Raw genomic sequence first — 243793 nt, forward strand, 5'->3', positions numbered from 1 at the left:
TCATTCCGGCATCTCTTGTGCTGACATGGCCTCATTCACAATCATTGGCATGGACATTAGCCAGGTGCCAATGGAAAGGGGCTGTTTCCTCATAGCCACAGCACTGGGAATCAGCGGTGTGAGACTGGCATGGGCGTGGCACCTAGGTCAACCCTGGGAAGGGGAGCATTGACCCAGCAGGCCTGATAAATCTGCCCTCACTTGAATGGCCGCCCCACACCTGATAAAGAGTTGAGTCCCAGAGAGAATGAGGCGGATTCCCCACCCACTGCCTCTCCTACCCTTCTGACCAGAGAGCCGGGATGACCACCTGCTACTCCCAACTCAAGAAGGCTCCTGGGGTAGCTTTGGCAGAAACACCTGCTCTCGGCCTGCCCTCTGAGCTTCCCCGGGATTCCTGATGGGGCCACATAGGTCCTCAGATGGGGCCCAGCTTCTCAGTGTCCTTGCTGGGGTCTGGGTGAAAGGCTCCCAGGCCAGAGTCCCCACTGGGCCTAGAGTGCAGCTCATTTCACTGCTCCTGTGGGCAACTACCCTCACCCCCCACCAAGTTTTGCAAAACTAGCTCAGAGAATGAGGGGGCTGCCCCTAAACAGCCATGCCCGGGGTCTCAGGAAGAGGGGCTGCTCTGGGCCCCATAAGCCCTGGGATCTGGACCCCAGGGTGCCTTGGAGCAGCCAGGGTAGCTCAGCATTGAGACCCCAGGCCCCTCTCTCAGTCTAGGGTAGGGGCTCCTGTGCTCTCTGTACAATACTTACTTACCACTTTCATTTCCCATAGCTTGTATCTATTTATTCCCTCATTTCTCCATTCAACACATTTATTGAGCCCTTATAACGTTCTAGGTATGAGGATGAGACTGACGATGAAACCAGCCCTACCCAGAAGGAACGCATAGCTTAGAAAAGAGAACGAGAAAGATCATGACCAGAGGTATCTTGTTTACTGAGCACTTACTATGCACCAGTGACTGTTCTGAGCACTTGACTTTAATTAACCTATGAGGAAGGAAGACTTAGCAGATGAGGAAGTCAGGCCAGGAAGGTTAAGTAACTTGCCCAGGATTACAAATGCAGATCAGGTCCCTGTGGCTCTGGGCTCCACAAACATTGCACTCCAGTCATTGCTGACAGCACAGGGTCTTGCTGGGATCGGTGGGGAAGACCAGAGAAGACCCAGAGCAAACGATGAAACCTGAGCAGAGTTGTGAAGACTGTTGACTGTTCATTGCTGTGGGTGTCTCCTCCTACCTTCCTGTTAACCCGTGGACTCCTTGAAGACAGAGCCTTCTTTTCATCTGCCTCTCTTTCTCCAGGACCCCACACAGTGCTTGGTACACAGTGGTCACTCAATAGATAGCTGCTGACCAAATAGGTTACCAAAAACGTTAAAAGGTGCCGGGAGCAAGGGCATGTCCTGTTTCTCTTTAATGCCTTAGCTCCTCTGGTGCTGTTCCAGGCACGTGAACTTGAGCCGAGCCCCACCTTGTTCTGTAGGAACAAGTGGGTGGCGGGGTCTGGGGTGGGATTTGGAATGGTGGAGGGTAGACACCTTTCTGCTAGTTTAGCAAGCTGGGCCAGGCATGTCTGAGCAACCACTGTGTGAATAAGACAACTGTGTGCAGCCCATACTCAGGCTTGAGGTGGGGGAAGAGAAGGAAGACAAGGAAGGGGGAGACCACACAGGGGAGCAGCAGAGGGGAGGGGAGGGAATATGAAGATGGTGCCAGAGGAAGGGGGCAGATGGCCAGGGTGCCGGAACTCCATCTACCCTCTGCCTTAAGCCCCTTAACGAAAATCAAATGGCACTGGAGGGGCATTTCCCCAGTTTGTTCATTCACCTCTGCCTTTCATCAGCACTGACAGAGCCCACCTGCACTCTATTGGATGAGAGACCCCCCCCCCCCCGCCCGCTTTGAGGAAGGCACAGCCCTGCCTTTCTCACTGTCACTTCAGTGACACTTCAGCGATACTGTCAGTTCTAGGACAGGTGGGCACACACATGTGAACACCCAAGTGTGCCCCACCCCAGCCAGGTGCTGCAGAGGAGGGGGCATCCATCTCAGTCTGAATTTTGAATAAAAAACTGGTAGTCTCCAATAAAATGATGACAGGAGTGTGGAGAGAGAGGAGAGAAGAAGGTTGGGTCAGACAGAGGTCTGTCACCGAACAAAATCCCCAGGGTGCCCAGCCACCTGCCTGCTTCCTCAAGGGCAGTTTGGGATGGCAGGAATTTGGGGTGAGTGAGGGAGGCTAGTGTAGGAGCCAGAGCTGGGGAGAGGCCAGAAGAAGCTGCACCACCAGGACCTGGAGGCAGGCGAGGTGTCTAGGCTTTCCTCAGTGACCAGCAGGGAGCGATTGGGGTGTCTCTAAGCTGAGAAGAAGACTCAGTTTCCAGTAATCACCCCTGCTGGAGTGTGGAGCATGGAGGCAGGGAGGCCAGTGAGGAGGCTGTGGCCACGTGCCCATAGTTAGGACCAGGAAGGACATTATGGCTAATGCAGTGTCCACGGGAAGCATTGTGAAGGGGGTGAGGGACAGAGGAGGCCAGGATGACTCCTGGGCTCCTGGCTCAGCTTTCCAGGTTCTCCGGGATAAAGGGCAAGGAAGGAGCAGATCTGGGAGGATGATGGGAGCTCTTTTGCCTGGGTGGATTGAAGGAGGTGATGTCTGGCTCACTGTTGGCAATGGGAGTCTGAGGCTGGGAGGGGCCTCAGTGGAGATTCGAGTTTGGGCGTTATCAGAACATACAGGCAACTGTAACCATGGTTATGTCCTGGATGACCCACAGGGACAGTGAAGAGGAAAAAGAGAAGAACACCCACACCGGAATCCAGGAGGTGAGTCAACGTGCAAGGAGTGAGCAGAGCAGGAAGAGGTTGCGAATCAGAGCAGGGGCAGCCAAAGCGGCAGGGAGAGAGTGGGGAGCACAGAGAGAAGGGGCCAGGTTAGTGCAGCGGCCAGCCAGGGAGCTGGTCCCAGGAGTGGTTGGGAGTGGCAAGACCTAGGGGTGGGCTGGGGAGGACATTAGGAGTGGATGCCTCAGGCCAACAAGGAGCCATTTGCCTGAGAATAAACCTCTCTGCAGGAAGCAGGGAGGTGGCAGGTGGGGGCTGGGCCTCCTTCTCCCCAGATCACCCCTTCACTGGCCCCTTGCAGCCTGCCCCAGAGGCATCTGTACTTTTTGCCCATGTTTCACGCTCCCTTGACTCTACTATCAGCTGCCATTCTCACTGAACATCCTAATCTGCAAGGCTGTTGAACTGGCTCACGTGCCCCTGCGCTGTCTCTGGTGTGTTCCGTCTGTCCATGTCTGCTGGACACCATCGTCTGTGAGCTGCCTGTGTCCCCTGTGTTTGCCGTTGTTGTGTCTGTGTGCTCAGATGGCCCATGGGCCTATGTCTGTCCTTCCTAGATAGGAAGCTCCCCAGGCTTGTCGTTGTCTGGATTAGCTACTCCGCCCAGCTGTGTCCCCCTCACCCGCTAAACCAGGGCCCTAGCAGGGGCCACCTAAGAAACCAGGCCAGAATCAAAAATATGTTTGCAGAAAGGCAGGAAACTTTATTGAATAATCTTTTCTTTGGGGTAGAGAAGTTGAGAAACCAAAGCGTATCCAGGTCAGAGAGGAGAGAGATCCGACCGGAAGAGAAGAGCACAGAGGGCCCACCATCAGGAGAGAGTCAGGACAGGGGGTCCTGAGAGCAGAGGGACTGAGCCTTGGGTCCAGCAGCCCCTCCTCTCTCCTGCAGGGAACTGCCGGCTCTCTCCTCCTCTGGGTGCTGAAGACAGAGGGAGGGGACGCCAGGCAGATTTAAGGCCTACGGACATCAGAAGTGCGGCGACCAGAGGCATTAGAGGTGGTGGTAACAGAGGCACTAGAAGTCGTGGTAACAGAGGTGCTACGGGGGCTGACGCTTCCTGGGAAACAAGAGACAAGACATGCTCAGGCTGGAGAAGACCCACCTCAGGACAGGGCAGGGCCCCCCTGGAGGGCTCACAAACTCCTCATTAGTCAGGTGGTGCGTGGATGGAGACTCTTTATTGTCCCCAAAGATGGCTCTTCCCAAGACAGCCAAATAGCTCTGTGGGGCAGAGCCATCAGTTTCAAAAGGAAAATCAGTGAGCGAATGACCACTTCCACCCCAGCTCTCCCCCTCCCTACACTGGAGAGCCCAGCACTGGCTCCCTCCCTCCCCGCCAGCTCCCACCCCCATTGGGGCAGTGAATGGGAGGCTAACTCTGCCTCCCCCTACACCACGGGGCTGTTCCCTTACCTGCTGAGGAAGGGAAACCAATCATCCTGGGAGAGAGGACAGAGGTGGCCATGAGCAGAGGGTAACTGAGGGCAGGTGCTTACCTGTTCCTCTGGGGAAGTGCCTCGGCTTATCATTTCAAGCCCCTGGGCTGGACTCTAGTGCCTCCTAGCTGTGCCCCCAGCTCAAGGGACAGCAGCATCAGGTGCCCACTGGGACTGTCTGTCTTTCCTGTCTGTCTGTCTGAGAGGTCTCAAGGGGAGATATTATTAGCCACAAGATTCAGGGTGTTTGTCTTCCCTCTGGATCGCCCAAACCCGCAACCCTCCACCTGAGCCCTGAGCCCACAGGGGTGGCTTGATTTCTGCAAAGGGTCTAAAGGCAGTTAAAGCACCATAGTAATAGCTTTGTTCAGCTGAGCTGTATCCAAGCTCATGTTTTTCCAATATCAGATGTTCCCTCCATGGTCTCTGTTCCCTCCAGTCTAACTTGGAGGCCCAAATTAGAAAGTTTAAAGGTGTTAACCCTGCAGCCTACCAAGGAAATGTCCCCGTAAAGTCAGACAGTGAGGGGTCTCCTCTCTGACATGAGGGGGTGGATCTCTAAGGCCCTGCCTGCTCTGACACCCACGGGTCCTGCAGTCACTATCCTAAGAAAGAGGCTGGAGAGGACCTACTTGGCGTCCTGGCCCTCGAGCAGGCTGCGGTAGGTGGCGATCTCCTGCTCCAGACGTGTCTTGATGTCCAGCAGCATCTTGTACTCTTGGTTCTGGCACTCCATCTCACTGCGGAGCTCGCTCAGCTGGGCCTCGATGCTGCTGATGAGTCCCTGGATCTGCTGCAGCTGCAGGGCATAGCGGCACTCCGTCTCTGCCACCGTGTTCTCCAGCCCCGCTTTCTGGTGGAGCGACAGACAAGAAGTTACAGAGGGAGCCAGGCCAGAGGGAAACCTAGAGGTGGTCGCCACCGGGCAGGAGGCTGCAGGCATACCATGCTCAGCTGGGACTGCAGCTCAATCTCCAGGCCTTGGAGCGTGCGCCTGAGCTCCGTGATCTCTGTCTTGCTGGTCTGAATCATGGCAGTGTTGGTAGACACCTCCTTGTTCAGCTCTGCACTCTGAAATGCAAGCAGGAAGAAGGTGGTGGGGAAGCTCAGCTCGAGCAGCCTGACCAAGAGGCTGTGTCCGCCCGGCCCCCCTGGCTATATGGGATGGGCTATGTGGGGTGGGAGGGCCGGGTACCTTGGTGTGGAACCATTCCTCAGCATCCCGGCGGTTCCTCTCTGCCATGGCCTCGTACTGCTCCCTCATCTCTGCCAGCACGCGGGTCAGGTCAATGCCTGGGGTGGCATCCATCTCCACGTTGACCTGGCCGACCACCTGGTTGCTAAATTCCTTCATCTCCTGTGGGGATGGGAAAGGAAGATGTGTGAGGCTACTCATCCTCCCTCTCCTTGGCTCTGAGTGCTGGCAGAGTGTTCTGGAGAGTGTTTCCAGGTCCCACAGTGGAGGACTGTGTCCAGTTGCAGGGGAGGGCTCCTCCTTCTCACTGGAGGTTGTTGAGCCCAGGGCAGCCTGCAATTCCCGCTCACCTCTTCATGGTTCTTCTTCATGTAGGCTAGCTCTTCATTCAGGCTCTCGATCTGCATCTCCAGGTCAGTCTTAGACAGAGTGAGCTCATCCAGCACCCGGCGCAGGCCGTTGATGTCGGCCTCCACGCTCTGGCGCAGGGCCAGCTCATTCTCATACCTAAAATAGTAAAAAAATGAAATGTTTTTTGAAAAAGCAAGACATAAATGATATGAGACATTCTCCCTACCCCTGCACGAGACTCCAGTACTTCCAGACCTTCACTCCTGGGATGCTCCAGTGTCATTGGTCAGATGAGCTTTTGTCTAAACTAAGAGACTCCTGGGAAAGGAGAGGGAGGGGGAAAAAAAAAACTCACTTGAGCCTGAAGTCGTCCGCAGCCAGCCTGGCATTGTCAATCTCCAGGATGACCCGGTTGTTTTCAATGGTGGCGGTCAGGATCTACAAAATGCAGAAGAAGGTAACCTCTAGGGCATGGGTGTCCAGTCTGTTGGCTTCCCTGGGCCACATTGGAAGAAGAATTGTCTTGGGCAACACATCAAATACGCTAACACTAACGATAGCTGATGGGCTAAAAAGAAATTGGCAAAAATAAAAAATAAAAAAAAACTCAATGTTTTAAGAAAGCTTACAAATTTGTGTTAGGCCTCAATCAAAGCTGTCCTGGGCCACATGCAGCCCACCGGCCACAGGTTAGACAAGCTTGCTCTGGGGGGTCCACGTGCTTGAGGAGGTGGCCTGGGAAAACATGGGCAGGACCTGGTTCCCATGGGGCTCTACCTCTAAACTGTCCTGTGAGCTGGGACAAGGCATTTCCCTCTGGGCCTCCATTGCTCTTCTGTAAAGTGAGGAGTGGGGCTGCATCCCCTCCAATCGTTTCTAACACTTTAATATTCCATGTCTGAGCACCCTGGGGGAGATGCAGGGAGTGCATTTCTGAGGAACGACCTGCTGAGAACATCTTTGGTTCGTCATGTCTTGGCAGCCTCAGACTAGCACCCTCCCTAGGCCACTGTCTTGAGATCCATCCCCTGAAAGTCAGGAGGGACTCGGCTTGGTGCCACATATCTCACAATCACTTTGCTAGAGCTGACTTCCCAGCTGAGTGGAGGGGAAATCCAACAAATATTCCCATCCCTTTGAATTTCTTGTCTAAACGTTTATATTCCAAAGCAGTGAAAGCCTGCTCCACATGGCTGAGACTCAGCCCAGGCTGGTAGATTTCTGCTCCAACAGGCTGGTATCACAGCACAACAGACAGGGCTCAACAAAGGGCACCCAGGCTCGGCACTGCCTAAGCCTCTGCCTCTCTCTCCCCCAACTTGGCCATCGCCAGTTGAGAATACCAGTTTGAATGGGTCCCCTACAAAGTAAACAATTATTCCCAGGGCAATGAATGAACACGTCTCTCTTTCTCTGTTGATTTCATGCATTCTTAATGGCTTTTAAACCTGTCATGTTTCCAGATAACTCAGTAGGTTAGGATTATAGAGATCGAGTCATGAATAACATAACTGTCTGGAAAGCAGTAAAAAAACTGACCTGAGTAATAACAATCATAAAAATGAATAATGAGAGAAAATGCATTTGGGGAGTTGTGGCATGAGAAAGCCCATCAGAGGTAGAGACTCTTGGTAGTCAAACAGTAGGCTTTTCCCCTGCAAGAAGTTTGTGAATTCCGTCCACACCTAGTCCCCCACAACACTGTGTTTCTTGGCCTTGGAGGCTCTGCCCTTCATGGAGGACCCCTCCTCAGCTTCCAAGGGCTCACCTTGTCCCGGAGCTCTTCAATGGTCTTGTAGTAGGGGCTGTAGTCCCGCTCAGGGCTAGCTGGGCTCTGCTTCAGGTGCCAGTCACGGATCTTCACCTCCAGGTCAGCGTTGGCCTCCTCCAGGGCGCGCACCTTCTCCAGGTAGGAAGCCAGGCGGTCGTTGAGGTTCTGCATGGTGATCTTCTCATTGCCAGTGAGGAGGCCGCCATCACAAGCACCAAAGTCAACAAAGCCACCAGCAAAACCCCCACCAAAGCCACCTCCAAGGCCACCTCCATAGCCACCTCCAAGGCCACCTCCATAGCCACCTCCAAAGCCACTACCAGCCCCTCCACCAAAACCACAGCTCACGCCGCCTCCATAGCCCCCAGCTGATCCCCCGGACACAAACCGAGTTGAACAGGTAGAGACACCACGGCCTCCTCCCAGCTGGCAAGAGCCACCCCCGAAACCACCTCCATAGCTGGCAGAGGAGCTCTGCAGGCGGAGGCTCATGGTGAGAGCAGGATTGAGAGCAGGTGCAGATAGAAGCTTGCTTGGCCTGGGCCGAGGACTGTGGCTCTTCCCCAGAGTGGACACCTTTTATACACCTCCATAGGGGCTGGTTATCTTCTCTCCTCCCTTCCCCACCCTCTGACTTGGTGCCAACTACACTTCTGTTTCCCACAAGCTTAGTTATCTCTGATCTCTCCAGGGTGGGTTGTGCCTTTTGGGGGTGGCTTTTTTTTTAATCCTTAACAAAAAGAATGATTCAGAGGGGACAGCATTCTGCCTGAGACTGCCCTTTTGACAAGTGAATTCTGTTTCACCTCCACTTAAGGAGTTCACTGTGCAGGCTCTGAGCCCCACCCAGTATTAGAACGGGACCTGAGATGCGGAGGCCTGCCAGGAGCTTCTGCGAGGAAAGTGGTGGGTGCAGAGTGGCTCTGTGCTTTGCAAGGTCACCGTAGCCCTCGACCTTCCTTTTTTCTATACCTAAAACTTCTGACTGGGATGTCCTGGATCCTTCTTAGCACTTCATCTACTCCAGGGGCCCCAGCAACTCTGATGACAAACTTTGCTTGGTTCGATAGAATCACCTGCCTTGAAAGTATTTAGACTGAGAAAGAAATAGCTCCGAGGCCATCAGAAAAAGTCACAGTGACAGAGACCTTAAGGGATCTTAGGGACCATCAGACACAGCTGTGGAAACTCAGGCATGGAAAGAGGAAGTGGCCCTGTCCATTATCATAGCGAATATTCTCCGAGCCCTCACCATAGGCAGGAACTGGGTGAAGTTACTTTACACTCATCATCTCATTTAACCTTCACAGCAGCCACAGGAGGAGGGTCCTACTATTGCCCCCATTTACACATGAGGAAAATGAACCTTAAGGGCAGAATCAGGACTGAAATCCAAGTCTGGTTCTGTCTGACGCTAAGGTGCATTTTTTAGGTACATTTTTCATACAGTAAAATGTATAGATCACGTGTCCAGCTTGATGTCACGCATGGGTATGCACGACCTGTGTAAACACCACCCAGGACATTCCCAGCATTCCATAAAGGTCCTTGTACCTTTTCCCAGTCAATTACCTGACTCCACACCCCTGGTGTAACCACTCTTCCAACTTCTGTCCCCATAGACAAGTTCAGAGGTCCTCAGCTAGAGGCTGCTTTGCTCTCCAGGGGACGTTTGACAATGTCTAGGAACATTTTGGTTGTCACAACTTGGGGGCACTACTGATAGCTAAACACCAGGTATGCTGCTAAACATCCTATAAGGTGCAGGACTGTCCCCACAGCAAAGAATTATCAGACCCAAAATATCAATAGTGTTGAGGTTGAGATGCCTGGGTCAGTCTGGCCCTCGGGTTGAATCACTCCATTACGCTGACTGCTTTAGGGCACAGTCACATCCAGGAAGACGGCCCTGTAATAATGTGAGCAGGGTCCTTTCTAGTACGCCAGTCATATGAGGTCTGTCCCAGCCAAGAGGCCACATAAGAGGATGTGACACAGGACCCAGGGCCAGGGTCTCAGCTTAGGATCCTGAGATGTGGCTGAGAAACTCAGGGACTATGTAAGAACCCTGCCAGAGGGAGCTTCCCCATTCAGGCTGGGAGAAAAGGACCTCAGATGGCATCTGTGAGGCCAGGATAGAAGGTCCTCCATTCCAGGGCTGACAATGGAGGACCCTGAATGCAGACTCCCAGGCCCCACTCACCAAGGGGCCAGGGTTGCTGTGGATGGCATCTTGGGAGCAGCTTTCTGGCCCACAGCAGCCACAAAGGTCTGGATGATACCAGGCCAGGGGCTGGGTGGGGTGGCACAGGCATGAGGTTCTCCTGGAACCCCCTTCACTGATTCAGCAAGATCAGAAAGGAGAAATCTGAGTCAGGGCTTTCTGGGCCTTTGTTTTCTGGGGTAGAGAAGCGGGCCTGTGCTTCCCGCAGGGGTATCAGCAGGGACAGAGCCAGGGCACGTTGCCAGTGTTCTAACAGCCTTGCGAGGCCAGGGATTCAGGCTAACCCCTGACCCTGCCCGGCCCTCCTGCCCAAGCTGATGGCTCAGCTCTCTCTCTCTCTCTCTCTCTCTCTGAAAAGGGGTGATTCAGCCCAAAGCAGGAGCTCTTGCTCTCTCGGTAGAGGATCAAAACTGACAAGAAGGTGATTAATGGAACCTGCCATGCCTGGGGTAACAATGCCCCAAACCTCCCAGAGCTGACAAGCAGGTTCAGGCCAACGCCTCTTAGAGTAACAATGCTGCAGATCCTCCAAAGCCCCAGTAACACAAACACGGAGTGGCCCGTGACATTCCTTCCTTTGCGGGGTCAGGGCACAGCCTCTGCCCGCTTAGCGGGGACTTGTAATGCCTTGACACAGGACTGCCTTCCTCCAACCCGCAGTGAATCCCAGAGCCCTCTGGGAGGAAGCTAGGCAGAGATCCAACCAGGGACCCATCTTTTTTCCTATTTCCACCCTGGTCCTAATGGAAGAAGGAGAGAGCGCTGGGGCTGAGGCACTGCTACCTCGTCTTAAGCTTTCTGCTTTGTTTTTTGGCAAAAACAACAACAACAACAAAAAGAAACCCAATGACTGCGGTCTCCTCCCAAGAACGTTTCAAGGGAAGGAGCAGCAAAACTGCATTATGAGTACCCCTGCAAGCAAGGCTGGGCTTAACACACTGTCACCAAGTCTCACAACAGGAGAGGGTTTAAGTCAGCCCCATTTTATAGATGAGGCAGCCAAGGTTCAGGGAGGGAAAGTCACTTATCCAAGGATACCAAGAAAGCAAGATTTAGACCTGGCTTCTGGCCTTCTCTACCCTGATGACATCTCAGCAACCTTGCTGTGAATTCAGATGTATGATCTCTGAATGTTCTTAAAACCCTTGTAATTCCCTGAGTAATAAGGGTGCTAGGAGCATCTTAGTTCTAATGTTTAGTCTTTAAGCCCAGTTTCTGACATAGAACTTTTACTCCCTTAGAATCTCCTAGTGAAAGGAGCGTCTTCTGTTCTAATGAGGTGATTCTTGGTGAGCTCCCGGAGGGAGGCTGGTCACCACAAAGACTTTCAGCCCACCCCATCGCTGGTCCTCCGGGAAGGGGAGAGGGGCCGGACATTGAGTTTGTAATTGACTATGGCTATGTGATGAAGCCTCCATACAAATCCTTAAACTATGGAGTTCAGAGAGCTTCCAGGTTGGTGAACAAGAACACATCCATGTCCCAGGAGCATGGTGCACCCCAGCTTCACAAGGACAGATGCTCCTGCTCTCAAGACACCTCTGCACCTCGCCCTGTGTATCTCTTCATCTGGCTGTTCATTTTTATCCTTTAAAATACCCTTTGTCATAAATTGGCAACAATAAGTGCACTGTTTTCCTGGGTTCTGCGAGCTGTGCTACCAAATTATTGAACCCGAGAAGGGGGTCATCAACCCCTTGTGGTGATCTGTAGCCAAGTCAGACAGAAGTTGTGGGTCACCTCGGGACCTACTCTTTGCAGTTGGCATCTGAAGTTGGCTGTGGGGGCAGCCTGGTGGGACTGAGCCCCTAATCTGTGGGGTCCGTGCTAACTACAGTTAGTGTCAAAATAACATTGACTTCTAGGACACCCAGTTGGTTTCAGAGGATTGTTTTGTGGGAGGACACAGAACTGTTCTATGTTGAGCATGGGTATAGATAGGAAAAAGTAGGGGTTTTTTTCTATATTCACATTCTATATATGTTAAAAGATAATAAAAATAACACTAGCTAACATTTATTGAAGCCTCGGTTAAGCACTCCACAGATGTAATCTCATTCGGTCCTCAAAGCCACTCTATTGTTTTTATTATACCCTTTTCTCAGGTGAGAAAGCTGAGGCCCAGAGAGGTTAAACATGTTTCCCAAACTCGAAAGTGCTATCGTGTCCATGGTAAGCCCCTTTCAGGCCAGTGCTGGCACCATCCCCACCCAAGCAAGGTTATCTTCTGTGGCCTTTCCCTTTCTCAGGCCAACCTGTCACCCCAGGCCGGGCCGGTGGACTGTCCTGCTTCCCGCCCGTGGGAGTGCTCATTCAGCACAAAATTGTTGTAGGAACTTTCTCATCCAACCCCCTCATGTCACCTGTGGGGAATCTGAGGCTCAGAATGCCAAGGCCCAGAATACTGAAGTCCAGGAATAAGCGGAATAAGGGGGGAAAAATGCATGAATTTCCAGCTGTACCACCAGCTCATCATGGGCCATACATTGAAATGATTTCTAAGTTTCCTTCAGCAAGTTGCCTTTCTGAGTCTCTGATTCTCAAAGATTTGTCCACAGTCATTAGATTGTTTATCTGCAGAGGTGAGGCTTCAACCCTGTCGCTCAGACTCTAATCTGGAATTCCTTTCTTGGATCAGGCACCTCTCTCCCTGGACTCCATGGGACCTAGAATCCAGGATGACTGACCAACCTCAAAAAGGGTCTCAAGGCTCCTCCACAGGGAAGAGGCCTCTCCTGAAAGGCAACCCTTCCCCAGAGAGTCACCCCAGGCCCTCTGGGCAGCTCCCACTCCTCAGAGATGCCTGCTTGGCACAGCACCACCCAGAAGTCTTTCAAGGCTAAGCCTCAATGCCTTAGGCTCTTGCATTTCTACAGCGCCCAACTTTTTAAAATCCCTTTTACACCACCACTGGCTTCTCAGATACCCAGTGAACTCAGCAAGGGCTTTGGACAGGGTAGACCTGAATTTCAATCCTCCATCCACCACCGACTCACTGTGTAATCTTGGGAAAGTCACTCAACCTCTCAGTGCTTCAGTGGTCACCACTGAAAAATGGGCACTAGATGAGTTAATATTCCAGGCTCCTCAGATACCTGAGACACAGGAGGTGCTGGGCAGGCAGGAGGTTGCTACTGCCTCCCTTTTACAAATGAGGAAATGCAAGCTCAGCATTGCTCAGTGACCTGTCAGAATTCCTCTAAGCCTCCACCCAGCAGGGACACATTGCTTTGCTTCCCTTCCTTTTCTGGTCCCTACAGTCAGCATGGCGCCCACAGCAAGCAGGCAAATGACAGGAGGTGGATTTCCTAATTTACTTCTCCCACTCCATCTCAGGTTGCCTGATGATGGGACCTTTGCTGAATATACCCCCAAATCCTGCTCCTGGCACAGGAAAGCTCAGGATAAATGCCTGAGATGCTGTTTCGGGGACATTTTGTCCCCTGGCTTTAGGTGAGGATTGGCAAACATGAGTGGTGTCCAATGGGGTCACCCCAGCTCCAATTCAGGAGAGCTGCTGGTGGTAATAGAAAAAAAAAATCTCAGGAGAAAAGCTGTCTGCTCCTTATTTCCCCCGTGCTGCCAGCTGCCCATGGAGGGACAGGTGGCCAGGTGGCCACCAGGTGGGCACATGCCCAGCATACTGATGAATGTCTAAGGCAGGAAAAAGCAAAGGAGAAGCAAGTTCACGCATTAAACAAATATTTATTTAGCACTCGCACTGAAAATTCAGCAGTAAAGACAGTGAACATAGTCCCTGCTGTCACAGCCTCCCGTCTGAGGTCCCAGGATACAGATCATCTCATAGAGACCCTCAGGATCATCTTGTCCAGCCAGACTCCCAATTGAAAAGTGGGGAAACTGAAACCCAGAGAGAGGCAGGGGCCAGCCACAGTCCTCAGGGAGATAGCAGCAAGCATGTCTTATGCCTGGTCTAAGAAGCCCAGCCTGAGCAGGGGACACACCCAAGGCCCTAATCTCTGGTCGGAAAGCCGCCCTCTCTCTATGGGGAGAAGGGAGGGGCATCACCCACTGCCTGCTTCTCTGATTGGCTGGAAACCAAGCCTGACCTCAGCCCAGGGCACTCAGAAGGTGTACCCTTGCTGCCCAGAGACTATTAAAGGCTCAGCAGGGCATGAGCCATCCCTGGATGCAGGTGTCTCACTCCAGGGTCAGGTTGGGAACGGGACTTGGCAAGTTCCGAGGATTTCTCTGACAGCCCCTCCAGGCATCCCAGGAGAGCAGAAACAGGTACTTCAGGGAGATAGGAGATTTTCCTCCTACCCCCAAGCCAGAGTCTGGCCCAGAGAGAAGGCACACTGGACGCAGCCCATAGGCGAAGTCATCTTGCCTCTCTGCACCTTTCACAGTCGTTGTTAGTTTTGGAAACTAAAGGCTGAGAAAACCCTTTGCTGGCTGTTTGGGAGGCCTGAGACCTCTTGACAGAGGCCCGAAGGCCAGTGAGGCAGAAGCAGCAGCCAGGCCACCAGCTTCTACTGGCAGGAGCCGAAGAGAGGTGGGAAGGAGACTGGCTGTTCCCAGGACGTGGGGGATCTGGCAGCTAGCTAATGGTTTGGATGTCAGGGTGAACTTAAACCACAGCATGAGAGACTAAGGTTAGACGTGAGGACAATCTTTCTGACGTTAATGACTGTATGGCATTTGGCATGCTGCCCGCAGAGGTTAAGAAATGGGTTTCTGTCGGGCGCAGCAGTTCACTCCTATAATCCCAGCTACTCGGGAGGCTAAGGCAGGAGGATCACTTGAGGCCAGGAGCTGAGACCAGCCTGGGCAACAGAGCGAGACCTGGCCTCTTATAAAAAATTTAAAAACAAAAGATGGGTTTTAGATTTTTAGTTAGCATATCTCTTAAGAAAAGTGTTGCAGCTTCTGTCACCTCACGACTTAAAGGGCAAAGCGAGGGTCTGGAATCAGAGCGACCAGTCCCAGACCCAGCTTCACCATTTCCTGGCTTGTGACCTCATTCAGGTTACTAAACTTCTCCAGGCCTCAGTTTCCTCTTCTGAAACTGACGCTGAAGGCTGATACTAACTTAAAGAGCTATTGGAAGAATTAATGAGATGCCATCCCGGAATGCCCAACCCAGGGCCTGACATATCATAGACACTCACTAAATTCCATTTCCTTCCTCCAGCCCCAGGAAGTCTCACCTGTGTGCGTTCTCAGGAGACACATTCTTAATTAAATCTCCCCTAGAAAGAGCAGGCACCACTTTACCTCCAACCAGGGGTTTGTGGGGAAGAGGCTTTGCACAACAAGACACATGGGGACCCTCTCAGAGGGCTTGACCCTTCCCCCAAAAGATCGGATTCTCCAAAGACAGAAGCACCTCCAATCTGCTCTTCCCAGTGAGACCAAGAAACCGGTTCTCCCTCCCCACCCCCAATTCTCACCCCAGTTCCTGAGCCAGCCCAGCCTCTGCACCCAGAGTTCTGTGCTTCCTCATTTTCTGCCCTCGGTTTGGGACGATAAATGCAAGAGCTCAGAGAAAACAGCCTGAGACCAGAGGCCACAAACAATGTGTGCATGGATGCTACCGCTCTAGAAGGACTCTGGTGGAGATGCTGGGGATGGGGGAGCAGGAGCAGGATTTGGATTAAGGAGGGTAAGAGGGGTTGATGATGCTTTCAACTTAATCTTGGGAAAATCTCGAGGGCTTCCTGGAGCTGGTGTCTTTCCCTCTGGGCAATATAAGTGCCTTTTGGGAGGAGGCATCAGCTTCAGGGGGGATGGGGCCAGCTCTGCAGGGGAGTCAAATTGGGAACTGGCTCGGCCACTCTGGAGGTGTTATGCCTGGCTAGAAAGGATGGGAGATTGGAGCAGCACATGTGGTGAGGGTCAGAAGCAAGGAGCAGGGTCCTGGCAGCAGGCTGTGAAAAGGGCCCTGGGGTCCTAGAGCAAGCCCTGGTCTTGGAGTCCTACAGACACAGGCCCAGGCCCAGCCCTGCTACTTATCATCCATCCACAAGGCCCGGGGCAAGTTATTCTTCTCTCTGCCTCCAGTGACCTCATCTCTAAGGTGGGAATAATAAATCCTGACCACCTACAGTGGTGAGGATTAAATGAGCCCCATGGGTGAGCGTGCCTGGCATCATGCCAGCCATGGGATGGCGAACAAAGACAATCAACGCGATCAGTCACTTGGTAAATATTCATAATTATTAGATGTGTTGAGTTCTGTGCTGGGTACACCAAACTCTTTTTAGGGAACCTCCCCACCCTCACTTCCCTGGTCACCCCATGGTGACCCAGAAGAGCAAATTACCTGAGTAGCACTATGTTTGTCCCAGCCACTGGTGCCCTGGGTACCCAAAAGAATTGTGGCCACGCAGGGAAGAGGCCAAAGTGGGGGGAGATATCACCATGTGGACCCTGGGTCTCCTCAGAGATCAGAGGCCAACCAGGACCCCATCAAGAAAAACTGGACATACTGCCAAGAGATATTTGCAAAAGGAAAAGTAATTCTTTATTACATGAACAGACACTGTACAAATGAGCTTGTTACACAATACAGCTGCATCTCCTTGCTCCAAAGAAGGTGGGGAGAGGCAGAGGGGGAATAGAGCGCATGCAAAGCCCTGAAATAAAAGACCGAGGGACCCTTTTCAGCTCTCTGAAGGCAGGGACTGGAGTTTGCATGTGCAGGCCCTCTGGCCAGTCCTCCACTTGGCCTGATGAGAGTGGGGAGTGGCAAGGGACGTTTCTCCTGCAATAGACACTTAGATTTCTCTCTTGTGGGAAGAAACCACCTGTCCATCCACTGACTCTTCTACATTGATGTGGAAATTGCTGCTGCTACCACCACCTCCTGAAGAGGCTAGAGAGAGAAGGAGTAGGCTTTAGAGTGGGGGAACCTCCCCGCTCTGCCACGGTGGCCAGGACCTTGGCGGGGCTCTGGGAAAACTAGACAGCACCCCTGAGAATGGCCACTGGCCAATCCCTCAAGAGCTGCCAGAGATCTGGTGTTGAATTCCTCATCACAGAGATGGGCAGTGGCAATGGCAGGTATGCCCGGCAGGGAGCAACAATGTCAGGGTTTTTCAAGCTGCACATGAAGGGGGATGAATTGTGGGCATCTTAGCGGAAGTGTATGAAGATGGGGCCTGGGGGAGAGACATGCCCTGAATGAAGCCTACTCAACCTGGAAGTTTCTCAATAAATCACCAGCTGCAATCTCACCTGGGGCTGACAGAAGTTCCCACTGGGGAAGAGGCATCTAATGAATGGGAATGTTCCCACCTAATGGGATGTTTGGGCTCTTTCTCCTTCCTCCCTATTCCGAAGGGGGTGGTGGCTTCAACATCTCCCCTCCCCACCCCACACCAGAAGAGTAAAGCCTTCCTACCTTCCCTGATGGCAATGCCAGCCATCCTGAAAGAAAGAGGGAAGCTGATTTAAGCAAAGGGCACAAGCTCAAGTGTCCGTAAGGGAAGCTCATGTAGATAGCTATGCAGTGTTCTTCAGACCCTACACCACCACCACCCACACATCTGACTCCTCTAGGGGTGGGACATCCTGCTAGCCCATCCAGGCCTGCTATCCCCAAGTAGACAGATTTTGTTTTGTTTTGTTTTGTTTTTTGAGACGGAATCTCACTCTGTCGCCCAGGCTGGAGTGCAGTGGCACGATCTCAGCCCACTGAAACCTCCGCCTCCCGGGTTCAAGTGATTCTTGTGCCTCAGCCTCCCGAGTAGCTGGGATTACAGGCACCCGCCACCACGCCCAGCTAATTTTTGTATTTTTAGTAGAGACGGGGTTTCACCATATTGGCCATGCTGGTCTCGAACTCCTGACCTCAAGTGATCCACCCGCCTTGGACTCCCAAAGTGCTGGGATTACAGGCATGAGCCACTGAGCTGGTCAAGATTCTGAACTACAAGAATACCCATCTATCTCATGCAGAGAATGGAATGAGCACTAGATCTTAACTACCACTAGCCCAGCCTCTATCATTTACAGAAGAAACACGGATCCAGAGAGAGGAAGTGACCTGTCCCAGGTAACAGCCAAGGACCAGAGTGAGGAGTCCAGATCCTCCCTCCTTGCTCAGTTCTCTTTTCACAGTCCCTCAAGGCTGCTTAGGGACACCCTGCCATTCCCTTAGGATGACCCTGCACCCTAGCCACAAGCAGCCCTCATCACTCCTTCCCCTGTGCCCAGGCGCCTACTTGGCATCCTGGCCCTCGAGCAGGCTGCGGTAAGTAGCGATCTCCTGCTCCAGCCGTGTCTTTATGTCAAGCAGCATCTTGTACTCCTGGTTCTGAGCCTCCATCTCGCATCGGAGCTCACTCAGCTGGGCCTCCAGGCCACCAATGAGCCCCTGGATCTGCTGCAGCTGCGTGGCATAGCGGCACTCTGTCTCGGCCAGTGAGTTCTCCAGCCCAGCTTTCTGGGGGAGTGACAGATGCATAGACACATCAGGCTAGAAAGGAAGCCACTGAGGGCAAGCAGGGAGGGGGCACTGAATGGAGTTCAGGGAACCACCTCTTGAGGGGGCTTGAGAACTCCAAGGCTTAAATAGCCAGGAAGAGTGGGAGCTTCTACCACCCGAGAGGCTGGGATGGGGCGCGAGTGGCCGTACCATGCTGAGCTGGGACTGCAGCTCGATCTCCAGCTCCTGCATCGTGCGTCTCAGGTCTGTGATCTCCGTCTTGCTGGTCTGGATCATTTCTGTGTTGGAGGCCACCTCTTTGTTCAGCTCCTCAGTCTGTAGGTCATGCACAACAGAAGTGAGCCCCGGGGCCTCCTCGGAGACTCAGGGACCTGGGGCAGGAAGGGCAGGGCAGGATATAAGGCCCACCTTGCTGAAGAACCAGGCCTCGACATCCCGGCGGTTCTTCTCCGCCATGGCCTCGTACTGCTCCCTCATCTCTGCCAGCACACGGGTCAGGTCCACACCCGGTGCTGCGTCCATCTCCACATTGACCTGGCCGGCCAGCTGGCTGCTGAACTCCTTCATCTCCTGCAGGATGGGAGGGACCCACTTAGAGACGGAGAGCAGAAGAGAGACCTGAGAGTCTGGCGTCACACATGCCAATCCTGGCTCTGCCCGTAACACACCCCAACCGCTGTTCCCCATTGCACATGAAGAGGTTTGGTCACATGGACCCCTCAGCTCTAAGGAGTTCTCTGCTGCTCTAGGTCCTACCAAGGGAGGACCCCGAGACTGTAGGGCCCTGATGTGAGCTCACAAAGCCAATCAGGAAGTCAACCATTCATACGGGCCACCTGGGCTGGCTGTGGGCCTGGGCTACCAGACACTGCCCCTTCCTCTCCATGAGGACACCTGGTTTTGTGGGGTAGGTGTGTTTCTGAACCACTAAGCCCCAGGCCAACTATGAGGAAGTACCAACAGCCCCACTCTGCCTCCCACTGACTTAATCTCGTGAAAATCTGGGAGGGCTTCCTGGAGCCACTGTCTTTCCCTCTGGGCAATTTAAGTGAGTTTTGGGAAGAGGTTCCCCACCTCTCTCGGGTTCAGGGGTGATGGGGGCCAGCTCTCACCTCTTCGTGGTTCTTCTTCAGGTAGGCTAGCTCCTCATTCAGGCCCTCGATCTGCATCTCCAGGTCAGTCCTGGCCAGGGTCAGCTCATCCAGGACTCGGCGCAAGCCGTTGATGTCAGCCTCAACGCCCTGGCGCAGGGCCAGCTCATTCTCATACCTGAGGAGAGGGAGGCCAAAGAAGGAAGTGGGAGGGGTCTTGGCTGCCTGAGTCAGAGCCAGGAGAAGGCCAAGTAAAGTGGGCAATGCAGGAAGAGGAGAGAGACGGGGGAGCGCACTTGAGCCTGAAGTCGTCCGCAGCCAGCCTGGCATTGTCGATCTCCAGGATGACCCGGGAGTTGTCGATGGTGGTGGCCATGATCTGCAGGAGACAGAGTCGGTGTCTAGAGGACTCCTCTCTCTCCCCTGCTGCTCTCTGCTCTGCACCCAAGGCCAGCCCCTCATTGAAAATCACCCCTCACTGACAATCACCCCTCTGACACCACCAACAAAAATCTGTACGGCTTCTGGGGTGGGCAAAGTCCAGCCTCACTTTCAGTGTCCATTTCTTGTTTTGTCCCATCCAGCCTCCTTGAGACACCTGAGGAGCTGCCTTCCTTATCTCCAGGGCACGAAAGACCAAGGAGGCAGTATTGCCTGTGGGAATTGGTTGCCCAGGAGAGTGGGGCAGTGGGGTGCAGCCAGCTCTGACAATAGCTCTCTCAGAGACACTCCACCAGCCCCACTGTGGACAACTCATGGTCACTGCCTCCTGCACACCTTGGACACAGCCATGGATCTACAGAACATTCCAGCCAGTAGCAACCTGGAGGGCAGTTAAGAAGGCATTTTACGAATGAGGAACCCAGTCTTAGGGAGTAAAATGGTGAGTGAGTGGGTGGCAGAATGTGTAATGAGTTCCCAGGTCTCCTAAGACCCAACAGTACTTTTGGCACAAAAGACCTCTTTATAGGAAAAGACAAGAGGTTCTAGCATCTGGAACTCATGAGGCCACACTCCAATCCCATTCTTGCAAAAGAGGTAAAGGAATACTTTATGCAGAAGCCTGCAGGGTGCATGAGGTAGGGAGGGCGAGTTGCTCTTTTTTTTTAATTATTTTTATTTAATTAGATACAGGTTCCACTCTGTCACCTAGGCCGGAGTGCAGTGGCACAGTCATAGCTCACTGCAGCCTCTAAATCCTGGACACGAGCAATCCTATCACCTTGGCCCCCCAAAGCACTGGGATTACAGGTGTGAGCTACTGCCTCTGGCTCTTTATAATTGCCCCCACCTGTGCCCCTGTTGGTCCTAACCAGATTCCCAAGACCCCTCTCTCCCTCCCCCAGCACCACCAAGTTGAGAAGATGTGCACTGGCCTCTGCACCTGGACAGCAGGTGCATTCCAAATTTGCTGAGATTACATACCAGACAGTCATTGCCTGGGCAGGAAAGGATTTCCTTGAGTCAGCAGTAACACTGACATTAGAGCTGTGTACAGGGTACCAGCCACCTGCTCCCCTCTCTTTGACATCCGAGGACTCACCTTGTCCCGGAGCTCTTCAATGGTCTTGAAGTATTGGCTGTAGTCGCATTCTGGGCTGGTTGGGGTCTGCTTCTGGTACCAGTCATGGATCTTCACCTCCAGGTCAGCATTGGCCTCCTCCAGGGCACGTACCTTGTCCAGGTAGGAGGCCAGGCGGTCATTGAGGTTCTGCATGGTAATTTTCTCATTGCCAGAGAGGAGACCACCATCGCCACCACCAAAGCCACCACCAAAACCCCCACCAACGCCCCCTCCAAAGCCTCCACCGAAAACACTACCAGCCCCTCCACCAAAGCCACAGACCCTCATGCCACCCCCATATCCTCCTCCTGACCCTGAAGAGACAAACCTAGCAGAAGAAGCTGAGATACTTCGGCTTCCACCTCCCCCAGAGAGACTCCCCCCACCAAAGCCACCTCCCCCAGCCAGGAGGGAACCCCCTCGGGTTGAGCCACCCCCAAAGGTGGAGGAAGAAGTTTGCAGAAATGTGGTGGTCATGGCCAGGTAGCTGGAGCCCGTGAGTTCTCAGCAAACCCAAGAGATGCTGGCAGGAGGTACCAGGCCAGGCTGCACGCTGGGGCTCCTTATATACCCTTCAGAGGGTGTTGTGGGACCTCGTCTCCTCCCCTAAAGCAAAGCCAACTCCTTCTGCCTTCCTGACAAACACAGCTGCCTGCACACCTTGAGTGGGTCATGTGAAGTTTTTCTCTTCTATTTTTTTTTAATGCAACAAAAGAGATGATTCAGAATTAATAGTGTTTTTCCCCAGGGCACGGTTTTAACACTTGGATTACAGGTTCATCTCTCCATGCCAGAAGAGAGCAGCAGGGAGCGAACTCTCATCACAGCACAGCTACCAAGGCCTCTGCCTGTACTGAGAGCAGCTCAGGCCAACTGTGCCCTCAGCTGGACTTCACTTCCCCGAGCCCTGAGCCTCTCCCCAAGAGGACAGCTCCGTGTTCTTAGTTTGGGAGTCCACTGGCCGATCATTATGCTGTGTTATCCAACTCAAAACCCTGTGAGTGAGTGAGTGAGTGAATGAGTGAGTGAGTGAGTGAGTGAGAGACTGCAGGGCTCAGGGAGAGTGGAGGCCCTGGGGATGGGAATGCAGGGCCCCTGGGGGCAGGTGGAGGACAGGAGCCAGGGACCTTGAGTAGTGTTCCAGCTGAGGTGACCAGAGGAGCCAGCATCCATCCCCTTACCTGGTGCTGCAGATGGACTCCCCTCCTCCCACCTCTACTCCCCTCCTGCCATCCTCCAGCCTGTGTTCCTGGCACCCTCACAAAAGCCCAGCAGGCTTGGGACTGACAAGGGGATGACTGATGATCCCGACACCTGCCAACTGCACGGCGCTGAACCTTTGCTCGTTTCTGGGATGTGTTGGGGCAAACCTCCGCTGATAAGGCTGGGGCAAGTTCCAGGAAGCCCCTGCCTTCTCCAGGAGAGGCATGTCGCTGCTTAGCAGGGCCAGATTAGCCCCCATCTGTCCTGTCAAGTGCTGGCTGGGGACGGGCCGCTGCAGAAGGCTCTATGTGCCTGAATGCTGTGGAAGGGAAGAGAAGGGAGACTGGCAGGCAGGCTGGAAGACACCGGAGATCTTGAAGACCAAGGCATTGCTTCACACAGACGGGGAGTTGAACACTCAGGAGAGCCCTTTTCTCTGCCACCAGCTCAGGGACACCTTTCCAGGGACACCTGATACCTGTGGGCAGTGCCACTTGGAGGTGTGGCTCAGCCCTCTGGACCTGGCCCCAGGGCTTACAGAAACTCAGGAGGAGGATTCCTAGCCCAGGTTGCAGCATGGTGAAGTGGACAGGGCTCTGGAGTCCCTCAGGCCCGGGTTTGAATCCTGGCTTTATCAATTATCATGGTAAGACTGTGAGGCCTGGGTTCAAATCCTGACCCTACCAATTACCATGGTAAGACTGTGGACATTTACCTTTTTAAGTCTCTGTTTCCCTGTGGCAAGGGGCGCTCTCAACTCTCACTTCCAGGGAAGCCCTGTGGCCCAAGAGCCCCCATCCTGCCCCCTCCTGGATCCCCACCCAGGTGCCAGACATGCAGGGGCCAGGGTGCATGACCGGCACCTGCGCCTGAGTGCCCTCACCAGGAGGGGCTTTGTCGTTGGGCATCAGAACATGCCCTGTGAGCCTGAGCATGTTCTTAGGCTCAACGGCATCGACCTTCCATAGCCAGCTCCTATGGGGCAACGCAGGTTGTTCTTAGGTTCTTATTTTGCTATAATAGCATAATCCTTTACTTCTACCCTGCACTTTGTGATTTACAAAGCACTTTTGCATCCATCACCTCCTCTCATCCTCACAACAGAGGGTGACCCCCACCCAAGATTCAGAAAGAATGAAATTGAAACTTGGAGAGGTGAAGCAACTTGTGCCAGGTGGCACCACTGGTAAGGGGCAAAGCCAGGACTCAAACAGGTCCTCACACCCTCAACCAAACAGGGCACAGGGAAAGAGTCCTTCCTGCAGACCCCAAATTCCTGCATCTGAGCTGGGCTGGCAAGGGGAACTGCCAGCCAGCAAGGCTGGGGGTGGGTTCCTTCTCATCCATCTTCGCAGTGAGCCTGGCCTCCAATGCTGGGCACAGACAGTGTGGTATTGTCTCATGGGTGGGAGGGTATTGTCTTTTCCTCCGAAAGAAAAATAATCAAACTCAGATCATCCAGAGCTCATTAAAAGCCTCTGCAGACATTGTGGCCCCAGCAATTAACTCAAGAACAATTACTCGCCTTTCACCCCAGGGTGAGGAAGGGCTGGACCCCAGCCAGATCCCCTTCTGCACCTGACTCTCCTCCAGCAGCCCCTCGAGGTGGCTTTCTCTATACTCTCAGGCCCAGGCCAGGGGCGGCAGCTGCCCCCCTCACTGCCCCACGCACAAATCCCTGGTTTCAGTCCAAACCGCTACTGTGAGCTCCAGATCTGGGTGGGGCCCGGAGCCTCCTCATTAGCACCAGGTGGGATGGCCTTGCGAAGATAAAGCTCTGTCTGGCCCCAGCCCAGGCTGTAGCCCCGGGCCCTGCCCCAGGCAGCCTGCCCAGGATGCTGTGCCAGTTTCTGACCTTTGCCCACTGCAGCCAGATGGGGCCATCTGTGGAGCTGGCCTTTTCTCCTTAGAATGAGGCAGTGCAGCCCAGTGGAAAGAGACTCAGCCTCTCTGAGCCTGGTTCCTGATTTAAACTTAGGCCATTAACACAGACTCCCCTCAGGGCCATAGTGAGCATTTGAGGGCACAAGGAGAATGAAGTCTCCAACAACCTTAGAACCCTCCCACACCTCTCCTGTTCCCCAGGGAAATGCCAGGGAGAGGGGGTGTGTCCTGGAGCCCAGAGACTTACCTTTAAACCCCTCTTTTCCCATTTACCAGCTGTGCGGCTTTGGGTAATGCCGCCTCCTCTCTCTGAGCCTTAGTCTACCAATCAGGAAAATGGAAATAACTCCAGCTCAGCCTGACTCTCAGTTGGAGCAAGATGACTCACAGGAAATGCTCAACAGACTGAAGTGGCCACGATGACCAGCAGGATGTAAAGGCACTCCCCTCAACTTCCCCACTCCCCTCTCCCTCCTATCCCAGGTCTCCAGGCTGAGACAGAAAAGTGTCCCCAGTCCAGCCCCACCCTGCACTGTGCACACACAAAGGCAGGCTTCATTCCTGACACTCAGGCCTGAGACCTGACAGTCACCTGCCCCACCTGTGTGGGCCCAGACCCCGCCCCGCAGCCACATTCCAGGGGCCCCTGAGGCAGAGGGAAGGTTTCAGCTGTGACAAGGGAGGCTTTCATGGGCAGGGACAAGCGCCTCTGGGCAGTCCCAGCTGGGGGTGCAGCCAGGCCTCTCCCTCCAGCTCCAAGGCTTCCTGAGAAGTTAAGTTGGGGGTGGTGGTTTGTGGGTGCTGGAGGCCAGAACAGGACAGCTAGGGAGGGGGCAGAAGGGGGTCCCAGTCCAGGCTACAGCAGCGGGGCTCTGGGGTTACATGTTCATAACCAACCTTGAAACAGCTCCTCCTTCGGGATTGCCATGGCCGTGATGGGGTCTCCAGCCTCCTTAGCAGGGTGCTGAGTACATTTGGCAGCATGCGGGCGTGGAACTAGTGTCCCTCACTTGCCCCCATCACTCATAGGGTTGGGCCTGCAGCCCTCACCTCTCCACCAGGAAGAAGTGGGACTTCTTTTGGGGCCTCTTCCTTACCTTGAATTGGCCTCAGTTCTTGGCAGCTGAGATGTAAACCACAGGAGCAGGGCCATACCTACCCAAGGGCAGAGTTGTACCAGGAAGCTGGGACTTCGTTCTTTTGCTGGCCCAGGGCAGGCCCCAGGCAAGCCAGGGTTGGGGTCTCTGTGGGAGGTCTGGGTCACTGCTGGGTCCCATTCTGGGCTCTGGGCCCAGGTATGGGCTGGTGGGCGTTAAAGGGCTTATGCAGGGCTGCCCCAAAAATGGGTGAATGTGTTAGTGCATGCACACACACAACACACACTGACAGGTACAGCCTCCCCAGCCTTGCTCCAAGCGGGATGCCTGGCCCCAAACCCCCAGTTTCAGTGAGGTGGAGAAATGTGTCGGGAGGAACTGCCCCTAGGGATCCCCGGCCTGAGCCTTCATAGGGCACAAGACTGGAATGTCAGCAAGACCGGCACAAGTGGCGTCAACTCCAGGAGACCACCTGGCAGGGGCTGGCACCATGGGCTAAGAATCAGGCAACTTAGGTTCTAGTCCTGGCTCTACCATGTAGTTGCTGTGTGGCCTTGGACAAGTTACTGAACCTCTCTGAGCCTATTTCCTGATCTATAACATGCAGCTCATACTACCTTTTAGGGCTGTTTTTAATTCAATGGCACATAGTAGGTGTTCAATAAACATTAATTTCACACAGATACCTCAACGCCCTGGGGAGTAGAGTAGAAAGAAAACTAAATCTAGAAGCAAAAACAATTTCAAATCCCACCTTTGCCATGCATTAGAGCAGTTACATATAGAAAAAAACACTTCACCTCTCTGAGCCTTAGTTTACTTTTGTAAAATGGAAGCAATGCTTATTTCATGAGGTTATTTTAAGGAACGGGTTAAATAAATGAAGACTTCTGTAAACAGGAATTACCATTACAGGCAAAGTATGTGAGTACCCTCCCCTCCCTTTCCTGGGACAGAGTGAACTTTGGTTCAAATAAAACCTAAACAGGGCCAAGGCAGGACCCATCTCTCCATGGGCTCAAATAACAAACCGAACGACCTATTCTCTCCATGGGCTGAAATAATAAACCAAACGTCCTTCCTCCCTTGGACCATAAATTTTTATTGGCAGGTCAGGAGAAGAGCCGGGGGTAAGGGTCCCTTCCTTCCCATCCCTCTACCCAGAAGACACCCTCCAAAGGACAGCAGAAGCCCCAGAGCCTGCTGCCTCAGAGGACCTTGGAGGCAGACAAATTGTTGTAGTGATCTTCCTGTCCCTCGAGCAGGCTGCGGTAGGTGGCAATCTCCTGCTCCAGCCGCGACTTGATGTCCATGAGCCGCTGGTACTCCTGATTCTGCCGCTCACTATCAGCTCGCACATCGCCCAGCTGGGCTTCAATACCGCTGATCAGCGCCTGGATATGCGCCAGCTGGGCTCCAAAGCGCGCCTCCGTTTCTGCCAGTGTGTCTTCCAAGGCAGCTTTCTGAGGATAGGGAGAGGGGGTTGTGACTCAGCAGAGCCTGGTTCCCGGAGAGGGCATGGGCACAGCCACCGGCCAGGCTGCCCTAGGCTGCAAGGGTATAAGTGTGAATTGCACAGGGAAGCGGCGGCGGTGGGGGGACACATACCATGCTCAGCTGTGACTGCAGCTCAATCTCAAGACCCTGAAGGGTGCGCCGCAGGTCAGTAACCTCGGACCTGCTCATCTGGAGCTGCTCCGTGTGGCCAGCGACCTCCCGGTTCAATTCTTCAGTCTGCAGAGAGAGGAAGAAGAGGGAATAAGCATTGAGTCAGACCTTCGCGTAGGGAACACAAAGCCCTCCCCTTCCTAACCCCCAAAGGGTGCCTGCTTCCCTCTACCTACCCGGCTGGTGAACCAGGCTTCAGCATCCTTCCGGTTCTGCTCGGCCATGACCTCATATTGGCTTCGCATGTCACTCAGGATCTTGGCGAGATCGGTGCCCGGAGCGGAATCCACCTCCACACTGACCTGGCCTCCCACTTGGCCCCTCAGCGTACTGATTTCCTGTAAAGATACAGCAGAGATGGGCATGTCAGGGCCCAGACCCCACTGGGCCTGGCCCAGGTCACTTCCCCACCCTTCAGGCTAAAGGGGCTTAGTTTTCAGGTGCAGGCCTAGTAACTAGCACTGGGGGACAGACTGGGTCATCACTGATTCCTCTTGGAACCCTGGGATCCATGATCCCACACCCAGGGCCATGGTGAGGGTGCACCAAGTGTTACCACGGTCAGAGAATACAGAATAAAAGAGTCTTCAGCCCTGGGAGGTTAGGGAAGGATGGAAGAAAGGCCCAGCTTCAAACCCACCTCCTCATGGTTCTTCTTCAGGTAGGCCAGCTCTTCCTTCAGGCCTTCGATCTGCATCTCCAGGTCGGTCCTGGCCAGGGTCAGCTCATCCAGCACCCTGCGCAGGCCGTTGATGTCGGCCTCCACGCTCATGCGCAGAGCCTGTTCCGTCTCAAACCTTTCAAAGGAAATAGTTGCAGCCAGGCAGAGCTTCCTCAGCATCTCTGAAGACTTCCCTACCTCCCCAGAGTTCAGGAGTCCATAGGGGGGTTAGCTTCAGGCCATCTAGGCTAGGTGAGGGCAGATTCTAAACCCCCCAACCCCTACCCCAGTCCTGGCTTCTGCAGCCCCCAGGACAGAGACACTCACTTGGTTCGGAAGTCATCTGCAGCCAGACGGGCATTGTCGATCTGCAGGACAATCCTGGAGTTCTCAATGGTGGCACCAAGAATCTGGAAGGCAGAGGCAGAGGTTGGTACCAGTTCAACACACAGGCACTGCCCACTCACTTTCTTCCCAGAAGAGAGAGGGGAGCAAATGAATATACCCCGGCACCCTAGAGACCAAAGCCCTAGCCAGCATCTGCCGCCCATTGGCCCGCTCTCTGGGAGGCCTTGCAAACAGTCCATGCCCAGAAGCTGGGGCAGGAAGAAAACTGGAGCCAGGGGGACTTGGGTGGGGGAGGGCAGGAAGGCAAGCCTGGGGAGGAAATCTCTGAGACCTGTGTGCAATGAAACTCTAAATGGCCTGAAGGGGGTCTATAAACCAGATGGGGGGTAGATTTTGTCTATACCTGCCCCCCCCACTATGCGAAGCATATTTTGCCCCCAGGGAAGAGAATCCCATTTGTTGAGTATCAATTATGTGCCAGGCACTTTGAATCTCATCTTTTATAGCTTCTGGAACCTCACTGCTAGGTCAGTGGGTACTCCTATCTTACAGAGGTGGAAACTAAAGTTTAGGATGATGCCTCATCCAAGTTCACCCCAACCTGAGGTCTTACTGACCTAAGAGGCGCATTCACAACAGCCAGCTTATCATTGAATAAGGTAATTGTGTTCTGTTTTTCAAAGAGCAGGTCATCACTCATTAGTCAAGGCACCAGGTGGTGATTGTATAGTTTTGTGTTTTGGGGGGGTTTTTTGGTTTTGTTTTTTGGGGTTTTTTTGAGACAGAGTCTCGCTCTGTCACCCAGGCTGGAGTGCAGCGTCGCGATCTCGGCTCACTGCAAGCCCCGCCTCCCGGGTTCACGCCATTCTCCTGCCTCAGCCTCCTGAGTAGCTGGGACTACAGGCGCCCTCCACCACGCCCAGCTAATTTTTTTTTGTATTTTTAGTAGAGACGGGGTTTCACCGTGTTAGCCAGGATGGTCTGGATCTCCTGACCTCGTGATCCGCCCGCCTCCGCCTCCCAAAGTGCTGGGATTACAGGCATGAGCCACCGCGCCCGGCCGATTGTGTAGTTTTTTAATGCAACAGAATAGGCTACAAAATATCAGAGGGGATTTCTCTTAGTATGGTGAGAATTGTGTCACCCATTTGTGTGTGTGCATGTGCACGCACACACACACACAGAGGTGAGAAAAAGAATGCGTAAGGGTGCGTAGTAAAATGTACTTATTGTCGCAATTTTTTTTTTTTTTTGATACAGGGTCTCGCTGTGTTGCCCCAGGCTGGAGTGCAGTGGCACTGATCACGTACAGCTCGCTGCAAGGCACACGCCACCATGCCAAGCTAATTCCTTTTTTTTTTTTTTTTTTTTTTTTTTTGAGACGGACTCTCGCTCTGTGGCCGAGACTGAAGTGCAATGGCGCAATCTCGGCTCACTGCAGCCTCCGCCTCTTGGGTTCCAGCAATTCTCCTGCCTCAGCCTCCCAGGTAGCTGGGATTACAGGCATGCACCACCACGCCCAGCTAATTTTTGTATTTTTAGTAGAGACAGGATTTTACCATGTTTGCCAGGCTGATCTCGAACTCCTGGGGCTCAAGCAATCCTCCCACCTTGGCCACCCAAAGTGCTGGGGTTACAGGCGTGAGCCACAGTGCCCAGCCCCTGTAGGTCACAATTTTACAAGTGTGTAAAGCACTGTTTTTGTTGGCTGTTGACATCTCTAGCGCTTCCTCCTGGTCTGTGGGTCTGGGTCTATGCCACGAGTACAGCACTGGAAAATATTTTGGGGATCTGTTTGTTGGGAGACCCAGCGTGTGCGGCTGTAAATGTTCCATGGCTTCTGATACATTTCTTTACGACTCGAAAAATTTCTCCTTCCCTCTGGGTGGAGACCAAGCCCTACCCCTCAGGCCCCTTAGGGTTCCCCTGTAAGAGCGTGTGACGCAGATCCGTTCTTTCCCCGACAAGGAGCTGCCACTGTACTGGGTCCTCCCCAGCAGAGGTTTACCAAGCCTCCCTCCTTTACCCCGCCCAGGGGCCACGACCGGCTCTCCCATTCTTCCTAAACGAATGGGCCCCAGGGCGGGAGAGTGGGAGGAGGCCAAAGCCTGAGAGGGATGAACACTAGACCCTTCCGGCCAGAGAAACGGAATGCAGGAGGCCCTACGCTGCGGTGGCAGAGGGGGCAAGACTGGCCCCGGGTGGACCAGATCACCAAAGCCAAACTCTCGCATCTTCCTGCGGCAGCGCGGCCCCTGGCCTAGACCTCTGGGCACTCTACAGCCGGGTCCCATCTCCTCCCACTCTTCAGGCCTCGCTGACCCGCGTCCCTTCTTCGTCCCGGGGCTCCAACCTTGCCCCCGCCACCTCCAGAGGCCCCACCCACTTATCTGCCCTGCCCAGTTCTCCTCCCCTTTCCACCACCCCGGCCTCTGCATCCAGCCCCGAGGTCCTGCCCCGCACGTCTCCTGTCCCCCTTTACTCGGCCCCACCTGTGGACCTTCCCACGTCCTAACGGGCTCCTGCCCGCCGCCCCGCCTGGAACCTCGCCCGGCCCGCGGGGCTGGGTTTCCGCGGCAGGTGCACTGCACTTCCCGCGGCCGGGCCTCCGCCCACCTTGTCCCGCAGGTCCTGGATGGTCGTGTAGTAGTGGCTGTAGTCGCGGGAGGGCCCAGGCCCCTGCTTCTGGTACCAGTCGCGGATCTTCACCTCTAGCTCGCCGTTGGCCGCCTCCAGGGCGCGCACCTTGTCCAGGTAGGAGGCCAGGCGGTCGTTGAGGTTCTGCATGGTTAGCTTCTCGTTGCCCGCCAGCAGCCCGTCGGACGCGGTCAGGACGCCGCCGTAGCCGCCGCCGTAGGCCCCCGAGGAGGACGAGGACACAAAGCGGGCGGAGGACACGGATACGCCGCGGCCGCCGGAGCCCCCGTGAATGCTGGGCGCGCGAAAGGCGACCCCCGGCCCAAAACGCACGGAGCCGCCGCCCAGGCCTCCGAAGGACGACGTGGCCGACGACTGGCGATAGCTGTAGGAAGTCATGGCGAGGCGGAGCACGGACGGAGCAACCCTGGTCTCAGAAGCTGCGATTCGCGGGAGGAGCGGCGAGGCCCTCACCTGGCGCCTTTTATGCCCGCGGCCGGTGGAGGGGGGAAGGGAGGAATGGTGTCAGGGGCGGATATCTGAGCCCTGAGGAATTTGCAGGCTCCTGAGAGCAAATATGGGCTCTCTCCCCATTGGTCAATTCCCTCCCCTCCCAGAGACCAGAGGCCCCTGCCCTCCAGAGGTGCCCCGCCCCGGTCCGCGCAGAAGCTCCGACCCGCACTCCCCCACTCTCTCTCTGCAGACCCTGTTCTGGCCTTTCCCCCGTCAGGGACATACCTGGACACCCCTGTCCCTGGAAGCCACATTCTGAGCCTCACCCTTTAAGATCACCCAGAGTTTGACACCACTGGGAATTACAGTCCCTCTGGGGTCATATTCCTACACACCCCTGACCCAGTGATTTTGTTTTTGTTTTTTTGGAGACGAGTCTCTGTCGCCCAGACTGGAGTGCAGTGGTGTGATCTCGGCCCACTGCAGCCTCCATCTCCCGGGTTCAAGCGATTCTCCTGCCTCAGCCTCCGGAGTAGCTGGGATTACAGGCACGCGCCACCACGCCCAGCTAATTTTTGTATTTTTAGTAGAGACAGGGTTTCACCATGTTGACCAGGCTGGTCTCAAACTCCTGACCTCAAGTGATCCACCCGCCTGGGCCGCCCAAAGTGCTGGGATTACAGGCGTGAGCCCCTGCGCCCAGCCCCAGTGATTAACCATTCAGAGTGCTCCCTGTTAAGAGCCCCTTGCTTGCGATCCTAACCAGCCCGCCCCCCACAAAGTGCATTCACAGATTCCTGCCCTCCACTGGAGATTACAGCCTCTCAGAACCAGCTTCTTGGGAACACCCATGCCCAACTCCCCTTTTGTCCCCTCTGACAAAGGCACCAGTTCCGGATCAGGGCACATCCGGGCATTTTGAGCTGCACGAACCCAGCCCTCTCAAGACAAAGCTGCCTCACCCTGCTGTCGCCATTCAGTGCCCCAGGTGACAACAGTCTCCTGAGAACAGCTGCAGGGAGCGGTTCTGGCAGCTGACACCTTTCCAACACTAAGCTCCAGCCTGATCCTCACTCTGGAACCCTCAAAGCCCACTCGTCCCTGGCCACCAGGATGATCCCCTCCCTTCCATCCCCCAAAGCATGCGTTCATTCAACCACAGGAGTATTGGGCTGCTTTAATATTTCCAAAATGAGGAAGCAGAGCCTGGGAGAGGCCAGTAACTTGCCCATGAGGCATTTAGCATCTGCCACTGAAAGGCAAACATAGGATGAATCCCTGCCCTCCTTGTCAGAGGGCTGCTGAATGCATGTCCTCATCCTTGTATAAAGATGAGTGCTTGAATGAGCTGGGCAGAGCGACACAAAGTGCCCGGCACAAGGTAAAGGTTTTGACAATAGAGGCAGGGCCTTCCTCCCCACACAGCCCCACCCCTTGCTCTGTTCAACAATTCCACCCACCGTTTTGGATCTCTTTGGAGGGCCATGCCCCCTGCCAGGCACTACAGGGCGCTGCAACAACCTCACCCCAGTTCCTGTCCCCAGTGACCCCCGTCCCCAGAACTGTCCCCATGGTTCCTTCTTGTCCTTATGGCAAAGCATTCACCCAGGCTTGGAACAGAGGCCCTCCTGAGAAGGTATTAAGGGAGACAGGCCAGTCCCTGCCCATCTCTGGGTCTCAGTTTTCCCTCATGAAAAGAGGGGTGGCCCAGCTCAGCCCTCTTCTCTGTGTATTATCACCTGGGTCACCTGTGACTGGTGGAGACTTGTCTCCAGCCTCGGAAACCTAAGTTCCCAGCAAACTACCTGTTAGCTGCCAACTCATCCTTGAACTGGGGCAGGAAACCCCGTAAATACACACCCCTAACCCACCAGGAACCGCTCTGAGCCCTCAGGAAGGCCAGTCTGAGGCTGTTTAACTAGTGAATCAGTTGCAGAAAGACTGAAGGTCTTTGGAGAGCCCAAGAGGGAGAAAGGGGAGTCCAAGACCAGCCATAAAAGCCAGCACCCTGTGACTGGTCAGCTCTGAGTCATTCCCTTATCAGGCACTGATGAGGAGGCCTGCTCCTTGTTAGCGGGAAGGGAGATTGGCCAGATAGTTGCCATGCACACAAAGCCCCAATAGGCAGCTCTGTTTTTCTGGCCTGATAGGGGGGTCTGGGGAGGGACTTTGTATTAAAGGGCAAAGAATAGAATCAACAGTTCCATTCGTAAGATTAAGGTGTTCTGAGCTCCCTAACCTTCAGAGGCACTTGGAGTCCCAGCCCCCTACTCTAAGACCATAAACAGAAGGACAGTTGACTACAGGGTAGCACAGTTTAGAGCCTTTTCAGATCTCACTGGATCCTCACAGCAGCCCAGTGGAAAAGGTATTCTTATCTCCATTTTACAGATAAGGAAACAGAGGCTTGGTGAGAGGCAGTAATTTGCCAAAGGTCCACCGCTAGGAGTATCAGATTCTGGCCTCCAGCTTCTTGACCATCAGCCAAGAGTAACGGAGGCCCTGCTCTCCCTTCCAAGGAAGTCTCGGCCCCCAAAACAACTCCTTTGGGTGCCTTCCCTCAAAATCTTATCATGCCAGTGCCAAGGGCAGTCAACCCCAGACTGAACTGTTGGCTGGGCTAGGGAGAATACCTTGTTCCCTCTCTCTGGCCAGAAACAGTGCCTGGCCATGAGGTATGTGGCCTTTGGCACTTTCTGATTCATCAAGGACTCAGGAGAACAGTCTGTAGAGGCTGCCCTACCCAGAGATGGAACTGGAGGTCAAGCTGCTGCTCCCATTTAGGAAACAGTGCTCACAACCAGGAGGCTCCCATCAGCCTCTGGCTTCAGGAGGGCAGAACCTGGTCAGAGGAGCATCCATCCAATGTTCATGTCTCCAGTCTCAGGTCTGGGGTCTGCAGAAGAGGGGTACAGAGGGTCAGAAGTGATGGGTATGGAATGGTGAGCTCAAAGGAATCCCAGGGAGGATCCTGCCCAGCCTTCCCCAACTGGATTCTACAGAACCCCAGCACTATGAGATCCCTGCAGGAAAAAAGATCCCTGTCAAATAAGATCGGAAACTCTGCTCTCTCTGACTCTCTTTTGGAGTTTCACAAGGCACAGTACCAGAAGCCCTGGAAACCTCATTTCCTCATTTGTAAAATAGAGATGATGATGATGAGGAGGAGGAGGAGGATACCTATTTCAGAGGGTTGCTTCAAGTGATAAATGTAATGGTGCTTGTAAAAGGTTTATCACACCTGGCAAATAGCACTCAAACAGCATTATTATTATTATTATATAATGTTATTTTTATATAGTATTTGTTACTATAATTTTGGCTACAAGTGTTATTATTTAACTTTCTTTAACCAGTATTTCCCAAGTGCACTGGACCATGGAATCTTTAAATATCTATTAATAACCCATGAATTACAGAAAAAGCCAGTCCAGCCCCAGGATGCTCAGAAAGGTAAAGTGACTTTCCTGGGGTCGCATGATGATTCAACCGACTGAACTGAGGCAGATCTGGGATTCATTTCTAACTCCTAACACTGAGGCTGAGGCCCCCTCTGCCTCTCCACTTGGACATACACATGAAGCTTCTTATCCTTCAGCAGATGCAGGTGGTTCCCAGAGTGGAGAGGTTAAAGGTAGGGGGGTTTTCATCATCCCAGGAGAAATGGGATAGTCATTGGAGACCACAGGAAAGAAGCTGGGGGTGAGAGACCTAGTCCTTGGATAGAATGGAATGGTGTGATAATGACAACAAGAATAATGATGACCAAGGTGATAATAATACAGTAGATAATCATAGCCAACATCTACTGGGCCAGGCTCCATGCTAAACACTCTGAATATATTATCTCAATGAATCATGTTAATTAAGTATTATTGTCCCCATTTAACAGTCAAGAAAATTGAGGCTCAAAACGGTTAATATCTTGTCCAAGGTCACACAAGTAAGTAGTGGACTGGGTATTTGGGCCAAAATCTTTCACTCCCTCAAGCCACAGTCCCAATTGCTAATGCTGCCCTCCTCTCATGGGAAAGGGATCAAGGTGCCTTCTTCTGCTGCCCTGGAGAAAGAGCCACCAAGTTGGGGAAGGCATTGTATCATCTGCCAAGATCCCAACTTGCCCTGCCTGCTCTGATGCACAATTATTTGTTTGGTCAGTCAGTGGGCCATTCAAGCAAGTTTCCTCCAAGTTGAGCCTAGCAGAGGAGACAGACTCGTGTCCATGAGCAAAGCAGAAGGCTCTGTTCATAATCTGGAGGAGAGGAAAGGTAAATGTGTGGAAAACTTCATGAGCTTGCATGTCCTGTCAATTAGTAGCTCCTTACCTGAACGGCCTCCGCTTCCCCAGGGACCACCAGCACAAGGAACTTCCTCACCCGCTCCTCCATTCATTCAGTGAACATGCATCAAGCGCAGCTTCTGTGCTACGCATGCTGCCAGGGGCTGGGGCACAGAAGTAAATACAAATATTTCCTGCCTCTAAGAGGCTGACAATCTGGTAGGGGGGTGTATAGAAGTGTATTAGCTTTGGTGAAATGTGGTAGGTTCAATAGCTACATCAATTTTGACTCCTTCCTAAAACCCTGCTATGATATGACAGTTAAGGAGTATTTTAAGAGAATGGAAGAAGAGGTGAGGCACAGTGGCACACGCCTGTAATCCCAGCGCTTTGGAAGGCCGAGGCGGGCAGACTGCTTGAGCTCAAGAGTTTGAGACTGGCCTAGGGAACATGGCGAACTCCTGTCTCTACCAAAAATGCAAACAATTAGCTGGGCATGGTTGTGTGCACCTGTAGTACCAGCTACACAGGACGCTGGGGTGAGAGGATCACCTGAGCTTGGGAGGTGGAGGCTGTAGTGAGCCAAGATTGCGTCACTGCACTCCAGCCTGGGTGACAGAGTAAGACCCAGCTGGAAGGGAGGAAGAAAGGAAGGAAGGAAGGAAGGAAGGGAGGGAGGGAGGGAGGGAGGGAGGGAGGAAGGGAGGGAAGGAGGAGGGGAGGGAAAGAAGGAGGGAAGGAGGAAAGGAAGGAGGGAGGGTCAAAGATGAGAAATGTCAACAAAAGCTTTAAAGCTCAAAAATGGTAACACAGAAGATGAGAGAAAGCTGAGACCCAGGGTTTGGGGGATTAGGAAGGGGTCAACAGAGGAGAGAGCAGGAAGCCCGTGAGAGGCAAGCACATTCTCAACATACTCTAAAGAAGCTCAAGAATTGGGGCACCACAGACATGGAGAGGAAAAGTGGAAGAGGGACCGTAAGCAGGGCTGGCTGGAAGTTTCTGTCAACAGTACCAGGCCCCCTCCCAGACCCCTACCCAACTAAGGCAGCCAGGGGACCACCTCTCCCCAATTCAGGAGAAGACAGGAGATTTACTTTTCCTGATTAGACTGGCCTGCTCACAACGTTTGATGATGTCAAGTGTAGAGAAGCCATGAGTAAATGAACCTCCTCAAACACATTGGTGGGAGGTGGGTTGTAGTAACCACTTTGCAGAGCGATTTGACAATGTCATCATTTTTTTTAACATTCATGCACTTCTTGAGCCATCAGTTCCACTCTTCGTGTTCATCCGAAAGAAACCCTGGCCCGTGTATTGAGGAAGTCATATAAAAGGATGCCCTATGCAGCATTGTTTGCTACAGTGCAAAGACACAAACAATCACTAATGGCGGGGAGGCGTTCAGTAACTATGTAACATCCTGCTGTGGAGGACTAGAAATTAAATGGAATGAGTAATGACAATGAATAGTGACACTGAAAACCCTAAAGAACTAGTTATTGGGCCGGACATGGTGGCTCACGCCTGTAATCCCAGCACTTTGGGAGGCCAAGGTGGGTGGATCACCTGAGGTCAGGAGTTCGAGACCACCCTGGCCAACATGGTGAAACCCCGTCTCCACTAAAAGTACAAAAATTAGCCAGTCGTGGCGGCGGGTGCCTGTAATCTCAGCTACTCGGGAGGCTAAGGCAGGAGAATTGCTTGAACCCGGGAGGCAGAGCTTGCAGTGAGCTGAGATCGAGCCATTACACTCCAGCCTGGGTGACAAGAGTGAAACTCCATCTCAAAAGAAAAAAAAAAAAAAACTAGTTGTTGGGTACAGTAAATCTAGTTGGAGAGCAACACACTTAATATGATAAATTCATGTCAACATACATTCAAAAGATGACTTATTGCTAAGGTCCATATGAATATGTATGAATATATGCATAGGTAAGGAAGGAATCTGATTGAAGGATGGTAGCCAATAGGAACCTAAGCTTAATCTCTATGGTTTTAAGTTTTATAAGAATGTATTTAGTATTTCTTGTTAATTAAAGTAAATAATTTCTTAAGTAACACTAAACCACAGACATTTAGAACTAGCCAAATTTCATATAGTCAATACCCTCTTCCCCTCCCTGCACTCACCACTGACATCATTGTCTCTGCTCATCCACACCAACCCTAGCCTTGAATTGAGAAATGAGAGAGGAAGTTTTGGAAGAGGGAGAACTAGATGTGAGGAGAAAAGAGACCCTGGAAAGGGTTTCCATCCTCGTGCCCCCACCCCTGGGTCCGCCAGGCTAGTTTTACTTCTTTATGAAACAAGAAGGCAAAACGGACAAGAAGAACTTTGGAAGAGTCTGAGTACAGGGAGAGCTCCTTGCAGCCGATGACTTACACCTGAGGAAAGCCCTCCCACTCTGGTTCTCCAAGGATCCATCGTCTGGAAGCATCTGAAGTTGGCCCCCCTGGGTGTTCTCACAACAGACAACAAGGCTCTCCCAGGTGGTGGCGTGGATCTGTGGGGCTACAGCTGGTGGCAGAGCAGAGGGTATTCTATGCAAGACAGCAGCCACCTTGTGGGCACATGCGAGGCATTCCCCTGGGGACTTTCTGAAATAACTGGAAGATCTTTAGGGGGTGCTGGAGTGGGAGCCACCATGTGGGCCATCAGGCTAGAGCTATTGACCCAGTATTGAGGTATGCCTCAAACCAATCAATGTGATCAAGTATGTAGACACTGGGAATTATGTCTGCCTGGGGGCATTGAGAGCTATTTAATTACAGAGGCATGACCCTTGAGCAAGAAGCTGACAGACCAGTAGGTATTTCTCAGGCAGAAGAGTAAAGAGAATGGGGGCCTGGAAGAGATGAGTAACCGGGCCCAGCTTGGGAGACTACTGGCAATTCAATATGGTTGGGCCATGGCAGGAGGGGAGGGAAGGGGGTCGTTGAGGACAAGGTCAGCTGTGGGGGAGCTGTAAGCAAGACAATGGAAAGTCATTTTCATCAGGGATGGGATGTGGGTTTTGTGTGGCAAATGGGTTGATGTGTCAAGGGAAGCAGGGATGACCAGGGATAAAGAACCCAGTTTAGGGTGTTTTAAAATAGTCCATGCTAGAGATGAGAGGGTCTGAATCTAGCCATAGTGGTGGGCTAGAGAGTAAAGGACAGAGACAAGACCTGCTGTTATGACCTGATGACAAATGGGAGTGATGAAAGAGAGGGACCCTGCACAAAGCACTGCTGTGTGCCAGAGATGCTGGCCAAGTCCTGGACGGTCTCAGCTGAGCAAGATCCCTGCCACTACCATCCCCCAGCCCTGGGACCCATGCCGTCTCTTGGGGAGCCTTGCTCTTGCCCAGATGGGGAAGAATCCTATTCACTGTCTTGAAGGGCCCAGCAGCCAGGACAGGGCAGCGCCGGCCATGTCATGAGCAGCCCAAAGCCGCACTCGGGTCAGGAGGCTGATGCTCTCGGGACTTGAGCCTCCGCACAGCCCAGGTCTGGCCATTTCTGCTGCATCTCAATGGCTTCCTGAGACGTGGAAACCCAGGAAAGGGGGAGGGCAGGGCAAGTAAGCTAGGTCAGGATGGCCCCTGGTGTTCCTCTCCAAGTCCTCAGGGGAGGAAAAACCAGCCCGACCAGAACCAGGGCAGATGGTGTGGGTGGGGAGGGACAGCTGAGTCCTGCAAGGAATAGTCCCAGGTCCAGGGGCCAGCTTCCCCGAGGTGCCACATTCCACAGCCTGGGAAGACAGGGGCCTGCCTCCTCCTCACTCCCTCTCCCTGGAGGTGAGTACGTGAGCAGGCTCACGCTCACTCCACACAGGGAGGCCCCCCCACCGATCTTAGCCAGGGGTGTCTCTCTCAGCTTTTGTCCTGCCCTACTCAATTTGGGCCTCATTTGACGCCTCTGCCCCACTTCAAGCTGTGGCCCATTCCATCTGGACTGGGGCAAGGAGAGTGCCAGACACAGGACAGAGAGAAAGAAAATGTCCGGGTGCCTGCCCGGATTCCCAGCACCCAGGAGAGGGCACCTGGGTGCTTCCCTGCTGCCTTCTGGCTGACAAACTTCCCTCCCATCAGGATCCTGGTGGGCTGTGGTGGCGATGCTGCCTCCTTCAAGAACAGACTCTGGGCAGTCCCAGATGAGCAAGACCCCTCCACAGGCAAAATCTTTCCTTTCAAAACCCATCTGATCCCACGACTCCTGAGGGGAAGCTTCAGCTCTGTACTCCCCCTCACCTGGGAAGGTTCCCGTCCAGAAACTCAAATTGTCCTCCTCGGATGCAGGGGTCTTGGACACTGCAAGCATTTTCACTGAACACCCGCTGTATGCTGGAGGCCACCTCCACCCGGCGTTGGCCAGAGCATCCTCCCTGCCTACCTGCCCCCTCCCTTTACCTGGATGGCAGCCATGCCAGCTCCTCTCAGTTCCATTGGCATGGGTTTCTTCTCCCTGATATGTCCACCCTGACCCGCTCAGGCTGGGTCAGCATTCCCACCCCCACCCACTTGCCCAGCACTTACCACAGCTCTGTCTCCCCATCTAGACTTGGAGCTTCTGTATCTAGCCCCAGGGCTGACTCCAGCACTAGTAAACATTTAATGATTATTTGCCAGAACAGAGCCTTCTCCTGAAGCCCTTTTATTTTTTTTCATTTAACACCAATTATGGTCCACCTTCTGTGTGCCAGGCACCTTCTAGACTCTGGGCTTCAAGAGCAGGGCAGTCTAAAGCTGCCTGCCCTCCTGGGGCTTTCATCTGGGGTAGGGGGCAGAGTAGCAAAGCCAGGGAGGGGGTCAGCAGGGAAGGCCATTGAGGGGTGGTCAGGGAAGGCCTCTCTGAGGAGGTGACACATGAACAGAGACCTGAATGAGGCAAAGGAGCCCTCAGATCCCCAGGGAAGATTATTCCAAGCCAAGGGCACAGCAAAGCCAAAATCCCTAAGGAAGAGGGAGCTTGGTCTGTTCAGGCAACACCAAGAAGTCCCAGTGGTTAAGAGGGGTGAGCCAGAATGACAGTGTGCAGGAGATGAGCCCAGGGGAGGCCAGGACAGAGCACTCGGTGTCTGCGGTCTAATGGAGGCGCTGGCTTTTATCTTGAGAGTAATGGTGCTTTGAGCAGAGGAGCACTGGGACGCCCTCCCCACCCCTGGCTGCTCCCTGTGGAATAGACCGTGGGGCCCAAAGAGCTGGAGATCTAATAAGAGGCTCTAATGGAGTTCAGGTGAGAGACACTGGGGGCTTGTTCTGGGGAGACATCAGAGGACTTCAGGAACAGTGGCCTGGTGCAAGGGATATCCCGAGGGCAGAGCCAGCAGGTCAGGCTGACGATTCATGGGGAGGACAAGGGAAGGAGAGAATCTTGCATGGCTCCTGGTTGAGGTGTGAGCCTCCTATTTGCACTGAGGTCAGGAAGCTGGTCTGGGACGGTGGTTTATCTAATCCACCTCCAGGAAAGGAATCACACCGGGGCCCTCCTAGATCTGTGTTGGAACGCGTCCTGGCAGAATTAGGTTCTACTAACCAAGCAATGACTGTACCCCGATCTCTGCCAGCGCTGATGCCTGCTGAGGGAGGGGAAGGACAAGGGCTGTGTCCACCTGGGCCCTGCCTTCACAGACGGAGCCCACAGTTAGGGGTTGGTATGAAAGAGGCGACTTTCTTTTTTTTTTTTTTTTTTTTCTTTTTTTTTTTTGAGACAGAGTCTTACTCCATCACCCAAGCTGGAATGCAGTGGCGCAATCTTGGCTCAGTGCAACTTCTGCCTCTTGGGTTCAAGTGATTCTCCTGCCTCAGCCTCCTGAATAGCTGGGATTACAGGTGCCTGCCATCACACCTGGCTAATTTTTATATTGTTAGTAGAGGCAGCGTTTCACCATGTTGGCCAGGCTGGTCTCAAACTCCTGACCTCAAGTGATCCACCCACCTCAGCCTTCCAAACTGCTGGGATTACTGGCGTGAGCCACTGCGCCCAGCCAAGAGACAGATGATTTCTAATGAAGATCTGTGTTTTCTACATTTTCAAAAAAGCAGCAGTGAGCATGTCTCACCTCTAGCATGGGTTGAGGGGAGTGCTTATTATTTTCAATTCTGACTCATTCCAGGCTCCACTGGCTTTAGGCTGGCAAGCGGGGCCTTGCAGACTTGGGGGAGGGGTGGTCAGGTTAGTGAGTTTCTGGACCAGGTGAGCAGGGGGTTGGGGCAGAAGGGGCATTCCTAACAGCAGCTGGAAGGAGCTTCAGAGCTGCTCTGGAGACAGGATGCTGAGGCCCTGCTCATCCCGGCTCCAACCGGCTGCAGGATAAACATTCATCAGGCAGAAACCACAGAGAATCACATAGCGAGATGGGCTGCCAGGAGCTGGGAATACCAGGAATGCCCAGGCCTGGGGACTAAGGGGGAGATGAGGGAGAACGGGGGAGATCCCCTTTGCCCCAAGGAAGAGCAGCTGACGCCTGATCCCATGAGAGGGGCCTGGTATCTGAAGCGCTTTTTGAAGTCAGTTGAAAAGGAACACTATCCCACCTCAAAGACACACACACAGAGTATTAACAGAAGACAAAGCCTCACCGGCTCCCTTAGGCATCTCACGTGCATTCCAGGCAGGAACTACCCAGTGCCAGCATCAGCCCTCAGCAGGCTGCCCAATTACCAGCCCAAGGCCTACCAGCCGTGCCAGCACCAGGGAGGCACGGGGGATGCACCAAGGAACCACAGTGCCAGGAAGCATCTTCTGCCCTCCCCTGGCTCAGTCCTGCCAAGACCCTTCCCCCTCCAGTGGAATGTGCTGGAGTTGGAGAGGAAAGTGCTTCCTCCAAAGTCCTTGCCTGGGATTAGGGCTGGAGCCTGTGGGGATGAGAAGATCCACCAGAGATATCTGTCCTCGCTGAGTAAACATACAATGAGGACCTGGTACACAGAAACCGAACAAACACATCCCAACAGGGATATCCATGTCTGGGGCTTCAGAAGAAAGGGCTGGAGCATGGGGAGAAGAGAGGAGGCTTCACGAACCCCAAGTTTCCCATTCCTGCCATGTCCATGTTACCTCATCCTTATCCTCACCTTGACTGCTAAGAAACATAGTAAGCATCTTCTTGGCCGTGCACAGTGGCTCACACCTGTAATCCCAGCACTTTGGGAGGCCAAGGCAGGTGGATCACCTGAGGTCGGGAGTTCAAGACCAGCCTGACCAACATGGCGAAACCCCATCTCTACTAAAACTACAAAAATTAGCTGGGCATGGTGGTGAGTGCCTGTAATCCCAGCTACTAGGGAGGCTGAGGCAGGAAGAATTGCTTGAGCCTGGGAAGCAGAGCTTGCAGTGAGCCGAGATAGAGCCACTGCACTCCAGCCTGGGCAACAGAGCAAGACTCTGTCTCAAAAAAAAAAAGAAAAAGAAAAAGAAACATAATAAGCATCTAAAAGCCCAGCAAGATGATTTAGACAAAACTCCTACACTTGTAGGATGGGGGCATAGAAATCTTCTAGCCCAGAGATCTTCAAGCCTCGCCTGCTAAGCCCTAAGCAGAGAGGTGGGAGCTGAGCGGATCTGCTGTGACCACCCACACTCACACACACTTACACACCTCACACAGTATTCACACCTACTCACACATGCACACACATGCATACACATGCTCACACATACACTCACACACTCCCAGGCCTTCTCACACATGCATTCACACTGGTTTTATATACTCAGCTTTCTGTGAGATTTTGCTTCAGCAAAGATTCTCCCTCTTTTAAAGCCCAAACACGTGCTTCAGCCTACCTCCAGCAGTTTATATAGGTCAGAAAACTGAGAGAGAGTGGGGCCTCAGCCTGCCTAAAGTCCCACAGCTGGTGTCCTGCTCAGCAGAAACCAGCAGGCAGGTGCCCTGGAGCCAGGATGTCTGTCCCCAGGGGACGACCTGAGCTCGGGGAAGAGAAAGAGGTAAACACTGTAGGCTCCTGACAAAGGCAGGAGGCAGGCCAGGGTCAGAGGAGGGACATAGACCCGGGGCTGCTGGAGCTCAGATGGAGGGCACCCTGAGTGAGGGATCAAGGCCTGGGTAAGCAGGGAGGGCGCCCTGGAGGAGGGGGCCCTTCACAGCCCCAGGGTGAGCCACAGTAAATGGTGCCTAGAGTAAGGACATGGAGGTGGCGGATAGTGGGAAGTTCCAGTAAAAAAGAAATCTTATAAAAACAGGCTAAATGTATTGGCCTCTTCCTCTATGCCTAACTCTGTTCGAGTATGTGGCATCCATGAACTTGTTTAAATCATCGAAGCTCCCCTATGCTGTGGACACTGTCATCACTCCCATTTTGCCAACTAGGAAACTGAGAGCTACTTGCTTAAGCTGAGTTTGGTAAGGCACCGGGCTGGGATTTGAACTCACAAGGTCTGGGCCTGCACCTTGCGGTCTAACCACTGTGTCAAAGGAAAACCAGGGAGCAGAGGCTGCAGAGCTGGTTCGAATCAGACAACAAAGGGCCTAGCAGGTCAAGCCACTAGATTTGATTTTTTATTTTTTTCCTGCAGAAGCCAACAGTGATTGTTTGAGCCAGGAGATGATACATGCAAAGTACCAGGTGAGTCAGACAGCAGGTTTCCTGAGGCTGGAAACACAGGGCTATCACCCAGCTGGGTCAACAGCCCTGTCCCAGCACCCCCTCACTCCTTCCCTCTGCTGCCCCACCATCATCGCCTTATCACCTCAAGACCAAAGGACCACAGCCGCCTCCCCCAGAGCTGACCTACCCCGGCAACTCACCCCAGCACCAGGCTCATCTGTCTCAAGCCAGCTTTGATCAAATCCCTGCTCACAAATTCTCACAGTCAGCCTGTTCTTTACAGCAGCAACTCGCCATGTGGTCCTTCCACCCCCAGGACAGAACCCATGGAGAGGCGAGCCAGGGTTACTGAATCGAGTCTTTGTGGATGAACCTGCACCTTTAATAAGTCTGAATTTTTAATAAGTTCTCCAGGTGATTCTGAGGCTCACTATAGTGTGAGAACCACTAGCCTAACGCATGAGATCCATGAGATATGGGAGAGGCACAAAGATGGAGGGCCCCCTGAGTGAGGGAGCGAGGCCCGGGTAAGCTGAAAGTGGGTAAGCTGAAAGCAAGATAAAGTGGCTGAAAGAAGCCTAGCCGTGGGCCGTTTACCTGCTAACAGAGGAAGTCCACGTTAGCATAACTAAAAAGTAACACACCTAGTTTTCTGCTTTCTGTCTGGGTGACCCTGGGCACAGGTGATCAAAGCCTCACTTGGCACAGCTGCCAAATTGCCAAGAACTGTAAAGGTCTAAAATTTTACTCTTTTTGCAAGTTAAAAAGTTGTCCTGCCATAGTTTTATGGATGCTGGCAGAAGACACGAGACCCTGGGTCAGAGACAACGACTTTATTACTCATGGCACAGCAAGAAACTTGAGCTTTATGTTGCAAAGAGCTGTGGGTTCAAATCCCAGCTCTGTGCCTTACTAAACTAAGCTTAAGCAAGTAGCCCTCCACCCCAAGTACCATGAGGACAACACAAAGCTTGACTCGAGTGGATGCTACACTACATATACAATGGGTTTTGTATCACAGCTGAGGAGTTCCACACTTGGGGGAACCAAATTTTTTATAATGGGCTGCAAGAAAACCTGTTTGATCTTTGCTCCAGAGAGAAATATTGTTATTATTATACAGAACAGTAAAAAAAAAAAAAAAAAAAGCTGCCTCTTTTCCAGAGGAAGATGTCATCTCTGTCTTCCAAGGAAGTTTACTAGCACATCCTTGAAAAGGCAGACCAGAACAAAAGCTGTCAGTGCCTCTGATTGCAAGATGTGCAGAAATACAAGAGATCCACAGACAATTGCCTCCCCAAACAAATGGGTGTATCAATATTCATCTCTCTTGAAGGTAACAAGTTTTAAATCAGATAATGTGAGAGAAAGTTCGTGGAAAAATGAGGACAATTACAATATAAGGAGATAAGAACATGGAGGCAAATAACTAGAGTGAAAGTGGAAAGTAATAAACTGGGAACCTCTTGCAACACAATTTATGGAGACAATAAAGCAGGAAGATATTCTCAACCCTTATCACCGACCCAAGGTTAATATCTTTAATATATATAAAGGGCTCCTACAAATAACTAAGTAAGAAACCAAGAACCCTGCAGGAAAAAGGGCAAAGAATATGAGCAAACAGTTCCCAGAAAAGGAGCTACAAGTTGCATTTAGACTTATGAAAACGTTCAACCTTACTTGAGAAGAGAAATGCAAATTTAGAGTACCATGAAATCCCATGATTTACATGTCAGATTGGTAAAGATAAAAAGGTTTGCTGGCCGGGCGCTGTGGCTCACGCCTGTAATCCCAGCACTTCAGGAGACCAAGGTGGGCGGATCAAGAGGTCAAGAGCTCGAGACCATCCTGGCTAACAGGGTGAAACCCTGTCTCTACTAAAAATACAAGAAATAAGCCAGGCGTGGTGGTGGGTGCCTGTAGTCCCAGCTACTTGGGAAGCTGAGGCAGGAGAATGGCGGGAACTCAGGAGGCGGAGCTTGCAGTAAGCCGAGATGGCACCACTGCACTCCAGCCTGGGTGACAGAGCAAGACTCTGTCTCAAAATAAAATAAAGTAAAAAGGTTTGCTAAATTACTATTTGTTGGGAATATGGGGAACTGGACACACCACACATTGCTGGTAGTATAAGGTCTATGAACAGTCATTTCCAATATGTATCAAAATCTTAAGCCAGGTATGGTGGCATGCACCTGTAGTCCCAGCTACTCAGGAGGCTGAGGTGGGAAGATTGCTTGAGTCCAGGAGTTCAAGGCTGCAGTTAGCTGAGATTGTGCCACTGCACTCCAGCCTGGGAAACAGAGCAAGACCCTGTCTCAAAAAAAAATTTTTTTTAATATAATTCTTTGACCTATCAATTTCTTTCACAGGTGTTTATCTTTCAGACGTACTTCTGCACATGTGCCAAATGACATGAAGTACTAGGAGGCTCACTGCAGTATTATTTATAATAGCAAAAGACCAGAAATGCCTAAATGTTCATTATATGATACATACAATAAATACATATGATAAGTATGCAATAGAATACTGTGCCACCATCAAAAAGAATGAGTCAGCTCTGTATAGTATTGATAGGAAAGATGTTCAAAGTATTTTATTAAATGAAAATGTAAGATGGTACAGTAATATAGACAGTTTGCTATTATTTTTATGTGTGTGCCAGGGAAGAAGATATGCACATCTATGTTGGTAAATGCATTGGGTTCTTTAGAAGGATACACAAGCAAGTGAGATAGCAGGGGATGCTTCTGGGAACGGAGCTGGGAGACTGAATTCAAAGAACGGAGAGACTAATGTTTTGCTGAATATCCTTTGTACTTTTAAAATTTTGTACTGAATTATATATCTATCACTTCTTCCCAAATATATATATATTTATACTGAATTTTGCATGTATTTCTTCTTCCAAAATGTATATATATATAATGCATGTACTACTTCTTCCCAAATATATTTATATATATATAATATATAATGCAGAATTATATATTATATATAATACATAATATATATAACATGTAATAATTATGTATTACACATTATATAATATATTACATGTAATAATTATGTATTACACATTATATAATATATATTACATATATTTGGAAAGAATACATGCATTATATATATATTTGGGAAGAAATAATACATGCATAATTCAGTACAAAATTATATATCTGTAAAAAAACAAAACCTAACTTGGGCATTCAGATCTGCCAAGAAGTTTGAGGTGGTGCTGGGACCCCAGGCCTGGGCCCTGCAGGAGCTCACAGCCTCAGCCTCTCTGGATCTACTGGCTGCCGATGGGCACTCTGAGCAGTTTCTTGCTTTTCCCAAAGCCATGCCCAGGAAACACCATTCATTCCCTCATTCACTCGTGTGCTGTGCGTGGGCTCTGAGCCAGGCCCTATGCCACATGCAGAATTCAGAGACGAAACAGACTCAGGCCCAGCCCCCAACAAGCTCCCAGCAGATGGGAGAGGGGAGAATGGGGGAGGGAAAGATCTACACAAATAGCTACAAAAGAGAGGCCCAGCAGTATAGCGTAGCAGGCAAGATTAATCAGTGACCATGTAGCAAGGCAGTGACAGGCCTGGCCTTTGAAAAGAGCCACGCCTTGGGGTGAGAGCCACTCATTAGCCAGGCCCAGGTATTCACCTCCCTAAGCTCCAGTTTCCTCCCCTATAAAACATGGACCATAATCACACCAGTGTGGCATGTGGTTTAGAGCCCAGGCCTTGGAGCCAGGGTGGCCTGGGTTTGATTCACAGAGCCACCATTTTATTTCAAAGCCATGTCATGCAACGGCCGTTACCTCACCTGTCAGAACCTCAGTGTCCCCGCCTCTGAAATGAGGCTAATAACACCAACCTCAGAGGGCTTGTGGGGGAATAAATGAAAAATCAGGTGTGAAGCACAGTATCTGGCACTCCATAAAATCAAGAGCTATTACCAGCAACATGAAGGTTAAATGGCATGTGTCAGTCATCACCGCAGGGGACAACCACTCAGCAGGTGTGGGCTGGGAGGAGCTTTCTGTTCTGTTTTTTGGGTTTTTTGTTTGTTGAGATGGGGTCTTGCTCTGTCACCCAGGGTAGAGTGCAGTGGCGCAATCCTAGCTCATTGCAGCCTCAAACTCCTGGGCTCAAGTGATCCTCCTGCCTCAGCCTCCTCAGTAGCTAGGGCTACAAACATGCACTACCATGCCTGGGCCAATTTTTTTTTTAAGAGACCTGTTCTTGCTATGTTGCCCAGGCTGGTCTTGAACTCCTGGGCTTAAGCAATCTGCCTGCCTCGGCCTCCCAAAGTGCTGAGGTTACAGGTATGAGCCACCATACCTGGCCAGGTATGGGTTTTTATAAAAGATTTTGTGAGAGGATAGGCACAGTGGCTCACACCTATAATCTCAGCACTTTGGGAGGTCGAGGCAGGTAGACTGCTTGAGTCCAAGAGTTCAAGATCAGCCTAGGTAACATCTCTACAAAAAATGATCAGGGCATGGTGGTATGTGCCTGTAGTTCCAGCTACTCGGGAGGCTGAGGTGGAAGGATTACCTGAGCCCAGGAGGTTGAGGCTGCAGTGAGCCATGATCACACCACTGCACTCCAGCCTGGGTGACAGAGTGAGACCTTGTCTCAAAAAAAAAAAAAAAGATTTTTGTGGGAGTCGCTCACTGCTCCCTGTGCGGTGGGGTGGAGGGAAGGGGAAAGTGTTCTTCCAAAAAGCTGAGATTTGAAGAATGAGGAGTGGGAAGAAAAGGGCTCGGGTGGTGGGTGTTTCTGGCACAGGGAAAGCTGTGGGAAATGGCCTGGCCAGGTGAGACAATGCGGGGAGTTCAGGGAGGGAGCAGTTCAGTGTGTTGGAGGCGTAACACTGGGAGAGTTGGAGGCCTGGAGGCTGGGGAAGGCAGGGGAGGGGACAAGTGCTGCCTGCGGGCCTGTTGGCAGTGGGGGTGTGGGTGGATAAGAGACGGGCCAATGGAGGGCCTCACGGAGGGGACAACTGCGAGGGTCCGACTCACCATGCAGGTCCTGAATAAAGCCGTGCTGGGCCTGGAGAAGTGTGGGTCGGGGAGGGATGGACACTGAACAGCAAGGCTCACCTCACATCCAGGAGGCCCCCCGCCAGCCCCGCCATGCCACAGGCACTGACGGTTGCCACTAAGCCTCAGAGGCCAACTGCATTTATTTGGAAATGGAGCAAGGCACTGGCCATGTCCAGGCTGGCTTTCCAGCCCTGTCCCCCAAAATCACAGTCTTCCTGCAATTACTCACAGGTGCTGGCCAATAGTGCTTAGGTTCTCAAATGCCTGCTTCTACTCAGGCTATCCTATCCACCTGCAGGGTCCTTCCCCTCAGCCGTCACAGGTTGAAACTGTGCCTCTTCACCATTGCCTGGAGTAGACAGAATAATGGCCCTCCAAAGATACGCCAATCGGAACCTGTGAGCATGTACCTTCCATGGCAGAAAGAGACTTTGCAGATGTGATTACATTAAGGATCTTGGAATGGGGGTTGGGTTATCCTGGATTATCCGATTGAGTCCAAAGTAATCACAAGGGTCCTTGTAAGAGAGAGGCGAGATGGTCAAGGTCACAGAGAGGAGCTGGGACCATGGAAGCAGAGGTCAAAGTGAGGCACTTTGAAGGAGGAAGATCCCACAAGCCAAGGAAGGCAGGCAGCCCCTGGAGGCTGGAAGAGGCCAGGAGACAGACTCTCCCGTAGAGCCCCTAGAAAAAAAGCATTTCTGATGACACCTTGATTTTAGCCCATAAGGCCCATTTCAGATTTCTGACTTCCAGGCCTAGAAGATAGTAAGTTTGTGTTGTTTTAAGCCACTGAGTTTGCCACCACTTGTTACAGCAGCAACGTGGAACTCATACATCACCTCTTCCTTCAGGCCTTTGTGATCCCTGGCACTCGCTCTTCCTCCTCTGAGCCCCTCTGGTGCTTTACCTGACCCTCTCCCAGGCACTGTCCTCTTCCTATATGGGTGAGAATTCATTGGCTCTTATCCCCTCTACCAGCCAGTGAGCTCCTTGAGGCTGGGGTCTGGCTCATATTTGTGCCCCCTTGCCCAACCACTGGTTGGGCTGATAATTCTCCCTGGATCCTTAGATCTACTCTCCACCTTCCTCTGTCCTGCTCTGTACCTGGAAGGATGATCCCTGTGTCACTGGCTCCCTTCCCTCCAACTGCCCCATTGGAATCAGCCATCCATCAGTAGGCAGCAGCGGAAGATGGAGAACAGGAAGAAAGGGGCCTGTGTATCTATCCCCCCACCTCTCCTTGCCCAGCCACGGTTCTGGCTGCAGCTGCTCGCTCTAAGGCTCCTGCAGGGCAGCCCTCCCCTGGCCACACCCCCTCAAACTCCCTTTTCCCATCCCTCCGCTTCCCACTGCTCTGCTCTGGGCTGTCTGATCCCTGCTGCTCCTGTCCACACCTCCAGAAATAGTTCCCTTTCTACACTCGGTCAACCCTGAGAGTCCGTCATATTCTGTGGGGCCCCTGGTGGATGCAGATGTGGCTGATCATCTACGTGGACAGCCAGGTGCAACACGCCTGGTAGATGTGTGAACACTGCTTCGGTCTGTCTGTCTTAGATGATGGCTGGCTGGGAGGGGCACTCCCCATCCCCAGCACACAGGCAGGAAGAAGGGCGTTGGCACTGACCAGGAGAGGCTGTGAGCAGGACAAAAAAGCAGCCAGACCCTCACCCCGTCTCTCCCCACACAGACCCACATGCTGACAGGTCCCAGGACACATTTCTCCTGCCCACCCTCACCCCTAGGGAGCTCCGGGCAGCGCAGAGGCTGGGCAAGTGGGACTGGCAGGGTGCCATGCCTTGGTCCCAGAGGGCTGCCTCCCTTCCTGGTAGGTCTGTGCCTGGTGCTGCCAGGCCTGGCCCGGCCTCCACACTCCTTCCCCTTCACACCACAATCTGAGCTGGCGAGTGACTCATCCCACCATCCTCCTACGTGCCCCGTCCCTGACTCCACCAAACTTGGCCTCTCTTGGCTCCATCTCTGCACTGGCTCACAGCAGCAAAAGCATGTCCACCCCCACGCCCTGCACCGCAGACTAAGGCAGCTCACTGCACCTCAACGAGGAAGAGCCAGGCTCTGACATTCCCAGCTTGGATCTCCAAGGAGGTGGCTGTACTGACACGTGGACAGAGCCCCATGGCCCCCACACTGACACACTGGATCAGGCAACTCTGCTGTCTCTTGACATCCATGATGTCCACTCCTTACAACAACCTTCCAAGGGTTACTGCCCATTTTACAGATGAGGAAACTGAGGCTCGGGGAGGTTACATGACATGGCAGGTGGTAGTGGAGCTGACTCCAAAGGCTCCTGCCTTCCTCTATAGCATCTCCCCCTCTACCCTGAGCCAAACTCCGGGAAGCCATGAGTTGTGTAGGAAAGGGCTTGGGCACTGACTTGGCGGTCCAAAGCCCTGAGGCCAGGCTCCGCCTTTCATCAGCTGGCTGACTTCGGGCAAGCCCTCGGCCTCTGTGAAACTGTTTTCCAGTCCATAACAGGAACAGGGATCCTGCCCTGCCCACCTCACCGGGCATTCAGAGGCTCAGAGAGAAGAAGCAGCGTCTGCAAAGTGAAGTCTGGGGAAGGTGGTTGTGGGGTGCCTCAGCAGCCCGCCACCGGAGCCCGGAGAGAGGCGGTGATGTCCGCTTTGGAGCCAACCTCGGCTCTGGACAGGGCAGGCTGCCGGCCACAAGGCCCCGTCTTTGCAAGCTCCCCAGGCGGGGTGCAGCTTCCTTTGTCCCTAGGCGGGGTGCAGCTTCCTTTGTCCTCAGACTGAACATCTCCCTCCGCCACCGGTGCGGGAGGAGCCCAGGACCTCGCCAACTCGGCTTCACAGCGCCTCCTGGGGGCCGCGAGGGGACTCGCCAACCTGCCTGCAGGCGGGCTCCCTCCTACCGCCTCCCTCTGCACCCCTGACCCTGCTCAGTGCTGTGTGAGAGGAACGGTCAGAGGGAGCCTGTCTGGGCAAAGGCAGGCCCCACACTCCAGGCTGCTCCCTGGCCTCCCTACAGCAACAAAGGGACGTTGAGCTGAGAGCAATACAAGAGAAAGAGCCCTAGGAGGGCTGGAAGTCCAAATGCCTGCATTCTACCTTTGTGGCCCTGGGCATGTGTCTTCCCCTCTCTGGGCCACAAAAGAGTGGAGGAGGCCACCTCTCTAAGGAAAGAGAGCTCCCCGCCCAGCGCTAAAACTGTGGTTTCTCTGACGCTCAATTTCCTGGCGTGTAACATGGCCACAAGGGGCCGCTGCAGCCACAGCTGTGAAGGAAACAGTTCACACCGTGCTATATCGTTCATGGATAGTTCATGGGGTTTTATAGGCTCTTGTTCATTTCCATAAAGTCTTCCTTGGACTTGGCAAACTTTTCCTCTGAAAATTCCAAAGTGTAACCAAGAAGGGAAAGGAAGAGAAGAGAACCAAGAGAAGGGAAAAGAGGATTTTATTTGGTTCGTGTTTGGACCTAAGAGAAAACCAGAAAGATTGCCCCTGCGGCTGAGGGGAGCCACAATATTGGCGAGAGATAGGAGAGGCCCCTCAGGGAGAAGAAAGCTTGGGGAATGCAGATCTCTCTTTAAGATTGATGACTTTCAGTATCATAAATCGGTAGAGCCAGAGAGTCCTCAGCCCTCGCCCCATTCCTTTATCAGTCACGCTCGCGCAAGCACTGGCCTCTGCCTCTCCTTGCAGAAGTGACTTGTTTACATGTTAGTACAGCTAGTTCCTGCCTGACTGAACCACTGTCATCTGAGAATTGAGGGTCAAAGTTGGATCTTCCCAGCTCAGAGGAGAAGCCTTCTCTAAACAAAGGAGGGGCTCAGCTGGGTAGGTTGTTGCAAAGAGAACTCACTTCAGAGCCAAGGCAGCCAGGCCCTGTCACTTAAAAGCTATGTGACCTTGTGCAAGTCATTGAACCTGTCTAAGACTCAGGATACTGAGACAGCAAGACCTTCCTCAAATTGCCGAGGTGAGAATTAATGAAATAGTCTGTCTAACGTGCCTGGGACCTACCAGAAGCTCAGCCAGTGGAGTCATTAAATTTTGTCTTTATTATTAGCAATACAGTTCTCGTAGCACACATTGCAAAGGATCGTGTACCCAGCTCAGGGGCACAAGGTGTGTGATTGCGAGGACATCAGAGAAAACAAGGTGCGATGAACTGGCGGTAGGCATTTGTTGGGACAATGACAGGGCCCTGGCCTGATCAAGGGAAGGATCAGGGGGAGAAGGAGATACTGGGGGGCTGGGAGGTGGGGATGAAGGAGGGGCACTGTCCCCACAACTCCTCATGCTCGGCTTCTGCAGTCCCGAGTACAGACCCAAGTCTGTTTCTCCTTGTCCCATTCTGCCTAAGGGCTGGAGCTTCTCAGAAACTCTGACAGGACATGTGTCCATCTTCAGTGGGGACCCTCCCCCTCCTAGAAGTCCCCCGTCCAGCTGGGGAGGACAGGTCAGGGTGAGGGCAGCAGCCACCCAGCAGCCTCCATCAGAGATCATCAGCATTTCCCACCATGAATTCAGCAGCGCATCTCGTGGTCAAATCCATAGGTGATTTCTGGGTTCTGTAGCCTCCTCTTATAAACTTACAAAGCACTTTAAGCAAACAAAAGCTTTGGCCAGGTGCAGTGACCCACGCCTGTAGTCCCAGCACCTTGGGAGGCCAAGGCCAAAAGCTTTGAGAAGTCCTGCAAAAAAAAAAAAAAGGTTTGGTTTGTTTATCTCCATGTTTTCCACTGGATTTGATCACAAGAGTTTTGTTTGGGGTTATTTTATATTAATTAACACCCCTGGGAACATACACTGGAAAATCCAGGGGCCCAAAGAACTCAAGATAGGGTTCCAGTTAAGAACTATTATGTTCCAGACCAGCCTGGCCAACATGGTGAAACCCCATATCTACTAAAAATACAAAAAATTAGCCGTGTGTGGTGGCATGTGCCTGTAATCCCAGCTACTTAGGAGACTGAGGTGGGTGGATCACCTGAGGTCAGGAGTTCGAGATCAGCCTGGCCAACATAGTGAAACCTCGTCTCTACTAAAAATACAAAAAATTAGCCAGGTGTGGTGGCGGGTGCCTATAATCCCAGCTACTCAGGAGGCTGAGACGGGAGGATCACTTGAACCAGGAGGTCAAGGCTGCAGTGAGCTGAGATCGCACCACTGCACTCTAGCCTGGGTGACAAAGCGAGACTCCACCTAAAATTTAAAAAAAAAAAAAAAAACTAGTATGAAGGGAATGCTCTCAACGAGCATCCCCTGCCCCAACTTTTTGTACCTCAAACATGACTATTTGCTGTGGATTCTGAATTTGCTTTGTTTCCTTTGTATTTTGCAGTTTTCCATTAGGGCTGACAGAAGTTCCTTTGGGAAAACCCCAGCATGTGTTAGTCATGCCGAGGGGAATGGAGGGAAGGAACTCGCTTTGTTCTCATTTTGGCCTGAGAGGAGGGAGAACAGTAGGACCCCTGGGGCTTGGGGGCTGGCATGGCCTGAGATGGATGTGAGACCCAGGGGCAGAGAAAATGCTAAGAGCTTTTTGGACCATGGATTTTCCATGACTCAGAAAGTCAGTGGAGCCCGCCCTCCCTGGTGCCCTCGTTCCTTCATTGCCACTGCATTTGTTCCACACACTGAGGAGTCTGGTGAGGAAACTGAGGCCCAGAGACAAGAAATACCTGGGACAGAGACTCACTGTTCATGGGTAGCTGCTTGCTTTCCAAGAAGACATTTCCAGAGCTTTCCTGCTCGTGGGAGGTGTCTGTAATTGTTTTAGACAGCATGAGGTGAAGAGGGTGGGCTTGCGGGTCAGACCCACTCAGATCCTTTGTCAGCTGAGTTATGTCATTTCTCTGAGCCTCAGTTTCCCATCTGGGAAGCTGGGGGTAGTGAGAAATAAGGAAGATGACTTCTGTACATGCTTGCCACCGTCCCAGGACAGACGAGGCCCAGCTGCCATACAGAGGAGGTGACAGCATGGAGCGGGGTCAGGGGTGCAGAAGGAGGCGCTAGGAGGAAGGGACAAATGAGGATAGAGGCTGTTGTCCATAGAGCACACTCCTTGGAGGGAGGAGGGACCCAACTCAGACACAGCTCACTCAGGTCAGGGGCAGGAGCCTCTGAGGTGGGTGGGGGGGTGTGACGGGCTGGTGGGAGCTCGTAAGCAGGGACATGCCCCTGCCCTGGAGGTTACTCAGTGGGGCTGGGAGTTTCGCAGGTGGTGCTTCTCAGTCCAGCGCTGCTTCCGTGGGTTAGGATGAAGACCCATCTTCTTGCCTTGTCCTCCTCCACGAGGGGCTTATCCAGAACAAAAGCTGTTGGCAGTTCCTGGCCAACAGGTTCTCCTCCTCCACTGCAGGGCTAGAAAAAGGTGAAAACAAAAGGGACATGTGCTTCTCTGTGGCTCTCGGGGTACAGTTCAGTCTCCCCACCATGAGCAAGTCCTCCACGACTGACCGCCTACTCCCACCAGCACCTCGTCATCCCTCTTCAGCCCCTCCTCACCCTCTGCACAGTAGCCCCAGGAAGTTCAAGTTCCAGCTCCTCCAGTGGGCCACTTTCAGTCACACCTCCAGGCCTTCACTGATGCAGTTCCCCCTACCCAGAACTGCCCACCCCCAACACACACAAACACACACACACACACACACAAACACACATGCACACCACCTCCATTGAATATCACCTCCACCAAATATCACCTCCACCAAATATCAAATATCAAATCCAACATCTTCCTGGTGTGTTGACCCAACACTTTCTCCAAAGAATGTTCCCTGCCTCCCAAGACTGTGTTAGTTGTTTCTGCTGTGTGGCCCAGAGTCCCTGGGCTTCCCCCTAATGGAATGCAGCATACTGTATGGAGGTGGCTGTTACCTGTTGGTCTCTCCGACAAGACTCTATGGGGGCAGACTCTGCCTGGGTCACTGTAGTAGCCCCAGCTACTAGCCCCATGCCTGGCACAGAGTAGGCCCTCAGTGATTACCCATTGAATGAAGGGGTCAATGACAGGCAGAGTCTCCACTTGGGGCTCCCAATGAGCAGAGAACTTGGGGAAGCTAACCTTCCTCCCCACACACACCCCACCTTTGAATCTCAAGCTTGACTCTTATGGGTTTGGTGTTGATTCACTTCCCTGAGGTTTCCCTCCATCTTGACAAATGCTCCTTCTGACAACCCCAACATGACTGAGTCATGGTGAGGGCAAGAGATGAAAGGAATCATGTTTGAGAGTTTGGCCTGAGTTCGGGTGAGGATGGCATGTCTCTGAGGCTGAGGGTGCTGGTAGCAGCAAAGACAGACTGAGGGATTCCCGGGTGGGAAGAAAGCTCAGGAATATCAAAGCCATCGGAGGACACATGAGTGTCACACCCAGCATGTGGGTGCAGAGCCGTCCTTAGGGACTGTCTGTCCTTGCAGGGTTATTCACCCAGGACCCCTCTGCACCCACACTCTGCTTCTGATACTCATGTGTTCTCCGACAGCTTTGATCTTCCTGGGGAGAGATCAAGGTAACTCTTGGAGAAAATTGAGGCCACAGCGCAATCTTAAAAAGTGTTAAAAATTGTTAGAGGCCAGATAGGTCGTGCTAAGAGCAGGAGGTAGGGAGCCAGATCAACACTGGTGTGGGTGACTTGGGCAAGGAACTTTTCTTCTCTGAGCCTCAGTTTCCTCATCTGTAAATGGAAGCAACAAGAGCAACCTCACACAGTTGTGAGAAATCAACAAAATGACATATGGAAGCTTCCTGGCCCATGCCTATCCTAGGAAGCTTCCCTAGCCACCATGGCCAGCTCAGGAGACCCCATCTGAAAGTACAGCCCATCCCTCTCATCACCGATGGCACTCACTCAGCACTGGCCTGTCTGCCTGTCTGCCTCTGGCACCAGACTGTGAGCCCATGGGGGCAGAGACCTTGTCTGTTCTGCTCACAATTCCATCTATTCCCAATCCCTGCCACAGAATAGGCACCCAGTGAAGATCTGTTGAATGAATGAATGAATGAATGAATGAATGAATGACTTGAAGAGGGGATGAAAATAGACAGGAACTCCAATACGAGATTTTCAAAAACAGGCAGGTGAGGACCCACCAGGCCTTACCTCTCCTCACGATCTTTTAACTTCTTGTCGTACTATTTCTCCTGGGTTTTATTTTGTTGTTGTTGCATCATTTCTTGAACTTTCTTTCTGGTTTCACAAGAATTCCCTCAGACAATCCCAGTGGATCTCAGTCTAGTAAGAGGAACAGAGAAAGGAACTGATTTTATTCCTGTTTGGGCCTGAGATGGGGAGTGCTTCAGAGCCTGAAGCCAAGAGGCTGCAGCAGCAGCAGCAGCCTCCACAACCAAGCAGGACACTCCAAGGGGCGGGGACTCGAGATCAAAGCTCTAGAGATTTGGGTAGATATTTGCGGACTGTTAGAATGATATGAATAATAATAGAGACCCTCCTCTGTCATCCTCCTCCCTGCACCGTTTGCTCATTCACCCATTCCTTCCTTTGACAAGCACAGACCCAGGGCCTTCTAGGGGGAATCTGAGATCCCAGGAAAGAATCTACCTGTGCCAGGTCACTCGTCTTATTCTCAGCTCTTCATACAGTCATTGCTTCCCACGTAAGCCTTTTTTCTTTCCTTTTTTTTTCTTTTCTTTTTCTTTTTTTTTTTTTAATTTAGAGACAGTCTCATTCTGTTGCCCTGGCTGGAGTACAGTGGTATGATCATGGTTCACAGCAGCCTCAAACTTCTGGGCTCAAGTGATCCTCCCACCTCAGCCTCCCAAGTAACCCAGTAATTAGGACAACAGGTGCATGCCACCATGCCTGTCCAATATTTTTTTCTTTTTTTGGTAGATGCGGGGTCTTGCTCTGTTGCCCAGGCTGATCTCAAATTTCTGGCTTCAAGTGATCCTCCTACCTCAGCCTCTCAAAGTGCTGGGAATACAGACATGAGCCGCCACACCCAGCCCACATAAGGTATTTTTGACAAGCCTCTGCTTATGGGATTTGCTAGCCTCTGTATTCTTTTGGGGCTCAATAATTGCTCAAGGCCATAGAGAACAGGAAACAGAGCACCAGCTTTGGAGCCAGGCCAAACTGGAATTATATCTTTGCTTGATCATTTACAAGCTATGTGACCTTGGACAAGTTACTTAACCTCTCTAACTTAGAATTTCCTCATCTATAAAATGGGCTTCATAATCCCAGTGTCCTTGGATCAGACTTCCTAGATTCAGTTCCTGTCTCCACTGCTTAGGAGCTGTGTGACCTTTTCAGCAAGTCATTTAATCTCGCTAAAAATGTTTCCTCATGTGTAAAATGAAAACAAGGACAGCATCATGAGATTGCTGTGAAGATTAGATACAGGGTTTATTCCCTTATCTTATATAAAATGCTTAGCGAAGTGCCTGGAACATTATTAAGTGCGCAATCAGTGTTAGTCCTTGCTCCTTCCTTGTGGACAATTGTTCTTACACTTAGTCGCCCAGCTCCTTTGTAAAGGAATTCTCCCTCTAGTGTCTGTGCCTCCTGGCTATAGAAGCCAGAAATTAGCCTTCCAGCCTCCCTTGCAGCTGGAGCACAGACACATGATCAGTCACACACATCACAGAAGCCTGTAAGCTGGGAGCTAATGTCCTAAAAAAGGAGGCACCTGGTGGAATCCATGCTGGAAGGAATAACTGCAGACCTCCAGTTTCTAGAAGCAGCAGCGCCACAAGTTTGGTGATAGCGCCAAGTGGAATGGGCTACTGAATCTGCACCTGCAGATAGTGGCAAGGGTGGGCTTGCTCCGGGCTGTGCTGCCTTCAAACCTGTTCCCTGCGAGTTCTTCCTGGAGAGTCTATGGCTTACCTAACATCCTTTAACAAACTGGCTTCAGAGTGTGGCTTCTGATCTTTGCAGGCAAAAACCCTGATGGCTACAGAATTTAGTAACAAGTGTGATTACTGGCATGAGACTTCTAAAAGATCTCCGTTTGGGTGTCCAAAAGACAATGTAAATTTAGCATGTCTGAAACTGACTCCCCATCTTTCATACCAGCCAACTTCCATCCCACAACTCCTATCATCCAGTTGCTCAGACAAAAGACTCAGAGACCTCCTTGACTTCTTTCTTTTACAATATGCAGTCCTTCAAGAACTCCTGGCAGTGCTTTCTTCAGATGATGCTCAGAATCCAGCCACCTCTGACCGTCTTCACTCTGAGTGCCAGGGGCTCTTCACCTCCCTGCACACTGGGCTCTCTGTTTCTGCTCCTAGCCTCGCAGCCTCTCATCAAGTGGCCTGTCACTCCTCTGCTCAAGGCACTGTGTGTTAGGATGATCATCAGCACTAGCTGCTGTGCCTGGAGTGGTCCCCACACACGCTTGACTGCCTCCCTCACTCCGTCAAGTTGATACAGAAGGGCTGGGCTCCTGGCTAAACCCTACCCTTAAGCCTGGAACCTCGGCCCTAAAGGACCCCATTTTCCCCAAAAATGTTACCTTTTTGGCCTGCCTGCCCACATGCTGTGCCCATAAAAGACTTCAGCTGGCAGAGCAACACAAGCGGCTGAGCACTGAGGATATAAGCAGCTGAGCGGCGAGCAGAAAAGCAACTGAGCATCGGAGACTGTGGATAGATCTGGCTAACTTCAGATGGTGCAGCTTTGGAGAGGGGCCCTGCCGGAGACGGTGGGGCTTCAGGGAAAGATCACCATCCCATCACCTTTCCATCCTCCCTTTCCACTGAGAGCCACCCAACACCCAGTAAAGTATTTTGCATTCGTCACCTTTCAAACAGTTTATGTGACCTGATTCTTCTTCCTGGACGCCAGACAAGAACCTGGGTGCCAAGAAGGCAGGGGCTGCCACCCTGAACCTCCATTGAACTGGTTGGTATTTGGCCATCCCCTGACAGCACAGCTGAAAGAATAGGGACGCTGCTGCAGGGCCCGAACAGAGCCTGCTCCTGCCAGAGAGGAGCAACCGGCTGGTTCCAGCGTTCATTTGCTCCGGTTCCCACACTTGCTCACACACTCACTCCCACAAGGAGTGGCCAGCAACAGGCTGAGTGAAACAAAGTGCTCCTTAGCTGGGCGTGATGGTGTGTGCCTGTAATCCCAACATAAGAAACCCCATCTCTACTAAAAATACAAAATTAGACGGGCTTGGTGGCCCGTGCCTGTAATCCCAGCGACTCGGGAGGCTGAGGCAGGAGAATCACTTGAACCCGGGAGACGGAGGTTGCAGTGACCTGAAATCTCACCACTGCACTCCAGCCTGGGCAACAGGGCGAGACTCAGTCTCAAAAAAAAACAAAACAAAAACAAAAAACAAAGTGCTCCAGTTCCCGCCCATGAAGGGCGTCAGGGCAACTATTCCATCGCAAAGTCATTGCTTATGTTTTACCTTCTCAGTGAACCCAACCTTGGCCATCCTATTTAACATTGCTCTCCTCCCCACCCTGCCATAGCACTCCAATCTCCCTTGATATTCCCTACTTCTTTGCGCACTTACCACCTTCAAGTATAGTATTATTTATTTCTTTATTACATTTGTTGCTCTTGCCCAACCCTTACCTATAATGCAAGCTCTATAGAGGCAGAAATCTTTGTCTCTTTTGTTCATTGATATATCCCAAGCACCTAGGACAGTGCCTGGCATAAAAGGAGCTTGATACATATTTATCCAGTGAAGTTTGTTGAATGAATGACATGAGAATCACTTTGGTTATCTGGCCTAGATGGGCCAGTGAAAATCTGGCTATGATTAAAATGAGCTTCTAGAAGCCCACAGCATGTGAATTAAATTGGAGTGGGCTTGTTTCTTTTAACTGTACTGAAGAGCTTAGAGAAGGAGTAATACACTTGAAGTTCTAAGTTCCTGATTCTGTAGACAGTCAGAGGACCAGGGACTGTCCACAATTATTCTTTAAAAATATCTCATTTCTTGTAGCTACAATGCTGAAGTAGTTAATAAACTCAAAATTGACTTCTCCAAGTTGAAATCACAACCTTGCCAAGTCTCTTATATAAAAGTTAGAGCACTGATCAGGAAAGAGGGACACCCACAGAATTGGAACAGGAAGGTATTAGAGAATTTAATAGACTCCAAACTCCAAATTATCTTCACACTCTACCCTACCACCCTTCATTGCTTTCAGAATTATAAATAAGCCAGATGCCAGCATACCTGGGGGAAGAGGCCAATTACAAAGACAAAGCTTAGAGAAAAAGATTTACACACCAGGAGAATTTCAAGCTGCTGCTAACCTGTATGAGCAGAAATGTGAAGACTGGGATTGGGAATGAATTTTTGAACCAGCTCAGTTAATGTGCAAGCATTCACCAGAGACTGGAAGTTCAGCTACTAGCTTAAATATCTGGAAGTGGATCAGAATGGTTGCTCAGTTGGATGACAGAAACTGAACTCAATAAAGGCTTATTTGAAATAAAGTTATTTCTAGAAAATCCTTTTTGTAATAAAGAAAAAGGAATCTGACTGCCTAGGGAGACAGGAATGTTGGGGTAGAATTATTGCGTGGAATCCATTCACTCATTCACCAACTGTGAGAGCCCAGAAGACACTGTGCAGACTCTGGCTTTTAAGAAATACGTGGATCGGGGGAACACAGCATCTTTGAAAAACACAGTTAACAGTTGTTCTCTGAGGATGTGGATGAAATATGCTGCAGTTGAATTAGGCCTCCTGATTTGAATGGAGATGACATCTCAGGTACAACACGGCAAAGGTGAAGAGCTGGACTAGGATAAAATCTGTAGGAGTCTGTGATGGTGGGTCTCTAGGACAAAAATACATGAGCAGACCACCAGTCAGGGTTCAGTTTTTTGGTTTTTGGTTTTTGGTTTTTGGTTTTTTGTTTTTGTTTTTTTTTTTGAGATGGAGTCTCACTCTGTCGCCCAGACTGGAGTGCAGGGGTGCAATCTCAGCTCACTGCAACCTCCGCGTCCCAGGTTCAAGCGATTCTCCTGCCTCAGCCTCCCGAGTAGCTGGGATTACAGGCACCCACCACCATGCCCAGCTAATTTTTGAATTTTTAGTAGAGATGGGGTTTCACCATGTTGACCAGCCTGGTCTCAAACTCCTGACCTCAGGTAATCTGCCCGCCTTGGCCTCCTAAAGTGTGGGAATCATGGACATGAGCCACCGTGCCCGGCTAGGGTTCAGCTTTAAGTAACAGAAACCAATCTCACTTTCTTAACAGAAATAAATTTAATACAAGGCATTAGGTGCTTGCAAAATCATTAGAAGGCTGAAGAAACAGACTCTATATTGGGCTTCTGGGCATGGCTTCCATATTAACACCACAGAAGTGGACCCCAAGGGAACTCTTGGTCTGCCACAATCAGAAAACTTGGGAATCAGGAAGCCACTACCAGACATGTTGGCCCCAGGACCATACAGTATACCTGGCAGACCTACACAAAGAAAAAGCATTTAACTTTTCCCCCTCTACTTCTCTCTCCACTCAACTCATGACTCACAGAGTGCATCTGATTGGAAAAACCTAAGCTATGGCTGTAGGGGAATCTGGAAAAGGGTAGATTTTAGATTACCAGCCTCTTGAGTATAGGAAAGCTCATCAGAAGGATGTTGAAACAGATAGGAGTGAGTCAGTCTTCCATATCTGCCACATTCACTACCCCGCCCCCACAAAAGAAAACTTTAGGTCAGTAAGAGACCTGTCTTGAGCCCCATGATTCCAATTCCAAAATCGGAATTGGCTCATAGACCCAGAGAACTCTGAATGAAGGGGAGGCTTTGAGGAAGGGCCCTGCAGTAACATCACAAGCATGCACTATACGTCCACTGAGAGCCACCCTATGCTCAATAAAATCTTCTGCATTCATCACCTTTCAAACAGTTCATGTGACCTGATTCTTCCTGGACACCAGACAAGAACCTGGGTGTCCAGAAGGCAGGGGTTGCCACCCTGACCTTCCCATAGGAATCTGTGGGTATTTACAAGAATAGCTGACTCCTGAGGGAAGGAAAATACCCAGGCCTTTAGGGATGATTGGACGCTGGCTCCAAACCAATTCTAATCTCTGAAAATGCAGAGCAATACTGTGGTTCCCCAGTTAGAATGGAAGCTCATGTGAGTGTAGGTTGTATCTGTCATCTTGTCACTATTCTTTTCCAGGGAGATCTAAAAACTACATTTACCAGCCTCCCTTGCCACTAAGATGAGCTGAGCAATTTAGGTTCTACTAGTCAGACGCACCCATGTGGACTTGGTTTAGAAGGGAAGTAGGTGAGGAAATGAGGTTCACCTGGGACATCCAGCTTACTGGTATGGACAGCAGAAGCAGCGTGGCTCTGCAACTCCAGCTGAGTCCAGAATTAGTGCAGAATGGACTCAGAAGGCTCCAATCTGACTTGGTGGTTTCATGGTCTTGGCAGAGGCAACAACTCCTTTGGCAGATCCACTCTGCTTTGTCATTTGGAGGGTTCTGGAAAAATCACCCTAGATTCTGTTTCTCCAGCCCTCCTAATGATTCTCTAAGGTATCTAGAGCTCTTGAAAATCCCTTACTTGTTAAAATAGGCAAAGTAGTTTCTGGTAGTTGCAATTGAGAATCTAACCAATATAGAGATCAGATGACAAATGGAGTTTTAGCCCAAGTTTGCTTCTCATGAGCCCAGTGGTATCCCAGACCAATCCTGTGGTTATTTCCCAGTGTCTGGAGTGGACTAGACATAGTCAGTAAAAGGATCCTGATCCTTACCAGTAAGGATTACGTGGTTTAGAAAAAGGACCAGCAACACTACATCTCTAAGGGAATGACAGAGATTAGTGCCACATGAAAGATTTGATGGGCCAGGAGTGGTGGCTCATGCCTGTAATCCCTGCACTTTGGAAGGGCAAGATGGGGAGAGAACACAGGAATGTAAGATCAGCCCTGGCAATAGAGTGAGATCCCTGTCTCTAGTTTAAAAAAAAAAAAAAAAAAAAAAAAAACCTCAAAAATTAGTCTGGCGTGGTGGCACACGCTTGTAGTCCCAGCTACTTGGGAGCCTGAGGTAGGAGGATTGCTTGAACCTGGGAGGTCAAGGCTTCAGTGAACTGTGATTGTACCACTGCCCACCGGCCTGGGCAACAGAGAGAGACCCTGTCTCAAAAAAAAAATGATAAATTTAGGGTTAACTTGCCTAGTTTTTCTGTGCAGAACATGAACAGATGTTAGAGAATAGCCATGAATTATTTTACAATTTATCACATGGTTGTTCCAACAGCAGTCGTTGATCCAGATTGTGTCCCTTTTCTAAAGCAGATCACCATTGACCCTGGCACCTGCTGTGGGAAATTCTTTTTTCTTTATCCCAATAAACAAAGAGTACCAGAATAAATATGCTTTCACCTGCAGAGAAAGCAACACGGTCATTCCCCTTATCCATGGTTTCGCTTTCCACAGCTTCAGTTACCTGTGGTCAACTGTCATCCAAAAATATTAAATGGAAAATTCCAGAAATAAACAATTTGTCAGTTTTGAAGTGTGCTGCCCTGAAGAGCATGATGAAATCTCACACTGCCCCACTCTGTCCAGCCCAGGACAGGAATCATCCCTTTGTCCAGCTCTCCATGCTCTATGCACCACCCACCCACTAGTCGTCGCTTAGTAGCTGTCTCAGTTGTCAGATCAACTGTTGCAGTATTGCCGTGCTTGTGTTCCCTTATTTTACTTAATTACGACCCCAAAGTGCAAGAGCAGTGATGCTGATAATTCAGATTTGCCAAAGGGAAGCCACAAAGTGCTTTTTTTTTTTTCTTAAAAGGAGTTTTGCTCTTGTTTCCCAGGCTGGAGCACAATGGCGTGATCTCGGTTTACCTCAACCTCTGCCTCCCGGGTTCAAGCGATTCTCCTGCCTCAGCCTCCCAAGTACCTGAGATTACAGGCATGCGCCACCATGCCTGGCTAATTTTGTATTTTTGGAAGAGACAGTGTTTCTCCATACTGGTCAGGCTGGTCTCAAACTCCTGACCTCAGGTGATCCTCCAGCCTTGGCCTCCCAAAGTGCTGGGATCACAGGCATGAGCCACCGCGCCCAGCCAGCAAAATGCTTTCTTTAAGAGAAAAGATGACAGTTCAAAACTTACTACGGAAAGAAAAAAACCATACGCTGAGGTTGCTAAGATCTACAGTATGATAAGATATTTTGAAAGAGAGAGACCACATTCAAATAATTTTTATTACAGTATATTGTTATAACGATTCTATTTTATTAGTTATTGTTGTTAATCTCTTGGTCTGCCTAATTTATAAAGTAAACTGTATCTTAAGTATGAATGTGTAGGAAAAAGCATAGTGTAGATAGATTTAGGTGCTATCCACAGTTTTGGGCATCCAGTCAGGATCTTTGAATGTATTCCCTGTGAAATAATGAGCAACTACTGGGCATCTTTTCCAGGATGTGCAGAGAATCAAACTTGGAGGGTATGCAAACAGAAAAATTCCCCAAATCACACTCAAGGATTGCTCTAGGAACACACCACTGCTGTCACTTCTGGCCACCAAAATTGAAGCTCAAACTATGGATGATGGGCACTGCATGTCTTTGCCAGAGCCGCTGCTATTGCTTCCTCAAAAAATCACATATCTCTGCCCAACCTTGTTCCTGCCATAAAAAATTCCACTCAGCACCTCCTTTAAATCAAAATCAAAGTCCTTCACTCCAATGGGGTGCCATGGTTAAAAAAAAAAAAAAAACGTCTTGTGCGGGCGCACCTGAGTGGCAGGGCTGTCAGGGGCCCATGCCCTAGATGCAGGTGAGCTCGGAAAAGCAAGTTTCTGACCTCTCCCTTGGGGAGCTTCACACTTAAGGTGGAGAATTTCCCAAATTGAGGTAGAGAAAAGATACATAAAATGGGCCAGGCCTTGTGGCTCACACCTGTAATCCCAGCACTTTGGGAGGCCGAGGCAAGTGGATCACCTGAGATCAAGAGTTCAAGACCAGTCTGGCCAACATGGTGAAACCCCCGTCTTTACTAAAAATACAAAAATTAGCTCAGCGTGGTGGCAGGTGCCTGTAGTTCCAGCTACTCAGGAGACTGAGGCAGAAAATCGCTTGAACCCGGGAGGTAGAGGTTGGATTGAGCTGAGATCGTGCCACTGCATTTCAGCCTGGACGACAGAGTGAGACTCCGTCTCAAAAAATAATAATAATAATAAATAAAATAAATAAAAAGATATGTAAAATGGTAGATGAGGAAGACAGCAGGTAGCAGAAAAAGAACCAGAGAAGAGTAAACAGTTGCATATTAACAGCGGAGCGCTAGAAAAGAGATCACAGACTCTCACTGCTCAGGTGTCTTGCTAGAGCCACCTTTGACCCAGAGACACTGATGACCTGCCTGCTCCCATATCCACAAATTCCAGGATCTTGAATCCCCCTGGGTTTCTGTGTCACTTCATTCCCTAAGTGTACTCTTACATAACCCCTCTGCCAGTGATTTGAGCCAGCCTGTGGCAATTTGTGTTTTCCAAAAATGACCACATCAATATATCCCATTGCATATGCTGTTCTTCAACGTGACATGGACACACCTCCATCTAGAGACGGGGTCTGTATTTGCTTTCTATTTCTGCTTAACAAATTACTGCAAACTCAGCAGCTTAAAATAGCACCCATGTATTAGCTGACAGTTCCACAGGCGTAATTGGATTCTCTCTGCAGGATATCACAAGGGTGAAATCAAGATGTCAGCCAGGCTAAGCTCTCATCTGAATTCTCATCTGGGGGTAATCTGCTTCCAAATTCTTCTTTGATCTTGGAAAACTTCAGGTCTTTGCAGCTGGAGGACTGCAATCTCCTTTTTCTTGCTGGCTCTCAGCTCCTAGAGCCCATCCACATTCCTTGTTCCATGACCCCCTTTCATCTTCAACCAGCAAGGGCACATTGAAATCTTCCCAGACTTCAAATCTCTGACTTCTGTGACCAGCCAGGCAAAACTCTTGGATTTTAAAGGGTTCATGTGATGAAATCAGGTCTGCCAGATAATCTCCCTCTCTTAAAGTCAACACATTTCAGAACTTAATTACCAAAATCCCTTCACAGTAGCACCTAGGTTAGTGTTTGATTGAATAACCGGAAGAAGATATGTGTACAGCAGGGCCAGAAATCTTGGGAAAGTATCTCAGAATTCTGCCTACCACAGGTCTATTCCCTTTCCCTTGAATCTAGGCAGGCCTGTGACTACAGAAGAAGTGGCACTGTGTGACTTCCCCTTCCAGGTGATAAAGTCAAACAGCCTCTTTCTGGCGGTTTTTCACTTGGGACATGTGTCTTGGGAGCCCTGAGCCAGCATATAAGAAGTCGGGCTACCCTGAAGCTACCGTGCTGGAGGGATCACATTGAGACTCTCCATAGAGATAGAGAGAGATGTCCAAGGAGCCCCAGCGAGCCCAGGTATGTAAGTGACTAAGACTTCAAATGACTCCAGCCCCCAGCCTGTAAGCAGCAATGAAACCAAGAGGAGCAGAGACAAGCAGTCCCCACCAAGCCCTGTCAAAATTGCAGATTCATGAGCAAAATGAATTTTGTCATTTTAAGCCTCTATACTTTGGGGTAGCTTAATAAGCAGCTATAGTGTCTGGTACATAGGCTGAGGGGGGCTATTTGTCCCTAGTAATAAAAAGGATTTTTGACTATCAGAATCTTTAGAGAATATTGTTGGCTGATGTCTTGTGGAATGTCCCTTACTTTGCCTTGAAGGACTTTATATTTTTTATATTTTTTACTTGAAATCTTGCAAGCAAAGACCACATCATTTTTGTCTTGTTTTCCTCCATAGCTAACACACAACGTGACAATAGACTATGGTAGATTGTTTGCAAAAAATTGCTTCAGTTATTGCCCTCCCTATATCCATGCCCATTGCCATGTGACTTTGCAGTTCCTCCCCTCAAGAGAAGTCTATTTCCCCTGCTCTTGAATCTGGGCTAGGTTGCGACTTGCTTGGCCAATATAATACAGCCAAAGTGACTTCTCTGAACCTAAACCTCAAGATGCCTTGCATGTTTCTGCTCATGACCTTGGAACACATGCACAAGCTAGTTGGCTGGAGGATGGGAGTCACAGACCCCATTCATCCTCATCACCCCAGCCAGCATCCAGCCAACTACCAGAGGAAGAGCCACCTGGCTGACTTGCAGCGAACCATAGATGCATAAAGGGAACCAGAGCTTCCCAGACTAAACTGCAAAACTGTTAAGCTAAATGAATGGTTGTTATTTTCAGCCACTAAATGTGGGTTCCTTTGTTACAAGCAAAAGTTAACTAATAGAAAAGTGAACCCACACTCTTTATAACAGATTGATTATCCCTTTACTCTGTCACCAAGGATGGAATGCAATGATGCAATCATAGCTCACTGAAGCCTCCAACTCCTGGGCCCAAGCAATCCTCCCACCTCAGTCTCTTGAGTAGCTGGGACCACAGGTGCCTGCAACCATGCCTGTCTAATTTTTGTTTTGTTTTGTTTTTAGTTTTTTGTAAAGACAGGTCTCACTATGTTGCTCAAGCTAGTCTTGAACTCCTGGCCTCAAGTGATCCTCCTGTCTCAGCCTCCCAAAGTGCTAGGATTACAAACATGAGCTACTGTGTCCCACCCACCCTATCCCTTCTTAATCCCAAAGAACAAATGGGTCAAAGTCTGAGTTTGATTTGCAGTAGGGAAGCTTTATTATAGTCAAGATCGTGCAGGGTGTGAGAGCACCCCAGGCCAGAGAGAGGAAAGAGGTCTGTCTCCCCAACCCTGAAGGCATCAAAGCCAAGCAGGGTTGGAAGCCAATGGAAAGCCAGAGGCACATATGCCAAGTCAGTTCAGTCCCAAACGGGCACAGGGGCTTGTTGCCAGCTATTCCTGATGTCAGGATCCAATAAGCAGGCTTCATCGGGAGTCTGCCCATCTGGGGATGCTCAGCTGGGGCTGGGCAGGAGAAGTTTACAGAGGCTCTAGTATCGCGAAAGGAAGCCTGTGGAGAGATGGAAGGGAGATGAGGGGGAGAAGGGAGGACTGTAAGCAGGAGCAGAGAGGTTGGGACTTGGGGGAAGATGGGGAAACTCGAAGCAAGGACACTAGAGCTCAAAGAGCTGGACAATCCTGAGGTAGAAGGACCCTGGGGTCTCCCAATCTACTGGTCCCCATCTAATTCCTGAATCTCTGTTGCAGCAAACCTGACAGATGCACCCCCAAGTCTGAGGATGGGGGGCTTATGAGGCAGCCCCCTCCATTCAACAGATTTGTTAGTCAATTTTTTGTATATTGAGGCAAAAGATGGCCCCAGCCTCACTCCTAGATGTATATCCATGGACCTGCAGTGCCACTGGACTCACAAAACCACATTAGACACCCTGCAGGGCAGCTCCCAAGCACCTCAAGTCTTCTCTGAGCTAAACATTCCCAGTTATATTACCCAGGCTTTTCCTATAATTTCATATTACATTTTTATTTTATAAAATTCAATGTGTACATGGGAAAATGTTCCCTGATCTAGAGACCAACTCACCTGTGTGAGCCTTTCTTACATTTAGATTATGTTCATCCTTTTGGCAGTTGCATCATGTAATACTTGTGCAAGCCAACCACTGACTAAAATCCCTGAGTCTCTTTTCCACCTGAACTGTTGCTGATCCAGGTCCCCCATCCTCATGAAGGTTGAAAGTACTGGCTGTGAAGCCCCACAGAGCTGAACCCTTCATTTGTGATTGTATGACTTTGAGCAAATTATTTTCTCTGAACCTCATTTTCCTTAAAATGGGGATTATAATAAAACCTACCTCATAGCGTGTGTCATGATAATGCACAATTTTCAACCCATCTCCTACACTACTGAGACTCAGCCATGTGTAGATTTGGTCCTAGCCTCATCCTAGGCTCTGTCAAAAATAATGATCAATTCAGAACCAAGGGTAGGTCTCTGACACCTCACTAGAGATTTCCCTAACATCTAGCTCTATTCAGAATCTGTGTTCCCCAGAGATTCAAAAATACTCAAAAAAAAAAAAAGGTGAGACCTTGACTCTCCACCCCACAACCTAGGATTGTCCCTTACCTTTTGTCTCATCTTGGTCACCAGATTTTGAGGAAGAAGACTAGGAATGGGATGATTTTCCGCTTCCTCCTCCGTAGCCGCCACCACTTCCACTCGCTTCTTCACCGCCTCCGTAGCTGCCTCCACTTTCACCTCCAAAACCACTTCCTCCACCATGGCTGCCTCCACTTCCTCCCCTGGACCCACTTCCTCCACCATAGCCACCCCCACTTCCTCCTCCAGAGCCACTTCCTCCTCCATAGTTGCCCCCACTTCCTCCACTATGACCACCTCCACTTCCTCCGCTATGGCCACCTCCACTTCCTCCACCATAGCCACCTCCACTACCTCCTCCAGAACCACTTCCTCCACCGTAGCTGCCTCCACTTCCTCCCCTGGACCCACTTCCTCCACCATAGCCACCTCCACTTCCTCCTCCACCATAGCTGCCTCCACTTCCTCCCCTGGATCCTCTTCCATAACTGCCTCCACTTCCTCCTCGACCTCCAAGGCCAATTTTTCCAGCTCCGGAGGATTCACTAAGAAAGAAAGAAAACAAGAGAGTTAAAATGAGCGGCCCCCATACACATATATGAGGATGGACCTGGACAGAGTCAGGACCCAAACATGAATCTTTCTGTTTTCCTTCCTGGGAGGCAGAGGACAGAGTCTGGGCGGGCACCACAGCTGGGAGAGGAGAGCCTCCAGCTGAGACTGTGGAGCCCTCCCCTCCCTGGAGCAGGGAGGCAGCCCGTTCTCTCAGTGTCACCATCCTCCTTTCCCAAAGCCCAAATGCACTGAGGTCCCCCCGGCCCCCAGGATGAAGAAGTCCTCAACCCATAAGACCCTGTGTATAAGAACTTCCCCCAGCTGCCTCTATCCAGAGGGACAGAAGTAGTATCAGAGGCCTAGGGACCCCCAGGGGTTCCACCAAATCCTGGGGGACCTACAAGTCTTCCTGGCCTCCCTCAAGGAGGTTGTGGTAGGTCTCGATTTCCTTCTCCAGCCGCATCTTAATGCTGAGCAGAAGGCTGTATTCCTGATTCTGGCACTCGATCTCTTGCCGGACGTCAGTGATCTGGGCCTCCAAGTTACTGATCTGCTCCTGGATCATCTGCAGCTGGCCACAGTAGCGGTTCTTCGTGTCTTCCAAGCTCTTCTCCAGAGCTGCTTTCTAAGGGTTAGGAGAAGGCTTTAAGAGGGATGCTACATCATAACTCCTCTTCTTCCCACTCCTGGGCTGCAAAGACTTCCTGTGCCCCACCTTGGCAAAGGGTCTATAGCAGAACTACCAACCTTGCTGAGCTGAGACTGCAGCTCAATCTCCAACTCCTGGACACCGTGCCGGAGCTGGGTCACCTCCTTGGCACTGGACTGCACCTCCTGACCACTACTGGATACCTCATGCTCGATCTGGGTTATCTGCAAAACCAAAGGCTCAGTAAGCATCAGGCTGTGCCAGGAGCTTCAGTGAGTGAGATTCTGCCCCATTCACCAGGATCTTCACCTCCAGGGCCAAGGCTGATCTGAAGCCAATGACAAGTCATTCTGAGTTCTGGGTACCCTCCAGCCATGGAGGGTTGTCCAGTCCTCTCAACATGACATTCCCTCTCAACAAAGTTGCAAGACCCTTCACGCTTTGTCTCACAACCATCTTTCTAATCTAACCTTATTCCAAACTTCCCCCACCTTTCAAACATACACACACACACACACACACACACACACACACACACACACACACAGCACAGACCATGCCTTCATGTATGTGCCAGACTCTGGCTGGGCACTGGAGACTCAAGGACGAAGGGAACCACCAAGGAGCTCAGTACAGTATGGGAGACACACTGTATCCCTCTGCTATAGTCTTACATTACATAGCATTAGATTAAATTGTTCACATTCTGCTTTTGTTCACACACATCTAATAAACTGTGAGCTTCTCAAGGGCAGCAGTCTTGTTTGGCTCATATCAGACATCAATACCTCTGAGACATCAATACTTTACATATAACATGGCACTGAGAAGCTACTTTGTAATGATGTTTGTATGCAGTGAATGAAGATGGATGAATGACTTCCATTGGAAGATGGATAAATGACAGCTGCACTGAGAGATGCAGAGATAGGAGGATGAAGGAATGGGAGGTGGGAGGGATGGAGATAGGAATAGATGGAGGGGAGGAGGATGAATGGGCAGCCCACTCTGCTCACCTGAGTCTCATATTGATTCTCGATGTCCTTTCTGTTCTTAGCAATGAGCTGCTCATACTCCTGACGCATGTCATTGAGGGTCTTGGTGAGATCTTTGCCAGGAGCAACGTTTATCTCCACATTGACATCTCCACTGTTCTGCCCAGTCAGCTGACTCATCTCCTGCCAGGGAAGAAGGGGAGATGAGGTCACGGATAAAGTCCTCTGCACCACCTTTCAGAATTCTCCCTCTGGTCCCCCCAGGGTACAAAAAGGGGACACAGTTGTGAAGCCAAAGCCCAACCACTACCATAGGTGATGCCAAGGAGAAGTTGAAAGTGTCCTCAAGAGCAAAGGAGAGGGTGTCTCCCAGGTAATGTTCCAAAGCTCCCCTGCTGTCTCTGCATTTCTGCTCCTCCCTCTTCCCGGTAAGCCATAAGCCCCAGCAACCTACCTCCTTATGATTCTTCTTGAGGGCCATCAGCTCCTCCTGCAGAGTCTCATACTGCATCTCCAGGTCAGACTTCTCCATGGTCAGATTGTCCAGCACCTGCCGCAGGCCATTGATGTCAGCATCCACTCCTTGCCGCAGGTTTTGCTCCATCTCAAACCTGCAGACCAGCCAGGGTTAGAAAACAATCAAGAGGGAACCAGGCCCTACCAGGACCTCCAGAGCACTGAGGTTCAGGGGTAAGGGCTGATGACAGGAGAGGAGAAGAGGAGCAGGACTCACTTTATCCTGAAGTCATCCAGTGTCATGCGAGTGTTGTCAATGTCCAGGAGAGTTTTGTTGTTGCCCACTGTCAGGTCCACAATCTGAAAAAAAAAGGACACAGCCATGATATCATGCTGTGGACCACTGCTGAGAGGGCAAGAGGCCAGGCAAAGCCACAGGAGGTGAGGATTCCATCCAGGAAGATTCTCAAGAGGAATGAGGAACTTCCAACAGCTGGGACATGGCACAGACCCCTTCCAGCCTTCAGCGAAGATGTTTGGTGTGGCCTTCATTCATTCATTCAACAAATATTTGAAGATCTACTGCAAAGGGCATTGTAGGATTTAGAGATTACTGACATCCTGTTCCTCAGGGAGCCCACCATTGACTACAAAGTCAAAAGTGTCCTAAAAGAGTTCAAGGAAAGGAGAGGTGGCTTATGGCAATGGGAGATCAAGAAAGACTTCAGGAAGGAGGTGGCTGGCAATTGAATTGGGCCCTGAAGGATGGCTAAGATGTAACATTAATAAATAAATGGAAGAGGTTTAGAGTAGAAGAAACAGCACATTCAGAGACATGCAGGAGTTAAAACAAGAGGAATCACTGAGAATACTGAAGAGCCAGACCGTGAGCTCCACCAGAACTAGGTCTAGCACATCACTATGTCTACCCAGAGCAACCCTGAGGGTAGGCACTCACTGAACTGAGTGGCTGAATAAATGGATAGATAGATAGACATGTGGGTGGAGGGAGGAAGGGATAGATGGAAGGATGGATGGATAGATAGCTTCCATTCCCAGATTTCTGGATCCTCTCCAACACTTGAATAACCAACATGTACAGTCAGGTCCAAAATACCTTAAAAGATCAAGATACACTCCTAAAGAAGCCCAGGAGAAGTACAAAGGAAGAGAAAGTATTGACTTAGACCAAACCTAAAGGAGGTTCCACATCCAGTCCCAGCTCAGCTCACGTTAACCCAGGTCTCCTCTCTGCTCTGCCCAAACTCTGAAAGTTGAGGAAATGGAAGTGAACACTCAGAGCACAGGCCAAAGTCCTATCCTGGGATCCCCAGAAACCAAACACAAGTTTGTTTCTGATGAAAGCGTACATTTCCAAAAGGTGGATTCCCTGGCTATTATCTGAGCTTAGAGTTTAGCATTTTAACTTTTTTGGAAGATAAAGAATGAAAGAGAAAGAGACCAAGACAGAGACAGTTTCCTGCACCTACCTGGTCCTTGAGATCATCAATAGTGTTATAATAAGGGGAGTAGTTCTTCTGGATAGCAGCAGGTCCCTTCTTGTCGTACCAATCCTGGATCTTATTCTCCAGGTCGTTGTTGGCCTCCTCTAGAGCCTGCACCTTATCCAAGTAAGAGGCCAGCCGAGAATTGAGTTCCTGCATGGTGCTCTTCTCATTAGCAGTCAGAATACCACCATCACCTCCTCCAGCACCACCTCCAAAGCCCCCAAACCCCCCAAACCCACTCCCATAGCCACCACCAAAGCCACCTCCAGAACCACCACCAAAGCCACCTCCAAAACCCCCAGAACTACTATAGCCTCCTCCAGAAGCACCACCAAAACCTCTGGAACCACCCCCAAAGCCACCGCCTAAACTACTGGCACTAAAACCACCCCCAGATCCTCCGCCGTAGCTGTAGCCAAAACTGCCACCGCCTCCCCTCCCACAGACACGAGAGCTTCCCCCACCATAGCCACTAGAAGAGCTGAATCGGCCCCCTCCTCCACCGCCCCCTGAGGAGCTGAAGCGGCTGTAGGAAGACCTTATGCTGCCCCCGCTGCCCAGGCCGCCCCCGCCACCCCCGCCGCTGCGGCTCAAGTAGGACGAGGAGAACTGTCTGCAGCTCATGACACAGCTGGTAGCTCACGGGTTGAGAAGCAGTGATAGGAGTGCTACCGGCTCCCAAGTGCAGGGTACAGAGCTGTCCCTGGGGCTGCCTACTTATACCCCCAGCTGAAGGTGGCACGCCTGGGTGTGCCCTTGTTCTGTGCCAGCCTCCCCCCACAGACCCGAGGGAGGTCTGGGATACGGAGGCAGCCGGGCTGCCCCAGGCTCAGCGTCCTTTGGTGACTGCCTGGGGGCGGCCCAGCCTCTCTCCATTGTGTGGGATAATTTGATGACATTAGGCTGTCAGGGCCACCATAAATCAGCTGTACTGCCACAGGGGTGACCTAGATCCTGGAGTCTGGTCTCTGGCTGGCCCCAACAGCAGGTCTGAGACTTAGCCCCTTCGGGATAGAAACTCCCAAGAGCAGAGTCACCTCCTCTATTGATGGTCATTACTGTCTGCATCCCTCATGCCTCCTTGCTCCCACCTTGTGCCCACTGTGAGCTGAGCTGGAACTAGGGTACTAAGGAGTTATCATAGAGGAGGGGGAGGCACAGCCCCTGCCCTTGTGGAGCCCCAAATGGATGAAAACCAATCCTTGCTCTCAGGATCCTCGAGGCTTTCTGCAGAGTCTGAGGCTCTGCCCTTGGGAGACTCCAGTTTGATGAGGAGGCAACTGGCATGGCCAAAAGATGGAGACGGGCACCGAGACCATGCCCGCCAGCACTAAAGGACAGCGTGCAGAGTTCACACAAAGGGCTGGAAGAAGAAAGTGGACCAAATAAACAAGGTGGTGCTGACACTAGCTGACCTCTGAGCAGGAATGCAAGTGGCTCGACTGTCCTGGTCCTTTTGCAGGGCCCAGCAGGGAGTGTGGAATTGACCTTGGTTGAGTGCCTACCCCATACAGAACTCTGGAGGGGATACAGAGATGTGTGACTTATCCCTGCTCCTGGCAGAAACTTGGATGTATATTCTGGTCACCAAGGCCAGAAGAGAATGGTAAAGAACACGCTGGTCTCCGGTGTGCCTACCTGAGCTCCATCCAGCTCCATGCTCATGAGCTGTGTGACTTTGATAAGTTACTTAAATACTCTGTGCCTCAGTTTCCTCCTTTGAAAAAGGTTGATATGAGTAGTTTGTCCATCTCCTAGTAAGAGACTTGTGAGAAGTGCTCAAAAAATGTTCGGCTGCCTCTGATCATTCAGCCCCCTAACTCCCCGTCAACTCTGCCCTCACCCAGACCTTAGCCATGAGCTTCTAACTGCCCTCCCTGCCTCTCCCATTCCCTCTGACTCTTCCTGCACAGCAGCCAGAATGACCTTTCTAATCCATGTCTGACAACATCACTTCACCAGTTTCCCTCCACCCTCAAGATAAGGTCCACATTCCTGGCACTTAGGCCCATCCCCATCTTTCCATTCCTGCCCCATCTCCCACCATCCCCCAGGCCCCCTAGAAAATCATACAATGCTTCCCAAATGCCCTTCTTCCCTCTAAGAATACTCGGCACTTGCAGTGACCTCTGATTGAAATGTCCCACTCCATCTTTTCTACACAGAAAACTACCCATCTTCAGTGATCCCTCTGACTGCCTCCTCCTCTGTCTTCCTGTACTCTCGCCCCCTGGGTTTGTACTGTGCTCTGTTATAGTGTCTCACACTTATCTCCATGGCTCTATGAAGCACTTGATGAAGAATAAAAGTTCATGTACTGAAAAAATAGAAGAAACCTCTCTCTGCGGGCAGCCAGAGCTCCTCTAAGCCTGCCCCTGCTCATCTCGTACTTGCCCCAGTGCCCAGCGCCACGTCTGATCCAAGTAGGATCCCAACACATATGAGATGGAGGAAAGATACCAGTCATTCCAGAAAGATGCTCATTGCTGAAAAGGAGCTAAAGGTAAGGAAATCTCTTTGCCAGGATGGTCAGCAAGGGCCTGAAAGAGGCAATGCCTGCATGTGTAGGCGGCATAGATGACTGGTATTTCTTGAGGGGCTTTTAAGTGATGCTCAACGACTGTTAAATAATACTGAAGTGGCCGGACACGGTGACCCATGCCCGTAATCCCAGCACTTTGGGAAGCCGAGGTGGGCAGATTGCCTGAGCTCAGGAGTTTGAGATCAGGCTGGGCAACATGGCAAAGCCCCGTCTCTACTAAAAATACAAAAAATTAGCCAGGCGTGGTGGCACACACCTGTAATCCCAGCTACTCAGGAGGTTGAGGCATGAGAACAACTTGAGCCCAGGAGGCACAAGTTGCAGTGAGGTGAGATCTGCGCCACTGTGCTCCAGCCTGGGCGACAGAGCAAGACTCCGTCTCAAATAATAATAATCATCCTAAACATAATAATACTGAAGCACTTGGAGGAAGATTTCCTTTTTCCATGTTTGTTTGTTTGTTTGTTTTGAGACAGAGTCTCACTCTGTCATCCAAGCTGGAATGCAGTGGCATGATCACAGCTCACTGCAGCCTTGACCTCCTGGGCTCAAGCCATCCTCCAGCCTCAGCCTCCCAAGTAGGTGGGACTACAGGCACACACCACCATGCTCAGCTAATTTTTTTTTTCATAAACATGAGATTTCGCTATGTTGCCCAGGCTGATCTTGAACTCCTGGGCTCAAATGATCCTCCTATCTCAGCCTCCAAAGTGCTGGGATTACAGGCATGAGCCACTGCACCTGGCCTCTTTTTCTATTTTTCAATCTTCTGATTAGTCAAGGATGAAATCTCATTTGGACACTATGGCTTCTCTAACGACCCACACACTTGTCAATCACCCTGTTCAAAAAAAGAGAGCCAACTTTGGGCTCAGAACCTTTAGAAAGTAACAGCATCTAGTTAGAAGTTAAGTATTTCTGTATGTCATTTCCTTCTGCTTCTGGCAAGTGATTATGATTTTCCTTTTTTGTAGTAATGTAAGATTTCCTTTATAAATATATTTATTGAAATGAAAGGTGAGTTAATTTACCAAAATGTGTTAAATAAATATTTAAATGGGTGTTACAGAATATGTTACATTAAAAATTAAACAGGTAGTTTAAGTTTTGAAAATTAAAAGAGAATATAATTCTCTTTTATTCAATATTCAGAGAATACTGAAGGCATTTTATGATAGTTAATACATGGAAGACTCTTAGATCAAGGCTAGTGGGTATAATTGATTCCCTTTCTACTTTCTCAAATGGTTTTAAACCATTCAAGGTTTTTGCCAAGCTCTGCTGGGAAGCCCAGAATCTGCCGCAATGTGTTCCAAGGCCTGGAAAGTTACCCTCTTCCCCATGCCCATGCTGATGCCGCCACTCTGGTTGGGATGTAAGCCCCAGGTCCTGGGTCCCTGAGCTGGGTAGGGAAGTCAGTGGTGCTGTGGATGGGCCACCCTGGAGAGAGCCAGCAGAGTGGCACTTTCAGAACCCTGCTCTGTCATCTGCAAATGTATCTGTTTGGGGGATCCTAAGAACAGCTGAGACCCACCTGACTGAGCAGAAGCTCCCAGCTGGGGCTCCCCTGGCCAGCTAAGCCTCTTGACAGATGGCCCTGGTTTCCAGCCCTGGTGCCAAACCCCAACCCCTGTCCTCACCCACCTTCTCCACTTCCCACCCTCCAGCCCTGTCTTAAGCCTCACTCAGCCCGAAGCAGCAGGCTTCGTCCCTCAGAACTCCTCCCAGCTGCCAGGGAAAGAAAGCTGTGCATGAGGACCACTGTGGGGTGGACAGCACAGTAGCTCCCCAGCCAGGCAAGGCTGGGCCACGTGCCAGTTTCACCCTCCCTTTCCCTGTGGTCCTCAAAGTTGGCCTCAGTTTCCTCATGAGAAGCCCCTTCATGCACTGTTGCCAAGGGCCATAAAGACAGAGGGCTTCCACCTGTAATCCCAGCACTTTGGGAGGCTGAGGTGGGCAGATCACGAGGTCAGGAGATCAAGACCATCCTGGCTAACACGGTGAAACCCTGTCTCTACTAAAAATACAAAAAATTAGCTGGGTGTGGTGGCAGGCGCCTGTAGTCCCAGCTACTTGGGAAGCTGAGGCAGGAGAATGGCGTGAACCCGGGAGGCAGAGGTTGCAATGAGCAGAGATCACGCCACTGCACTCCAGCCACTGCACTCCAGGGTGACAGAGCGAGACTCTGTCTCAAAAAAAAAAGAAAGAGGGCTCCCTAGATGAATGCCCAACTGCTGCCCACATGTAGCCCCTGCCACATTGGCCCTCCTCCCCCTACATCTGGCCTTGTTCCAATACAAAGAGGATCTTGCTGTGCTTGCAGCTCCTGCGGTCCAGATAGGAGGTCTTGTTCCAGCTGCAGCAGGGCAGCATCTCTTCCCTTCTCCCAAGCTCTCTGCCTGGCATGGGAACCAGACTGGGCAAGATGGGGCCAGGGATGAGGAAGGCCAACAGCCATGGCCTGAGTGAGTGATTTCTTCTAGGTCATGTGGCATGGCTCACTCTTCCAGCCTCTCAGGGCTCAGGGTCTGCCCTCTGAGCCCCACCTTCAACACCTCCCATGGGAATCCTCCAAAGAATGAACCAGGAATGGAAACCATGGAGCCCATGGCACCCCGGCACCTGAGACCCAGCGAGAATCAACACTGCCTCTCTACAGCCAGTGTGCAAGGCTGCAAGGCTGCAAGCTAGACCCAGTGCCAGCAACCCAAATGCAGGCCCTCCCCTTGGGGAGTGGATGGAGTAGGAGAGAAGGGGCTGCAAGGACCCAGAGAGGCAGACAGAGGGACAGAGAGAGAACCAAAGATCCCACTTGCAAGGTGTCCCCAGAGGCAAAGGTATCGTCCACTGGGGACATAGGGACCTGGAGACAGCTCAAGGACAGCTTTGCTCTGGTTGTGGGAGCCCTCTTGCTTGCCTGCAAGCAGCCTCCCACACCCCCAACTTACTACCCATTGCTGTCTGTCATTGATCCCCAGGTGGGGCCAGGGAGGGACCTGAGTCAGCATGTAGCTGGCTGCTGGGAGAGGGAGCACCCGCTGAGTCACGGCTCCTCCCCTGGAGCCTCCATGAGCCATCTAGGCAGGTGTGCACTGCCCACTGGCGCAGGGCTGTGGGTACCTGCACCTGTCTGTCAACACTGATTCTTTCTCATACAACAGGCACTTGCCATCACCCTTCCCAATTCAGACCCTATCAGACCACAGTGAGGGGATGGAGTGGGCCCACATACGTGCCTCCACCTGAGTCTAGGCACCCCAGGCTTGTGTCTGCTGGGACACACCTAGCAGTGAGGATGAGAGCACCGGCTTCGAAGCCAGGCAGGTCATGGTGTAAAGCCAGATTCTTCCACTTATTTGGGGAAAGTTGCTTCCCCTCTGTGAACCTGTTTCCTCATTCCAAATTCGGATTCATCCTTTATTGAGCACCTACTATGTGCCAGGCATTGGGCTGAGTGCTGGGGGTAAAGTAATGAGCAAGCCCTTATCTTGATGGACAGTTATGGGATAAAATAGACCTGCAGAAATGAACATGTAATTCACAACTGAGGTGAGCACGGTTGGTGGGGAATGGAGAGCACATAATAAAGGTGTGGCATGGTCTGGGGTACCAGTGACCTTCTCCCTGAGAAAGAGACACTTGAGTGAAGGGGGAGGAGAAGTGAGCCAGGAGAAGGACAAAGGGGAGGGGCATACAGCATGTGCAAATGTCCTGAGGTGGGAACAAGCAAAGTGACTGCCAGGGCAGGAGTCCTGTGTGGCTAAAGGGCAGTGGGTTAAGTCAAGCAAAAGATTTCAGTGGGGAAAAAAAAATAGTTCTGAGCTTGGCCAGCCACAGTGGCTCACACCTGTAATCCCAGCACTTTGGAAAGCCAAGGCGGTCGGATCACCTGAGGTCAGGAGTTCAAGACTAGCCTGGCCAACATGGTGAAACCCTGTCTCTACTAAAAATACAAAAATCAGCTGGGCGTGGTGGCGGGCACCTGTAATCCCAGCTACTTGGGAGGCTGAGGCAGGAGAATCGCTGGAACCTGGGAGGTTGAGGTTGTAGTGAGCCCAGATCACACCACTGCACTCCAGCCTGGGTGACAGAGTGAGACTTGGTCTCAAAGAAACAAACAAAAAAAAAAAGTTCTGGCCTCATGAAGTTGTTGTGAGGCTTAAAAGAACTCATATTGTAAAACTGCTGGTGTGGGTCTGGTACATGGTGGGACATCATCCTGACTGTCGGTGGCACTGTGCCTGCTCCCAACTTCCCCATGGACCATCTGGGCAACTTGGGTTCTCAGCTCCCTTGCTTATTATTAGCCCATCCTTCTGGCCTATTGAGCCCCCATTAGGATCAAAGACCTGTGCCTGTGGGGCCTGGGGAGGACATTGAATGTTTGGAGGATCATAGTTCCTTCCGTCAAGGAACCTCCAGTGTTGCAGGCAAGACCCTCGTTGCTTTGCCTGCACTGTCGAATTTAATCTTCACCAACTGTTTTAGGAGGTATGCATTAATTTTTAAATCATTTTACAGGTAAGGAAATTGAGGCTCAGAGAGGGTATCTTGGCCACAGTCACAGAGCTAAACAAGGCAGAATGGAGCCAGGGCTTGCCCTCCAGTGATCAGGAGCTACAGTGGACACAGGCTCAGAGCTCCTGCTCTCTGTCCCAAACCCCACACATGCACTGGGTCCCTCTCTACCTTCTTCCTCATGTTGTCTCTTTTCTTATTCAGTCTGTCTCAATTCACCCCATCTCCCCTACACCTACAACAGTTAAGTTTCGATAAGTATGTGTGAATGAATGAATGAATGAATGAATGAATGCCCCTCCCTGCCTAGTACTGGCCCAGGGCCCTCACTATCCTCTCTATCCCTGACTCTGTCTCTCTGACTCTCTCCCTCTCCCTTTCTCTCTCTCTCTCAACTCTATATCCATTTGTTTCTCTCTATTTCTGTGTGTCTATTTTTGCCCTCTCTCTCAAGCCAAGTCACCCCTAAAGTTCATCAGAGCACCTTAAAGGAAAAAGACTTCCTTTCCCAAGCCTGGCCTTACAGTGGCACAGAGGGAAGCCCTGTCAGGAAAGCCTGTGCTCAGCAAACGGCAATGGAGGAGGAGCTGGTGACTGCCCTGCACTTGCCTGAGGCCGGTCCATCGCCCTGGAAGTCCCTGGCATCCCCTGGTCCCCTTTGTGGCAGCCTCCAAGCTCAGTGAGGTGGGCCAGGGAAATTCCTGGGGTCCCACAAGGACATCGGGACCCCCCAGCCCCTGGGGATCAGGCCTCCTTGGGGCTGCCTCCTCTGACATCTTCCTGTAGGAATAGTCGCCTACATTACCCAAGCCAGGTTGTCTGTGGCTTTGGGGAAGTGCCATTTGCCTGATTAGGAAGGTACATATGCCAGTTGCTGCCTATAGAGTTCCCTGGACACATTAGAGATCTTTTCACCATTAAAAAAAAAAAAAAAAAAAAGCTCCCAAAAATAAAGGGGATTGAGAATTTCAAGGTCGGTTCCACCCCATAAAACAAAAACCATGGAGTAAGCTACGAAAAATGCACACTGATCCCATAAGTCTCTCAGTTTTATCTCATCCCTGAGAAAGAACGGAACAGGAATGAAGCCACCCAGGACGTGGCAAAGCCTGAGCATGGACAGGACTTTGCCACTTTCAGCCTTAGGACCTGGAGCAAGCCAGTCTCCCTACGGTGAGGTTGGAGGAGTCTTCCCGGTGGCTCACCTAGGACTGCCGGGTTCTGAGTGCTGGGAGGGTGGAGAGAGGGTTTAGAGGGAGGCGGAGCCAGAGAGGGCACCTGATCAGCCCCAGGACTCAGAGATGCAATCCCAGCTGCCTCCACTAGACTGTGCTATCGAGTCACTTTGCTCGTCTATTGTTTAGCTGAGCGGAGGCCAAGGGAAGGCGGTCACCATTGTCGAAGCTGCTGGGCTCACTCATATTTTGAGTTGGATGCTTGTGGCTGCCAGGCTCTGTGAACAAGAGCCCTGTTCATCAGCAGGATCCAAACACTGGCCCTACCCTCCCCAGTGAGGTATTGTGGGGAAATCCCGGGAGGAGGGGAGTCCATGTGAGACCCCGGTGGCCACTGCCCTGCTGCCCTCTTCCTCTGGAGCCTGACAGCACAGGGTGGGACTACCTCCCAGCCTCCCTGCTTGACTTCCTCCTCTCCTGGTTCTGAGCCTGCTTTCAGCCAGGTGGTGCCAGCCGCCATTCTTACCCGCAAGCAAGCCCAGGTCTCCTGTGTATTCCCTTCAAACAGTAACGGCAACCACTCAGAGAGGAGGCTCGCCCCACCTCACCCCAGTCTAAGAGACCTCACGTTTCTATATTCCTCTAAAGCAAATCTCCTTTGGGCACAGACTTTAATCTGGTTCCACCTCCAAGGTAGAGAGATGTCTGGGGATTCTTAGGAAGTTGAGGGCGTTCTGGGCTTCAGTCCCCACTGGTGACTCTTGCCATATTTTGCTCTTTGTCCAGGCCCATGTGACCTCTCAAATGTGGGCCATTCCCGAGATTCTTTGCCACACTTGGGCAGGAGGTTCATTGCCCAACTAGGAACCTTAGGAACCAGAGTCCAACACCCCTGGGAGTATCACAAAGCCCCTCCCCACACTAGGGTCCTGTACCCCCTAGGGCCCTCAAACCCACCTCTTCTCATTCTCTGAGGAAGCACCCTCAAACCTTCCTCTTTCCTGAGTTGTCCCCTGTACCCCTGAAACTCTAGTACTTCACCTCCAGGATGGCCCATCCTCACCCAGGGATCACCTAAGGTCAACCCTTTTTGATGACAAAACTTAGGTTAAAAGATATCCCAGAGTTTCAGAAGTACAAAGCAGTCCTCTTTCTCCTGGGGTGGAGGTAGGAACAAGAGAAACCAACATCTCTTCATTCCTTTTCCTAATAACTCACCCCATTACCATTTATAGGGTGCTGACTATGTGCCAAACACAATGCCAAATTCATTGCCTGCATGAGGTCATTCACTCCTGTATCAGCCCTTATGCAGTAAAGATATTTATTCCCTACCTTGTGAAAGAGGAATGTGGGGTTCAGTACCTTGCCCAAACTCTTCAAGGCTATTCAGCATAGGAGCCAGGACTCCAACCCAAGTAGTCTGATTCAAAAGCTCAGGCTTTCAGATCCCTTGCCCAAATTTAGTCGTTTTTCAGTCTCTCCCCTACCCTTGACTCCCCCTACAAGTTTTCTTCAGGCAGCCAAATGAATGAGCTGTTGAAACTGACACAGGACTAGTCAACTCTTTCCTAGCTTGGGGCAATGAGCCCCACCCACCTCTGGAATCTTCACCACTTACTAGGGTGAGGCTCCTTGCCTTCCCACTCCTTTTCTAGCCCCCCAAAGAGAAGGAAAGGCATTCCCCACCCAGGGGAGTCTCCTACAGTCCTGGCTCTTAAGGTATAGTCACTCATTGGATTCTTGTATCAACCTCAAGAGGCAGGGCTCAGCATCCTTACTATACAAGTAAAGACACTGAGACTCAGACTTTCCAAGCTCACATCTGTTACAGAACAGAGCCAGGGTTAGAAACCAGTCTATTCTCAAACCCTCTAAAAATGCTCTCATCGTGAATGGATAATCACCATGCCCTAGAGATAGTTTACCCAGTATCGCCAGCACAGCCATGCCTTGAGCCAGCACTATGCCAGGCCCTGTGCTGGAGGCCTTAAATGCATTCTTCCAGTGAATTCTCCCAACAAGCCCATGAGGTAGATACTATCATTATGCCCCTTTTACAGAAATGGCAGCTGAGGCTGGGAGCTGGTCATCAACTTGCCCTAGGTTAACCAAGTGTAAGAAGGATTAGATCCAGCACCAGAGGCAAGAGCAGGTGGGGTGGAGGGAGACAAGACTGTCAGGAGAGCTTGAGTTCCTACTTCGGTTCATGGACCTCCGGTAAGGAGCTCTAGGAGACCCATGAACCCCATGACATTGTATGCAAATGTATGTATGCTTATTTGAAGGTAGGGGGCAGAAGGAAAGATCTATAGCTTTCAATATTCTCCAAGGAATCCCTGATCACAAAAACATCAGGAATCCTTAACCTAACATAGTGCCTGACATAGAGGCACTCAATATCTGGTGAATGAATGGACACACATGAAAATGAGTGAGTAAATGAATGAATATCCCTCCGTACCCTAGGAGACACCACATATGACCTGGTACACACATCTATCTGTGTCTTCTGAGATGGCGAAAGATATCCTGGGACCTGAGCCCAACCCACCCCCAGGACTTTTCTCCCAGTCCCAGGGGCCATAGCCAGGTGCTATGACAAGCTCCAAAGAGATGCTTCTCCCACTTTCTCCCCACCCCCACTCCTAACAATGACCAGAGAGAGGCGAGAATTATGCAACTCAGATAATGAAGCTGTATTGATTGCCAGGAGGGGGTGAGGGTGAAGCAGGGTCCAGCTGTGAAGTGCTTGGGCAGGAGAGGGGATCTTCCAGTGGGATCTGTGTCCACACGGGGGGCCTCCTAGGCCTGAGCGGGGCTGGGCAGCCTCAGTTCTTGGTGCGAAGGACCTGCTCGTGGGTGGACACCACCTTGCCATCGTGCACATCCATGACCTTGGTGCGGATTTGGCGGCTGGAGGAGGTCACTGGGGAAGAGGTGGGAAGAGGACGTTACCAGAGGTGGACAGACAATGGACTAATCAGGAGTAAGGAGGCCAAGAAGGTGAGGAAACTCAAACTGGCTCCCCATTGCCCTCTCCCCTGATTACTGCTTCACTCCCTGCTGTTGCCCAAGCACTGATACCATCAACACATTTCTTTCAGACGAGGGCTCCCAAAGGTCAGAGACAGAGTCTTTGCCCTCAGATTAGAGCTTCCTAAGAGCTCACACCTGGCTGGTTCCATCCATATTCACCCAATGGAGTGGTCTCAGTGGGAAGAGCCCTGTAGGGCCCTGTTCATGGTGCTGACCACAACAGCAATAGGATCTGCCACAGACACCACGTAGAAGCAAGAGGTGGGGGCTGCCTCTCCTAGCCCTAAGGAGGGTTTAGAAAATAGCTTCTTCCACCCAAGGAGGTTCACAAGGGAAACTGGGTGACAGCACTAGAGCTCAGCCCCTCACGGAGCCCCTAGCCAATGCCTAGACCTGCTTGGGGTACAGAGGGTGGCCTGGAGCCCAGGCCTGCAGAGGAGGAGGGTCTTACCATCTCTGGATGACTGCGATCCAGAGGAGAACTGGGAGGAGGAGAGGCTGTGAAAATAGAAAAGGACAGGATCATTAGATACATGGTGGGGCCGTGAGAGTGCCATGGGGGGGGCGGACTAAGGGGAGGGCCAAGACTCACTGGGCGTCCTCGCCCTCCAGCAGGCGGCGGTAGGTGGCGATCTCCTGCTCCAGCCGCGTCTTCACGTCCAGCAGGATCTTGTACTCCTGGTTCTGCTGCTCCATCTCGCAGCGGAGCTGGGCCAGCTGCTCCTCCACGCTGCCAATCATCTCCTGGATCTGGGCCAGCTGCATGCAGTAGCGACCTTTGGTCTCCTCCAGGCTGTTCTCCAGGGATGCTTTCTGTGAGGGAGGGAAAGGGAATCAACGATTAGTGAGTGTGGCCGTTCTCTCCCTGCCAGTCCTGGGTGCACCACCCTTCCTGGCACTATTCCTACCATGCTGAGCTGGGACTGCAGCTCAATCTCCAGGTTCTGCATGGTGCGCCGGAGCTCCGAGATCTCGCTCTTGCCGCTCTGCACCAGCTCGCTGTTGGTGGCCACCTCGCGGTTCAGCTCCTCTGTCTGCAAAAAAGAGAATGCCATTCACACCAGAAGGCCCCAGAAGGCAGGTGGTCTGGGTTCCTTCCACCTCAAATGACACCCACCTTGGTGAAGAACCATTCCTCGGCATCCTTGCGGTTCTTCTCTGCCATCTTCTCATACTGGTCACGCATCTCGTTCAGAATGCGGCTCAGGTCCACGCCAGGTGCAGCGTCCATCTCCACATTGACATCTCCACCCACCTGGCCTCTCAGGGCATTCATCTCCTGCACAGCCAGGGACAGTCCACAGTCAGGAGTTCCACCATGGCAGCGGATTGGTGTTCCTTAGGCCTGAATACTGCCCTCCCACCATCACAATTCTATCTCGACTCTCCCTTCTCTCTCTCTCTCTCAATCTCTCTCTCTCTCTCTCTTTTTTTTTTTTTTTTTTTTTTTTTTTTTGGACAGGGTCTAGCCTTGTTGCCCAGGCTGGACTCAAACTCCTGTGTTCAAGTGATCCTCCTGTCTCAGCCTCCCAAGTAGCTGGGACTATGGGCACGCACCACTGTACCCAGCCTCCCTGCATTTCTTTTAAGCTGACTTTTCCATATAGTTCTCACCTCCTCGTGGTTCTTCTTCAGGTAGGCCAGCTCCTCCTTCAGGCTCTCAATCTGCATCTCCAGGTCAGCTCTGGCCAGGGTCAGTTCGTCCAGCACCCTGCGCAGGCCATTGATGTCGGCTTCCACACTCATGCGCAGGTTCAACTCTGTCTCATACCTGGAATGACCCCAGAGAAAAGGTATGAGACACCCATCCTGATCACAGCGAGGGCTTTGTTCTCTTCTCCCTGCAGCTTCTCCCAGAGCTGGTGCCTTGTGGGTGGTTTAAGGAGCCAATCTTGAAAATGGCGTGGTTGAACACAGTGCCCATTGATTGCTCAGATATGAACATTCCTGCGGGCTGGGGATAAGGCAGTTCATCTTGCTGCAGAAATCAGGAGGGGGTTGCACTTCTAGCTTCAGCCAACAAATAATGCAGAAGTCCTCCAACTATGATTCCTTCCTATACTTCAAGGGCAGCTGGGGAAGTGGAAAGTGCCTCTCCCTAAAGCAGCGGTTCTGAAACCTGGCTGTGGACCAGAATCACCCAGGTAACCTGCTATAAATAGCTGAATCAAAACTCCAAGGGTGGGGCCCAAGAGTCTTATTCTTTTATAAGCACCCCAGGGAGTTTTCATGCACCTATCCTGGTACTGGCTAGTTCTATTTGGGAAACACTGCTCCAAAAATGCCCTACTCTGGGGACACTGGATGTTCTGGCCCACCATTTCAAACTCACTTGGTGCGGAAGTCATCCGCGGCCAGACGGGCATTGTCAATCTGCAGAAGGACATTGGCATTGTCCACTGTGGCTGTGAGAATCTGCAGGATGGAAAAGGCACAGGTAATTTGTCAAATGGACTTCACAAGCTGGACTTCACTGTAGCCTACATTAAGCTCTTGCTTCATGTTCTTGCCTGAATCCCCCTTTTCCCCCACAAAACTTGACCATAGCAGCCCAAAGGAAAACAGATGCCCCAGGCCTGTCCTAAGACTTTGCTAACTCATGGTCAACAGAGGGGGTAGATGCAGCCCCGGGCTTAGAATCGAAAGCCCAGGAGTTCTGGTCCCAATTCTGCCAGTGTCTTGCTGCAAAACCTAATGGGTCTTGGGGCTTCAAGTTCCCCACCTCCAGGTGAGGAGAATAATCTGAGGCTCCCTAGCCCTCCTTCCTGAGCTGACCTCTCTTCTGTCTGCATCAGCCAGCCCTGCCAGTCCTCTGCAGATATGCACATTCCTTTTCAAGCTCACAGGCCATGGGACTTCAAGTGGAACTTTCTCAAGAGATAAAACCCAACTAACACAGGGGATTAGAAAAGAGGACTCAGGGGAAGAATAAGAAGATATATTGGCCCCTGAGTCTGGTTGGATTTCCCCACCTCATCATTGAATTTCCCTAATCCATGCAAGTCATTAGAGCCCAACAGACTCCAGCAGGGAGGGCTCCCAAGTAATGTGGGAGCAGGGAGGAGGGGGCTAGAGTCAGGGCACAAGCCTGCCAGGCTCTCTCTGTGCAGGGCACATCAAGGGACCACACTAATTGTCTCTGCAGGCTCTCCATGCCCGCCTGGCTGTGGGGAGGGACCAGCCTGTACCAAGGCTTATGGGCGGCGGCAGCCACAGCCCAGACTAGTGAGCTAATGAGTGGTTTGGATGTCTTGCCTGGTCCCGTTAGAGCCTCACTCCTCCCCTGTGCTGGAGAACAAGTAGCTGCCTCCTGTGCTGGAAGGTAGGGCACAAGGGCCCCAGCCTTGGCTCTGCCATTAATTTGCTATGTGACCTGCAGCTGGTCACAGCACCTCTCGAAGCTTCAACTGCTTCCTCTAAAAAATGTAAGGATAGGAATCACTGATCTCACATGGTCTGAGGATTTGAGATCAGAAGGGGATGAGGAGGCTGGGGAAGGGAAAGCATCTTCTCACTGATCAGTCTTAGGGCATCCAAGACCTCGAAAGAAGGGATCTGGGGTGGACTCTGTCCTATAGAGAAATCTTAAGGTCTCAGGGGCCTGGGGCATGAATTGTTCCCAGAAGGAGCTAGCTGGAATGGTGCCTTCTGCTGCCCATTCACCCACCTTGTTCCTCAGGTCCTCAATGGTCTTGAAGTAGGGACTGTAGTCTTTGATCTCAGCAGGCCGCTGCCTCTGGTACCAGTCACGGATCTTCACTTCCAGGTCGGCGTTGGCCTCCTCCAGAGCACGCACCTTGTCCAGGTAGGAGGCCAGGCGGTCATTGAGGTTCTGCATGGTCACCTTCTCACTGCCCACCAGAAGCCCATCACCACCAGCAAAGCCACCACCAAAGCCACCACCCAAGCCAGCACCAAGGCCACCACCATATCCTCCCCCAAAGCCACTACCAAAGCTGCTGCTGCTGCTGCTGAAGCCACCGCCATAGCCGCCCCCCAGCCCGCAGGCTCCCCCAGAGGAGAAGCGGGAGGATGAGACAGACAGGCCGCCCCCGTAGGTGCTGGGGGCGCGGCAGGACCCTCCGGCCAGGACGGAGGAGATGCGGCTGGAGCCGCCCCCGATGCCGCCCCCGATGCCGCAGGAGCCCTTCATGGAGCTGGAGGAGGTGAACTGGCGGCTGCAGGTGGTCATGGTGCAGAGGAGGGAGGTGAGCGAGCGAGCAGTTGGCTGAGTGAAGAGAAGGTGCTCGGGTAAATTGGAAAGGGATGCGAGTGCTTTATACTCGTGGGTAGGGGGCGGGTCTGGCACTTTCCATTCCCCTTGGCTTTCATCACCCACAGGCTAGCGCCAACTCCCAGCCAGGTCCCTCCTCTCATCCGCCTCATCATGTCTGTCATATTTTACTGGAAACTCATTGTTTGGAGTGTTTTGGGCTTTCTTGTCCCGCCAGGCGTGATTCACAGGGGGAGGTGTGGGCCTGCAGGCTACACTTTCCCATCGGACCCTGGGAGTCCCAGCCCTCAGGAACCCGCGCACTGGGCTTAGCCAGGGTGACAGAGAGCAGGGCCTCTGCACCTTAAACCTAGTTACCTGCTAGCTCTCCATGAACTGAATGGGCCTTTAACATCCACGTAGAGGAAGCCTGCTGCTGCAGGGGATGGATACCCGGCTGGAAAGCACCGGCATGGCAAGGTCACCTTGGGCACAGACAGGCCTCCCTCACCATGACCCTCTATTAGAGACAAGGAGGTCTGGGGGGCCCTCCCAGGCCTGACCTCCCATGCTGTGCTGAGAAGTCTGTCCCATCCCTGAAATACACCCAGCTAGTCAGGTGTATCGTGGTTCCCACCCCAACATCCCCATCAAAGAGAAATCCAGGCAGCTCTCCCCAGCCCTGAGCACAGACCCTAATCTCCTCCCTATGGTGAGGATCTCACATCCACCACACCATAGGGCAGGTGGCCTCATGGAGGCCAGGAAACAGCCTGGAGTCAGGTGGGTCCTGGCTCTGCCATTTACGCCTCTGTGACCCAGGGCTTGGCACTTCTCTGAGCCTCAGTGTTCTCATCTGCAAAGTGGGAGTCATACCATCTATTCTGCTTAGTGCAGTCAGCTCTGAGAATCCAATGCGACAATGTATGTGAAAGGGTTTTGTAAACCGAGTATGGCAAGAAGCCTCGTTGGCATTGTTATAGCCCAGGCTTAGCCCCAAAGTGGCTGGAGCTGCATCCAGGAACAGGCCTAGGGGGGCCTTTTATTCTTCCAGCCCCAGATATCTTCTCAGACCCCCAGAACATCCCTAGTGTGGGCAGCTCAGGCGCCCTCGTTTGAGCCCCTTGTGGAACTGGCCCAGGAGATGTTCTGGGGAGGAGTAGAGGCTGGAGTGGAGCTGGGCTGTGCCAAGGGCAAGGCTGAGGTGGACACGAGGGTCCCTGACTCCTGAAGCCCCAAGGGTCAGGGGACATTTCTAGGAGTCCACTTGGTCCTGCTTTGGAGGTGTGTATATCAAAACTTCAGCAATCTCCCAGACAACCTCCCAAAGCAAACCCTTCCGGCCCCCACCCCACCCTCCCATCAGCCCCTAGGCTCCACAGACCCCGGCAGGCATGTTGAGAGGAATGTGATCGTGTCTGGGGCTGCCTGACGCATCCTATCTCCTCAGACAGGCCCCAACAGCCCCTGCTGGAGGCTCCAATGCTCTTCCTGGGATCAACTGCTCCTAGAAGAGAAGCAGGACCCTCTGTCACCCCCAACCCCACCTTGACTGTCACCAAAGAAGAAGCCAGAGAAGGGAGCCCCCCACTACTGTGGCCTAGGAGCTTGGAAGACAATGCTGAGACAGACATCTGAGCTGTGGGCTCCCCAAATCTGCCAGCAAAGGACTCTCAAGGATGTGAGTAAGCCAGGGCCCCACCCCGCTCCACCCGCCCCTGACAGACACTCCTAATCTCCCTGCAGAGAATGGTCCCCCCACCCTGGCCCAGCCCTACAATTTCCCCAGAGAGAGGCAACAGGGGTTTTGGCTGAGGGACAGATGCTTTTGTTGGGAGGCATGTTGCTGTTGGCTGTGGGGCAAGGGGAGGCTGTGCTCACTGGAGAAAAATGCTGTGTCCAGAGGGATCTGGGAGCGGGAATGGGGTGCAGAGCCCAGTACCGGCTTCCTCTGTGCCCCACCACCCCCACCCACCACCACCACCACCATGTCTCCTTCTTATGCAGGGATCAGGAATAGAAGCTCCGGAGCCCGGGACATAGGAACAGCTCTACTTTCCCTTTCATTTCATTCAATAAAACCCAAAAGAAACTCCTTCCTCCCCCTCCTCCGAGGGGAATCCAAAAGATAAAGATGGCAGGGAACCAATGACAGATCAGTCAATCACATAATCTTAAAAGGCACTTCTGCAGTCCCACCCCAACCCCACGCACCAACACCAGAACCCTAGCATGGAATATAAGCCTGATCCCCCACACCCGGTCTTAGAACCGTGACCCAACCTGGAGCCTGAGGCCAACCCCTGCAGACAAGGACTCAGTGACCAAGGAGCTGCAAACAACCCAGCCAAGCAGGGAGCAGACTTAGAGGACACCACACTCCCCTCCCCTCCCTGATGCCAAAGAAGCATGGTACTCAGACATTTTAAGGGAGGGCATTTTCTGGGGCATCAGGGGTTAAAGGGTTGTCAGTCCTGACTGCTGAGGCCCAGAGTACCCCCCACCTCTGGACTTCTAGGCAGACTTTGTGTGAGCACCATTACCTGACCCTCCCTCCAGCCTGCCCCAAAAGGAGGGGGGTAAAGGAGGAGCCCCGGGCAGGACCTCTTGTGGTTAGTGAGTCTCCCTGCACCACCCTGCATGGGGGAGCCCTCTGCCAATCCAAACAGGTGAAGCTGGCAGGGCCAGGCAGCACCTCCAGAGCCCACACTGTGTGCTGAGGACTGTGCTGGGGACCAGGAGATGGCATCCTAAGGAAGGAGGAAACCTCAGGACAGCCCCCGCCCTTGGAGTGCATGGCCTACTGGAAGAGACGATCCCTGCCTTTAGGAAGGTCCCAGCATGAAAGAGAAGCAGGAATGCACATCAACATTACTTAACATACAAACAAATGGAAGAAAAGCACAGACAAGTAAGATTGGTTTCCCAGGGCTGCCATAACAAATTACCACAAATTTGATGGCTTAAAACAACTGGCTGGGCACAGTGGCTCACGAATATAATCCCAGCACTTTGGGAGGCCAAGGCAGGTGGATCACCTGAGGCCAGGAGTTCAAGACCAGCCTGGCCAATATGGTGAAACCCCATCTCTACTAAAAATGCAAAAATTAGCCAGGTGTGGTGGCAGGTGCCTGTAGTCCCAACTACTCGAGAGGCTGAGGCAGAAGAATCACTTGAATCCGGGAGGCAGAGGTTGCAGTGAGCCAAGATCACGCCACTGCACTCCAGCGTGGGCAACAGAGCAAGACTCCGTCTCAAAAAAAAACAACAGAAATGTATTCTCTCTGGAATACATTCTGGAAACCATAAGCCCTGAATCAAGGTGTTGGCAGGGCCACACTCCCTCTGAAGACTCTGGGGAAGAGCCCTTCCTTGCCTCTTCCAGCTTCTGGTGCCTCCCTGAGTTCCTCGGCTTGTGGCAGCGTCGCCCTATCTCTGCCTTCATCTTCATACAGTCTTCATCTCTGTCTTTTTCAGTCTCTTGTAGGACACTCATTGGATTTAGCAATCACTCTAATCCAGTAGGATCTCATCTCAAACCTTACCTTACTTACATCTGCAAAACCCCTATTTCCAAATAAGGGCACATTCTGAGGTCCCAGGTGGACCCGATTTGGAGGAACCCTATTTGACCCACTATACCGCATAACAGACTGGGTGCTTGTCACCTTGCAAAGCAATAGTAAAAACTGGGTGGAGAGATAGATGGTTGAGATGAGATGTGGGGGCGGCCCAATCTGGAAGGCTTCTGGGAACAGCCTTTAGCGTGACACGTCAAGTCACCAGGGACTGGATGGCAGGGAGCCACGGAACTCTCAGGTCTTGGGTCCGTACTTGACATCATCCACTTTTTTTTTTTTTTTTTTTTTACACAGGGTCTCCCTCTGTTGCCCAGACTGGAGTGCAGTGGTGGGATCACAGCTCACTGCAGCCTCAATCTCCTGGGCCCAAGGGATCCTCCCACCTCAGCTTCCCAAGTAGCCAGGACTGCCACCATGCCCAGCGAGTTTTTACTTTTTTGTAGAGACAAGGTCTCACCATGTTGCCAGGCTGGTCTCAAACTCTTGGGCTCAAACGATTCTCCCACCTCAGCCTCTCAAACTGCTGGCATTACAGGCATGAGCCACCACACCCAGCTTCTTTTTTTAAAAAATGTTTATTTTGAAATAATGTTAGACTTGGCTGGGTACAGTGGCTCACACCTGTAATCCCAGCACTTTGGGAGGCCAAAATGGCAGATCACTTGAGGCCAGGAGTTTGAGACCAGCCTGGCCAACATGGCAAAACCCCATCTCTACTAAAAAATACAAAAAGTTAGCTGAGCGTCATGGCAAGCGCCTGTAATCTCAGCTACTCGGGAAGCTGAGGCAGGAGAATTGACTGAACCTGGGAGGCAGAGATTGCAGTGACCCAAGATCGCACCACTGCACTCCAGCCTGGGCAACAGAGCAAGACTCTGTCTCCCAAAAAAAAAAAAATGAAATAATGTTAGCCTTTAAGAAAAAGTTACAAAATAGGACAGAGAGTTCCTGTGTATCCTGTGTATCCTTCATCCAGCTTCCCCTAATGTGAACATACTACATAAGAATCATACAATTTTTGAAACCATAAATTAACATTGACACAATACTTTTTCCCCCCACAAGATGGAGTTTTGCTCTTGTTGCCCAGGCTGGAGTGCAGTGGTGCAATCTCGGCTCACTGCAACATCCGCCTCCCAGGATCAAGCGATTCTCCTGCCTCAGCCTCCCAAGTAGCTAGGACTACAGGCGCTCACCATGAAGCCCGGGTAATTTTTTGTAATTTTAGTAGAGACGGGGTTGAGCCATGTTGGCCTGGCTGGTCCCAAACTCCTGACCTCAGGTGATCCACCCGCCTCGGCCTCCCAAAGTGCTGAGATTACAGGCATGAGCCACTGCACCCAGCCAACACAATACTATTAATGAGCTGCAGGCTTTATTGGAACTTCCACCAGTTTTTCCACACATGTTCCATTTCTGCTGCGGGGTCCAATTTCAGTCTCCACATTGCATTTAGCTATCACGTCTCCTTAGTCTCCTCCTATCCATGACAGCTCCTCAGTCTTTTCTTCCTTTCATGACCTTGACACTTTTGAAGAGTACTGGGGTGATCAATTATTTTGCAGAATATCCCTCAGTTTGGGTTTTTCTGATGTTTTCTCATGATCACATTGAGGTTATGCACTTTGGCAAGAAAACCACAGAAATGAGGTTGCATCCCGTCAGGCATGTTGGACAGATATGTCATGTGTCTTACCGCTGGCACCATCAGGCATGTTGGACAGATATGTTGTGTGTCTTACTTACCGCTGGCGCCGTCAGCCTTGTTCACTTGGCTAAGGTGGTGCTGCTGGATTTCTCTACTGTCATGTTTCTGTTTCTCCCATTGAAATTAATAAATACCTTGAAGAAGGTACTTAGAAACTATGCAAAAATCACGTTTCTCCTTAAAATCTGACCCACTAAATTTTGCCTCCATCAGTGGAGGGAACGAGCTCACCTCAACCTGAGTTTAAGAGCCTCATTTGAAGGAACTCCTTGAGGGACTGTGGCCTGCAGGAGAGACTTTGGGAGATCCAAGCCCAGAGAAAGAACTCTTTCCTGCTCTGTTGTCCCCCCCCAAAACCAAACTGGGCCACCTCAAACCCGAGATCTCTGTGCCCCAAGACAGCAGTCCGCAACCTTTTTGGCACCAGGGACCGGTTTCATGGAAGACCATTTCTCCTTGGATCTAGGGGGTCGGGGGTGGGGACGGTTTCAGGATGAAACTGTTCCTCCTCAGATCACCAGGCATTAGTTAGATTCTCATGAGGAGTGCACAACCTAGATCCCTCGCGTGCACAGTTCACGGTAGGGTTTATGCTCTTATGAGAATCTAATGCCACTGCTGATCTGACAGGAGGCGGAGTTCAGGCAACAGGAGGTGGAGCTCAGGCTGCAATGCTCACTCACCAGCAGCTCACCTCCTGCTGTGCGGGTCCTAACAGGCCACAGCTGGTAGAGTCTGTGGCCCAGGAGTTGGGGACCCCTTCCCTGAGACACTCCCATGCCGGCTTCCCTTCACAACGTATTATTGTGGAGAAATAGCACATATTTCTCTCACGATTGTCAAGAGCCTTGCTAGGCCCCCGCCAGCCCTGGGGAAAGAAGTGGGGAATCTGGTTCCTCTCATGTCACAGATGGGAAGTCTTGAGTCTAGAAAGGCCCAGAGTCAAGTAACAAATTGGAGCCCCCATTGTGATTCCCAGGCCCCCAGAACCTGCCAGGGGCTGAGCTTCTCCTTTCCTCCTGGCAGAGTCCTGCACCCCTCCCTCTCCTCTCGGCCCCTCTGCACCCTCCCCTGGAGTACCCCCACCTCTGGACTTCTAGGCAGCCTTTGTGTGAGCAGCATTACCTGACCCTCCCTCCAGACTGCCCCAGAAGTAGTGGGGTAAAGGAGGAGCCCAGGGCAGGGCCTCTTGTGGTTAGTGAGTCTCCCTCTACCACCCTGAATGGGGGAGCCCCGTGCCAATCCAAACAGGTGAAGCGGGCAGGGCCAGGCAGCCCCCCCAGAGCCCCACCCCCTTCACCTTGCCCATCCCTCTCCCCGCCAAGCCTCAGAAAACTGTGTGGAGAGTGGGTAAAGCTCCTAGAGCTCAGGGCTATCACTTGCAGAGACAGTGGGCTGGGGAGGGAGAAGCCTCAGCTGCCAGAAGGGCAGGGCTTACTTGGAGGCCATAAGTCGGCTAGCAGGCAGGATTGCAGCACAAGGGAGCAGGAGCCTAGAGCACCTCCCGAGGCCCCAGGGTCCCCTTTTCCCCAGAGAGCAGGAGCCTAGAGCACCTCCCGAGGCCCCGGGATACCCTTTTCCCCAGACAGCTATGCCGCCTGCTGATTTCCCAGGCCAGCCTGCCCATCTGGGCTGACACAAGAGATGGGCTGAGCCAGCATTTCAGTGTCTGTGTCCTTGTCTGAGCCTCCAAGCTGTGCCACAAGGCTGACAACAGAGCTTGGCCAGCCCATATCATAGAATAAGAAAGCTCAGAGGTGGAGGAGTTCCCCCAAGGCCCACAGCAAGCCACCTGCTCAGTCAGGGTTCCACCCCAGCTCAGCTGGCTGCAAGCCTCACTTTTTAATGACAGGTCCTCTGCTGCTAGAAAGCCCCCAAAAGTCAGAGCCAAAAACAGCCTCTAGACCAGGCTCTTAACTTTACAGATAGAAAATGTGAGTCCCAGACAGGGGAAGGAACATGTCCAAGGTCACACAGCAGAAGTGTCACCCAGGGTTCTGAGCTAGGCAGGGTAAGAATATGCCTGGGGTGAAAAGGGCTGTGCCTGCACCCCAGAGTCATGTTCAGGTTGTTAAAAATGCAGACAGTCAGGTGGCCAAAGGCAAGGAATAGATTAGTTTACAACCCTGCCGCTAGCTCCCAGTTCAGGCAAAATGCAGCTTAAATGCTCCAGCCCATCACTCATGAGACCCCACTGTAAACTGGGTCCCCTCCCCAACAGGCCTGTCCCCTTGCTGGTCCCTACATCTCCATCCATTTCCAATCTCTGCCTGAATTTCCACATATGTCCTCTCTTCCTACCCAAACCCCTCATGTTCTTTAAGGCCAAGCCTCAGTTCCACATATGGTTTATGCAGATTCCTGCAGACTGTGTGGCACAAAGTAGGTGCTCAATGAAGGAAGGAAGCACAGAGGGAGGGAGGATGGAGAGTAAGAGGAGGGAGGACAGAAGGAGGACAGAGGGAGGGAGGAGGGAGAGCAGGAGGAAGGGAAAGGGAAGAGGGTAAGGGAATGTAGAAGAGGGATGGATGGATGGATGGATGGATGGACATATAGACGGATGGATGGATGGATGGATGGCAGGTGGACAGATGGATAGATGAGTGGAAGGAAGAGAAGAACGAGGGAAAGTGGAGGGATGAACGGCTGGGGAGTGATCAGACAGGGAAGTAGATGAATGGATGAATGGAAGGAAGGGAATAATAATGGGTAAAAGGATAGAGGGATGAACAGGAGGTGGGTGGATGGTGGGTAGGCAGGTGGGTGAAGGATGGTGGGGCACTGAGAAAGGACAGCCAGCCCAGCTGGGGGCAGAGGGGGCCAGCATCCTAGAGGAGCTCTTAACTGATCTGAACCTTGAAGATGAGTAGATGCTGAGCAAGCAGCGGAAGTGAGGATAGACATCCCATTTGCCCAAGGAAGCACCCAGGCAAAGTGCAGACGTGTGAAAGACTGGTCTGATGGAAACTGCAAGCAGTTATGTATTGTTAGAGTTCACAGCTCAAGGCTGGGCCTGCCCGATGAAACTGAGAGCCTTAGGCCAGGTGGTGATAAAGGTGCTGGGAAGCTCAGACTTTATCCTGATGACACTGGAGCCACTGAAGGGTCCTAAGCTGGTGAGTGATGCTGTCGGATGTTTCACAAAGGCCACCCTGGTCTCCATGCAGAACATACTTTGCCGTGGTGTGGGGGACCAGTAGGGAGAATTTGCCATATCCAGGTAAGGGATGTTGTTGGCTCAGACCTCTCCTCTCCCAGGAAGCCCCACCCCATCAGCTCAGGTCACCTGGCTTTCTCCCCATCTCTCAGACCTCCCACTGCCTCTGTGATCTGTGCCCCCACCCTTGATTATACCTCCCCATAGTGCCTTAGGGGGCCACAAAGTGTTTTTCACATAGTCAGTCCTCAGTGTTACTCTGGTCTGATGCAGGAGACACAACCCTTGCCCGTGGGCTGTCCAGTCTGATGGAGGAGGGTTGCAGAGCCCAGAGTTTTCCCTGTGCCATAGGCTGAGGGGAGCCAGGAGCACAGGAGCCACAAGGTGGGGTGGATTAGCACACAGAAGTTTTCTTGGAAAGGGTGCGCTTTGACTCAGGTTTTGAAAGAAGGAAGAACCCTGGAGGGTGGAGTGGGGAGAGGGCGTGGCTGTGGGAACTCCAGCACAGTGGTGAGTTGCGGGGAGAGTCAGCACCTGGGAGTCGGAATGTCTGTGTCAGGAGTCCTGAGCTCTGGTCGGCAGGACAGAGGGAAAGGGAAAGAGGAAGGGAAGGGGTCGCCGAGTAGTTCTAGCCTCATGGATAGAAAGAGTCATTTCCCACAGTCAGAGATGTGGGAACAGATTCAGCATCTTGCACCCCACCTCCCTCCCCCAGACGGGATACCGCATGGGATCAAGGAAGGAGCAGGGCCTCCCGATCAGAAAGACCAGCTTTCAAGTCTTGGCTCCATCACTGACGAGCCATGTGACCTTGGACAGGCCATTGCAGCCGTCCAAGCTTTGGTTTTCCATCAAATAGGAATAGAACCAGTTCAGCCTGGCAGGATTATTGAGAGGAGTGGGTAAGTCAGCGCAGGTGGCCAGCATGGTACTGGGCACAGAGGAAGTGTTTGGTAAAAGTTCACTTAAATTAAGCCCAAGTTAGACCAAAGGGAGTGGGGGATGCAAATGGAGAACAGGTGTCAAGGTTCAGCCAAAGACCTTGAGGCAGAGAACAGAGAAGAGTCCAGGATGTTACTGGAGCTCCTGTTGCAGGAGCTGGGAGCTGCTGAGGTCAGCCGGCCAGGTGATGGGCTGGTGAGTCTGCAAGGGCCTGGCCAGGGTGGAGGCTGTGGGAATAGGGCAGGCCTGGAAACTGATGAGGAAGAGTCAGCGGATGGTTTAGGTGTGAGGGGAGAAGGCCTGGGAGCTTCCAGCAGGGCCCACATTCTGTGGCTGGAATGAGGGGATGGGGAAGCAGCCTCTCAGGTTTCAATGAGGCCATCCTGGTTGTCAGTGCAATATTTGCAAAAAAATGACCATTTCTGTCTCCCAGTTCCAAAAGAGGGCATGGATGGCTTATGATAAAAGACATATTTATAATAAAACTAAAAATATCCAGCAAGGATAGAAGAAAAATAAATCAAGAATTAGGTAACAGGATATATTGATGGGCACATTTTGGTTGCAAGCAACGGAAACTCAGCTTGAATTAGCTTCTAAAAGAGGCAATTCAGGGCTGGGCATGGTGGCTCACACCTGTAATTCCAGCGCTTTGGGAGGCTGAGATAGGAGGATCACTTGAGCCCAGGAGTTCAAGACAAGCCTGGGCAACATAGTGAGATACCATCTCTACAAAAATAAATAAATAAAATAATTAGCCAGGCATGGAGGCATACACCAGTAGTCCCAGCAACTCAGAAGACTGAGGTGGAAGGATTGCTTAAGCCCCAGCAGGTCAAGGCTGCAGTGAGCCATGACCACAGCACTGCACTCCAGCCTGGGTGGCAAAGTGAGACTCCATCTTAAAAAAAAAAAAAAAAAGACAATCAATAAAACAATAAATCAAGCCCCAATTTATAACATTTATTTTTTTCGTGTTGTAAATACCCCCACTGTGGCCAATTTCAAGCAACCAACAGGGAGTCACTTAACACAGGGTTGGGAAGAGACGTGCAGTAGCTCACTGCCTTATAGCATGTCCACCATATGGATAAAATGGTCATAAGTACCTCAAGAGCACAGATATTAGTACAATGTAGTAAAATAATTTGGAAGGAATGAGTTTTCAGTATGCATTACCTTTGTTCTCAATATAATTCATTTAATTTTAAGTTCGTATAATTTAATTTTTGATGAGGGCCATATTTAACAATCACCTTGCAAAATTCCTGAAATTTTAATGTCCAGCTCTCAAGAGCCAGCATGAGCCAGCTCCAGCGTGCCAATGAGCCTCGAGGTTTAGGCCATAAGCAAGAGACTAGGAGGGACAAAGGGAAAGCTTCTGGATAAAACAAAGTGAAAGAGGGAAAACCAGATTGGGGGAGGATATTGGTGAGGGAAGGGGAAGAAGAGTTGGTGGGCCCCCACGGTCAGGGAGACAGCCTAGGTGGACAGGAGCAGAGGCAGCATCCAGAGGCTGTGCAGCCTTCACAAGGCAGACCAGGCACTGTCTGCCTCCCAGGGAGCCACATGGGAGCCCCATGGGGGTATCCAAGTCTGTGCTGCCTCGTTATCTCAATTATCTCATCAGTGTTCTGTTGGTTGTTCTCTCTGTCAGCATCTAGCGAGGACTGTTCTACTGCAGCACTCAGTGTGCATCTGTCCTTTGACTGTCCCAGCTTGAGTGATGTCTGTGTGTCCCAAGACTTTGGTTACTCCCCATCTAACTTAACCCATATGAGCAACACCCCCTTCAAAGAACTGGAGGAGTGATTGGGGGAAAGGAAATGATGGTGCTGGGGGTGTTGGAGGTACTGGAGGTAGTGGTGGTGGTGGTGGTGGTGGTGGTGATGGAGATGGAGATGGTGGTAATGATGGTGGTGATTGTGGTGGTCATGGTGGTGATGGTGGTAGTGGTAATGGTGGTGATGATGTGGTGGTGGTAGTGGGGGTGGGGGTGGTGATGGTGGTAATGATGGCAGTGATTATGGTGGTGATGGCAGTGATGGTGGTAGTGGTGATGGTGGTGGTGATGGTGGTGGTGGTGGTAGTGGTGGTGGGGGTGGTGATTTCAGTGGTGGTGGTGGTGGTGGTAGTGGTGGTGGGGGTGGTGATTTCAGTGGTGGTGGTGGTGGTGGTGCAGGGGCGAGTGGTGATGGTGGGGGTGATGGTGGTGGGGCGTATTGGTGTGGTGCTGGTGATTGTGGTGGTGATGGTAGGGATGGTGGTAGTGGTGATGGTAGTGATGGTGGTGGTGGGGCTGTGGGGGTGGTGATGGTGGGGATGATGGTGGTGGGGGTATTGGTGTGGTGCTGGTGATTGTGGTGGTGATGGTAAGGATAGTGGTAGTGATAATGTTGGTGATGGTGGTGGGGAGGTGGTGATTTCGGTGGTGGGGGTGTTGGTGGTGGTGGTGGTGATGGTAGTAGTGTTAATGGTGGGGGTGATGGTGGTGGGGGGTATTGGTGTGGTGCTGGTGATTGTGGTGGTGATGGTAGGGATAGTGGTAGTGGTAATGGTGGTGGTGGTGGTGGTGGTGGTGGTGGCGGTGGTGATGGTGGTGGTGATGGTGGTAATTATGGTAATTATGGTATTGGTGGTGGTGGTGGTGATTATGGTGGTGATGGTAGGGATGGTGGTAGTGTTAATGGTGGGGGTAATGGTGGTGGGGGTATTGGTGTGGTGCTAGTGGTTGTGGTGGTGATGGTAGGGATAATGGTGGTGGTGGTGGTGGTGGTGATGGTGGTAATTATGGTAATTATGGTATTGGTGGTGGTGTTGGTGATTGTAGTGGCAATGGTAGTGATGGTGGTAGTGGTAATGGTGGTGATGATGATGGTGGTGGTGGTGATGGTGGTAATAATGGCAGTGATTATGGTGGTGATGGTAGTGGTAATGGTGGTGGTGATGGTAGTGATGGTGGTAGTGATAATTGTGATGGTGGTGATTATAGTGATGGTGGGGGTGGTAATGGTGGTGGTGGGGGTGGTAATGGTGGTGGTGGGGGTGTTGGTGGTTGTGATGGTGATAGTGGTAGTGATAATGTTGGTGGTGATGGTGGTGGGGGGATATTGGTAGTGGTGGTGGTGGTAATGATAGTGATGATTATGGTGGTGATGGTGGTGGTGGTCATGGTGGTGGGAGTGGTGATGATGAGGGTGGTGATGGTGGTGCTGGTGGTGTTAGAGAAGGTAAGTATGACAATGAAACCCCTGAGTCAAGTCTCTTGTTCTGTAGAACAGAACAGAACCAGTTTAAGCAGTCATCACCTTGAGCTAGCTTAGGGGTAAAACATACCCTCTTACAGTCTCATTCCACCAAAGTTAACATGTATTGAGGACTTACCAGGGGCCAGGTCTTAACTTCATCATGTCTTCTAATCCTCAGAGCAACACTAAGGCAGGTAGGGAGTGGGGCTGGGGTTCAAGCCCAGGCAGATCTGCTCCTGGGGGTGGGTGGGGGGTGGTTATTCTCACTGTAGAGAACTCACTAAGGCTGCAATTCTTGTGGCCATGTGGGCAGATAGGGCAAACACCAGCCACTGTTTAAGCCTCTGTAGGTCCACAGCCCAGTCCCCACCCACTTACCTAGAAGAGGAGGAGAGAGAGAGGAAGCGTCAGCCAAGGCCCAGCTATTGAGAAAGAGCTCAGCCAGTAGGGGTACTGCCCATCCCCTCACACATCAAAGGCACCTCTAGGGGAAGGAGGACAAAAAGCACCATTGCCTGTGTAGGTGCTGTAAATAAGTATCTTATTTAAGGCCAAGGTGGCTCCTGACTTATCACTGAATCCCCACCCTGCCCCCACCCCAAACCCAGCACAACACCTGGCCCAGAACAGCCTCTAAGTGGACTTGGACTGAATTCACTGGCCTACTGCTAGCACCCACCTTCTCTGCAAGCCTGATCAAGTCAAACAAGACCAGGGATCTTCTCACCAGGGAAGATCTATGCAGAGGCGGCACAGGGTTGGGGGTGCAGGGCATTCTGACACCCCACCTACTGGTCACGCACCCTTGAGTAAGTCGCTCAGCCTCCCTGAGCCTCAATTTCCTCACCTGTAAAATGGGATGAGTCAGGTGTGTGGAGATAGCGAGGAGGCCTTGCAGGGAGCATGCAGGGAGAAGGCATTTGCTCCAGCTCATCTTTAGGAAGCAGAACACAGCTGCCTGTCTGCAGCCTTGCTGCCAGAATCAAATCAGGCAATAAAGGGTTGGGCAACATTAAAAATTGTCAAACAGGAGAGGGAAGCAACAAAAAATGTTTATTGGGTACATACTGTGTGTTTTATCCACCCTTTATCTCCTCTATTCCTCAAATGAACTCCTTCAGATAAATACTAATACCCTAAATGTACGGATGAGGAAAATGAAACTCACAGAGACCAGGGGCGGGTGGAGGATCCCTCCAAGTTCACGCTGGAAGTTCAGCTTCAGGTTAGCCTCTGCCCTCCCCCCAGCTATTCGACACTACCTCCTGCAAAGGACTGTGATCTGATCTTTTTAAAAAATGTTTTCTCTTGGTTATCAGTTTTAATTTGTATAGTTATATTATTATCTAAGCATAAAGTAAATTAAAAATCTATTTTATGATCACATAAAATTGACAGGCCAGAATATTAGTGCATGCAATCTGTTTCTAATTAGGAAGTCGATGTGGTATTCAACAAATTAATTGATTCTTTGGTTCTTAAATTGTTGTTTAGTTTCTTTATTCATATACACACACACACACAATTTTATGCACATGTATTAAAATGTGTGTGCACTCTTTTTGTTCCTTTCCTGTTTTTCTTGGCTCCCCTTTTCCCCTCAACCACTGCCACCCACATCAGCCTTCAACCCCACCCCCACAGTAATCTATGTTCATAACTCTGTATGTATCTTTTCATATTGTTGGTGCTTATATAATCTCACAGACACATGCACATGCATTTACATAAATGAGGGATGAGGGGTTGGCTGTTTATTTCACATAAGTGAAATCAATATCCTACATGTACATTTCTGCATTCCACATTTCTCTCTCTCCAATCCCTGGAGGAATCCCTCCTTGCCATCCAATAAATAGCTCCAATTTATTGACTATAATGGCTGCTTAATACTCCAGGGTAGCAGTGGACCATTATTTATTCCACCTGTCCACTATCAACTTTTAAAAATGTGTTTGCCACCTTCTGTCACTACAAATAAACAGCAGTAAATATCTTTGCACATATGCCTTTTTATACTGGTCTGTTATTTCTATTAATTTAAAATTAAGTGAAGTCCCTTAAATAATTTGAAAGTCATCTTTGCTGTATAATCACATATAACAAAGCTGGAAAAGAACCTGGTAGAATAAAAGGTCTGGTGACAGAACAATGGATGAGTGTTTTCATTTTCTATATTTCCTTTTGTTTCGTCACACTATTCATATGGTAGATAAAAGCTAGAGACGTATGGGATTTTTTCTGTTGTTTTTTGTTGTTGTTGTTTGAGACAGGGTCTCACTCTGTCACCCAGGCTAGAGTGCAGTGGCACACTCTCGGCTCACTGCAACCTCCACCTCCTTGATTCAAGCGATTCTCCCACCTCAGCCTCCCAAGTAGTGGGGCTATGGGCACGCACCACCACGCCTGTCTAATTTTTGTATTTTTTGGTAGAGATGGAGTTTCACCATGTTGGCCAGACTGCTCTCAAACACCTGACCTGAGGTGATCCTCCCTCCTAGGCCTCCCAAAGTGCTGGGATTACAGGCGTGAGCCACAGCACCAGGCCGACGCATGAGTTTTATGTGTAACAATCCTAACATGGTAGGAGAAAGAGGGACCCTTGCAATCAACAGTGTGTTAACTAGGGGTGAAGTCAGAAATGGCGTCTCCTGGATAGCTGCCACTATTGCTTTAACACCCCTTGATCTGCTCAAAGCCCTTCGGGGGTCTTGGACTGTTGGGGATTCCAGGATGCAGACAGCACATCAGAGGAGGGGCCAGATAAGGAGCTCCACTGCCTCATGCCTCAGTTCTGTAGATGGGGCTCCATCCCTCCAGGGCTCAAGAAGATATTTGCTTTCACATCCATGCCAGCTTGTCAATACCTACCCATGGAGACCTCCCTGTGCCAACACAATGAGAAGCACATGGAACCCAGAGAAGCCTGCCCTCAAGAAATTCTTCTGAGCAAGTTCTGTGGAGTCCTGAAAGAGCAGAGACTTCTAAACCAAACCTCCACGGCCTGACTCCACAAGTCTTTACTGAGTGTCCTTTATGGGCTGGGTACCATCCAGGGGCTGTTGGTAACTAGCAAAACAAAAGTTTCATTACTGTTTATGTTTCGGGGAGCAGACAGAAGGTCTTAAACAACAAGCTACAGCAGTGAAAAGACAAGCACAAGAAATTGCTTATCTCATACACTAGGAGGGACACTGAGCTTATTAGAGCTCTCAGAAACAATGGACCCAAAGAAAGCAGAGCTTTACAAGCATACCACTCATTCATTTACAACAGCAGATGCACTTTATGGGCTGCCATTAATTCTCACTCTAGTCATTGTTTTTGCACCTCATGCAATTATCTAAAACAATATTTGCCGAACTTTGACAGTAAGTCAAGCATAAGGAATCTGAAGGTACCTTCAAATTAGACAGATTTCAAGGAACACTGGGAGTTCTCAACCTTCTCAGCTCAGGTGCCAGGATCTTAGGAAGTGGGAAAGACCAGGCAAGAGCAAAAGGCAGTCTGATTTGGGGCTTGAATCATAGTTTGAGAAATCCAGGCAGCAAGCCATTTCCAGATGGAAATTCTGGTTCCCTTATTGAAGGGAAAACTCATATTTCTGCACAATATTGTCCTTCTGTTTAAAAGGGGCTCATGATTTGTTTCTACAAGATAACAGCAATGAAGAAGAGATAAGTGATTTCTGCTCTCCGGGAGTTTTGCTAAGTGACTGTGAGACCCCAAGAAAGTTTTTTTTTTAATTTTCCTTTAACTACTGTAAACCTGAATTTCTGCATCTGTCAGGTAGAGGCCTTTCGTGATGAGCTTTCCAAGGATCTGCTCCTGGGGGTTAGGCACTCGGAAGATACGGGTACAGACAACTTCTTTAAAATAGCACCCATGCCCAGGCTGGGCATGGTGGCTTACGCCTGTAATCCCAGCACTCTGGGAGGCCAAGGCAGGCAGATCACTTGAGGCCAGGAGTTTGAGACTAGTCTGGCCAACATGGTGAAATCCTGTCTCTACTAAAAATACAAAAAAAAAAAAAAAAAATTAGCTGAGTGTGGTGGCACACACCTGTAGTCCCAGCTACTCAGGAGGCTGAGGTATGAGAATTGCTTGAACCTGGGAAACAAAGGTTGCAGTGAGCTGAGATCGCACCATTGCATTCCAGCCTGGGTGACAGTGAGACTTTGTCTCAAAAAATAAATAAATAAATAAATAAAATAAAATAAAATAGCACCGCATGCCCAGTTGGAGGGTATTCTACATCCTCTGTTCTGACATCTCATTAATGAACAACTCATGAAAGTGTGTGCCAGCCCAGGAGTTGTTTAGTAACCCAGGCCAGGACTATGTCTCTGTGTAAGGGTCCTTCCACAACATCATCTTTAAAAGAATCAGCTGAATCAATTTACCAAAGAGGTTTTTAAAGATAATACTCACAGTTGATGAGCATGTTTTGAAATAGGCACTCCCATTCCCTGCTGGCAAGATATGCAAATTGGCACAATTTCTCTTTAAATCAATTTGGCCATTCAAATCGAGAATCTTAAAACATCTGTATCTTCTCATCTAGTATACATCTAGGAATCTAGCCTAAGGAAATAATCAAAAATATTTGTGGGAGCTGAGGCAGGAGAATCGCTTGAACTCGGGCAGCAGAGGTTGCAGTGAGCCAAGATCATGACATTGCACTATCCAGCCTGGGCGACACAGTGAGACTCTGTCTCAAAAAAAAAAAAAAAAGAATGAAAAATGGTATAGACATTTAGTGTAATTGTTGTTGTAATTATAGTTGGTAAGATATGTTTACTTCATTTTTACTTCATTTATACATATATATGTATAAGTACATAAATATATATGCATAAATGTATTTTATTTATACATATATGCATAAATGTATATATGTATAAATGTGTATATATATGTACACAGTCACGGATTACTTTACAACAGGAACGCATTCTGAGAAATGCATTATTAAATAATTTTGTCATTGTGTGAACACCATACAGTGTACTTACAAAGACCTACATGGTATAACCTACTTCATACCAAGGCTAGATGGTATAGCCTATTGCTCCTAGGCTATAAACTTGAACAGCAGGTTACTGTGCTGAATACTATAGGCAATTGTAACTCAGTGGTTGGTATTTGTGTATCTAAACCTATCTAAACACAGAAAAAGTACAGTAAAAATGTAGTATTATAATCTTATGGGACCACTCGTGTGTATGTGTGTGTATATATATATATATATATATATATATATATATATATATACCATCCATCACTGAAAAACAACATGTTGTTATATGGTGCATGAGTGTATATATAGAGAGACAGAGAGAAAAACTTGTAAAAATACTATCAGTGGTTACCTTTGGTATCGAGATTTGGGGTTCGCTCTGAGTCATAGGCTCACCCTAGGGCTTGGGAGACAGGGTGACCAGAAAAAGGGAAACACATTCGCTAAACTACCAATAATGCCAACAATGATTGTGCATTATAGAGTAATGAATCAGGCTCAGCAGCCTTGAAAGATGAATATGGTTTTGTCATGTAAAGCAGAGACTTCAGATTAAACTCAGGTTAAACTTGCAGTTTATCTTCACCTCCTAAACACTACTAAAATTACTATAAATGGATAAAACCCATGGGGTCAAAGAGATCAGGAAACTAGATTATAGCAATCAAGTTTTGGAATCTGGAAAACAAAGACAAATAAAGCCCAGCGCTTGCCCAGAGAGAAGCCAAGAGGCAAAGCATATTTACACTCTGGAACTTTTTAACTCTGAATTTTTAAGAACTCTGGAAACTCTCTGGAATAGGGGGCACCAGGTACCTCTGACAGTGAGGAACAAGTGAACTAGAAATGGGAGGGTGAGCTAGAGATCTGTATAAAAAGCAGAGAGGCGGCCGGGCACGGTGGCTCATGCCTATAATCCCAGCACTTTGGGAGACCGAGGCAGGTGGATCACGAGGTCGGGAGATTGAGGCCATCCTGGCTAACACGGTGAAACCCCGTCTCTACTAAAAATACAAAAAATTAGCCAGGTGTGGCGGTGGGCACCTGTAGTCCCAGCTACTCAGGAGATTGAGGCAGGAGAATGGTGTGAACCCGAGAGGCGGAGCTTGCAGTGAGCCGAGATGGTGCTACTGCACTCCAGCCTGGGGGACAGAGCGAGACACCATCTCGGAAAAAAAAAAAAAGCAGAGAGGCCCCTGTAGCTCCTCTCTCCCCTCCTTGTCTGATCCCAACCACTCCACGATTACTCCAGGAGAAACTAGATGTTTATGCTGGAGAATTTCCCCAGAGGGACTCTGAATCCTGAGACACCAAGAAGGGCCAATAAACTATAATCAATTAGTAACAGAGTAGCTGAGACTGAGACCTTCTCTGCCCCCTTCCCGCACTCAGCTTCCAGAAAGCTGGTAGCTTTTACAATCCAGACAGAAAATTAGAGGTATTCCTTCTGGGGAAGACCCTACCCAAGAAAAGTCCTACAGATAACTGTTCCCCATTGAAACGCTTATTCTCCACCAGATTACTCTATACTGAGACCTATCAGTGGCAAGCTCCCATGCTATCCACACACATATACACATATTCCAATTAGTTTCTCAGTGACTTACTCTTAAATATGAACGACTACCAAGGACCACTAGACATCTGAGAAAAGCCTCTGGCATGAAAGATGGAGGCAAGACAAACAGCAAGAAAGGAACTGAGGAAACTGAGCCGATGACAGAAATAGAAGCATTGCTGGAGCCAGGACTAATAGGCTCAAAGAGATAGAGAAACTATTGCATCTTGAAACAAGAACAAGAGACTGTTGAAAAAACATGCAGAGCTATGAGATATGAAAAATATAAAAGACTGCTGTTGTTTTTAAGACAGGATCTCACTCTGTTGCCCAGGCTAGAATGCGATGGTGTGATCTCAGCTCACTGCAGCCTCGACTTCCCAGTCTCAAGTGATCCGCCCACCTCAGATTCCCTAGCAGCTGGGACTACAGGCACAAGCCACCACATCCAGCTAATTTTTGTATGTTTTGTAGAGACAGGGTCTCACTATGTTGCCCAGGCTGGTCTCGAACTCCTGGGCTCAAGCAATCCAACCACCTTGGCCTCCAAAACTGCTGGGATTACAGGCATGAGTTGCTGTGCCCGGCCAAATACAGCAGATTTTTTAAAACTCTGAATAATGGAGTTAGAGGTCAAAGTTAAAGAATTTCTCAGAAAACAGCAACAACAACAACAAAGAAAAGACAAGATGGAAAATAAAACAGAATACCCAGGAAAAAGAGCCATTTCAGAAAGAGAGAAAATGGAGGGAGGAAATCATGAAACACGAAAATTTGCCAGAATTGAACAACATGAGCTCCCACATTAGAAGTTTCTGCTAGAGTCCAGCCGGTGGATGAAGTTACAGCTGCATCAATTCAACACATGGTATTTCAGCCTGCTGGAGAGAAAGAGAAGAACTGAAAAGCTTCTAGGGAGGAGAGTGGGAACAGGATAATAAGAAATGATCTCGAGTCAACGTGGCATAAGACTTCTCAACAGCAACACCAGAAGCCAAGAAACAGTGAAACTGTACCTTCAGACGCTGAGTGCAAATGATTTCCAAGCTAGAATTCTATACCCAGCCAAACTATCAGTCAAGAGTGAAGATAAACTGAAGATCTTTTTGACACAAATGGTCTCAAAAAATTTAACCCCGATAACTCCCTTTCCAGGAAACTACTTGAGGATGTGCTTCACTAAAACAAAGGGAAAAATAAAAACAGGAAGGAGGAAGACATTGGATCCAGAAAACAAGGAATGCAACACAGGAAAAAGAAGGAATTTCAGGATGATGGTGAAGAGAGATTCCAGGATCACAGCTGAGCAGAAGACCCAGACAGCACCCAGAACAGACAAGAGCAGGACAGAAGGCCCTAGGAGACACATCTTCATGAGGATGAAATTGATAGAACACCCAGGGTTCTAAAATACTGAGGAGATTTATACTTCCAGCAGTGAATCAGGAAACAAATTAATGATCAATACATAGAAAGTTTAGGCAAATTGAAAAGGAGATATTTATTCCAAGGAAATTTAATATAGCATAAAATGTAACATAGTATAATATATGGTTTGACTATGAATAACATTTAAATAGTCTTAATAATGTAAACATTTATCTAACAAAAATATGAATATATTGAGAAGGTGGGAAGAAGATATTTAAAAAAGAAGTGGGCAGGCACAATGCTGTATAACAGATCTACATCCTCATCCTTCACAGCCAGAAGTCAAGCGATTAAAAACTGAAACACAAAAATCAAACAGTAACAAGGTAAAGCCTGTTATTTAGAAGTAAGGAGACAAATCCCAAAAGAAACAGCTGAAGTTGAAAGGGGGAGGCGGGAACAGAGCTGTGATATCCAGTCTGGGGATGGCTTTTTCATTAAAAAAAAAAAAAAGAAGAAAGAAAGTCTTATTCACAATAGCAAAGACTTGGAACCAACCCAAATGTCCATCAATGATAGACTGGATTAAGAAAATGTGGCACATATACACATTGGAATACTATGCAGCCATAAAAAAGGGTGAGTTCATGTCCTTTGCAGGGACATGGATGAAGCTGGAAACCATCATTCTAAGCAAACTATCACAAGGACAGAAACCCAAACATCACATGTTCTCACTCATAGGTGGGAGTTGAACAATGAGAACACATGGGCACAGGGTGGGGAACATCACACATCGGGGCCTGTCGGGGGTGGGGGGCTGTGGGGGGATAGCATTAGGAGAAATACCTAATGTAAATGATGAGTTGATGGGTGCAGCAAACCAACATGGCACTTGTATACCTATGTAACAAACCTGCACATTGTGCACATGTACCCTAGAACTTAAAGAATAAAAAAAAAAAAAAAAAAAGTCTTGGCTGGGCGCCATGGCTCACGCCTGTAATCCCAACACTTTGGGAGGCCAAGACAGGCAGATCACGAGGTCAGGAGATCGAGACCATCCTGGCTAATAAGGTGAAACCCTGTCTCTACTAAAAATACAAAAAACAATTAGCCAGGCATGGTGGCAGGTGACTGTAGTCTCAGCTACTCAGGAGGCTGAGGCAGAAGAATGGCATGAACCCTTGAGGTGAAGCTTGCAGTGAACCGAGATCACGCCACTGCACTCCAGCCTGGGCGACAGAGCAAGACTCCGTCTAAAAAAAAAAAAGTCTTATGATGTTGTACATACATAACATTTTTTTAATTTAAATAGTTAAAACATGGAAGGCATCCAGGAAGAAGGAACGGCAACTGAGAGGTATGGGCCATATCTCAGTCAGGTAGGGGTGACTCAGGGGTTTGGAGCTGGGAGGGGCAGGAGGACACCAAGCTGAGTTGAGACTGAAGGCTGAGTGCTGCAGGGGAATGGGATCCATCGCAGGCTGTTAAGCAGGGGGGTCCTGATCTCACCCTTGTTCTTGATCTTGACCACATTCTGGTGGAAATCATTCAGTGGAAATTTAATGTGGATGAGATTGACTCTCAAAGGGGACCCAGTTAGGCTGTGCCCAGGTCTAGGGAGAGAGGAAGAAGATCTAAACATGGCAATGGCCATGGGGCAGCAGGTGTTTCCTAGGGTGCTCATCAGCACGCAATTCACCAGCTGATGGAAATGAGGAAGGAGGAGTTGATGGGGTGTGAGGAGAAGCAGGCTGGGAGAAGGAGGATTTCAGGTCTGACGAGGACACTGTTCTTAAGGAAGAAAGAACTCCCTTCCACCCTCCAGCGTAGAAACTGTGTGCAGATGTGGGAGAGCCCATGGGTAGAGTTAAGATTCAAGCATGGGAGTCTTTGGGTTAAAATACCTAAAAAGGTAGAGTGGTGTTAAAAGAAAGGCATGGACTTTGCAGACAGACAGAACTGAGTTTGAGCTCCAGCCGTGCCACTTACTATCTGCATGATTTTATGCAACTTACTGAAACTCTCTGAATTCTGGGGGTTGTCAATTCCAAAATGGGCCTGACCATACCCACCTCACAGGGTTGCAAGGAAAATATCATAAATAACCTCTGTAGAATGCCTCCATGGTGTCAGTCAACACGTGTGGACACTCCCCCATCCTGTGTCCCACCTCCCACTTCCATAGAGCATGGAGGTCTTCCAGGAAGACCCTTCAAGATCTTCTGAGATTTGTCCCATTTCCCACATCTCTCAGGCTGTGAGGCTCCAGAAGGTTTCTGGAAAGCACCTGCAACTCCCCTCCCATCAGTTCAAGAACAGAGATCACACAGGTTTGCATCAACCAGAAAGTCAGCTTTATTAGCCCACCACCAGCAGAGGAGCAGGGGAGATAGCTGGGAACTGCGCCAGGAGAGCAGGGTCCTGACCCGGGCCTTCAGGAGGTGAGGCCAGCTGGTGGGCAGGAGGCTGTGGTAGAGGCAGCTCAGTTCTAGGAGCTCTGGCCCTGGCTGAAGCTGGATGAGCTCTGCTCCTTGAGGATGGGCCGGGTCTGACGGCTCGAAGAGGACGAGGAGGAGGTGAAGACTGTGGGAGAGAGAAGAGGAGGTGAGAAGGGGTCTGAGAGCTAAGCTGACTCCAGGGCAGGGAGAAGGGAGGGCTGGGAGCTCTGAGGAGAAGGGCCCAGCCCCCACTCCATGGAAACAGGCAGAGGGGCTGCAGTGCCGGGGAGCCTCAGAAGCCTTACCCTCGCGGGAAGAATAGGATTGGCCAGATGCTTGCTGGGAGGAAAGGCTGTGGGAGAGAAAAAGCAGGGCAGTCAGTTGTGCTGAGAGCAGCAGGGGGGCTAAAGGGTCTGGGAGGCAGAACTGAGGGGCCTGGGACTCACTGGGCATCCTCGCCCTCCAGCAGGCGGCGGTAGGTGGCAATCTCCTGCTCCAGCCGCGTCTTCACATCCAGCAAGATCTGGTACTCCTGGCTCTGCTGCTCCATCTCACAGCGTAGCTGGGCCAGCTGCTCCTCCACACTGCCAATCAGTCCCTGGATCTGGGACAGCTGCATGCAGTAGCGGCCTTTGGTCTCCTCCAGGCTGTTCTCCAGGGATGCTTTCTGCAAGTGAGAGAGAGAAAAAGAGTCCATGGAGGTGGTCACTCCTGTTCCTCCAGGTCTCTGGGCATGTTTTTTGAGAGATGCCTGGATTTTGATCCCAGTTGGGGTACTGATGGGCCAGACAATATGGAGAAAAGCTAGCCCACTATTCTAGGGCTTAGTTTCTCTATCTATATAACGGTCCCATGAGTCCCCTGGTCCCATCCTGAGAAAAGAAAGGTGGAACTAGACTGTGGCTTTTTGAGGGGGTGGTGGCCATTACTGGTGACTTGGGGGCTGCTGCTGTGCTGGGTCCTTCATACCATGCTGAGCTGGGACTGCAGCTCAATCTCCAGGCCCTGGAGCACCCTCCGGAGCTCCGTCACCTCACTGCGGCTGCTCTGTACCAGTTCGCTGTTGGAGGCCACTTCTTTGTTCAGCTCCTCGGTCTGAGGCAGGAAAGCAGAGTGAAAGGTGAGGCTCTCCCAAAGCCCCCAGCTGGGAAGTGCTGCAGGCTCACTGCGGGCCCGAGCCCCACCTTGCTCAGGAACCAGGTCTCAGCGTCTCTGCGGTTTTTCTCTGCCATCTGCTCGTACTGGTCACGCATCTCATTCAGGATGCGGCTCAGGTCCACGCCAGGTGCAGCATCCATCTCCACGTTCACATCTCCGCCGGTCTGACCTCTCAGAGCAAGCATCTCCTGGGAAGGGATGGCAGGAGGCGGTCAGTTCAGCAGACTTCTCTCCTGGCCCTGGGTGCATCTGGCAACCCCACCAAACCAGCCTCCCACCCCGGAAGCCAGCAGCGACCGTACCTCCTCGTGGTTCTTCCTCAGGTAGGCCAGCTCCTCCTTCAGGCCTTCGATCTGCATCTCCAGGTCAGTCCTGGCCAGGGTCAGCTCATCCAACACCCGGCGCAGGCCATTGACGTCGGCCTCCACAGTCTGCCGCAGGGCCAGTTCATGCTCATACCTGGCAGGACAGAGGTCAGGTCCTCAGGCTGCAGCCCTGAGGATTCTGAGGCTCGGGGTCTGCTGGCCCTGCTGGGTGGACCGCCCCACTCTTTGTCCCTTGCCCTCTGCCCCCAGCCCACCATGCTGGCTGCTCACTTGGTCCTGAAGTCATCGGCTGCCAGCCTGGCATTGTCAATCTGCAAAATGGGCTGCGCATTCTCAATGGTGGCCGCAATGATCTGGAGTGGGGATGGAGGACAGGAGCCCTGGTCAGCCAAGGACCTTACTACTTGAGCATGAAAGGCAGAAAGGGGCAAAAGGAACCGCCCCAAATCTGGAAGTCTTCTGGCTGGCAGGGCTGGCATGCCTTCTCCACCAGCTCAGGCTACGTAGGGATGCACTCCATCCCGATCACCCCCTTCCTGGGCCCAAGGCAGGGAAGCTGAACTTGCAGCTGAACCCTTGAAGGAAATAAGAGATTTAGGGTAACAGCCCCAGTCCGGGCACAGAGATACTGAAAAGGGACCCTCTGCTACCACTTCCCTGGGTGATCCTGGCCACTCCCCAAAGGTGCCCAGTCTCCCTGTTTGTAAAGTGTAATTGCTAAAAAGAGGTATCCCAAGGGCCACTGTAGCCCCAGCCTCTCTCAGTGCTCCATACACCAAAGTCACCCACCTTGTTCCTCAGGTCCTCGATGGTCTTGAAGTAGGGACTGTAGTCTTTGATCTCACTGGGCCGCTGCCTCTGGTACCAGTCACGGATCTTCACTTCCAGGTCGGCGTTGGCCTCCTCCAGAGCACGCACCTTGTCCAGGTAGGAGGCCAGGCGGTCATTGAGGTTCTGCATGGTCACCTTCTCACTGCCCACCAGAAGCCCATCACCACCAGCAAAACCACCACCAAAGCCAGCACCCAAGCCACCACCGAAGCCAGCACCAAGGCCACCACCATATCCTCCCCCGAAGCCACTACCAAAGCTGCTGCTGCTGCTGAAGCCACCGCCATAGCCGCCCCCCAGCCCGCAGGCTCCCCCAGAGGAGAAGCGAGAGGAGACAGACAGGCCGCCCCCGTAGGTGCTGGGGGCACGGCAGGACCCTCCGGCCAGGACGGAGGAGATGCGGCTGGAGCCGCCCCCGATGCCGCCTCCGATGCCGCAGGAGCCCTTCATGGAGCTGGAGGAGGTGAACTGGCGGCTGCAGGTGGTCATGGTGCCAAGGAGGGAGGTGAGCGAGTGAGCAGTTGGCTGAAAGAAGGAAAGGTGCTCAGGAAGGCTGAGAGCGTGCTGTGGCTGCCTCCAACCCCAGAGACCTTTATATGCAGCTGGGGAAGGCGGGGCCCTCCTAACTGCTGACTCCAGGTTCCCCTCTGGATTTCATCACTCCCGGTCCCGTCCAACTCCTCACTCTGGATTATTCAGCCCAGGATCAACTCTGCTGTGTGCCGGCTCAGAGTTCCCACCCAGCTTTGGGGGTGTGGGGCCGAGAGAAAAACACAGAAATGCGAGTTCGGTGGTGACTCAGGCTAGGCGGTGGGGAATCAGGCTCCCTTTCCTGGAGCCCTCGGGGCCAGTCGGGCCTTGGCACAGGTGGCTTTGTGGCAACTGCGTCCCCAGGCAGTGAGTCAGCCCTTCAGAAGAACTCCCTGCCCCACAGTGACAGCCTTGGCTGAAAGAGAGCTCAGTGATGCCATCCTGGGCTGTCTTGGGGAGCAGTTGTGGGGATCCCACATGTCCCACTCTGGGCAGGGGCAGAGTTCCTGTCTTCACTCTGCTTGCTGTGTGGCCTGAGGCTCCCCACCTCCCACCTCTGGGCCTGTTTCCCCTCAGTGACCAGGCTGGACTGGGTGACTGCAGAGTCCCTTCTGTTCTAAAAATCCTATAACTCTCTTTCCCCTCTTGGATCTAATTCCAGTTCCAGAGGCTGCCTTGAGCCCCCGGGATCTCCAGAAGTGTGTGCACCATACAAACAGCACTGGCCATGGAGCTAGACAGGCGGCACTGAGTCCCTGCTCTGCCCTTACCAACTGTACAGCACAGGCTGGTCCTATAGCCCCTTGGTCCTCAGTTTTCTCATCTGTAAAAGGGGATGACACACCACTAGCCACAAAGAAACATGCGCGAAGGACCCCACCGGCCCTTCCCCGAGGGCCAGCCCTGCCCCTCAGCCTCCCCATCCTGCCCCTCCAGCCACCTGCTCCTCACACTCACCTCTACACACTGGCACCATCCCGCACCCCTAAGCAGGGCCCTGCGCCCCCCACACTCCCAGCTGAAGAACACCACAGCCCCACACCTAGCTCTGCCACTCCTCTACCGCCCTCTCCTAATCACAGGCACCCCACCTGCAGGCTGGTGGGAGGGAGCCCCATCCTGCCACTACAGCCAGGTATGACCCCTGACCCCACCTGGGCCTCAGAGTCCCCCCCTACCCTGTAGAAACAGGACTAGCCGGGGATCCGTTCCCAGCAGTTCTCTCTCCTGTGTCCACAGATCCCAGGCTAGGCCTGGCAGCTCCATTCATCCAGCTGAGCTGGGGGAGAGCACTGGTTATGGGCCCACTCAGGCATGCATGGAGAGCCCAGTGTGTGCCATACAGTTCTGTGAGCGTAGAGATTCACTCAAAGTCACTCTGCTTTAAGCTGCAGAGCTGCAACTAGAACCCAGAACTCTGGCCCTCTCCAGGCTCCCACCATGCCTGCAGGCGGGGCCAGTATACCCAACTCTCACCCACCTCCCCACGATCACTGGCAGGAGGTCTGCCCATGGTGGGCATGGCCTTGGCCTGAGAGCCTGGTCCAGCACCGAGGACTGGAGGGAGGATGGAGGGGTCTGGGCACCAAGACGGGGCCTCCTCAGGGTGCTGTGGGGCATCCCTCGGTGCTGGCCACTGGCCTTGCTCTGCAGTGTCTCTGTTGAGGTGAGGAGCCCAGAGACAGCCTGCTTCTGCCTGAGCTCCACTGGGGCAGGCAATTCCTTGTCTCAGCAGAACCAGGGTTTTGTCACTGCTACATCTCCCCTGGTCATTCATCCCAGAGGTAAGAGCAGAACGGATGCACATCCCTTCAGAGTCAAACCTGGGAGAGGGAACCTGACACTCCTCACCCCTACCCCAAAAAGGGGCAAAGGGGACCCCGGAATCTTGGACAAAAACCTCAGTGTTCAGGTGTCAGGTTGGGCCTGGAGTTCTGGTCCATCCACAGACCCATCACCCTCAGAACTGAAAATGGTCTTCAAGGTCACCAAAGGCTATTAATACCCCAACTGGAGAGAGCGAAAGCCTTATCCAGGTTAAGCAGCACAAAAGTGAGAGAGCAGAGACTCGAGCCAGCTCTAACTCCCAAGCCAGGATTCACACCGACTCTCGTAGTAGAGTCTCTGAGAACTCTTCACTCTCTGCCCCCATCGTGTGTGCATGCACACACACCCCTTTCTCATTGGCTCACTGCCCCCCACCAAGTTCCCCATTCCAGGAGGTGTCAGGGCGGGATTATACACAAGCCCAGCACTGCAGACCTGGGGATCTGCATGGGCTGAGAAGCTGCAGGAAGTTGCTGACCAACGCGCCAAACTGCTCAGCCAACTCCATAGATCACGCACCTGCTGTGTGTACAGCTCTCGGGGGCTGGGGGTGAAGAGGGAGATGATGACATAGTCTCTGACCTTAGAAGAACTTATCATTTGACCCTGGAGGGAAAACTAATGCTGGAAAATACAGAACCTGGCTAGAAACCCTGGGGTGCTGGGCTTGCCTGCCATGCCCACACCACAGGAGGCAGCTGGGGTAGGCATTGCCCCGCTGAGCCTCAGCAGTAGAGGAGGGGGCTGCCCTCCTGGCCTTGATCCCTGAAAGGGTCCTAGCAGAGAGAGGCACCAGCAGGGCCTCAGAGGATCTGAGTTGACAGAGGAGGAGGAGGAGGCGTTTCCTGTGCACCAGTGATGCACACCTGCCCCAAGGTGGCCAAGAGCCAGGACCACTAAGCCTGGTGAGCACAGAGAAGCCCAGTGGGCATCCTCCAGGCAGAGGATTCCTCCCCACACCCTGCCTCCTTCCTCCCTCCTTCGTACTGCCCATGTCAAGCATGAGGCATGAGATCATGGCATACCTGAGGCAGCCGGGAAACACCATTGGCCAATGCCACGCCTTGACTTGCAGTGATTCTCCAACCAGACAGATCGTCAGAGTCCCCATGAAGATTTGCAGCCCTGCTCCAACTCCCGCATCAGCACCGCTCAGGACAAGCCTGCTGGTGGGGCTGTTTTACAAGCTCCCCAGCCAACTCAGACTGGGAAGGCAGGAGGCAGCTTGGGGGCTAAGGAGGGGGGCAGAGAAGCTGAGGGGAGAGAGGGGGCTGCTGCAGGGCCCCCAGCCTCGGGTGGACAAGCCAGAGCCACAGGCTTCAGGGCAGGAGGAAGGAAAAGTAGAGCCCCACTGAGCCAGGACAGAGCAGCCTAGAATCGGGGCAAGCAGGGGCGAAATCTTGGGCAGGACATTCAGCCTCTCTGAGCCTCAGTTTCCTTCTCTGGGAAATGGGAATAACAGCCTTGCCTCACAGGCATATTAGGGGATTCGAGGCCAAATAAATAAAGCACCTGGAAAAGGCTGGTGGCTAGCGTTATGTTTATGAGCAGGTGTTTATAAAGTGCCTACTATGTGCCTGGCACTGTGCTGGGCACTCAGACTCAAAGAACAAGACAGAGAAGCCCTGGAGACACAGTCTTCTGGGGGAGAAGGTGGTAAAGACAATCCCAATACACTAATGTCAGGCCACGATGGGGTACTGGGGCCCTGCAGAGAAACAGAGAGAGCAGGGTCCCTGGGGGAGAACAAATGTCCAGGCCCAGGCTCTGCCCCTGTGACGGCTCCCGGGATCTGGGGAAATCTGTGAGTGCCAGGCCCACCTCTGGGGCTCCTATCCCCTCCTGCATGTTTGATGCCCCCCTTCTGAAGGTGGGGCTGTCATAGCCCTTCACAATCCAACCACAGATCTGCAGCTTCTGCCTTGATGATGGGGTGAAACATTCTGTGCATTGGGCAGGGTGGGTGTGGACGAACTGTGAGTCCCTCCATGAGTCCCATAGCTGGGTCTCCAGTCCAGCCCAGGCACATGTCCTCAGCAGCCTGGGCCCACTTGGGGTGCCTGTTCTGCACAAACAAGGAGCCCGGACTCCTGTGTGAGTCTCAGGAAACCCACAAGAGGGGCTCCCATTGCCCCCACCCCAGGAATGTGAGCAGGAAGCTGGTGCCTCCAGGGAAGGCTGCGGACCCCAGGGGGTTGTGGGAGAAAGAGTGGGCCTCTCTCAGGGATGTTTCTTCAAATGGTCACTACAGCTCAGGGTGAGGACGGGCCTCTGTCCAGCTCAGTTATCCCCTCAGCTCTGTGCATGGGGGGAGACCTGCCTGGCTCTGTTCCCTCTGTTCCCCTCATCTCCCCAAAACCTGGGTTGCCACAAGAGACCCACACTGCATAAAGGCTGAGGGACTGTTTTCAGTCCCTCAGGTCCCCTCGGGGCAGGCACTATCTCTTGGGGTCAGGACCGGTGTCTCCTCCTTCCCCTGGCAGGATGTCCTGCAGGGAGATGGATGTAGTGGGGGACACTCATCTCCCCCTGGACATGCTACCAGGTCAGCCCCTGCAAGGGGGATCCAGAGGTAGGCTACCACTGGCATGGACCTGGCCTGAGAATCATATGTGTGTGTCCATCACTCAAGACCAGGTGTGGCAGCTCCAAGGGCAACCACAGATCTGCAGCTTCTGCCTTGATGACAGGGTGGAACATTCTGTGCAGTGGGCAGGGAGTGTGTGGATGAACTGTGAGTCCCTCCATGAGTCCCATAGCTGGGTCCCCAGTCCACCCCAGGCACATGTCCCCAGCAGCCTGGGCCCACTTGGGGTGCCTGGACAGACAAAGCCGCTCAAGTCTCCCCACCATCCCCTGGCTCAGCTGTCTGGGCACACCGGGGGGCTCCCCCATTCTGGCATCCTGAGCCCCCCACCCACTCACTTTGTGGAGAAGGGTTTCTTCCCCAGCAGAGGGGCACAGTCTGGGGCCGTCTCTGGTCCTCCCCACACTCTGACCCCTCCTCACTTGTCCCATCAGTAATTGTGGACCCCAGGATCTACAGAGGGGAGAGAGAGCCCTGCCTGGAACCTGAGGTGGGGCAGGAGGTGGGGCTGGGCTCCTCTTCCCGGCACGGAAGCGGGGCCCACTCCCCTCCCGTGCCTGTCTCCACTATTGACCCCCTAGGCTCCGGGACAAGGGCTGAGTCACTGCTCCTTGGAGCCTCAGTGTCCCCATCCACACAACGAGGTGCCTTCCCCCAGGCCCTCCCTGCTTCCTGGGACTATTCAGATAAACGAAGTCACCCTCCGGAATGAGCCATCTGCAGCCCAGGGCTGGTTCTTCTGGTTGTGGCGGGATGTGTGGTGGGGGCCTGGTGCAAACAGTGCCTCCCTCCTGCCCTCCATGGCGCCACATTTGCTGCCAGACAACAGGGAGACGTCAGCCTCTGATGGAGCAGAGCCTGCCCTTGCTTTCAGTCGTGCAGATGCCGCTGCAGGTGCGAGTCCCCGACTCCAGGCAGCCATCTCCCCTGCAGAGAGAAACTCTCTCCCAGGATGTCTTAGCTCCAAGGTCCAGGGAGGGCCTGTGACCAGCCCAAAGTCACCCATACCCCAGTGGTCAGTACCCACCCCCATCCCTGGCCTCTGCCAGTCCCAAACCCCCACCAACCCAGGCTCAGAGGGCTCTGGTCACTCCCATTTTCCTCAGGCCTGGGCCCAACCCCCAGCCTCCAGGCACGAGGAGAGAGAGGGTGTTTGGGGGCCCTGGTCTGATTCCGCAGCAGCAGAGACACCGCAGGTCCAGCAGTGATGAGGTGGAGGCAACCTCCTCCTCCCACGAACCCCCTGCTTGAAGAAAACCAGGAAAGCAGGCCAACCCGCCTGGCAGTTTCCGGATTTACTAGAAGGAAGATTTCCAGGTGTCAGGCTCATCTCCCACAGACTGTTCCCCACAGCCACGTTTGCTGCCACCAGCAAGAGCTGGGGTTGGTCAGCTCAGAGGGTGCCGGGAGTGGCTGGAGCAGGACTGTTCCTTCTCATTTTCCCAGGAGGCAGTTTCTACCCTCCCTCACGCCACCCCTGTCCCTAGTGGGGAACCAAAGAGGACCCAGACTGCCAGGGAGAGTGGCACTGCTCCCTGGGCACAGCCACCCCATCTGCAGTGCCCCCCCACTCCACCCCGTCCCCATCCCGAGCAACAGCTGACCATGTGAGGAAGCATCCCTGAGAGAGGCCCCACCCTTTCTCCCACACCTGCCTGGGGTCCGTAGCCTTCCCTGAAAACGCCAGCCTCCCACTCACATTCCCAGGGCGGAGGCAATGGGGGCCTCTCTTGGGGATTTCCTGAGACTCACACAGGAGTCTGGGCCCCAACCACCCAGCCTGCCTCCCCCACCCACCCTCCCTTTGTGCTTATCCCAGCCCTTGCCCACCTCCTGCCCCATCTAGGGGTAGGGCACGGCCCACAGGACCGGGAGGAACAACTGATTGAGTGAGTCATCTCTGAGGATTCAGGCTCCCACACCTGAGATCTTCCCATCCGTTTATGGATGAGAAAGCAAGGCTCAGTGAGGGGAAGTGACTGCCTAACTTCTCGAGGTCACAGAGCTACTCACAGGGCAAGCAGTGGCCACCTAGGACCGCACCTGATACACCAACTCCACCCCAGGTCTAGCGCAGCCTGGACCACCCCCTGAAAATCTCCAGCCCTTGGGAGAGGCAAGCACCCCCTTCCAAACTCTCCCCAGACTTACTCTTTATGCCGGTCTAAGCTGACCCCTGACCTGCCAATCAACAACGGTGGGTCTCCAAGCACCATCTCCCCTCACCCTCACTCCTTCCCATTTCACCCTTTTGTCCCTAGTCCCCACTTCAGGGGCCAGAACAAGGACACATTTCATAGCTGAGTCAACAAGCTTTATTGTCATCAGGCAAGGAAGCATGGGGAAGGGACTGAAGCAGGGGGCTGAGGCTGGAGAGGCCGGAGACTGTGGGGCAGATGGGGCGGCTGCCTCCCTGCCTCCTGGGTGGCCGGCCGGGGTAGCTGAGTCCTCAGCGGGTGGTCTGGTGGACCTGCTCGCGGGAGGAGATGACCTTGCCATCCTGGACCTCTTCCACAATGGTACGCACCTGACGGGTGGTCACCGCTGCAGGAGAAGCAGGCAATTTAAAGTGGGTAGGGGCCAGGAGGCCCTCGCTTGCCCCCTAGCCCTCATGGACAGGAGCCGGCTCTCTCCCTCATCCTCCCCCAGGTGCTGTGAGTGCCTCCACTGGCACCTCGACATCACACTGCACACACATCCCTCCTGTCCCTGCCACCACCTCCCTTCCATCCCATCCCTCTGCCGGTGGCCCTGTGTGAGTCTTGCCTCCCCAGATGGGTTATTTGATTCTGATCCAGTGTGTCCTGCCAGGGAGGAGCCATGTAGACTCCATGAAATCCGTCTCCATTTCTCTGCAGTCTCTAGGACATAGATTTTCTACCATCTCCCCCATCAGACTGGGATCGCCAAGACAAAAACCAGGCCCCTATCTCCTCCATTAGACTAGGAACCCTAAGGCTAGGATCATATATTCTCCATCAGATTGGAATTTGGAGGACAAGGACCATGTCCCTATCTCCCATCAGGCTACAGACCCCAGAGACAGGACTGTTTTTGCTCATCCAAAAGCTGTCAAGAGCAAAGATCATGAGACCATGTTCCTATCTTCCCATCAGATGACAATCTCCAGAGCTGGGACCTGTCTCCTCCATCAGACTAGGATCTCCAAGGTAAGGACCAGTTCCCTGCCCCACCCCCATCAGACCAGACAGTGTCTCTCTCATTTGATCTTTTCCTGAGTATCAATCCTCAGTGCTAATGAGTCACTTCTCCCTGCTGAGGGACAGCCATCAACTCCTGGAGCTCCTGGGGACCCTGCCCCAGCAACGTGCAGGTGGGCTGCCTGTCCCATGCACCCAACCCCCAGGGCCGAAGCCACGCAGATACTTACGTTCTTTCTTGTACTGAGTCAGGCTGAAAGAAAAAAAAAAACAGAGAGGAAATTAGATGTGGGTCTGAGAGCCCCACCCCTGCCAAGAGACCCCCAGCCCTGACCCCAGGCGCCCCCACTCACTGGGCATCCTCTCCCTCCAGCAGGCGGCGGTAGGTGGCAATCTCCTGCTCCAGCCGCGTCTTCACATCCAGCAGGATTTTGTATTCCTGGTTCTGCTGCTCCATCTCGCAGCGAAGCTGGGCCAGCTGCTCCTCCACGCTGCCAATCAGCCCCTGGATCTGGGACAGCTGCACGCAGTAGCGGTTCTCTGTCTCCGCCAGGTTGCCCTCCAGGGATGCTTTCTGCAGGAGGGCAGGAAGACCAGGGGTCAGTGAGGATGGTCAATGCCCTCTTCTGGGCCCTCCCCCATGCACAGGACTGTTCCTACCATGCTGAGCTGGGACTGCAGCTCTATCTCCAAGGCCTGCATGGTGCGCCGGAGCTCCGAGATCTCACTCTTGCCACTCTGCACCAGCTCACTGTTGGTGGCCACCTCGCGGTTCAGTTCCTCTGTCTGCAGACAGGACACAGGACAGGGCGGTGTGAGCCTGGATCCCTCTCCCAAGTCAGGCCTCCTCCCAAATCTAACTGTGGAGAGAGTGTGCCTTCTCACCAGCTTCCCACATCCCAAAGCCCAGAAACATGCCATTTGAAATGTTAACTTTTTATGGTTAATCCCAGCGTGTGGGAGGCACAGACCGGAAACTTGAGAACAAGCCAGAACATGTAGCCTGGCTCTTGATGCTAGTTCCTGACTTCTTGAGGGAGACGTGGGGACTCCCAAGGTCTTTACCCTCTGCCTTTATTCTGAGGGAGCTCCCTACCTCCCCACCCACCCGCCAGATCCCAGCTTGAGCTCAGCTCCATGTCTGTTGATGCAGTGGGTGACCCTGTGGTCCATGCAGCTTACTGAGGAGGGGCACCTCCAAGACATCTGGCCGTGGGCTTACTGTCAGTGCTAAGGCCCCTGAGCCCCAGCCCCTAAGAGAGCCCTCTGGCCTGCAGCACCCCCCACCTTGCTGAAGAACCAATCCTCGGCATCCTTGCGGTTCTTCTCTGCCATCTTCTCATACTGGTCACGCATCTCGTTGAGGATGCGGCTCAGGTCCACGCCTGGGGCAGCGTCCATCTCCACATTGATCTCACCACCCACCTGGCCTCGCAGGGCGTTCATCTCCTATGGAAAAAGGGGATGTGGATGTGCGCATCTGGACCCATCCTGACCTCTCACTCCCAAGCCTTCCCCCACAAGGGGACCCCACTTCCCACAAGGACCCCTCCTTTGTTCTCCCTCTGCTCTATCTGACCCTCTAAATGATTTTTATTCATCTGCTCAGTATTGCCTCCACCATCAGACTCTATCTCCCCCATTAGACCAAGGACTCTCCAAAATAAAATCTAATTATTAGGCCTATGCCCCCAAAAGTTCCCCTCTAATTTCCAAGCTTCTATGTAGATGTTCAGCTTTGAGAGTTTGAAATGGGACAAGATTTCCTTACTTATCCCCCACCCTCATGAGGGAGGCAGGGTAGGTAGAGGGAGCCTCTGCAGGCCCCTGGGAGGTTCCTTGTGTACAGAGAAGCAGTGTGGTACAAAGAGGAGTCTGCCCTGCACACTGGACCCCAAGGATCAGGGCTCTGCAGACAGGGAAGCCCTCTAAGGTGACTAATCCCGGTGCACCTGCTCTGCTCTCTCCCACGGCCTCAGCCATTGCCCAGCCCCAGGGCTCTGCCACCCACTCCTCAGCATCTTTGACCTTCTGCCCCAGCCACCTCACCTCCTCGTGGTTCTTCTTCAGGTAGGCCAGCTCCTCCTTGAGGTTCTCAATCTGCATCTCCAGGTCGGCTCTGGCCAGGGTCAGCTCATCCAGCACCCTGCGCAGGCCATTGATGTCGGCCTCCACACTCAGGCGCAGGGCCTGCTCTGTCTCAAACCTGCCGTGGGAATCAGAGACTTCAGCCCAGGCTGCTTGGACCTGCAGATCCAGGTCCTGGCTGCTCACCTGCCTTCATTTTGCCAGGACTCTAAGGAGTTGGAAGGGCTGATGAGAGGGTCGAGTGGAAACGAATTCCAGCCCCGGGACCCCGGGACCATCACAGGGCCAGATCCCACGCCCACCAGCTTCCTTACTTCTCTCTGCCTCCCGCCTCCCGCCTCCCCTCCTTCTCTTCTATTCCCTGCCTAAGCTCAGCAACCTTCAGAACTGGCTGCCTTCACTGCATCCTGGACTAAGGAGTGGGGCTCCTAGGACTGCCCCACCCTGAGCTCCTGGGCCTTGCCACAAGCAACCAAGGAATCCTGGGGTCAGGAGGGGTACCCTGAGATCCTCCGCCAGCTGGCCCAGGCTGCCCAAGGCCACAGCTAGGACTCACTTGGTGCGGAAGTCATCAGCAGCCAGACGGGCATTGTCAATCTGTAGCAGGATGTTGGCATTGTCCACGGTGGCTGTGAGGATCTGAGGAGAAGGGAGAGTAGTCAGGTCATTGGATGGGGGTGGCTGAGCCCACACCAGGGTTCTGAGCAGATCTTCCTGCCTCAGGGCCTCTCTTCTCGCCCAGCCCCTCCCTTGCCCCGTGCTGTATTATTGGCAGAGGAGGGGCAAACAGGAGTCTGAAGGGCTGAAAGGTGCCTCTTCTTCCCCCGATACTCAGTACCCCACCAGACCCCCATGGCAGGCTCGGCCTTAAAGGAGAAGAGACAGCTGGCTGGGAGTATGAGGCAACCAGAAAAGAATGGGAAAATGTCCCCAGGGCAGAAGCTGTCCCAGAATTCTAGAACAAGGGAGGGGATGTGGGCAACCCCCTCGTTTTACAGTCAGCTAGAGGGTGCCCCTGACAGGCTCCCCCAAAAGGAGGCTAAAGGAGCCCTCATTAAAGAGTGGTTCCAAATCAAAAGTCAGGACCCCTCCTAATCCCTAACCCTGGGCGCCAGCCAGCAGCCCCGCCCCCTGGGGTTTGCTGAGCCCGTCTTAAGGGACAGCAGGAGGAAAGGAGAAGCCAGAAAAATCCCCAAATAAGGCACATCAGAGGCCTTCCCCACACTGAGGTCCCGCCCCCTCCTTTCTGCCTCCTCCTGCAGCAGGTGCTATCAGGAGCTCACTCAGACACCCCCACTCCACATCACCCAAAACCCCCTCCTGTTGACCCCTGCTCCAAAGGAGCAAGACACCACACATCCAGCAGCCCACGGGCCCAGCCCTCCATCTGCATCCTCCTGCCTCATCCTACAACCTCTCCAGGTGGCGGAGCTCCACGAGGGAGAAACTGAGGCTCCAAGGGGCTCCACAAGGCCTCTTTGTTCCTGACTCAGCTTGCTGTCCCCAGAAAAGGGGGATGTGAGCCACACAGGGGCCCCAAGGCAGGTTCCCAGAAGCTAAGCCACAGCCAAACCACCCTTGGCTCCCTGAGACCCTATGGCTGGACTCCAGGCCTTTGGCCAAGGCAGGAGTTGGGGGGAAGAAGTCATGCCCCCCGGAGACCCCTCCCACCAGCAGGCCCTACCTTGTTCTGCAGCTCCTCAATTGTCCTGTAGTACTGGCTGTAGTCACGGGCGGGCCCCGGGGCCTGCCTCTGGTACCAGTCACGGATCTTCACCTCCAGCTCAGTGTTGGCCTCCTCCAGGGCACGCACCTTGTCCAGGTAGGAGGCCAGGCGGTCATTGAGGTTCTGCATGGTGGCCTTCTCACCTCCAGCCAGCAGCCCATCAACACCCCCAAAGCTGCTGCCATAGCCACCACCAGAGCCAAAGCTGTAGCAGCTGGAGTAGCTGCTACCCCCGAGGGTGCTGCCCAGGCCGCCAGCAGATCCCAGCCTGCAGGAGCCGGCACCCAGGCCGCCAGACAGCCGGCAGGAGGTGCGGGACGAGCCGCCCCCCAGGCCGGAGGAGCCCTTGATGGAGCTGGAGGAGGTGAACTGGCGGATGGAGGTGGTCATGGTGGCGGCGGCAGGAGGCAGGCACACAGGAGAAGGGCTGGAGAGGAGAGGGGCCCCAAGTTGTGTAGGGCTGCCGGGGTTCGCCCGCTTCCTTTATAGGCCACCAAGTGGGCGTAGCGATTACAACAGGCTTGCTCCTCTGTTTCCATTCCCCTGGGCTTTCATCACCACTGGCCACCTGCCAGCTCCCAGGTGGCTGGGGGCCCCCTCCCCGCCCATCATCAGGAATTTGCCTCATTTCTCCAAATCCTCGTGCTGAGTGCCGTGCGTGTGCGTGCCTCTGGTCTCAGGCCCGTCACCTGTGATTCAGGCGGGCCCTCCAGCTATGCTTTCCCATGACCTAATACGGAGAAGAGGAGAAGGCAGGACGTCACCGTCCCCAGGCCCTCCCAGGCAGCCACCACCCCAGCCTGGCCCGCCTCAACCCTGTCTGGTGGGGAAATGGGTTGCAGTGTCAGCTGACCCCCCCGCCAAAGTTGCTGTCTTTCACCCCACACTGCTCCACCCACGGTGCTGGCCCCGGGGCTGGGTGCTGAAGAGAAAGAGGAGACCGAGAGCCTATCCTGCCTTGGAAACTGAGCCCAAACCCACCAGGCCCACCTCACAGCATAGAAATGCCATCAAGCCTCGGAGACCAACCCACATCACAGATAAAGAAATTGGGGCTCCAGAGGGGTGCCGTGTCCACACTGGCCCCTTCTGCAGAGCCTGACACCCAGGAATGCACTCTAGGGGCTACAGTTCCATCCAGTCAGCTTCTGACCCTGCCCCATCCCTAGAAATCCTTGCTAACCCAGTCTCTTCGTGTAAACCTTTCCCCAGGTTTACACTCCAGGCTGGGGTGGGCAAACAGGGGCTCAGCTATAGGATGGGGAAATGGTGGGCTGTGCCAACTGAGAGGGGGATGCCCCCTTCCACTCCCCTCACCCTTCTGTACCCCAAGAGACCTCAGGGTCAGGTGACGGGTATTTATCTCAGGTCTCAGCCCACAGGAAACCTAAAGGACATTGCCCAAGAAGAGGCTCTTACAGAGACCCCAGCCAGCCCCCTTCCCACTCCAGGCTCCCCAAGATGTGGCTCCTCAGGTGGGCCATGTGCCCCACCCCACAGCCCCACCCTGCCCTGCCCACCACCCCAAGCCCGGCCCTGGGTCCCAGGGTCCCGCCAGGCCCGCTGGGTGGAATGTGGTCATGTTTCAGACTGCCGATGGCTTCCACTTCCCAGACAGGCCCAGACGGCCCCGCCAGCAGCCGAGAGACATTCCTCAATAGCCCAGTGGCTGCCAAGCCACCAAAGCAAACAGGATGCCCCCTACGCGTACACGCACAGCGGCCACCCCGCCCCACACACACCCCGAGCTGGGGCAGAGCCGGTCTGGTTTCCTGGGCTGGCTGCGTCACTGCCATGCCCTCTCACTCATCAATGCCATGGACCACTCCTTCAGAAGCCCCTCCCCACCAAGCCCCTCTCCTTCTGCTCTTGAACCCGCCCTGGGCTGAGGCAGGGAGTGCTCCCCAACAGGCACCATCCTTGGAAAGTCTGTGTGGCCCTCCCAGGGACCAGCCACAGGTGACAGGGACTCAGGGGCTGATTCTTAGAAACTTTTCCCAATACAAGGGGCTGTCCCATCCCTCCACCCTTAATCTTTCCGCCTCCTCCCCTCTCATCTTTCCAGGAGCCCCAGGCCTGGATGGAGTGGGCAGAACAGATTGGCAGGTGACAAGCCCATACCCAAACACTCAATAAACTCCACCTCCCCCAGTCCCTCAGCCCACACTGCCCCAAACCAATGAGCAGATCAGATCACACGAGGCATTGAACTTGGAGCAAAGCTTTAATAGTAGGCACTGGACAAACCCAGGAGGCCTCCTCAGTGAGGGGCTGCAGAAAGTAGATACAGAAAGACAACAGGCCATGCACCGGGGCCCAGACGGACACTCGGGGCGTGGCAGTAGCATGCTGGGAGCTGGAGCTGATGGCTGTGCCGTGGCCCTCGAGGTGGGGCTGTCGCAGACAGAAAGGGGTCTCAGTGGGTGGAGAAGTGGACCTGCTCACAGAAGAAGACCACCTCTCCAACCTGGACTTCCTCCACGATGGCACACCTGGTGGCTGGTCACTGTGGCTGCAGGCGATGGAGGAGGGAGGCACAGGGAACATCAGGCAGGAGCTCTTCCCCCCGCCTGCCCCCGCGTCTGTGGTCCCCCCAGTCTCCCACACAGAAGGGTCCTCAGCCTCTCCCCTGCCTTGGGGTCCACACCGCAGGACAGGGCAGCTTCTTACCTTCCCGGGTGGGCTGCGAGGCCAGGGACAAGGAGTACTGAGTGGCCAGCCTGCAGGGAGAGAAGCACCCATCAGCCCAGGGATGCCAGCCAGCCCAGGCACCTGCAAGCACTGCTGGGGAGAAGTAGGCCCTGGCAGAGGAGGTTCCCCTAAATTGGTGAAAAATCACAGTTGGGAATGCACAGAAATTAGCGCAGGCCCAAGAATGAAAGGGCAGGGGTTCAGCACAGCAGGAAGAAGAAAAAGAAACAGCACAGCAGTAGGTCTGGCGGCACTCTGTGGCTACTCACCAGGAATTTACAAGGAGAAGCTGAGCAAGTGGTTTTTCCATAACCCAGAGGGCCCAACAAATAGACCCAATTAAAGCAGGAGAGACTGTTGTTAGACTATAGATGGACTTCACCATTTCCGGGGAGCAAAAAGCTGCAACGTGTGACTAAGCATGGAGACTCCGGGACACTCTCAGCTGAAGGCCTGATCACCCTTCCCAACTGCAAACCCAACCACCACCCACCTTGCTCTTCACCACTCACACAGTCATCAGAACCAGAAACCCAGGGCCATCAATGCCTGCTCCTTCATGTGTTCTCCCGACACTTACTGAGTCCTGACTGTGAGCCATGCTTACCCCGAGATCCAGGCATCCAGTCCCGCTGTTTTGAGCTATAACCTCTCTTCTGCGTGCACCACCTTCCTTCCCCTGCCCCACTACCCACCACCGCACGGGACTTCTCTGGCCAGACTCCCTGCTCCAGCCCCCTGACACATCTCTCTGGCCCCGCCCTGACCCCTCTGATCCATTTCTCCCTCTGCAGCCAGAGTGAATGTTCTAAAATCTCTTGATGTTCATTTCACTCTCCTGCTCCAAATCCCTCCATGGCTCCCCATTGCCTACGTGATCTAGTCCAGACGCTTTAACTTGGCATTCAAGGCTCCTCAGCCAGACTCCAGCCTGCATCGTCAGTATCACCTCCTGCAAACCCCAACAGGTTCCGACATTCACACCTCCTGAATTTCGCTGGTGCTCAGACACCAACTTCTCCCTGGGTGAAGCGGGCCCCCAGCCCACCCCAACAGGCACCCTGGTACACACTCACTGGGCGTCCTCAACCTCCAGCAAGCGGCGGTAGGTGGCGATCTCCTGCTCCAGCCACGTCTTCACGTCCAGAAGGACCTGTGCTTGTGGTCCTGGTGCTCCGTGTCGCAGCAGAGCTCGCACAGCTGCTGCTCCATGCTTCTGTTAAGCCCCTGCAGCTGGGCCGGCAGGGTCCTGTAACACACCTCCATCTCCACCAGGCTGCCCTCCAGCGATGCTTTCTGTGGGCCAAGAGATAGGTGGTGTGATGAGCTGGACCTGGGACCCTTCCCCATGGCAGAGCACTAGAGAGGAGCCCCTCCTGTATGGGGCTGTGGGTGCTGCCAGCACAATGAGGTGGTAGTGCACCCAGCCACTGAGTGTGAAGGGACAGGCTGGGTGGGGACTCTGGTTCCCCAAGCAGGGGTCTACAAGGCTGGGCTCACCCTGGGGTGACAGGTACAGGGTGGGGAGGGGACAGAGACCCTACCTTGCTGAGCTGGGACGGCTCAGGTTCTGCACAGAGACGTAGAGCTCCATATCTCTATCCAGCCACTCTGCAGGGCCTCTGTGTTGGTGGCCACCTCGCAGTTCAGCCCCTCTTTCTGGAAGGCAGAGTGGGCCACAGGGGTTTATGGAGACTTTCAGAAGCGGGGCACAGGAAAGGGCTGCTCCTGAACCCTCACCTCCCAGAACCATCCCCTAGCCCCTCCCTGGCCTCTATGGGGCCCCAAAGGCACCTGCACACAGAGAGCCTCTGCACCCACATTGGAACTTGGAGGAATTCAGCCTGCTCTGCGGTCATTTGCATTTCTTTTTCCTACTGAACTGCAGCACCTCAAAGACAGGCACTGGGTGTTATTCTTTTGCGCCTGTTGCTGTCCCTAGGATACCGGAGATACTCAGCCTGTGCTTGCCAAGGGTATACATATGTATTCAAATACGCACATCCTGTAAACAGCTGTGGTGGAAACCCAAGACCAGACTTGTAGAGACCTGGATCTATTTTGCAGGCCACAGTGAAGGGCTGTGTGAGCTTGAGTCCTCTCTGAGCCTCACGTTTTACATCTAAAACATGAGGGGCTGGTCCAACTGGTTTCCAAAAGTCCTTCCAACTGGGACAGCCTGTGGATCTGCCAGTGCTCCAGCTGCACCAGCATGCAGCACATGTGCCCACACGTGTACACACCTGCTTACGCACGGCCACCCACCATGCTGAAGAACCAGCCCTCGGCATCCTTGCAGCTCTTCTCCACCAATGTCTTGTCCTGGTCACGCATCTCATTCAGGATGCAGCTCAGGTTCACTCCAGGCACAGTGTCCATCTTCACACTGACATCCTCATCCACCTGACCTCAAAGGACGTTCATTTCCTGGGCAGAGAGGACAGCAGAAGCTCACCCAAGGCCATCCTGGAGAAAGACCCTGGGGCCTGCCTTCTTTCCCTCGGAGAGACAGGTACAGATGACAGACAGACAGACACAGATAGGCCAACAGCTCCTCACCCTGAAGGTGGAGGTGGATGTTGTCATTTCTCAAACATACAGGGCTGTGAATATTAGCAACCTCCCCCAACACACACCGTGACGCGGGACTGGAATTCACCCATCCCCAACAAGTGCTAAGCCCCGAGAGATGACAACCCCCCAGCACGGTGGAGGATGACCACGGGCGACCTCACTCACTGCCCTGACCTTGCCCCCACCACTGCCTTGCCCCCACCACCAAGCCCACAGCACAGGCATGCAGAAAGCAACCCTACGCTGTGTCACTGCGCCAGGCCCCGTTAGCAAATGTTAATCTGCTGGAGGAAAGCAATTGTATAACCAGCCTCAAAGCCAGGGGGAAACACCTTCCGGGTGTCCTGCTTCTCGGGGAGTAGGCTCCCCCAGCTCAGAGCAGCACAGAGCTCGGCTGAGAAGGAAGACACAGGACAGGGCATGTAAGGCCTCCTGACTGCCCCACAGGACCTTGGATCTCTATCCTTGGGTTGAGCTTTGGAGTCCCTGCGACCTAGAGCCTTCTGGAAAGGAGAGGCAGGAGAGGGGGCAGAGAGGTGGGGTGGATACGAGTCCAACAGACCTGAAGGAGGGTCCCTGTGCAGCCATAGATAAATCCCTTAACCTCTCTGAGCCTCCGTTTCTTCAAAGGTCAAAAGGAAGTAAGAGTATCTTTCTCCCAGCTGTTGTATCAGCTGAGATAATGGCTGTGAGTCACTTGTAGTGCTGGGCAGAAGTTCCTTGTTTTAATGACTATCACTATTATAATTAATTATAACAAGCATTGTGTTAATTATAACTAGCATTGTGTGTTCTTAAACTGAGTTACTCATTAGTTAGTTAACTGCAGTGAGCTGAGCCTCAAGGGACAAATGAAGTCTATTTGGGACGAGGGGCTCCTCCAGGCCTCACGCAGTGTCCTCTGAGGGTCAGGGCTAGTCATCCATAAAAGACGGGAACTGGACTGAAAGCACAGCCCAGCCCAGGGAGGTTCTGGGCCCCAGCCTCGCTTGCTTCCAGGTGAATTTCTGCTGCGTTCCCTGAGCTGACCTCACCTGCTTGTGGTTCTTCTTCAGGTAGACCAGGTCCTCCTTGAGGTTCTCAATCTGCATCTCCAGGTTGGCCCCGGCCAGGGTCAGCTTGTCCAGCCCCTGGGGCAGCTCCAGAGACCCAGCCTCACTTGGTGCAGAGGTCATCGGCAGCCAGGTGGGCATCATCCACCTGTAGCCAGCACGAAGCTGGAATTACCGACCACAGCCACCAGGATCTGGGAGAGACGGGGTCTCCATGAGAAAATGCCCTTGGCAGCCTCCAGGAGACCCTCCAACACCCTTCTTGCAGGCTTTTCGGAAGTGAGCCAGGGTGAGGGTGATGAGAGTCCCCATGGTCTTCTCTGAGCACCCCCCTGGGAACTTCTGGGGAGCCAGGGTGAGGGTGATGAGAGTCCCCGTGGTCTTCTCTGAGCACCCTCCTGGGAATTTCTGGGGAGCCAGGGTGAGGGTGATGAGAGTCCCCGTGGTCTTCTCTGAGCACCCTCCTGGGAATTTCTGGGGAGCCAGGGTGAGGGTGATGAGAGTCCCCGTGGTCTTCTCTGAGCACCCTCCTGGGAATTTCTGGGGAGCCAGGGTGAGGGTGATGAGAGTCCCCGTGGTCTTCTCTGAGCACCCTCCTGGGAATTTCTGGGACCCAGCCAAGGCCCTCAGGGGGTTAAAGGATGATGGGGGTAGGATGCCCAGGCATGGGTAAACATGGATGCCAGGAGAGAGACCCTTATGCAGCTGTCTCCCACCATGGGGGTCATGGCCTAAGCTGCCTAGGCCTCACTCCCTCTTCCCCAACTAAATTCACCTCTAGGCTCAGCTGCCACCTCCTCCAGAAAGCCCTCTTGGATTCCCTTTCTGCGTCTCTTTTCCAGATCATACCTCCTCCCTTCTCCAGGTTGTGAATTTATACCTATTTCTATGACTTTTTTGGTTATTTCCTCCTCCACTGGACTCTGAGCTCCAGGGAGACAAGGCCATGTCTGTTTCATTCTCTTTGGAATCCCCAGCCCTGGGCACAGTGCCCTGGCCCAGAGTTGGCCCCAAGGGTTCGTTAGTTTAATTAAGTGATTTGTTAATTAATTAATGAGGTTATGACTGGCCTCACCTCAAACCCAGGGCAAAGCTTTCTTTTCCCACAAGGTCATCTGGGCGGTTCCAATGCAAACACGGAGGGAGGGGCCCAGAAGGAGCAGAAGGTTGGTTGTGATTACTGCCGCTGTCATTGGCATGGTTGGAAATGCCCAAGAGGGTTTCCAATTGAGGCCATGGGCATGCACCAAAGAGTGAGGCCCCTCCAGCCACCCAGAGGTTGAAACACTTGTGAAGGCGGCACATGAGCGTGTAGAATCTGGAATTTGCTGAGGCTCAGGGCTGACTGCACATGACCTTAGAGGGATAAGCCCCAGGACACCCTAGTAGACCCTGCAGGCTCATCCTGTGCACCCCCTCCCCAAGACCCCACTCGAGGCCCTAAGTTCTGTGAAGTGACCCTGGGTCAAGCTGAGCTGAGGGCCAGTTTGTTCCCAGCACCCCCTCCTCTGCCTCAGTGGGCCCATCTGCATCCGGCAGAGACCCACCCAGCCCCCATCTCCTTGCTCGGGAGGCTTTGGGGGCACAGCGAGGGTCGGCTGTGAAAACACGGAGAGAATGCGTGTAGGGTGACTCGAGGCACAGCCCTGGTGCGTGCTGCGCGGCGGGGTTGGTGATGAGGTGCTGGCTGATCCCGAAGATCAGGAGCACTGACTCACCAGGGCTCCCCTGGGTTCCCCGCTGCCAGAACCAACCCCAATATCTGATCTGGCACTGCCAGTATTTCTGCTTCCAAGGGGAGATTGCAGGAATTCCCGCCTAGTGGAGGTCCCGGGCAGGAGCAGACAAAGCCCCTCGTAGGCAGCACCAGGCCTGGCTCTCCACCCAGGAAACTGAGCAGGCCTAACCACCAGGGCCAGCTGGGCCTAACCTGACTCCCGCCTGCCTCCCCTGGCTCCCCTGGCCCCCCTGGCCACCATACTCATCACTTGCACTCCTCACCTGCCACTGGTGGCTTTGCTCTGTAGGACCCTCCAGGGCAGGGTTTGTGCAGAAGACAAAGTGGCCATGTTTACAGAATGCCAAAGCCATGTTCTTAGAGGTCATGAGAGAGAGTGTGTGTGTATGTGTGTGTGTGTGTGGTGTGTGATGTGTGTGTGGTGTGTGGTGTGTGATGTGTGTGGTGTTTATGTGTATGTAGTATGTGTGTATGTGGTGTGTGTGGTGTGTGGTATGCATGTGGTGTGGTGTATATGTGTGTGTGGTGTGTATGTGTGTGTGAGATCTGTGTGTATTGTGTGTGTGGTGTGTATATGCGTGTGGTGTGTGTGGTGTGTGGTACATGGGTGGTTGTGGGTATATATGTGTATGGTGTGTGTGTAGTGTGTATGTGTGTGGTGCGTGTGGAATATGTGTGGCATGTGTGGTGTGGGGTGTGTGTGTGGTGTCTGTGTGTATGTGTATGTGTGTGTGGTGTGTGTGGTGAGTGTGTGTGTGATGTATCTATGGTGTGTATGGTGAGTATGTGTGTGGTGTGTGTGGTGTTTGTGTATGTGTGTGATGTGTTTGGAGTGTGTGTGTGGTGTTTGCGTGTGTCTGTGATGTATATGTGGTGTGTGCGTGATGTGTGTGTGGCGTGTATGTGTGTATGTGTATGGTCTGTGTGGTGTTTGTGTGTGTATATGTGTGTGATGTGTGTGTGCTGTGTGTCTCTGATGTGTGTGGTGTGTGTGTGGTGTGTGTGCGTGTACGTGCGCGTGTATGTGTGGTGTGTGTGGTGTGTATGTGTGTGATGTTTGTGTAGTGTGTGATGTGTATGAGTGTGTGTGTGGTGTGTGGTATGTTTGGGTGGGTGTGTATATGTGTTGGAGAGGGTGTGGGGGGTTTGGGGGGGTGTGTGACTAATATGTGTGGAGGGGGTGTTGGGGGTGTGGTGGGTATATGTGTAGGTGTGTGGTATGTGTGTGTGTATGTAGTATGTGTGTATGTGGATGTGCCTGTGAGCTATGTGTGAATGTGTATATAGGAGTCTTTTAGTGTGTGTGTATCGATCGGTGGGCATGCGCCTGTGTGTGAATCTGGGAGTGTGAGGTGTGAGTGGGGCGCGTGGCGTTTGGGGTAGTGTGTGATGTGTATGGTGTGTGGTGTTTGTGTGTGTGTACGTGTGTGCTGTGTGTGGTGTGTGTGTGGTGTTTCTGTGTGTGTATGTGTGTGATGTGTGTGGGGTGTGTGTGGTGTTTGTGTGTGTACGTGTGTGGTGTGTGTGTGGTGTTTGTGTGTATGTGTGTGATGGTGTGTGTGGTGTGTGTGGTGTTTGTGTGTGTGTATGTGTGTGTGTGGTTGTGTGTGGTGTTTGTGTGTATGTGTGTGCTGTGTGTGTGGTCAGTAAGGTTCTGCATGGTCTTTTCACCGCCCCCGCAGCAGGGCATCCGCCACGTCAACGCTGGAGCCAAAGCCCCCACCCAGGTTACAGGTGTAGCCACCGCTGTAGCCTCCCCCAAGTCCCACCAAGAAGCAGGAGGAGGTGACCGACATGTTGCCACAGCTGCTGACTCCCAGGAGGCTGGCGAAAGGCACCCCCAACACTGACAGATGACATCCAGGAGAAACCCCCGCCAGGTGTCCACAGGCCCTTGACAGAGCCAGAGGTGGAGAACTGGCAGATGCTGGTAGTGGTGACAACCAGGGTGTCCATGGGTCGGGTGAAGAGTCTGGTCTGGATGGAGACCCTGGGTAGCCCGTTACAGCCGGGCTGAAGTGGGGCTGGGACCCTGGCCCTTGAAGTTCAGGCCAAAACCCCAGGAGTGTATTTTGCCTCCTCCCACCCACCCAGGGCCTGGGGCTCAGGCTGGACATATTGAGAGCCTCCCCAAGGACCCCTCCATAGCAAGAGCCCAGCCTGAGCACCAGGGCCTCAGCGGTCTGTTCAGACACAAAGGTGGTGGCCAGGCACGGTGGCTCACGCCTGTAATCCCAGCACTTTGAGAGGCAGAGGCAGGTGAACCACCTGAGGTCAGGAGTTTGAGACCAGACTGGCCAACATAGCAAAACCCCATCTCTACTAAAAATACAAAAATTAGCTGGGCGTGGTGTCACGAACCTGTAATCCCAGCTACTCAGGAGGCTGAGGCAGGAGAATAGCTTGAACCTGGGAGGTGGAGGTTGCAGTGAGCCGAGATCACACCATTGCACTCCAGCCTGGGCAACAAGAGTAAAAATCTGTCTCAAAAAAGAAAGAAAGAAACAAAGGTGGTGCTGGTCTGTAGCCCTGGGGTAGGGTGACCCTCCATCCTCAGCCACAGTTAGGAGGCTGAGCTTATTCTTGTGGGGAGCCCGGAGAACCCAGCCCTGGGAGCCAGCACGGGCACAGGACAAGGCTGCACAGGCCAGGAGCCGGAGGCTGGCCTGGCCCCTCACCCAGCATTCCAGGGCCCTGGGGTAAGGGTGGAGAGATCGGGGCCTGACATCATTGCCCAGGTACAACGTGGCCCTGGTGGAGACTCCCAGTCAGAGGAGGCAGAATTAGCCTCTGACCTGTGGGAGCCCCACTCTCTTGGGATTCTTCCAAGTCCGCGGGGAGATACAGCCCACAGGTTCAAGGATCCCTGTGTCTGAGGGAAATAGACGTGGCCGCTGAACTGAGGGAGCTTTGGATCCAAGCCTTTCAGGAAGTCAGTTCTAGAGCCTCCGTTCCCTCGTTTGTAAAAGGGGGACCAAGTCTTGTCTCCCAAAGTCTTTGAGGGAATCTGGAGAGATAATGACGTCAGTAAGGCTCTAACAAAACAGGAAGCAGAGGTGGGGCTGGGAGCAGGGGTCTGAGGCCAAAGGGTTAGGGCAGCCTCCCTCCTCACCCGAACCTGAGCAATGTCAGTCCAGAGCAGTCCCGGAGGAGGGGAGGGCAGCCCAGGAAGGCCACAGAGGAGCAGGATCTGTGCAGGAGCCAGCGTCATGCCCCGAGGAACGGCCCCTGCAAAAGAGCAGCATGATCCGCAGGCTGGTGGCTGGCACCGCTCCACCCAACAAGGAGATTAGTATCCTAATCTCCGCGGCACTAATGATTTAGGTGCTGCCAGGACACCGGCGTCTGCACCAGGCCTGTCTGAATGTGGAGCTTCCCAGGGCAGCCAGGGCCCGCGGAACAGGAGAGGGGAGAGAAGTGCATGGGTGGCCTGGGCTCTCTGCCCGCATACGGGGACAGGGAGGGAGTTGGGTTTTCCATGTGGCCCAGAGCTCCCAGATGAGACCACACTGCTGGAAAGACTTCCTGCTCAGATAGTGGGTGGTCTCTCACGGAAAGTGCCAGCTGGGGACTGTGCCAGCTGGGAATGGCAGGAGCTATCTGGAAGAGAGCGGTTGAGCCCTGATTTTACTGCTCCCGCCCAGCCTGTGAAGGTGCTGGGCGGGGATGGGGGGAGGTTCAAAACCAAGGCTAGAGAGCAAGGTCAGACCACCATGAGCACGAGGTTAGACATCTGGAAGGACTTCCTGGCAATCCAGGACTGTCTTCGGGGAGGAGAGAGACCCAGTAAAACCCGTGCTCACCTGAGCCGCCAGAGTCAAGACTGCACCAGCAGGCACTCACACACGAAGAGACACGAAACCAAGACCCTCCCCATCCCCATCCTCTCCTAACAACCCCTCCCTTCCCAGGCCCCATCCTCCCCTAGGCCAGCTGGGCTACCCAGGTGGGCCTCACTCTGGGCTCACAAAAGGGACTGCCCCGCCTTCCAGCAGCAAATGTGGGGCAAAGCCAGGGCCCTAGGGAGGGGGCCAGGTCGTGGGGTGCCACCACCCCTCTGCCTCCCCGTAGAGCCCACACCGCCAGTGCTCACCCTGCCTGGGAACCCCACTTCCAGAGTACCCAGACCTTAGTCTTGAGGCCCAATTTGAAGGAGCAGAGAGTTTATTACTCTTCTTTCTGCCTCTAAAATCACCAAGGCCTCCAACCCCCAATACCACCATTTAGCCCCCACAAGCTTCCTCACCCCTGACAGGCTTTGGGCCGCGAGCCTGCTCCTCTTCCTCTCTGGGCCTCAGTTTCCCCACGCCACTGACCCCCCCCCCAGGCCCCTTTGCTACTGCTCGTTAGAGGCTCTACTGCCTGTGAATCCCCCTCTAGCCCCCAACCCAGAGAAGCCTCACATGCTGAGGACAGGCCGGGCCAGCTGGGCCAGCCGGGCAGGAGGGCACAGCTCAGATCTCAGCAGAGATAGAAGTGGGACCCCAGGAAGGCCTCCCTGGCCCTCCAGAGCGTGGGGCCACTCCCTGGCCAGGGCTAGGAAAATGCAAACATTCCTCCTGAGACCCTCACAACAGTGCCTTGAGGACACCAAGACACAGGGTGCTTGAGCAGCGGGCAGTCGGGCAACCCAATGTTGGCATCAGAGCCGGGCCTGAAGCCAGGGCCTCGGCAGCTCCCACTCTCCCAGCCAGGGAGGAAGGCTTGACAGGGGCCGGCTGGAGGGCCACACAGAGGTCCTCTGGGCTGTGGCACATCCTGTCTGGGCCTGTCCTCCACCCCCAGCAGGGAGAGATCCCTGGCACCCGCAAGGGGCAGCCCAGGCCTGCAGCCCCGGCAGCGGCAGCAGCTTGGCCCCCATGGAAGACAAAGGGGTAAAGAAGGAGAGGTCCAATGGCTCTTCCAGCCCCAGAGGCTGCTGGAGCCCAGCGCAGGTGGGAGAGGGGGAGGCCCAGGGAGGTGGCTGGGAGAACTTGAAGCTTCCCCCAGTGCCCTGGGTGCCAGCCCCACCTTGACTCCCCCTCAGTCTCCTCTGCAGAGAGTGCAGAAAAGCCAGCATGCTGGAGAGCGCAGCACAGACAGGACCTGCCTGGAATTTGAGCAGAGCTAGGGTTTGGGGACAGTGTCCCCTAATATCACCCCTACTATGTTGTGGGGAGGCAGAGGGCGTAGAATGATCTGGGGCCCTATGGAAAGGAGATGTTCAATAGATGCATTTTTTTTTACTTTAAATAGAGATGGGGTCTCACTATATTACCCAGGCTGGTCTCAGGCTCCTGGGCTCAAGCAGTCCTCCTGCCTCTGCCTCCCAAAGTGCTGGGATTATAGGAGTGAGTCACCACGCCCAGCCAATAGATGCATATTGATATTGACAAGGTTGACAAGGTCTGGACAGGATCAGTGGCTCACACCTGTAATCCCAACACTTTGGGAGGCCGAGGCAGGCAGATCACTTGAGGTCAGGAATTTGAGACCAGCCTGGCCAACATGGTGAAACCCCGACTCTACTGAAAATACAAAAATAAGCCAGGCGTGGTAGTACCTGTAATCCCAGGTAGTCAGGAGGCTGAGGCAGGAGAATCGCTTGAACCCGGGAGGTGGAGGTTGCAGTGAGCTGAGATCGTCCCACAGCCCTCCAGCCTGGGCAACAGAGCGAGGCTCCATCTCAAAAAAACAAAAGAAAAAACAAAAAGACAAGGTCATGCCCCGTCTGCCCAGCTGGCCTTGGCTCCTACGAGCCCCCGCAAGGATTAACTGTCAACCCTTAGGATGGTGCCCACCCCATACCCCACACCCCTGCCCAGAACCAGCGCGGGCTGTATGCAGCAGGTGCTCTGTGAGTGCTTGCTGAATTGTTAGGGTCATGGAGCCTGAGCAGTGACTGGGGAGGAGACAAGGTCCCAGGAAAGGGACATGGCCACCTACCCTTCCCCTCAAGGAAAAGGGTCAGTATCAGGTGGTCAGGGAAAGTGAGAGGCCCTGGAGCCCAGAACGGGCTCCCAGCTGAGACCTTGGCTTCGCTGATGAGGAGAGAACCCCAGAGACCCTCATTCCACCCCTAGTCCCCTGTCACTAAGACCCACTGGGGTCCTTTCCATTCACCCCTCAGACACAGAGCCCCTGTCACCTGCAGGGCCCTTGGAGGTCACAGATCTCCTGCCCCTCGCTCACCCCCAGGCACTCCCACCCCTGGCCCAGCATCGCCTGAGAAGTGCACCCTCACCCAGCCACACCTGCCGCCTCCACAGGTGGAATCCTGCTTCCTCTATTCTGTTTCCTGCCTCTATCCTGAGGCCCCAGGCGGCCCCACCCAGATCCTCCCACCCTCCACCTTCCCAGGGCCCTGGGAGATTCGGAACATTGCTGGGTGCCCTGAGCCTCTGCCCCAGTTTGAAGAGACAGAGGTAAGGGGATCCCCCAGCACCCCCTGTATACCCAGGGCTTGGCCAGGGGCTCCCCTACCCAGGGGTAAGTGGACCCAGCCTTTCTTCCCCTCTGCACCCCTCACTCACCTCTGACTGGTTTCCAGGAACTGTCAGCCTGTGGCGGATCCAAGACGTAGGATACGGACACCCAGGAACACCCCACCCTTCCAGGCAGCACATCAGCTGTCCAGGGGCCCTTCCCAAAAGAGGGCCTAGAGGACTGAATGCCTCGGATGAGGCCCAGGGCGGGAGGACAGAGCAAGGGAGGGAGGGAGGGAAGGCTGGGGACCAGTGGGAATGAGTGGGGAGGACATCACGGACAGGAAACCCAGGCCTCGGGGGTCACCCGTGGGACACCTCACTGCCTCTCACAGGGTGAAGACTCCTGTGAGAGGAGTCTTGACCAGACGGCTTCGTCCCTCTGTCCTTCCCTCTGTCTTTCCCTCCCTCTGCCCTTCCCTCCCTCTTTTTCCTCCCTCTTTTCACTTCCCCCACCGCTTCCTTGGCCTGAGAGATGCATAGGGGTGAGTGAGAGGCAGAAACTCCAGTGGGTTCCCCTTTCAGGCTCACACCCCCTCTCCACTCTGCCCTGCAGCCTGGCTGAGGGCAACCTGAGGGCCTGGGGAAATGGGAGTCAGAGACACCAAGGGGACTCCAGGCTCCTTCCCACCCTGCAGACCCCAAACCCCCAGCTGCACCTCCCTCCCCGACCCAGCTACCAGCTCGCTCCTCCCTCCCTGCGCCCTGGGGAGGCTGGTTTCTCCCTGTTGATGAGCGCTCATTCGCGCCTGCTCTGCAATGCTCTTGAGTGGCTTTCTCCAGGGGCAGATGAGGCCAGGCTCCCCAAAACAGAGACTGTGTCTCTTCCCTTAAATTGGACACTTCCTCAAGGTAGCAGCCATGTCTCCCCCTCAGATTGGGGGCTCCCTTGACATAGGAGCTCTTTCTCCCTGATGTGAAGGGGGTCTCTCAACTCCTTGTCCTGGTGTTGACCACCCAGCCCACCACAGTGTGACACACCTGACTGACCAACAAGGGAGGAGAAGCAGGGCAGGGAGCACTGAGGGAGGAGGACCAGGGCAGGGAGGACTGCTGGAGGAGGAAGAGGGGACGGAGGACTAGGTAGGTAAGACCAGCGGAAGGAGGACCAGGGGAAGGGCATGAGGAGAGGGAGGACTAGGGTAGGAAGACCAGGGGAAAGAGGACCAGGGGAGGAGGACTGGGGGAGGGAGGACCAGCAGAGGAAGGGCTATGGGAGAAGAACCAAGGGAGAGAGGACTAGGGGAGGGAGGACCAGGGAACGAGGACCAGAGCAAGCCATCATCTATCCTTTCCAAGGGCAAAACAGGAGAACAGGGCAGGAGCATTCCTTTGCAGAGGCCTGGGCTCCATGGAGTGTTCTGCCTGAGCCCCAGCCCGCCATACAGGCCTGCTTCCTCCATCCAGGAAGCTGAGCTGCCCTCCAGCCAGCCAGGAGCAAGCTCCCTCCACTAAACTCCTGCAGCACTGTGGTCCCTGCCATCTCTGCCTCAGAACCCAGGGTCCCTGGGAGCCTTGTTATTGAGTGTTTCTGGTTGACGCACTTTTTTCAGCAAAGTTTCATGGAGAGGGACCAGAGTTTCTAATCTTCACAACCACAGGGTCAGGCATTGTGTTAGCTATGATCACACTCTATGATGTCATGCAAAGAGCTCCAAGTCCAAGAACCTGGGGTCAAATCTGGACTCTTGCCCAACTTGGGCAAGTCATTTTTCTTCTTTTAGGCTCAAACCCTCCTCCTCTGCAGAATGAAAGGACTAGACTTTTTTTTTTTTTTTTGAGACGGAGTTTCACTCTTGTTGCCCAGGCTGGAGTGCAATGGCTTGATCTCGGCTCACTGCAACCTCCGCCTCCTGGGTTCAAGCGACTCTCCTGCCTCAGTCTCCAGAGTAGCTGGGATTACAAGTGCCCACCACCGCGCCCAGCTAATTTTTTCTATTTTTAGTAGAGACTGGGTTTCACCATGTTGGCCAGGCTGGTCTCAAACTCCTGACCTCAGGCGATCCACCCACCTCAGCCTCCCAAAGTGCTGGGATTATGGGTGTGAGCCACCAAGCCCAGCCAGGACTAGACTTTTGTAACAAACTCTTCATGAGATTAAATGAGTCAATATGTAGCTGTCACAGGCCTTGTAGTAACTAGTGATTCAATAAAGCTTCGGTGACTCCAAAAGCTGGCTGGGCAAAGCCTCCCTGCCATGAGAAGTCATCCTGCCCTGCCTGTGGTAGGCAGAATAATAAACCCCAAATATGCTGGGTGCGATGGCTCAAGCCTGTAATCTCAGCACTTTGGGAGGCCGAGGTGGGCAGATCACGAGGTCAGGAGATGGAGACCATCCTGGCTAACACAGTGAAACCCTGTCTCTACTAAAAACACAAAAAATTAGCCGGGCGTGGTGGCGGGTGCCTGTGGTCCCAGCTACTGGGGAGGCTGAGGCAGGACAATGGTGTGAACCTGGGAGGCGGAGCTTGCAGTAAACCAAGATCGATCGCGCCACTGCACTCCAGCCTGGGCGACAGAGCGAGACTCCGTCTCAAAAAATAAAAGCTAAAAAATAATAAACCCCAAATATGTCCATATCTGAATCCCCAGAACCTGGAAATATGCACCTTATAGGGCAAAAAGGACTTTGCGGATGTGAGGCTGTGGTTCACAAGGGATCTTAACAGGAAGGAGACAGGAGTCAATGCCCGAGAAGGAGACATAACCAGAGAAGCAGAGGTCAGACTGACGCGCGGCCCTGAGCCAAGGAGTGCGGCAGCCTCCAGAAGCCGAAAAAGGCAAGGAACAAGTCTCTCCTGGAGCCTGCAGAAGGAACACAGCCCTGCTGACACCTCAGTCTTAGCACCCTAAGACCCATGTTGGACCTCTGGCTTCAGAATTGTAAGAGGATAAATGTGTGTTGCTTTAATCCCCCAAGTTTTTGATAATTTGTTACAGCAGTAATGGAAAATGAACGCACTCCCCTAGCTCATTCTAGCACCAGAGGTGCTAGCCTCTCACACTCGTGTTAGAATTATTGGGAGGCGGGGCCAGGCGCAGTGGCTCACGCCTGTAATCCCAGCACTTTGGGAGGCTGAGCCAGGTGGATCACCTGAGGTCAGGAGTTCAAGACCAGCCTGGCCAACATGGTGAAACCCCATCTTTACTAAAAATACTAAAATTAGCCAGGTGTGGGCCGGGCGCGATGCCTCAAGCCTGTAATCCCAGCACTTTGGGAGGCCGAGGCAAGTGGATCACGAGGTCAGGAGATCGAGACCATCCTGGCTAACACAGTGAAACCCCATCTCTACTAAAAAACAAAAAAAAATTAGCCGGGCATGGTGGCGGGCGCCTGTAGTCCCAGCTACTCAGGAGCCTGAGGCAGGAGAATGGCATGAACCTGGGAGGCGGAGCTTGCAGTGAGCCGAGATCGCGCCACTGCACTCCTGCCTGGGAGACAGAGCAAGACCCCGTCTCAAAAAAAAAAAAAAATTAGCCAGGTGTGATGGCAAGAGCCTGTAATCCCAGCTACTTGGGAGGCTGAGGCAGGAGAATCACTTGAACCCAGGAGGCGGAGGTTACAGTGAGCTGAGATTGTGCCACTGCACTCCAGTCTGGGCAACAAAGCAAAACTCCATCTCAACAACAGCAACAAAAAAAAAGAATTACTGAGAGGCGGATCTGCTCCCCTTCTCAATTGATAATCCTTTACAGCCAAAAGGTGGTTTTCTGTTCATCTTTGGACCTACTACAAGGTCTGACTCAGTGCTTCGTACACAGTAGTTGCCCTATTGATGCTTGCTGAATGGACGCAGGCAGTAAGAGCCCAGAGTTGGATTTCATTCAGCACCTAATTGTTGGGTTCATTGTGTGCAGTCACAGAGCTGGGTGCTCAGAATTCAGTACTGAGTCAGCCAAGCCCTGCCCTTAGTGAGAGCAGGCCGTGAGTGAGACACACACAAAACAGTTCAGTGCAGCGCAATGTTACTCGTGCAGTGACAAAGGTATGTGTGTACAGGCACCTTGGGAGGCCCAGGGAGGGAGCAACTCATTCAGACCAGGCCTCGGAGGATAGTTTCACAGGGAGGGACAGCAAAGCTGGGTTTCGAAGCCAGGGCAGCACTTTGCCAGGCTGAGAAGACAAGGTGGAAAATCGTCCAGGTAGACACGGGAATGCACCTGGTGTGTTTGGGGAACACCCAGAGACCCATAGCTGCATCAGCATTTCCAGGGGGATGCAGTAGGAGTGCTATGGAAAATGGATCTTGCAAAGAAACGCATTTCTTTATCTCCTGTTAGTTGAGCACCTACTCTGTGCCAGGTACTGTCTCAGTCTCTGGGAATAAACACCACAAACCACATTTTTGCTCTCGTGGAACAGACATTCTAGCAGGAGAAATGGGCAATCAACAAACCAGTGGATGGTCCATTCTCCAAGGAAATACAAAGGGGACTATGAGTGCTTCGAGAGGCTGGGGAAGGCCTCTCCCAGGTGACAGTTAAGGGGGGAACTGAACTATGTAAAGAGCCAGCCACGTGCAGGGAAGGACACTCCAGGCTGAGGTGACAGTTGGTCCAAGGGCCCTGAGGCTGGACCGAGGTATTCCGTTCTGGGGAACAGAAAGAAGAGCCTGTGTGGCTGGGGTGGAGTGGGCAAAGGAGAGAGTCAAGCCACATCAAGTCAGGAAGGGACAGGGCTGACCCTCAGAGCAGAGGTTCTCATCCCTGATGTATAGGGAGGTTCTCATCCCTGATGCACAGGGGCCTCTTAAGGCCCCTGTGGTGCTCTTAAGAGCAGAACTGAGAACCGTGATCCACAGCCCCATGGGCCTGGGAGCCTCATGTCTTCGACAGACAGTTTTTGTTTGCTTGTTGCACTGCAAACTTCTCAGAGCTTGGAACAAGCCAATGCACAGTGTGATGCTGTGTTTCCCAAATTCATATGGACATGGAGCCACTTCCAGGAGAAGCAGGTGGAGCTAGGGTTCCTGGGACACCATTTTGGAAATCTCTGGGCCAATTCATAGGTCATACAAGTGGAAGAAATGACTGGGACAAAGGTTGAAAAGGAAGACCACCATGACAGGGTGCTGAAGAGTTTGGACTTTATCCTGTATTAATAGGGAGTCATCCAAGCATGGTTGTGTGCTGTTTTGTTCTTAATGTGTCTATTTATATAGATTTTAATCAAACAAAAGGGATATTATCGATATCTCCAATGCTTCGGTCTCCCAGTTAATAATATCTCTTGGAAAGCCACCTCATTCTTTTTAATCCGTCATGACGATGAGCTATAATTTATCTACTTCGTCCCTGACAACAACCTCTCTGGTCTCCAAGGCTTTTTGCTTTTCCAAGCAATAGTGTCATAAACCTCCCTGGATGTAAAGCATGGTGAACTTTTGCAAATACATCTTCAGGGGAAAGTTTAGCAGTGGGATGACTGGGTTAAAGGGTAAATCCTTTTATACTTCGAGAGCCACTGCCAAATTTTCTTCCAGAGTAAAATGAAATGATACTTGGAGTTTGCTTTAAAGTATTCTTACTTCTTCCATAAAAACTGGCAGCGGGAGAGAGAAGAAATCAAAATGGCATCATGTTGACAATTATCAAAACCGGGTGATGGGCATATGGGAGCTCATTTTGCTATTCTCTCTACTTTTGTGTACATCTGGAATTTTCCACAGTTAAAAAAAAAGTCACCTTGAAAAGTTCTACAAATTATCACTTGCCCTAATCATGACTAAGAATATCTTTCCCCTTATACATCTACTAGCAATGACACCATCAAAGTTTGTTTGTTGTTGTTGTTTTCCTTTTTTTATCTTTTTTTTTTTTTTTTGAAATGGAGTTTTGCTCTTGTCACCCAGGCTGGAGTGCAATGGCATGATCTCGGCTCACTGAAACCTCTGCTTCCTGGATTCAAGTGATTCTCCTGCCTCAGCTTCCCAAGTAGCTGAGATTACAGGCACCCACCACCACACCCTGCTAATTTCTGTATTTTTAGTAGAGATGGGGTTTCACCATGCTGGACAGCTGGTCTCGAACTCTTGACTTCAAGTGATCCACCTGCCTCAGCCTCCCAAACTGCTGGGATGACAGGTGTGAGCCACTGCACCCGGCCTTTCCTTTTTTTTTTTTTTTTGAGATAGGGTCTCATTCTGTCACCAAGACTGGAGTGCAATGGTGTGATCACCACTGATGGCTCACTGCAGCCTTGAACTCGTAGGCCCAAGTGATCCTCCCACCTCAGCCTCCCGAGTAGCTCAGACTACACGTGTGTGCCACCATACCTGGCTAATTTTTGCATTTTTTGTAGAGATGAGGTCTCACAATGTTGCCCAGGCTGGTCTCAAACTGCTGGGCTCAAGCTATCCTCCTGCCCTGACCTCCCAAAGTGTTGGGATTATAGCTGTGAGCCACCATGCCTGGCCCTTTTGTCTTTCTTCATAGTTGAAACAGATCTCTCTGTTGCTTCAGTTTCCGTTTATTTAATTATGAGTAAAATTGAACTTCTGTTGTAGTTTGAATGTATCCCCCAAAGTTCATGTTTTGGAAACGTAATCTCCAATGCAATACTGTTGAGAGATGGGACCGTTAAGAGGAGATTAGGTCACAAAGGCAGAGATTAATGGCCTTATAGATTAATGCCATTACCAGGGGAGTGGGTTAGTTATTGCAGTTATGGAGGGAGTGGGTTCCTGATAAAAGGATGAGTTTGGTCCCCTTCCTTCTCTGTCTCTCTCTCTCCCCCCACTCCCCTCTCTACCCTTCCACCTCCTGCCATGGGATGCTGCAGCATGAAGGCCCTCGCCAGATGCAGCCCCCTAACCCTGGACTTCCCAGCCTCCAGAATTCTCAGAAGTAAATCTCTCTACTCTGTTAAATCACCCAGTCTCAAGTGTTCAGTTAGAGCAGCACAGAACAGACAAAGACCACATCCTTCCCTATATTTCGTGGTTGCTTCTTGTTCTCCTTCTTGTTTCTTAGGAACTGGCTGTTCCTATCCTTTGCCTATTCTTGTCTGCAGTCTTGGCCTTCCTGGTTTGTGTGAGCTTTTCATAAACATGGGAAGAGGCCTTGGCACAGGTGTTGTGAATGCATTTTCCCAGTTACTTTTTCATTTTCCAACTTTGTTTTTCGGTCTTTCTCCATACAGACAATTCCCTCAGGCCACATTCCTTCCTTCTTTTTCCTGTGTCTGGGCATCGAGTAGTTTGAAGGAGCTCTCTTTTGTGGCAGTGTGAATGCTGGATAGAGCAGAACTGGCCTCAGGGCTGAAGTGGTGGCCTGGGAGAGAGTTGTGAGGTGAGGATGGGACACCATGGCCAACAGGGAGCCAGGCCTGAGCTGGGAACAGCAGGATGACTCTGCATTTTCTGAGCTGAGTAACTGGGTGGGTGATGATGTCACTGACTAGGATAGGGAAGCTAGGACAAGCGGAGTTCACGGAAACACAGCAATTCCCCTCTATGGGGCACGTCTCACCCTATGTGGTTACACCTGCTTGTATACCTGACTCCCCTTCTAGACATGGGACAGGGACCCTGCCTCCTTCTCTCTGTCCCTGGAAATGGCCATAGCAAAGAGTGCCCAATAACTGCAGATATGAATAAATGAATGAACAAATTAATAAATGAATGGCTCCAGCACTTTGGGAGGCCAAGACGGGCAGATCACTTGAGGCCAGGAGTTCGAGAACAGCCTGGCCAACATGGCGAAACCCTGACTCTACTAAAAATACAAAAATTAGCCAGGTGTGGTGGCACATGCCTGTAATCCCAGCTACTCGGGAGGCTGAGGCAGGAGAATCGCTTGAACCCAGGAGATGGAGGTTGCAGCAAGCCAAGATCACACTGCTGCACTCCAGACTGGGAGAGAGAGCCAGACTCTGTCTCAAAAAATAAAATATGTCCGGGTACGGTGGCTCACGCCTGTAATCCCAGCACTTTGAGAGGCTGAGGCGGGCAGATCATAAGGTCAGGAGATCAAGACCATCCTGACCAACATGGTGAAACCCCGTCTCTGCTAAAAATACAAAAATTAGCTGGGTGTGGTGGGACGTGCCTGTAATCCCAGCTACTCAGGAGGCTCAGGCACGAGAATCACTTGAACCCAGGAGGTGGAGGTTGCAGTGAGCCGAGATCGTGCTACTGCACTCCAGGCTGGCAACAGAGTAAGACTCCATCTGAAAAATAATAATAGTAAATAAAAATAAAATAAAATAAATGTTGCTGGGTGCAGTGGCTCACACCTGTAATCCCAGCACTTTGGAAGGCCGAGGCGGGTAGATCACCTGAGGTCAGGAGTTCGAGACCAGCCTGACCAACATGGAGAAACCCCGTCTCTAGTAAAAATACAAAAAATTAGCCGGGCGTGGTAGCGTATTCCTGTAATCCCAGCTACTCTGGAGGCTGAGGCAGGAGAATCGCTTGAACCCAGGAGGCAGAGGTTGCACTGAGCCAAGATCACACCATTGCACTCCAGCCTGGGCAACAAAAGCGAAACTCTGTCTCAAAAAATAATAATAAAATAAAATAAATTTTAATTTATTTTAAATAATTTAAAATTTATAAATTAAATTTTATAATTTTATATTATAAACAGATTTAATTATTTAAATATAATTACAAATAAATATATAATTAAAATTTAATAATTTTAAAATAAATTTAATTTAATTTAATTTAAAAATCAATGAGTAAATGGCTTGAGTGTGTGGTCCCTCTGTCCAGGTGGAGATGCTGGGAGGTGGAAGGCAGAATTCACAACCGAAGGGATTTTCTCCTCCCTAGTCGCCTCCCCCAGTAGTTGATGGCGGCTGCCACACCTCAAGCCAAGCAGGGGACCTGGCAGTGTTCACCCGCCAGCTGCGTGAACGCCCGTAACTCTTTACGGCAGAAGACCAAGGGTGCGTCTGGTCCTCAGAACTGCAGGATGCACCGGCAGCGATGGAGAAGCCTCCTTGGATGAGGCAGGGTGAGGAAGGAGACCAGACAAGCAAGTCCTCCTCCCAGAGGCAGGGACAGGAAGCAGGAGCAAGGGGCCACCAGGGAAGCTGCAGGGGCTAGAACCCAGGGAACTTTCTAGAAAGGCTAGCTGGCCCTAACAGACCCCTGGCCTGGAGGAAGACCTCCAGGGCAGGTTAGGCGGGCCAGTCACATCTCCGGGGGTGATTTAAAAGGCACCACCTTGGGACAAAAGGATGGAAGCATTGACCAGACAAATGCCTGACCCGGCAGCAGCAGAAAAGGATGCATGGAACCCTGTGGGGTTCCCACCTCATGAGGTCGTCTCTCCTCATTCTTGTGCTCGGTGGCTCCCAAGGGGCAGGCTCTAGTGCTCCCCATGGAGACCCCAGGCCCAGCCGCCTTCCAAGGCTCATGCCCTGTTAAACGGGGACACGCTCCGGCCGCCCGGGATCCCCAAATCTGTAGCAGGAGCGCCCTCTGCTGGCCATCTTGGGTGGCGCCTCTGCGCTGCAGTCCCGAGAGGAGCCCGCGAGGCCGCGGGAGGAATGCAGGGACCCTGGAGACCCATCCTCCACCTGCGCTCTGCAAACTACTCCTTCTCCCCCAGGGTCCTGGCTCCTCCTCGCCATCTTCAGCTTCACCGTCTCTAGTCCCTTAACAGCCAGAGCACCAGGCCCCGGCTGGGCCGTGTGTCCATGCCTCTGCCTCCAGGCGCATGGACACAACATTCCCTTCTGAAGCTGGCCTGCGCTGTGTATCACCCCCTATCCCCCATCCCTCCATCTCAAAAAAGCCCTTCCCTGCCTTTGGCACGTGTCCCTCCCCCACGCCCACCCGCTCAAGTCCCTCTGTTAATAAACTGCTAACCCCAAAACCAGCCTTCCCTCCAGCTTGCCCGGCCCCGAGTCTGAGGGTCCCTGGAGCAGACACGCTCCACCCGCGGGGACCTCTCCCTCCTGTCAACTCCTGAGGAGCGGCAGCGGCTTCTGGGCTTCCCACGCGGGGTGTGACACCAACGGGGGACATAATACAAACGAACGAGGGTAAAGTCCGTGTGCACACCTGTGCATGGCCACATGCGGATGTGCGTCCAGGCGTGCCTTGCAGGTGTGTGGGCAGTGACTGCGCCCACCCCTCTGTCGGGTCTCGCCACGCTTAGCTGGGTGGGCTCCTTCCAACCCAGGCTGGGGCTGAGCAGGAGGAAGCCGCGGCCTCGCCCCCAGAGGGCAGCACTGAGCTGTTCTGGCCCGACTGCTGCCAGACTCTACCCGGAGAGGAGTCCTGAGTTTCCCCGTCCAGGGCCTGGGGGAAGGACTTCAAATCTGTAAAGGAAAGCAAGGAATCAAATCCCAAATCCAGGCTAGCGGTTACACTGCGGGCAGAGCGCGAGGCGCACATCGAAGCTAAAATGTCCAAAATTGGGCAGTGGATTCACGGATGTTTGTTGTGCTTTTATTCTTTTTTTGTTTTTTTCTTTTTTTTTTTTTTTTTTTTTTTTGAGGTCGAGTTTCACTCTTGTCGCCCAGGCTGGAGTGAAATGGGGTGATCTCGGCTCACTGCAACCTCCACCTCCTGGGTTCAAGCGATTCTCCTGCCTCAGCCTCCCAAGTAGCTGGGATTACAGGCGCCTGCCACCACGCCCGGCTAATTTTTGTATTTTTAGTAGAGACAGGGTTTCACCATGTTGGCCAGGCTGGTCTCGAACTCCTGACCTCAGGTGATCCGCCCACCTCGGCCTCCCAAAGTGCTGGGATTACTGGCGTGAGCCACAGCGCCCGGCAGTGCCTTCATTCTTAAATCCTACACATATTTTGTAAATATTATTTTGAATCTATTCAGTATTACTCTTTTCAAAATAAAGGCCTCCGAGCCCTCTCTAGAATGTGGAAAGACCACTCATCGCTCAGTGGAGCAAAGTGAGCCTACAAGCTCCCCAGATCGCCCCCAGAACCCCCAGAATGCAGAGGGCTCTGAGTGTCTCTGGGGTTGCCTGTGGCTTTGGGGAAGGGGAGAGCCTGGACCCAGGCTTCTTTACCGCCCGGAGTCCCGGGTCAGCACTCCTGCAGGATAAGCCACACATCGACACGCAGCTCACACACACACACACACACTTCCAGATTCATACACAGGTGCATGCTCACAGGTTGACACACACATGCTCAAAGACTCATACACACACGTTCACACATAGCTCACATGCACATACACACACACATTGAGACTCTCAGACACACACAGACTGATACACGTACATTCACACACAGCTCATACGAACATTTACACTCTCAAATTCACACACAGGCACATGCTCACAGGCTGACACACACTCAAAGACTCATATACACACATTCACACACAGTTCACATGCACACTCACACTCCCAGATTCACACACAGGCGCATGCTCACAGATCGATACACACACACTCAAAGACTCCTATATACACATTCACACATAGCTCACAGGCACATCCACACACACACATTGACACTCTCAGACATGCGCACACACAAAGACTCACACACACACGTTCACACACAGCTCACACACACACTCCCAGATTCACACACAGGCGCATGCTCACAGATACACACTCAAAGACTCATATACACACATTCACACACACATTGACACTCTCAGACACATGCACACACAAAGACTCACACACACGTTCACACACAGCTCATACACACACTCACACTCCCAGATTCACACACAGGCACATGCTCACAGGCTGACACACACTCAAAGACTCATACCCATTCACGTGCCGCTCACATGTACATTCACACACATACACTGACATTCCCAGACTCACACACACCAGCACATGCTCACAAACTTCCCCATACTCACAAACTTCCCCATACTCACACTCACACTCATAGACTCATGTCCACACTGTCACCCACTCATGGACACACGCGCAAACTTTCACATTCACACAACCTCTCACGGGTACACACCTTACACACTCACACAAAGACGCCATTGCCACTCTGGCCTGTTAATCTTACATCCTCATCAGGAAAGAGGAGGGGCTTGTATCCTCCCTGATTGCAAGAGAGATTTCTAGAATGTTCCCAGGAGACCCCAGTCCCAAGGTAGAGGGATATTCCTCCTGGACTGGAGGAAGCAGAATCGGGGCCAGGACTGGGCCTCAGAGGAACTCCCCGGGCTTCCTGTACCCACTCACTAGCTCATCCTCTCACTCCCCAGCCCATACGTGGGAGAGCCTGACCTGGGGACATGACAGGGGACACACAGCAGGCCCTGATCTTGGGGAGCTCCTGGACCTCACGAGACACCGTGGAGACCTGTGCAGGCTGGCCTGTGGGAGTGCCCATGAGGGGTCCCTGACCCAGCCTCAAGGCAGGACAGGTGGGGAAAGGATCTGAGCAGGTCCAGCACAGCAGGAGACACAGGAGATGCCGGCCTTCCAGGCAGGGTGATGGGCACATGCCATGGCAGGGGGCACCCTCAGGGAAGCATGAGATGTCCCAGGCCAGGGGAGCTGGCTGGAAAGGCAGGGGGTGGGGGCTGGGCCTGGCAAGGTGAGCAGGGGCCCACCTGGGAGAGGCCCACCTGGGAGAGGCCCTGCGTGCCACACGAGGGAGCGGGGCCTTGCTCCTGAAAGCCACAGGGAGCCCTGATTAACTGCACAGGACAGGAGAGGACACAGCTGCTCTGCAGAGGCACACAGCTTGTACCCAAAACCTGCAGGAGGGCAGGTGGTCCTCAGCCTCCATTCCAGGAGCAGAGCAGGCCCAGGAGCCCACCACTGGTCCAGGGAAACCCCCCACAGGTACAGCCACGTTCTTCCCTGATTCATCACAACGAGGCCCCTGTAAGTGACAGAGGGTCGGTCTGTGCAGACCTGGAAACACACGGCCCCAAGACCTGGGATCCTGAAGAAGCAGTGCCAGCTCCTCCCAGACAGCCCGCCCCAGCTGGCCCGCTGGCTCCAGCCCAGCCAGGAGCGAGGGCAGTGGGGGAGCCCCACAGGAGGGAACGGGGGCTCAGGAGGCCTGGTGGGGCAGAGCTGGGACAGCTGGGCGAAGGGGCTGGGTCCTGGCTCCGCGACGAGGGCCCATTCCTGGGTGAGGGAGGGTGGGGCAGCCCACACATTCCAGCTGCTGCCGCTCCCGCCAGCCAGTACCAGCCTGTTCTCGCCTGTTCCCACTAGGTCCCAGGCTGCCCTGGGCCCAGCTCCCAGTGCCAGCTCCCAGAATCCTTCAGGGTTCAGACTCTAACTACAGGGACGCCAGTGCGAATGTCCAGAAGACCACCCCACAGAAACAAGTGCCTCCCCCACCAACACACATGCACACACACACCCCACCAACACACACACACGCATGCATGCACACACACTACCACCAACCAACACACATGCACACACACAAACACACACCCTACCAACACACACACACACCACCAACACACGCATGCACACACACTACCACCAACCAACACACATGCACACACATACACAGACACACACCCTACCAACACACATGCACACACATACACACACCCCACCAACACACACGCATGCACACACATACACACACATACACACACACTGCACACACACCCCAACACACATGCATGCACACACACATGAACCCCACCAACACACATGAACACACACTCACATCCCAGCAACACATGTCTGCACACATGCACACACACACGCCATCAACACACATGCACATACACACACACAAAGCCATCCTCAACCACAGGACACAGACACAGAGCAGGGTTTTCAGGAGCTGAGGCACTTCCTTCCACTGCAGGCAGCACCCAGCCAGGACAAAGTTCTATCCTCTTGCCACAAGGCCCTGGACAGAGAAGCAGGGAAAGCAGCCAAGGTCCCCAGAGAGCCCCTGGAATGGGGCACCCCAGAGCCAGCCCCAGGGCTCAGCCAAAGAAAGCTGGGGAAGTGAGGAGCTGCCCCCAGAAAGAGGAGCCAAGGGGTCTCTGCCCCAGCCTGGGACACCTCAGCCAGGCTTGCCCACCACTGCTCTGCAAGGGGCTAGGTGGGGCCAGGGGGCTGCACCTGCTCTGGTCCCTGCCCCCCAACCCAGCTGCCTGGAGCTCAGCCTGCCGCCCTCACCGTGGAGGCTACGCTAGATGCCCAGGACCAGTGTCCCACCCCATCCCTCAGCCTCTGCTCCCACAGCCCTGCTGTCACCCTTCCTGTCCTCCCTGCAGGACAGAATTCCCACGCCCACCCTGGGCCCAGGGCCAGGAACTGCTGGTTCCCACCAAGGCTTGGGAAGTGATTTCTGCAGACCAAGCCACCCTGGGCCCACCCTGGGCCCATCACAGGTTCCCAGGAAACAGCTTGGCCCTACCTGCTGCGAGGCATGACAGAGGGGACCAGCCCTGGGCTGTGCTCAGAAATGCTGAGGCCTCAGAACTGGGCAACAGGGAGGCAAGGAGGTCCCCCATGGGTGGTTGTTGGTGTGATTGAAATGCTGGCTCTACCAGTAGCCCTCCAGGAAGAGGCTAAACAGTGAGCAAGGTCCCCAAATCCCAAACTTGAAGTTTCCTTCCCCAATCACCATCCAGGGGCCCTGCCAGACTCACAGACAGTGATGGAGAAGCTACAGCGCTAAGTTGGGGGGTCCTGTGGTGGAGAAGATGCAGGTCCCAGCACAGCTCATCTCAGCTCCCAACACACATCCTCAGTCTCATGGTCACATTCCATCCACCAAGAACCCAGGGACATTCAGCTAGGCTTGGTGGTGTGCACCTGTGATCCCAGCTACTCAGGAGGCTGGGGTGGGAGAACCGCTTGAGCCCAGGAGATCAAGCCTGCACGAGCTGTGATGGCGTCACTGCACTCCAACCTGGGCGACAGAGTGAGGCCCTATCTCAAAAATAACAAAAAAAAATTTTAATTAAGTGAAAAACAAAAAGCGCCCAGGGACATTGGGAAAGGGAGTTCCTACCCCCACTTTCCAGGAAAGAAAACAGAGGCCCAAAGAGAGGAAGTGGATTGTGGGAAGAATTTCACTGCAGTAAGTGGTGAGGACTGACCTTGGCCAACCCCATATAGACCCCTTCCAGACCCAGGTGCCAGTGCAGACAGCCCAGCTGGGGTGTGGGGGACACAGGGCCAAGTGGCAAGGTGTCAGCAGCAGTCCCCAGAGATGGGCACCCCATGGGCACAAGTCCGCACTCACAGCCTCTACTCCAGGGCCCCATCTGGCACAGAGCTCCAAGCTGCTTAGGACAAAGGCATCCCTTAGAGGCTGGAGGCAGCAAACAGAACGTGTCCCTCTGCTGCTTCCTGGCCACTGCGGGGCCCTCACCACCACCTCAGCTCTCAGAACATCCTTCATTCTGCCCCCAGCATCTACTGAGCAATGACCAAGACCAAAGCTCCAAACCACAGACTGCCTGGGGCCTCGGCCTCCAGCTCTCCAACTGCAGAGGCAAGAGCAGAGTGTGAGGAGGGGGTGAGGAGTGGGCACCCCAATTGCCCTGGCCACTGTGGGAGCTTGGGCTCTAGCAGGCTGATCTCCCCCAGCCTGCACCCCACCCAGCAAGGACATGCAAGCCAAGCAGTTCCCACACCCCGTTCCTGGTGGCTGCCAGAAGCTTCCTTACAAGGCCCCAGCGCTGAGCTGGCTCAGCTGCAGGCGGGGGCCTGGGTGGGGCACAGCACACCTGGCTCAGCCAAGCCCAGACGCACCCTGCAAGTGAGGAATGCGGACGCCGCCCGGGCTGGCCCTGGGAAAGCTGCTGCCCTCGGCTCCTGCCCAGCCCTGACTCAGCCTAGGTGGGCCAGGGAAGCTGCAGCCTCAGCAGAACCAAGTCTCCCACCCCACCCTCCCCGCTGGCCTGCCTGGGATTGAACCAGGGGACAGGTCCTGGCAGGGGACTGAGAGTAGAGACAGCACCCCCTGGCCTCAGGACTTGGGGGAACAGCAGGGACTCTGTGGGACCTGCCCTTCTCCTGCACTGTCTGGAGGGTGCCAGCACAGCTCTGTCCGGGGGGGCTGCCCACAGCACATTTTCCCAGATGCCTGAGCCTCAGTTTCCTCATCCGTAAAAGGGGGCTAGTGACATTCCTGCCCACAGTGCAGGGCTGCAGTGGTGGAGGAGGTTCCCGGGAAGCATTTGAGAAGCAAACAGACCTCTTCCTAAGAAACAGAAGCGTCTGCCTAACCCCATGAGGCCAGGTGATCCCGTGCTCCATGCAGAAGAAACAGAAGCGTCTGCCCAGCCCCGTGAGGCCGGGTGGTCCCGTGCTCCATGCAGAGCAGGGTGACTCCATCATCCTCTGTCCCTGGCCCCAATACGGTTATTCCAAACTCCCCAGGACAAGGGCTGTGTCTCCCCCTCCGACTAGGCGGTCCCTGAAGGCTCGGGGCATGTCTCCCCTCAGACAAGAGGCTTCCCAGGGACAGAAACTCCATCCTCCTTGCTCCATCGCCCCACAGTCCCATGCCCTGCACTGCGGAAACCACAGGCCAGTGAAGGCCAGAAAAACTGCCCGTCCCCTCCTGGCGCCACCTTACCCCAGCCTCCCCAGGCCCTGACATCCACCTCCTTGCCCACCCAGCCAGCCCCCAAACGCGACGCTGGAGTGCCTCACGGTGCCCACCCAGACCCTGGGGATCAGGAGGCAGAGCCCCCCAGGTCTGGCGCTGGTAGAATCTCCCATCCCTCCCTGCCTGCAAAGAAAGGGCCCACTGGCCTCCCTCCCTGAGCCCTCCCACAGCTGGGCTGGCCAGAGAGAACTTTCTCCCTCTGCTCTCTTTCTCTGCTGTAGTTCAAGCACAGACCCTCTCACCCCAGCCAGCCCTTCTCCACCTTCCGGGCGCACAGTCTTAGGGGTGGAGCAGAGGCTGAGGTTGGGGGCCTCACAGTCAAAGGTGCTGAGACAACAGCCCCGCTGCCCTGTGCTCACTCAGAAGCTCCTGGGGAACTGGAGTGGAGGGGAAGGGTCCCCAAGCCCACAGGTTCTGGCTGCCCCTGCCACGTCCCCTCCCCCAGCCAGGCTTCTCCCAACTGCGGCAGGGCGTCTGGGCTCAGGTTGGGGTGCAGCGTTGGCAGGACAAACAGTCTCCAGTGTTGGGTGTTTGCCTCGGTTACCAAGGAGGGAGGTGAGGGGCCTGGCTCCCTGCCATGTTTGGGCCCCGGGCTGAAGGTGTGGGTGGCAGGGAAGGTGGAGGATTTGAGGTGGGGAGGCTCACTTCCCGCTCCCAGGGCTCGAGGGCAGGGCAAGCCAGCTGGGACTGCCAGATCCCTGGGCGGATTCAGACCTGCATCGGCCCTGCCTTTCTGCTGGCTCTGGGAAACTCAGTCAGGCAGGAGGAGACGCTGGGGGCGGGGCAGCCTCCCTTGCTGCTCAAAGCAGGGCTGTGGGCTGGAGGCTGGGCCCCGGCAAGTCAGGTACTGCCGTGGGTGTCCCAACCTTCCGGGACTGACGGCACCACGGCCTAACTCAGGCCGCCCGGGAGAGAGGCCTAGGAGCCCAGCTCTGGGCCCATGAATTTGGACAAGTCACCGCCCCTCTCTGGGCCCCAGTTTCCCCACCTATATAGTGTCAGGAGCTGGCCTGTGTAGTCCCACAGGGGCCTCCTTTGTTTTGTCCTCCCTGTCATGAGCTGGGCAGGTGGATGCTGAGGGGTTGAGGAGTTGGGCACTGAGCCGGGAGTTGTGACCCGGCCTTGAAGCCCTGGCTGGAAGGGCTCAGTACACATCCAGGCGGCCCTACTGCCCTGTCTGAGGCTGGCATGCAGTGAGTGCCCGGCTGAGTGCAGGAGCCCAGGGCTGTGGTCAGGAATGGCCGGGCCCTTTCTCCCTCTCTCAGCAATGATGAGAGCCACAGCCCAAGGAATCCCCTGCTGCCTCCTGCTCCCAGGTCTCCATCGCAGCCTCAGCATGACCGGCTCTGAGCAGGAAGTAGGGGAAGCAGGACAGAGGCTGGCCTGGCAGTCAGAGAGTGCACAGCCTGGCTCAGGAGGCTGGCAGGTCATCAGGGGCATAGAGCTGGCCCTCGTTGATGGGGCAGGGATGGCTTGGGGAGGGTGGAGACGCCGAGGCTTGAATTAGGGGGTGGGGGGTGCAGGTAGGGAAGAAAGGAAGAGGACTTGAGATTGTGACCAGGCAGTGCCACAAGGAACACAGGAGTGTGGGCCTTCCATGGGGAGGGAGGAAGGTGAGGCCAAAAGATGGCGGGGCAGGGGAAGGGACCACTTGCCTTGCAGCCCGGCCAGAGAGAGCGAGAATGAGCAGTTCCCACACCATGAAGACCTTTGCCCTGGCCCTGCTGGTGGCCCTGCTGTGCACAGAGAGACCCCAAGGTCTATGCTGCCACCAGTGCTTGGTGGCCCCAGCCTGGCACAGGCATGCCTGCCCCGCTGCCACATGCCCCTTCCCTGACAGGGTCTGCGTCTCGGGATATGAGAGACACAGGGAGTCTGGGTCCCTGTGGCATCTGGGAAAGTGAGAGTGGGGAACAGGCTCTGCCTCCTTTCCCTCCTGCCCCAAGAATGATACCATCATTTGGAATGTGGAGGTTCTGGACACCTCTATGAGTTCCAAGCTTTCTTGTTGCAAGAGAGGCCTCTGTAATGCGGGGGTCCTGGTGGCAGGCAGCACCTGGGCCCTTCCTTGGGACTCCTGCTCAGCCTGGGTCAGTTCCCCTCTGGGCCCTGCTGTGATGGCCTTTCCTGTCCCCCTTACCCCATGGCCCCCTCCTCTGTCCCCATGCATAGTGTCCTCCTCAGTTTGGGACCACTTCGGCACTGACCCTCGGGAATTCCAGTGTGGTTTTGCAGCCGCGCGTTCAGGGGAAGGATGTGGTGGGGCAGAGGCGGGGGCTTCCCTGTCAGGGGACTCTGGCACCGGGCGGGTCCCTGCGGCAGACTTGGAATCCCTGCTTGGACTCATCCTGTTACCTGGGCCCAGGGCCTTCAAACCCACATTCCCTACATCGCCACCTCCTTAAACCACCCGGCCTCAGAGCCAGGGGCCTTGCCATTTGCTGTTCTGAACCTGGAACCACAGGAAGAACACAGGCCAGGGGCAGGAGTCCAGGGTTCCGTCCTACCCAGCCATTAACTTAACACGGAGCCAGGGCCACACAACGCACCACTCCGGACCACCTCTGTTCAAGCAAGGAAGAAACCCAGGGCTCTGGAGCCCCTCAGGCCTCCCACACAGGGCGAGAGCTCCCCTGTCTCAAGGTCAATAAACACCCCTCTGCTTACTCAAAAAAAGACAGAGAGAGAGAGAGAGAGAGACAGCAGGGTCCAGTCTCTGAGGGCCTTGCGACCAGGCTGAGACATGGAATGGGGGCCAGTGAAGGGCGAAGGAAAGGACTGAACCCCAGCAGGAGCGACTCAGCACCCCACACACAGACACGGTCTCTGGGCCCTGACCACGGCTCCGGACACCCCCAGGAAATGCTGAGACCTAGATCTCTGCTTTGTGTGCTTTGGATAAGCGCATGAGCTAATGCCAGTCTGATCCAGACCTGCCCTCCGAAGCTGCAAGGTGGCAAAACAGAAGAGGCCTGCCCACACAGGTGCACCAGCCACCAGAGGACTGGGTGTGGGGCTGGGTGGCCAGCAGCTGAGGGTCCTAGGCAGGGCAGCAGGAGGGTCGGCCCTGGGGCAGGGAGAACCGAGGGCCCCTTCCCCCGCTACTGTGCCACTTGCCGCCTGCAAACAGGGAATCCCAGGAGGCCGGATCTTCTCGCTTTGCACCCAGGAAGCTAGAACTCTGGATTTGTATGGGAAGCCTCCTGATGCTTCATATTTGGAAACTAATTCCAAAATAACACCCTGTGCAGGCCAAAGAAAGCAAGGCATTCAGCCAGCCTTGGAGCTCATGTGGGCTGAAGGACAATCTCACTCAGGACCCCCTTTACAAAAAAGTAAAGTGAGGCCCAGGAGGGATGGGCTTGCAGCCAGTTAGGATCAAGTTGGGCCGAAACTCAGGCCCTGACTTTCCTGTGCTCTCCCCAACAAGGTTCCCACCCCCTCACCTGCTCCACCGTGCAGACCCCAGCCCAGCTGAAGAGCGCCCTCACGAACCCCACACACACCCAGCAGGCTTTTGCTCTGCACACGCCTGGGTGCCGAGGTCTCCCATACCCTCTGACTGATCTGACCTGGCAGCTGCCTGAATTGTTTTCCCCATTTTACAGAAAAGGGAAATTGAGGCCAGAGAGGCAGGCCATTGCCCAGAGTCCTCCTCTGCCAAGTTCTAGACAGTGGGGAGGGGGCTGTGTGCCCGCTTACAGGTCTCTGTAACTCAGGTGGCAGGGAGGCCCCAACTTGCAGGGCAGGGAGGGGCTGGCAGGGATGAGGCAGGGCCAGGCCAGGCAGGCCCAGAGCCACTCAGCATGCAGGCCCAGTCCAGAGAAGCCAGGCCTCTGCCTCCCCCTCCCCAAGCCTGAAGAGGAACTCAGCAGGGACCCAGATGGCCTCAAGGCCGGGGATGAACCACAGACAAGAGGAGGTGCCACCCGGGCTAGAGAGAACCAGGGGAGGGCAGGGCACTGAGGACCACACGGTGGCCGTGCCCCACACCCACTCCCACCCAGGGACCCTTGAGTCCCACTTCTAGCCCTGGGCCACAGCAGGGGCATTGTAATGCTGGCCTTTTGTGTGCTTGGGGGTGGCGGTAGTAAGGAGAAATGCCCCCTCCAGGTGGTCAGTGCCCCAGGCCTCCTGGAGCACCCCAGAGATGGTGAGGTCGAACCCATGGGTTCAGCACCTGCCCTGTGCCAGGTCCCATGTCAGGGGGACACAAGAATTAATAGGACGTGACACAAGAATGAACAGGACCTGGTTCTGCCCCGGGTGGCTCACAGTCCAGGGGGAGAGGAGAGTGAATAAATAAAACTCAGTCGAGTTGAAATTGACCAGGGCCTTCACCGCAGACGGTGGGCAGGGGGAAGAGAGGCACCCTGGGGAGGGCTCCCAGCTGTGGAATAGGCATGGGACTCTTCCTGGAAGTTAGTTCTGGTCTTTTTCCATTTTTTATGCAGAAAAATGCACATATAATTGCTGTACAACTCAGTGAATTTTCACAGACTGAACCCAACTGTGTAACCAGCACCCAGATCACAGCACCCAGATCACAAGGTTGTCACAGGGACACAGGGGAAAGGGCATTCCAGGAAAGGGCCACTGAGGAGCGAAGGCAGGGAGGTGGGAACTGCCCAGCCCCAGCAGGTACCCAGAGCCAGGAGGATCCAGCAGGCCTCTCTCCTCACCCAAAGAGGATGGGTGCTCAAACTCCAGACCTGCTCCAAGAAACATATCTGCAGCCCTAAAGCCCCCAACGCCCCCAACCCGCTGTCCTGTCCACCTTCTCCGCTCCACAATCCAGCCTGCGCCTCGTACTGCACCAGAGAGATATGCTAACCACATGCAAAGGTATGCAAATGAACACAGACTCCCTGAGTCAACTTGGGCAGTAGCCAGAGTGAGTGAAGAACCAGACCTCCAAACAGGTGACTAGACCGGCCCCTGCCCCTGGCCCCATTCCTCCCACCAGCTCCTGAGCACCACAGCCCTGCACCCCCACACCCTCAACCCAAAGCTCTGACCACCTGCCCTTCCCTTCATCTATTCATTTAACTTTGATTCTCAGGGGGCCAAGGGCCAGTCCCCAAAGTGAGCACCAGAGAGCTGAGCACCTGCCCACCAGGAGCTCACAGTGAGCAGGGAAGGGGAGGGGATGCAGACACGGCCACCAATTCCCAGGAAGAGCCTGCCTCAGGACAGAGCTTCCAAGCCTCAGAACAGCAGGTGCTGACTCAGTAGTGTGGGATCTGGCCCAACACTCTGCATTTCCCACCAGCTCCCAGCGGACGCCAAGGCTGCGGGTCCCAGGCCACACCCAGATTAGCCAGGAGTAAAGGAGGTGTGAGAAACATGGCCCTAGGAACACGAAGGGCTGGGGGACAGGCAGGGCAGGAGAGTGGCTAAGAGATGTGCCTGGATTCAGGTCCCAGCTCTGCCTCCTGCCCATCGTGGCCGTGTTGCTTCCCATCCCCCAGCCTCAGAGCCCTCAGCCCTAAGGTACCCCCTGTAACAACTGCCCCCACGTCACCAGGTCCCAGAGGCTTCAGTGAGACCAACTGGCCTAGGGCCCCTGTGGCACCTGACACCCTGCAAGCACTTGGTAATCGGGAGATTATTTTTAAGTCAGGGTCGACTGGGAAGAGGCACAAGGGACGTGTTTGGGGTGAAGGGAATGTTCTCTGTCTTGATTATGGTGGTGGTCTCTTGGAAGATGTCAAGGACAGGGGATTCACCAGGAGGAGGGACTGCAAGAGCAGAGGCCTGCAGGTGTGGACATGCAGCCAGGGAGGACAGATGACAGCTAACCTTCACTGAGTGCTTTCTACAAAGTGGAAGACAGCCAGGGGCCACAGTCGGAAGGACAGAGTCCCACCCCCCACCCCCCACCCCCACTCCAGGGGTGGCAGGAGGGTGGAGCCATGGAGCCTGGCTGTGAGCTCCTGGGTGGGCTGGCAACACCTGCCATGAATTGGGCACCTATTAGCAGTCAGGCACTGGTGTGAGACTTTACCTAGTCAGAGCCCGCCTGTCTGTCTTGTGTGGCCCCAAGAGCTAAGAATGATTTTCACATTTTTAGGTAGTTCTTTTAAAAATCAAAAGAACAGGCTGGGTGCAGTGGCTTGTGCCTGTAATCTCAACACCTTGAGAGGCCAAGGCGGGAGGATCACTTGAAGCCAGGAGTTTGAGACCTGCCTAGGCAAGAAAGCAAGACCCAACAACAAGAAAATGTTTAATTAGCCAGGCATGGTGGTGTGTGTCTGTAGTCCCACCTACTGTGGAGACTGAAGTGGGAGGATCATTTGAGCCCCGGGAATTTGAAGGTGCAGTGAGCTATGATCGTGCCACTGCACTCCAGCCTGGGTAATAGAATAGGATCTTGTCTCTAAAATAAATAAAATAAAGGAAGAAGACAGCCAGGCATGGTGGCTTATGCCTGTAATCCCAGCACTTTGGGAGGCCAAGGTGGGTGGATCACTTGAGGTCAGGAATTCAAGACCAGCCTGACCAAAATGGTGAAACCTCATCTCTACTAAAAATACAAAATTAGCCGGGCGTGGTGGCGCATGTCTGTAATCCCAGCTACTTGGGGGCTGAGGCAGGAGAATCGCTTGAACCCAGGAGGTGAAGGTTGCGGTGAACAGAGATCGTGCCATTGCACTCCAGCCTGGGCAACAAGAGCGAAACTCCGTCTCAAAAAAATAAGTAAATAAAATAAAGAAAGGAAGAAGAACAATACAGTCGATCCTCCATATCCATGGATTCAACTAACCACAGATGGACAATATTCCAAAAATCAAAATTGTTTCTGTACTAAACATGTTCAGACTTTTTTTTGTGGTTATTCCCTAAACAATATAGTATAACAATTATGGCGGCTGGGCACGTGGCTCACACCTGTAATCCCAGCACTTTGGGAGGCCAAGGCAGGCGGATCACTAGGTCAAGAGATCAAGACAATCCTGGCTAACATGGTGAAACACCGTCTCTACTAAAAATACAAAAATTAGCCAGGCATGGTGGTGTGTGCCTGTAGTCCTAGCTACTCCAGAGGCTGAGGCAGGAGAATCACTTGAACCTGGGAGGCGGAGGTTGCAGTGAGCCAAGATCGCACCACTGCACTCCAGCCAGGGCGACAGAGCAAGACTCCGTCTCAAAAAAAAAAAATTATCTATACAGCATTTACATCGTATTAGGTCTTCTGAGTAATCCGGAGATAATTTAAAGTATACAGAGGGTGTGCGTAGGTTATATGCAAATATTACTCCATTTTATAGCAGTGACTTCAGCACCTGCAAATTTTAGTATTAAGTAGAAGGTCCTGGAACCAAAGCCCCATGGAACCCGAGGGACAGCTGCGTTTTGTGACATCTGAACAGCCACCCCCACGCACCCACGGGTTGTCCCACACCACAAGGGCAGCGTTGAGTGGCTGCGATAGAGGCCTTACAGACCTTCAGTTTTTCTATAAATCCCATGAAGTAGGGGTCAAGTCCCCACTGTACAAAGAAGAGTAAAGGGGCCACCCAGCCTTCCTTCCCTGCTGCTGTTAGGACCTCCTCCTCCACCCACTCCTGGTGGGACAGACCCAGCGCCCCTTAGCCCAGCAGGTACTCCTGGCCCACCTCTGCTGCACCCGCTCACCTGGCGGAGCAGCAGCGCCCCCTGCCGGTGGTCCGGGGCTGGCCGGCGCGCCCTAAGGCCGGACTCTTAGCTTCTGCCACCACCTGGTGGCCATTTCTGGAAGCGCAGCTGGGAGCCCAGATCCGGTGAGCAAAAGCTCTCGTGGGTTCCAAGAGAGGCCCTGCTGGTCCAGCCAGGTGTGGCAACGACCAGCGCGCAAAGTATTCCAGGCAGGGCTTGACGCCTCCAAGCTAGTATCCACTGAAAAAGTTTCACTTCGTCCCTGCTTTTTCTTTTTTTTTTTTTTTGAGACAGAGTCTTGCTCTGTTGCCCAGGCTGGAGTGCAGTGGCACGATCTCGGCTCACTGCAACCTCCGCCTCCCGGGTTCAAGCTATTCTCCTGTCTCAGCCTCCAGAGTAGCCAGGATTACAGGCACCCACGACGCTGGGTAATTTTTGTGTTTTTAGTAGAGACGGGGTTTGCTATGTTGACAAGGCTGGTTTCAAACTCCTGACCTCAGATGATCCGCCCGCCTAGGCCTCCCAAAGTGGTGGGATTACAGGCGTGAGCCACCACGCCCAGCCCTTGCTTATTATTCCATCGGTGAGAAAACACCTGACAGAGCTTAAATGTTTACTAACTGTGGCTGTGAATCTCTAACCCCTGGGGAATTGATCAAAGACCATGAACTATGGCCAAAAGATGATGGAGGGGATGTGAAGGTCAGCTGACTTAAGTCCCTTCCCCCGTGCATTTGGCCTTGAGTACTTCATCATTCTTTCTTAACTTCATTCGTTATTCATTCTTTCAGCAAACTCTTCTTGAGCACTACACAATGTGCGGTGCCAGGTGCTGGAGAAACACCTGAGAACATGCAAAGCAGTCCGCCCTCATGGAAGTGACTAACAAATCATTCACAAGGTGTGATGAGGCATATTTGGAGGGGCAGAGAAGCCACTTGAGCATCACATATGGGCAGCGACTTGACCTTGTTGAGTGTCATGGAAGGCTTACAGTGGCCTGAGAATGGGTCGTCTAGCCGACAGGGTGGAAGAACCACATGTGCAAAGTTCCAGAGCTGAGGAGTGTATCCAGAAAGTGGCTGGAAGAAGGACTGACCGGCAGGAATGCAGAGGTTGATGGAGAGAGGAGGTGAGGCAGAGCTGGAGAGAGAAGGGGGCTGAGCCAGACAGAGCCTCCAATGCTGGGTGGATCTGCAAAGTTAAGGCATCTGCTCATGCTCTGGGGCAACAGGGGGCCACTGCCTGTCCTGGGAGGAGACAGAGCACATTCTGCTCCTTAGTAGAGCCCACTGTATGACTGGGCAGCTCTGCTAGCTGGAAAGTTCATTCTGAGATGAAATTGATGCCTCCCCTGCCCACAGGCTCCTGAGGCATACACACAGATGGAGGTGCTTCCCTGCCCCCAGCACAGCCCCTCACCCTATAACAGCCTCACTGGCTGTTCCCTGGCAGAGGCCCTCACACAGGGTAGGCAGGAGGGCACGCTGGATGTGAATCCCAGCTCAAGCCCTTACCGGCTGTGTTGTCTGTCTCTTACTTAACCTCTCTGAACTTCCATTTTCTCCTCTGACTTCAGGGCTGCACATGTAAGAGGGATAGTGTTGGGAAGTGCTTAGTACACATTAGGTACTCAGTGGTGATAACAGAGGTGGTGACAATGACATGGTTTATCCCCAGCTGACCTTTTCCAGAAAAGATCCTATCAGTCAGTGTTCTGCATTTTAAAATGTGCCACCAGGATGGGGCACGGCAGCTTGAGCCTGTAATCCTGGCACTTTGGGAGACTGAGGCTGTAGGATCGCTAGAGCCTAGGAGTTTGAGACCAGCCTGGGCAACATAGGGAGACCGCCCCCACCGCCCACCTTTACAAAAAAATTAAAAATTAGCCGGTCATGGTGGCATGCATCTGTAGGCTCAGCTACTCAGGAGGCTGATGCAGGAGGATCACTTGAGCCCAGGAGGTCAAGGCTGCAGTGAACCATGACTGAGCCACTGCAATCCAGCCAGGGCAACAGAGCAAGATGCTATCTCAAAAAAAAAAAAAAAAGTGCTATTAAGAGCTGAACTCTGTTCTGGGGGGAGTAGCCTTTCCTTCCCTTCTCTGAGCCTCAGTTTCCCTATATATAAAAGAAAGGAATCAGATAAGATGGCCTGAAAGGCTGCCACCAGTTCTAATGCTCTCAGGTCCTGCTCTCTGACCTACCCAGGACACATGGAACCATCATCACCTCCTTGATCCAGGCACTCTACTCCTCATAATGGAACCAAGATGGTCTTCACTTTATTTTTTTTTTCCCATTGTCCCTGTCCTTACTGCCCTCTGTGTTATGCCAACCTCCTCTGAGTTAACTGAGGCTCAGAGGCTCAAGCAGTCTTTGCCACCCTCTCCCCACTGTCCCCCCCACCCCTCACTCTCCCACCAGACTGTCTGCTCCATCCCCGTCCCAACTGCTCCCACCTGGACTCCCTGCTGCCCTTGGTTCCTACCCCACCCCTCTGTCCACTCCCCCACTCACATACCTGGCCCTCCTTCCCCCATGCAGCCCATCTACCTTCACAGGGAGGCAGCAAGACACCCCCGCCGGCCTAGGAGGGTCGAGATCCTAGGACTCTACTTTTTCCAGTCCTGGTATTTGCCTACACGCCCCAGCCTCCCACCCCCAGCGCCCCCCCCAACACACACACACCCACACACACACACACGCACGCACGCACGCAATTATAACCCCCTTAGGGACAGCCGTTGTGTCTGCTGTAGTTTAGCCTTGGATTCATCATGGCTTCGACATCGCCGGCCCTGGGCCAGTGTTCGAGAGCATGGCCCCAAACAGTTCTTGCTCTGTTCAGCTCCCCACATTGCCAAGCTGCGAGCGGGCTCTCTGTGCTTCCTGCCTTCTGTCTGCCTCGCCTGTTCTCTCCAGGTAGGCGGCTCCTCCTCCAAGCTCCCCCAGCCCTGGGCTGACCTCTGTCACCTGGATGGTGGGTGCGGGTTCTCCGGGCATGCACCTCGTTCCCCTCTTTACTCCCAGCAGTGGCTGAAACTTGTGGGTGCTTGATCGTGCTAGTTAAATGAATGAACATGTGGTGGTTACAGGCAAACCCACAATGCCACACAGGACACCGACCAACAACTGAAAACGGTGACAGCTGCCCTTACCCGCAGCTCCCCAGCGTAGCCCTCCCCCATCGCAGCCAGACCGGCTTGCCCACTGCGCAGCAAGGCGGAGCCCCGCACAGCTAAGCCCGGGCGTGGTGCTCGCGGCGCCCTCTGCTGGCCGGGCCCACGGCCTCCTCCTGCGCACGCGCGCCGCCACCCCGGGACCAGACCTAAAGGGAGAAGGCGCGATCTGGGGCCCTCCCTCCGCACCCCCTCGCCCCGAGAAGCCCCAAACCCAGGTCTTTGACCCTCATGAACATCCTTTGTCCTTCCTCTCTCCTGCTCCCCCTGCAAACATTTTAGGCATCCCTAAATGATCACCAGCCCTCGCCTGCTCTCTTAGCAGGCCTCCAGGTGGGGTTAGAATTGTCAAATGCTGGCACAGGACGAAACCCTAATAATAATAACTATGATGATGACGGCAGCTGCTGCTGAGCGGGCACTTTGTGGTTACCTTAGCAACCTTCCACCATCCAGGAAGTGCAGCCCCTTCTTTCACAGGCGGCAGCTGCAGCCAGAGGCGTGCGGGGACTTCCCAAGGTCACACAGCAAGAATCCTAAGAAACCCGGGGTGTTTCCTCTGCCTACGTGGAGCTAACCCTGCCTCCAGAAGCAGGGGCCTTGAGATGGGAGCAGAGCGATCTGGTGCCCCGGAAACCCCACCCCCACCCCCACCTTGCCCCATGCGCAGCGAACGTGGCTACATTTCCTATCGTTTGTCCAACCCATCATTTTGCCTTTGGGAAAATTGCAGGGGAGGTGGAGGCCAGAGGACAGGGAGACAAACGTTCGTGGGCATCTGCCACGAGCACATTTGCCACGCTTTGTGACAGGCCCTTTCCCGTTACACACCACACCTGCCCAGGACCGCAGCACAGAACCAGGACCCAAACCCGCCGACTCCCTCCCTAGTGCTCCTTCCTCACCCCCCACCCCCTCCCCCCTCCGCAAGTTCTCTCTTGGAAAAGGGGCCGCTGGGAAGGGGAGGAAACGCACTCACTACAGGACTCCAGGTGGGGTCCAGAGGCTCTGCCCCTGGTGCCTCTTCCCCAGCCCTAAAGCCCCCAGCCCTAGAGAGGGGACCCTCCTGCACAACATCTCCAGGGGACCGGGTACTCCACTAGGGTCGAGAAACGTTGAATAGTGCGGTGGGTGCGGGAGGCGCGCCTAGGTGCCGAAACCCGGTCTGTGCTGCCATCCTGTGGCCATTGCAGGAAGTGTGCCTGTCAGGCCGCTCTGCATTGAACCTGAAATGCCGGGTCACCCTTGGGTTGAGTGAAACCGGGCCCCATGCTGAGGCTACAAGGGACATAGAAAGGGACAAGACGCAGCCCGTGCCCTGAAAGAGCTTACAGTTCGGTAGGATGGCCTTCAAATGACATGATCCAACACTCAACTCGGCGCCAGATACCGCCCAAAATAGAAGATCGTGCAAAAGGTTCCAAAAGGTGGAGGCAGCCTGCCCCGAAGCACATCGAGAAAGCCCTCCTGCAGCAAAGCCGTGTCGAGACTGGGCCTTACAGGGCAGGCGGGGCTGGGGCAAACAGAGATGAAGGAAGGCGCTCCAGGCGGAGAGACCAGCCTGAGCAAAGGCACAGGGGCAGGAAACACGGATTCTCAGGAATCCAGCTTGTCCCAAGTCTAGGTCAACTGTGAAGGGGAGAGCAGCATGGCCAGGTCCTCCAGTGCCCAGGTAGGAGGTTTCACTTAACCCTTTAGGCCACGCGGCCAACAAAGGTCTTTGAGCAAGCCAGCAGCTTGACCAGAAGTCTGTCCAGGAAAAGAGCATGATAGCTGGGGAACGGGGGCAAATGGGTGAGGTTTCAGAGCAATTAGGAAGGAAGGAGAACAGGAGGAGGCATGAGCGACGCGGATGGTGGTGCCACTGGCAGAGCTGGGAAGTCAGGGGCCACGCAGGGGAGACCAGGGCTGGGGTTTAAGTTCCTGGCAGAACATCCCAGTGAAGACGTCCTTCAGGAAGCCAGAAAGAATACATTAATAAAAGAGGAAGTAATAGTTATTGCTCATATGTGTACAGACTTTATAGTAAATAAAGCAGCTTAATCCATCATGCATTTGACTCATATTTTATTTATTTATCTTTTTTTTTTCTTTTTGAGATGGATAAACCCCACCCCCTTGCCCACCCTCGTGGTCTGGCCCCTGTGCACTGCTCCGGCCCCTCCCCTTCCCAGTGTCTTATGATGGCCTCTGGGCCTTTCTAGTCAGCTTGGGCCCACGTCTTCCCTTTGCCTGGCTGAGCTTCACTTGCCCTGTGGTCTTAGCTTAGTGGTTCCTTTTTCCAGGAATCCTTCCTATACCTTGCAGGTTGGGTTGGGTGCCGTAGCTGTGATGCCCCTGCCCCGTACACCCTTGACATTTGCCCATCATGGCCTGTATGGTGCGTGACTGTGGTCTGTCTCCCCACCAACTTTACTTCAGTGTGGCGGCTGGGTCTTATTGACCACTCACCCCAGTGGCCTGCTCAGTATCAGTCAATGAACATTTCTTGAATGGAAGACCTGAGTGAGGAATGTGAAGCCCTGCGGGACCTGCTGGCACAGCGCAGCAGCCGAAGCGGGGGCAGACAGAGGCATCCGGGAGGGCCAGAGCTGGTCTCTGAAGGCTGGTCTCGAACTCCTGACCTCATATGATCCACACACCTCAGCCTCCCAAAGTGCTGGGATTACAGGTGTGAGCCACCACACCCAGCCTGGAAAGTTTATTTATTCAGGTCTGTTGCAGCCTCACTTCCCAGTCTGTGAAGATAAGAGCTAATTTCTCATCCAGAGAAGGGACCTCCGAGAGGAATCTTTATGGCTTACTGCATACAGGAAAAGACAGGTCAGCTCGCCCTTTCTAAAACTACAATTTCTCCAATATTTACAGCTCAAAATAATCACTATGCCAATTTGGCATATTTGGGGATGGCACGTTCTTCACTCCGTTGGGGGACTTCAGTGAATACGGTGTTAGATTGCAGTGAGGGAGACAGATATTAACTAACAGCCAAAATAAATAAGTAAATTACAGGGTGTAGGAGATGATGTCCTGGAGGGAAATGAGCAGTAATGCAGAAAAAGGGAGAGGAGGAAGACTGCGGGGAGGGGTACAATTCAAAATAGGGAGGTCAAGGCTGGGCACGGGGACTCACACCTATAATCCCAGCACTTTGGGAGGCCGAGGCAGATAGATCACCTCAGGTCAGGAGTTTGAGACCAGACTGGCCAACCTGGTGAAACCCCGTCTCTACCAAAAATACAAAAAATTAGCCAGGCGTGGTGGCACGCGCCTGTAGTCCCAGCTACTCGGGAGGCTGAGGAAGGAGAACCACTTGAACTCAGGAGGCGGGGGTTGTGGTGAGCCGAGATCACGCCACTGCACTCCAGCCTGGGCAAGGAGAGGGAAATTCCATCTAAAAAATAATAATAATAATAAGAGAGGTCAGGACAGGCCTCATACAAAAGTGCTATGTAAGCAAAACCTTAGACTTTGAGAAAGAAAGCCATGGAGATATCTAGAGGGAAGCTTCCAGACCCCAAGGTGGGAGCATTTCTGACATGCTCTAGGCCCAGCTGGGGGCTGGTGTGGCTGGAGTGGGGACGGAAGGCCAAGTAGTTGAGATGAGATGAGCAGAGTCACAGGCACTGGATCACAGGGGGCCTCCTAGAATGTGGTGGAGACTGTGGCTGCTGTGTCGAATGAAGGTGCCAGGGAGCAGGGACAGGAGTGAGACCCACTGGGAGATGAGGAAACTACTCCAATAGTCCAGGCGAGAGAGGATGGTGGCTCAGATCAGAGTGGAGCAAAGGAACCCTACACTGAACTGTAGGCTTGAAAATGATGTACAGGTGGCAAGAAGCAACGAGACACTGGAGCTAACACGCAGGGAAAGCCCCCAGACGTCCCAACAAACTGTAGTGGGCGGAGGAGTCAAGAATGCTATTACTGAGAGGATAGAGCTGCCATGAACAATGGGAAGGTTGTGGGCAGGAGCTGTTCAGTGGCAGGAGATTAGAGGTTCAGTCTGAGTCATATTGAGTTTGAGATGTTTATTAAACATCAGTGGGGGCCAGGCACGGTGGCTTATGCATGTAATCCCAGAATTTTAGGAGGCCAAGGTGAGTGGATCACCTGAGGTCAGGAGTTCAAGTCTAGCCTGGCCAACATGGCGAAACCCCGTCTCTATTAAAAATACACAAATTAGCCAGGCATGGTGGCACGCACCTGTAGTCCCAGCTACTTGGGAGGCTGAGGCAAGATAATCACTTGAACCCAGAAGGTGGAGGTTGCAGTGAGCCAAGATGGCGCCACTGCACTCCAGCCTGGGCAACAGAGTGAGACCCTGTCTCAAAAAAGAACTAAATGAATAAATACTGTTTTCCAACCCTGTGTGTTTTCATGCCCACTTTTGCACAGGAAGGAACTGAGAATCAGATGGGTGAAGGCACTTAGCCAGGCGGGAAGCTCCCAAGAGCAAAGCCCTGGCCCAAGGATCCTTGCCCCGGAGATGTTTCTGTGTGTTTTTTTGAGACAGTCTCATTCTGTCACCCAGGCTAGAGTGCAGTGGCATGATCTCAGCTCACTGCAACCTCTGCCTCCTGGGTTCAAGCAATTCTCATGCCTCAGCCTCCCGAGTAGCCTGAACAGAGATGTTTCTGGTTCACTGAGCTGCTGTGATTCTAACACCCCCTCTGGGGAGAGATCTGGAAATATAAACCCATGAGAGCTGAATTGAACTAACGTGCAACTTTAGGAATCTTTTTTTTTTTTTTTTGAGACAGAGTCTCCCTCTGTCACCAGGCTGGAGTGCAGTGAGAGAGCACAATCACAGCTCACTGCAGCCTCGACCTCCCAGGCTCAGGGGATCCTCCCACCTCAGCCTCCCAAGTATCTGGGACCACAGGCATGTGCCACCATATCCAGTGTATTAGTTCATTCTCATGCTGCTGATAAGGACATACCCTAGACTGAGCAATTTACACAAGAAAAAGGGTTTTTTTTTTCTTGTTTTTATGGGTTTTTTTTTTTTTTTTTTTTTGGAGACAGAGTCTTGCTCTGTCCCCAGGCTGGAGTGCATTGGCGTGATCTCATCTCACTGCAACCTCCGCCTCCCGGGTTCAAGCAATTCTCCTGCCTCAGCCTCCCGAGTAGCTGGGATTACAGGTGAGCACCACCACGCCCAGCTAATTTTTGTATTTTTAGTAGAGACAGGGTTTCACCATGTTGGCCAGGATGGTCTCGATCTCTTGACCTCGTAATCTACCTGCCTCGACCTCCCAAAGTGTGGGGATTACAAGTTTGAGCCACCGCGCCCGGCCAAGAAAGAGGTTTAATGAACTTACAGTTCCACATGGCTGGGGAGGCCTCACAATCATGGCAGAATGAGAAGCAAGTCATGTCTTATATGGATGGTGGCAGGTAAAGAGAGAGAACTTGTCCGGGGAAACTCCTCTTTAAAAAAACATCAGGCAGCCATAAAAAATGATGAGTTCATGTCCTTTGCAGGGACATGGATGAAGCTGGAAACCATCATTCTCAGCAAACTATCACAAGGACAAAAAACCAAACACCGCATGTTCTCACTCATAGGTGGGAATTGATCAAAGAAAACACATGGACACAGGAAGGGGAACATCACACACTGGGGACTGTTGTGGGGTGGGGGGAGGGGGGAGGGATAGCATTAGGAGATATACCTAATGCTAAATGACAAGTTAATGGGTGCAGCACACCAACATGGCACATGTATACATATATAACAAACCTGCACATTGTGCACATGTACCCTAAAACTTAAAGTATAATAATAATAATAATAATAAACATCAGATCTTGTGAGACTTATTCACTATCAAGAGAACAGCATGGGAAAGATTCGCCCCCATCATTCAATTACCTCCCACTGGGTCCCCACTATAACATGTGGGAATTCAAGATGAGATTTAGGGCCGGGCACGGTGGCTCATCTTCTTCATTTATCACATTGTTAAAATAATTGGGAGGCCATTAGACTGAAGCCACTCTAGTGCCCTGGGTTTCTTTTTTTTTTTTTTTTTTTTGAGACAGAGTTTCACTCTTGTCACCCAGCCTGGCGTGCAGTGGTGCAATCTCAGCTCACTGCAACCTCCACCTCCTGGGTTCAAGCAATTCTCTTGCCTCAGCCTCCCGAGTAGCTGGGATTACAGGCGCCTGCCACTACGTCTGGCTAATTTTTAGTGTTTTTAGTAGAGGCGGAGTTTTGCCATGTTCGCCAGGCTGGTCTCAAACTCCTGACCTCAAGTGATCCACCCACCTCGGCCTCCCAGACTGCTGGGATTACAGGCATGAGCCACGGTGCCCGGCCTTGTGCCCTGGGTTTCTATGTAAGTAAATCAAAACCCATCTCAGTATAGATGGGTTTAACTAATCAGAAACCACCACAAGTTACTACTAGCAAGGGACTTTCCATGCGAATAATCTGCATTTGAACCAATCAAATAGTTTCTTTGCTCTGCTTCAAAGTTTACCCTATACAATTTTTCCTTTATGCTCTGAAACACCAGAATCCCCCAGTCTGGGATTCATCCCCCAGTCTGCCTGATTCATGAATCACTGTCTGCTCAAATTAGCACTTTTTTTGTTTTGTTTTGTTTTTGAAGAGACAAGGTCTCACTATGTTGTCCAGGCTGGTCTTGAACTCCTGGGTTCAAGTGATCCTCCCACCTCAGCCTCCAAAAGTGCTGGGATTGCAGGCATGAGCCACCTCACCTGGCCAGCTCTTTAAAATTCTAATATGCCAGTTTATCTTTTTTTTTTTTTTTTTTGAGACGGAGTCTCGCTCTGTCACTCAGGCTGGAGTGCAGTGGCCTGATCTCAGCTCACCGCAAGCTCCGCCTCCCGGGTTCACACCATTCTCCTGCCTCAGCCTCCCAAGTAGCTGGTACTACAGGCACCCGCCACCACGCCCAGCTATTTTTTTGTATTTTTAGTAGAGACGGGGTTTCACCATGTTAGCCAGGATGGTTTCGATCTCCTGACCTCGTGATCTGCCCGTCTCGGCCTCCCAAAGTGCTGGGATTACAGGCGTGAGCCGCTGCACCCAGCGCAAGTTTATCTTTTAACACCTGGAATACTTCTGTTACCAGAAAGGGGTCCTGAGTCCTGATCCAGACCCCAAGAGAGGGTTCTTGGAGCTACTGCAACAAAGAATTCAGGGCAAGTCTACACAGTAAAGTGAAAGCAAGTTTATTAAGAAAGCAAAGAAATTTAAAAATGGCTACTCCATAGGCAGAGCAGCCCCAAGGTCTGCTGGTTGGTTATTTTTATGAATATTTGTTGATCTCATGACAAATATAGGGTAGACTGTTTATCAGTTTTCTGGGAAAGGGGCAGGGGTTTCCTGGAACTGAAGGTTCTTCTTCCTTTTATACCATATTGGGCAACCTCCGGGCATTGCCATGGCATTTGGGAGTGTCTTTTAGCATATGCTAATGTATTATAATTAGCATATAATGAGCAGTGAGGATGACCAGGGGTCACATTCATTGCCATGTTAGTTTGGGTGGGTTTTGTCTGGCTTCTTTAGTGCATCCTGTTTTATCAGCTGGGTCCTTGTGTAACTACTGTCTTCTGCAAGAATCTATTATTATCTGATATATTATCTTTTTTTTTTTTTTTCAGACGGAATCTCGCTCTGTCGCCCAGGCTGGAGTGCAATTGCTCAATCTCATCTCACTGAAACCTCCGCCTCCCGGGTTCAAGCAATTCTCCTGCCTCAGCCTCCCGAGTAGCTGGGACTACAGGCACCCGCTGCCACGTCCGGCTAATTTTTTTGCATTTTTAGTAGAGACGGGGTTTCACCGTGTTAGCCAGGATGGTCTCAACCTCCTGACCTCGTCATCTACCCACCTCGGCCTCCCAAAGTGCTGGGATTACAGGCGTGAGCCACCGCGCCCGGCCTCTAATATATTATCTTTATCTTTAAAGCAAAACTCACACTAAGAATGCTCTAAGAATGCTTTTTGTTGTTTTTGTTTTTGTTTTTGTTTTTGTTTTTGTTTTTGTTTGAGACCGGGTCTGGCTCTGTCACTCAGGCTGGAGTACAGTGGTATGATCTCAGCTCACTGCAACCTCCATCTCCCGATTTCAAGCAATTCTCCTGCCTCAGCCTCCTGAGTAGCTGAGATTACAGGTGTGTGCCATCACGCCCGGCTAATTTTTTGTATTTTTAGTAGAGACGGGGTTTCACCAAGTTGGCCAGGATGGTCTCAAACTCCTGACCTTAGGTGATCTGCCCGCCTCAGCCTCCCAAAGTGCTGGGATTACAGGCGTGAGCCACCGTGCCCGGCCTTGTTTCTTAAGGTATTGGTACATCAGGACATTTCCTGGGTCTGTTCATTAAACACGATTAACTTGTTTGTTCCCTTAACTGTAAATTTTTTTGTTAAAAAAAATCAGTTCAAAATAATCCTTATGCTGAAGAAGTATATTTGGGGCAGCATATTCCGGTCTATGGTCATATTTTGGGGTGGCATATTCTGATCTCCTACAATTTAAAGGTATAATTTAAAAATAAAAATAAAAATTTCAGCCAGATGCAGTGGCTCACACCTGTAATCCCTGCACTTTGGGAGGCCAATGTGGGCAGATCACTTGAGGCCAGGAGTTCAAGACCAGCCTGGCCAACATGACAAAACCCTGTCTTTACAAAAAATAACAAAATTTAGCCAGGTGTGGTGGCGCACGCCTGTAAACCTAACTACTCAGGAGGCTGAGGCAGGAGAATCACTTGAACCCGGGAGGCAGAGGTTGCAGTGAACCGAGATCACACCACTGCACTCCAGCCTGGGTTACAGAACAAGACTCCATCTCAAAAAAAAAAAAAAAGAAAGAAGGAAAATTTTGGATGTTTCTAACCCCTCCTGCTCTCTAGAGGTTCTATAAACCTGCAACCCTCTTTTTTTTTCCCCAGTACTGAAATAGGTCTTGGCTGTACACATTTGGGGGCAAGCAGGGAGCAGGGATAAACTGACCTGCAAAACCAGAGACAGAAAAGTTGAAGGTCTGCAACTGGGAGGGGATCAAAGGAGGAGATGAAGGAGCCAACAAAACAGGTTCTAGATGGGAGAAAGCAACCCCCATAGAGAGGTCAAGAGGGATCTAAGCAAGTTAAGACTTTTGAGATATGGGGTGTGTGTGCATTTGTGTGTGTGTGTGTGTGTGTAAATGCCCTCCCCCACCTCTTTCAGGGGTCACTGAGTAAAGTTTACATCACTCACACTGAAGCTGTCCTCACAAGTTTGACAAAAACTCTGGATAGGAATACAGGTATAATTAAGCATTAATCGGGCTGCTCTTTGGCCCAGTTCCTTGTAACCTAAAATCACCTAACACTCAGTACTGAACATCTGCATTTCCATGTTCCTACAGATAGGATCTCTGACATTAGAATCATGAGACTTCTGTTTAAGAATTGCTGAAGATGGCCAGGTGTGTTGGCTCATGTCTATAATCCCAGCACTTTGGGAGGCCGAGGTGGGTGGATCACCTGAGGTCAGGAGTTTGAGACCAGCCTGGCCAACACAGAGAAACCCCATCTCTACAAAAATACAAAAATTAGTTGGGCATGGTGGTGCATGCCTGTAATCCCAGCTACTAGAGAGGCTGAGGCAGGAGAATTGCTGGAACCCGGGAGGCGGAGGTTGTAGTGAGCCCAGATTGCATCATTGCACTCCAGCCTGGGTGACAGAGTGAGAATCTGTCTCAAAAAAAAAAAAAAAAAAAAAAAATTGCTGAAGATGTTTCTCCAATCCTGAATTCCAATGGAACAGCTGATGCCAACCAGTTTGAAGGTTCCCACGGAGTAATCAAATTAGCATAAGAATGCAGTTTCTTCATTTCCCTGTAGGTGAATTCACCTTGCACCAATCAATGATCAGTTCCCTCCAAAACCCTTAAAATTCCTAGCCCCAAACTCCTCAGGGAGATGGATTTGAGGTTTCCTCTGGTCTCCTCATTCAGCAGCCCTACAATTAAGCCTCTTTCTCTGCTACAACCCAGTATCTCAGTTACTGGCTTTCCATATGCACATCGAGCAATAAACCTACTACGGTTATAACTTGTGTTTTAAGTGAAAATGAATTCTTTGGGGAGACTGTGAAGAGCTGCCGAGGACTGCACACAGACTGACACAGCACAGAGCAAAGGGAGCCTCAAAGAATTTGGTGTCTTCATAAATCTACACAAAACCAGATGGAAAGAGGCCAGAATGGGTCCTGGTCATCTCTGGGTGGTGACTGATTTAACAGGTGATTTTTTGGTTGCTTTGCGACTTTTTAATTTTTTATGCAACAGGCATTGCGATATTGAGATATGATATGAAAAGTTGTTTGATATTGGTCCCCAGTTCCTGGCACAGAGCCCTAATGTAATATAATAAATTAATATTTGTCTTTTGTCCCCAGCTCTTGAAATATCCCTGGAGCAACAAAAGTTAAAGGAACATCTTTTGTTATCAAAACAAGCCTGTTTCAACCACACAGGAGTTTAAGTTAATGAGTGACTTTTGGAAAGCCCCTAAGGAGGGGGGCTGGATGCCAGGGGAACCAAGCATGTGATTAGAGAAGTAGAACTTTCAGCCCCACCTCCTGGCCTCTGGGGAGGGAAGAGAGGCTTGAGATTGAGTTTAATCACCAAGGGCCAATGATGTAATCAACCATGCCTACATAATGGAAGCACCATAAAAACCCAAAGGACCCATCAAGGTGTTGGGAGGATGGTGCACCCGAAAGCACGTCAAAGCTCCCCACACTTCTCCACACCTCACCCTGTGCGTCTCCTCCATCCTGCCAGGTTTGTTTTGTTGTTGTTGTTGTTGTTGTTGTTTGTTTTGTTGTTGTTGTTAAGAAGGAGTCTGGCTCTGTTGCCAGGCTGGAATGCAGTGGAGCAATCTTGGCTCACTGCAACCTCTGCCTCCCGGGTTCAAGCGATTCTCCTGCCTCAGCCTCCCAACTAGCTGGGACTACAGGCACCCGCCACCACACCCGGCTAATTTTTGTATTTTTAGTAGAGACAGGGTTTCATCATGTTGGCCAGGATGGCCTTGATCTCCTGACCTTGTGATCCACCCGCCTAAGCTCCCAAAGTGCTGGGATTACAGGCGTGAGCCACCGCGCCCTGCCTGTTTTGAGTTTTGTTTTGTTTTGTTTTTTGAGACAGCGTCTCACTCTGTCTCCCAGGCTGGAATGCAGTGGTGCGATCTCAGCTCAGTGTAACCTCTGCCTCCCAGGTTCAAGCAATTCTCCTGCCTCAGCCCGTTGCTGGGATTACAAATTGCTGGGATTACAAGTGCCCACCACCACACCTGGCTCATTGTTGTAGTTTTAGTAGAAACAGGGTTTCACTGTTTTGGCCAGGTTGGTCTTGAACTCCTGACCTCAAGTGGTCTGCCCGCCTCGGCCTCTCAAAGTGCTGGTATTGTAGCAATGAGCCACTGCACCCAGCCATCTGCTGTTTTTTAGTTGTATTCTTTTATAATAAGCTGTCAGCCTGGTAACTCAACTGTTTTCCTGAGTTCTGTGAGCCATTCTAGCAAACTATCAAATCCAAGGAGGGGTTGTGGGAACTCCTGATTTATAACCATTGGCCAGAAGCACGTGAAGCGCAGACTTGTGGCTGGCATTGCAGTGGGACAGTCTTAAGGAATTGGAGGCTGCAGTGAGCTATGATCACACCACTGCACTCCAGCCTGGGCAACAGAGCAAGACCCTGTCTCTAAAAGTAGATAGATAGATAGATAGATAGATAGATAGATAGATAGATAGACAGACAGATAGATAAAATTTTAAAATGAAGTGGGGTAGTATTGTAGAGTTAAGCCATTAACCTGTATAGTCTTGCAATAGGAGTTCCACAGGACTGGTTTTGCAAGGTACAGGTCACGAAGACCCCTCTGATAAAACGAGATGTGGTAAAGAAGCCAGCCAAAACCAAGATGGTAATGAAAGCGACCTCTGGACTGGGCGCGGTGGCTCACGCCTGTAATCCCAACATTTCGGGAGGCTGAGGCAGGCATATCACGAGGTCAGGAGATCAACACCATCCTCACTAACACGGTGAAACCCCATCTCTACTAAAAATACAAAAAATTAGCTGGGCCTGGTGGCACGTGCCTGTAGTCCCAGCTACTTGGGAGGCTGAGGCAGGAGAATCGCTTGAACCTGGGAGGCAGAGGTTGCAGTGAGCTGAGATCGTGCCACTGCACTCCAGCCTGGGCGACAGAGCAAGACTCTGTCTCAAAAAAAAAAAAAAAAAAAAAAAACAAAAAGAAAGCAACCCAACCTCTGGTGTCCTTACTGCTTATTATATGCTAATTATAATGTATCAGCCTCGTGGTCAGCAACCCATTTTTGGGTCCCCTCTCACTGTCGAGAGCTTTTCTGTCCCTCAATAAATTCTATTCTGCCTTACTCACTCTCTGCTGTCCATGTACCTCATTTTTCTCAGTCATGGGACAACAATTCGGAACTCATTGAACTACGGGGGTAAAAGAGCATAAAAACTTCTTAGTAATTTTCCACCAATCTCCCTACCCTGTTCCTTGGCTATAAATCCCCAATTTTCCCTATTGTAGAGAGAGTGAAACCCAGTCTCTCTCCTCTGCTACAAAACCCCAATGTAATAGCTCCCCCTTGAATAAAGTCTTCCTTCATCTTTAACAAGTGTCATGAGTAATCTTTTCTTTAATGCCACACTGACCTGGGCAGGACATTCAGCACCTCCCCCAAGCTCTGGGAAGGGAAACCAGCAGTGACTACAAGGATGCCTGTATGGGGCCCTGGACCAGACCCAGACAATCTTCCAGGGCAGGCACCCCTTCCAGGTTAGGGGCACAGGCTCTGGATCTGAATTCCAGCCATGCAACTTACCAGCTGTGATCTTGCAAAAATGATTCCTCTCTATGATTCAGTATCTTTGTTACCAACAAAGCTGGTCCCCAGAAAATGGAGCCTTTCCCCGTTTGGTGTTACAAATCAATATGCAAAACTGAAAGTGAATGTCAAGCAGTGCAGGCTTTAGATTAGACGGTCATGGAATTGAGAAGTGGGAGCTTGGGCTCGGCTCCTGAGAGCCAGGAAGTCACAGATATAGGGCACCTTTAATGAAAGGGTTGGATATTAAAAGTAAGGGGAGGAATATTCATTTCTTTTCTGGGAATGGGTGGAGAACTCCTTGAAACTGGAGTGCCGTCTTCCTTTTTGTGTTTTTGTGGTTTCTTCCGGTCTTAGTCACAGTGATTGTTAACTGTCATGGTGCTGGTGGGAGTGTCACTTAGCACAGAAATTAGTTATAATGAAGTTAGAGGTTCTTCAGAGGTCAAGTGAGCTGCCTTGGATCCCACAAGTCTTAGCCAGTTTGGTCAGAAGGGGGAGCTTTTGACCTCAAGCATCCTGTTTCCTAAAGATAAGCAGAATTAAGGCAGGGTAGAAATTCACCTATGTCACACAGGCATTACACTGGGTAACATCCTCATCTGTAAAAGAAAATAACAATTCTCGCCAGGCACAGTGGCTCACACCTGTAATCCCAGCACTTTAGGAGGCCAAGGTGGGCAGATCACCTGAGGTCAGGAGTTCAAGACCAGCTTGGGCAACATAGCAAAACCCCATCTCTACTAAAAATACAAAACTTAGCCAGGCATCATTGTGGGTGCCTGTAATCCCAGCTACTCAGGAGGCTGAGGTGGGAGAATTGCTTGAACTCAGGAGGCAGAAGTTGCAGTGAGCCAAGATTGTGCCACTGCACTCCAGCCTGGGCTACAGAATGAGACTCCATCTCAAAAAAAAAAAAAAGAAAAGAAAGAAAGAGGGAAGGAAGGAAGGGAAAGGAAGGAGAGAGAGACAGAAAGAGAGAAAGAAAGAAAGAAAGAGAGAGAAAGAAAGGAGGGAGGGAGGGAGGAGGGAAGGAGGGAAGGAAGGAAGGAAGAAAGGAAGGAAGGAAGGAGGGAAAAGAAAGAAAGAAAGAAGAAAAGAGAAAAGAAAAGAGAGGGAGAGAAAAGCAGGAGGAAGGAAGGAAGGAAGGGAGGGAGGGAGGGAGGGGAGGGAGGGAGGGAGGGAGGGAATTTGTTTGAATCTTATGTTGTGTGCTGTAATGAGATTGTCCACAGTAGCACTGGCCTCCCAGACCCTCTCCAAATATGCACGGCACATCTGAGCTCCGGAGAGAATTGGGGTGCATGCCCCAAATGCTGGCCTCCATCAAGAAAACAGATAACCCCTTTATAAGAGCACAATCATCCCAGAGGTTCCTCGCTCAGGAAACCTGGTCCCTCTTGGGTGGCCAGGCAGCCCAGCAGGAAGAGGGCCACCACCGCTATCCTGCCAGGTCTCTGTCTGCAGAAGGACTAATGAGCTTTGTCAGGATTCCATGGGACAGGGTGTGAAACACTCAGCTAAGCTCGTAGCAAGAGCTCAACCACTGTAAATTTCACAAAATAAAAAAAAAAAAAAGACCGTACAAAACTCCTCTCAGGAAGAGTTTTATCTATGGTAGAGGGACAGCTGCTAAGCTGTTTGGGGCAAAGGATGAAATCGATGCCCCCCACTGCCCCGGTGCATGCTCAGGTGGCAGTATCTGTCTTGGGCTAGGCAAGTGAAAAGAGGAGAGAATTTCACCTTGTTGGCCCAGGAAGGGACACAGTTTGGGTGAGTGAATACTCAATAAGCCACTTGAGCAGGAAAAAGTTCCCTCGACATCCTTGGCCCGGCTTTGGTACATATGACCATCACCAAGCTGTCTTCTAAACTGGGAGCAGGGAGAGAAATATGCAAGCTCACAGCAGAGCTAAATCACTGGGAACTAGAGATGCTGGAGGCGGGGGCAGGAGACAAAGAAATGAGGCAGGTGGTGGCAGAGAAGGCTGGAAAGAACAGCCGTTCCTGTGACTAGGGCCTGCCATGTGTGTGCCAGCAGGCTCGCTTCAGCCTAGCATCCTGCTGAGCAGCACTGTCCAGTAGGAATAGAACGCACACCACACATGCAACTAAATAGCTCCTGGGGGCTCCCAGGAGCCACGTTTCTTTAAAGTAAAAAGAAACAGGTGAATTTAACTTAATAGTATATTTTATTTAATATAATAGATCCAAAATATTCTTATTTTAATAAGTAATTCATATAAAAAGTATTGTGAAGGCTGGGCACAGTGGCTCACACCTATAATCCCAACAATTTGGGAGGCTGAGGCACGCGAATGGCTTGAGCAGAGGAGTTTGAGACCAGCCTGGCCAACATGCTGAAACCCCATTTCTACAAAAACATACAAAAATTAGCCGGGCTAATTCGGTAATGTGCGCCTGTGATCTCAGCTACTCAGGAGGCTGAGGCAGCAGAATCGCTTGAACCCAGGAGGCAGGGTTGCAGTGAGCTGAGATTGCGCCATTGTACTCCAGCCTGGGCGGCAGAGCAAGACTCCATCTCAAAAACAAACAACAACCCGGGTGCGGTGGCTCACACCTGTAATCCCAGCACTTTGGGAGGCCAAGGCGGGCAGATCACGAGGTCAGAAGTTCGATACCAGCCAGGCCAACATGGTGAAACGCCGTCTCTACTAAAAATACAAAAATTAGGCGAGCGTGGTGGTACACACCTGTAATCCTAGCTACTTGGGAGGCTGAGGCAGGAGAATCACTTGAACCCGGGAGGCGGAGGCCACAGTGAGCCGAGATCGCACCATTGCACTCCAGCCTGGGCAACAAGAACAAAACTCTGACTCAAAATAAATTAATCAATTAATATAACATAATATAAAGCATTGTGAGACTTTACAGTTTTTTTTCATGCTCATTCTTCAGAGCCCTGTGTGTTTTTACACTTACAGTGCATCCTCATTCAGACTGGCCCCATTTCCAGGGTTCAGAAGCCACAGGTGGCTTGTGGCTGCTGTGGCCCTTTGAGAGTTAGAATTAATTTGGGGAAGATGGGTGGGTGCAGAAGAGAGGGGAGGCTGCCCAGAGAGGCACCTCCAGGTGACATGTGCTTGGGGCCAGAGCTGCACACTGGGGACAGCTGAGTGTTGGGGGGTGTGCAGAGGTGTGGCTGAAAGGGGATGAGCAGTGTGTCCCAACTGGTGAGGGTTGTCACCACACGGCACCAGCCCTCTCTGCGTTTCCTCCTGTCCTCTCACAGTGAAAGTGAAGGACTTGATGAGTCTTGCTGCTCGATTACTGCTGGATGAACTCTTGGAGACAGCCCTTATATGAGTTACACTAGTTTAAAAAATGAAATGAAATGAAATGAAAGGAGGGCTAGAGGACCTATGCCTAGGTCCAAGGCAGACTGCTCCACCCAAACACACCTGTAAGCTTGTCCCAGGAAAGTGGCCAGATCTGAACTGATTGCCATCAAACATGTCTAATGCTCTTCCCTCCATCTGGAACATCCACCTGCCCTCAGCTAGAGAACACCTCCTTCAGTGCCCGGTCAGAATATAGAACCCCTCTGTGCACCTGTGTCTGGCACCTCCTCCACGCTTCCTGGGCCCCTGGTTCCTTGGAGTGCTGTCTGAACCCTCGCTAGGCTGTGATCTCCTTGAGGCCCAATGCCAGGCCTGGCCTTCTCCACCTCCCTAGGCTGCACTTTGTATCCTCTCCCACCCACCTCGGCAGTTGAGTCCGCAGTTGGGCCACCTGGATGGCCCTGCCCGGGGAAGAGGAACCAAGGGCTCTGGTCTTTATCTCCCTTCCTAAATGAAGTTTCCCCCCATCTATAGGAGCTCCTGCAGGACTCCCTGAAAAAGGAGGAAAGAGAGGAGGGGAAGGAGTGGGAAGCAGGATGGGGAAGACAGATGCTCTGCCAGCAAAGAGGCAAAGAGGAACTGAGCCAAGTCCCCACCGTGGGTTGGCATAAGTGGGTCCCTGGCAAGGGGAGGGAAAGTAAGAACAAGAAGAAAGGCTGGCCGGGTTGGGAGGTGGCGGTAAAATATAACCGCCATACACACACAACACACACTAGCCATAAGGGTACAGCTCAATAGATTTTTGCCACCTGGATCAAGAGGAAGGTCATTTCCAGCACCCCATAAGGTTCCCCCATGTCAGGCCGGGCGTGGCGCAGTGGCTCACGCCTGTAATCCCAACACTTTGGGAGGCCAAGGCAGGCAGATCACTTGAGGTCAGGAGTTCGAGACCAGCCTGACCAACATGGTGAAACCCCATCTCTACTAAAAATACAAAAATTTGCAAGGCGTGGTGGTGGGTGCCTGTAATGCCAGCTACTTGGGAGGCTGAAGCGGGAGGATCACTTGAACCCGGAAGGCGGATGTTCCAGTGAGCCAAGATCGCACCACTACACTCCAGCCTGGGAGACAGAGTGAGATATCATCTCAAAAAAGAAAAAAAAAAAAGTTTCCCCCATGTCCCTTCCCAGCATCTACCCTAGGCAGGTTTGAAGAATTGATGTATTGCCAGCAGAACCCCAGCTGATGCCCGACCTGCACATCTCATCATTACCCTGTGCAGGCTGCAGATCAAGCTGCAACAGGCCCGGGTCTCCCTCCTTCTCCAAGTGGTAAGAACAGCAGCCTTCATTCACTGGGACCTTCTATGTGCATGGGAGCGGGGGAGGGGGAACTATTCTAGTCACTTACATACGTGGGTCGTTAAGTCCCAAATAAGGAATGCAAGAAATGTGGCATTAATTGGACTTTCTTTAAATCAAGTGAGATCCTTGCCAATTAACATCCCACTGGGCTGCTCAGAAATCCAGCCTTGGAAATGACAGGGGCTCCAGCCCTCCCCAGGATTCTCTCTCGCTCACAAGGTTTTCTAGAGCACCAGAGCTACAAGGAGCCCCTAGACCAGATCATCTATCTGCCTTGGTTACCATGGAGATGTCTATTTTCCCAGAGGGTGCAATCCCTTCCTGGAGGGAGATTCTGCTGCTTCCGTGCCACGTTGGTGGCCTTGGAGAATCTTATTGAGGTCGAGGGTCCCAAGGTGTCCTACACAGCCATGCCCTTGTCACATCCCAAGGAGATCACCATGGAGAGGTGCCCACCTCTGTCCCATCCTCATTCAGAGGGGCTCACTCCTGTCCCCTGCTGCTCTCGGAGGCTCTCTCTCTCCCTTCCCCTCTGGGAAACTGGTATAATCTATATAGTGGTTTCATAACTTTACATTTTTATCCGGCTGTACATAGTCTCCTCTTTAAATCCCCTCAACAGCCTATGAGAAGGGCATTATTGTCTCTGTCGTACAGAGGAGAAAATGCAGGCTGGGAGGGGCTAAGTCGCCCAGGCAACAAGATGGAGATGATATTCAGATACAGACACTCCAGAGCCTGTGCTTTGTACCCTGCCCTTGGCTGCCCAGGTGACAGCATCTCAAAGCCAGGAGCACACTAATAAAGAAGCCAGCATTAACAGCAGGCATGCATGCCACTTTCAAACTAATTACTCCTGCCTCCATGATTACTCCTCAGGCTCCTGGGGCTGGGGTAACCTCCCACACTGGAAGGTAGACTTCGGAAGACCCTTCTGGAAATGCTCCCAACTTGGGAAAACAGCGCTTCAGACTTCAGACCCAGGAAGAGATCACCCAGTGCTCCTTTTATGGGGCATACAACTGAAGCCAAGAGGTAAACCAGGTCACCCACAAAGCTGGTGGCAAGTCAAGAACTGAGTCTCAGGCCTGGTGCGGTGGCTCATGCTTGTAATCCCAGCACTTTGGGAGGCCGAGGTAAAGGATTACTTGAGCCTAGCAGTTCAAGACCAGCCTGGGCAACATAGTGAGACCTCATCTCTACCAAAAATTTAAAAAATTAGCTGGCTATGGTAGCACATGCCTGTAGTCCCAGCTACTCAGGAGGCTGAAACGGATCACTTGAGCCTAGGAGTTCAAGTCTGCAATAAGCTATAATGGCACCATTGCACTCCAGCCTAAGTGACAAAGCCAGACCCTGTCTCAAAAAAAAAAAAAAAAAAAGAACTGAGTCTTGGCCGGGTGTTGTGGCTCACACCTGTAATCCCAGCACTTTGGGAGGCCAAGGCGGGCGGATCATTTGAGGTCAGGAGTTCAAGACCAGCCTGGGCAATGTTGTAAAACCCCTTCTCTACCCAAAATACAAAAATTAGCTGGGCATGGTGGCACCTGCCCGTAATCTCAGTTACTTGGGAGGCTGAGGCAGAAGCATAGCTTGAACTCAGGAGGTGAAAGCTGTGGTGAGCCAAGATCGCACCACTTCACTACAGCCTGGACGACAAAGCGAGATTCTGTCTCAAAAAATATTTTAGTGTGACAAAATATTGCATGCACACTGGGAAGGACAGCTCCAATTCATTCATTCAAACTCTCTCCCAAAACCCTTTCCAGCAGAACAATGTCCGTCAGGGCAAAGTGTTGTGGGATGTCAGGGACTCCCAACAGAGGGACCCGCTGAAGCCATGGCAGAAGAACATAAATTGTGAAGATTTAATGGATATTTATTAGTTCCCCAAATTAATACTTTTATAATTTCTTACGCCTGTCTTTACTGCAATCTCTGAACATAAATTGTGAAGATTTCATGGACACTTATCACTTCCCCAATCAATACCCTTGGGATTTCCTATGCCTGTCTTTACTTTAATCTCTTAATCCTGTCATCATAAGCTGAGGAGGATGTATGTAGCCTCAGGACCGTGATGATTGCATTAACTGCACAAATTGTTTGTAGAGCTTGTGTGTTTGAACAATATGAAATCTGGGCACCTTGAAAAAAGAACAGGATAACAGCAATGTTCAGGGAACAAAGGAGATAACTTTAAACTCTGACTGCCCGTGAGCCGGGCAGAACAGAGCCATATTTCTCTTCTTTCAAAAGCAAATGGGAGAAATATCGCTGAATTCTTTTTCTCAGCAAGGAACATCCCTGAGAAAGAGGATGCGTCCCTGAGGGAGGCCTCTGAAATGGCCACTTTGGGGACAGCTGTCTTTTACGGTCATCGCTGAGGGATGAAATAAGCCCCGGTCTCCTGTAGCGCTCCCAGGCTTATTAGGACGAGGAAATTCCCGCCTAATAAATTTTGGTCAGACCGGTTGTCTGTTCTCAAACCCTGTCTCCTGATAAGATATCATCAATGACAATGTGTGTCTGAAACTTCATTAGCAATTTTAATTTCGCCCCGGTCCTGTGGTCCTGTGGTCTTGCCCTGCCTCCATTTGCCTTGTGATATCTTATTACCTTGTGAAGCACATGATCTCTGTGACCCACACCCTATTCGTACACTCCCTCCCCTTTTGAAAATCACTAATAAAAACTCGCTGGTTTTGCGGCTTGGGGGACATCATGGAACCTGCCGACATGTGATGTCTCCCCCGGACACCCAGCTTTAAAATTTCTCTCTTTTGTACTCTGTCCCTTTATTTCTCGGACCAGCCAACACTTAAGGAAAATAGAGAAGAACCTACGTGAAATGTCGGGGGTGAATTTTGCCTGATAGTAAAGGTTCCCAAGTTGGCTGACTGGGGCCTTAGCTTCTCAAAAGGGGAAGACCATGAGACTGGGATGCCCATGACCTAGCCATGGTTCCTCCTTCCTGATGTCAAGGAAACCAAACTATTAATCAAGTTTATTTAGTAAATATAGAATCAAAACAAAGTATCAGGCCAGGCACACTGGCTCCTGCCTGTAATCCCAGCACTTTAGGAGGCCAAGGCAGGGGGACTGCTTTAAGCAGTTGAGGCTGCAGTAAGCCATGATCATGCCACTGCATTCCAGCCAGTCTGGGTGACAGAGTGAGACCTTGTCTATATATATATATATATACACATACATATATATATACATATATACACAAATACACACACACACATATATACACACACTCATATACATATATATATATATACACACACATACACATATATATATCAGGTACACCTAGCATTTCCTCCCTCAGAGTTTTTCTGAGTTTTCTGGTGGGCACATGCCCTGCCCCACAGTGGACTCCTTCCTACCCTCTGTCAGCCAGAATGCTGCCTCCCCAGAGGCCTTCTCTGACCACCCCATCTGAAGGAGCCTGGCCCTTTCACATCACCCTGTTTACCTCCTTTTTGGCACCTCTCACAATCTGTCATTATCCTTTTTTTTTTTTTTTTGAGACATAGTCTTGCTCTGTCGCCCAGGCTGGAGTGCAATGGCGCCATCTTGGCTCACTGCAGTCTCCTCTTCCCGGGTTCAAATAATTATTGTGCCTCGGCCTCCCGAGTAGCTGGGACTACAGGCACACGCCACCACGCCCAGCTAATTTTTGTATTTTTAGTAGAGACAGGGTTTCACCATATTGGCCAGGCTGGTCTCGAACTCCTGACCTCGGGTGATCCGCCCACCTCAGCCTCCCAAAGTGCTGGGATTACAGGCATAAGCCACAGCGCCCAGCCTCATTATCTTATTATTTGTTTAGTGGCTCTCTCTCCCGCTGGCCTTCAACTCCACAAGGGCAGTGACCCTGACTGTCAGGGACATAAACCAGCAGTCCATGGGCATGCATATTTTTGTTTGGCTTGCAGTGTTGTATCAAAAATTCAATTTATTCCTGTAATCCCAGCACTTTGGAAGGCCGAGGCAGGCAGATCACCTGAGGTCAGGAGTTCAAGACCAGCCTGGCCAACATGGTGAAAACCCATCTCTACTAAAAATATTTTTAAAAAACTAGCCGGGCGTGGTGGTGGATGCCTGTAACCCCAACTACTCGGGAGGCTGAGGCAGAAGAATTGCTTGAACCCAGGAGACGGAGGTTACAGTGAGCCGACACAGTGCCACTGCACTCCAGCCTCGGCGACAAAGTGAGACTCTGTCTCAAAAAAAAAATCAATTTATTGGCAATATTTAAAAATCAAGAGATTTTATGTAAACACCTGGATTTCCTGGCACTCTTGAAAAAGATCTAGCACAATGGGCTGGAGGTGAGCGGCCACTGCAGCCCGTAGTTCTTACTCCAGCCCCCAGTCCACCCCATTACATCACACTTGGCTGTTTGCACTCCTTGATCCTACTTACCTGCCTATCCCCGGAGGCCTTTGAGTCTAAAATTCCTGGTCTCTTTTCACCACTCTACTTACCCCTACAACTGAGTGTTGAAATAAATAAACTGAAAGCAAGAAAGGTTGACTGTTTTGAAGGAAATATTTCATCTAAACTCTAGGAAGGCTCTACTCCACACAAGCTGTGCCACATGAAGGACGCCCTCTGGTGCCAGAATTATTCTCGGGGGGGCCCAGAACCAGTTACTATACCTTGAACTCATGCCAATGAGCTGGGCACACTTTTTCCTTAGATGGATTAATCTAATCTAAATGAAAATTTTAGATCGGATTAACCCACTTTAGAATAAATCTAAATGGCAATCTAAATTATGCGGTTACCGTTTTGATTATATTATTGTATGTTGATTAATCAAAGTGCCGCCCTAAATCCCGCTGTGACTCCGTGGGTAGTAGGGTGGGTAGGTAGGTGGGTTTGACACAACGGGGATTTCTCGTGTTTGGGAGGCTCATCATCTAAATCCTCTCTAAGGAGTGTTCATTTACCATATGAAACTCCCCTTTTCGAGAAGACAGGGATGCAACAGGGTCAAGAAGGTGGAACGTACCAAAGGACACAGTGCGTAGGCGCGCTCGAAACCTGGGCCGGTATTCTCGGCACCCAGACACCGTCCACTCGCACTGCGCAGGCTCCGAGACAGATCAAGCTTTCCCTCCCCCTCCCAGCTCTCCTAGAGTCAAGAGGACGCCCTCCTGCCGCAGACTTCCTGCGCAAGCGCCATCCCATGTCCCCGCCTCCAAACCAATTGGAAGCGGCGCCGCCTGGGCGCTTGGGGCACGACGCTGTGGGTGGGGTCAGGACGTGAGGGCAGCGCGCTGGCGTCAGAGGCGCGGCTATATAACTAAACACAGGCACCGCCCCTCTGCCCCAGTCACTGAGCCGCCGCCGAGGATTCAGCAGCCTCCCCCTTGAGCCCCCTCGCTTCCCGACGTTCCGTTCCCCCCTGCCCGCCTTCTCCCGCCACCGCCGCCGCCGCCTTCCGCAGGCCGTTTCCACCGAGGAAAAGGAATCGTATCGTATGTCCGCTATCCAGAACCTCCACTCTTTCGGTAAGCTATGGGAAAGGTCGCGGGCCCGGGTGGGGCAGCGGGGCCTTCCGGGCCCGGAGACGTGTTCCGGGAAGTTGCCAAGCGCTCCGGGCCTTCGTAAGCTCGGGCAGGGGAAACTTGACCAGGGTCGCAGGGCAGCGGGATCAAGGCCTGGGCCCCGGGGTCGGACCCTGAGCGCGACCGGAAGGAGCAGGCGGTAGGTCAGCCCTTGGGCGGGCCCGGCGTCTCAGTGGCGCATTTACTAATGGCTCCTGGGCCTCCTCGGGCCACACCCGCCCCTCCCGTCACCATTGCGTCACGTCCGTTACGTCACCACCCGTTGTCACGGATCCGGAGGGAAAGGCGGTGCCAGCCCTAAGTGGCAAGCGGGTGCACCAATGGGGGTGGGAGGCTTAGCCCCGCCTCGGGAGCTCGGGTTCCGGCGGGTTGCATCAGCTGGGTGGGGCACCGCCTGGCAGCCCGGACTCCCCCGACATGTGATCGGCTTCCCAGGGAGGGCGGGAGGCCCGGGCGTTCCCCGAGCCTGGGGAAGCTGGCCGTCCCGGACTGACCTGCTCGGGGAGAGCCAGCAAAGGACACATTCGGCCTGGCCCAAGCCCTGACGATTTCAGTGTTGTTTTCTGCACGCGCAAAACACCTGGGGACCGAGGGGATGGCAGTGGCATCCTATCTTTGACAGCTCTGAACGAGCTTAACCTTTTTTTTCAGACCCCTTTGCTGATGCAAGTAAGGGTGATGACCTGCTTCCTGCTGGCACTGAGGATTATATCCATATAAGAATTCAACAGAGAAACGGCAGGAAGACCCTTACTACTGTCCAAGGGATCGCTGATGATTACGATAAAAAGAAACTAGTGAAGGCGTTTAAGAAAGTAGGTCTTCAGTGAGATTTTGGGAAAGTCATAATGGATTTGTCCACAAGGGGGTGCCAGCTGTGTTGTATGTATTGTTAGCGGAAGGGGTGATAAATGCGTTCATGCTCTTGCTAGGCCTAATTCGTTTTCCTTTGTGCTTGCAGAAGTTTGCCTGCAATGGTACTGTAATTGAGCATCCGGAATATGGAGAAGTAATTCAGCTACAGGGTGACCAACGCAAGAACATATGCCAGTTCCTCGTAGAGGTGAGTTCAGTCACTACTTGATTTGTGCCTCTCTGCTGGCAAATCTCAGATCCTGTCTGTTAGCTTCTGCTGGGGACATAAAAGTTGGCTTTGTAAGGCTGAGCAAAACCTCAGTTGGGTTTTAAAGTACATAGACTTATTTCTGTTTTATAGGAAAAAGCAGAAGGGACTTGTCTACCTTTGGTTTACTGTTTCTGTGGATCTACTTCACAGATGCAAATTTGAATAGCATATAGATGCATTGTAAAATAAGCCAAATGCTGGGTTGTTCCTGTATTTGTAAGGACATGAGTTTTTAAAAATGAATTTCCTGAGTATTAATACTAAAATACTGTTACATGATCAGCTCTTGATATAATTGAAGAGATTTCAGATACCTGATGAGTCTCATTCTCACACTAATTCAGAACCTTGGAAGGCACTGAGTGTTCAAAAAAGGTAGCTCTTAACTGAGGACCCTCTGTTGAACCATTGTGCGCACCCCTGGCTCTTGGGCAGTGTAGTAGCAGGAAGACAGGGTTGTTGCCATTAGAAATGGAGGCTTTAACTCTCCCTGTCCCCCATTTAAAACTTTGCCCTTTTGTCTTTTCAGATTGGACTGGCTAAGGACGATCAGCTGAAGGTTCATGGGTTTTAAGTGCTTGTGGCTCACTGAAGCTTAAGTGAGGATTTCCTTGCAATGAGTAGAATTTCCCTTCTCTCCCTTGTCACAGGTTTAAAAACCTCACAGCTTGTATAATGTAACCATTTGGGGTCCGCTTTTAACTTGGACTAGTGTAACTCCTTCATGCAATAAACTGAAAAGAGCCATGCTGTCTAGTCTTGAAGTCCCTCATTTAAACAGAGGTCAAGCAATAGGCGCCTGGCAGTGTCAAGCCTGAAACCAAGCAATACCGTCATGTTTCAGCCAAGCCCAGAGCCCTAAGATTACAAACAACTATGGCCGGAACCTCCTCAGCTCTCCCTCTGCAGAGTTCCCTACCCTAAGAGAATGTTACCACCTGAACAGTCCTCGGTGAATCTGAGAGGAGAGGATGGGGTAAGGCAGAAGCACCAGCTGTACTACTAGAAGGGAGCTTTTGGTGGTAGATCCCCTGGTGTCTCCAACCTGACTAGGTGGACAGAGCTCAAAGAGGCCCTCTTACCGCTAGCGAGGTGATAGGACATCTGGCTTGCCACAAAGGTCTGTTCGACCAGACATATCCTAGCTAAGGGATGTCCAAACATCAGAATGTGAGGCCAACCTTCTATCAGAGTTAAACTTTTGACAAGGGAACAAATCTCAAACTGATCCATCAGTCATGTAGCTAGCTGTAGAGCTTGCAACTTAATAGCAGCAGCTGCCCAATGCCATGTGAAGTAACAAACTGGTTTTTGGTTTTTTTTTCCCCTTCAGTTTTAATGTTATGTGTAATGTATTTAAACCCTTATTTAAATAAAACTTGTTTTCAGAAATACCTGACTTGCAGATTATTTATATATAGTCGATCTTGTGCATATAAAGGAACCATAGAAATGGGCAGTGGAGGATTCGTCCACACCCACAGCTTCTCAACGGGCCTGAATTTGGCCAAGAAAAACCTTTATGAGCTTGTCCCTCTCTGGTCAACTGGTTTTTTGTTCGTTTGTTTTTTGAGACAGGTTTGCCCTTGTTGCCCAGGCTGGAGTGCAGTGGCACAATCTCGGCTCACTGCAACCTCCACCTCAGGTTCAAGCAATTGTCGTGCCTCAGCCTCCCTAGTAGCTGGGATTACAGGCACCATGCCCAGCTAACTTTTGTATTTTTAGTAGAGACAGGGTTTCTCCATGTTGGCCAGGCTGGTCTTGAACACCTGGCCTCAAGTGATCTGCCTGTCTTGGCCTCCCAAAGTGCTGGGATTACAGGCATGAGCCACCATGCCCAGCAGGTCAACTGTTTTTGCAAGCATTTAGCCAGAGTCATGCTGTGCTGTTAATCAGTGTCCTGGAGAATGGGTTGCTTGGAAATCTTGGCGCCCCCTCAGTAGTAACAGCCTTGGTTTAAGGGCGCAGAGTGGAGAGTAAATGCAAGGGCTATAACAAGGGCATTCATGCTGTGGGTTAAGATCCACAAATCGCTAGGAATGTGTATACTCTGGGTAGTAAGTTTGTAGTATTAGAAGGTTTAATGACAAGTATTTGAAGAGCTGAAGTTAAGTGTTGGGAGGCCATCCCTTATGAAGGACAATGAATGGCAAGTAAAAGACCAAGTTCTGTTCCTGGGTCCATTAATTTAGTTAAAAAGGCAAAGTTCTTTCAGCACACATATCTGCATGCAGTCACGTGCTGCCTAAGGATGCTTCATTCAACAATGAGCCTCACAGCCGTGCTACACAATAAGATTATAATACTGTATTTTTACTGTACCTTTTAACATTGTGTTACAATGGCCTACAAGAAGCTTGTGTGGATGGCTTTGAATGTGGCCCAACACGAACTAATAAATTTTGCTAAAACATGAGTTTTGTTTGGTGACTTTTTTTTTTTTCTTTTTAGTTCATCAGCTATTGTTGGTGTATTTTATGTGTGGCCCAAGACAATTCTTCCAGTGTGGCCCAGGGAAGTGAAAAGATACGACACCCCTGGCCTACAATTTCAGCACAGTAACGTGCTGTACAGGTTTGTAGCCTAGGAGCAACAGGCTGTGTCATATAACCTAGGCATGTAGTAGGCTGTGCCATCCAGGTGTGCGTAAGTACACGATGATGTTCGTAGAAAACACAAAATCGCCTAACGATGCGTTTCTCAAAACATGTCCCTGTCATTGAGTAATGCAAGACTACTAAGTTTACTACCAGCCCATTTTGTAGATAAAGGTACAAGCGGTGAGTTAGGTTAGAGCCCAGGTTGGGAAAGAGCATAGAACCAGGTGAGTTGTGGAGGAGGGCTGGTGAGGTTGAGCCAATGGCAACTGCCCTAAAACTAGGAGGTGATTGTGTTAGAATACAGCAGACTGAATAATTGATAGAGATTTATTTGGCTCACAGAAGTCGAAAGGCATGGCATTGGCATCTGGTGAGGGCCTTCTTACTGCATCATAACATGGTGGAAGGGCTGGACAGCAAATGGGGGCCAAACCTATACTGTTGTGAGCCCACTTCATTCATGAGGGCAGAGGCTCAGGACCTAATACCTTTAAAAACCCCACCTTGGCCAGCCACAGTTGCTCACACCTGTAATCCCAGCACTTGCCAAGGGGGGTGAATCCTTGAGACCAACCTGGGCAACGTGGCACAACCCTATCTCTACAAACAATACAAAAATTAGCCAGGCATGATGGCACACACCTGTAGTCCCAGCTACTTAGGAGGCTGAGGCAGGAGGAAGGACGATCACTGGTGCCCAGGAAGCCAAGGCTATAGTTAGCTGTGATCATGTCACTGCCACTGTACTCCAGCCTGGGTGACAGAGTCTCCAAAAAAAAAAAAAAAAAAGCGCCCCACCTCCCAATAACTGTTCAATTGGCAATTAAATTTCAACATGGGTTTTGGTTTGGGTGGAGCATTCAAACTATAGCAATGATTCTAACCCCAGCATCAGGAGCTTGTCGTGTTAAAGGTCCTACAAAACCAGTCTGTTTCATGAACACAAAATAATTTAGCCTTGGAGCCAACCAAGGCTCCAAATACAGTGGCATTGTTCAAAATATTTGAGTGAATTTTTTTTTTTTTTGAGATGGAGTCTTGCTCTGTTGCCCAGACTGGAGTGCAATGGCACGGTCTCGCCTCACTACAGTTTCTGCCTCCCAGGTTCGAGCGATTCTCCTGCCTCAGCCTCCCGAGTAGCTGGGACTACAGGCACGTGCCACCACGACTGGCTAATTTTTGTATTTTTAGTAGAGACAGGGTTTCACCATGTTGGCCAGGATGGTCCCGATCTCCTTGACCTTGTGATCCGCCTGCCTCAGCCTCCCAAAGTGCTGGGATTACAGGCATGAGCACCGTGCCTGGCTGGGTGAGACTTTTAAATCAGTAAGATTTGACTGTAATGTAGGAGGTTTTTTCTTGGAGGAACTTCTAGAGCAAGGCGGGAGGCCAAACACACAAAATACTACAATCAGGATGAAACAGCAAGAGAAGAGAATTCCTTCTATGCTGTAGGTTGTGAACACGGCCAGGTTCTGTGCTAGGCTGTTCCATCTCATGCTTTTTAAGGACCTCCAATTCTCTAGGATGGGATTATTCCAAGTTAAACCATCAACATCTATTAAATCAGCTCTGTGAAGCCAAGCGAAACAAGTATCTGTGAACACAGAACTGAGGAAGTTGGTGAACACCCTTATCCACCTGATGTAACCTATCTCAGGCTGAATGAAGAAAAGTATAATTAAAAAGTCATGATGGGCCGGGCGCGGTGGCTCACATCTGTAATCCTAGCACTTTGGGAGGCCAAGACAGGCGGATTGCCTGAGCTCAGGAGTTCGAGACCAGCCTGGGCAACAACGGTGAAACCCTGTCTCTACTAAAATACAAAAAATTAGCCGGGCATGGCGGCGTGCGCCTGTAGTCCCAGGTGGGAGGCTGAGGCAGGACAATCGCTTGAACCCAGGAGGCAGAGGTTGCAGTGAGCCAAGATTGCGCCACTGCACTCCAGCCTGGGCAACAGAGCGAGACTCCGTCTCCAAAAAAAAAAAAGAAGGCATGATGGCTGGTTATGGTGGCTCATGCCTGTAATCCCAGCACTTTGAGAGACCAAGGCAGGCAGATTGCTTGAGTCCAGGACTTCGAGACCAGCCTGGGCAACATGACTAAACCCTGTCTCTACAAAAAATACAAAAATTAGCCAGGCGTGGTGTTGCATGCCTATGCTCCCAGCTACTGGGGAGGCCAAGGTGGGAAAATGGCTTGAGCCCAGGAGGCAGAGGTCGCAGTGCGCCAAGATGGCACCACTGCACTCCAACCTGGGTGACAGAGATAGACACTGTCTCAAAAAAAGAAAACAATGTGATGTGGACATTCCCAAGGTAAGTTGTGGAGCCTCATCTAGAACCCAGGACTCCCTGTGTACCCCTCCTCCCACCAGCTGCACCTGTACATTCACAATTTCTGTAACTCATTTTCCCGGTGGAGTGGGAGCAGAAATAAATAAATAAATGCTCATCTTACAGAGATTGTTGAGTGCTTGGTATCTGTAGTACACTACAGGGCATGTCAGGCAGACCCCCTGCACTCAGGGAGCTGACTGCCTGGTAGGTAGATGTAAGACCAGCACACAGCCTTGACGCAGGACAGAAAGGGACCCAAAGAGCCACAGGATCTCTGAGGACTGCGAAATCTTCCCCACTCCCATCCTCAGCCAAGGGGGCCAAGAAGGCTTCATAAAGGAGGTGCTGTCTGAAGCCAAGCATTTCGAGCAGAGAAAAAGAGTCACACCCAGAGGTGAAAAGGCACCTGGAAGCCGGCGCAGTGGCTCACGCCTGTAATCCCAGCACTTAGGGAGGCCAAGGCCAGCAGATCACTTGAGGTCAGGAGTTCGAGGCCAGCCTGGTCAACATGGCGAAATCCCATTTCTACTAAAAATACAAAAATTAGCTGGGCGTGGTGGCGGGCGAGATCGTGCCACTGCACTCCAGCCTGGGCAACAGAGCGAGACTGCGTCTCAAAAACAAAAACAACAACAAAAAAAAGAAAGATTGATTATGCTGAAAAGGTCCCTCAGCTCTCTGCTCCTTAGTCCTCCTCTCCCACCCCAAACCCCCCCAGCCCTCCTGCCCCCATCCCCACACGCTGCAACAGCTACACGCAAGGACAAACTGAGTGTTTCTTAAGATGGTGTTATGAAGACAAAATGAAAACTGGTCAGCTAAAACTGCATAAGAAGCTACAAAACAACTTTAGAACCTATTCCAATTGCTGTCAACTCTATGAATAAGCCAGAAAAACACATAGCATATTTGGAGAACTGAACATGACCCCCTTCCTGGTTTATCAGCCTCGATGGTGCCCCCTTGTGGCAGTAGTGTAAAAACACAGTTTACTGTGCACAAGGCTTTACAATTTTTCAATTAAGAGCTCCTTGACCAATTTTTAACTTTTTTTTTGGTGGGGGGACAGAGTCTCACTCTGTTTCCCAGGCTGGAGTGCAGTGGGGTCTCCTGCTAGGCACCATGCACCCTTGTTGCCCCCTCCTGCTCAAGCCTCTCATTTCTTCCACTCTCTAAATGCAAGCGTTCCCAAGGGATTGTCCTGACTGTCCTTCCCTCTCCCTTGGTGGTCTCACCCTATATCATGGCTTTGTTTGTCTTCAGTGTTCCTGATCCTAAGGCTCTGTGTCCAGCTACGACTTCTCGTCCAAGTCCAGACTCCATCGATAGCTCTTTGCCGCGTTCATTCATTCATTCATTCATTCATGCCTATGGAGCACTCACTCAGTGCAGGTGCTGTGCCAGGTGTGGGGGCCCAGTGATGAACAAGAGAAACCACACTCCTCGTGGGGTTTGCAGTACTGCAGTCGGAGAGTCAGATTCTAAACCAATCATCGTATAAATACTGAAGAATTTAAACTGTGTTTAGAAGGGGCCACATTCGGGTCTGTGACAGGGAGAGGCACAATCTCTCTTCTTCCTGCTTTTTTTTCTCCATAGCACAACTATATGACCTATTTGTAGGGCAACAATATAATTTATTTGTTCATTTGATTTTGGCCATCTTCCCCCACTAGAACATAAGTTCTGTGTGGGCAGAAACCTTTGTCCAGGGCTGTATCCCCAGTGCCTGCAAGAGAGTCTGGCACATACTAGGTGCTGAATACGTGTTTATTGGATGAATGAATGGGTCAGACTACGCGAAGTTTAAAATCGACAGAGTTACCCTCTATAAATTATGTGACTTGCTAGGGCCAGGCACGGTGGCTCACGCCTGTAATCCCAGCACTTTGAGAGGCCAAGGCAGGCGGATCACTTGAGGTGAGAGGTTCGAGACCAGGCTAGGCAACATGGAGAAACCCCGTCTCTCCTAAAAAAAAAAAAAAAAAGAGAGAGAGTTATGTGACTTACTCTCTCCCCTTTGCATCCCTACTTGGTAGAGCCGGAGGGAAAGGCTGGAATTACATCAGTAGTTCTCAGAGTCTGGAGACTATGTTAGTTGCCTGGGGTGGGGGTGGGAGAGAAGAGATGTATACTACTGGTATCCAGTAAGAAGTGGTCAGAGATGCTGCTAAACATCCTGTGACCCATGGAACAGCCTCTTACCCCCACACAAATAACTATCTGGCCCAAAATATCAACAGTGCTGAGGTTGGGAAACCCTGGGTCACATGAACCTCTGGGAACTGTCATAAACCCGGGCAAGCTTTTCAGAGTCACCCACGTGACTGCCTTCTATCCTGTGTCCCGCAGCCAAGCAGCTGCTGTCTCTCTCAGTGAGTCTCAACACTTTTTGGACCCAATAATCCTTTCCCCTGTTATATCAGCAATCTAGAGGACTAACTTGAGAATTTTAGATCTTTTTCATCATATGCCTGGTATATGCTGGGAATTTTATTTTATTTATTTATTTATTTGAAATAGATAAAGGCAGGATCTCACTGTATTGCCCAGGCTGGTCTCAAACTCTTGGACTCAAGTGATCCTCCTGCCTCTGCCTCCCAAAGTGCTGGGGATTACAGGCATGAGCCACCATGCCCAGACTATGCTAGGAATTTTAAGTAAAAGATAATTGGTTGGTAAATTATATGATAGTTTCTTCCTTCTCTAAAGTGCATTTAAAGTATAATCTGTGGTAATCATACCATTCAAAGACTATTTTGACTTTCTCCGTTAAAAAAGTGACAAAACACAGTGTTTATTTATTTATTTTAGATCTCCCAGGGACTCACTAACAAACATTGTATATATAATTGGAAGAGAAAGCAAGCCTAGTGTGGTGGTATGTGCCTGTAGTCCCAGCTACTCAGGAGACTGAGGCAGGAGGATCACTTGAGCCTAGGAGTTTGAGGCTGCAGTGAGTTATGATCACGCCACGGCACTCCAGCCTGGATGACAGAGTGAGATCCTGTCTCAAAAAAAAAAAAAAGAGAAAAAAGAAAAGTGCCAAACAAATTGAAAAGTGATATTACATTATGTTTGGTTATGAGAACACATATATATTAAAATGCAGATTTAGGCCGGTCGTGGTGACTCACACCTGTAATCCTTACACTTTGGGAGGCTGAGGCGGACGGACCACCTGAGGTCAGGAGTTTGAAACCAGCCTGGCCAACATGGCGAAACCCCGACTCTACTAAAAATACAAAACTTAGCGAACTGTGGAGGTGTGTGCCTGTAATCCCAGTTACTCAGGAGGCTGAAGCACTAGAATCACTTGAACCCGGGAGGCAGAGATTACAGTGAGCCGAGATGGCGTCACTGCACTCCAGCCTGGGCGGCAGAGCAAGACTCCATCTCAAAGTAAAATAAAATAAAATGCAGATTTAGATTTCATTATGAGTGTTTTATTAACACTAAAGCTCATTAGGATCCCCTGCTTACACTCACTACATTAAAATTTGAATTTATAACTCGTGTATTTTTCCCTAGAGCATGATATAAGACAGTTTCAGGATACTCATATCCAAGGAGTTTGCGAATAGTACGTGAGAGATGTAGGCTGTCCTTGGTCCCCATAAATGAAAAGCCAAGGCCGGGTGCGGTGGCTCACACCTGTAATCCCAGCACTTTGGAAGGCTGAGGTGGGCGGATCACGAGGTCAGGAGTTCAAGACCAGCCTGGCCAACATGGTGAAACCACGTCTCTACTAAAAATACAAAAATTAGCCAGGTGTGGTGGTGCACGCCTGTAATTCCAGCTACTCAGGAGGCTGAGGCAGGAGAATTGCTTGAACCTGGGAGGCTAAAGTTTCAGTGAGCTGAGATGGCACCATTGCACTCCAGCCTGGGCAACATAGCGAGACTCTGTATCAGAAAGAAAAAAAAGAAAAGCCAAATCAGATATAACCGTCACTGAATTTTCTCTGTCAGCATTGTTTGTGACATCCTGGAGCCCTCTTAATCGGTTGACCTGCGAGTCTGGTGAGGCTCAGTGGGAGTGGCTGGGTAGATCACCATCACTTCGCCACCTGCAGCAGTTCTCGCCTGAGACTCTGAGGCCTGAGCCCAGGCTTGGTATCACTGAAGGGCTCCCTGTTTGATTCCCCTGCCAGCCAGATACCCACACCTCTCACCTAATGCAATGATGCTCGATCCATACTCAATTCATAACTGTCGCTTTCTATGCTTCTACTGTCCGTTTTTGTGTGCTCCAATGCAGATCTAAAACTGCGATGGAATGTGCACTTATAAAAACAATGCCACTGTCTTTTTTTAACCAGTGAACAGATTGCAATATAAAGTCCACTAAAGCCAGGCGCGGTGACTCACACTTGTAATCTCAGCACTTTGGGAGGCTGAGGCGGGTGGATCACCTGAGGTCAGGAGTTCGAGACCAGCCTGACCAACATGGTAAAAACCCCTCTCTACTAAAAATACAAAAATTAGCTGGGCGCGGTGGCTCACGCCTGTAATCCCAGCACTTTGGGAGGCTGAGATGGGCAGATCATGAGGTCAGGAGATCAAGACCATCCTGGCTAACACAGTGAAACCCTGTCTCTACTAAAAATACAAAAAATTAGCTGGGCGTGGTGGTGGATGCCTGTAGTCCCAGCTACTCGGGAGGCTGAGGCAGGAGAATGGCATGAACCCAGGAGGCGGAGCTTGCAGTGAGCCGAGATCGGGCCACTGGACTCCAGCCTGGGCGACAGAGCGAGACTCCGTCTCAAAAAAAAAAAAAAAATACAAAAATTAGCTGGGCGTGGTGGCGGGCGCCTGTAATCCCAGCTAATTGGGAGGCTGAGGCAGGAGAATCGCTTGAACCCAGAAGGCAGAGGTTGTAGTGAGCCGAGATAACGCCACTACACTCCAGCCTGGGCAACACAGCAAGACACCGTCTCAAAAAAATAAATAAATAAAATTAAAAAAAATAAAGTCTGCTAATTTTATGGTCTAAAGTGCTGCATTTCAAACTTTTTTCTTTTTTTTTTTTGAGACTGAATCTCGCTCTGTTGCCCAGGCTGGAGTGCAGTGGCACAATCTTGGCTCACTGCAAGCTCCACCTCCCAGGTTCATGCCATTCTCCTGCCTCAGCCTCCCGAGTAGCTGGGACTACAGGTGCCTGCCACCACGCTCGGCTAATTTTTTTTTTTTTTTGTAATTTTAGTAGAGACGGGGTTTCACCTGTGTTAGCCAGGATGGTCTCAATCTCCTGACCTCGTGATCCACCCACCTCAGTCTCCCAAAGTGCTGGGATTAGAGGCATGAGCCACCGAGCCCGGCCCTTTTCTTTTCTTTTTTTCTTTTTTTTTTTTTTTTTGAGACAGTCTTGCTCTGTCACCCAGTCTGGAGTGCAGAGGCACGATCCCAGCTCACTATAACCTCAGCCTCTTGGATTCAAGCGATTCCTGTGCCTCAGCCTCCCAAGTAGCTGGGATTACAGGCATGCACCAACACGCCCAGCTAATTTTTGTATTTTTAGTAGAGATGGGGTTTCATCATGTTGGCCAGGCTGGTCTCAAACACCTGACCCTCAAATGATCCACCCGCCTCAGCCTCCCAAAGTGCTGGGATTACAGGCGTGAGCCACTGCATCAGGCTATATCAGACTTTTTTTCAAGACAGGGTCTGGTTCTGTTACCCAAGATGGAGTGCAGTGGTGTGGTCATGGCTCGTTACAACTTCCGCCTCCCAAGCTCAAGTGATCCTCCTGCCTCAGCCTCCTGAGTAACTGGGACTACAGGCATGCCCCATCATGCCTGGCTAATTTTTGTATTTTTTGTAGAGGTGGGATCTCACTATGTTGTCCAGGCTGGTCTTGAACTCCTGGGCTTAAGTGATCCTCCCACTTTGCCCTCCCAAAGTGCTAGGATTATAGGCGTGAGCCACTGCATCTGGCCTTGAAACTGTTTAAAATGAAGATTGTTAAAATGGAGATTGATTCAGTAGATCTGGGGTAGAGCCTGAAATTCTGCACATCTATCAAGCTCCCAGGTGATGCTGAGCAGCAAAAATCTTTAGTTCTGTCTCCAAGGTGGGCAAGTCATAATCTCCCTGAACCTTATATTCCCCTTGTGCTTGTTTCCTCCTATATCACAGAAATGGAGCGAGAATTAATAACTAGACACACAAAGGGCATCATGTTTATGTTCAATGTTCACTTATTTTTCAACCTCTGTGCTCCCTCTGCTTCCTGTTTTTAACCAATTGCCCATTATGGGTATAAATTAACCATAAAGGACTATGATTAAAGACAATTTAAACTGTGCAGTGACCCGGGCTGCTGTGACTGGGTAACGGCTGGCAAGAGTGGCTGTGGATTGAGGGAGCCCGTTTGGACACCTGGGTGCCGCAGGGTCACGGCTCCTGCGTGTGGACCTCCTGTCCAACAAGCACTCTGTTTTAAAGGAGATTTTTTAATTTTACTATTTTTTAGAGTTGGAGTCTTACTCTGTCACCTAGGCTAGGGTGCAGTGTCACCATCTTAGCTCACTGCAACCTCCTCCTCCTGGGTTCAAGCCATTTTCCTGCCTCAGCCTCCTGAGTAGCTGGGATTACAGGCATGTGCCACCATGCCTGGCTAATTTTGTATTTTTAGTAGAGACGGGGTTTCTCCATATTGGTCAGGCTGGTCTTGAAAACCTGACCTCAGGTGATCCACCCGCCTTAGCATCCCAAAGTGTTGGGATTACAGGCGTGAGCCACTGCGCCAGGCCAATTTTTTTTTTTTTTTTTAAGACACAGTCTCACTCTGTTGCCCAGGCTGAGTACAGTGATCATAGCTCACTGCAGCCTCCAACTCCTGGTCTCAAGGGATGCTCCCACCTTGGCCTCTCAAAGTGCTGGAATTACACCCAACCAAAAAATCCATTCTTAATCTTAGCAACTCTATCATTTTTTTCTGTTTTTCTCAATCATTAATCTCCGATTTTATTATTTTTCTTTCTTCCTTATTTTCCTTGATTTTGTGGCTCTTTTTCTAACTTCTTGAGTTTAAAGATTCACACATTTATTTTAGTTCCTTTGTTTAATAATGAATGTTTTGTTTTATTTTGTTTGAGATAGGCCCTGGAGTGCACCAGACCCTATCACCCAGGCTGGAGTGCACTAGTGCAATCTGATCATAGCTCACTGCAGCCTCCAACTCCCGGGCTCAAGCAATCCTCTCGCCTCAGCCTCCCAAGTAGCTGGGACTTCAGGTTCACATTGCCACACCTGGCTTTTTTTTTAAGTAGAGACAGGGTCTCGCTATGTTGCCCAGGCTGGTCTCAGACTCCTGGGCTCAAGTGATCCTCTTACCTCAGCCTCCCAAAGTGCTGGGATTATTGCCGTGATCCACCATTACCGGCCATGAATACTTTTTAATGCTCTAAATTAGATTTGGTCCAGGCGCGGTGGTTCACATCTGTAATCCCAGCACTTTGGGAGGCCAAGGCGGGCAGATTGCTTAAACCTAGGAGTTCGGGACCAGCCCAGGCAACATGGCAAAATCCTGTCTCTACTAAAAAAAAAAAAAAAAAAATTAGCCAGTGCGGTGGTGTGTGCCTGCAATCCCAGCTGCTCAGGAGACTAACAGGGGAGAATCACTTGAGCCCAGGAAGCCAAGATTGCGCCACTGGACACCAGCCTGGGCAACGGGAGTGAGAGAGAGCCTGTCTCTAAATTAATAAATAAGATTTGGCACCATTTCTTTGTTTTGTTTTGTTTTGTTTTGTTTTGTTTGAGATAGTCTCACTCTTGTCACCCAGGCCAGAGTGCAATGGCGCAATCTCAACTCACTGCAACTTCCACCGCCCAGGTTCAAGCAATTATTCTGCCTCAGCCTCCCGAGTAGCTGGGCTTACAGGCACGCGACACCATATTCAGCTAATTTTTTGTATTATTAGTAGAGACGGGGTTTCACCATGCTGGCCAGGCTGAGGCAGAAGAATCACTTGAACCCGGGAGGCGGAGGTTGCAGTGAGCCAAGATCGTACCACTGCACTCTAGCCGGGGCAACAGAGTGAGACGCTGTCTCGAAAAAAAATAAAATAAAATAAAAAATAAATAAAAATATAAAAATTAGCCGGGTGTGGTGGTGAGCACCTGTAATCCTAGCTACGCGAGAGGCTGAGGCAGGAGAATCGCTTGAACCCTGGAGGCGGAGGTTGCAGTGAGCCGAGATCGCGCCATTGCACTCCAGCCTGGGCAACAAAAGCGAAACTCTGTCTCAAAAAAAAAAAAAAAAAAGGCCGGGTGCAGTGGCTCACACTTGTAATGCCAGCACTTTGGGAGGCCGAGGCGAGTGGATTGCCTGAGGTCAAGAGTTCGAGACCAGCCTGGCCAACATAGTGAAACCCCGTCTCTACTAAAAATACAAAAAATTTGCTGGGCGTGGTGGCAGGCACCTGTAATCCCAGCTACTTGGGAGGCTGAGGCAGAAGAATCACTTGAACCCAGGAAGCGGAGGTTGCAGTAAGCTGAGATCCTGCCATTGCACTCCAGCCTGGGCAACAGAGCGAGACTCTGTCTCAAAAAAAAAAAAGAATGAAGTTCTGATGTATACTACAACATGAATGAATCACAAATGCATCATGCTAAGTAAAATAACCCATACACAAAAGGCCGTATATTGTATGATTCCAATTAAATGAAAGTCTCAGAATAGGCAAATTCTTGGAGACAGAAAGTAGATTTGTGGTTTCCAGGGAAAAGGGGGAATGAGGAATGACTGCAAATGGGTGTGGGGTGATGAAAGTGTTCTGAATTAGATAATGGTGATAGTTGCACAAATGTGTGAACTAAAAGCCACTGAAGCTGGGCTTGGTGGCTTGCATCTCCAGTCCTAGCTACTTGGGAGGCTTAGGTGGGAGGATCATTGAGCCCAGAAGTTAGAGAATAGCCTGTGCAACACAGCAAAAAACCTGTCTTTGGCTGGGCACAGTGGCTCAAGTCTGTAATCCCAGCACTTTGGGAGCCCAATGCAGGAGGATCACCTGAATTCAAGACCGGCCTAGGCAATATAAGAAGACCCCAGCCAGGCGCAGTGACTCACGCCAGTAATCCCAGCACTTTGGGAGGCCGAGGCGGGCAGATCACTTGAGGTCAGAAGTTCGAGACCAGCCTGACCAACACGGTGAAACCCCATCTCTACTAAAAATACAAAAAATTAGCCAGATGTGGTGATGGGCGCCTGTAATACCAGCTACTTGGGAGGCTGAGGCAGGAGAATCACTTGAACTCGGGAGGTGGAGGTTGCAGTGAGCTGAGTTCATACCACTGCACTCCAGCCTGGGTGACAGAAGAAGACTCCGTCTCAAAAAAAAAAGAAAAAGAAAAAGAACTTGTCTCAAAAAGAAAGTAAATAATATAAAAGCCACTGAAGTGTATACTTTCAAAGGGCAAAAGGTATGGTATATAAACAATATCTAAATAAATGGCTTTTTTTTTTTTTTTTGGAGACAGTCTCACTCTGTTGCCCAGGCTGGAGTGCAGTGGTCTGATCTCGGCTCACTGCAACCTCTACCCCCTGGATTCAGGCAATTCTCCTGCCTCATCCTCCTGAGTAGCTGGATTACAGGCATGCGCTACCACTCCCAGCTAATTTTTGTATTTTTATTGGAGACGGGGGTTTCACCATGTTGGCCATGCTGGTCTCGAACTCCTGTTCTCAAGTGATCTGCCTGCCTCAGCCTCCCAAAGTGCTGGGATTACAGACATGAGCCACTGCGCCTGGCTAAATGGCTTATTTAAAAAAAAAAAAAAAAAAAAAAAAAGAATTGCATCATTTCCAAAGCTGGCTGGGTGGGCACATTATGAGCAGGGGTGTTGCCCTTGCCACATGGCAGCATCTCTCTGGCTCGTGGACAGAAATGACCTCTGCCGTCTGCCAGGGATCATTTGGAATCAGGTGGGTTTATATATGCAGCAAAACTTCAGTAAAGCTTGAAGAAACGCACTGATCCTTCTACCTTCTCTGAAATAACGTTCTCAATAGCGAGGTCATAGGCATAACCAGCCATCCAAACCTCCCCCATGGCCCCTTGAGCCCACCATGTGTCACTCCAACCCACCCCACTCCTGGGCTCAATAGACAACAAAGAAAAGGGAAGAGAAAGAACAAAGACCCCCCTCGATCACCATTGTGTCCCCAGGGTCAGAACAGTGCCTGACACAAAGCAGGCACTTGGAAAATTTGTGTTGAGTAAACAGATGCATGGATGAATGAGTGAATGAAAGAGTGAAAGCACACGGTCTCTAAGCAGGCAGGAGGGTCTGGGATGATGGGCCCTGGTGGAGGGGCTGACACTGAATGGGGTGACAGAACCTCCAGCGATGGAGGAAAGGAGGAAAGGACGGAAGCGGGACTTAGGCAGCTGTGTTCACGGTGGGGAAAAGGGGGCTGACGTCAAATGACCTTGGGAATGAAAGAGAAATGATTCACCACAGTTGCCAGTAACAACCAAGCTGCAGAATATTAATTTGCAATTGAATCAACTGGTCACTTTCGGAAACTTCCTGTCGGTTTTTGCAGGGAGTGGCAGGAGCTGAGGAAGGGGTCGGGGTGGCCTGTCAGGGACCTGGGACCAGCCTGGCAGGTTCAGAAGCAGGACAGGGGCAGCAATCTATGTGCATCACACAGAACTGAGATGACAAACCCTGGGAGGGGTAGGCGGGCTGGGAGGAGCCAGACAGTGGAGGAGCTGGAGGTCACAGTGAAGACAGATTCAGCAGGAGCGAGGCTTCTGGAGAGGGTGGGATGGGAAGCTGTGGGCCGAGAAGAGGCAGCAGCACATGGAGTCCAAGACCCGGGGGTTCCCCAACTCAGCTCCCTCACCTCCTACCTGTTGGGCCGGGGATGAGCCATTCAGCCTGGAACACACCCGAATAAAGACTCCTCTCATCCTCTCACAGAGGGGCCTTTAGGATTATTTTTCCCAGTTAAAACCACTGTTAGGCCAGGCGTGGTGGCCCATGCCTATAAATCCCAGGGCTTTGGGAGGCCAGGAGGGAGGATCACTTGAGGCCAGGTGATCCAAATACAAAGCCTGGGCTGAGAACCACTGCTTCGAAGGCACAGGTGGGCATCAGAGGAGAAAAGGAGAGAGGAGGCTCAGGAGAGAAGCGGAAGCCAGAGTAAGGGTAGCCACTACTCTCTGTCCTTGACAGCCCAGCCTGGGCCCAGGGGTGGTGGGCAGCCTCTCCAGCCCAGTCTGCAAGCAGCTTGCAGGCTGCCCTCTTGGCCCTGCCATGTCACCACTCTCAGACAGCAGCTGAGGCCAGAACCCAAGAACCCACCTCCCCCTACCTAGCCCCCTACCCCAGGGGGGATCATGGATGCCCTCATTGATGCAAACACCTTCCAGGTGTCACTGTTTGTCCCCAGAACTACCACATCCTCCAAAGCCCTGGTTGCCTGGGCCAGAATGATTGAGTCGTCATCAAGCTCTTCCTTTTCTGCCATCAATAACCAATTAGGAAGCCAAGGCACTGCCTCCCTGACAACGGTTTGCAGCTCATCAATAGTGATCTGTTTCCCAAAGCCAGCCCTGGCAGGCAGGAGTGTGCCTGGGTCCACTGAGAAGCCTCTCCCTCCTCAGGGAACAGTCTCCTTCACAGGGGACCCTTGTTTTTCTGTTACTCTTTTTTTTTTTTTTTTTTTTTTTTTTTTTTTTTTTTTTTTGAGACAGAGTCTCACTCTGTCGCCAGGCTGGAGTGCAGTGGCACGATCCCAGCTCACTGCACCCTCTGCCTCCCAGGTTCAAGCAATTCTCCTGCCTCAGCCTCCCAAGTAGCTGGGACTACAGGCACACACCACCACGCCCGGCTTTTTTTTTTTTTTTGTATTTTAGTAGAGACAGGGTTTCACCATGTTGCCCAGGCTGGTCTTGAACTCCTGAGCTCAGGCAATCTGCCCACCTTGGCCTCCCAAAGTGCTAGGATTACAGGCGTGAGCCACCACACCCGGCCGTGTGTTACTCTTTTATGCCCCTAGAATCTAAACTCCACCAAAGCAATGAAAGGGTCTGTCCTGTCATAGTCACCTGTTTTTTTTTTTGAGACAAAGCTTCACTCTTGTTGCCCAGGCTGGCGTGCAATCGCACAATCTCAGCTCATTGCAACCTCTGCCTCCCATGTTCAAGCAATTCTTCCACCTCAGCCTCCCAAGTAGCCAGGATTACAGACGTGCACCACCATGCCCGGCTAATTTTGTATTTTTTAGTAGAGACAGAGTTTCATCATGTTGGTCAGGCTGGTCTTGAACTCCCAAACTTAAGTGATCCACCCACCTCAGCCTCCCAAAGTGCTGGGATTACAGGCGTGAGCCGCTGCACCCAGCGCTGTCATATTCACCTCTTATCCCCAAGTAGCCTCATCTGTACCCTAGCTCACAGCAGGTGCTCAGTAATTGGAATGAATTTGGAATATTCGGATGGTCAGAATAACTCAAAGAACAGCTCCCTTCTTTGTATTTGAAAATTTACATGGAAATTCATGCTGGGCCAGTTTTTACTAAACAGAAACCTTCACAAGGCTGTGATCCCTTGTATCCATTTTTGATTGCTACCATAATAAGTCACCACAATTTAGAAGCTTAAAACAACAGCAATTTATTCTCTCGCGGTTCTGTAGGTCAGAAGTCCTGGTACAGAGTGGCTCACGGGGTCCCCTGATTAGGATCTCCCAAGGCCACAATCAGGTCGGCAGGGCTGCATTTCTTTCTGGAGGCTCTAGGGATGAATCCACTTCCAAGCTCATCCAGGTTGTTGGCCAGATTTCATTCTTTGTAGTTGCGGGGCTGACATTCCTCTTTCCTGGCTGTCGGTGGAGAACCTCTCAGCTCCTCAAGGCCACTGCTTTCCTCGTCCTGTTGCCCTCCTGCCATCTTCAGACCAGCAATTGCTTGTGGAGTCCTCATAACTCCAGCTCTCCGACCTGACCTTCAGCCACATCTCTTCTGCCTCTAGCTGAAGAAAGTTAAGGGCTATGTGATTACACTGGGCCCAGTCAGATAATCCAGCATAAACTCCCTAATTTTTTTTTTCAGAGACAGGGGTCTCACTATGTTGCCCAGGCTGGTCTCAAACTCCTGGGCTTAAGTGATCCTCCTGCCTCAGCCTCCAGAGTAGCTGGGACTACAGGCATGCACCACTGCACTTGGCATAAGCTCTCTATTTTAAAGCCAGTAACCTTAATCACACCTGCAACGTCTCTTTTGTTATGTAATCACATATTCACAGGTTCCAAGGATTGGGGCAGGAACATCTTTGGGGACATGATTGTTCTGCCTGCCACATTCCTACTGGGAGGATAGAGACCTGAGTTTCAGACCCACCTCTCCTTTTTGGTGTGTGGACTCAGGATGGGGATTACTTCACCTGTCTAAGCCTTAGTTTCTACTTCTTTTTTTTTTTTTTTTTTTTTTTTGAGACAGCGTCTCACTCTGTCTCCCAAGTACAGTGGCACAATCATGGCTCACTGCAACCTCACCTCCCCGGCTCAAGCAATCCTCCCACCTCAGCCTCCCAAATAGCTGGGACCACAGCCACGCACCACCACACCCAGCTAATTTTTGTATTTTTTGTAGAGATGGGGTTTTGCCATGTTGCCCAGGCTGGTCTTCAACTGTTGGGCTCAAGTAATCTGCCGGCCTCGGCCTCCCCAGGTGCTGGGATTACAGGCGTAAGCCCCCGTACCCATCAGTTTCTTCTGAAGAAGGGGTTCACACTAGCACTTAGGTCCTAGGATCATGGTGAAGAGTGATTGCATTCATTCATGCTAAGAGCTTATCAGTTCCTGGTACACGGCATTGTTATCGTTGTGATGACAGGGGCAGGGCCCACACACCTGCACCCTCGAGGGGGACGGAGATGGGTCCCAAGGTCTGGGATCTGGTCTTCAATTTGGTAGGCCCAGAAATTGAATTTTCTGCTCACCCAGCTAGTCGGTGTTAGAGCCATGATTCAAACCCTGGCCTCACCAGTTCCAAAACCCCCTGTACACCAGGAGGTCCAGCTTCCATAGACTCTATCCCTGCTGCCTCTTTCAGTGGCAGTTGGGCTGAGGTCCCTCTGAGTCACAGCTGGCAGGAGGGAAACCCTTGGATTCACAGAGTGATATGCTTAGGGAATTACCCTCCTTTAAGCCTTGGGGAAGGAGAACTCCCCCAAGTGTATAAAGCGTGTGCACAGACCTTGTCACCTCTTCCCTTCACTGCAGCCCTATGAGGTACAAATGAATGATTCCTATTTCCAAATGTGGTTAATTGAGACCCAGAGAGGATGGGGGAGAAGACGCAAAATGGATTAAATACCTGCGATATTCTCTTTTGTTTGTCTGTTTGTTTGAGACAGTCTCACTGTGTCACCCAGGCTGGAGTGCAATGGCACAATCTTGGCTCACTCCAACCTCCACTTCCTGGGTTCAAGCAATTCTCGTGCCTCAGCCTCCCAAGTAGCTGGGATTACAGGCATGTGCCACCACGCCCAGCTAATTTTTGTATTTTTAGTAGAAACGGGGTTTCACCATGTTGTTCAGGCTGGTCTCGAACTCCTGACCTCAGGTGATCTGCTTGCCTTGGCCTCCCAAAGTGCTGGGATCACAGGCATGAGCCACCGCACCCGGCCAAATATCTGCAATGTTTTGAGCACCGTGCAGGGCGCTTTATGTACATCACCTTCACGAGACCCTCCTCCCCAAGTTACTTTCCTCATTTCCTAGAGGAGAAAACAGCTCAGAGAAGGAGAGAAATATGCTCAAAGCTCAACAGCTGGAAAAAGACAGGACCAGGAAACCCTTCCTTTTCCATCAGACGAGGTCCCCTCATGAGGAGAACGTGCAGTCCGTGACTGGGGAGCTCCTCAGGGTCAAGGATGCTCATCTCTGAATGCAACCCTTCCCCTGCAGACCTGGCAGGGTCTGCAAATAGTGACATTCTTTTTTTTTTTTTTTTTTTTTTTTTGAGACAGAGTCTCGCTCTGTCACCAGGCTGGAGTGCAATGGCATGATCTCAGCTCACTGCAACCTCTCTGTGCCTCCCAGGTTCAAGCGATTCTCCTGCCTCAGTCTCCCGAGTAGCTGGGATTACAGGCGCCCGCCACCATGCCCAGCTAATTTTTGTATTTTTAGTAGAGTCAAGGTTTCACCATGTTGGCCAGGATGGTCTCGATCTCTTGACTTCGTGATCCACCTGCCTCAGCCTCCCAAAGTGCTGGGATTACAGGAGTGAGCCACCAAGCCTGGCCAAATAGTGACATTCTAACCATTGCCTATGGAATAGGAGACATGCTTCTATTTGTTGAAATTGTCATCCCTCATGTAACCAGCCTGGGGAAGAACATTCAAGGGGGCATAACCCCCTCCATGGGCACAAACTGAGTCTTGGGCTCTGGTACAACCAGGGTTCTACTGAAAACTTATCATTTCCCATTAGTGTTACCATAGCAACACGAATGTCTTCATTCATTCCCCTAGTGTATGAACAGAGCTACACTCACCCCACCTGTTCTCCCAAGCCCCCTCAAAGTCCTTTCATCTCTGAGATTCTGTGATTCAATTAATTATCACCAATGCCTGCACTGCTTTTTGTCGTTTTCATTTATTCCATCTGCTGAGTCACCGTGTCCTGCTCTAGATGAGAGTGGTTATTCACAACGGTTATTCAGCCGTCAGTTGCCATGGACACCGCACAGCCTGCTTCCTTCATCACCCATTAATTCTCAGCAAGGCTGGCTGTAAGCATGGGTACCACTGCAGTTACCCAATACCCAAGGGGATCAAACTCTCCCAGAAAAGGTGGGGGCCCAATGACGCATGAACAGGAGCAAAATCTCTGCTCTCAACAGTGGAAAAGTAAAAAACAGCCTACGGCTCATTACATCTGGTCAAACCATGTGGAGGCAGCAGTTTATCAAATAAGTCAACAAGGTACCATTTTGTTTTCTGGTCCATCTTTGGCAAATGCTTTAGTCTGTTTGCTAACCATTTGAAGGTATATTTTGATACTGAAAAGTTGTTGGCTGGGCATGGTGGCTCACGTCTGTAATCCCAGAACTTTGGCAGACTAAGCTGGGCCGATCATGAGGTCAGGAGTTCGAGACCAGCCCGCCCAACACGATGAAACCCCATCTCTACTAAAAATACAAAAAATTAGCCAGGCGTGGGGGCGTGCGCCTGTAATCCCAGCTACTAGGGAGGTTGAGGCAGAAGAATCGCTTGAACCCAGGAGGCGGAGGTTCCAGTGAGCCGAGATCACACCACTGCACTCCTGCACTCCAGCCTGGTGACAGAACTAGACTTTGTCTCAAAAAAAAAAAAAAGTTGTTATGCAGATTACTAGCTCCCCTTGAAAGCAAAATGAAGGAGGCTTCAAAGGCAGGACCCTCCAGGAATTGGTTCTGCATAGGGGGTTTGCAAGTGGTGGTGCATGGGCAGCTGACCTAGAAGACACGGGGCAGCTACAAGCCAAACCCAGCCCAGCACAGAGGGCCTAAGGAGAAGAAGGCACCAAGGGTGTTCCATGGTAGGGGGAGGGTGAAAGGACTTCAGAGGTGACCAGGATGTGAGCCACTAGAAGGAGAGAACAGGGCCATCAGCCCACAACCCATTGCTCCTGGTAACACGTTATGTTTGCAGAGTCCAGTGGAGGGGACGGGGAATCAATACATCACCCCACATTCACACGCTTGCCAAACATCAGTGGATGGCGAAATCCACTTTCCCTGAATCTAAGCCCATCGGGTTCACTCCCTCACCTACCACCACCCACAAAGGTCCCTATGTAGTTCGAGAGATAAGTGCCAGGCCTCTGACCCCCAGGATATGGTGGGAAGCATTGCTCCTGACCCAGGGAGCTTGGTTCCTGCCCCTCAGGTACAGCTGGAGAGCTGCCGCCACCCCGCTCCAGCCCCTCACCATGAAGGTCAACTCCCCTATCCTTCCCCCACATCCTGGATGACTGACTGACACTAAATGAAAGGGCGGGGCAGGGTGATGGGCTGTACCTGTGCCCCACCCCATTCCTCTCGCCTGGACTCATATGGCAGGGTAGGGGCGGGGTGGGGGGACAGTTGGGAGGGACCTTGAGGGCTTTATAAGGCAGGCCTGGAGCATCAAGCAGAGCAGAGACCTGAGAGGCACCAGGCCCAGCCGTGGCACCACACACCTCCCAGCTCTGCAGGTGAGAAAACCCAGGAGGAGAGGGGAGAGGCTAGGAAGTGGGTTGACAGGTCCTCTCCCCCATCAAGGTACCAGGCCACTGGCCAGAGTCTGGGGCTCACCCCTTGGGGTCTCCAGAGCTGGGACCCTTTCTTTATCCCAGGATGGAACTAGGTCTTGGCTCCAGTACCTACCCTGGTATTCCCAACCTTGCCTTCCACCTGCCCTTCTGCCGCAGCCGGGGCCCTGCCCTTAGCCTATCCCTTCACACTCTTCCCAGCCCTGGGAGGTGAGGAGGACTGGGGTTCTTCTCCTTTCTCTCAGACAAGAAAACTGAGGCCCAGAGGCAAGATGTGACTTGCCCAAAGTCACAGGGATTATTAGGCAAGGCTGGGATAGGAATCCACAGCTCCTGGATCCCACTTCAAGCCCTTTCCTAGACCAGTGCCATCCAAAAGAACGTCCTATGATGCAGGAAATGGTCTTCATCTGCACTGTTCAATATGGTAGCCACTAGCCACGTGTGCGCTTGAAATGGGGTTAGTGTAAGGAAGTTTTTGTTGTTGTTGTTGTTTGTTTTTTTATATAGAGTCTCGCCGTGTCACCCAGGCTGGAGTGCAGTGACATGCAACCTCTGCCTCCCAGGTTCAAGCAATTCTCCTGACTCAGCCTCCCGAGTAGCCGGGATTACAGGCGCCTGCCACAACACCCAGCTAATTTTTCATATTTTTGGTAGAGACAGAGTTTCACCATGTTGGCCAGGCTGGTCACAAACTCCTGACCTCAAGTGATCCAACCCCCTCAGCCTCCCAAAGTGCTGGGATTACAGGCGTGAGCCACTGCACCTGACCATAATTTTTTAATTTAATTAATTTAAATGTAAAGAGCCACATGTGGCTGGTGGCTATAGCACTGAACAACACATGTGGTTAGCATCTGACAATACAGCTCCAGATCACTGATTTTTCAAACATTTCTTCAGCAGCAGAATTCTTTTCTTCCAAAGAAAACCTAACAGAAAACCTGATTATGAAAAACTTAATGGCCAGGCACCGTGGCTCATGCCTGTGATCACAACACTTTGGGAGGCTGAAGCAAGCAGATTGCTTGAGCTCAGGAGTTCCAGACCAGCCTGGGCAACATAGTGAGACCTCATCTCTACTAAAAATAAAAACAAAAAAATTAGCTGGGCATAGTAGTGCACACTTGTAGTCCCAACTACTCAGGAGGCTGAGGTGGGAGGATCTCTTGAGCCCAAGAGGTCGAGGCTGCAGCGAGTCAGGATCACGCCAGCCACTGCATTCCAGCCTGGGAGACAGAGCAAGATTCTGTCTCACAAAAAGAAAAGAAAAAAAGAAAAACTTAAAAGCAGTACAGTATTTTATTAATACAAATGTATTCTGACAAGAGAAAATTTTTATCATTTTCTTATGATAAAGCCAATCAGAATAGTGAGACCAAAAGCATACAAAAATAGTGAGTCCAGGGAATAGATGAGCATTTGAATTTTATGTTTGTTTGAGATTCCAGTTTAGTTCTGTATTATGTTTTCCCCAAACTTGATTCACCCTGATACATAATTGCTAATGGTGACAGCTTAATTTTTTCTTAACTGCTTCATTATAATCACAGGATATTCCTCAGTTAAGCAAAAATGACAGGAGAACCTTTCCTCTCAGGGCTGCACAAAAATCAGTGTGAGCTGGCCAAGCATTGAATGTGCTGCAGTCTCCAAAGTGATAACATGCGGTCTGTAACACAGCTGGATGTCCATGTTCCTTTGGTATTACTATTTAAAAGTTTCACTTTTTGTTTTTGTTTTTTTGAGACAGGGTCTCACTCTGTCGCCCAGGCTGGAGAGCAGTGGTGCAATCTCGGCTCACTGCAACCTCCACCTCCCCGGTTCAAGCGATCCTCCCACCTCGGCCTCCCAAGTAGCTGGGAATACAGGTGCATGCCACCATGCCTGGCTAATTTTTGTATTTTTTGTAGAGATGGGGTTTCAGTATGTTGCCCAGGCTGGTCTCAAACTTGTGGGCTCAAGGGATCCATCCTCCTCAGCCTCCCAAAGTGCTGGGATTACCATGCCTGGCCTAAAAAGTTCACTTTAAATAACAAGTCTTGGGCTGAGCACAGTGGCTCACATCTGTAATCGCAGCACTTTGGGAGGCTGAGGCGGGAGGATTGCTTGAGCCCAAGAGTTCAAGACTAGCTTGGGCAACATGGTGAAACCCTGTTTCTACAAAAAATACAAAAAAAATTAGCTGGACGTGGTGGTGCAAGCCTGTAGTCCCAGCTCTTCTGGAGGCTGAGGTGGGAGGATCACCTGAGCCCAGGAGGTAGAGGCTGCAGTGAGCAGTGATTGCACTACTGCACTGCAGCCTGGGCGACAGAGTGAGACCCTGTCTCAATAAATAAATAAATTACATTACTTAAACAGCTACAGAACCACTAACATGGCCTCAAATTCTGCAGAACAGAACCTAGGGAAACCATTGCCCTAGGATTTGACTTTCTCCAATAGAAGCAGTGGCTGTAATCGGGGTAGGTAAAGAGAAAAAACACAAGACTTCGGGGCTGGTGTGGAACTGGCAGAAACTGGAGAACTGATCTGAAGAAATAGTCCACAACTCCACACAGAATTGCAGACTCACCCGGGTGCGGTGGCTCATGCCTGTAATCCCAGCATTTGGGAGGCCGAGGCGGGTGGATCACCTGAGGTCAGGAGTTCGAGACCAGCCTGGCCAACATGGTGAAACCCCATCTCTACTAAAAATTACAAAAATTAGCCAGGCATGGTGGCACGTGCCTATAGTCACAGATATTCTGGAGGCTGAGGCAGGAGAATCACTTGAACCCGGGAGGCGGAGGTTATAGTGAGCCGAGATCCCACCACTGCACTCCAGCCTGGGCAACAAGAGTGAAACTCTGTCTAAAAAAAAAAAAAAGAAAGAATTGCACACTCATCAGCAGGTAGAGGCCTGGAGCCACATGGTTCAGTCCCCTGCCTCTGGGCCTCTGTGGGGACAGCCTCACCCTTAAGCTAGTCCCTTCTCCCCTTTGCAGACGAGATGCAGCGACTGTGTGTGTATGTGCTGATCTTTGCACTGGCTCTGGCCGCCTTCTCTGAAGCTTCTTGGAAGCCCCGCTCCCAGCAGCCAGATGCACCCTTAGGTACAGGGGCCAACAGGGACCTGGAGCTACCCTGGCTGGAGCAGCAGGGCCCAGCCTCTCATCATCGAAGGCAGCTGGGACCCCAGGGTCCCCCACACCTCGTGGCAGGTAGGAGCTGCTGACTGCCCTGCTTGCCTCACTTGGCCAGGTTTGGCCAAGGTCTCCCCAGACTGGCTCTGACTTCAGTTCCTGGAAGGTAGGCATCCTTCCCCCATTCTCGCCTCTCTCACCTCCTCAGACCCGTCCAAGAAGCAGGGACCATGGCTGGAGGAAGAAGAAGAAGCCTATGGATGGATGGACTTCGGCCGCCGCAGTGCTGAGGATGAGAACTAACAATCCTAGAACCAAGCTTCAGAGCCTAGCCACCTCCCACCCCACTCCAGCCCTGTCCCCTGAAAAACTGATCAAAAATAAACTAGTTTCCAGTGGATCAATGGACTGTGTCAGTGTTGTAGGGCAGAGGAGGGGGACTCATCTGGGGGTGAAGTTGTGGCAGGGAGAAGAGCTGAGTGCCTCTTAGGGGCAGGGACCCTGGCTGATTCTTCTTGGGTCCCCCAGAGCCCCACATTGAACGAGAATCCACAGGTATGGGCAGGATAATATATGGTAGGGTTCATAGCCAGAGTAACCTTTTTTTTTAATTTTTATTTTATTTTATTTTTGAGATGGAGTTTCGCTCTTGTCTCCCAGGCTGGAGTGCAATAATGAGACCTCAGCTCACTGCAACCTCTGCCTCCTAGGTTCAAGCGATTTTCCTGCCTCAGCCTCCCAAGTAGCTGGGATTACAGGTGCCCGCCACCACACCTGGCTAATTTTTTTGTATTTTTAGTGGGGACGGGGTTTCACCATGTTGGCCAGGCTGGTCTTGAACTCCTGACCTCAGGTGATCCACCCGCCTCGGCCTCCCAAAGTGCTGGGATTACAGGCATGAGCCACCGTGCCCAGCCTCAGAGTAAGCTTTTTAAAAGATAAACCGTGTCACACTCGGTTTTAACGTTGCAATGTTTCCCAGTGCACTTAGAATACAACCTGAACTCCCTGCCACAGCCCTGAAAGCTAGCCCTGAGGTTCTCCTCCCACTGTGCGCCAAGTGGCTTCCTTCTCTTTGTCCTCTCGGTCCTTTCCCTTACACAGACACGCCATGTTCTCTCTTGCTCAGAGCCTCCGACCTTGCCATTCCCTGTGCCTGCAACGCTCTTCCCCAGGCACAAATATGGTGGGCTCCCCTTTCCTCCTTAGCTCTTGGGTGAAATGCCTCTTCCTGAGAGACCTACCCTTTCTGCTCCTCACCCTTCACACATAGACCCAGTTATTCTCTACCACAGGGTCAAATAAAAGAGAAAAAATTAAGCTTTTTAAAGAATGAATGCTAGTTGTATTCAGAAGTCTTACAGAGGACTATAGATTGAGGCCTCCAGCCCAGGAGCAGGCTCTGGCACAATGTTTCAGCCCATTGCTTATATACATCTGGGGGCTAAAGGTGGAGGTTCCGTATGTGCAAAATCCCATCAGACTTGCTCAGAATTACATGACAGCAGAATCACAGCAAGATTTGGGTCCTAGATCACAGAGGCATCATCACTAACCTCGTCAGATGTCATCTTGGAAATGTTCTGTGTCAGAAAAGCCAGGGACTAGGATTATTTCTCTTTTAAGAAACGTGAAGACTCAAGCCGGGCGCAGTGGCTCACATCTGTAATCCCAGCACTTTGGGAGGCCGAGGAGGGTGGATCACTTTAGGTCAGGTGCTCGAGACCAGCCTGGCCAACAAGGTGAAACCCCGTCTCTACTAAAAATACAAAATTTAGCCAGGCATGTGCCTGTAGTCCTGGCTACTCGGGAGGCTGAGGCAGGAGAATTGCTTGAACCCGGGAGGCAGAGGTTGCAGTGAGCCAAGATTGCGCCATGACACTCCAGCCTGGGCAACAGAACAAGACTCTCTTTCAAAGAAAAAAAAAAAAGAAGAAGAAAAGAAAAGTAGTGACTCAGCCAAGAGACATGGGAGGGCCTCAGGCTCTCTCCTGTGCTGTCTTCAAAGCATCTTTCCGGAGGGCTGCACGTCTGTCTCTAGTCACAGAGTCAGGTGCTTTGTGAAACTGTGCCGACAAGCAGAAAGGAGCAAACACAGCTTCTTAATGTTTGTTGCTTTGTCTCACAATAGCAGAATATTTTCTTTAGAACACATTTCACAATCTGTAGTTGTTTTGTTTGCCAGTTTATTGTCTGCCTCTCGGGCAAAACAGGAAACTGGGAGCGTGACAAGTCCCTCCTCCCTTCTGTATCCCCGGTGGCAAGAATAGGAGGAACCCAATAAATATTTGTAAATAATTGCTCATGAGTGGCTGGTGCAGGCATTGCTGGTGTCTCACTCCATTCCATCATTGTTCTTGTGCCTGTTGACACCATTACCTTGAGCTACCCGCCACCTGAGGGCTGTAGAGGAGGGAAAGTGTTTTCTCTACCCATCTTAGGTCCTCGGCTGGGGCTCTGTTATAAAAGACAGATTACAAGAGAAAAGCAAACAAGTTTATTAACATGTGTATCACACATTTAACACACAGAGTACCCAGAGTTGAGTAACTCAGAGAGGTAGCTTAGAATTCAGGCTCACACTGTCTACGGCCATACCACCCTGAACGCGCCCGATCTTGTCTGATCTTGGAAACTAAGCACGGTGGGGCCTGGTTAGTACTCAGATGGGAGAATTCAGGCTCACAGAGCATCTTCAACAAAGAACAATACATTTGTAGGCAAGATAAAGGACAGCAATTTTTAGACTTCCAAGGGTGGCTAACTGTGTGTGGGAAACAGCTTTCTGCCCGTGGGAGCTGAGCCCTGTCCCCTCTCAGGGCTGGGTCTGGTAGCCAGTGGGCCTCCCCCGGCTTCTCCTGCCCCCCTGGGCTGCCATGTGACCCACATCCGGCAGTCACAGCTCTTGTGCCAGCTGCAGAACAAGGGCTGGGGTTCCTACCGCCTGTCCCAGAAGAGGGCTGAGGTCCAGGCCCCCAAGCTCCAGCCTAGGTTAGACTTCCAAGGGTGGCTAACTGTGCATGGGAAAGCAGCTATATGGAAAACGAATGGTAGATAAAGGCTAGTGAGTCAAGTTTGTTATTAGATTGCACTGGTGCCACTCCAGGCTGAAAGGGGTCTAAAGTTGTCTCCGACTTGTTCCAGACATTATGGAAGGAAAACGTCCTACGTAAATGAAATTGTCATTCTGTGTCCTCCCACCACAGCAGCAGATGTGTCCTTCCGTTGAGTGAGGGTAACCTTACGTCCACCAAGGATACTTGGAGAAAGTCTATGAGGAGCAAGCTTCAGTCCCACGGTTTCAGACTATTTATGCTCTGAACACAAGAGTACTGGTTAATTATGTTCTCAGCTCTCCTCGCTGTTCTAAGTGTGCACTTGTTGCAAGTAACTTATATTTTTTTATTTGAATGTATTTTATTTTTTTGAGACAGAGTCTTGCTCTGTCACCCAGGCTGGATTGCAGTAGTGCCATCTCAGCTCACTGCAACCTCCACCTCCCAGGTTCAAGCGATTCTCCTGCCTCAGCCTCTCAAGTAGCTGGGATTATAGGCAGGCACCACCATGCCAGGCTAATTTTTGTACTTTTTAGTAGAGGTGGGGTTTCACCATGTTGTCTAGGCTGGTCCTGAACTCCTGACCCCGTGATCCACCCGCCTCAGCCTCCCAAAGTGCTGGGATTCTCTAGGTGTGAGCCGCTGCACTCAGCCTGAATGTATTTTAAAGCAGTAGATAGAATAACAAAGGAATATGAAAACCATGGATTGAATGGACCATTTTATGTATTCAGAGAGACGAGCCACCATCATTGCCAGAAATACCATGTAAAAATTGGCAATTTGGCCAGCCGCAGTGGCTCACGTCTGTCATCCCAGCACTTTGGGAAGCCAAGGCAGGCGGATCACCTGAGGTCAGGAGTTCGAGACCAGCCTGACCAATACGGTGAAACACTGTCTCTACTAAAAATACAAAAATTAGCTGGGCATGGTGTTATGCATCTGTAATCCCAGCTACTCAGGAGGCTGAGACAGGAGAATTGCTTGAGCCCAGGAGGCAGAGGTTGCAGTGAGCTGAGATCACGCCATTGCACTCCAGCCTGGGAGACAGGGCGAGACTCTGTCTCAAAAAAAAAAAAGGCAATTTGGAGATTGCAGTATTTAGTAAACAAATAAATGATCAACATTGTGCAACCACTACCAAAAAGTGTATTGTAATGCATCAAAAATCAACATTTTATTCACTAATGAGTATCAATAAAATAAGTCCAAATTATGGAAACCAAAAAAATAATAAAAAATAAAGTTGTCTCCAGATATTTAACTTTTTTTTTTTTTTTTTGAGACAGAGTCTCACTCTGTTGCCCAGGCTGGAGTGCAGTGGCACGATCTTGGCTCACTACAAGCTCTGCCTCCCGGGTTCATGCCATTCTCCTGCCTCAGCGTCCCAAGTAGCTGGGATTACAGGCGCCCACCACCACGCCTGGCTAATTTTTTGTATTTTTAGTAGAGGCGGGGTTTCACCGTGTTAGCCAGGATGGTCTCGATCTCCTGACCTCATGATCCACCCACCTTGGCCTCCCAAAGTGCTGGGATTACAGGCATGAGCCACCGCGCCCAGCTTTATTTATTTATTTATTTATTTTTGACACAGAGTTTCGCTGTTGTTGCCCAGGCTGGAGTGCAATGGGGCAATCTCGGCTCACTGCAACCTCCGCCTCCCAGGTGCAAGCAATTCTTTTGCCTCAGCCTCCCAAGTAGCTGGGATTACAGGCATGTGCCACCACACCTGGCTAATTTTGTATTTTCAGTAGAGACAGGGTTTCTCCATGTTGCTCAGGCTGGTCTTGAACTCCTGACCTCAGGTGATCCACCCACCTCGGCCTCCCAAAGTGTTAGGATTACAGGCATGAGCCACCGTGCCCAGCCCAGAGATTTAACTTTTATCCTTCCTGGTAGATGGACACAGTTGAAAATGTATGTCCTGTTTTTATGCAAATAGGAGGGTAGGGAGCTTTTCTTGTATCTGCTTCTTCTCAATTGCCTTCAGCTCAAAATAGTCCTTATGCCAAAGTGGCATATTTGGAGGTAACACATTCTAATTTCCTTCAGGGCCAAGTGCAGGGCAGTTAAATGCCTCCAGAAGCATCTCTCAGACAGTGTCAGATGACAGTTAGAGGATAAATACCCCAGCTCCCCCACCCAAGGGGTGGGATAACTCTGAGATATATTCTTTTTTTTTTTTTTCCTTGAGACGGAGTTTCACTCTTATTGCCCAGGCTGGGGTGTAATGGTGCAATCTCAGCTCACCGCAACCTCCACCTCCTGGATTCAAGCGATTCTCCTGTCTCAGCCTCCCGAGTAGCTGGGATTACAGGCATGTGTGCCACCATGCCCAGTTAATTTTGTATCTTTAGTGGAGACGGGGTTTCTCCATTGGTCAGGCTGGTCTCGAACTCCTGACCTCAGGTGATCCACCTGCCTCGCCCTCCCAATGTGCTGGGATTACAGGTGTGAGCCACCTCACCCAGGCTACTCTGAGATATATTCTACTGTCCCCCAGAGTTCCCAGCAGGACTGAGACCCGGTTAGCCACAGCAATAATCTTCTCAATGATATTCTTTTGGCAGGGGGGCCACAAAGTGTGTTTTATTTTTACTATTCATATAAATAATTTTCTATAATATCCTGGAGCAAACCAGAGAATTTGGCAGTCCCATTTGCGGGTCCCCTCAGAGACCCACAGGCCAGTGGCATCTGTGTGAGGTGCCCAGGTTCACAGAGCAGCTTGTGGCTTGCATCCACCTTGCAGGTTGCTTTTCTTCCACATCACCACTGGGGACTTGAAGATAACAGGGGCAGGGAATCCTCCAGATTTTAGGAAATTTCACTGCTTCTCCTGCTCAGTGGTCTCTGGTCCACAAGGTGTTCTCCTGCATCTCCGTTTCCTTCAAAGCTTTATCAAAGCTGGCAATTTCCCCCATGTCTGGTTTGTCTGTCATTTTCTTTTCTCTTTTTTTGAGACAGGGTCTTACTCTGTCACCCAGGTTGGAGTACAGTGGTGCAACCTCAGCTCACTGCAACCTCAACCTTCCAAGCTCAAGTGATCCTCTCACCTCAGCCTCCCAAGTAGCTGGGATTACAGGGGCTGCCACCATGCCCAGCTAATTTTTTTTGTATTTTTAGTAGAGACGGGGTTTCACCATGTTGACCAGGCTGGTCTCGAACTCCTGACCTCAAGTGATCCACCCACCTCAGCCTCCCAAAGTGCTGGGATTACAGGCATGAGCCACCGCGCCTGGCCTCCCCCAGATATTTTCTTGTGTTTTCAAATGGAGTCTCGCTGTTGTTGCCCAGACTGGAGTGCAGTGGCATGATCTCCGCTCACTGCAACCTCTGCCTCCTGGGTTCAAGTGATCCTCCTGCCTCAGCCTCCCAAGTAGCTGGGATTACAGGCACCCACCACCACGCCCAGCTAATTTTTGTATTTTTAGTGGAGACGGGGTTTCACCATGTTGGCCAGGCTGGTCTCGAACTCCTGACCTCAAATGATCCACCCACCTCGGCCTCCCAAAGTGCTAGGATTACAGGCATGAGCCACTGCACCCAGCCTCCCCCAAATATTTTCTATCTGTGGTTAGTTGACTCCACGGATGCAGAGCCTGAGGATACGGAGGGCGACTATACTTGTTCCTAAACCCTGTTCCAGGTCTGCTCTGGGGACTTCACCCTAAGACAGTGGGTGACTCTCTCCCATCCTATCTTTCACAGCCAGGCCACTGAGTCAGTCTCTGGGGTGAAAGGATCAGGGAAGCATGAGCTCAAATCCCAGCTCCACACTAGCCATGATCTGCTGGTGAGGGCATCACTTAACCTACTCTGGCCTGAGTTTCTCCATCCAACAGACACTTATGACATCACCCACCGCCCTCTAGGAGCTGCTGCTATGATTAAACGGCGTATTTAATAGGAGTCCTCGGCACATACTTCAATATTAGCATCCACCCTTTCTCTACAACTTCGCCCTGCCAAGTGCACACACACACTCCCTAGAGAGACAGCTGGAGGCTGGGCCAGGAGGGTATAGATCCTTTATTTCCTGCACCACACGCACACAGGCTGACAAGCAATAGGAGATTGAGAGGTGCTGTGTGAAGGGGGGCAGGTACCTGCAGGAGGCCTCAGTCCCAGCCCCCAGCTATTGAGGAACAAAGGTGTGGGAAAGGGCAGAACATGGAAGAGGAAGCCAGGGGCAGGGAGGGGGGGATCAAGACAGAGGGGAGAGGGGCTGGGCCACGGATGGGAGCCTGGACACCCCCAGGCCACTGGCAGAAGAGGGAGGGAGGGAGAGGAGACACACCACTGGGCAGAGGGGCCCTCACCCACCCACACACAGAGACACTTGTGGTTACAAACAGTAGGTAGGGACTGAGAAGAAAGGATGAAGAACAGGGAAGACAGCCAGGTCCCTCAAGTCAACAAGAACCAGGGTGGCTACCATTAGCATGGGCATCAAGGGGTGAGGGGCACATTGTTGGGAAGGCGCTCACAACTCCCTGCCGGTGGAAGCTGGGCCCTGTTCCCTGCTCAGGGCTGAGTCTGGTAGCCAGTGGGCCTCTCCCGGGCTTCTCCTGCCCCCTGGGCTGCCATGTGGCCCAGACCTGGCAGCCACAGCTTTTGCACCAGCTGCAGAGCGAGGGCCGGGGTTCCTACCGCCTGTCCCTGAAGACGTTGGAAAAGCCTCCAACATGTGGGAAAGGGCAGAACATGGAAGAGGAAGCCAGGGGCAGGGAGGGGTCCCCAAGCTCCAGCCCAGGTTCATGAACACAGAGGGTGGGCTGGTGACAGACACAGGGTCCCATTTCAGAGGATGGGAAGGAGGGTCTGCGGGTGTGGGGCTTGGCCAGGCAGCAGAAGGAGGGGCCTCAAGCTGTCTGTGGGGCCTCTGCAGGCTGCTGGGGAACAGCAAAGCCTGGAAGAGAAGCAGGTGGATGTGAACTGGGGCATTGATGACCACAGGCCTGGCCTGGGCGGTGGGCAGGGGTCTGATCAACTGTATCAGAAGGACACGGAAAGTCGCCATTGATAATTATGCAGGTTGCCCCCTGCATGCGCCATAAAGGTCATGGTTCAGTTTATAACCTGCACAAGCTTACATGACACGCCTGCTGAAGCCAGTGCTATTCCACCCGGCAGTGACCAAAGGGCCATGAGAATGGGGACAGGCTGGGACGGGTACCAGGACAGCACTAGAGGGGAGGGATGGGCCAGTGAAGGTGCTACAGCACAGGAGTAGAGAGGACGGGCTCAGATCTACCCCGGCTGTGTGGCCCCAAACAAGTGTCCTTAGCTCTCTGAGCCTCACCCTCCTCACCTAACCAATGGGGACACATCACCTGCCACGGAATGAGGCTGATGGGAGCTGATGCACGTGCAATGGCTGCTGTGCATGAGTGTCACAAGGTCATCTTTCATGTCCTGCGGCTCCTTAAAGAGGCAGGGCTCACATGGCCTGCACTCGGAAGGTGCAGCTCCCAGACTTTGGGGTTTCTGGCTGGGGAGAGGAGACCCTGTTCCACCCCACAACCCTGCAGGAGGCCCTAGCCCACCTTCTGACACCCAGGGGACTGTTCCAACTGTGGCCCTTGCTGGTGAAGGCCTTTGTCCCCATAGCCTGGGCAGTCCCAGAAGGCCTCTCTTCCTCCCAGGCCGTGGGAGGGTGGCTGGCCCTGTCCTCCAGCCTGGGTCAGCCCCCGGGCTGCTCCACCATCCCACCCACCGCCCCCCGTGTTTGTTTTGACTGCTGCTGCCACTGCTGCAGAGTTGGAGAGCCTGGGGGATAGAGGAGGCAGGGGTTGGGGGCAGGGGAAGCAAGCGGGCAGAGATGGGAAGCTGAGGCGCAGTGTGGGGGCACAGTCCCAGCCCTAACCCCCAGCCCAGCCCCCAGGAGAAAAGTGGATGGAGATCTGGAATCCTAAGCAAATGCCACATAAATGAGCACTGACACTACGGTTCCCACTGAAGGGGATCAGAGGTGTCTATGCAAATGATATGCAAAGTCCATGCAAATAAGCACAGCAGGTAGAGCCAGGCTGGGGCAGGTGAGCACTCGGGGAGCTTATCCACCCTCTCTTTTCATCGGCACGACGATCTGCAGCTTGTCCGGCTGGCGGCAGGGAGGGCCCCGTGGGGGCACTCACCTTTCTGGAGCATCTTCCACCTCAGCTGCCGCCTGTAATGGGCATCTTGCCAGTTGGCCAGCTGCTGGAGGACATAATTCATGTCCAGGTGTGAAGGGCCCAAGCCGCTGGCCTCCAGGGCTGATGTCACCACGTTCATCCGCGTTGCCTCATCCAGCTCCAGTTCCACCTCCTCCCAGCCCTCGGTCTCCTCTGACACCAGCTCTGCCTCTTCCATCACCCCTTCCTCAGCCGGCACCTTCTTGGCAGCCCCCAGCTCCTCCTGGGGCACGAACTCCTCCGCAGGCGTGAAATCTTCCCCCCGCATGATATCCGCTGCCAGCATCAACCCTTCCTCAGCCTCAAACCCCCGCACCTGCTCTCGATCCTCACTGTAGCGAAAATCATACCTGGGCGGGAGATAGCGACATCTTTTGAGGGGCTGGAAAGTCCAACCCCCCAGGCCCACCCCCACCCGTCTCCACACAGATCCTGATGGTTCCTCCTGGTTCTGTCCCAGCCAGGGGAGAGGGGAGCTAGGTACCAGCTCCAAGGCTTCAAATACCCAGCCCATCCCCCTGGTGGGAGGGAGGAAGAATGGTCACCAACACTGCATAGGCCCCATCTTCTTTTATGTCCCTGACCCTGCACGGAATACACCAACAGGGTTAACACCCACTTCTGCCTCCCTCCTGCATGATTTAACCTTCATAGCCCACCCCACAGCTACTTGCCATAGGAACAAATCCATTCTAGACAGGCTCAGACAGGTCAAATGACTTGCCCAAGGACACACAGTCAGGAAAGGGACCACGCTGGGCCTTAGTCCCAGGTGTTCCCAGCTCCTAAGCCAGTGCCTGTCACCTCTCAGCCCATAGTCAGTTGAAAAGAAAGCTTCAGTCCCCACTCAGAGCTGCCTGGAATCAGACGGCCACCCAGGGGGCAAGATTTGAAGGAAAAGTGGGGCAGCTCCTTCCCAGAACAGTTCTCAGTTCAGCCAGCCGAGATAGCAGGGCCTTCTCCGGAGTTGCAGGGTGGCAGAACCAGAGGCAGGTGGGCTGTCTGGCTGCTGAAAGCTGAGGGCAGGTTGTAGGGGAGCCCCTGGCAGGCTTACCTTAGGCTGGATGTGTCCCCTCTGGGCATCTCATAATTCCTTCAAAGAGAAAAGGACCTTCATTATGAGACAATGGAAGCCGAAACTGCAGTCCCTGGGGCTTGGTCAAGCTGAAGAACCTTAGGTAGTGGCCATGAGCAGTGGCTCACGCCTGTAATCCCAGCACTTTGGGAGGCCGAGGTGGGCAGGTCACCTGAGGTCAGGAGTTCAAGACCAGCCTAGCCAACATGGTAAAACCCCGTCTCTACTAAAACTACAAAAATTAGCTGGGCTTGGCCAGGTGCAGTGGCTCACGCCTATAATCCCAACACTTTGAGAGGCCCAGGCGGGTGGATCACAAGGTCAGGAGTTCAAGACTAGCCTGGCCAACATCTCTACTGGCCCATCTCTACTAAAAATACAAAAATTAGCCGGGCGTGGTGATGGCCACCTGTAGTCCCAGCTACTCAGGAGGCTGAGGTAGGAGAATCGCTTGAACCCAGGAGGCGGAGGTTGCAGTAAGCCGAGATCACGCCAACCTGGACAACAAAACAAGACTCCATCTCAAAAAACAAAAAAAAAATTAGCCAGGCTCGTGCCTGTAGTCCCAACTACTTGGAAGGCTGAGGCAGGAGACTCGCTTGAACCCAGGAGATGGAGGTTGCAGTGAGCCAAGATCTCGCCACTGCACTCCAGTCCAGGTGACAGAGTGAGACTCGTCTCAAAAAAAAAAAAAAACCTCAGGCTGGGCATGATGGCTCACGCCTGTAATCCCAGCACTTTGGGAGGCTGAGGCGGGCAGATCACCTGAGGTCAGGAGCTTGAGACCAGCCTGGCCAACAGGGTGAAACTGTGTCTCTACTAAAAATACAAAAAGTAGCCGGGCGTGATGGCACATGCCTGTAATCCCAGCTACTCGGAAGGCTGAAGCAGGAGAATTGCTTGAACCTGGGAGGCAGAGGTTGCAGTGAGCCAAGATCATACCATTGCACTCCAGCTTGGGTGACAGAGCAAGACTCCATCTCAAAAAAAAAAAAAATACCTCAGGGGGAAGTGATGGGTCCATATTCATAGAGAAGCAATGAGTGGAGGGGCTGATGCAGTGAACGAGGCGGGTATAGGGAAGCGTGGAAGGTCAGAGTGTGAGGGCAAACCCCCTCCCCACTACAGGAAAGGCCATGGCCTATGGGGCAAGGGAGGGCCCCAGCCACGCACCTCTCCATAAAATACACAGGGTCTGAGATCATCCTCCTTAGAGACGTTCTGAGCTCCTCAGCCAGCGTCTCCTGGAAACCAGGAAGAGTCTCCTATGGTGGAGAGAACAGACGTTACCAGAGGACCCCCACAGAACCCCCACCCATAGGCTCAGGCACAGAAGGGAACTGGGATCTCAATCAGCCACCAAGGCTGAGACACAGGCACAGACGTAGGAAAGTGGGCAGCCAGGGGAGGGTCCTCACCAGAGGCACGCTGTATGGGTAATGGGTGGCAGACCCAGTGGACACTGGGGGTTGCTGGCGGAGGGTCTTCACCTCCTCCTGCATCTCAATCAGCATGCCCCCACAATCCATGTACTTCTCCCGCAGGTCCTGCAGCTGGGAACCCACCCACACGCTCTGCTGGGACCCAGGCACACCCAGTCCAGCACTCCTGCCTATCTGCTCTCAGGCTGAGGCCAGAGGCCCAGGTTCTGGACTCCAAGTGTCATGTGGGGGACCCAGGGCAGGTCCCTGCACTCCACACCACTCAGACCTTGATGGAACTGTCACCTGCTGGGCTGTGCCAGGCATGGAGGGGGTGGAAACGGACAAGACTCAGTTCCTGCTAGTCCTCTCCAGAGTCAGGTAGCTGCCAAGGGCCTGGGGTCCCCACTCTGGGCCAGCGGCTCTCCAGGGTGGGGGCAGAAGCCGGCAGCGAGACTCACCTCTTCCTGGAGCTGCATCTGGATTTCCTTCTCCGAAGCCAGCTGCTTCTGCAACTTTTCAGTCTCAGCCCCATACTGGAAGGACCCAAAACCAGTGAACCCCCATCTGAGGCCTACCCACTCAGGGCACCCCCTGCTTCCAGCAAGTCTTCCCAGGCACATCAGTGAGTCCTTGGCAGCCCATGAAATGACAAGTCACACGGAAGGAGGGCAAAGAAGGCAGGGGAGTCACGCAGCCTGGTTCCTAGAAGACTCCAGGACCCTCTCTGGGCCTTGGTCTCCTCAAGATAACAAGGGGTCAAGATAAGGGGCTCTCTGAGGTCTCTGACTCTGACACAGAAAGGGACCTCAGGCCTGGTGGAGCCGAGTGGAGGCAGGAAGAAGGAAGCTAGGGTCCCATGGGGCCACGACAAGAGGGTTCCACACACACCCGACTCACCATCCGGCAGCGCTGCTGCAGCTTCAGCACCTGGGCCTGCAGCCGAGCGACCTCCTGCTGCTGCCGTTCATAGTTTTCCAGCCTGAGCACCAGCACCTCCGACAGCTCAGCCATCTGTTGGCTGGCCTCCGCTGGGGAGGGCAGAGGACAGGTCAGCCCTGGCTCCCCTGGCCTTCAGGGACCAGCTCTGGCCCTCCCAGATGCCTCTGTCTCCCCCACCCTCGGCTGCTGCGCTGTGCCAGTGGGTCCTGCAGGGCTTTGCATTCCTCACTCAGGTCTTCCATTCAAGAAATGTTCATTGACTGATACTGAGCAGGGCACCAGGGTGAGTGGTCAGTAAGACCCAGCCGCCACACTGAGGTAAAGTTGGTGGGGAGACAGACCACAGTCACACATCATACAGGCCATGATGGGCAAATGTCAAGGGTGTACAGGGCAGGGGCATCACAGCTACAGCACCCAACCCGACCTGCAAGGTAAGGAAGGATTCCTGGAAAAAGGAACCACTAAGCTAAGACCACAGGGCAAGTGAAGCTCACCCAGGCAAAGAAGGAAAAACATGGGTCCAAGCTGACTGGAAAGGCCCAGAGGCCATCATAAGACACTGGGACGGGGAGGGCCCAGAACAGTGCACACAGGCCAGACCACAGTAGTGGGCAAGGGGGTGGGGTTTATCCTTTGGCCAATGGAAAGCTATTTGGGAGTTTTAGGCACAGTAATGACGTGGTCAGACTTGGGTTTGTTGGTTTATTTATTTATTTATTTGAGACCGAATCTCTGTCGTCCAGGCAGGAGTGCAATAGTGCAATCTTGGCTCACTGTAACTGCCGCCCGAGTCCAAGCGATTTTCCTGCCTCAGCCTCCCGAGTACTTGGGATTACAGGCATGCGCCACCACGCCCAGTTAATTTTTGTATTTTTAGTAGAGACGGGGTTTCACCATGTTGGCCAGGCTGGTCTCAAACTCCTGACCTCAAGAGATCCACCTGCCTCTGCCTCCCAAAGTGCTGGGATTACAGGGGTGAGCCACTGCACCCGGCTACTTGTTTTTTAAGAAATGAGGTCTTGGGACAGGCACAGTGGCTCATGCCTGTAATCTCAGCGCTTTGGGAGGCTGAGGGGGATGGATCGCTTGAGGTCAGGATTTCAACACCAGCTTGCCCAACATGGTGAAACCCCATCTCTACTAAAAATACCAAAATTAGCTGTGCATGGTGGCGCATGCCTGTAATCCCAGCTACTCGGGAGGCTGAGGCAGGAGAATCGCTTAAACTCGGGAGGTGGAGGTTGCAGTGAGCAAAGACCACACCACTGCACTCCAGCCTGGGTTACAGAGGGAGCCTCCTTCTCAAAAAAAAAAAAAAAAAAAAAAAAAAAAAAGGAAATGCGGTCTTGGCCGGGCGTGGTGGCTCACACCTGTAATCCTAGCACTGCGGGAGGCCAAGGCGGGAGGATCACTTGAGGTCAGGAATTCAAGACCAACCTGGCCAACATGGTGAAACCCCATCTCTACTAAAAATACAAAAATTAGCTGGGCACGGTAGCACAGGCCTGTAATCCCAGCTACTCAGGAGGCTGAGGCAGGAGAATCACTTGAACCTGGGAGGCGGAGGTTGCAGTGAGCTGAGATCATGACATTGCTCTAGCTGGGCGACAGTGAGACTCCGTCAAAAAAAAAAAAAAAAAAAAATTTGCCAGGCGTGATGGCACACACCAGTAGTCCCAGCTACTCAGGAAGCTGAGGCAGGAGAATCACTTGAACCCAGGAGGCAGGGGTTGCAGTGAGCCAAGACTGCAACACTGTACTCCATCTCAAAAAAAAAAAGAAAGAAAGAGAGAGAGAGAGAGAGAGAGAAGGAAGAAAAGAAAGAAAAGAAAGAAAAGAAAAGAAAAGAAAAGAAAAGAAAAGAAAAGAAAGAAAGAAAGAAAAAATGAGGTCTTGCCAGGTTCCCAGGCTGGGGCTGGAGTACAGTGGCTATTCATAGGTGCGATCCTATTACTGATCAGCATGGGAGTTTTGACCTGCTCTGTTTCTGACCTGAGCCAGTTCACCCCTCCTCAGGCAACCCAGTGGTACTCCACTCCCTGGACCATACTGACCCTGTCGGCATAGTGTACTACAGCCCAGAATTCACAGGCTCAAGCAATCCTCCCACCTCAGCCTCCTGAGTAGCTGGGACCACAGGTGGGAGCCCCTGCACCTGGCCAGGTTTGGTTTTAGAAAACTCATTAAGGCTGTGTGCAGAAGTTCCTGGTAGGGCGCGAGTAGAGGCAGTGCGACCAGTTAAGAGGTATCTTGGGCTAGAGGCAGCCCGAGTGGGGAGGGGGAAAAAGACTTAAGCCATTCCTAGGAGGTAAAAGCAACAGAGCTTGGGGACTGGTTCCTACTCCAGTAGCCTGGGGACCAGTGGGGCCATTCAGGGAGTTGCAGAACCCAGCAGGAAGGAAGGTCAGTTCTGGGGTAAAGGGAACAGCAGGAGTTCAGCTGTTGCCACTTTGCGTTTGCATCTCACCAGCTACACTTGAACTCCTCAGGCACAAACACTGCTCCTCACTCATCTTCATAAACACACAGTGCCTAGGACGATGCCAGGCACAGCCACTGCCCCGTGCATGACTCTGAACTGTCCCAGCCCTGGGTGCCTGGTCTCTGGCAGCTCATGGCTCCCTCTTGCCTGCCCCAAATAAGAGAAGACAGGCTTGGAGGAGACCCACCTTTTTTTTTTTTTGAGATGGAGTCTTGCTCTGTCGCCCAGGCTGGGGTGCAGTGGCGTGATCTAGGCTCACTGCAAACTCTGTCTCCCAGGTTCAAGCAATTCTCCCACCTCAGCCTCCCAAGGAGCTGGGACTACAGGCTTGTGCCACTGCATCTGGCTAATTTTTGTATTTTTAGTAGAGATAGGGTTTCTCTAAGTTGGTTAGGCTGGTCTCAAACTCCTGACCTCAGGTGATCCGCCGGCCTCAGCCTCCCAAACTGTTGGGATTACAGGCATGAGCCACCGTGCCTGGCCTGAGACCCACAATTTCTGTATAGCTCTTTATAGTTTGCACAAAGTACTTCCTCAGCTGTTGACACTCTTAATCTTCATAAACCCTGGAGAGATCAGTGGGGCTGAGAAAATTAATCCCCATTCTAAAGACAAAGGTTCAGAGAGGTCAAGGAATGTATCCAAGTTCACACAGCTAGGAGTGCCAGATCTGGGACTTGAACTTGGATCTCCATACTCCACATCTTGAGTTCTTTTCTCTGCTCCTTGGGACAACCCCCCACCCCGAGTGACAACATTACGTACAAAACTGCTCCACACACTCCAGAATGAGCATCTGTTCCTCATCCTCAAGAGTGTCGAGTTGAGAGGCCTGGAGGGAGACAAAGAGGAAGGGACAGGGAAGTCAACACCCCCTGCTAGCAGGGACGCCCTCCTCCCCCATTCTCACCTCTTCTCTCAGCTGATGATTCTCCTCCTCCAGCAGCCTCAGCTTCTCCTGCAAGGCTTCCAGCTGTGGGCAGTGGTGCTGGTGCAGCAATGCCTCCTGCGAAATCCTAGGGGAGGGAGGAATGGGAGTCAGGGTGCAGGGAGTGGGGCTTCCCAGTTCCCAGCCCACCAGGGCTAAGGGCAGTGTTCTCAATTAGTTCCAGCAACCCTGCCAGCAAGCACATCACCTGTGTCCCTCTTAACAAATGAGGAAATTGAGGCTCAGAGAAAGGACTTGCAGGTGCAAAGGCAGGAACTCACAGCTTAGGGGCATCACAGGGATGAGCACACTGCAGGTCTTCCTCTGCTTCTTCTTCTTCCTGTTCCTCTTCTGCCTCCTTTTCTTCCTCCTCCTCTTCTTCATCCTCATCCTCCTCATCAGAATCTGAGTAGAGCTGGAGGAGCTCATCCCGCAAGTTCACCTGGTGTCTGAGGTATAAAATCTGGCAGGAAGAGAGAGGAGCCATGGGTTGGGAGTGGGCAGGGACAGGAGAGGGTCCTGGCATGAGGCAGGTGTAGATTGGCCCGCTATCCTCTCCTCCCCACCCGGTTACCTCCTCCTTGGCTGAGCCCAGCAGGGCTTCCAGCTTGCTGTTCTCCTCCATCAAAACACTGTTCTGTTTCACCAGGGACTGGCCGATGCGAGCTGCAGTGTTCAGGTCCCTCTCTCTCTGCAGGACCATCCCATAGGTAACGCTCTCCCAGACAGGTGGGAGAAGCTGGGGGGGACACAGGGGTCAGAGAGAGGCTAGGCCCCTAAGAGAACCTTCCCCATCCCCTAGTTCTCTAGGGTACCAGACCAGAGTCTGCCATTAACCCACTGTGGAACCTGGCTCAGTTTCCCCTCATGGAAAAAGAAGATCAGACCAGATTGGCTCTGAGAGCTCTTCCAGCCTGAACATCCCACATCGACCTGTCTTCCATAAGAAGGACCCTAACCTGGGGCCCCAGAGAGACTGCCAATCAGGAAATAAACAAGACCCCCACCCCTACAGGACAAAACTAGAATAAGGGCTTGCCTGGATCAGGAAGGCAGTACACACCTCCTCCAGCAAATATAACATCACTTTGACGTCTTCCTGGGTGATCTTTTTGACTGGCGGAGGTAGGTTAGGACACAGTGCTGCAGGAGGCGGCAGGTGGGGAGAAAAGGCCCAGCCAGGTCAGGAAAAAGGAGCAGATGCTACCAGCAAACAGCTGTTTCCCGTCCTATCGTCAGTTCTCCAACAAGGGTCATCGGGAGAGAAGACTGGGCTCCCCTCCTGCCCCCCACATCCTCCCCTTACCCCTCGGCACTCAACACTCCCTTCCCTGCTCCCAGGGCCAAGTGGACAGGGTTTTTAGGTTTTTGGGTTTTTTTTGGTTTTTTTTTTTTTTGGTTTTTTTTTTTTTTTAGACAAAGCCTTGCTCTTGTCCTCCAGGCTGGAGTGCGATGGCGAGATCTCAGCTCACTGCAACGTCTGCCTCCCAGATTCAAGCAATTCTCCTGCCTCAACCTCCCGAGTAGCTGGGGTTATACACGCCCGCCACCACGCCCAGCTTATTTTTGTATTTTTAGTAGAGACGGGGTTTCACCATGTTGGCCAGGCTGGTCTCGAACTCCTGACCTAGTGATCCGCCCGCCTCGGCCTGCCAAAGTGCTGGCTGGGATTACAGGCGTCAGCCACCGCGCCCGGCTTTTTTTTTTTTTTTTTTTTTTTTACCCCTGGAGGAGCCTGAGGTAAGGGGGTCACAGTCCTCCAGGCTCAGAAACTGGGCTCTCCGGACACCTGGGTCCCTGGCGCCTAGAATGGAGACAGCCAGGGGAAGTACAGCCTCAGACTGGCTCATCACCCCCTACCCAGGAGGCAGTGCAATGGAGTCTCCTGGGTCATACAAACAGACGCAGCCACTCACCCTGCACCTGTTGCGTGTGCAGAGGACAGGAGGAAGACTTCACCAGATTAGGAGACACTCGAGCCTCTAGGCCCAATCCAGAGATCTCCCCCGACCCGCAGGAGGATAGGAGAGACAAGGGGCAGGAAAAGAGCGCGACTTTGCCCCCATACCCGCAACCAAAAAGTGGGCAAAACTTCCCCCTCCGCCCGCCCACCCACCCCTCCATCGCACGCAAGCCCGGTCGGCCAGCGCAGACTCAGAGCGCGCGGGACAGCGCCCTCCCGCAGCCCCCCGCCCCTCTCCTGGCACTGCGGTAGACCCAGGAGAGGGGCGCTGAAGGGGTGCAGATCTGCCGCAGCAAGAGGCGCGTGGAGGTGGGTGGGCGAGCGTGCAGGCCCCAGAACCTGACTCACGGGCACAAACCAGGGGACAAGAGCAGAGGAGGAGATGGAGAAGGGGCGACCAGACAGACACCGCAGTGACATCGCGGGGGTGGTGGACGGGTGACACTGAGTGCTAGAGGGGGCGGGGTGCCTGGACCCGATGGGGCCACTTCCTCCCTGGAGTTGCCCCAGTCCCCACCCGGTCCAGGACCCCGGGGGCCCGATTTACCTTCCTCCAGCTCCCGAATAAAGGCGGCGCGCTCAGGGCCGGACACCCCGGGTCGCCGGCCAACGTAGGCGGCTGGCGTCTTCCAGATGCCCGCTGCCTTTCCAGTCCCCCGGCCAGTGGCCCGGGAACCAAACGGCCCTTGGAATACGAAGCGGGTCCACGGCGCGTCCGAATTGTCGGGCATAGACCGGACATCCCCTTGGATGGCCGAGAATGCGGACGGGCGCCGGGCTCCTGCCTTGGCTCCAGCCTCCGAGGCCGGGCGAGCTCCGGTGCGGGCTTCCGAGAGGAACTGGGATCCAGAGGTGGCTCGGGATCCTACTCTCTGTCCAGTGCCCCGTGCCTGCGGCTGCGCAGAGGGCTCCGGAGCGGGACTGGCTGAGGGCGAAGGTGCACAGGTGAGTGCTGCTGGGTCCCCGGGTCCGAGCCGGCTCCCCGCGCAGCACCGGCCCAACCTCTTCGGGCGCATCTCGAGTCTGCCGTCCGCTGCTGCGGCGGGACCTTTATAACCTGCGCCAGCCGCCGGGCCGGACCACGCGTAGGGGTGGGGGCTGCCGAGAAGCAACTAGTGGCAAGCGGGACTCAGAGCCGCGCGGGAGGGGAGCTAGTGGTGACGGAACAGAGCACAGTAAGAAAAGCAGGGCAAGAAGGGCGAGTGCAAGTTCCGGATGGCTCCGAGTTGGGATGGGAGCGAAAGATTTTTTCTGCCCTCTCCATCTCCGGAGAATGGTTCTGCCCAAAGCCGCGGCTGCCCCAGCACTCGCGGGTCCCTGGCTGGGGGCAGCCCCTCCCCAGCTGCCGCGCCGGGGTTTCGGGTGCCTTCCCTGGTGTAGAAGCTGCCAACCCAACGTTGTGCATACGGTCTGGGGTGGCCAGTGCATTAGGGCAGCGCTGCGTCTTTCCCGGTTGACTGGGAGAGACATTCCAAACTCCAGTGCGCTTCCAACGTGCTGCAACCCTGCCTGGCGCTGCAACCCTGCCTGGCGCTGCAACCCTGCCTGGCGCTGCAACCCTGCCTGGCGCTGCAACCCTGACCCTCGCGCTCACACCCCAGTGCTCGCGCCACTCGACGTCTTCCATTTGATTGGATTAACTGTTCTTCACCTCCAACCCTAGTTCGCTTTGCCCTCCTCTTGCCATGCTGGCGAACCCCTGTTCTCCTTGGGAGACGCCTCTTAAAAGTCTCCCTGTAGCCGGGCGCAGTGGCTCACGCCTGTAATCCCAGCACTTTGGGAGGCCGGGGCAGGCGAATCACCTGAGGTCAGGAGTTCCAGACAAGCCTGGCCACCTGGTGAAACCCTGTCTCTACTAAAAATACAAAAATTAGCCAAGCATGGTGGCGTGTGCCTGTAGTCCCAGCTACTCAAGAGGCTGAGGCAGGAGAATTGCTTGAACCTGGAAGGTAGAGGTTGCAGTGAACCGAAATTGTGCCAATGCACTCCAGCTGGGGCTACAGAGCGAGCCTACCCCTCAAAATAAATAAATAAATAGAATACTTTTTTTTTAAGTATCCTACTGGAAATGTTGGGTAGACAATTAGATGTATAAATCTGAATGTAGGGGAGAGACCGGGCTGGAGATTTAAATGTAGGAGTCATTGTTCTTTGATGACCATTTAAAGCTATGAGACTGGTGAGATCCCCAAGAGACTGAGAGAAGACAGGTAAGAGCGCCCAGGACTAACCCCCTAGGATTCAGAGGGCAGAAAGAAGAAGAGGAGGCATCAAAGGAAGACTGGGATGAGTGGGGCAGTGAAGTAGAGGAAAACCAGGAAAGTTGGGTCCTAGAAAGTAAAGAAAATGTTTCATGTAGAGAGTGGCCACCTGTGTTGGGTGGTGCTGTTGGGCCAGGCAAAGACTGAGGACAGAGACTCAGCTTGGCAAACTGGGGTCATGGGCAACCTTGGTGAGCTGGGGTCATGGCCTCGGCAAGAGCGGTCTTGCGGGGCCAGGCACAGTGGCTCACACCTGTAATCCTAGCACTCTGGGAAGCCAAGGCAGGTGGATCACCTGAGGTCAGGAGTTTGAGACCAACCCAGCCAACATAGTGAAACCCCATCTCTACTAAAATACAAAAATTAGCTCGGTGTGGTGGAACAAGCCTGTAAGCCCAGCTACTTGGAAGGCTGAGGCAGGGGAATTGCTTGAACCCAGGAGGCAGAAGTTTCAGTGAGCCGAGATTGCACCACTGCACTCCAGCCTGGGCAACAGAGCAAGACTTGTCTCAAAAAAAAAAAAAAAAAAAAAAAGAGCGGTCTTGGTAGAGGGGGTGAGAGAGACCAAAGAGGAGTGAGGAAATAACGAGAGGTAACAAAATGAAAACAGAAAGAAGGCTAGGCGCTGTGGCTCACACCTATAATCCCAGCACTTTGGGAGGCTTAGGAGGGTGAATTGCTTGAGCCCAGGAATTTGAGGCCAACCTGGGCAACATGGCAAAACCCTTTCGCTACAAAAAAATACAAGAATTGGCCGGGCGCAGTGACTCACACCTGTAATCCCAGCACTTTGGGAAGCCTAGGCGGGTGGATCGCCTGAGGTCAGGATTTTGATACCAGCCTGGCCAACATAGTGAAACCCCGTCTCTACTAAAAATACAAAAAATTAGTTGAGCATGGTGACGGGTGCCTGTAATCCCAGGTACTCAGGAGAATCGCTTGAACCCGGGAGGCGGAGGTTGCAGTGAGCCGAGATTGCGCCATTGCACTCCAACCTGGGCAACAAGAGCGAAACTCCGTCTCAAAAAAAAAAACATAGCTGGGCATGGTGGTGCATACCTGTACTACTTCAGGGGCTGAGGTGGGAGGATCACCTGAGCACAGGTCGAGGCTGCACTCCAGCCTGGGTGACAGAGCAAGACCCTGTCGGAAGGAAGGAAGGAAGGCGGGAGGGAGGGAGGGAGGGAGGAAGGAAGGAAGGAAGGAAGGAAGGAAGGAAGGAAGGAAGGAAGGGAGACAGTATAGAAAACTGTATTGAAGAAATCTGCAACAAAGGAGAGCTGGAAAAGGGCACAGGAGCTGAAGGAGGACATGAGTGCTGGGGAGTGTGTTTTGAAGATGGGAGAGAGGACAATATGTTTACATGCTGATGGAAATGTTCCCTCAGGGAGGAGAAAACAGGTGCAGAAAAGAGAGCTTATCTCCCAGAATACTTCTGGAAATGGAGGAACTTTCATAACATAACCGTTCTCCTCCTTGTTCAAAGTCTGCATGTTTTATTTTCTTTCTTTCTTTCTTTCTTTTTTTTTTCTTTTTTTGAGACGGAGTTTCGCTCTTGTTGCCCCAGGCTGGAGTGCAATGGCACGATCTCGGCTCACCACATCCTCCACCTCCCGTGTTCAAGCAATTCTCCTGCCTCTGCCTCAGCCTCCCCAATAACATGCGTCACCACATCCGGCTACTTTTGTCTTTTTAGTAGAGACGGGGTTTCTCCATGTTGGTTAGGCTGGTCTCGAACTCCCGACCTCACGTGATCCGCCTCCCCCTTGGTCTCCCAAAGTGCTGGGATTACAGGCGTGAGCCACTGTGCCCAGCCCAAAGTCTGCATGTTTCCTATGGTTTCTTTGTCAGCAGAAAGCTTGAAGGAGACACACAACCCCAGGGTTTGCTACGACAGTGAGGTTGAAGAACATAAGGAGGTGGCTGTTCGGGCATCGGCACAGCCCAGGCTTCCGTGAGGCTACAGCTCCATAGGCTCTGCCGAGTGGTCCTCCCACAGCCCAGCTTCCTGGACTGTCTCTCTGTGCCTTGGACATCTCTGCAGCCCCAACCACCAAGCACAGAACAGGGCATACAGAAGAAGCCTATTACACTCCTGCTGAATTAAATTGTTTCTGGCCCCATGAGGAAGAAGCCCTGGGAAACCCCTGGAGAGTTTGACGGGGAAGAAGGCAGAGGCAGTGGGATGGAGAAGACAGAGATGAAGTTAGGAGACCCTGAAAGCTCCCCCAGCTGACCACACCCTCTAGGTCAGCGCACTGGCAGCCAGCAACTCTGGCTACGGCCACCAGAGGGCAGTGTCAGCCCGTATACCTCCCCACGTGGCTTCCTCACCTACAGGCTCAGTCGCCCCACAGAAAGTGGAGTAGGGACAGAGACTCCATTTTACAAATGGAGAAACCAGGGCTCAGGGCCCGTCATTCTGGAAGTAAGCATTTTGGCCTGGCTGACAGATATCTGCCTTTCGACAGCCTAGGGCTGTCCAGGAGACTGGGGGTAGTCTCTGATCCAGGCCTCTCAAGTGGTTTTCCTCTGTCAACCACCCCCTCCCTCTCCTGCTTCTCATCTAGGGGGAGAAATCAGACACAGCAAAGACCCTTGGCCTCCTGTCCTCCCTCCCAGTGTGCATCCATGGACCCTCCTGGATCCGAAAGAGGATGGGAGGGTGCAGAAGACTTGCCAGGCTGCAAAGCCAGACCACCCACCACCTAATTGTGCACACCCCCTGAACCTGGGGCACATTCACTCCAGTGCCCAGCCCTGGGCAGCACACAGGTGGCTCAGGCCCCTCCTCCTGCCCCCTCCCCTGGCCTGACCCTGGGAAAAAAAACACCTGGAACAGGGTAGGTAATAGAAAGAGCCCCTAAGGGTCGGTGCCAGGGACCTGGGGGGGACAGGCACCGGGGTTACTTTCTGCAGGGGAGCAGGGTGGAGGGGCACCCTGAACTAGGAACAGGGGAGACCTCCTCACCCCCGCCGCAGTCCTGCTGTCTCCTGCAGGCCTTTCGGGGGCCCTCCCCCATCTCTGATCCAGGCCTTCCCCTCCAGAACCAGGCAGTGGCCGCCATAGCCCTCACCCCCACCCCAGAACCCAGGTACAGTCCCTCCTTACATCAGCAGAGAATGGGGGACTTGAGGGCCTAGGCCCTCAGAGGTTCCCCTTTAACTTTTCTTTTTGTTTTTTTGAGAGGGAGTCTCACTCTGTCGCCCAGGCTGGAGATCAGTGGCATGATCTCAGCTCACTGCAGCCTCCGCCTCCTGGGTTCAAGCAATTCTCCTGCCTTAGCCTCCCGAGTAGCTGGGACTACAGGCACATGCCACCATACCCATCTAATTTTTGTATTTTTAGTAGAGACGGGGTTTCACCATTTTGCCCAGGTTGGTCTTGAACTCCGGACCTCAAGTGATCCATCTAGCCTCGGCCTCCCAAAGTGCTGGGATTATAGGCATGAGCCACCACACCTGGCTCCCTTTAACTTTTCTCCTCTTCTTAAAGAGCCCAGCCCAACTCCTGGGCCACTGAGCCCCTCTGGCCTGGAACAAGGAGGTAACGAGGTGCTGGGGGCAGCTGGGGGTCTGAGCCCTCTGCCTGCTGTCTTCCATGGCCCCGCTGCTGGCCAGGACCGAAAGGGAGAGAGGCAAGGAGAGAAAGGACAGAGAGCAAGTGCCGGGGACGAGGGCAAGGGGCTGAGGTGGCTGGGACCTCAGGTGGAGAGTACTGACCCCCACTCTGAAGTTCTTCCCCACCTGGGGGCTCCTATCCTGGAGGAAGGCCCCGCCTCCCACACAGGCTCACTCCTGCTCTTGGTTCTGATGTCTGACTCCTCCTCTGAGAAGCCCTCCCTGGTGGGGCTCACCTGTGTTAGGTATCCTGTGCCAGATCAGGCCTCTCTGTGTCCTCCCCTCCCCTGGCATTCTCTCCCGACTCTGTCCGCTCACAGGGTAAGATGATGTCATTGACAAGATGATCTATTTAGTAACAATGAGAGCAGTATCTGTTTTGCTCACTTTTGTATTCTCAGGACTCTAATGAGGCATCCAATAAATATTTGTTGAATGAACACATCAGTGGATTCTCTGGGTATGGATGGTGGGAGTGGTAATCGCCCTGGGGAAGTGACTTCCGGTAAGGGTGAGATCCTAGGACTCTGGACTCCCAAACCAGGGCTCCACATCCCCTGGCACAGGTGAGCGCCACCAGGAACCCTCCAGGGGCACCTGTGGGAGAGGATGGAGACCGGCCAGGATGTGAGCCACAGATCCCCAGGGAGTGAGCCTTGGCACAGCCAGGTGCCCACTTCTTCCCTAGAGCCCTCAGCCCAGCCCCGCTCCTTTCCCCAGGGACCAGAGCAGGAGGCCTGGGCTGGCCTGATATGGAGCTGGGTCCAGCAGGTCGGCAGTGCCCTGACCTGGGAAGCTCCACGGGAAGCAGCTGGGAGTGGGGGGACCACAGCACCCTCTGTGAGGAGGGCAGGACCGTCAGCTGCGTCCAGCCTGCTGGACAGGCAATACCAGGTGGTGGCGAGCCTAGAAGGATGTTCTGGCCCTTTGGCCTCCCTGAGCTACCTCCAGGCTCAGGGATAACACCAAGGAGCCCTTCGCTCCCTGACCTCTGTCCCCAGAGTCAGCAATTCCCTCTCATCCCTGCGTCCATGTCCAGGCTCTGAGCCCTTCCAGGGACAATTTGTGGGATTGGGGATAGAGACAGAGGAATAAATACACATTCACTGAGACCTGACTAGGTGCCGTATGGATTTTGGATATATTTCATTTTATCATCACTGGAAGGAAAAAAATACTGCTGTGTTATAGATGAAAAACAGAAGCCCAGAGAGGTCAAGCAACTTATCCAAGGCCACACAGCCAGGAAGTATCAGGGAGGGAAGATCACAAAGGCTTGTCTTACCAACAGCCCATGTGCTGTCCACGGCCTCCCAGTTCAGAGAAGAAGCTGGGCGACCCTCCCTCTCCCGTACCCAGGGGTGCCTGTGCTCACTGGGTTTGCTTCCACATAATACTACTTATGAGCCAACTGTTAGGTCTTATAAATTAGATGCCCACCGTGGGCATCTGCCCCATGGCCTCTGGAGGAATCCTGCCAGAGGATGGAGATAAAGGAAGGACAAATACCAAGTGCCTTTTGCAGACGCTATGTCCGCTCTTCCTTCTTCAAGCCTCAGCTCAGACGCCACCCAGTCTTGGGAGCCTCCCCTGATCTAACCTGGCTGGATCTGGGTCCCTGCCTCCCAGATCCAATGTGCTTCCCTCTACCTCAGCCTTCCACACACTGGGGCAAAAGCAAGAAGGGCTTCTGTGCCCAGCTTTTAGTATCTGAGCCTGCCTTGGCCCATGCTTGATG

General features: G+C 52.2%; 10 protein-coding genes, 3 long non-coding RNA genes, 1 other non-coding gene and 3 pseudogenes across 24 annotated transcripts, besides 45 other annotated features; 4 read left to right on the forward strand and 13 right to left on the reverse strand.

Moving 5' to 3' along the window:
- On the reverse strand, positions 3536–8167 carry KRT13 (keratin 13). 2 transcript variants are annotated; one of them, NM_153490.3, is made up of 8 exons: positions 7611–8167; positions 6198–6280; positions 5842–5998; positions 5492–5653; positions 5242–5367; positions 4929–5149; positions 4274–4299; positions 3536–3917 (listed from the first exon to the last, which is right to left on the reverse strand). In NM_153490.3, exons 1-8 carry the CDS (start codon positions 8103–8105, stop codon positions 3811–3813), a joined length of 1377 nt encoding a protein of 458 aa, NP_705694.3. In that variant the 5' UTR covers positions 8106–8167; the 3' UTR covers positions 3536–3810. The 2 variants fall into 2 exon arrangements, with proteins under 2 accessions (NP_705694.3, NP_002265.3); NM_002274.4 differs by lacking the exon at positions 4274–4299.
- Positions 16300–21445, reverse strand: KRT15 (keratin 15). 3 transcript variants are annotated; one of them, NM_002275.4, is made up of 8 exons: positions 20885–21445; positions 19638–19720; positions 19363–19519; positions 18659–18820; positions 18440–18565; positions 18027–18247; positions 17204–17229; positions 16300–16675 (listed from the first exon to the last, which is right to left on the reverse strand). In NM_002275.4, the coding sequence occupies exons 1-8, from the start codon at positions 21380–21382 to the stop codon at positions 16578–16580; spliced, it is 1371 nt and encodes a 456-aa protein (NP_002266.3). In that variant the 5' UTR covers positions 21383–21445; the 3' UTR covers positions 16300–16577. The 3 variants fall into 3 exon arrangements, with proteins under 3 accessions (NP_002266.3, XP_011523086.1, XP_016880103.1); XM_011524784.4 differs by having other exon boundaries at positions 18659–18841; XM_017024614.3 differs by having other exon boundaries at positions 16661–16695; positions 18659–18841.
- Positions 19196–20080: an enhancer, noted in NCBI's record as "H3K27ac-H3K4me1 hESC enhancer chr17:39672893-39673777 (GRCh37/hg19 assembly coordinates)". NCBI's record gives its function as "activates a minimal SCP1, AML or CMV promoter by ChIP-STARR-seq in naive H9 embryonic stem cells {active_cell/tissue: H9 hESC(naive)}" and the evidence as "EXISTENCE:reporter gene assay evidence [ECO:0000049][PMID:30033119]".
- Positions 19719–19772, reverse strand: MIR6510 (microRNA 6510). The gene has a single exon (NR_106765.1). It is a non-coding gene; the product is annotated as a microRNA 6510 (primary transcript).
- Positions 21785–22784: an enhancer, noted in NCBI's record as "H3K4me1 hESC enhancer chr17:39675482-39676481 (GRCh37/hg19 assembly coordinates)". NCBI's record gives its function as "activates a minimal SCP1, AML or CMV promoter by ChIP-STARR-seq in naive H9 embryonic stem cells {active_cell/tissue: H9 hESC(naive)}" and the evidence as "EXISTENCE:reporter gene assay evidence [ECO:0000049][PMID:30033119]".
- Positions 23898–25097: an enhancer, noted in NCBI's record as "P300/CBP strongly-dependent group 1 enhancer chr17:39677595-39678794 (GRCh37/hg19 assembly coordinates)". NCBI's record gives its function as "activates an origin of replication core promoter dependent on BRD2, BRD4, P300/CBP, MED14 and CDK7 cofactors, with strong dependence on P300/CBP, by STARR-seq in HCT116 cells {active_cell/tissue: HCT116}" and the evidence as "EXISTENCE:reporter gene assay evidence [ECO:0000049][PMID:35650434]".
- On the reverse strand, positions 26172–30863 carry KRT19 (keratin 19). The gene is made up of 6 exons (NM_002276.5): positions 30383–30863; positions 27746–27828; positions 27398–27554; positions 26934–27095; positions 26698–26823; positions 26172–26552 (listed from the first exon to the last, which is right to left on the reverse strand). The coding sequence occupies exons 1-6, from the start codon at positions 30800–30802 to the stop codon at positions 26298–26300; spliced, it is 1203 nt and encodes a 400-aa protein (NP_002267.2). The 5' UTR covers positions 30803–30863; the 3' UTR covers positions 26172–26297.
- Positions 30060–30759: an enhancer, noted in NCBI's record as "NANOG-H3K27ac-H3K4me1 hESC enhancer chr17:39683757-39684456 (GRCh37/hg19 assembly coordinates)". NCBI's record gives its function as "activates a minimal SCP1, AML or CMV promoter by ChIP-STARR-seq in naive H9 embryonic stem cells {active_cell/tissue: H9 hESC(naive)}" and the evidence as "EXISTENCE:reporter gene assay evidence [ECO:0000049][PMID:30033119]".
- Positions 30760–31457: an enhancer, noted in NCBI's record as "NANOG-H3K27ac-H3K4me1 hESC enhancer chr17:39684457-39685154 (GRCh37/hg19 assembly coordinates)". NCBI's record gives its function as "activates a minimal SCP1, AML or CMV promoter by ChIP-STARR-seq in naive H9 embryonic stem cells {active_cell/tissue: H9 hESC(naive)}" and the evidence as "EXISTENCE:reporter gene assay evidence [ECO:0000049][PMID:30033119]".
- Positions 31458–32155: an enhancer, noted in NCBI's record as "H3K27ac-H3K4me1 hESC enhancer chr17:39685155-39685852 (GRCh37/hg19 assembly coordinates)". NCBI's record gives its function as "activates a minimal SCP1, AML or CMV promoter by ChIP-STARR-seq in naive H9 embryonic stem cells {active_cell/tissue: H9 hESC(naive)}" and the evidence as "EXISTENCE:reporter gene assay evidence [ECO:0000049][PMID:30033119]".
- Positions 32156–32853: an enhancer, noted in NCBI's record as "H3K27ac-H3K4me1 hESC enhancer chr17:39685853-39686550 (GRCh37/hg19 assembly coordinates)". NCBI's record gives its function as "activates a minimal SCP1, AML or CMV promoter by ChIP-STARR-seq in primed H9 embryonic stem cells {active_cell/tissue: H9 hESC(primed)}" and the evidence as "EXISTENCE:reporter gene assay evidence [ECO:0000049][PMID:30033119]".
- Positions 32156–33411: a biological region, named in NCBI's record as "CRISPRi-validated cis-regulatory element chr17.2493". NCBI's record gives its function as "regulatory_interactions: KRT19 | STAT5B".
- Positions 32559–33411: a transcriptional cis regulatory region, noted in NCBI's record as "candidate enhancer chr17.2493 targeted for multiplex CRISPR interference". NCBI's record gives its function as "positively regulates expression of the KRT19 gene with high confidence and the STAT5B gene with lower confidence in K562 cells {active_cell/tissue: K562}" and the evidence as "EXISTENCE:mutant phenotype evidence [ECO:0000015][PMID:30612741]".
- Positions 41728–42348: an enhancer, noted in NCBI's record as "H3K27ac-H3K4me1 hESC enhancer chr17:39695425-39696045 (GRCh37/hg19 assembly coordinates)". NCBI's record gives its function as "activates a minimal SCP1, AML or CMV promoter by ChIP-STARR-seq in naive H9 embryonic stem cells {active_cell/tissue: H9 hESC(naive)}" and the evidence as "EXISTENCE:reporter gene assay evidence [ECO:0000049][PMID:30033119]".
- Positions 50477–50837: a transcriptional cis regulatory region, noted in NCBI's record as "candidate enhancer chr17.2497 targeted for multiplex CRISPR interference". NCBI's record gives its function as "positively regulates KRT19 gene expression in K562 cells {active_cell/tissue: K562}" and the evidence as "EXISTENCE:mutant phenotype evidence [ECO:0000015][PMID:30612741]".
- Positions 51715–52328: an enhancer, noted in NCBI's record as "H3K27ac-H3K4me1 hESC enhancer chr17:39705412-39706025 (GRCh37/hg19 assembly coordinates)". NCBI's record gives its function as "activates a minimal SCP1, AML or CMV promoter by ChIP-STARR-seq in naive H9 embryonic stem cells {active_cell/tissue: H9 hESC(naive)}" and the evidence as "EXISTENCE:reporter gene assay evidence [ECO:0000049][PMID:30033119]".
- Positions 51868–51917: an enhancer, noted in NCBI's record as "active region_12163". NCBI's record gives its function as "activates an Ori minimal core promoter by ATAC-STARR-seq in GM12878 lymphoblastoid cells {active_cell/tissue: GM12878}" and the evidence as "EXISTENCE:reporter gene assay evidence [ECO:0000049][PMID:35858748]".
- LINC00974 (long intergenic non-protein coding RNA 974) lies at positions 52161–57050 on the reverse strand. The gene is made up of 3 exons (NR_038442.1): positions 56835–57050; positions 54428–55092; positions 52161–53420 (listed from the first exon to the last, which is right to left on the reverse strand). It is a non-coding gene; the product is annotated as a long intergenic non-protein coding RNA 974 (long non-coding RNA).
- Positions 54870–55370: an enhancer, noted in NCBI's record as "H3K4me1 hESC enhancer chr17:39708567-39709067 (GRCh37/hg19 assembly coordinates)". NCBI's record gives its function as "activates a minimal SCP1, AML or CMV promoter by ChIP-STARR-seq in primed H9 embryonic stem cells {active_cell/tissue: H9 hESC(primed)}" and the evidence as "EXISTENCE:reporter gene assay evidence [ECO:0000049][PMID:30033119]".
- KRT9 (keratin 9) lies at positions 68391–74614 on the reverse strand. The gene is made up of 8 exons (NM_000226.4): positions 73906–74614; positions 72693–72775; positions 72414–72570; positions 71981–72142; positions 71063–71188; positions 70717–70940; positions 69788–70305; positions 68391–68707 (listed from the first exon to the last, which is right to left on the reverse strand). The coding sequence occupies exons 1-7, from the start codon at positions 74545–74547 to the stop codon at positions 69828–69830; spliced, it is 1872 nt and encodes a 623-aa protein (NP_000217.2). The 5' UTR covers positions 74548–74614; the 3' UTR covers positions 68391–68707; positions 69788–69827.
- Positions 78016–78515: an enhancer, noted in NCBI's record as "H3K4me1 hESC enhancer chr17:39731713-39732212 (GRCh37/hg19 assembly coordinates)". NCBI's record gives its function as "activates a minimal SCP1, AML or CMV promoter by ChIP-STARR-seq in naive H9 embryonic stem cells {active_cell/tissue: H9 hESC(naive)}" and the evidence as "EXISTENCE:reporter gene assay evidence [ECO:0000049][PMID:30033119]".
- Positions 82146–83132: an enhancer, noted in NCBI's record as "H3K27ac-H3K4me1 hESC enhancer chr17:39735843-39736829 (GRCh37/hg19 assembly coordinates)". NCBI's record gives its function as "activates a minimal SCP1, AML or CMV promoter by ChIP-STARR-seq in primed H9 embryonic stem cells {active_cell/tissue: H9 hESC(primed)}" and the evidence as "EXISTENCE:reporter gene assay evidence [ECO:0000049][PMID:30033119]".
- Positions 82207–82256: a silencer, noted in NCBI's record as "silent region_8495". NCBI's record gives its function as "represses an Ori minimal core promoter by ATAC-STARR-seq in GM12878 lymphoblastoid cells {active_cell/tissue: GM12878}" and the evidence as "EXISTENCE:reporter gene assay evidence [ECO:0000049][PMID:35858748]".
- On the reverse strand, positions 84834–89450 carry KRT14 (keratin 14). The gene is made up of 8 exons (NM_000526.5): positions 88865–89450; positions 87530–87612; positions 86812–86968; positions 86315–86476; positions 86106–86231; positions 85790–86010; positions 85649–85695; positions 84834–85087 (listed from the first exon to the last, which is right to left on the reverse strand). Exons 1-8 carry the CDS (start codon positions 89387–89389, stop codon positions 84990–84992), a joined length of 1419 nt encoding a protein of 472 aa, NP_000517.3. The 5' UTR covers positions 89390–89450; the 3' UTR covers positions 84834–84989.
- Positions 86286–86786: an enhancer, noted in NCBI's record as "H3K4me1 hESC enhancer chr17:39739983-39740483 (GRCh37/hg19 assembly coordinates)". NCBI's record gives its function as "activates a minimal SCP1, AML or CMV promoter by ChIP-STARR-seq in naive H9 embryonic stem cells {active_cell/tissue: H9 hESC(naive)}" and the evidence as "EXISTENCE:reporter gene assay evidence [ECO:0000049][PMID:30033119]".
- Positions 87852–88353: an enhancer, noted in NCBI's record as "H3K4me1 hESC enhancer chr17:39741549-39742050 (GRCh37/hg19 assembly coordinates)". NCBI's record gives its function as "activates a minimal SCP1, AML or CMV promoter by ChIP-STARR-seq in primed H9 embryonic stem cells {active_cell/tissue: H9 hESC(primed)}" and the evidence as "EXISTENCE:reporter gene assay evidence [ECO:0000049][PMID:30033119]".
- Positions 90902–91506, forward strand: LOC124904003 (uncharacterized). The gene is made up of 2 exons (XR_007065755.1): positions 90902–91091; positions 91418–91506. It is a non-coding gene; the product is annotated as an uncharacterized LOC124904003 (long non-coding RNA).
- KRT16 (keratin 16) lies at positions 112333–115322 on the reverse strand. Its single transcript, NM_005557.4, has 8 exons — positions 114713–115322; positions 114194–114276; positions 113900–114056; positions 113624–113785; positions 113409–113534; positions 112886–113106; positions 112745–112791; positions 112333–112584 (listed from the first exon to the last, which is right to left on the reverse strand). The coding sequence occupies exons 1-8, from the start codon at positions 115241–115243 to the stop codon at positions 112490–112492; spliced, it is 1422 nt and encodes a 473-aa protein (NP_005548.2). The 5' UTR covers positions 115244–115322; the 3' UTR covers positions 112333–112489.
- Positions 116353–116901: an enhancer, noted in NCBI's record as "H3K4me1 hESC enhancer chr17:39770050-39770598 (GRCh37/hg19 assembly coordinates)". NCBI's record gives its function as "activates a minimal SCP1, AML or CMV promoter by ChIP-STARR-seq in primed H9 embryonic stem cells {active_cell/tissue: H9 hESC(primed)}" and the evidence as "EXISTENCE:reporter gene assay evidence [ECO:0000049][PMID:30033119]".
- KRT17 (keratin 17) lies at positions 121997–127130 on the reverse strand. The gene is made up of 8 exons (NM_000422.3): positions 126633–127130; positions 125505–125587; positions 124910–125066; positions 124148–124309; positions 123521–123646; positions 123214–123434; positions 123091–123113; positions 121997–122243 (listed from the first exon to the last, which is right to left on the reverse strand). Exons 1-8 carry the CDS (start codon positions 127062–127064, stop codon positions 122149–122151), a joined length of 1299 nt encoding a protein of 432 aa, NP_000413.1. The 5' UTR covers positions 127065–127130; the 3' UTR covers positions 121997–122148.
- On the reverse strand, positions 128882–142754 carry KRT42P (keratin 42, pseudogene; annotated as a pseudogene). The gene is made up of 11 exons (NR_033415.1): positions 141874–142754; positions 141242–141269; positions 137848–137957; positions 137091–137188; positions 132974–133185; positions 131631–131792; positions 130910–131024; positions 130442–130661; positions 129635–130317; positions 129345–129394; positions 128882–129186 (listed from the first exon to the last, which is right to left on the reverse strand). The product of NR_033415.1 is annotated as a keratin 42, pseudogene (transcript).
- On the reverse strand, positions 149832–157689 carry LOC124904004 (uncharacterized). Its single transcript, XR_007065756.1, has 2 exons — positions 155746–157689; positions 149832–151469 (listed from the first exon to the last, which is right to left on the reverse strand). It is a non-coding gene; the product is annotated as an uncharacterized LOC124904004 (long non-coding RNA).
- Positions 149930–150805: an enhancer, noted in NCBI's record as "H3K4me1 hESC enhancer chr17:39803627-39804502 (GRCh37/hg19 assembly coordinates)". NCBI's record gives its function as "activates a minimal SCP1, AML or CMV promoter by ChIP-STARR-seq in primed H9 embryonic stem cells {active_cell/tissue: H9 hESC(primed)}" and the evidence as "EXISTENCE:reporter gene assay evidence [ECO:0000049][PMID:30033119]".
- Positions 150358–150507: an enhancer, noted in NCBI's record as "active region_12164". NCBI's record gives its function as "activates an Ori minimal core promoter by ATAC-STARR-seq in GM12878 lymphoblastoid cells {active_cell/tissue: GM12878}" and the evidence as "EXISTENCE:reporter gene assay evidence [ECO:0000049][PMID:35858748]".
- Positions 150538–150697: an enhancer, noted in NCBI's record as "active region_12165". NCBI's record gives its function as "activates an Ori minimal core promoter by ATAC-STARR-seq in GM12878 lymphoblastoid cells {active_cell/tissue: GM12878}" and the evidence as "EXISTENCE:reporter gene assay evidence [ECO:0000049][PMID:35858748]".
- Positions 151096–151205: an enhancer, noted in NCBI's record as "active region_12166". NCBI's record gives its function as "activates an Ori minimal core promoter by ATAC-STARR-seq in GM12878 lymphoblastoid cells {active_cell/tissue: GM12878}" and the evidence as "EXISTENCE:reporter gene assay evidence [ECO:0000049][PMID:35858748]".
- Positions 156105–156803: an enhancer, noted in NCBI's record as "H3K4me1 hESC enhancer chr17:39809802-39810500 (GRCh37/hg19 assembly coordinates)". NCBI's record gives its function as "activates a minimal SCP1, AML or CMV promoter by ChIP-STARR-seq in primed H9 embryonic stem cells {active_cell/tissue: H9 hESC(primed)}" and the evidence as "EXISTENCE:reporter gene assay evidence [ECO:0000049][PMID:30033119]".
- Positions 156804–157500: an enhancer, noted in NCBI's record as "H3K4me1 hESC enhancer chr17:39810501-39811197 (GRCh37/hg19 assembly coordinates)". NCBI's record gives its function as "activates a minimal SCP1, AML or CMV promoter by ChIP-STARR-seq in primed H9 embryonic stem cells {active_cell/tissue: H9 hESC(primed)}" and the evidence as "EXISTENCE:reporter gene assay evidence [ECO:0000049][PMID:30033119]".
- Positions 162840–163339: an enhancer, noted in NCBI's record as "H3K4me1 hESC enhancer chr17:39816537-39817036 (GRCh37/hg19 assembly coordinates)". NCBI's record gives its function as "activates a minimal SCP1, AML or CMV promoter by ChIP-STARR-seq in naive H9 embryonic stem cells {active_cell/tissue: H9 hESC(naive)}" and the evidence as "EXISTENCE:reporter gene assay evidence [ECO:0000049][PMID:30033119]".
- Positions 167748–168267: an enhancer, noted in NCBI's record as "H3K4me1 hESC enhancer chr17:39821445-39821964 (GRCh37/hg19 assembly coordinates)". NCBI's record gives its function as "activates a minimal SCP1, AML or CMV promoter by ChIP-STARR-seq in primed H9 embryonic stem cells {active_cell/tissue: H9 hESC(primed)}" and the evidence as "EXISTENCE:reporter gene assay evidence [ECO:0000049][PMID:30033119]".
- Positions 168268–168785: an enhancer, noted in NCBI's record as "H3K4me1 hESC enhancer chr17:39821965-39822482 (GRCh37/hg19 assembly coordinates)". NCBI's record gives its function as "activates a minimal SCP1, AML or CMV promoter by ChIP-STARR-seq in naive and primed H9 embryonic stem cells {active_cell/tissue: H9 hESC(naive and primed)}" and the evidence as "EXISTENCE:reporter gene assay evidence [ECO:0000049][PMID:30033119]".
- Positions 168306–168395: an enhancer, noted in NCBI's record as "active region_12167". NCBI's record gives its function as "activates an Ori minimal core promoter by ATAC-STARR-seq in GM12878 lymphoblastoid cells {active_cell/tissue: GM12878}" and the evidence as "EXISTENCE:reporter gene assay evidence [ECO:0000049][PMID:35858748]".
- Positions 168516–168755: a silencer, noted in NCBI's record as "silent region_8496". NCBI's record gives its function as "represses an Ori minimal core promoter by ATAC-STARR-seq in GM12878 lymphoblastoid cells {active_cell/tissue: GM12878}" and the evidence as "EXISTENCE:reporter gene assay evidence [ECO:0000049][PMID:35858748]".
- Positions 168816–168945: an enhancer, noted in NCBI's record as "active region_12168". NCBI's record gives its function as "activates an Ori minimal core promoter by ATAC-STARR-seq in GM12878 lymphoblastoid cells {active_cell/tissue: GM12878}" and the evidence as "EXISTENCE:reporter gene assay evidence [ECO:0000049][PMID:35858748]".
- Positions 169816–170045: an enhancer, noted in NCBI's record as "active region_12169". NCBI's record gives its function as "activates an Ori minimal core promoter by ATAC-STARR-seq in GM12878 lymphoblastoid cells {active_cell/tissue: GM12878}" and the evidence as "EXISTENCE:reporter gene assay evidence [ECO:0000049][PMID:35858748]".
- Positions 181279–181508: an enhancer, noted in NCBI's record as "active region_12170". NCBI's record gives its function as "activates an Ori minimal core promoter by ATAC-STARR-seq in GM12878 lymphoblastoid cells {active_cell/tissue: GM12878}" and the evidence as "EXISTENCE:reporter gene assay evidence [ECO:0000049][PMID:35858748]".
- Positions 184574–184653: a silencer, noted in NCBI's record as "silent region_8497". NCBI's record gives its function as "represses an Ori minimal core promoter by ATAC-STARR-seq in GM12878 lymphoblastoid cells {active_cell/tissue: GM12878}" and the evidence as "EXISTENCE:reporter gene assay evidence [ECO:0000049][PMID:35858748]".
- Positions 191141–192049: an enhancer, noted in NCBI's record as "NANOG-H3K27ac-H3K4me1 hESC enhancer chr17:39844838-39845746 (GRCh37/hg19 assembly coordinates)". NCBI's record gives its function as "activates a minimal SCP1, AML or CMV promoter by ChIP-STARR-seq in primed H9 embryonic stem cells {active_cell/tissue: H9 hESC(primed)}" and the evidence as "EXISTENCE:reporter gene assay evidence [ECO:0000049][PMID:30033119]".
- Positions 191265–191654: a silencer, noted in NCBI's record as "silent region_8498". NCBI's record gives its function as "represses an Ori minimal core promoter by ATAC-STARR-seq in GM12878 lymphoblastoid cells {active_cell/tissue: GM12878}" and the evidence as "EXISTENCE:reporter gene assay evidence [ECO:0000049][PMID:35858748]".
- Positions 191440–195223, forward strand: EIF1 (eukaryotic translation initiation factor 1). Its single transcript, NM_005801.4, has 4 exons — positions 191440–191624; positions 192333–192496; positions 192643–192744; positions 193337–195223. The coding sequence occupies exons 1-4, from the start codon at positions 191594–191596 to the stop codon at positions 193379–193381; spliced, it is 342 nt and encodes a 113-aa protein (NP_005792.1). The 5' UTR covers positions 191440–191593; the 3' UTR covers positions 193382–195223.
- Positions 192035–192124: an enhancer, noted in NCBI's record as "active region_12171". NCBI's record gives its function as "activates an Ori minimal core promoter by ATAC-STARR-seq in GM12878 lymphoblastoid cells {active_cell/tissue: GM12878}" and the evidence as "EXISTENCE:reporter gene assay evidence [ECO:0000049][PMID:35858748]".
- Positions 192035–192958: a biological region, named in NCBI's record as "NANOG-H3K27ac-H3K4me1 hESC enhancer GRCh37_chr17:39845747-39846655".
- Positions 192050–192958: an enhancer, noted in NCBI's record as "NANOG-H3K27ac-H3K4me1 hESC enhancer chr17:39845747-39846655 (GRCh37/hg19 assembly coordinates)". NCBI's record gives its function as "activates a minimal SCP1, AML or CMV promoter by ChIP-STARR-seq in primed H9 embryonic stem cells {active_cell/tissue: H9 hESC(primed)}" and the evidence as "EXISTENCE:reporter gene assay evidence [ECO:0000049][PMID:30033119]".
- Positions 207607–208399: an enhancer, noted in NCBI's record as "OCT4-NANOG-H3K27ac-H3K4me1 hESC enhancer chr17:39861304-39862096 (GRCh37/hg19 assembly coordinates)". NCBI's record gives its function as "activates a minimal SCP1, AML or CMV promoter by ChIP-STARR-seq in naive H9 embryonic stem cells {active_cell/tissue: H9 hESC(naive)}" and the evidence as "EXISTENCE:reporter gene assay evidence [ECO:0000049][PMID:30033119]".
- Positions 210724–211251: an enhancer, noted in NCBI's record as "OCT4-NANOG hESC enhancer chr17:39864421-39864948 (GRCh37/hg19 assembly coordinates)". NCBI's record gives its function as "activates a minimal SCP1, AML or CMV promoter by ChIP-STARR-seq in primed H9 embryonic stem cells {active_cell/tissue: H9 hESC(primed)}" and the evidence as "EXISTENCE:reporter gene assay evidence [ECO:0000049][PMID:30033119]".
- On the forward strand, positions 214886–218524 carry GAST (gastrin). The gene is made up of 3 exons (NM_000805.5): positions 214886–214942; positions 217987–218202; positions 218333–218524. Exons 2-3 carry the CDS (start codon positions 217992–217994, stop codon positions 218425–218427), a joined length of 306 nt encoding a protein of 101 aa, NP_000796.1. The 5' UTR covers positions 214886–214942; positions 217987–217991; the 3' UTR covers positions 218428–218524.
- Positions 220012–220306: a silencer, noted in NCBI's record as "tiled region #1334; K562 Repressive non-DNase unmatched - State 22:ReprW". NCBI's record gives its function as "represses a minimal TATA promoter and a strong SV40 promoter by Sharpr-MPRA in K562 cells {active_cell/tissue: K562}" and the evidence as "EXISTENCE:reporter gene assay evidence [ECO:0000049][PMID:27701403]".
- On the reverse strand, positions 220294–237201 carry HAP1 (huntingtin associated protein 1). Of its 7 annotated transcripts, none has more exons than NM_001367460.1 (12): positions 236721–237198; positions 235274–235353; positions 234785–234949; positions 234492–234673; positions 234193–234298; positions 234048–234114; positions 230756–230886; positions 229853–229987; positions 229608–229699; positions 228414–228452; positions 227321–227709; positions 220294–220581 (listed from the first exon to the last, which is right to left on the reverse strand). In NM_001367460.1, exons 1-12 carry the CDS (start codon positions 237187–237189, stop codon positions 220562–220564), a joined length of 1875 nt encoding a protein of 624 aa, NP_001354389.1. In that variant the 5' UTR covers positions 237190–237198; the 3' UTR covers positions 220294–220561. The 7 variants fall into 7 exon arrangements, with proteins under 7 accessions (NP_001354389.1, NP_001354388.1, NP_001354390.1 ...); NM_001367459.1 differs by lacking the exon at positions 229853–229987 and adding an exon at positions 230317–230487; NM_001367461.1 differs by lacking the exon at positions 229853–229987.
- RNA5SP442 (RNA, 5S ribosomal pseudogene 442) lies at positions 220709–220798 on the forward strand (annotated as a pseudogene).
- Positions 227348–227887: an enhancer, noted in NCBI's record as "H3K27ac-H3K4me1 hESC enhancer chr17:39881045-39881584 (GRCh37/hg19 assembly coordinates)". NCBI's record gives its function as "activates a minimal SCP1, AML or CMV promoter by ChIP-STARR-seq in naive H9 embryonic stem cells {active_cell/tissue: H9 hESC(naive)}" and the evidence as "EXISTENCE:reporter gene assay evidence [ECO:0000049][PMID:30033119]".
- On the reverse strand, positions 232682–232960 carry RN7SL399P (RNA, 7SL, cytoplasmic 399, pseudogene; annotated as a pseudogene).
- Positions 236087–236629: an enhancer, noted in NCBI's record as "H3K4me1 hESC enhancer chr17:39889784-39890326 (GRCh37/hg19 assembly coordinates)". NCBI's record gives its function as "activates a minimal SCP1, AML or CMV promoter by ChIP-STARR-seq in naive H9 embryonic stem cells {active_cell/tissue: H9 hESC(naive)}" and the evidence as "EXISTENCE:reporter gene assay evidence [ECO:0000049][PMID:30033119]".

Source organism: Homo sapiens, chromosome 17 (assembly GCF_000001405.40).
Source record: "Homo sapiens chromosome 17, GRCh38.p14 Primary Assembly".
Taxonomy (NCBI): Eukaryota; Metazoa; Chordata; class Mammalia; order Primates; family Hominidae; genus Homo; species Homo sapiens.

Coding starts and splice junctions, on each gene's coding strand:
- KRT9 (NM_000226.4), bottom strand. CDS start 74,547: ATGAGCTGCAGACAGTTCTCCTCGTCCTACTTGAGCCGCAGCGGCGGG. Junction 72,776..73,905: donor TTGATGATCTCAAGGACCAG/GTAGGTGCAGGA, acceptor TTTTTTTTTCAG/ATTGTGGACCTGACAGTGGG. Junction 71,189..71,980: donor AGAATCAATATGAGACTCAG/GTGAGCAGAGTG, acceptor TTGGTTTTGCAG/ATAACCCAGATCGAGCATGA.
- HAP1 (NM_001367459.1), bottom strand. CDS start 237,189: ATGCGCCCGAAGAGGTTGGGCCGGTGCTGCGCGGGGAGCCGGCTCGGA. Junction 235,354..236,720: donor TATTCGGGAGCTGGAGGAAG/GTAAATCGGGCC, acceptor CGCCTCCTGCAG/CACTGTGTCCTAACCTACCT. Junction 220,582..227,320: donor GTGGAAGATGCTCCAGAAAG/GTGAGTGCCCCC, acceptor CTTTTATAACAG/AGCCCCAGCCGAGGACCTAA.
- KRT17 (NM_000422.3), bottom strand. CDS start 127,064: ATGACCACCTCCATCCGCCAGTTCACCTCCTCCAGCTCCATCAAGGGC. Junction 125,588..126,632: donor TTGAGGAGCTGCAGAACAAG/GTAGGGCCTGCT, acceptor CCTTCTCCTCAG/ATCCTCACAGCCACCGTGGA. Junction 123,114..123,213: donor CTGGAGGGAGAGGATGCCCA/GTGAGTGGGGGC, acceptor TTTTTCTTTCAG/CCTGACTCAGTACAAGAAAG.
- GAST (NM_000805.5), top strand. CDS start 217,992: ATGCAGCGACTGTGTGTGTATGTGCTGATCTTTGCACTGGCTCTGGCC. Junction 218,203..218,332: donor TCCCCCACACCTCGTGGCAG/GTAGGAGCTGCT, acceptor TCACCTCCTCAG/ACCCGTCCAAGAAGCAGGGA.
- KRT19 (NM_002276.5), bottom strand. CDS start 30,802: ATGACTTCCTACAGCTATCGCCAGTCGTCGGCCACGTCGTCCTTCGGA. Junction 27,555..27,745: donor GCAGATGACTTCCGAACCAA/GTGAGTGTCTCT, acceptor TTCCTTTGAAAG/GTTTGAGACGGAACAGGCTC. Junction 27,096..27,397: donor TGAAGAAGAACCATGAGGAG/GTGGGTTTGAAG, acceptor GTATCTTTACAG/GAAATCAGTACGCTGAGGGG.
- EIF1 (NM_005801.4), top strand. CDS start 191,594: ATGTCCGCTATCCAGAACCTCCACTCTTTCG. Junction 191,625..192,332: donor CCAGAACCTCCACTCTTTCG/GTAAGCTATGGG, acceptor CTTTTTTTTCAG/ACCCCTTTGCTGATGCAAGT. Junction 192,745..193,336: donor TATGCCAGTTCCTCGTAGAG/GTGAGTTCAGTC, acceptor TTGTCTTTTCAG/ATTGGACTGGCTAAGGACGA.
- KRT16 (NM_005557.4), bottom strand. CDS start 115,243: ATGACCACCTGCAGCCGCCAGTTCACCTCCTCCAGCTCCATGAAGGGC. Junction 113,535..113,623: donor AGACCTGGTTCCTGAGCAAG/GTGGGGCTCGGG, acceptor TTCCTGCCTCAG/ACCGAGGAGCTGAACAAAGA. Junction 112,792..112,885: donor CTGGAGGGCGAGGATGCCCA/GTGAGTCCCAGG, acceptor TCTCTCCCACAG/CCTTTCCTCCCAGCAAGCAT.
- KRT15 (XM_011524784.4), bottom strand. CDS start 21,382: ATGACCACCACATTTCTGCAAACTTCTTCCTCCACCTTTGGGGGTGGC. Junction 19,520..19,637: donor GCGGACGACTTCAGGCTCAA/GTGCGCTCCCCC, acceptor CCCTCTCCTCAG/GTATGAGAATGAGCTGGCCC. Junction 17,230..18,026: donor CTCGAGGGCCAGGATGCCAA/GTAGGCGCCTGG, acceptor TCTTTCTTTCAG/GATGGCTGGCATTGCCATCA.
- KRT14 (NM_000526.5), bottom strand. CDS start 89,389: ATGACCACCTGCAGCCGCCAGTTCACCTCCTCCAGCTCCATGAAGGGC. Junction 86,232..86,314: donor AGGAATGGTTCTTCACCAAG/GTGGGTGTCATT, acceptor TCTTTTTTGCAG/ACAGAGGAGCTGAACCGCGA. Junction 85,088..85,648: donor ATCGCAGTCATCCAGAGATG/GTAAGACCCTCC, acceptor CCTCTTCCCCAG/TGACCTCCTCCAGCCGCCAA.
- KRT13 (NM_153490.3), bottom strand. CDS start 8,105: ATGAGCCTCCGCCTGCAGAGCTCCTCTGCCAGCTATGGAGGTGGTTTC. Junction 5,654..5,841: donor TGAAGAAGAACCATGAAGAG/GTGAGCGGGAAT, acceptor CCATCCCCACAG/GAGATGAAGGAATTTAGCAA. Junction 4,300..4,928: donor CTCGAGGGCCAGGACGCCAA/GTAGGTCCTCTC, acceptor CCTCTCTCCCAG/GATGATTGGTTTCCCTTCCT.